We start from the raw sequence: 288,358 nt of genomic DNA on the forward strand, positions 1-288,358 counted from the left end.
CTAAATACTCTCATGGGTCAGAGGTCTTTTCTTTGTTAATCTATCAGCAAACAGCCATCTTGAAATGGCCAGAAAACACAAAGGGAATAAACAAGAGAGGGGTATGAACATCCTGTATATACTCAGTCACTTAGTTGTGTCCTACTTTTTGTGACCCCATGGACTATATCCCACCAGCCTCCTCTGTCCATGGTATTTTCCAGGCAAGAATATTGAAGTGGATTGTCATTTCCTCCTTCAAAGTATCTTCCCAACCCAGGGATTGAACCCATGTCTCCTGCATGGCACGCAAATTCTTTACCACTGAGCCACCTGGGAATCCCTACACCTTCCCTTGTACCAAAGTTCCTGTTCTGCCATAATCTGTCAGAAATGGCAGAACAAGTGGTGCTGATGTTAAGATTCATTCAGTCTTCCCTCGTGGCTCAGACAATAAAGAATTCACCTGCAATCGAGAAGACCTGGGTTAGAATCCTGAGTCAGGAAGATCCCCTGAAGAAGGAAATGACTAACCACTCCAGTATCCTTGCCTGGAGAATTCCATGACAGAGGGCCCCGGCAGGCTAGTCCATGGGCTCACAAATTGCTGAAATCAACTGCATGAGTTATCTGTACACATATATAAACATATATACTGGTTTTTGTGTATTATAGTTGGTAGCCACTAGCGAGATGTGACTGCTATAATTTGCTTAAAAACATGCTATACATGTGTCAAAACACTTGTGATTTCAGATTGGTTAGTATGAAGGTGAGAGCTCTAATGGGCCTGTAGAAATGAGAGGTTGAGAACTGACTCTTTCAGCATCACTATCCTTAGGTTTGCAACTGAGATCAATGTCTTACTGAAGGGCTCTGACTTCACAGAGCACAGATTGCTGCCATCTGCTATCCACAGTGGGGTTGTTGCAGGAAGGGGGACCCCTTCCAGGGCCCAAAACTGGGCTATTGTCCAACACTCGGAAATGAATTGTCCAAGGAGACACACGTGCTGACAAAGCAAGAGATTTTATTGGTAAAGGGCACCCGAGTGGAGAGCAGTAGGGTAAGGGAACCCAGGAGAATAGCTCTGTCACACGGCTTGCAGTCTTTGGTGTTGTTTGGTTTTATGGTGATGGCATAAGTTTCCGGGTTGTCCTTAGCCAATCATTCTGACTCAGAGTCCTTCCTGGTGGTTCACGCCTTGCTCAGCCAAGATAGAAGCCAGAGAGAAGGATTCTGGGAGGTGGTCAGACATGCGGTGTCTGCTTTTGACCTTTCCTGAACTCTTCCAGTTGGTGGTGGCATATTAGTTCCATGTTCCTTAGCAGGACCTCCTGTGGTAAAACAACTCATGCAAATGGTTACTATGGTGCCTGGCCAGAGTGGGCGGTTTCAATCACTGTGCTTCCCCTACCAACTCCCCCCTGAGAGACTTCTTACTCAAGATACTGCTTGGGAATTGGGGCGGAGGTCTCTTTCTTCTGTAACTTCTTCCTGCTGTGCATGGGCGTAGGCCTGCCTAGCAGAGCAGAAGTCTCTCTCTATCTGATCTAAGTCAAGGTATTTTTTGCCTGAAACCAGCATTCACCCTTGTAATAACAGCAATTTAGTTGGCTGGGTGGGGTCTGGGACCTGGCTCTGAGGCTGCTGCCAGCTGAGACCTGCCCTCTCAGCCAGGGCAGGGCACTGGCAGGAGGACCCAGACTGGGTGCTGGATGGATGCCCTCCTGAACCCCGGCAGGATAACCTGCCCGCCCAGGACCCCTCCTCCTGGCCTGGGCCTGGGCCTCGGAGGTAGATGGTGGTGCCTTGGGACCTGACCCTTTCTTGTCAGAACTCAGAGTAGCATTTGGTTTACAGGAACATTATGACCTGACCATGACCTGACCTCAAGAACAAAGACTCTGACCCCAGAAGTAACCAGGCCACTGCCTCAGCTTCCCTAGAAAAGCGCTTTGCTGAAAGCTTTCTGAGAGCTCAGGTTTTTTTGTCTTTTGTCCTTGTGTGGCCCTGAAGTAAGGCTTTCTCTGCTCCAGGCTCCTGATGTTTGGTATTGTTTGTGTGTTAGGAACACAAACTTGTGATCAGTACCAAGATTTGATTTTCTAATCAAGAAGAGAACCTTTTTTTATTCTCAATGTGTTAGCTTCATCTCTCCTCAACCTGAAATGCTCACTGTCAACAATATGGGGGCAGGCCATTTTCTCTCATATAAGTTATTTTCTTAATCAGAGAGGAATGTGTGAGCCTGATTGTTTTTGAAATAAAATGTTTGCTCTGAAAAGCCAAACTTGACCATAGAAACACACTTTCTGGACAGTAGCTGTTGGACTCATCCTGTCCAGAGTCCAGTTCACTCTGAAAGATCTGTGATGTATTGTTGCCACAGTAATGTGGTAATATGATGCGTTCTGTACCAATGCCAGTTAGTGAGCTGAGAGGTTCACCTATAGTGTCAAGTGAGAAGGGCTCACCTTCAACCTTTGAAAATGGGTAACCTGAACTGCTGTGTTGGAGGTAGGTTCCCACTGATCCTCTGAGGGCTGTTCCTTCAAATGGGCTGGTTAACTTTTACTGATGAATTTTCCTCATCCTTTTTTTTTTTCTTTTCCATCACTCTAATTTAGCATGAGAAGTCAGTACAGTAAGGCATCATGAAAAGTCAGTACAGTAAGGTTTCATCTTTTATTTTTAAAGCTTCAGGTGCTAATAAAGCCGCTGCCCCAATTACTCTTAGGCAGTGGGGCCACTCACATGAAATTACATCTAGTTCTCTGCTTAGATAAGCAATAGGTTGCTGGTGAGGCCCTCAGGGCTGTGTCAAAACTCTTTTCTTTCAGTGACAAACAAATTAAATTCTGACCCTGTGGGCAAGCTCACAGCCGGAGCTTACAGGAGAACAGTCTAAAGATCCTTAAAAGCCTTTTGGGTATCTGGAGACCAAACAGTTTGTCGGTTTGGGACTGCTGAGTTTCAGCTATAAGTTTATATAAAGGCTGGGCAAGTCCCCCATAACCCGGAATTCAAATGAGACAGTAGCCTGTGATTCCTAAAAATCCTCTCAGTTGTCTTAAACTTATAGGTAGGGGATGATTTAGTATAGGTTTAATTCTCACAGGGCCTATGGCCCTAGTCCCTTCTGATATCATTAGGCCCAGATATCTAATAGATTGTTGACAAAGCTGAGCCTTTTCTCTTGATGCCTTGTAACCGCAGCCTGCCAGAAAGTTTAAGAAATCTTCTGAGGCTGGTGAACAAGCTTCCTCTGTCTCGCCACAGGGCAGAATATCATCTACATATTGTACCACCACCACTTCGGAGCTATTAAAGTTTTGTAAATCCGGTGACAAACTTTGCCCAAATAAGTGAGGACTGTCACGAAATCCCTGGGGCAAAACTGTCCAGGTTAACTGAGAAGCTGGCTGCCTACAGTCTTCAAAGGCAAATAGAAACTGACTTTCCTCTGCCAAAGGCACTGAATAGAAGGCATCTTTCAAATCAGTTACTGAGAAATATTTGGCTCCTTCAGGAATTTCAGACAATAGAGTGTAAGGATTAGGCACCACGAGGTGTAAAGGAACTGCAGCCTCATTTATTATTAAACCTTGATCTAGTCTCCATTTACCATTGGATTTCTTTATACCCAAAATAGGAGTGTGGCATGGACTGTTACAGGGAATTAATAGTCCCCGCTCCTTTAAATTTTCAATGATGGGTTTTAACCCTTCTTTAACCTCAGGTTTCTGTGGATACTGCTTCTTATGTGGAAATAAGTGTGGGTCTTTGAGCTTGACAACTACAAGAATAACAGTTTGTTCTCGACCCACAGATTTTTCCATCAGCCCATACGCTAGGATACACATTTTTGTTCAGTTAAAGGGAGAGAAAGGGAGGGCTCCATATTCATGACAACAGAGACACGGACCATGCTCAGTATATCCCTCCCCAAAAGGGGTGAGGGAGACTCTGGCACGATCAGAAACTTGTGTGAAAATAGCACAGTCTCAGTTATAGCTTAAAGAACAAGTGAAATAATACCTTTTGGCTCGTCCAGACAGTCCCATTATGGAAGCGGATAGGGAAGAAAGTGGGCCAGGGGCTTCAGTAAGCACAGAGTAAGTTGCCCCAGTGTCTAAAAGGAAATCGACGGATTAGCCCCCCACAGTTATTAATACCCGGGGTTCCTCAGGTGTAATTAGGACGGGAGCTTGTGTGGGGACCCCTGGGCACCTTCAGTCCTGATTGTCTTGAGAGTCCGACCCCTGAAAGCTACGCCTCTGGGGGCAGTCTCTCTTCCAGTGTGGTCTTTTGCAGACTGGACATGGAGCCAGGGGCAGCTTAGATGCCTGAGGACAATCCTAATTGAGGTGCCCCTCCTTTCCACAGTAATAGCAAGCCCATCCCTTTTTCACCTGGGTCCCACTCTGGGCATTTTTCTCAGGCTGTTTCAGAACGGCTCTTAACAGCCATTACGAGGGCTTCCGCCTGTTCCTTTGTCTTTTTCTGCCTTTCTTTCTATTCCTCATATTCCCTACCGTAATAGACTTTCTGAGCCAGTTGTAACACATTATATAAAGACTGATTTGGTCCGTATGCCCATTTTAATAGCTTACAGCAGATATCTGGAGCCGACTGAGTGAGAAATCTATCTTTTAAGATCACTTTTCCCTCTTCATTTTCGGCATCAATCTCAGTGAATCTGCGAAGGGCTTCTCTCAGTCTATTTAGGAATTTACCAGGAGCTTCCTTCTCCTCCTCTTCTATGTTTGCCAATTTGCCATAGTTTAAAGGCTTAGCACGCGCCTTCCTGCGTCCTTCAAGAATGCATCCGACAAAATGACTCTGATCCCATCTTCCTTTAGCTGTGTTGTAGTCCCAGTCTGGTTCTATAGTTGGGACCGCCTGATTCCCAGTGGGGAGGGCGGCTATCTCGTCTCTCCTCTTCCCTGCTGATTCATTACCAAGCCATTCATCTCCATAAGCCACCGCTTTTCCCAAAACTCAACTCTTTTGAGTCAGGAGTCAGTGTTGGTCCCAAGATAATACATCACATCATTCCAAGTAAGGTCATAAAGCAGAGTAACACCTTTAAAAGCTCTAAAATATTTTTCTAGGTCCTCTAAATAGTCTCCCAGATCCTCCTTGATTCTTTGTATTTCTCAATAAGAAAAAGGCTTATTAACGCTCATAGACCGATTATTTCTCCCAGTGCGTGCTTCATGAAGAGGCAACAGCTTGTGTGGCTGTTTCGCAGTCTCTCCGGCTGCTCTGTGCATATGATCGCAGGGATAGTTTGGACAAATCTGCTTTTCTTTATCTCTTTGTCTCCTGTCCTCCATCTTATCTAGCAAAGTAGGAGAACAGGAGGGAGCTAAAGGAGTCACACCCAAATCTGTACCCTTAGGACACAAGTCTGCCATGTTTCACAGAGAGAAAAAGGGCAACACATATGCTACTTCTACCCATTTCCCTTGTTTTCTACAGAACCGGTCTAATTGTAAAACAGTATTATACTTAAGAGACCCACCGTTTGCCGTCCTCCAGTGGGTACCGCGGCCATGCAGTATCACATAGTAAGGCCAGGTGTGTCTTCTTTAAGCCCTGGGGATCAAGTCTATCCCAGTTTTTCAGGATACAGTTCAAAGGAGTGAGGCTGGAATTGTTTTGTCCCATCTGTAAGAGAGAAAAAAGCGACCAGCGCCATCTTTCTACCGGAGACGTCCCTCCCTGCTCTAGATGGGGGTGTAGACAGACTTTACACCAAAGCTTTCCTTTCCTGGTCGGACTTAGTCTGTCCCTTACCGACGCAGGCACCGTACTCGTCCCTCCCGGTTCTACCACCGAGATGGGGGGCGGGGGGGGGGATGCACCAAGGGTAGACTTGATGGCATCCCTGACTGACATCCAGTTCTTCACCATTAAAACCTTGCTTGCTTCTGATGCCACCCGGGGTGCAATCAGAGTAACCTTCCGGAATGCCTCCCAGGCTAAGACCCTGAGGGAAACATTTGTCACCTGAGTGCCTGTGCACGACCCTGAGTATATTCCTGACCACAATAAGACCGATATGAACGTAAGACTGAGACGTTCCTTCCAAGCATCACCACAACAGTATAAGAGCCTCCTCTGGTCCACTAAGAGCCAGCGTTACCAAAGGAAAAAACCCCATTGCAGTTCCAACCTGAGTAACTAACCTCAGAGATGCTCTTGGAGCTAGAGCTCCATCTAACTTCCAAACTTTCGATTCCTAGCGAGGCTAGGCACTTCCTGATTATCAATCCAAGTTTGGGATTAAGTAACAGTACAAAGTAACAGCACAGATCACAAGTCCCTTGAAAGTCTATGATGCGGCAGATTAGGTTAGTATTTCTAATTTCCAAGGAGTTATGAAATGGTCAAAGAGACTGAGAAGTTTGACCAAGAAAGAAGCGCTCAGTCCACACGCTTTGCCCATTTCTGCTCAGTTCCCGAAGGAGACATTGGGTGCCTCTTGGCATTGGCAGGTTGGTATAACCGCCGACAGGTTTCTGCCATAAGCCGTATGAGGGCACTGTGGAACCACAGAGCAGGGCTCCTCACTTGCTTTGCACAGGGTGTTTCACTCATTCACACAAGCACACCGTAGAGTTTTAGTGAAGTACAGCAGAAAACGTGTTCACTAGGAGAACAAAGAACTAGAGCTCCAAGCATCCTTACCTTGTCCTAAAGAATCCTGGACGAGCCTCCAAATGAAAGGTTGTTGCTGGACCACGAATAGACGCCAGGATTCTTGGCCTCCGGAGAAGAATTCAATCCGGGGCCAGAGACGAGGCTTGATCGCTCAGAGCTTTTGTGCAATAGAGTTTATTAAAGTATAAAAGAGATAGAGAAAGCTTCTGACATAGACATCAGAGCGGGGGAGAAAGAGTACCCCCTTGCTAGTGTTAGCAATGCAGTTATATACTCTCCAATCAGTTATTACACTGAATCAAAAGAATGCCTGGAGGTTGTAAAGACCTCACTAGACCTACTCCCATAATTTACATTTTAAGATAACAGGATTAGCCAGAAGGTTTTTTCCAGACACTGTCTTCGAGCTTGATACATGATTGTCATATAATCCTAAGGAATGTAGAGGGAAAGAGAAAAAAATAAGTTTGTCCTTTCTTCCTCCTTGAGAATTCCAGACCCCTCTCTCCTTGGGGACCCCTAGACTTCTTATCAACCTACCTAGGAAATGGCTCTCTCACAAGGTCACGGGCAGAGATGCACGGAGACAGTGAGCACCTGGAGGAGGAACGGGTAGGCACAGCCTCATTCCTGGACACAGGTAGACATGTTGAGGGTGGCAACAGGATGTTGGAGGTCAGAGACCCACGTTTTCAACAAAGAGGTAAAACACCGAGGCCCTGGGAGGTCCCTGGAGACAAGGACACCAGGGGCCCAAGTCCGGGCTCCGAGGAGCACAGCGTCCCCTGGTCACATCCTGACTCTAAATCTCCCTTTTGCTCTCTCACAGTCACTCCACATGACTGCTGCCCGCCGACACCAGATAACTGTATGGCAGATAATGAAGAAGGAGAGAAGAAGAGCAAGAATATGGAAGATATTTATTTCTTCTTTCATATCTTTTAATTTTTTTCCCCCTTTTTCTGATCCCTAGACTCTTCCTTGTAACCCTTTCCCATCTCCTCTTTCCATCTTTTTATGATTATCATTCTGGAGGACCAGGTCTTCACAGGCAATTGGGTTCCTGGGACCTTATATAAAATCTATGAAATCTCTCTGCAGCCCTCTTCCTCCACTTTCTTAGCATCGTCCTTGCTCCTGACCTCAGGTCTGCACCCTTGAACCGGGCTTTGTCACCATGAGTGGCCTGAGCAGGAGTTGAGGCTGGAGTCAGTAGGTCTAGACCCACACAGCTCAGCGGGCCCCATGAAGTTTGCACTGCCCTTGGCTACCCCATATGGTTGCTTTCCTGCCCTGGGAGGGCTTGGACCTGCCTGACTGATCTCTTCCTTCTAGATGTCAGAATACTCTCTGTTCATCTTTTTGAAGAATGCTTTTGGGGATGTCATTGATGATGATGAAGACCTGGACGAGCAAGTGTGGACGACAGGCATGGCATGAAAAGGTGAGGCCGAAGAGGGCACGTGTCCCTCTTTTCTTTCTGAGTAAATACACAGACCTGCAGAGTCACAGTCATACTGTGTGGTTTCAACACATGCCCACCTCTAAACACCCTCCTTCACACAATCCCACACCATCTAAATGATGCAGTTGCTTCTGGAGACACTAGAACTGGGCCAGCACTTTTTTCTGGGAGGTCAATCTCTTGGTCTCACCACCTGTAAGAACCCAAATTCAGGGCTCCTCCCCAAATTGAGGCAGCAAAGAGCTCCACCTTCACCAATTAGATTGTATCTGAGCAGAGGGATGTATAACCCTGAATATGAAGAAATCTCTTTGGCTGTTTCATAAACCTGTGATGAGAGAAAAGAAAACGGTGTGAGGGTGTCAGCATCTTTCATTCTCTGCACTAAGTCTTCTGTTCTCTGATTTTTCTTCTCAGAAAACTAAAAGTCCTTAATTCAATGGCCCCAAAAGAAAATAGAAAGGCTCCCCTGCTGAAAAGCGTGGCCTATTTCATGTAAGATCTCTCAGTTTCCATTTGACCAACAATTACAAAATTCTTTTTCAAAGAGGAAAAATTTCTGCTGAGGAAAGTAACTACTGTTATACAGTAGTAACTGATGCTTTCGTTTTAAAATGTCATTTTGAATCAGGTCTGTGTTGATAATTGATATACCCTCAATATTTCAGCAACCAAGTAAACTGTATGCATCAGTGATAATGTACATTGTCAGACTAAAATAATTGTATTCGACTGAATAAAAAAGAAGGAAGTGAAGCAATAGTCTTATCCCAGATAAAGAGAGGTGACCATACCTTCAGGGTACTCAGTTCCTGTTCTTCATTCCAGCCCTGGGGAAGTTCCTCCACCAGGTCCACCTGGGGAATTAGTGAGACACAGAGTAGCTGTCAGGACACTGGTGAGGCTGCTCACCAATCCCTCAGTGTTTTCTTTTTGTCTGATGGAGACACAGGGTGGAGTGTATGCATGTGGGAGGTTAGTAACTATGTACTGAGCTGCCATTGAATCATTCTCTTTGCTGGATGAAGGAGAGCAAAGGAGAGGAGCAGGAAAGAAATGAGGTACAGCTTCTGCATATTAACTAATGATAACCTAATGGATGGGGAAAAAGAAACACTAAAATGCATGCCAGCTTTAAGACCTACGACCCTCCTGTCTGTTGAGCTGTAATTCCCTTTTCGTGCAATGTCCATTGATGGGGAGACCTCATGGTTCTCCTGCTTCGGTTCTTTCCATGTGTTCTCTGGAAGAGTGTGTACAAAACTATCACCAGGCAATTGTACATTTTTCTAATTTAGGAAGATATTTAAGGCGGCTATCTGACAGAAGAACCAAAAAATATAAATTAAGGAATCAAACAAAACTATAAAATACATTTATATCTCTGTAAAGTGATGGAAATGAAAAAAAAAACAAATGAGGCAAAAAAGTCAGTAAAAGTTAACCAGCCCATCTGAAGAAACAGCCTACAGAGGATCAGTAGGAACCTACCTCCAGACCAATAGTTCAGGTTGCCCATTTTCACTCTCAAGGTTGAAGGTGAGCTCTTCTCACTTGACACCATATGTGAACTTCTCAGCTCACAAAGCGACACCTGGTGTAGAATGTGCATTATCACATTACAGTGGAGACGATTCATCACAGAACTTTTCAGAGTGAACTGGACTCTGCACAGGATGAGCCCAACAGCTACTGTCCAGAAAGTGTGTTTCTATGGACAAACTGGGCTTTTCAAAGTAAATATTTTATTTCCAAACTGAATCCCAGGTTCACAGATTCCTCTCTGATTAAGAAAATAATGTATATGAGAGAAAAAGTCCTGCCCCCCAAATATAGTTGTTTGTGAACATCTCACGTTGAAGAGGAACAAGGCTAACACGTTGAGAATAAAATGAATTCTATTCCTGTACATATTTCATTGTCAATCATTTCTAAGATTTCTAAGTAACCAGATATTTCTAGATCAAATAATTTAAAATATGTTCCAGTTGAAATAAAAAGCAACATTAATTGAAATTCAATTGAAAAATGTCATAGTCTTATTGTAAAATGCATATACTTATCAAATTATGTAAATCCTTCTCTTCTTCTCTACATGTATTACTTCCTTTTCTCTGTATGCATCTAAATGTACAGACTTACTTATCTCTCAGTCTCTGCCAATTCATTTAACAATTTATCTGTTATTGTGTGTAAAGCATGGCTATTCACTGAACAAGTAACAAGAAACAATTCACTGTGTTTTCACCTGTAGGTTAGGTGAAAGTGTAGTTATTGTTTTTCTACATGAAGAATATTAGACAACACAAAACTCTAGGATTAAATGTGTGTTCTGGGTCATAATTCAACACCTAACCACTCCCCATTCTCATGGTCATGAACAGTGGCTATAGGATGATAAGTGACCAGCCCCCTAAAACACAGAAGTGAGAACTTTAAGAGAAGGATGAAAAAGTGAAAGTGAAGTCACTCAGTCATGTCCAACTCTTTGCGACCACATGGGCTATAGCCTACCAGGCTCCTCCGTCCATGGGATTTTCCGGGCAGGAATACTGGAGTGGGTTGCCATTTCCTTCTCCAAAAGTTGCCACATTTAAAGCAAATTAGGTGCCCTTACAAAGTATGGAATCCTGTATTGTGTGTGTATACCTCTGTGTTCAACAGCATCTGATTCTTTGAAACCCCATGGACTCTAGCCTGCCAGGTTCCTCTGTCCATAGGATTCTCCAGGCAAGAATACTGGAGTGGGGTAGCCATTCCCTTCTCCAGGGGGTCTTCCCAACCCAGGGATCGAACCTGTATCTCTTGCACTGAAGGTAGATTCTTTATTGTGTGAGCCAGCAGGGAAGCCCGTCATTGCTGACTCACCTCACCTCCAAATATCTGAACTAACAGATTAAGTGGGTCCTTGATGAAGTAAAACAATAATTAAGATGGTGTCAAATGTTTTCTAAGGATTACCCAACTGAGATATGAGGGTAGAAAATAACAGGTAATATTGTTATTTTAAATGAAGAATTTTAGTGCTTGTCAGCCTGATGGAAAATGTGTGTGTGTGTGTGTGTGTGTGTGTGTATAAATAAGGAAATTGAGGAATAAAATTATAAAAAAGAATTAGGGAATCTTTCTTTTTTAATAAGATTTTTTTTTAAGTGTATTGAATTTGTTACAATATTGCTTAGTTGTTTTTTATGTTTTCGAACTTTTGGCTCCCAGGCACGTAGGATAGTAAGTAGTTCCTGACCAGATATTGAACCCACATCCCACTCCCCCTACTTTGGAAGGGGAAACACTAGCCACTAGACTGCCAGGCAAATCCTTAGGGACTGTACTTTCAAATATATTGGAGGAATATAATTCAAAAAGGAGTAAAGGACAGCAGTTCAGACACCCAGTTTTGGAAGGAAATCAGAATGAAGCAGAAGACTTCCCTTCCAGCTACCACTTGAGAACTCATAGTGAACGAAGAGCAAATGAGTAAATGTAGGTAAAGCTCTTAGAAACATGCGTGTCAGAGTGTCAGCACTATCTGATAGTTCCATTAATAAATCTGGAAAAAATAACATTACTTCCAGAGATAGCATCTAGAAGGCTACAGAATAGGGAAGGAAGGGAACAGATTTTAATGTATGTTCTGTTGTAACCTGTGAATTTTTCACAAGTGTGTTTTTCTCGTTGCTTTTAATATAAAATATTTTTATAAACTAACCCCCATGTCATGGCATGTGACACCCACTTTGGTCCCAAGGTGCGGAATTCAGACAGGGCACAGTAGGGATGGCTCTTTCTGCTCTAGGATGTTGGGGTCTCAGGAGAGGAGACTCACCAGTTGGGGTTGACACTAACACCAGGAGCCAGACTCCTCTGGAGGTGACGTCACTGCCACATCTGCAGCTGAAGCTGGGTTTGCTGGCGGAGTTTCAGAAAGCCACCCCAAGAGGCCTGGGCTTCCTCCTAGAAGGCAGGATCGCAGAGCTCATTCTTGGTGGTGGAGGGCTCCAACAGGAGACTGACCTGAGTGGCTCATGGCCTTTTCAGGCTTAACTGTGGACATTACACAGTGTTATTTCCAGGACATCTGTCAGTGGTAAGTAAACCCTCATCACTCTGTATCAACTCTTGTTAAAGGAAAGGGCCTAGATCCACATCTAAGTGGGAGAAATATAAAAGAAATTGCATAGGTGTTAAGATTTATACCTGTACATATCAGTTTAAAAATACTCAGTAGCAACACATGAAAAGTTGCTCAGCGTCATTAATCATCAGGGAAATGCAGATTAAAGAAAACAAACAATGAGGTATACAAATAACAAATGTTGGTGAGGATACTGAGAAAAGTGAACCCTCCAACACTGTTGGTGGCTATGTAGATTACAACAGACACTACAGAAAAAAAAAATGAAAATAGAGCTACCATATGATCTAGCAGTTCTATTCCTGAGTATATATTTGAAGAAAACCAAAACCACTATTTCAAAAAAGTACATGAAGCCCACTGTCCAAAGCAGTATTATTTACAGTTGCCAAGATATGAAAGTAACCTAAGTATCCATCAGTCAATGAATGGATAAAGAAGATGTTATATGTATGTGTGTGTGTGTGTGTGTGTGTATATATATATTTATATTCACATACAATAGAATACTACTCATCCATAAAAATTAAAATATGCCATTTGCAGCAACATGGGTAAATTTGGACGGTATTATGCTCAGTGAAATAAATCAGAGAAAGACAGATACTGAATGATATGCCTTATATGTGGAATATCAGTAACACAGCAAACTAGTGAATGTAACAAAAAAGAAGCAGACTCACAGATAGAGAGACCAAACTAGTGGTTACCAGTGGTTAGCATTTCTTTCTCCAGGGCACCTTCCCCACCTAGGACTTGAATCATCATCTCTGCATTGGCAGGCGGATTCTTTACTGCAGAAGGAAAGCCCAGGGAAGCCCAGGGAAGCCCACAGATATGTATGGAGATATATATATGTAAAACTGAATCACTTTGCTGTATACCTGAAATAAACACAACATTGCAAATCAACTATACTTCAATAAAAGTTAAATATTAATTCAAAAAATCAACACATTTTTAAATGGCCTACAGGTAATTTGACTCCAAGCAAAGTAAGCAATAATTTAAGTATCAGCATTTATAGATCTCCATTACATAAGACTCTTCAAGTAACCCCTGTTCCCTACCCACTGTTTGCTCCTACGTGTATCTCTAGTCTCAGGCCTCATTCTGAAGTCAAACACTACACATGCACAGCTTTCATTGTGGACTCTGGGAAAAGGAAAATCCCAGTTTTATTGTTTAATAGCCACCTGCATGTTCTGAACTTAATATTATCATCCTACACTTTTCTGTTGGAGTCTTAATTCTGTATCTGCACAGAGAAAAAGCCATGAGAGAACCCAATGAGAAGACAGTCATCTCAAAGCCAAGGATGGACTGCTCAGGAGAAACCAACTCGATCTCAACTCCCAGCCTCTAGAACAGGAAAGAACAGCATTCTGTCTTTTAAACAACCGGGTCTGTGGTATTTTGTGATGGCAGCCCTAGTAAACTAAGACAAGACCTTAAAACATCTCTGAATCTAAATTACTTTAGCTGTTTATATAGCTTATAATGACAACAGATCGTGTTGGCTAACAAGTGAAATAATCTAGAGACCATGATGTACATCCCTATAAATCTTATTTTCTCTTGGGATGTTTTTCCTGTGACTTCCAATTCCAATTAACTACTCACTGAACTCATTCTCAGGGCTTCCCTGGTGACTCAGAGGTAAAGAAACTACCTGCCAATTCAGGAGATGTGGGTTTGATCCCTGGGTTGGAAGATCCCCTCAAGAAGGAAAAGGCAACCCACCCCAGTATTCTTGCCTGGGAGATCCCACGGACAGAGAGGCCTGGTGGGCTACAGTCCATGGGGTCGCGAAGAGTCGGACATGAATTAGCAACTAAACAACAACAAATTCAATCCCGTCAGTGGTTCATGTTATCAATATAAGGGCAAAGAAAATGAGAAGAGAAAAAAGTTAATAGTCCAAGGCATCTAGAGAAAGTTTGTTTGCATAAAATTTACAAAATATTATTCAAATAATATCTTGTCTTATTTTTACTTTCTTCTCATTCTGGTAATACTATTCTTTATCAATATGTCTGTTAGAACATTATTGTTTTTCTTTATATGAAAAATTTTGAAATGAATAACACCCCTAGAAATTCTTACAGTATTACAATGTAACTAAATATAAAATGAAAATGACTTCATCTTGTTGTATAAGCAATTAATGCATTTTTGGTTTCCTATTTAAATGCCAATTTGTCGGGGGTCCCAACTCTTCTGCCTGGAATTTGTGAGTCATATTCAAGTGTGCCATCAACTCAAGAGAAGGGATCTTTCTCTGCCGCAGTCTGCCTCACTTCACAGTCCCATAGACTCCTTACAGCTTTTTTCTTGACAAAAAGCTGATAATCAGGATTAATCCCTCACTTTCTTTCACATCCCATTTCACAACCTTCAGAATGTGACGACTCACCCCACCTCCACCTCCACCAATTCTGAATCACACCTCCACCAATTCTGAATCACACCTCCCCTTCCATTAGCTCTTTTCAGTCCTTGAACCACAAAGCCTGCGAAAGACCAGACCACACACCTCAACTCTCCTCCAGCAAGGGAGCTTTGCCTCACAGGGCAATGCCACACATGCTCTTTTTCTCCATCAATTTCCCCAAAGCAGGCTGATCAAACCGCTTGATCCCCATTATCTCTAATTAAAGGTAGGGAGAAGAAAGGAACTGATATTATCTACATCTGGCAATTCAAGGCTAGCTCCCTTTTTAATTGTGTGTGTGCCTGTAGGGTCCACCTCTTTGCCGGTCCCATGGAGTGTAGCCCACAAGGCTCCTCTGTCCATGGATTTCTCCAGGCAAGAATACTGGGGTGGGCTGCTATTTCCTTCTCCAGGGGATCTTCCCAGCCCAGGGACTGAACTTGAGTCTCTTGCCTCTTCTACATTGAAAGGCAGATTCTTTACCTCTGTCCCATCTGGGAAACCCATCTTTACATACATGAAATTATTACACTCATTTCATAGACAATGAAACCAATGATCATCTGAAATATTTGTATAGCTCTGGGAATAAGTGTCAATTTAGCTAACTAGTAGTGACACTGGGATTCAAACCCAGATAAACCTGGGGCCAATTTCCACACCCTATCTACACCATGCTGCCTTGAAGGCATTCTTTAGCACTTCTCAATGGCCTCCCTGGGATCCTAGAAAGACTGTTTTGGCAGGTAGTAAGAGGATGTGTTTAGCAAGCAGAAAAAAACAGAATCTGAAGACCATATCTTCACATGTAAAATAGAAATAAAATTTCTAACACGGAGAGTTATTTAATTAAATCAAAAGTGAAAGTGAAAGTCGCTCCGTCATGTCAGACTCTTTGCAACCCCTTGGACTATACAGACCATGGAATTCTCTAGGCCAGAATAGTGGAGTGAGTAGCCTTTCCCTTCTCCAGGGGATGTTCCCAACCCAGGGATTGAACCCAGGTCTCCCGCATCGCTGGTGGATTCTTTACCAACTGAGCTATCAGAGAAGTCCAAGAATCAGACAAAGAATTTAGCACTGTTAGTAGGAAAGAATAAGAACACACAGAGATATACACTTTGCTACTTTTCTTACACTCTTTCTGATTAAACAGATCTAAACACACACATACACACACACACATACACACAGTAAGTTAGGTCAGGCCACGCGTGTTCTTCTTGACTCCTCCAAATTCACCACCTAACACCTCACTTTATGTCCACTCCCTTGACTTCCTCGCTGTTCCTGGCAGGCACAGTCCACAGAGGGGGCCTTTGCTTTAGGCATCTTCTCTGCCTGCTGAGTTCATCCTCAAGGCTTGGCTTATTCACTTACTTTCTTCTGAGGCTTGCTCAAGGTAACTTTATTAGGTAAGCCACCCTTCATTATTCTATTAACACATCTCACCACAGGCACTCTTACTCCAATGTCGGTTTGTCTCCCTAGCTTTTATCACAATCTAACAAGTAATCTATCATACAATGCGACATGTTTACTTTTTTCCTCTGTAAATGTCCGTCTTCTCAAAATAATCCTTGTACCGTGAGATAAAGGGGCCTTTATGTTTTGTTTGCTCTTCTAGATCCCAAACGACTAGTGCCTAACGCCTGTTAGCTGCTAAATAAATACTCGCTGTTGTTGTTGTTCTGTCGCCCAGTCATGTCCAGCTCTTTGTGACCCCATGGACTGCAGCCCCCCAGGCTCCCCTGTCCCTCACCATCTCCCAGAGTTTGCCAAAGTTGCCCATGTCCACTGCATCGGTGATGCAGTTCAGCCGTCTCATCCTCTGATGCCCTCTTTTCCTGCTGCCCTCCATCTTTCCCAGCATCAGGGACTTTTCCAATGAGTTTTCTGTTTGCATCAGATGACCAAAATATTGGAGCTTGAGCTTTAGCTTCAGTATCAGTCCTTTCAGTGAAAATTCAGGGTTGATCTCCCTTAAGATTCACTGGTTTGATCTCGTTGCTGTCCAAGGGACTTTCAGGAGTCTTCTCCAGCACCACAGTTCGAAGGTATCAATTCTTTGGCATTCTTCCTTCTTTACAGTCCAGCTCTCACAACTGTACATGACCACTGGGAAAACCATTAGTATTTATTGAATAAATTTAATGAAAGGGTTGAATATTTATATCTGTCATTGTGCAAATAAAGATTTAAAAACTAAGATTAATACATCTCTGGCCATTTCGTTGGCCAATTGTATCTTCTTCTGTCAGTCATATTAAGAGCATTTAATATGTCTTAGCTGATTAATCATTTGCAATAGAGCTCAAAATTGCAATTATTTAATTCCACAGGTTGCTTTGGAGAGCAATAAAACAGAAAATTGATACTGTTTGATCTTTTTCACAGTTGTTCCTTTATGGAAGCTTACCTTTTGTAATGAAAATGTAATACGAAACCACTTTGACATTTTCCTTGATGTGCACAAAAACATATGTACACAATAGATCAGAATAGAATGGAAAATAAACTTAAAAATGTCATTGTGGAATATAATGAAGTGCTCTGAATATTTACAATTGTAAGAAAATGTCCAAGAATAGTGTACATGGAAAGTATTTCTAAATTGTACACAATTTACTAAAAAATTTAATAAACTACCATTTGCTATCTTTTAAAAAAAAGAAAATATCCAAAAGGTTGTTGGTAATTTTTCTTAATCTCTCTGTTGTCAATATTGTTTGAAAACTAGGGTTTTAAAATTTAACAGAAATATAGATCAATGGAACAAAATAATAAGCCCAGAGATAAATCCACGCACATATGGAAACTTTATCTTTGACAAAGCAGGCAAGACTATACAATGGAGAAAAGACAATCTCTTTAACAAACGGTGCTGGGAAAACTGGTCAACCACTTGTAAAAGAATGAAACTAGAGCACGTTCTAACACCATAGGATTGAAGATCTAAACAAAAGACCAGAAACTATAAAACTCCTAGAGGAAAACATAAGCAAAACACTCTCTGACATAAATCATAGCAGGATCCCCTATGACCCACCTCCCAGAGTAATGGAAATAAAAGCAAAAATAAACAAATGGGACCTAATTAAACTTAAAAGCTTTTGCACAATGAAGGAAACTATAAGCAAAATGAAAAGACAGCCTTCAGAATGGGAGAAAATAATAGTAAACAAAGCAACTGACCAAGAATTAATCTCAAAAATATACAAGCAACTCCTGCAGCTCAATTCCAGAAAATTAAATGACCCAATCAAAAAGTGGGCCAAAGAACTAAACAGACATTTCTCCAAAGAAGACATACAGATGACTAACAAACGCATGAAAGGATGCTCAACATCACTTATTATCAGAGAAATGCAAATCAAAACCACAATGAGGTACCATCTCATGCCTGTCAGAGTGGCTGCTATCCAAAAATCTACAAACAATAAATGCTGGAGAGGGTGTGGAGAAAAGGGAACCCTTTACACTGTTGGTGGGAATGCAAACTAGTACAGCCACTATGGAGAACAGTGTGGAGATTCCTTAAAAAACTGGGAATAGAACTGCCATATGACCCAGTAATCCCACTGCTGGGCATACACACTGAGGAAACCAGAATTGAAAGAGACACGTGTACCCCAATGTTCATCGAGGCACTGTTTATAATAGCCAAGACTTGGAAGCAACCTAGATGTCCATCAGCAGACGAATGGATAAGGGAGCTGTGGTACATGTACACAAAGGAATATTACTCAGCCATTAAAAAGAATACATATGAATCATTTCTAATGAGGTGGATGAAACTGGAGCCTATTATACAGAGTGAAGTAAGCCAGAAAGAAAAACTCCAATACAGTATACTAATGCATATATATATGTAATTTAGAAAGATGGTAATGATAACCCTATATGCAAGACAGCAAAAGAGACACAGATGTATAGAACAGTCATTTGGAACAGTCTTTTTGCCTTTTGGAGAAGGCAAGAGTGGGATGATCTGAGAGAATAGCATTGAAACATGTATATCATCATATGTGAAACAGATCGCCAGTCCAGGTTTGATGCAAGAGACAGAGTGTTGCACTGGGATGACCCAGAAGGATGGGATGGGGAGGGAGGTGGGAGGGAGGTTCAGGATGGGGAACGCATGTAAACCCATGGCTGATTCATGCCAATGTATGACAAAACCACTACTACTACTACTAAGTCACCTCAGTCGTGTCCGACTCTGTGTGACCCCATAGATGGCAGCCCAGCAGGCTCCACCGTCCCTGGGATTCTCCAGGCAAGAACAATGGAGTTGGTTGCCATTTCCTTCTCCAATGCATGAAAGTGAAAAAGTGAAAGTGAAGTCGTTTAGTCGTGTCCGACTCTTAGCGACCCCATGGACTGCAGCCTATACTAGGCTCCTCCATCCATGGGGTTTTCCAGGCAAGAGCACTGGAGTGGGGTGCCATTGAATACTGTAAAGTAATTAGCCTCCAATTAAAATAAATAAATTAAAAAAATAAATAAACTGGAAAGAATAGCATAAAAAATAAAATTTGATATGATAAATATAATATCATTTAAGGATGGCTTTGACTTACAAACAACAAAAGTATGTTTCACTCTATTTTATATATTAGTTCAATATTAAAAAAAGAATCACTGGCCCTTTGGCTCTGATCAATCAGATAAAAAATTCTGACATATTTTTTTAGTCTATCTACTTTTTGTGTAGTTGTATGATAAGGCAAGTTTAAGGGAAATATTTACCTTAAAGATATTAGTGTTGTTGAAATTAATTTTTTTCTTAGAAATGTGCTTTGCACTGCCAAGATAAGAGCACAGAGTAGTACAGGGTATTATTATTTGATTATTTCTTTCTTTTGTTTTTTCCAGTAGTATTCCTCAGCATAGTTGGAAATTCCCCAGATTTATAAAATATCAATATTAAAAATATAATAAATAATTATTCTATAAAATCTAATTGCATAGGAATTGAAAAATATCCTCTGTTCATTAAAACTCTTTAGGAATGGAGAGTTTATAAGGGATTATCTCTTGAATGCGGGAGAAAAATTAGGCCCCACATTCAACAACCAAAAATAACATTATTGAAGACAAATAGCATTACTCAGAGTCATGATAAGGCTGAAAGTTCACAGGACAAATTCTATGAAAAAGTTAAGACATTTATGATATATATATATTATAAAACTATATATGTAGTAAATATATATATATAGTAAAAAAATCCAATCAGCTCTAAAATTTGGTGGTGTCAATGAAAATTTTGATGTAATAGAAAAACTCTTAAATATGAGGTCCGTAAGAAGCACAATTTAGTTCTGAGTTTTATCAATGTTTCGGAAGGGAGGTGGGGTTGTTTTATTTTCTTTTTTTGCCACATCTGTGGCTTGCAGGATCTTAGTTTCCTGACCAAGGACTGAATCCTGGGCCTGGGCAGTAAAACTTCAGAGTCCTAACCATTGGACCACTGAGGAAGTCCTATAACTTCTTAACAATGCTAATATGAAACTGGCCAAATTTAGGACATATAACTACTGACAGTTCTGCCAAAATGGTCAAAGTGGTTAGATGGTTAATTTAAACTGAGGTAGCAACATTTTTCAAGGCCACGAAACATAAGTCAGTTCCTTGCATAAGTGACTTACAGTTACTCTCCATTAGAAAATTAAAACAGAAGACTTACTGTTTGTAATAATTAATTCTCTGAACTTTGTGCCTTCGTAGGGTCAGGCCACAGGCTATTCAGTTGTGGTAGATGAATCAGAGCACCAATAACAATCCGCTTATATATTGAAATTAAGATGCTTAGCTATGGCATCTTCTAGAGAGAATTGAAATTTTAGGAATTCAGTTTATTAAATTGTTAGCAATAAATATAGGATCAAAATCTTGAACTTGCAATTTCATTTATTATACTGAACTCAGTTTCATCAAGTCAAAGCCATGACCAAACAAAATTACAAAATAGTGGTGGTTAAAATGTAACACCAATACAGTATACTAACACATATATATATGGAATTTAGGAATTTAGTAAATCGGTAAAGATAACCCTGTATGCGAGACAGCAAAGAGACACAGATATACAGAACAGTATTATGGACTCTATGGGAGAGGGCGAGGGCGGGATAATATGGGAGAATAGCACTGAAGCATGTAAATTATCATATGTGAAACGAATTGCCAGTCCAGGTTAGATGCATGACACAGGGTGCTCGGGGCTGGTGCACCAGGATGACCCGGAGGGATGTGATAAGGAGGGAGGTGGGAGGGGGCTTCTGGAAGGGGAACACATGTACACCCATGGTGGATTCATGTCAATGTATGGCAAAACAAATACAATATTGTAAAGTTAAAAAAAAAATACAATCTAAGTGTCAAAATGAAAAAAAAAAAAAAGAAAACCAAATGTATCCTTCTCCCTTTCACTAAAGAAAGAAAGAAAGAAAGAGAGGAAGGAAGGAAGACTTCTTTAGGCTGCCCTTCTCAATATTGAAAGTTTGTGAAAAGACCTACAACAGTGAAGTTACTGAATTACAATTTAAATAGTGTAGTGATAGCTGAATATGGTAATGCTGCAGCAATGGAGGAATATCATTATGTGAAAGTTTTCCTAAAAATTAATTTAAAATTAAAATGATTACCATAATTCCATCAATATTTGGAATTATTTACATTCTAAATGGCTTCCTCTTGACAAAAAACGATGTTATTTTATACAATTAAATAATAAAAGTGTTTACTTCAGCCCAGATACTCATGGCTATTTATATGTTCCAAAATAATCTAAGCCTAATAACTCTAACAACTCTGTGAGGTATATCTTATCCTAGAGGCTACTGAAAAAAGTGAAAGTCACTCATTCCTGTCCAACTCTTTGTGACCCCATGGACTAAAACCTCTGGACACTGGACTCACCAAAGAAGAATACTGGAGTGGGTTGCCATTCCCTCCTACAGGGGATCTTCCAGATCCACGGTACAAACCCAGGTCTCCTGCACTGCAGGTGGATTCTTTAGCATCTGAGCTCTTTACTGTGGAAACCCATAAGGTTACTGAAGCACATGTTAAGTAGCTAACCTATGTCACCCAAGGGCAAAAGGTAGAGTTGGAATTTGAATCTAAGAAACCTGGTTCTAGGATTAAAGTTTTCAGGTACTGCACTATAGCTACACCACTAAATAAATAAATACAAAAATAAGGTATAAAGTAAAGTAAGACAGAATGAAAAATTCATTTCTTTTAACAGGTATACCACTATGCAATTATCGGAGTGGCTAAACTCCAATAAACAGAAAAATCCAAATATTGGTGACGATACAAAGCAACAGGTACTCAATCCATTAACTGCTGTTGGAATATAAAATGGTACAAGCAATTTGTGGGCTTCTTGTGAAGCTAAATATAGGCTACTTACCATGTAATACAGCAATCTCACTTCTAGTTAATTATCCAAATGCATTGAAAACATGAAAGCCTCCACACAGATGTTCAGAACAGCTTTATTCATAATTGTCAAAAATTGGAAGTAATCAAGTTGTCCTTCAATAAGTGAATAAACTTTGATGCATTCATACAATAGATTATTATTTGGCAAGTAAAAGAAATGGGTTACTGAGCCTTGAAAGAAATGGAGAAGGTTTAAAGACCTATTACTAAGTGAAAGAAGTCATTCTCAAAATCCTGAATAAAAAGGGATGCTTTCACTTATATGACACTCTGGAAAAGGCAAAGTTCTACAGGTGTTGAAAAGATCAGGGATTGCCAGAAGTTTGGTGGAAGAGTTTGGTGGAAGGGGAGGAGAAAGAGGGATGAATAAGTGGAGCCCAGGGGTCTTTAGGGTCCTAAAACTATCTATACAATATTACAGTGGTGGACACATGGCATGATGCGTTTGTCAAAACCCATAGAACTGTACAACAGGAAGAGTGATGCCTAACATAAATTATGGTGCTTACTTAATAATCATGTGACAACACTGGTCCATCAGGTGTAAAAATTATAATAAAAAATACAGAAATGTAATAAATAAAAGTGCTTTTTGTGGTGTTAGAAATAATCTCTAATAACATGAATTATTTTGTGCACAGAAATTCAATAAAAGAAGCAACACTTATTACAAGGGATTGGCTCACCCATTTCTGGTGGCTGATTACAGAAGAGAACGTTAGCAAAGCATACAGTCAGGAGCTAAAAATCATGACTGGAAACTATATGAACTGAAGCCTGGAATCTCTGGACACAGAAAGGGTCTATCCTTTTTTAACAGGATTTCACAGGTGACTCAATGGTAAGGAAGCCTCCTGCTAATGCAGGAGACCTGGGTTTGATCCCTGAGTCAGGAAGATCCCCTGGAAAAGGAAAGAGCAATCTGCTCCAGGATTCTTGCCTGGGAAATCCCATGAACAGAGGAGCCTGGTGGGCTTCCATCCATGGGGTCACAAAAGACTCGGACGCAGCTTAGCGACTGAGTGCGCGCACACCCTCTTTTAAAGGCCTTTTGATTAATTAAGTTTGGCCCACCCAAGATGATATATCTTTTAATAAAACTGACTGCTTAGGACTGTTCATTAAATCAATTTCATTGCAGCTTCAAAATTCCTACACCAGTGCAAAGATGAGTGTGTAACTAAGTCATTAGGAGGTGTGTGTGTGTGTGTGTGCACTATTTCAAAGCCTCCTTGAAGTTGTCCAGGACTGCAGCTCTTGTAGCCTACCCAATGTAGAAACACACTAGAAAGGGAATTCTGGAGGATTTAGTTCAGAAGCAAAGCTGTGTGGGAAACCATGACGGTGGATATAGCAGTCATGGTAGTCTGGTGGGAAACACTGTGGACAAGGAAAGCAAATTCATTTTCTGAGTAAGTGTATTTTCCATTAAAAGCAAGATGTTACCCAATTCTATAAAGAAAGGCATATATGGTAGTCAATCTGCCACCACGTAGTTGGCTGATCATCTCAGAGAGCTCAGCATCAGTCTCCATTGTTGGTATATGGACATTCAACAGTGTCTACAGCCAGACCAGCCCTGGGGTTGGAATTCAGCATTGCTAAGCTTATGCTGATCCCGTCCTTGTCACCAGGGCTGCTTTGTTCATGAGTCACTGAGCAAATAGAGGTAGCTGAGCAGGATGCTGACAGACAATCATAGTAGAGGCCGTTTTAGTCACTTGATTGCTAATGTCCCTTTTTTTTTATTTGTTTGTCTTGTTTTGTTTTTACTAACTCACATGGAACACAATTATCTTCCTATCCTGTTTCTAAAGAATCTATCTATATACCATCTTCAAGACTCTTTTTTCATGGATCTTACAATTGTGCCCTGATCATTCCACCAAACCATTGGCCACATTTCATGAATTGGTATCGAGCTGGTCATTTGGCATCTCTCCTTATAGGCAAAAACAAACAGGCAATTACGCTGACTGAAACTCTGCCTTTTACTGAAAAAGAAGTCCCTATGCCCAACTTACAGGGAGGCTAAACAAGAACAGAAGGTCAGGGGGTGGAGCCCAGAAAGATGTACTGAGGGCCCTGCAAGCAGAGGAATGGCTCATGCCTTAAAAACCCCAAACTCCCTGAAAGCTCTCAGTGAAGCCCTTTCCTAGAAAGGTGAGGCAGGGGCGTGGTGAGTTATAAACAACTTGGTGTCAGAGCCCTTGTTCTGGGAGTCAGGTCATGGTCAGGTAACTGTTCCCCTAAATATCTCATGAGTGTTAGTCTCTGTTCTGACAAGAAAGGGCAGGGCCTGAGGCACAACTTAGCCTCCAGGGTCCAGTCCTGGCTGAGTCAGAGCTCAGCTGGCAGCGCCCTTAGGTCTGGGTCCTCAGATCCTGCCCAGCCGTTATCGCTGAGGGAGCCGGGTGCCCAACCCAACTGGTCCTCAGGCTACTCAGGCCGGCCATGTGGTGGGAATGTGGGAGCAGGTCCTGCAGATGGCATCCCAGGCAGACAGTGCTGCCAGGAGGTGGCAGAGGCGGGGAGAGGGTCACTGCCTCCTCAAGGCCTGGGCCCGGCCAGTAGGGCCCACAGTGAGGGCTCTGGAGGTCAGCAGGACACAGCCCCCTACATGTCCCCTGAACCCTCAGATCACCCACTGGTCTGAGGCTGGATGAACTGGAGCCCCCTGGGGAGAAGGCCAAGATTGACTCTTACCTCACTGTCCACCTGACTATCCCTGCTCCACTGACTTTGTCAGAACGCCCCCACTAACGGTCACTCACTGACAGTTGCTTCCTTGGGGGAGGAGCCCATTGCAAATGGCTGAACAGGACTTGTTGCCTGGTGACAGGGTACAGAGCAATAGCTAATAGGTATGGCTGTGCTGAGGTCTGCACTTGGCTGTGCTCTGTTACAAGTCTCCTGGGCAAGTCTCCATTCAGCCCTGTCCTTTAGGGGTACCCCCAGATAGAAACTAGATGGCCACAGCTGTCAGCTTTGGGTGGTCTCTTTATATCCCACAGTGTCTTTATTGGGCTCAAGAATGTGGTATATGAGTAGGAGCCATGGGGATGTGAGCTACTTCCTTCACACAAGCTACTTTTCCCTCAGCCCTGCTCAGGCTCTGTCTCCTTCACCCCCACTTCCAGTGGATAATGGAGCACTGTCACACGTGCCTGACTTTGTGCCTTGGTAGGTCAGAATATCTTGCCTCATGATAAACAGGAATAGAAAAATTAATAATATTAATAATGATAAGATGCAAATTGATTCAAACATCCTATTTCTACTCACATGTACAAGCAATATTCATTAAGAGTCGAGAATATTCAACACCGAGCTGAAGCTTAATGTCTACAGGCAGCAGTCAGACAGGAAGACTGCAGCAGACTGGAAGCCCAGGGGCACCAGCTGAAACTGCTCTGCCACTTAAGTCACATGGGTCAGCAGATCTAACGGTGCTCAAAGCATTCCTGGCAGATAGAGAGGTTGTTCAGTGCCACTGCCATCACCTAGTCGGTGGACATGAGTTTGAGCAAGCTCCGGGAGGGAGTGATGGTCAGGGAAGCCTGGCAAGCTGCAGTTGATGGGGTCACAAAGAGTCAGACACGACTGAGCAACTGAAGTGAACTGAACTGAAGTATACCATCAGTTGTTTGGAATAACTACTTTGTTTTATTTTATGTCATATATAATTGTAATGAAGAAAGTAGTAAAAATGCTATGTGAGATATAAAATAAATTTTAAAAGATATGAACTCTGAAATTAGGCTGCTTGAATCCTTAGTTTACCATTTACTTGGTCTGTATCCTAGGAGTGGTTAGTCATCCTTCTCCTATCTTGTCTTCCTAATCTGAGACATAATAACAGCTATGTCATAAAACTGTAGAGAAGAATAAATTGTGTGTGTGTGTTTAAACTAGTTGCTACATCTAACAAGTGTAAATTTAATTATTATTATTCCTGTACACAAGGGAAAATATAAAAGAGAAACTACAGAATTAGATTTCAATACAGAAAATAGGTGAGCAAGTAACTTTATTAGTATAATTAAATGTACTTTTATAGTAAAAAATAAAATAACTGATAAGGTATAATAAATATCACTTCTGTTGATCAGAATATGAACCAAAACTTTCTGATATAAGCCCGAAATGTGCCCAAGAAGAACAGAACATCACTTGTGTTTCTCTACAGAGCTAGCTAGAGTGTACTTTTCGATAAGATTCCTGTGTTGATACAGACCTTGCAAAAGGTCAGGACTGACACCAGTCCAGATGAAAGAAAGAGACACCGAGGGTCCTGTCTGAGAAATGATGCAAACCACATTAATTCTCTGAAAAGGAGTAAGGCACGTATCCAAGAGCAGAAGATTTTAAAACAAGAAATCTCATTTTTATAGAAAGATCCATAAAAATTGGATAACACTCATTCACACTTAGAAAACCAATTTTGTGGATCTAAATTAATATAGTTAATCTTCCACCTTCAAGTCGAAATTTTGTTTACATTCCATCTTCTGATATGTATAAAAAGTACTGACTAAAACCTTTGTTTCAGAACATCTATATAATGTAGAAAATAACCATTTTATGGGATATTTTTAAACTTTTGTTTTTTGAAGTCACAGAGCCTAACCAAAATAAAACAAGCTCTTACTTATTGCTTGGTAAGGCAAATCTGCATTGCTGTCACACCTAATTTCCCTAACAAAGTTAAAAGTTGTTATTCAGGAGACTTCATGGCTGACATTAGTTTAGGATAATGAGGGTGTGTAATTTGTTTTGCATAGAGCAGCACTGTTGGAAGTAAAGAAAAGTTATGTTAATAGCAAAGTCAGTATAACTGACATTGCAGACAAAGAGTAAAGAAATGTATGTACCATCAAGCTATCATTTTGATAAAGTAGGTTTTCCTCCCAGAAACATTTAAATGCCTTAGGAAAATAGTACATTGAAGTTCTCAGGTGGGTCAGTGGTAAAGAATCTGCCTGCCAATGCAAGTGACACAGGAGACATTGGTTTGATCCCTAGGTCAGGAAGATCCCCTGGAGGGGGAAGTGGCAACTCACTTCAGTATTCTTGCTGGAAACTTCCAGGGACAGAGGAGCCTGGAGAGCTTCAGTCCTTGGTGTCACAAACAATCAAACATGACAGCATGCACTCAAGCAGAATAGTACATAGAAGCAGCCATTATATATTCCAGTCCGTTGTCAAATTATGTTTTCTTAAAACTGAATTATCTGATGGGAGTAACCCAATTACAGGCTACTGTATTATGTAAGAAAAAATCAGGTTAAAAAATGATAACCCAGTTCTTAAACTTGAATATACTTTTTAACTGTTAATGTAGGAGTTTTACACTTAAACTTAAGTGTGCAGTTTTACAATGCTTAATGTCAAAGAATTGTATCCTTTTACTTATAAATTTTTATCATCTTCATAATGCATTCCAACTTGTGACACTTTATAGCAAATGTCACAAGTCTGATCCTTGTTTTTCTTAGTCATAAAGTTAAGGTATTTGACTAGGTAGTTCTTACTGTGAAACAAACATCAGAATTCATGAATAGCTGAATACACTTATCACATAAACACTAATGATAGATAAAAGCATAAGCTGAGTCTTCCCGAAGAATATCAGTTCCTCATAGCATGTCAATCTCCAGTCATGTCTGTATAGGCCAAAGTGAGAGGCAGCAGTTTTCTGCCTCCTATAATGCATTTTGTAAATTTAAGTAAATTTATTTTTAGGTCACTCTAACTTTTCCACAAGAAAAAAGGAAATAAAATATAGGTAACAGAAATAGTTCAAACTAAAAAATGAAGTTGCTGATATACTATACGTACTAATACATATGATTACACAAGCAACGTTATTGAGAAGTTATCCACAAAACTAGAAAACGTAAAACTTTCTAATCTAAATAAATAAATCAGCATAGATTAAAATGTTATTAATGCTGCATAAAAATTCTCGATGGTTCCTCAAAATCATAAATTTGAAGGCAGTATGAAATAGAATGACCCTTTGTATACAGTTTAGGTTACCTATTATATTGTCAAGTATATTGTACTTATTTCCAATAATTGAAAATTGCGTTTTCTATCTGATTCTGAAGCAGTTTTGAAACTCAGCCCAAACAACCGGGACAGTATAGCAAGTTATTTCTAGCTTTGATGTTGCCCTTTGCTTTAAAATCAGAGCAACTATAAACATGAAGAAAGCTAAAAAAGACAGTTGGGTTCATATATGAAATAAATCCCTGAGAACAGGGAATCTGTCTATCACATGAGTATTGCTCCTTCTTGGTTGGTATGCTAACTTACTTGTTATGATCATGGGGACCTCAGGTTAACTTAATACTCGAAGTCAGTATTTCCACTTTTATCCGTGAATAAAAGAAGGGAAAATAATTAAATACTACTAAACATATCTCCCTGGATTGGGAAGATCCCATGGAGGAGGAAATGTCAGCCCACTTCAGTACTCTTGCCTGGAAAATTCCATGGCCAGTGCAGCCTGGTGGGCACAGTTCATGGAGACACAAAGAGTTGGACACGACTGAGGGACTCAGCACTCACTCGCTCAGACATGTCTTAAGGCTGTAATTCCTCATGAGGTACAAAATTTCAAAAAGCCAAACAGAAGAAGAGAGAAAAAAAAAATCCAAAAGCTCTTGCTGAAAATGAACTCTCAACAAAAGTGAAAACAAAACAATACGTAATGCAATCCTGAAAATCCCAATAAAGTTGACAGCTAAAAATTTGTTTCTGTAAAGTTAATCTGTAAAAATGAGCAACATTTCAAAGTCTTGAAATAAGTCTGAAAAAGATGTTCAGATGTTTATATCTGAAAGCATAACTTACATTTAAAAGAGCAATAAACTGCGAAAGAAAATAGGGTGAAATTAAACTACACTAGATCAGACATCTAGATTCAATACTAATAATACTTTTGTAGTTCTTCAAATTACTGGTAAATGTTCATTTTCTATGCTTCGATATTTATATATATATTTTGCACCAGAGTTAAAAAAAAAATGCTGTAAAAAGAAACAAACTCTGAATATGTTTTATTAATTATTTTATAATTATTTACCACAAATAAAGCTTACTAAAAATGTGCCAGGTTAGACAAGTTGAAAAAAACACATGGACCCCACTGTTCATTACAGCACTATTTACACCAGCTAGAACATGGAAGCACCCTAGATGTCCATTGACAGATGAATGGATAAAGAAGCTGTGGTACATATATACAATCGAAGATTACTCAGTCATAAAAGGAACACTTGAGTCCTTTCTAATGAGGTGAATAAATCTAGAGCCTATTACAGAGTGAAGTAAGTCAGAAAGAGAAAGATAAATATGGTATACTAACACATATATATATGGAATCTAGAAAGATGGTACTTATGAAATTATTTGTAGGGCAGCAATGGAGACACAGACATAGAGAACAGACTTATGGACATGGGGAGAAGGGAGGAGGGAGAGGGTGGGATGTGTTGAGAGAGGAACATGGAAACTTACATTACCGTATGTAAAATAGATAGCCAATGGGAATTTGTCCTATGGCTCAGGGAACTCAAAAAAGGGCTCTGTATCAACCTAGAGGGGTGGGTTGGGGAGGGAGATGGGAGGGAGGTTCAAGAGGGAAAGGACATATGTATACCTATGGCTGATTCATGTTGATGTTTGGCAGAAACCAACAAATTTTATAAACCAAATATCCTTCATTAAAAAATAAATTAATTAAATAAACAAGCAAAATAAAAACATGCCAGGTGTTAGGGATTTCCCTGGAGATACAGTGGTTAGATTTCTCAGCTTCCACTGAAGCGGCACAGGTTCAATCTCTGGTTGCGTAACTAAAATCCTACATGACACTTGGCATGGCCAAAAGGTTTTATATATATATATCTATATATATAGATATATATATAGATATATATAGTGTTAAGGAATAAAAAGATTAAATAAATTAATTAAATAAACATGCCAAGTTAGTTCTCTATGAATTCTGAATATAAAAACATTAAGATACCACTTTTAAAATGCTCAGAAGTAACACTGAAGTTTAAAACAAAAATGTGCTCATGCAAAAATAAAGGTGATAAGTGGTACAGTAACAATATCACTGATAGGAATTATGTTTCCTAAATAATCTCTAAAATAAACACAATTCCAATCAAAAAGAGAGAAGTACAAAGGGGGAATCAACCTTCTATACATTTACAATATAAAATAACACTGGCTTCCCTGGTGGCTCAGATGGTCAAGAATCTGCCTGCAGTGCGGGAGACCTGGGTTCAATCCCTGGTTTGGGAAGATCCCCTGGAGCAGGGCATGGCAACCCACTCCAGTATTCTTGCCTGGAGAATCCCCATAGACAGAGGACCCCGGCAGGCTACAGTCCATGGGGTCACAAAGAGTCAGACACGACTGAGTGACTAAGCACACACACAGAAGAAAAGAATTTATTTTTTAAAAATTGACCTTAAATACTATGACAAATATGCAATGTAACTAAATCACCAATGTTAGTCTCAAAGATACACATTAAATGTGTGCACACAAACAGGGAAAAGACCAATAGCATAATTGATGAAAAATCTGGATTGTCAGCTAATCTGCAGAAGAATAATCAAAATAGTCAGAAAACAAATAGAATAATCAATCTCATGATGATCAGGAATATTCAAATTAAAAGATTATATGATACGCTTGTCCACCTATAATATGGATTTTAAATAGTCTAAAATACTAATTTTTAAGGCTGAGTGCTGAAGAATTGATGCTTTTGAACTGTAGCATTGGAGAAGACTTTGAGAGTCCCTTGGACTTCAAGAATATCAAGTCAATCAATCCTAAAGGAAATCAATCCTGAATATTCATTGGAAGGACGGATGCTGGAGCTGAAGCTCCAATACTTGGGCCACATGATGTGAAGAGCTGACTCCTTAGAAAAGACCCTGATGCTGGGAAAGATTGAAGGCAGGAAGAGAAGAGGACGACAGAGGATGAGATGGTTGGATGGTATCATCAACTCAATGGACACGAGTTTTAGTAAGCTGCAGGAGATGGTGAAGGACAGGGAAGCCTGGCGTGCTACAGTCCATGGGGTTGCAAAAAGTCGGACACAACTGAGCGACTGAACAACAATGACAATGATACTACTATACACCTATTTAATATTGATTTAAAATAGTCTAAAATATTATTTTTTTAAAAAAAATGTAAAGGAAACTCAACACACTGCTGGAATATAAATAGAAATATTTTACGGTACTTTAGATTACATTTGGCTAATATCTGAGAAAGTTTAAGATGCCCTTGTACATGATCCCAAAACTCCACTTCCAGGTATATACCCTTGAATTGCTCTTATGTAAAGCCTTAAGTACAAAAATCTTCACAAAAGAATCTCTTAGGTCGGAAAAATATGCATCAGTGTTGCAATGAATACTGCATATGTATTAAATAGAATAGTGTGGAATGTTTCCATTGACCTCTTACTTCTCTCTGGTTCCCCAGGATAATTATGACCTTCTTTTTCTTTCACAATATTTGACACCTAGCCTATGTGTTCACAGGTCATTATCAGAAGAGATGAATATTGGTTTACACTAACCACACATCTGTGGACATTCAACTCTCTTCTTCCTTTCCTTCTAAGTCACCATGAATTCAGTATATCTCCAGTCCCATGAATGGAATTGCCCTTTGGGGAAGCTGGACATGGAAGTAATTAAAAATGATCTTTATGAGTTTCATGACATAATATAGCTGTCTTTTAAATTGGGCACTCATTTTTACATAAACTAGAAAAGATATGCACAAGTTAGGGCCTTGCCTGCAATTGTTTCCCCATACACAATTTACACAACAGGCTGATATTCCCGAGGACTGCATCTGAGACTGTGACAAGGATTGGGCTAGCCATCAGACTGCTCAGTAGTAATATAATGCAATATTTTATGTATTTTAAAACAAAACTAGTGAGAACGCTATGTACAGCACAGGGAACTCTACTTAATGCTCTGTGGTGAGCTGAATAACAAGGAAGTACAAAAGGGAGGGGATGTATGTAAAGTATGCTGATTTTTGTTGCTATACATTAGAAATTAACACAGCGTTGAAAAGCAACTACATTCCAATAAAATTTAACTTTTTAAAAAATCACACAAAAAAGAATGCTGGAATCAAAATTTTATCAACTAGATCACCTTCAAATATGAGGGGATAATTCATACATTTGTGTGTGTGAATATATACATATATATACACATCTGTCTATCCCTGGTGGCTCAGAAGGTAAAGTGTCTGCCTACAATGCGGGAGACCTGGGTTCAATCCCTGGGTCGGGAAGATCTCCTGGAGAAGGAATTGGCAACCCACTCCAGTATTCTTGCCTGGAAAATCCCATGGATGGTGGAACCTGGTAGGCTACAGTCCATGAGGTTGCAAAGAGTCGGACACGACTGAGCGACTTCAATTTCTTTCACTTTACACATCTGTATATATATATGTGTGTGTGTATATATATGTTTCTCATACACTTTCCTCTTCAGAAGAGTTACCCCATAAATATTTACATTGAAATTTATATTTGAAGGAGTAATGAGAAGAAAAATTACACAACTACATGGATGTTAAGTTATATGAGACTTAATATGACCAAGTATATAATAATTTGTTCTCTTGAAAAATTAATCAAGGATAAAAAGAGACAAAATAGAAGCCATATGCTACTGAAGTGATTCCAGGAAAGAGACCCTTAAAGCTGGAATCAGGAATCGGTTGTCTAATTTGGTTAGGTTAGAGGATGGCAATGGTTTATTCTTCACGGAACTGGGAGAGTGGAAGTCAATGTAATTCAGTAGCAAACAACAGCAACAACCACAAAACTTACCCCCTGTGCTCTTCTGGAATCATGCTACAGGTTTGGGGCCAAAGAACTTCTTCTGTGGGCACTCTCAGTCTCTAGTTTCTTGGAAATGCAGAAAACACATCTATCTGAATTTAAGTTCTCCAATTTAATCACGAGAGTAGCAATATTATAATGTAATTTCAAATGTTCTTTTACTTGAAATTTCTAGTTTGGATTGGGAAAGAAGGCCCTGAGAATGAGTAACTTTGATAGACTCCTGTCAATCTGCTTACCTCCCATCTCTCTTCCACCCCTTCTCCCTCCTTTGGAGAGATGAGAGGACCCTTCTGTTTGTTGTTTTGTCACTAAGTCATGTCCAACTCACTGGTGACCCCATGGACAATAGCTCCCTAGGTTTCTCTGTCCATGGGATTTCCCAGGCAAGACGACTGGGGAGCATTGCCATTTCCTTCTCCAGGGGATCTTCCCAACCCAGGGACTGAAGCAGGTCAGCCTGCTTGGCAGGCTGATTCTTTACCACTGAACCACCTGGGAAGCCCTAGAGGCCTCTGTAATGCCTTGGCTTCAGGCAGAGCTTTGCCTGCCTCAGAAGGATGCTGATTATGTATGGATTCAGTTACTTAGGAATTTACAATACCATATGGAAAATAGATAGCCAATGGGAATTTGCTCTGTGATTCAGGGAACTCAAACGTGGGCTTTGCAACAGGCTGAAGGGTGGGATGGGGAGGGAGGGGGGAGGGAGACCCAGGAGGGAGGGGACATATATATACCTATGGCTGATTCTTGTTGATGCATGACAGAAAAACCACAAAATTCTGTAAAGCAATTATTCTTCCATTAAAAAATGAAAAAAAAAAAAAAGGATGCTGATTGCTTCAGAAACCACCAACTCTCACTGCTGCAGACTCATAGCTAGAACATGATTTCAGTGGAACGCAAAGCATTGAACAGAAAAAGCCTGTACTAGGAAGAGTTATACATGCTGAACATTTTTCGGCATTTTAAAAACTGAGTTTATAAATTGGATGAGCAACGTAGGATCCCTGTGTCCATGTGCCCTTACTCCAATGGTCCCATGGCTCTACAGAGCAGATGTTCTAAATTTGAAGGACCAGGTGGGTATAGAAGGAGTTGAGACTGCACAAAAAAGACAGGATTGCAGGTTTTGCAAAAGTATTGTGCCATGGTAGAGTGGTTTTTCACTCTAGTTTCCATGCTCTTTGAGCATTTTGGAAACCAGTATGGCATCTCCAGTGCAGTGAGAACTATGTTTCTTATTGTTTTGAAGAACATGTGTGTGTGTGTGCGTTTCTTTAGTCTAAGATAGCAACTCTTAAAGGGAAATATATAAGCATCTAAGTGCCGTGTTCATTTCCCTGTATGCTCCCACATCTAAATCACAGGAGGATTTCCTTTCTTATCTCTACTCAGTTGCTCATTTATCTTGGTCATAGTATAAAAAAGGGGAGATGGGGCTGTGTGTGTGTGTGTGTGTGTGTGTGTGTGTGTGTGTAGAAGGTAGGAAACACACTACAATTTTAGTAGCATCTGTGTTTCCTATTCATGCAAACACTTTTAGAATATAAGTGGTCCTTCAGCTTCTAGGACTGCCCCTTCCCAGAGCTCCCTCATAAATAGCTCCCTTCCATTAATTTATCGGAGAAGGCAATGGCACCCCACTCCAGTACTCTTGCCTGGAAAATCCCATGGACGGAGGAGCCTGGTAGGCTACAGTACATGCGGTCGCTAAGAGTCGGACACGACTGAGCGACTTCACTTTCACTTTTCCCTTTCATGCACTGGAGAAAGAAATGGCAACCCACTCCAGTATTCTTGCCTGGAGAATCCTAGGGATGGCAGAGCCTGGTGAGCTGCCGTCTATGGGGTCGCACAGAGTCGGACACTACTGAAGCGACTTAGGATAGCATAGCATTAATTTATATTGATTTTTTTCTCATTTTTCAAGATAAAAGCCATTCTTATTTCCTATGAGTTATTTTCCTTTATTCCTTTAGTTTAGGTCAGTTTTTTTTAAATTTAGGGCTCATTAACACTCAGACATAACATTTATAATCATTCTATTCAAGTTTTATATACAAAATCCTTCTTTACATTTACATCTTCTCCATCATGCCCATGGCCAAGGAATGACTATTTATTTCTGAATAGTTAGGGATTTAACACAATTGGCAACCATTCTATTCACTACATGTTTTTATATTTGGCTTTTTAATTTCTAAATATACAAAATAAAAAAGTATGATTAAAATAATGCCTAAGTCATCCGCATTTAATATAAATAGAAAAACCCTGTGACTGTGACTTCTTAAAGAAGATTTTTTTCTCAATCTTTCAGTATTTAAGAGTTAATTTATGATTCTGTCATGAAACTAATTCTAAAAGAGAGTAAAATCGCTAAGTCTACATATTTTAGAACCATATTATGCACAGATACTGAGAACATTTTAATATAGAAAGTGTATTTCATCTACCATCAGAAGACTGATATAAAGTGATGTAAATGCATTTTACGATTAGAAATATATAACTATGAGATTACATTGTAACCAGAAACTGAAAAGTGGCTTTGTGCTCCCCAATTTTTTAAAAAATAATACCCAATGTATCTAATATTTGTTAAATAACTACTTTCTACTTGTTTCATTCAGTTCAGTTCAGTCACTCTGTTGTGTCTGACTCTTTGTGACCCCATGGACTACTGCACGCCAGGCTTCCCTGTCCATCACCAACTGCCTGAGCTTGCTCAAACTCATGTCCATCAAGTCGGTTATGCCATCCAACCATCTCATCTTCTGTCATCCCCTTCTGCTCCTGCCTTCAATCTTTCCCAGCATCAGGGTCCTTTCCAATGAGTCAGTTCTTCGCATCAGGTGGCCAAAGTACTGGAGTTTCAGCTTCAGCATCCGTCCTTCCAATGAATATTCAGGACTGATTTCCTTTAGGATGGACTGGTTTGATGTCCTTGCAGTCCAAGGAGACTCTCAAAAGTCTTCTCCAACACCACAGTCCAAAAGCATCAATCCTTCACTCAGCCTTCTTTTATGATCCAACTCTCACATCCATACAGGACTACTGGAAAAACCATAGCTTTGACATGTTTGATTAACTTAGTATTATTTTCTTTAACTCTACAATATTCTCTTATCATGGTGATTAAATATAGTATATAAATGTCTAGTTTTTCTGGGGTATGAAGCCAACTAAAAATATAGATCACATTAAAGCTTCTTTTTTAATTAAAAGAAAAAATAAAAAGCACATCTGATAGGAAATGGTAGCCAAAGGGAAGAAACCAGAGAATAATTTAAAATAAACAGTAAAAATACCACCTGTTCAAAATTTCTTTCTCTTTTTTGAGCAGTAGATTCATAGAATATTAAGAATTTCGCATAGCAACCTACTTTATATATTCTGGGCAGCTGTGTTGCCCTGGATAACTTCAAATATATTAGTCAAATATAGTCATTACACTTTTTACTTATATAATTATCTTGGTATGTAAAAGTCTAGTTAATGCTGTGTAACCCTAAAATGTAAATACCTTAAATCTATTTGAAAATTTTGACCCTATTATTACGACAACTAAATATATATACATATATATATGACTTTTATAGTTATGAAATAACTGTATTTAATATGGTATTACTAAAATGTCTTTCTTATAATATCACAGGTGAGTATGTGTATTGCTGAGAAGAGGGTTTGGGAAACATTTTCTCAAAGTCCTAAGAGCTGCTAATATGAGGCATTAATCATATTTCTCATTGAAAATAAATAAGTTGTCTAGGAGAAGGAAATGGCAACCCACTCCAGTATTCTTGCCTGGAGAATCGCAGGGACAGAGGAGCCTGGTGGGCTGCCATCTATGGAGTAGCACAGAGTTGGACCTGACTGAAGCAACTTAGCAGCAGCAACAGCAGTTTCATATGGAGTTGACGTCTGTAACGACTGCATCTGGACTCAGGAATCATGAAAGATAAATGCAAAAGAACATATGGTGGCTTTTGCGTATTTCCTCCATAGTTTTCATTCTGAAGACTTTCAGAATTTGTCTTAAATCTGACAGTATTACTCATCTAATTTTCATGAAGAAATAAAAATATCACTTTTTTAAACTTATTAGAGAAGAAATTGCAAAGTAAATTTTGATTTTTATGTATGTATACATCAGTTCAGGGCATCTGGTCCCATCACTTCATGGCAAATAGATGGGGAAACAGTGGAAACTGTGGCTGACTTTATTTTTCTGGGCTCCAAAATCACTGCAGATGGTGATGGCAGCCATGAAATTAAAAGACGCTTACTCCTTAATAGGAAAGTTATGACCAACCTAGACAGCATATTAAAAAGCACAGACATTACTTTCTCAACAAAGTTCTGTCTAGTCAAGGCTATCGTTTTTCCAGCGGTCATGTATGGATGTGAGAGTTGGACTATAAAGAAAGCTGAGTGCTGAAGAATTGATGCTTTTGAACTGTGGTGTTGGATAAGATTCTTGAGAGTCCGTTGGACTGCAAGGAGATCCAACTAGTCCATCCTAAAGGAGATCAGTCCTGGGTGTCCATTGGTAGGACTGATGTTGAAGCTGAAACTCCAATACTTTGGCCATCTGATGCAAAGAGCTGACTCATTGGAAAAGACTCTGATGCTGGGAAAGATTGAGGGCAGGAGGAGAAGGGGATGACAGAGGATGAGATGGTTGGATGGTATCACCGACTCAATGGACATGGGTTTGGGTGGACTCTGGGCATTGGTGATGGACAGGGAGGCCTGGCGTGTTGAGGTTCATGGGATCGCAAAGAATCGGACACAACTGAGTGACTGAACTGAACTGAACTGAAGATATGGAAGTAACCTAAGTGTCCGTCATCAGATGAATGAATAAAGAAGATGTGGTATATGTGTGTGTATATATACATATATATATATGTATTTGAGTGTGTGTGTGTGTGTGTGTGTGTGTGTGTGTGTGTGGAGGGCGGATTTGGAGAGTATTATGCTCAGTGAAATAAATCAGAGAAAGACAGATACTGAATGATATCACATATATGTGGAATCTCAGTAACACAACAAACTAGTGAATGTAACAATAAAGCAGACTCACCGATATAAAGAACAAACTAGTGTTTACCTGTGGGGAGAGGGTAGGGGGGGCAGAATAATCATGGGCAATTAAGAGATAAAACTGCCATGTGTAAAATAAATAAGCTACAGAGATATATTGTACTACATGGGGAAAATAGCCAGTATTGTATAATAACTGTAAATGGAGTATAACGTTTAAAAACTACGAATCACTATGTCGCACACCTGTAACTTATATCACGGGGCTTCTCTGATGGTAGCTCAGCGGTAATGAATCTGCTTGCAGTGCAGGAGACACAGGAGATGTTTCCATCCCAGGAGCAGGAAGATCCCATAGAGACATAAATGGCAGCACACTCCAGTATTCTTGCCTGGGAAATCCCATGAACAGAGAAGTCTGGTGGGTTACAGTCCATGGGGTCGCAAAAGAGTTGGCATGGCTCAGCGAATAATACAGCAACAACAAATTATAAAATATTGTACATCAGCTGTACTTCAATTAAAGAAGACCTCAGTAGCAGAGGTAGTGCTTCAACACATGTGAGACAGAACAGTGGCCTCCTAGCATAAAATCAAGGGTGAGGTAATTGCAGTTTGAACTCCTGCCTCCACCACTATAAGCCTTTTCACAAGTAAACACAAACATGTAGGAAACCGTATACAATGGTTGTGAGATAAAGCATGATGTCTCCCTCTAATGTTGTTCTAGCAAGGAAACACCTTCTTCATTCCCACATCAGAAAGCATGGTTTATGTGCCCCTATAGCTTCCTGCACTTCTCTTCCAATGCAGTGCACATGCTTGTAAGGATTCATGGATCCGTGTACAATTTGCATGGTGATCACTTTCCCTTTTAGCCTTAGAAGCCCTGTGATGAAGGAGGTCAAGGATGTTTTGTTCCTTCTAGCTTTGCTCACCTGAAGGGTGATGGGGTCATGCTGAAAATTCAAATACACTTCTTTAGGCAATAATCCATTTCTGGATCTTCCCCACAATTCTGAATCCATAAAGCTCTCTTTAAAATGGCATTCTCCTTAAGTTTGGCCCCAAAACTGAAATGGCGGAAAACCTGACCTGACTGAATAAAATACATTTCTACCTTTTTAATTTTTTACCCTCCTCTGACATGTGTTTCTACTAGAATGTAGAAACACACTAGAATGTGTGTAGTGATGTCTCACTGTAGATTTAACTTGTATTTCCTAACAGAGAACTGTGAGGAATGCATTTCTGCATGCTTGCATATCTTCTTTGGAGAAATGTCTATTCAAATATTTTGCCATGTGTAAGTGTGTCTTATTTCTGATTTCTAAGATTTACCTATAAATTCTGGATGCCAGTCTGCTATTGGGTAAATGATTTGCAAGTATGGTCTCCCTGTTAGTGGGCTTGTCTTTGTTTTTTCCTAATGTACCCTAGACACCAAATGTAATGGCTAAACTTATTTTTAAGAGGATAAAACATAGGGTAAAGTCTTTGTGAGTTTGAACTACATACAGAGTTCTTAGATATGACACACACACACCTAAAAAAAATGAGTAATGAAACAAAATTTAGTAAATTGTATAATAAAATTAGTTTTTCATTTCAACAGACACTGTGATAGAAATATTTTAAATCTGGATTATGTTGATTAATCAACTTAATAATACACTAAAATTACTGAAGTGTATATTTATATTGGGTGAATATATAATATATAAATTATACATCAATGCAACTGATAATAAGCAACCACAATCAGATCAGTGTGTGTGTGTGTGTGTGTGTGTGTGTGTGTGTGTGTGTGTGCGCGTGCTCAGTTGCTCAGTCATGTTCAACTCTTTGTGACCTCATGGACTATAGCCCAACAGACTCCTCTGTCCACGGGATTCTCCAGGCAAGAATACTGGAGTGGGTTGCCATTTCCTATGCCAGGGGATCTTTCTCACCCAGGGATCGAACCCACATCTCGTGCAGTGGCAGGAGAATTCTTTACCACTGCGCCACCTGGCAAGCCCTCATCAGACCAGCAGTTGCCCAGAAAAATAAAGTGAAGGATCTCAACAAAGCTAATGGCTAGTGAACAAACTAATGATATAGACAAATCTCACACAAGACAGTCAGTAAAACCTGGTATAAAAACACTGGGAACAAAGAGGGCTATAGTGAGGGATGGGTTTGCTTTTGTTGTATGAGAGTAATGTATGTCACTTTCCAGTGAACTTGGAAATATCGATGAAACTGTTGATTTCCCCTAAAACACAAACTATTAAATTGATGCAGACAGAGCCCAGTTTTAACACAGGGTCATTGAAAGGTTTAAAGGAGACCACAGGTCGGCTGCCACATGGACCAGGAGCTGGTCGCACCGGTGAGGGAGAAGCCTGATGGTCCTGAGGTGCAACTAGGAAGGCAGAGAGAGGCATTTTGAATGTGAAGGCAGCTGGAGAAGAAAAAGAGGGACGAGGGTGCAGACTGGGCAGGCAGGTGTGGAGGTAACATGATGAAAGGCAAGCCCCTGTGGCAGGAGGGGTCAGAGGTCAAGGCCCTTCCTCACTGCAGAGTGCACAGGCAGCTCCCAGCCCCCGCGGTGACAATCGCCCTGCTGAGTGGACAAGGCAGTGGCTAGCCTCTGTGAGGCGCCATTGGCCCCATGTGTCAACACTGAATCTTCCCACTCCTATGGGCTCCGCGTCTTCACTTCTAGGAGTGTTTCCTGTAGTTACCTTGGCCCAGGAGATCTAAAATCTAGTTTCTTTGCATCATTTTCTGAAAGGGAAATGTTGGAAAAGATCCTAAATGTCTCTCAATAAGGATCCCCAAGTGGAAATCCATGAACATATCAGGATTCCCTGGAGAGAAGGATGGGGCAGTGGTCCAACATGTCTTTCTAAGTGAACAGACTAAGTTCTGGGGGAAAAATCTCCAAAAGTGCTTTGAAACTGCACATTAAAAGAGTGCACTGAGCACAGAACTTGGATGTAGTAAGGGCAGAGCATATGCTGCTGAAACTGCTGGGCTTTAAAGAAAGTTTTTTGGTAGTCTAGAACAAAAAATTCAAGTGACATATACTACACAAAAATTAGAATTTCATCAACCTTTTTGTAATAATTTGTACAAGAAAAAAAATGGAGTATTACATTTATAAAAAGAGCAGTGAGCTACGAATTTTCATACTCAGGGAAAGTTAAATGCACTGATCCACATCCAAAGACATGAAGAGTCTTCAGAAAATCAAGTACTTAGGAAGGCACTGGCCTAAGGACAAGTAGTAAGCTCTAATTTGCAGTTATTTGTCAGTTAAGACTTAGGGTTGAAAAGATACACGCAGTCCAATGTTCACTGCAGCACTATTTACAGCAGCCAGGACATGGAGCACCAACACATCTTACATGCAATATTTAGGAATAAGGAAATAGTGGCAATTAAATGTATTAAATATATGACATTAACTAGTAATATTAATCAACCAAATATGTGCCAATTAAAATGTAATGGATGAAGTCTACCTCACTATTACTAAAGGCCTGAAACTACTCTTGAGGTATTGGTGTTTTTAATTTTTTAATTTCCTTTTCCCACTACCTGCAAACATTTTAAATTTCCTTTTTCTACTACCTTTTCTTTCTTACTCTCAGCCATCATTTTAATTTTTTGTGATTATTAACTTGGTGGAAGTTTCTTGTTACCCTTGACTGTGTTGGAGTCACTGGTTTTACTAATTAGACTTGGAAGGACAATGCAGTTCACCCATAAATCTTCTGAACTCCAGATACACATCTTTACAACCATTATGTGGCAGGATCCATCACTCCACCCAAAATAATAACCCACACCACTGCCAGTTGTTTCCAGAGCCATGAAACACGTAGCATGTAAACTATCCAGCTTATAGCTCAATGCCCAGATCCATCTAAATCCTTCCACATATATACTCAGCTGAAATTTAAGGGTGATAATTTTTCCTAATTAATGCTCTAAATTTCATGTAAGAAATTGATGGTTTTAATTCAGTTACTGCTCAATTAAAACCACAGGATTAGGTGGGTCTTGTGTTTGTAGATTGCTATATTCTACAACTATAAAATGTAAACGATCACTTAAAGAGTGATTTTTAAAAGGCCGTGCTGTGAGTGCATGCTCAGTTTTGTCTGACTCTTTGCGACCCCATGGACGGTAGCCTGCCAGGCTCCTCTGTCCATGGAATTTTCCAGGCAAGAATGCTGGAGTGGGTTGTCATTTATTGCTCCAGGGTATCTCGCCAACCCAGGGATCAAACTCAAAACTCTTTCATCTCCTGCATTGGCAGGCAGATTATTTACCGCTGCGCCACCTAGGAACCCCTTTAAAATGCATCAAAGCCTTTTTATCATGCTTGGGCTGAAGAGCTGAAATCCCAAACTAGTAATTTCTATCTACAGGCGATTCTATACTGACAGAAGTAACCAGCCCACCAAGTCTTGTAGTGGCCAACCTTTTACATTTGTTGTTGTTATTTTGTTTTGTTTTGGTTTTGGTAAAAGTTAGATTTCCGGACTTCCCAGGTGGCTCAGTAGTAAAGAATCCACCTGTAATGAAAGAGACACAGGTTCGATCCCTGGGTCGGGAAGATCCACTGGAGAAGGAAATGGCTACTCATTCCATTATTCTTGCCTGGAGTCCCATGGGAAATCCCATGGACAGAGGAGCCTGGCAGGCTTCAGTCCATGGTGTCGCAAATGGTGGAACATGCCTGAGTATCTGAGCACAATTCAGTTAGCCTCCCTAAGCCATGTCTTCAAAAGACACTTTATTCGAGCACACATGATAATGTAAGGAGTTACTTGAAATACCATGCTCTGGAAAGTCAGTATACATTGTTCACTAAGAATATATCAGATCTCCAATAAACAATTCTCATTTTCCATTTTTGATTTTCCAGTTCTTAGAGACACACAGCACTCTTTTTTGTTTCATTCATACTTTTTTTTTTAAAGAAACTAAAAACTATTTTAGGTACTTCAAGCAAAAATAAATTAAATATAGAGAAAGGGTGCTTACAAGGCCACTAGAAGTCTTGGATGAGTGAAAGTCACTAGATTTTTTTTTTTTTTTAGTTCAGTGAATGGCTTTCATGTACTTTTGTCACCAGAGTTTCCAGTGAACCAAAATGATGCCATCTTGGTAGGAGGTAAGGGCACAATGCTCAGAACACCAGTTCTTCCCCGGGCAGGAGCAAGACGCAGGGACACCCAGCAGCCCTTCACTGCAGCCCAGGGACTGACAACTAATCAACTGCAGTGTTCGGTATCTTGAAAACTAGATAATGACATCTTTTGCCGTTATTTCATATGGAAAATTACTTTTGAAAAGCTTTTCTAACATCAGCACGTTTTCAGAAATGCCTCCCTCAGTAGGCCAGTGCACCTGCCTTCCATACTAAGCTCCCTCTTCCTTTCTAGCCTTCAGGATCCTTATTATGGACCTTTATTTCAGTCCCTAACATTGCTGTTTCAGAGCAATGTACATTCATGGTTTGACTGGAAGTATTAGAAGCCAAGTAAAGTTATATCAAACTATGAGTTTTCAGAGTATTTTTGAGACTCTTTACTAAGTGAATTATTGATATATTTGTGTTCTTCAAGGAAGCTGCCTGTTTCCTCTCTTGCATCAGTAATTGCTTATAATCAGAACTTATTTTATGAGTTGTATGCCTTGACAATCATTTGATTCTTACTGTTTCTTGTAAAAAATATTTCTTAGAGTTAAAAATTCATCATCCATCATGAATATTGTGCCTTTTAATACTCTGAATATCAATTGTCCCTAATATGGTGAGTTTCACTCATTTTGAACAGGGCGTTTAACTAACATCCACTTATATAGTAAAGTATGTTAAAATGCTTATCATGAATAGTGGTCTCTACATTTCTTATCCCTCAACATTTTAAGAGTTTCTCAGGATTGTGTGCTCCACCATTCCAAGATTTTTTGTTTTTTTTTTAATTCCAATAGCGTTGCCAAGTTTAATTTGATTCAAACAACAGTTCATTTTTAAAATGACATATTGTCTTATCAAGTTAAAATGTTATAAAATCTTCCAACAAAATATGCATAACTTCCTTTCATAATTACTGCAAATGAAGTCATCAGGGAAATACTCTGCTAAGGAAAAAAAGGCATGCTATAGGTTTCAACTATAAAACCCAATACAGTGAAATATGTTAGGGCTAAACTGAATTGCTTTCAGTTTTTATATATTTTGACACTAATAACACATACTTTTTGTAAGTTTTGCTCCAATAATATTCCATTGTACAGTTTTAACAGACTGTATTCCTTAACTACTTTAATCAGAATCAGTTGTAATGGTCTTAATGAACTGATAATATTTTTCAGGAGTATAAAACAGGAATCTACTCTGACTCTTATGTGTTTTTGCATTAATACATTGAAAAAGCTTTAAATATGCTGAGAAATAATGTTCTCCTTCATAATGATACCAGGGTATTTTTGAAATATTCTAGCACCTTATATTGAACTTCATCAGAATTAATACCTTTAGGTGAACTACTGTCATTAAATAATATTGAATTGGTTGAAATAAACCACATTAAATAGAAAACAATGTAGCAGTCCACAGTCTCAGGAGAAGTGTTTGACCTGCATTTGGATGCTGTGTTGCCTCAGACATGTATGCCATGGGGTAAGGTATAATCACACCCATTTTAGGAGAATATGCAAGCAGATATGGAGAGTGTACTGCATAATACACACATGATCAATGGCTGGAATTTCCAAGTTTTAACAAAGTGTGTGATATTATTTTTGCAAGAATTAACTCTCTGGCTTCAATTTCCAACTGCATTCACAAGATTTCTGCCATTCACAAAGCAAACAATGGAATATTACTCAGCTATAAAAAAGAATGCATTTGAGTCAGTTCTAATGAGGTGGATGAATCTGGAGCCTATTGTACAGGGTGAAGTAAGTCAGAAAGAGAAAGATAAATATTGTATATTAACACATGTGTACGGAATCTAGAAGCAACAATTAGAACCCTGTACTGAACAACTGATTGGTTCAAGATTGAGAAAGTAGCATGACAGAGCTGTGTGCTGCCACTCTGTTCATTTAAACCATATGCTGAGTACATCATGAGAAATGCCAGCCTGGATGAGTTACAAGCTGGAATCAAGATAGGTGAGAGAAACACCCAACAACCTCAGATATGCGGATGATAGCACTCTAATGGCAGAAAGGGAAGAGGAACTAAAGAGCCTCTTGATGAGGGTGAAGGAGGAGAGTGGAAGAGTCAGCATAAAACTAAATATTAAAAAAAAGAAAACTAAGATCATGTCACCTGACCATATTATTTCATGGCAAATAGGAGGGGAAAATGTGAAGTAAGTGGCAGATTTCCTCTTCTCGGGCTCTAAAATCACTGTGGATGGTAACCACAAGCCATGAAATCAGAAGACAACTGCTTCTTGGCAGGAAAGCTGTGACAATCCTAGACAGTGTGTTGAAAAGCATAGACATTACTCTGCTGACAATGGTCCACTATGGTCAAGATTATGGTCTTTCCAGTAGTCGTGTATGGCTGGGACAACTGGACTGTAAAGAAGGCATAACACCAAAGAATAATGTCTTCAAACTCCTGAAAGTCCTTTGGACAGCAAGGAGATCAAACCAATCAATCCTAAGGGAAATCAACCCCAAATACTCATTGGAAGAACTGATACTGAAGCTGAAGCTCCAGTATTTTGGTCATCGGATGCGAACAGACAACTCATTGGAAAAGTCCCTGATGCTGGGAAAGATCGAGGGTAGAAGGAAAAGAGGATGTCAGAGGATGAGATGGCTGAACGGTATCACTGACGCAGTGGACATGAACTTTGGCAAACTTTGGGAGTTGGTGAGGGACAGAAAGGCCTGGCATGCTTCAGTCCATGGGGTTGCAAAGAGTCAGACATGACTAGGTGACTGAACAACAACATGGAATCTAGAAAGATAGTACCAATGAACCTACTTGCAGAGCAGTAGTGGAGACACAGACATAGAGAACAGACTTGTGGACACAGTAGGGGAAGGAGAGGGTGGGAATAATTGACGAAATAGCATGGAAACATTTCCATGACCATATGTAAAATAAACAGCAAGAGGGAATTTGTTGTGTGACAAAGGGAGTTCAACCCAGTACTCTGTGACAATCTAGAGGGTTGGGGTGGGGAGGGAGATAGGAGGGGGGTTCAAGAGGGAGAGGACATATGTATACCTGTAGCTGATTCATGTTGGTGGATGACAGAAACCAACACAATGTTGTAAAACAGTTATCCTTCAATGAAAAAAAAATCTAGAAAAAATACATTTGATTTGTGACAGCTTTAGATGTGTATGTGTTTTAAAATGTGTTTAGTAATTTGGCTGTGCTGGATCTCAGTTGTAGCATGTGAGATCTAGTTCCCTGACCAAAAAGCAAACCCCAGGCCCACTGCATTGGAGCACAGAGTTTAGTCACTGGACCACCAAGGTAGTCCAGAGAAGTGACAGCTTTAATCTTTCTGCTCTGTCTCTTGAGCATGCCTGATTCTACTGCCTTATTTTCATAAGAACAGAAAATCAGGACTAATTTGGCTCTATGTTTTGTCAATAACTCAGGTCACTGTTCTAGGTTCATTGATGGTGGCTTGGTCTACGTCAGTGTACACTCTAAGTCAGCCTAGCTGTGGCTTAACTGCTATGACACTTGCTTGGATCCATCCTCTTCCAGGGATGCTCTTCTTTTCCAAATTTAAACTCTTCCCTTTCCCTTTTAAGACAAAACTCATCTCTCACTGTCATGAATTATGGTTTGTATCCCTTATCTTAACTTAGACAAGATCTCTTCTTTCCTTTATTCCTCTGTGATTGTTAAAAATTTATCAAAAATATTGAATCCCAATTTCATATCAGACCTCCAACTTCATATATGTGTGGCTACCTCATAGTGTCTTTACATTCCTATTAGCAGGTGCTGTAGCTTCTTTTAGCTTTGAGACTTATCCCCTCCCCTCCTATTCCCTCCAACCTTCAAACATCCAACACTGTCTTTGGCTTTTACAAATCATTAAGTAACCATTTATATTTGTCAAGTATAAACAGGTGAAAGAATGTTGAGCTTCATCAAGGAAATAAGGCTAATGGAAAGGAATGCAGAAATTTGTTTCAAAATGTTTCTACTTGCATAGCATTTTAGTGTGACTAGACAAGGTAATGTTTCAACAAATCTGCAAGGAGTTGAATTCTGCTACAAACACATGTGCTTGGAAGAGGACTTAAAGTTCCAAAGAGGAATGTTGCTGGGCTGACAGTTTGATTTTGGACTTCAGAGACACCAAGCAGAGAATCCAGCAATGGCCTGTCTCAACTTCTGATGTGTACAGCGGTGAAACAGCACCTGGGAGTTGCAATAAATCACCAAATGTGTGGATATTTGTTATTCAGCAATAAATACTACTATACCACAAATGTACAGAGGGGCAGGAAAAGAACTGAAGGGAGAGCAAAAAAGGGAGAAGGAAACAGAGAAGGAGGGAAAAGGAGAAAGTTCAGCACAGTTCAGTTCAGTCGCTCAGCCGTCTCCGACTCTGCGACCCCAAAAAATGCAGCACGCCATGCCTCCTTGTCCATCACCAACTCCCGGAGTTTACCCAAACTCATATCCATTGAGTCGGTGATGCCATCCAACCATCTCATCCTCGGTCGTCCCCTTCTCCTCCTGCCCCCAATCCTTCCCAGCATCAGGGTCTTTTCCACTGAGTCAACACTTCGCACGAGGTGGCCAAAGTATTGGAGTTTCAGCTTCAACATCAGTCCTTCCAATGAACACCCAGGACTGATCTCCTTTAGGATGGACTAGTTGGATCTCCTTGCATCCAAGGGACTCTCAAGAGTCTTGTCCAATACCACAGTTCAAAAGCATCAGTTCTTCGGTGCGCAGCTTTCTTCACCGTCCAACTCTCACATCTATACATGACTACTGGGAAAACCATAGCCTTGACTAGACGGACCTTTGTTGGCAAAGTAATGTCTCTGCTTTTTAATATGCTATCTAGGTTGGTCATGACTTTCCTTCCAAGGAGTAAGCGTCTTTTAGTTTCATGGCTTCAGTCACCATCTGCAGTGATTTTGGAGCTCCAAAAAAATAAAGTCTGACACTGTTTCCACTGCTTCCCCATCTATTTGCCACGAAGCGATGGGACCAGATGCCATGATCTTAGTTTTCTGAATGTTGAGCTTTAAGCCAACTTTTTCACTCTCCTCTTTCACTTTCATCAATAGGCTCTTCAGTTCTTCTTCACATTCTGCCATAAGGGTGGTGTCATCTGTATATCTGAGGTTATTGATATTTCTCCCGACAATCTTGATTCCAGCTTGTGCTTCTTCCAGCCCAGCGTTTCTCATGATGTACTCTGCATATAAGTTAAATAAGCAGGGTGACAATATACAGCCTTGATGTACTTCTTTTCCTATTTGGAACCAGTCATTGTACCGTGTCCAGTTCTAACTGTTGCTTCCTGACCTGCATACAGGTTTCTCAAGAGGCAGGTCAGGTGGTCTGGTATTCCCATCTCTTTCAGAATTTTCCACAGTTTATTGTGATCCACACAAAGGCTTTGACATACTCAATAAAGCAGAAATAGACATTTTTTCTGGAACTCTCTTGCTTTTTCGATGATCCAGCACATACTGGCAATTTGATCTCTGGTTCCTCTGCCTTTTCTAAAACCAGCTTGAACATCTGGAAGTTCACAGTTCACGTATTGCTGAAACCTGGCTTGGAGAATATCGAGCATTACTTTGCTAGCACATGAGGTGAGTGCAATTGTGTGGTAGTTTGAGCATTCTTTGGCGTTGCCTTTCTTTGGGACTAGAATGAAAACTGACCTTTTCCTGTTTTATGGCCACTGCTGAACTTTCCAAATTTGCTGGCATATTGAGTGCAGCATGTTCACAGCATTGTCTTTTAGGATTTGAAATAGCTCAACTGGAATTCCATCACCTCCACTAGCTTTGTTCATGGTGATGCTTCCCAAGGCCCACTTGACTTCCCATTCTAGAATGCCTGGCTCTCGGTGAGTGATCACACCATCGTGATTATCTGGGTCGCGAAGATCTTTTTTGTACAGTTCTTCTGTGTATTCTTGCAACCTCTTCTTATCATCTTCTGCTTCTGTTAGCTCCATACAGTTTCTGTCTTTTATCAAGCCCATCTTTGCATGAAATATTCCCTTGGAATCTCTAGTTTTCTTGAAGAGATCTCTAGTCTTTCCCATTCTATTGTTTTCCTCTATTTCTGTGCATTGATCGCTGAGGAAGCCTTTCTTATCTCTCCTTGCTCTTCTTTGAAACCCTGCACTCAAATGGGAATATCTTTCCTTTTCTAAGAGAGGGATTTAAATAGTAAGAAGGGACTACAATTCCTTCTGCTTCTACTCAGGACGACTCTCCCTCAGAGTGAGCATGTGGTGTCCTAGTTTGTCCACAGCTTTCCAGAATGAACTTTACACATTACTAAGACTGATCTTTTGTTTCAGAAAAGCCATTTTCTCTAAACTAAAGCTGCAAATTCAAGTCAATATTCTCATCTCATGTGTAAACAAAGACAGATTTATCTGTATCAACCCTAGAGGAAAACAGAAGTGAGCTGGGTTGATTAAGAAATACATATAATTAATTAATGTGAGGTAGGAATATAAACATGTATTCAGTTTAGGTGATTTAATGAACTCTCAAGATAATTTTACTTAAACATATTCAGTGCTTTATAAACTGAACGTGTATCTATATCTTGAATGAGAGCTAACTTTACTGTAGCCCCAAGTCTTATTACTCTTATGAATTCAATAGAGAAAGGACATTCTACTTAACTAAAATGATTTATTTTTACAGGATTTATGAAGTGGGAAAAATATGTTGTCATTTTTTGTGTGCCAAAACACTCATAAAATAAGCTTCTGGGGACCTTCCTGATGGTCCACTGGTTAAGACTCCACGCTTCCAATGAAGGGGGCGTGGGTTCCATCCCTGGTCTGGGGACTAAGATGGCATATGCTACGTGGCCAAAAAAAAAAAAAAAAGGAAAGAAAAAATAGCATTGTGATTTAAGTAAGTTTAAATGGAAATAACTGGAGAAGGGAATGGTAACCCACTCCAATGTTCTTGCCTAGAAAATCTCATGAACAGAGGAGCCCGGCAGGCTACAGTCACGGGGTCACAAATAGTCAGACATGTCTTAGCACCTAAACCACCACCACCAAAATGTGATAAATAAAAACTGGCAATAAACTGATAAAATAATACATAAAAACTGGCTATGCATGCAATAATTCTATCTATAAATGATTTATATTGTGAAATCTGGAATTGGAAGAAGGCACTTTGCATTACAGACAGAGGGAAGATCAAGAGAAGTTACTGAATCTTTTTATACTCTTACCTGGCTGTAATACCGGGAGCAGCAATTTATATAAAACAATATTTTTGTAAATATAATAAAATAAGCTTCCGAAAAGGAATGCTTTTGCAAATGAATATATTTGTCTGTCGAATCGGAACATTGTTTATAACTTGGTTAATTTTTACTTATTGATCACATAATGTGTCAAGAATTTGTTTTTCTAGGTCCCCACTGTTTGTTAGGTTCTGTTTTATGTTTCTATGTAACAAGTGAAATTGTGGTGTCTTAAAACTCTTTACAATGTATTGAAATTGCTTATTTTCTTGACTCACTCACCAAGCTATAAGCTCCTTGAAAAAAAGCAACCTGTCCTTGTTCACTACTGAATGTTAGACACAAATATAAACACACTACTTGTTAAACAAGCATTATTTTAAAATTTTCATATTCTAAAATAAAATGTATCACGATATTTTTAATTTTAGTTGGATCTGTTAATTCAGATAGTTTCAGCTCTGTTAAGGTGGTAATGAAAAAATGTTTTATTAGTTCTACATTCAGGGTACCTACATTCTAGTGCTATGAAGCTACAAAGCAAATTTAGAATCCAATTACAATAAATAGCTCAATCCAGGTGACATGTTGCACTCACTACAATATTTTCACTTCAAACTGTTTCATGTGATTCCTTAATTACATGGTAGTCTAGTAAATGAGGGCTTCCCTGGTGGCTCAGTGGTAAAGAATCTGCCTGCCAATGCAGGAATTGCAAGAGAGGGGGATTCCAACCCTGGGTCGAGAAGATCCCCTGGAGAAGGAAATGACAATCCACTCCAGTATTCTTGCTTGGGAAGCCCCATGGACAGAGGAGACTGGTGGGCTACAGGCTTTGGGGTTGCAAACAGTAGGACACAACAGCAACTGAGCACAACCTAGTAACTGATTTCAGATCCTTGAGATAAGGGGCATGATTAAAAAAAAGAAGAAGAAGAAATACATGGAGTAAAATAAAGGGTACTGTGGCAAAATGATGTGCTTCTTTCGATTTATAAACCAGTTAATCTTGGATGAACATTTGGGTAACATTTCAAATCCTAAAAGATGATGCTGTTAAAGTGCTGCACTCAATATGCCAGCAAATTTGGAAAACTGAGTAGTGGCCACAGGACTTGCAAATGTCAGTTTTCATTCCAATCCCAAAGAATGGCAATGTCAACTCAAGGAGAAACATGCCAAGACACATACCAACTAACTAAGAAAGGCTAAACACAAAGAATATCACAAGCAGCAAGGGAGAAACAAGCAATATAAAAGGGGAATCCCATATGCTTAATAGCTGATCTTTAGGCAGAAACTCTGCAGGCCAGAAGGCAATGGCAGGATATAATTAAAGTACTGAAAGGGAAAAAGCTACAGCCAAGACTACTGTACCCAGCAAGGATCTCATTCAAAAATGATGGAGAAATAAGAAGCTTTTCAGACAAGCAAAATTTAAGAGAATTCAGTACCATCAAACTAGCTTTACAACAAATGTTAAAGGGACTTATATAGTCAAGAAATACAAGAGAAGAAAAAAGATCCCCAAAATCAAAACCCCAAAATTAGAAAATGGCAATAGGAACATATATATCAATAATTACTTTAAATGTAAATGAATAAAATGCTCCAACCAAACGACACAGCTTGGCTGAATGGATACAAAGACAACACTAATATATATGCTGTATACAAGAAATCCACTTCAGACCTCAAGACACATAGAGACTGAAAGTGAGAGGATGGAAAAACATATTCCATGCAAATGGGAAGCAAAAGAAAGCTGGGGTAGCAATCCTCATATCAGACAAAATAGATCTTAAAATAAGGAAGATTACAAGAGATAAGGAAGAACACTACATAATGATCAAGGGATCAATCCAAGAGGAAGACATAACAATTGTAATTATCTATGCACCCATCATAGGAGAACCTCAATATATAAGACAAGCACTAAGAGACATAAAAGGAGAAATTGACAGTAACACAATCATAGCAGGAGATTTTAACATCCCACTTACACCCATGGACCGATCATCAAAACAGAAAATTAATAAGGAAACACAAGTCTTAAATGATACATTAGATGAGATGGATTTCATTGATATCTTCAGGACATTCCACTCAAATGCAGAAGAATACATCTTCTTCTAAAGTGCACATGGAACATTCTCCAGGATAGGCCACATCTTGGGTCACAAATCAAACCTCAGTTAATTGAAGTTAATTTAAATCATATCAAACGTCTTCTCTGACAACAATGCTATGATACTAGATATCATTTACAAGAAAAAAAAATGAGAGAAACACAAACACATGGAGACTAAACAACACGTTTCTAAATAATCAACAGGTAACTGAAGAAATAAAAAAATTCTGGAAACAAATGACAATGAAAACATGACAACACAAAACCTATGGGATGCAGAGAAAGCAGTTCTAACAGGGAAGTTTATAACAATACAATCCTACCTCAAGAAACAAGAAAAACATCGAATAGACAACCTAAATTTACACCTGAAACAACTGGAAAAAGAAGAAGAAGAAAACCTCAAAATTCATAGAAGGAAAGAAATCGTAAAGATCCAAACAGAAATAAAGGGAAAAGAAATAAAAGAAATAATAGTAAAGCTTAATAAAACTAAAAGTTGGCTCTTTGAGAAAATAAACAAAATTGACAAATCTTTAGCCAGACTCATCTAGAAAAAAAGAGAGAAGAATCAAATCAACAAAATTAGAAATGAAAGAACAGATAACTTGGAAGAAATGGACAGATTCTTAGAAAAGTTCAATCTTCCAAGATTGAACCTGGAAAAAATATAAATTATGAACAACCCAATTACAAGCACTGAAATTGAAGCTGTGATCAAAAATCTCCCAAAAAACAAACACCCAGGACCAGATGGGTTCACAGCAGAATTCTATCAAACATGCAGAGAAGAGCTAATGCCTATATTTCTAAAACTCTTTAAAAATTTGCAGAGGAAGGAACATATTCAAATTCATTCTATGAGGCCACCATCACCCTGATAACAAAAATCCAGACAAAGACAACACACAAAAAGAAAACTATAGGCCAATATCACTGATGAACATAGATGCAAAAATCCTCAACAGAATTTTAGCAAACAGAATTCAGCAACACATCAACAAGCTCACCATAAACAAGTTGGATTTATTCCAGGGATGCAAGGATTCTTCAATATACAGAAATCAATCAATGTGATACACCATATTAACAAATTGAGAGATAAAAACCATATGATTATCTCAATAGATGAAGAAAAGCCTTTGACAAAATTCAGCACCCATTTAGGATTAAAACTCTTCAAAAAATGAGCATAGAAGGAACCTACCTCAACAGAGTAAGGGCCATACATGATAAGCCTGCAGTAAACATTACTCTCAATGGTGAAAAACTGAAAGCATCCCCTCCAAGATCAGGAACAAGACATGGGTGTCCACTTTCACCACTATTATTCAACACCGTTCTGGAAGTCCTAGCTACAGCTACAGCTAGGACTACAGAAGAAAAAGAAATAAAAGGAATCCATATCAGAAAAGAAGTAAAGCTGTCATTGTCTGCAGATGACATGATACTGTACATACAAAACCCTAAAGATAGTATCAGAAAATTACTAGAGATAATCACGGAATTTTGAAAAGCTGCAGGATACAAAATGAATACACAGAAATCACTTGCATTTCTATATACTAACAGTGAAAATTCAGAAAGAGAAATTAAGGAATCAAGCCTGTTGCAATCACCATTGCAACAAAAAGCATTAACTATCTAGGAATAAACTTAGCTAAGAAAACAAAGGAACTGTACACAGAAAATTATGAGACACAAGTGAAAAAAATCAAAGATGACATAAACAGATGGAGAGCTATTCCATGTTCCTGGGCAGCAAGAATCAATACTGCAAAAACACAATCTACAGAGTCAATGTGATCCCTATCAAACTACCAATGGCCTTTTTCACAGAACTAGAACAAAAATTGTCACAATTCATATGGAAACACAGAAGAACCAGACTAGCCAAAGCAGTCTTGAAGAAGAAGGATGGAGCTGGAGGAATCAACCTTCCTGACTTCAGATTATACTACAAAGCTACAGTCATCAAGACAGGATGGTAGTGGCACAAAAACAGAAATACAGACCCATGGAACAAGAGAGCCCAGAAATAAACCCAGACACCTATGGCTAACTTATTTTTGACAAAAGAGGCAAGAATATACAATGGGGCAAAGACAGCCTCTTCAATAAATAGTGCTGGGAAAACTGGACAGCTACATGTAAAAGAATGAAATTAGAACACTTCCTAACACCATACACAAAGATAAAACTCAAAATGCATTAAAGACCTAAATATAAGACCAGAAACTATAAAAGTCTTAGAGGAAAACATAGGCAGAACACTTGATGACATAAATCAAAGCAAGATCCTCTATGAAACACCTCCTAGTGTAATGGAAATAAAAACAAAAGTGAACAAGTGGGACCTGATTAAACTTAAAAGCATTTACACAACAAAGGAAACTATAAGCAAGGCGAAAAGACAATCCTCAGAATGGGAGAAAATAATAGCAAATGAAACAACTGACAAAGGATTAATTTCCAAAACATACAAGCAGCTCATACAACTCAATACCAGAAAAACAACCCAATCAAAAAGTCGAAAAAAGACCTAAAGAGACATTTCTCCAAAGAATGTATTACAGATGGCTAACAAGCACATGAGAAGATGTTCAACACGGCTCATTATTAAAGAATTGCAAATCAAAACTACAATGACCTATCACCTCACACTGGTCAGAATGGCTCTCATTAAAAAGTCTACAAACAATAAATGCTAGAGAGGATGTGGGAAAAAGGGAACTCTCTTGCACTGATGGTGGGAATGTCCATTGATACAGCCAGTATGGAAGACAGTATTGAGATGCCTTAAAAAACTAGGAATGAAACCACCATATTGACCCAGCAATCCCATGCCTAGGCATATACACTGAGGAAACCAAAATTGAAAGAGACACATGTATCCCATCGTTCACTGCAACACTATTTACAATAGCTAGAAAATGGAAGCAACCTAGATGTCCATCGACAGAAGAATGGATAAAGAAGTTGTGGTACACAGACACAATGGAATATTACTCAGCCATAACAAGGAACACATCTGAGTCAGTTCTAATGAGGTGGATGAACCAAGAACCTATTATACAGAGTGAAGTGAGTCAGAAAGAAAAAGATAAATACTGTACTCTAACGCATATGTATGGAATCTAGAAAAATGGTACTGAAGAATTTATTTACAGGGAAGCTATGGAGAAAAAGACATAGAGAATAAAATTATGGACATGGGGAGAGGGTAGGAGAGTGTGAGATGTATCGAAAGGGTAACATGGAAACTTACATTACCATATATAAAATAGATAGCCAAAGGAAATTTGCTGTATGGCTCAGGAAACTCAAACAGGGGCTCTGTATCAACCTAGAGGGGTGTGATGGGGAGGGAGTTTCAAAAGAGAGGGAATACATGTATACCTATGGCTGATTCAGGTTGAGGTCTGACAGAAAACAGCAAAATTCGGTAAAGCAATTATCCTTCAACAACAACAAAAAAAGAATAGCAATGCCAAAGAACGTTAAAACTACCACACAATTACACTCATTCCACATGTTAGCCAGGTAATGCTCAAAACCCTTTAAGCTAGACTTCAACAATATGTGACCTGACAACTTCCAGATGTACAAGCTGGATTTAGAAAAGTCACAGTAACCAGAGATCAAAATGTCAACATCTGCTGTATCATAGAAAAAGCAAGAGAATTCCAGAAATAAAACATCTACTTCTGCTTCATTGACTATGCTAAAGCCTTTGACTGTGTGGATCACAACAAACTGCTGAAAATTGTGCGAGATGTGAATACTAGACCACCTTATCTGCCTCCTGAGAAATCTGTATGCAGGTCAAGAAGCATACAGATTAGAAGTGTGCATGGAACAACACACTGGTTACAAACTGGGAAAGGAGTACATCAAGGCTGTATACTGTCACCCTGCTTATGTAATTTCTATGCAGAGTACATCATGCAAAATGCTGGACAGGATGAAGCACAATCAGGAACCAAAACTGCTGAGAGAAATGTCAATAACCTCAGACGTGCAGATGACACTGAAATGGGAAATTTGAATTAAGTACTGTGGAGACAAAGAATGGAATCCACGAACAGGTGAACACCCACAGTAGCAAGCAAATAGGATTTATTAAAGAGGAGGAAAGTACAAAGCTATCAGCATAGAAACTGAGAAGGTGCAAAGAATCCTCCTAGTTGGACTATAGCAGTTTTTATATCCTTCCTTAAATCACATAATTTCTAACAAATCAATTTAAAAGTCAAGATACTAAACATCTTTATGGCTTGCCTTGATCCTTTGGACTGGTTGCAAATTGGGAAAGGAGTATGTAAAAGCTATATGTTGTCACCCTGCTTATTTAACTTATATGCAGAGTATATAATGTGAAATGCCAGACTGGATGAAGCACAAGCTGCAATCAAGATTGCTGGGAGAAATATCAATAACCTCAGATATGCAGATGACACCACCCTAATGGCAGAAACCAAAGAAGAACTGAAGAGCCTCTTGATGAAAGTGAAAGAGGAGAGTGAAAAAGCTGGCTTAAAACTCGACATTCAAAAAACGAAGATCATGGTATCTGGTCCCATCACTTCATTGCAAATAGATGGGGAAAAAATGGAAATCGTGACAGAGTTTATTTTCCTGGGCTCCAAAATCACTGCAGATGGTGACTGCAGCCATGAAATTAAAAGACGCTTGCTCCTGTGAAGAAAAGCTATGATCAACCTAAACAGCATATTAAAAAGCAGACATTACTTTGCCAACAAAGGTCTTAGTCAAAGTTATGGCTTCTTGAGTAGTCATGTAGGATATGAGAGTTGGATATGAGTGACAAAAAGTTGATGCTTTTGAACTGTGGTGTTGGAGAAGACTCTTGAGAGTCCCTTGAACTCCAAGGAGATCAAACCAGTCTATCCTAAAGGAAATCAGTCCTGGATATTCATTGGAAAGATTGATGCTGAGGCTGAAACTCCAATACTTTGGAAACCTGATGGGAAGAACGGACTCATTGGAAAAGATCCTGATGCTGGGAAAGATTGAAGGCAGGAGGAGAAGGGAATGACAGAGGATGAGATGGTTGGATGGCATCACCAACTCAATGGCCATGAGTTTGAGCATGCTCTGGGAGTTGGTGATGGACAGGGAAGCCTGGCATGCTGCAGCCCATGGGGTCACAAAGTCAGACAGGACTGAGGACTGAGCTGAACTTGATCCTGAGATTAAGTCACCACCCTTTTCATGCCCTTGGCCACTTTCTCTTACCTTGGACGTGGGGTATCTCTTCACGGCTGCTCCAGCAAAGCACAACCACTGTTCCTGACGTTGGATGTGGGGTATCTCCTCCCAGCCACCGTTACTGACCTTGGACGTGGGGTATCTCCTCTCAGCTGCTCGCTGCTCCAGCGCTGCACTGCCACACAAGGTAAGAGAAACTCCAGTAAGACGATAGGTGCTGAGAGAGGGCATCAGAGGGCAGACAGACTGTAACCACAGTCACAGAAAACTAACCAATCTAATTACATGGACCACAGCCTTGTCTAACTCAATGAAACTAGCCATGCTGTGTAAGGCCACCCAAGACAGAAGGGTCACGGTGGAGAGTTCTGACAAAATGTGGGCCACTGGAGAAGGGAATGGCAAATCACTTCAGTATTCTTGCCTTGAGAACCCCAAGAACAGGATGAAAACGCAAAAAGATAGGACACTGAAAGATGAACTCCTTAGGTCGGTAGGTGCCCAATACGCTACTGGAGATCAGTAGGGAAATAAATCCAGAAAGAATGAAGAGATGGAGCCAAAATAAAAACAACACACAGTTGTGGATGTGACTGGGGCTAGAAGTAAGGTCCGATGCTGTAAAGAGCAATATTACATAGGAACCTGGAATGTTAGGTCCATGAATCAAGGCAAATTGGAAGTGGTCAAATAGGAGATGGCAAGAGTGAACATCGATGTTTTAGGAATCAGTGAATTAAAATGGACTGGAATGGGTGAATTTAACTCAGATGACCACTGTATCTACTACTGCGGCCCAGAATCCCTTCAACGAAATGGAGTAGCCATCACAGTCAACAAGAGAGTCCAAAATGCAGTACTTGAATGCAATCTCAAAAACAAAAGAATGGTGTCTGTTCGTTTCCAAGGCAAACCATTCAATATCACAGTAATCCAAGTCTATGCCCTGACCAGCAATGCTGAAGAAGCTGAAGTTGAACAATTCTATGAAGACCTACAAGACCTTTTAGAACTGACACCCAAATACGATGCCTTTTTCATTATAGGAGACTGGAATGCAAAAGTAATAAGTCAAGAAACACCTGGAGTAATAGGCAAATTTAGCCGTAGAGTACAGAATGCAGCAGGGCAAAGGCTAATAGAATTTTGCAAAGAGAATGAACTAGTCATAGCAAAGATCCTCTTCAAACAACACAAGAGAAGACTCTACCTATGGATGTCACCAGATGGCCAACACTGAAATCAGATTGATTATATTCTTTGCAGCCAAAGATGGAGAAGTTCTATACAGTCATCAAAAACAAGACCAGGAGCTGACTGTGGCTCAGATCATGAACTTCTTATTGCCAAATTCAGACTGAAATTGAAGAAAGTAGGAAAATCCACTAAACCATTCTCATATGACCTAAATCAAATCCCTTACCACTATACAGTGGAAGTGAGAAATAGATTTAAGGGACTAGATCTGATTGAGTGTCTGATGAACTATGGGCGGAGGTTCGGGACATTGTACAGGAGACAGGGATCAAGACCATCCCCAATAAAAAGAAATGCAAAAAAAGTAATATGGCTGTCTGAGGAGGCCTTACAAGTAGCTGTGAAAAGAGAAGTGAAAGGCAAAGGAGAAAAGGAAAGATATACCCATTTGAATGCAGACTTCCAAGGAATAACAAGGAGAGATAAGAAAGCCTTCCTCAGTGATCAGTGCAAATAGAGGAAAACAATAGAATGGGAAAGACTAGAGATCTCTTCAAGAAAATTAGAGATACCAAGGGAACATTTCATGCAAAGATGGGAGAATAAAGGACAGAAATGGTATGCAACTAACAGAAGCAGAAGATATTAAAAAGAGGTGGCAAGAATACACAGAACTGTACAAAAAAGATCTTCACAACCCAGACAATCACGATGGTGTGATCACTCACCTAGAGCCAGACATCCGGGAATGAGAAGTCAAGTGGGCCTTAGGAAGCATCACTACGAACAAAACTAGTGGAGGTGATGGAATTCCAATTGAGCTATTTCAAATCCTAAAAGACAATGCTGTGAACATGCTGCACTCAATATGCCGGCAAATTTGGAAAGTTCAGCAGTGGCCATAGGACAGGAAAAGGTCAGTTTTCATTACAATTCCAAAGAAAGGCAATGCCAAAGAATGTTCAAACTACCTCACAATTGCATTCATCTAAGATGCTAGCAAAGTAATGCTTGAAATTCTCCAAGCCAGGCTTCAGCAATACGTGAACTGTGAACTTCCAGATGTTCAAGCTGGTTTTAGAAAAGGCAGAGGAACCAGAGATCAAACTGCCAACATCTGCTGGATCATCGAAAAAGCAAGAGAGTTCCAGAAAATCATCTATTTATGCTTTATTGAGTATGTCAAAGCCTTTGACTGTGTGGATCACAATAAACTGCGGAAAATTCTGAAAGAGATGGGAATACCAGACCACCTGACCTGCCTCCTGAGAAACCTGTATGCAAATCAGGAAGCAACAGTTAGAAGTGGACATGGAACAACAGATTGTTTCTAAATAGGAATTGGTATACGTCAAGGCTGTATATTGTCACCCTGCTTATTTAACTTCTATGCAGAGTACATCAGGAGAAACGCTAGACTGGATGAAGCTCAAGCTGGAATCAAGACTGACGGGAGAAATATCGATAACCTCATATATGCAGATGACACCACCCTTATAGCAGAAAGTGAAGAACTAAAGAGCCTCTTGATGAAAGTGAAAGAGGAGAGTGAAAAAGCTGGCTTAAAGCTCAACATTCAGAAAACTAAGATCATGGCATCTGGTCCCAACACTTCATGGAAAATAGATGGGGTAACAGTGGAAATATTGACAGAGCTTATTTTGGGGGTCTCCAAAATCACTGCAATGGTGACTGCAGCCATGAAATTAAAAGATGCTTACTCCTTAGAAGGAAGGTTATCACCAACTGAGATAGCATATTAAAAAGCAGGATGCCAACAAAGGTGCATCTAGTAAAGGCTATGGTTTTTCCAGTAGTCATGTATGCATGTGAGAGTTGGACTATAAAGGTAGCTGAGCACTGAAGAATTGATGCTTTTGATCTGTGGCGTCAGAGAAGACTCTTGAGAGTACCTTGGGCTGCAATGAGATCAAACCAGTCCATCCTAAAGGAGATCAGTCCTGGATGTTCATTGCAAGGGCTGATGTTGAAGCTGAAACTCCACTTCTTTGGCCCCCTGATGGGAAAAGCTGACTCATTTGAAAAGACCTTGACGTTGGTAAAGATTGAGGACAGGAGGAGAAGGGGACGACAGACGATGAGATGATTGGATGGCATCACCGACTCAATGGACATGAGTTTGAGTAAACTCCAAGATTTGGTGATGGACAGGGAGGCCTGACATGCTGTGGTCCGTGGGGTTGCAAAGAGTCGGACGTGACTGAGTGACTGAACTGGACTGGTAATTTTACCATGGATCAGATGAAAGGGCTTAAAATTAATGATCACCAGTTGTTTTTCCCTCAAGTATATGGAACAGAATTAATTACTGCCCTTCCCTGGATCTTAGTGGTGATAATTTATCAGACTAAAGAGACATTCCAGGAATTCATGACAATGGAATGGGACCTTTACTGAAAACAAGATTGAGGTCTCAGAGTTCTACACTGACTGCATAGTAATTTCTACCTCAATATTCCCCTTTAGAAATAGAGACTCCAACTACCATTATGGGGAAAGGGGTGATGACTGATACGGCTTCTTCGATTTTTGTAGGTGCGTTGATAAGTAATGCCAGTTAGGTCTCCACCAGTGGAATGATCTACTGGACCTGGTATGTCATCTTAGGCTCCATTTCCACAATCATTTGAAATTTAATAGCTTTGATGGGAGACATTACAAAGTGAGAGAGTTAGAACAAAAGGGCCAAAAAGCAGTAAGAGAAAAACTAGGCTTCCAATCAGGACCAGGGGTTTCCACCAGGTGGAATTTGATATCCAGTACCATAGGGTGATCCCAGAAGAAGTGAAATCAGTCATCATCTGGACTCGACTTTTCATATCCTGGCCTCTTCTTGAATAGTCCTTTAAGTCCTTCTAAGGTGGTATATTGATAGCCTGAACACCAAGAATTTTCCTGTGAATTTTCCTCTGGGAGTGTTGGTTCCTCCTCATGATTTTTCTCCAGGAGAATTTCAAGCTTTTAACTTGAATGTGTGATGAATCCAGGCATCAATACATGAAACATTAACAGCACTGGGTGAAGAGAGAATAATAGAATATGGTCAGTCTCATGTGGGAGTTAAGGTGGGACTACTGTCAGGAATAGCCTTTACTAATACCAGGTCCCCAGAATTATTTAAGGACTTTTTTTTTTTTTTTTGGTTGTGAGATCCCATTTTCTAGGGATTATAACTGTTTTTGAAAAGAAGCTAAGTTAGTGACATATTTTGATAGTTCACTGTTTGGTCTAGAAGTAAATCATTTATGAGAAATGGCCTCCCATATAACATTTCAAAAGGACTAAGTCCTAATGACTGTGGAGTATTTCTTATTCACACTAGAGCTAAAGGAAGTAATGAAGTCCAGGAAAGGTGAGTATCTTGGGAAAGTTTTTGTAAATGTCTCTTAATCATATCATTAGCTTTTTCTACCTTCCCAGAGGACTGAGGTCTCCAGGCACAATGTAAATGAAACTCAATTCCTAGGGCCTGGGAGATGCCCGGTGTTACTTTAGCCTTAAAGGCAGGGCCATTGTCACTTTGAATTCCACACAGCAGGCCAAAGCGAAGAATGATCTCATTACTCAAGTTTTAACAACTTCTTTTGCTTGTTCTGTTCTACAAAGAAAAGCCTCTATCCACCCACTGAAGGTTTCAACCAAAACCGGTAGGTATTGATGTCCCTTGGCTTTTGGCATATGAGTGAAGTCTATCTGCAGTCCTCTCCAGCACATCTCCCTGTATGGTGTAAACCTGGAAGAGCTGACTGGTTTTTATGGTGATTATTCTTTTGACAGACTTCACATCTTTTAACATTCTTGCTTATAGTTTTCACTAATCCTTTGCCCTTGAAAATACTCTTAGCAAGTTGGTAAGTATTTTCAATTCCCAAATGTAGAGTTTTAAGAATTTTCCATTTGGTACTAGAGGTCAATACAAGTTTTTCATCTTCTCTTTGCAGCCATCCAGAGGGGAGTAGAGTACCTCCACGAGAGAGTGTTGAAGTTCCTTTGGAGAATACTGGGGTTTTATGTCAGTGGGGATCTTATCCCAGAGGAGGGGAGCCTGAGTATTAAAAGACTGGACGACTGCCTTTTTCACTTATTGGTAGGCTCTCCTATTTCTTTCTGTGATGTCAGAATCATCCCTTTGATGGCCCTGGCAGGGTATTATTGCCACATCTTTGGGCAGTTTAATTGCATCTAAGAGACAGATAATTTCTTGGTAGTATTTAATGAGACTGCCATTTGAGGTTTTCAATTTCTTTCCTTCCAGATAGCAGGGGGAGCATGAAGGACTAAGTAAGCATATTTACAGTCAGTATAGATGTTCACTCTCTTGTCAGTCCCCAGCTCTAAGGCTCTGGTTAAAGCCATCAATTCAGCTAATTGAGTGCTAGTTCCAGGAGATAGGGGATTAGTTTCTAAAGTTTCAGATAACATGACTATTGTCATCTCTGTTACAAAAAGATTAAATTGCTCTCCAGTAGGCAGGCTGAGAGCAGGAGCCTGAAGAAGAGCCTGTGGTAAAGTCTTACACCATTTAGTTTTCCAGGTTCCCATTGTAATATCTTTTGTCCTGACTCTTGAGTCTCTTTTAGTAACTTAGATAAAGGTCAAGCCAGCTCTCCATATCTGGGAATCCAAACCCAACAGTAGCCAGCTATGTGCAGGAAACCACAAAGCTGTCTAAGAGTTATTAGGGAGAGAAAGTTATAAAACGGGTTCCATTCTTGCACTCTTTTCCCAGGGCTTGAAATCCATGGGAGAGTCTGATTCCTAAATATTTGACTTGTTGGCACATTTGAGCTTTGGATTTTGATATCTGGTAGCCACACCGAGTTACATAATTAAGAAGGTCACAGGTAGTTTGGTTACATTTTGTTCTCCATGCCAGCACAATGGAGAATATCATCTACATATTGACTGACTTTTATGGATTCAGTTGCCCGAAACGCAGCTAGGTCTTTGGCTAAAGCCTGCCTGAACAAGTGAGGGATATATCTAAATCCTTGAGGGAACATGGTCCAAGTTAATTGAGTAGAGGATTCAGATGGATCCTCAAAAGCAAACAAAAATTGTAAGCTTTGGGATAAGAGTATGCCAAAAAAAAGGTATCCTTCAAATCTAAAATGGTAAAATTAGTGGCTGTTCCTGGGATTTGGGAGAGTAGAATATAGGGATTAGGCACCACAAGATGGAATGGAATTACAGCTTCATTAATGAGGTGGCGGTCCTGAACTAGACACCACTCCCCATTCAGTTCAGATCAGTTCAGTTCAGTCACTCAGTCGTGTCCAACTATTTGTGTTCCCATGGACTGCAGCACACCAGGCCTCCCTGACCATCGCCAACTCCCAGAGTTTACTCAAACTCACGTCCACTGAGATGGTAATGTCATACAACCATCTCATCCTCTGTCATTCCCTTCTCCTCCTGCCTTCAATCTTTCCCAGAATCAAGGTCTTTTCCAATGAGTCAGTACTTCCCATCAGATGGCCAAAGTACTGGAGTTTCAGCATCAATCCTTTCAATGAATATTCAGGACTGATTTCCTTTAGGATGGACTGGTTGGATCTCCTTGCAGTCCAAAGGACTCTCAAGAGTCTTCTCCAACACCACAGTTCAAAAGCATCAATTCTTCAGCGCTCAGCTTTCTTTATAGTCCAACTCTCACATGACTACTGGAAAAACCATAGCTTTGACTAGACGGACCTTTGTTGGCAAAGTAATGTCTCTGCTTTTTAATATGCTGTCTAGGTTTGTCATAACTTTTCTTCCAAAGACCAAGCATCTTTTAATTTCATGGTTGCAGTCACCATCTGCAGTGATTTTGGAGCTCAAAAAAATAGTCTGCCACTGCTTCCACTGTTTTCCCCATCTGTTTGCCATGAGGTGATGGGACCAGATGCTATGACCTTAGTTTTCCGAATGTTGAGTTTTAGGCAAACCTTTTCACTCTCCTCTTTCACTTTCATCAAGAGGCTCTTTCGTTCTTCTTCGCTTTCTGAATAGGTGTATTAGAAGGGCTGTTACATTCAATTAAGAAAGTTATTAGGGTTTTTAAAGTTGTATGTACTGGTTGAGCTGAGATGGCTCCTCCTATCTTTCCTCTGGTTACCCAGAATTCAGGGTTAACTTCTACTTCTGTCAGAGGTTAGCATAAGTTTTTTCCATATGAATTGAAGCCTGCATTTTAGACAGAATATCTCTTCCTAGGTTGGGGGTTTTGTAGCAGATGGAAGAATGAGATGGGTGGAGGGGCCCCTCTGCTACATGAGGTGGGGCTGTGGCACGCTGGCCTGGCGGCAGAGCTGGGTCGTGGGAGACTCTGGGGGTGGCCGGGGCTGGCCGGCATCCCAGGCATCGCGGGACCACCCTCGTGTGTGTGGTGGTGGGACCCTGCACTCGTTTTCCTGGTGGCCGGCCGTGACTCGGTCTTTCTGAACACCGGACAGCACGCGAACCTGTCCCCAGGCCCTCCCTGTGCGTGCTTGTTGCCCTTCCCTGTCACTGCCGGCTTTCCCCCTCTCCTGGCCCGCCCTACACAGGTGACCGCTCAGCGCCCCCTTCCTCTGTCTAGGACCTAACAGGCCTCACCTCACGTGGGTGTCGTTCCCTGGCCTTTGTGGCTGGTGGCGTCCCCGGGCAGAGACGTGCACTCGGTCCCGAGGTGGGGAAGCTGGGCACGGCCGATTGCACGTGATGGCCATGGAGGCCTCGGTACACGGGAGAGCGTTCTCCCGGGCCAGTTGTTGTGGCTCTGGGTGTTGGCAGTGGTGGGACCCCATAGGGGCCAGAAGGGCGGTAGACGTCCTGGGTGCCAGGGGACTGCTCCTGTGCTGGGGGCTTCTGGCGGTGAGATCCCGTGGCATGACCCGGAAGCTGACTCGCGTCCGGGTCATTTTGTATGGCTTCCAGGCCCCTCCTACCTGGCCGCACAGCTCCGGTGCCTCATCTGTCCTGTCTGCAGATCCGCGGGGCTGCGCCCTGGTGCGTCTCACTTCCCCGCGCGCCTTGGCCCTGCTCCTTTACCCTTTGCCGACGTTGTCTCGTGCTGGACCAGGAGGAGCGCCTGTGCCCCCAGCGCGCCCCTGCTGCGGTGGGCTCGCTGCGCGAGGGTCCCTGCTGGCTGCCATGCCTGGACCGCCCGCCTTCCGGGGGTGGTGAGACCGAGGGTGCCACAGCCGTCCCCGATGTGCCCGGCTGGTGCCCTTGGCCCCGCTTCTGGATCGTCCGGGCCCTTGACGAGGGTCTCCCCATCAGAACTTCGGGGCAGCACGCTGCGTCCCTCGTGGACGGAGCGTGGGAGATCGTTCGGCCTCACTGCGGGCGGATCCGGTCGGCCGGCCCGGGGTGATCGCCCTCCCCCTTCCTCACCTCGTGGGGTTTCGCTGCTAGCCCCCTTCACCCCACGCCCAGCACTCCAGGCACCCTGTGCTCACGTGGGATTCCCAGGTGGCGCAGTAGTAAAGAATCAGCCTGCTAACGCAGGCAGACGCAAAAGATGCAAGTCGGTCCCTGAGTCTGGGAGATCCCCTGGAGGAGGAAATGGCAACACCCTCCTGTACTCTTGCTTGGAAAATCCCTTGGACAGAGGAGCCTGAAGTCCCTGGGGTCGTAGAGTCGGAGAGGCGGACACGACTGAGCACATCCACATATGCACATAAAAAAAAAAGACTAGAATCTCAGTTGCAACTCAACTGTTGTGTAAAGCATTTTGTAATTGGCTTTCCAGAAATGCCACGTTTAGTAGCTGATTAGTAGAAGAAGGACCCAGATTACACAGGAGGGTTGAGAAAGCGGCTCGTGTATCCAGTAGGAATTTAACAGGATGGCCTCCTCCAGTTAGTGTCACTTGAGGCTCCTGTGTGGTGATGAGGGCAGGAGTCAAAGTGGGAAGCCCTGGGCCCCGTCAATCTTGATCTTGGGTTTCTGACCCCTGTAACCTACGTCCCTGAGGATGTTCCTCTTCCAGTGATCTCCCTTGCAAGTGGGGCAAGGCCTTGGTGGTGGCCTCTGCTTGCCTTGGGGGCATTGTTCCTTAAAGTGCCCGTCCTTGCCACAACAGAAACAGACTCCGGGTCTTTGCTTGTGTCCTCCCACTTTTGTAGCCCTGAAGTTAACTCCCTGTAGGGCCATAATGAGAGCTTCGGCCTTTCTCTTATCTCTATTCTCTTTTTCTTTAGGTTCATCCTGATTTCTATTTAAGAATACTGACGTGGCAGCTCTTACCAGTGTAGGGTAAGGGAGTTAGAGGAGGCGAGGTTCGGAAAAAGAAGGAGAAAGGCACTTTACGGAACAGATTCACCTTTAATGAGGCGGGAAGGGGCAGCAGTCAGATTAGTGAGCTGCTGCACTAACCCAAGGAAAAAGTAAGTATATATAGGCATATATGTGGACATCCGCTGGTAAGGGGGCCTATTCTTCTCCCAAGTAGTTTGGAGTGAGTGAAGTCACTCAGTCGTGTCGAACTCTTTGGGACCCCATGGACTGTAGCCCTACCAGGCCCCTCCGTCCCTGGGATTTTCCAGGCAAGGGAGTGGGTTGCCATTTCCTTCTCCAGGAGATACTCCTGATGCAGGGATTGAACCCAAGTCTCCTGCATTGCAGACAGATGCTTTACTGTCTGAGCCACAGGGAAGCCAGGGAAGTGTTTGAAGTAGTAATCTCTTAAATGGCTGGGGCAAGGTATTCTGGAGACCAGCTGGGACCAGCTGGGAGCTGGGCGTGATCAACCTTAATGTCCATTTTTTTTCTTCGGGTCAGAGTTCTTTATTTTGCATAGAATGGTGGGGAGGACCTGGAGGGGAGTTTTAACTCCAGGCTATTTTGAGCAGTATTACTTTCCTTCAAGGAGGCCTCTAAATCTATGTGGGGGCCAAAGGCCAGTGTTTGGAATTTCCTCTGAATATCTGGAACCAACTGAGTAATAAATTTGTCTGTAAAAATAAATTTAGGGCATCTGGGTCGAAATTAGTGTGCTTTCTCTGTGCCTCCCTGAGCCTTTCCAGAAAAGCTGTGTGGATTTCCTCCTTTTCCTGAGTCACTCCAGATAGTTTGGAGGAGTCTAAGGGCTTAAGCTAGTGATTTTTTTAAGCCTTCCTTAATGCAAGTGATAAAGTGAACTCTCTTGCAGTCATCACTGTCTTTGTCATGTGCCCAGTTAGGATCTGCTGTGGGCACTGCCTGGAGCCCAGTAGGTAACCAGGCTGATTCACTCTCAGGTCTCCCCTGCATGCTAGTAGCATACCATTCATCTCCCCATCCCTGGGCATTTTTAATTACTACTTCTTTCATTGTCAGTAAGGGTACTAGTCAGGGTTAGCATAATATCTTTCCATGCCGTTTCAAAGATTGGTTTAGACCCTGGGAAACACTTATATAATTGTCAAGATCTTCAGTAAATCTTCCTAGGTCTGATTTAATTTGCCTTAAATTTCAGAGGGGGAAAGGAACATGGACTCCTGTGGCTCCCAAGTCCCCATTAGGAGCTTCTTAGAATGGAAGGAGGGAAGGATATAGGCTAGACATCACCAGTGTTGGGTTAGGAGCCACTGGGGAAGGAGCTACTGCTGGTGCCCAAGGCATTACCGGAGATTGTGGAGGCTCCTATGGGCTAGGTTTGGGCAGCTCTGGTTAAGGGCGACAGTTTGGGCCTGAGGACTTGGAGGAAGTTATAGGCAGCATAGAAGTAGCAAGCCCACAACTCCTGGATAAGAGGGTTTTCTCTCTCAAGACAAAACCTGTATATATGACACTTCTGACCATTTTCCTTCTTGTCTACAAAAGAGGTCTATTTGGAGGATGGTATTATAATCAAATAAGCCCTCAGGAGGCCATTTTTCACCATCAGATAGATCCTATTGAGGCTATGCCTTGGTGCAGAAAAAGATCATTCTCTTCTTTAACCAGGTCTAAGGGTTAAACTTCTAGTTCTTCAGTATACTTGCCAAAGGCATCCACTTTGAGCTGGGTGTAGGGCACGAAGAGGTTGCTCCCATCTGAAAGACAAAAGACCAGCGTCCAGTGCTCTTTGTCTTTTCTCTGGTTCTTCTGATAGAGGGTGTCCCCACCTTCCACAGTGGGAGCAAAGAAACACCACTAAAGTATGCTTCCCTCAACTTTGCAGTGCACCTGGTCTTGACATCATTATCCGGTTACCCTGGACTGTTGTCCTCTTGCTGTCTCTATCTTCCTTTCCACCTAGAGATAGACATAGAGTGAGAGCCTAGGTTGGTGGACTTGCTGTGCTCTTGAAAATTGGGTGTGCCTGAACTGGAGTTCCCCTAAAGCAAGCTATGCAGTGCACAAGGTTAGTATTTACACACACTCCGAAATGATCCTACTTTAAGTGAAAAATCTCGTAACCTCTAGATGTTCGGAAAGAGAAATGGTAGATGTCCTGCGGTTCTCACTGAGGCAGCAGCCTAGCAGAGATTTTGCTCAGCACCCCCAGGTCATTCTGCTGGCTCAGGCTTTGACCCGAGGCTACTGTCTACTAACTCTGTCTGCCTTTGGAACTCATGCAGGCTTGTGAAACAGAGTGGCTCAAGAGACCATGCAGCTATATTAGGTAAAGAGAAGTGAATAACAGAGTTGAGAGTGAGTGTGTGTGTTTACCTTGAGTAGGCATTCAGGATTTCCAGACGAGCCCCCAAAAGATGAGACAGGAATCCGAGTTCTTGTCCACGCAGCCAAAGAATGGAATCCGTGAACATGCAAACACTCATGGTAGTAATTGAATAAAATTTATTAAATAGGAGGAAAGTGCAAAGCTCTCAGCATAGACACTCAGCATAGAGAGGGGGTAAAGGGTCACCCCAAGGTGGTTTTTATACCCTTCCTTTAAATCACATTATTTCTAAACATTCAGTTTAAAGGTCAAGATACATCATCTTTATGACTTCCTTTGATCCTTGGATTAAGTCACCACCCTTTTTCATGACCTCTGTCCATTTTACCATGGGCCAGATGTATGGGCTTAAGATTAATGATCACCAGTTGTTTTTCCCTCAAGCATATGGAACAGAGTTTAATTGCTGCTCCTCTCTGGATCTGAGTGCTGATAATTTATCAGACTAAAGATACATTCCAGGAATTCAGGACAATGGAGCAGGATGTTTACTGAAAACAAGACTGAGGATTCAGAGTTATACACTGACTGCCTAGTAATTTCTACTGCAACACCACTGTCATGGCAGAAAGCAAAAAGGAACTAAAGGCGAAAGAGGAGAGTAAAAAAAAAAAATGTTAGCTTAAAACTCAGCATTCAAAAAATTAAGATAATGGCATCCGATATTATCATTAAGATAATGACCAACATAGACAGCAAATTAAAAAGCAGAGATATTACTTTGCCAACAAAGGTCCATCTAGTCAAGGCTATGGTTTTTCCAGTGGTCATATATGGATGTGAAAGTGGGATTATAAAGAAAGCTGAGAGCCGAAGAATTGATGCTTTTGAACTGTGGTGTTGGAGAAGACTCTTGACAGTCCCTTGGACTGCAAGAAGATCCAACCAATCCATCCTAAAGGAGATCAGTCCTGGGTGTTCACTGGAAGGACTGATGTTGAACCTGAAACTCCAATACTCTGGCCACCTCATCTGAAGCGTTGACTCATTGGAAAAGACCCTGATGCTGGGAGGGATTAAGGGCAGGAGGAGAAGGGGACAACAGAGGATGAGATGGTTGGATGGCATCACTGACTCAATGGGCATAAGTTTGATTAAACCCTGGGAGTTGGTGATGGACAGGGAGGCCTGGTGTGCTGCAGTCTGTGGGGTAGCAAAGAGTCAGACATGACTGAGTGACTAAACTGAACTGAACTGAATGGCATCCGGTCCCATCACTCCATAACAAATAGATGGGGAAACAGTGGAAACAATGAGATTTATTTTGGAGGGCTCCAAAATGACTGCAGACAGTGACTGCAGCCATGAAATTAAGACACTTGCACCTTGAAAGAAAAGCTATGACAAACTTAGACAGTGTATTGAAAAGCAGAGACATCACTTTACCAACCAAGGTCCATGTAGTGAAGGCTACGATTTTCGAGTAGTCATGTGTGGATATGAGAGTTCAACCATAAAGAAGGCTGAGCACCAAAGAGTTGATGCTTTTGAACTGTGGTGTCGGAGAAGACCTTTGAGAGTCCCTTGAACTGCAAGGAGATCAAACCAGTCAATCAACTCTGAATATTCATTGAAAGTACTGATGCTGAAGCTCCAATAATTTTGCCACCTGATTCGAAGAACTGACTCATTTGAAAAGACCCTGATGCTGGCAAAGATTGAAGGTAGGAGGAGAAGGGGATAACAGAGGATAAGATGATTGGATGGCATCATTGACTCAATGAACATGAGTTTGAGCAAACTCTGGGAGGTAGTGAAGGACGAGGAACTCTGGAGTGCTACAGTCCATGGGGTCGCAAACAGTTGGACATGACTAAGTAAATGAATGATAGCAGCATAGTAGTTTTATTTTCAGTTTTTAAAGTAACTACTGTTTTCCATAATGGCTTCACCAATCTATAGTCCCATTAACAGTCCGGGGTGGGGGGGGGCGGGGGGAGGTGTTCCATTTTCTTCATACCCTCTCCAGCATTTTTTATTTGACATTTTACTGATGACCATTTTGACTATTGTGAGGTGGTACATCATTGTAGTTTTGACTTGCATTTCTCATTATTAGTGATGTTGAACATCATTTTATATGCTTATGAGCCATCTGTATGTTTTCTTTGGAAAGATGTTTATTTAGGTCTTCTGCTCAGTTTTTGATTGGTTCTTTGTTTTTTTGTTACTGAGTTGTATGAGCTCTTTGTATATTTTGGAGATTAATCCTTTGTTATTCACACCATTTGCAAATGTTTTCTCCCGTTCTGTAGATTGTTTTTCATTTTGTTTATGGTTTCCTTTGCTGTGGAAAAGCTTATGAGTTTGATTATGTTCCTTTTTTATTTTTGCTTTTATATCTATTTCCTTGGGAGACTTATCTATGAAAATATTGCTGTGATTTATGTCAGAGAATATTTTGCTATGTTCTCTTCTAGTTCTATCATGTAAGGTCTTATACTTCAGACTTTAAGCCATTTTCAATTTACTTTTGTGTATGGTGTGAGGGTGTACTCTAACTTTATCAATTTACATGTGATTTTCCAGCTTTCTCAACACCATTTGTGGACGAGACCATCATTTCTCCATTATATATTCTTGCCTCATTTGTTGAAGATTAATAGAACATAGATATGTGGGGTTCTTTCTGTTCCATTGATCCACATGTCTGTTTTTGTGCCAATACCATTCTGTTTTGATTACCATAGTTTTGGAGCATTGTCTGAAGTCTGTGAAGGTTATGGTTCCTGCTTTGATCATTTACCTTAGGATTGCTTTTGCAGTTTTTCTAATGTTTCCAAATAAATTTTGGGATATTTGTTCTAGTTCTATGAAAAATGTCATAGGTGATTTGACAGAGATTGCATTAAATCTGTGGGTTGCTTTCTGTAGTATGGGCATTTTAACAATATTAATTCTTCCAACCCAATATCATGGGTATCATTCCATTTCTTTGAATCAACTTCAGTTTCCTTTTTCCATGTTTAATACTTGTCAGCATATAGTTCTTTTGCCTCCTTAGTCAAGTTTATTCCTAAGTATATTTTTTCAGGCAATTTTGAAAGGGACGTTTTTAAAAAAATTGTTCATTTTTATTTGGAGGATAATTGCTTTACAATGTTGTGTTGGCTTCTGCCATACATCCACATGAATCAGCCATAAGTATACATATGTCTCCTCCTTCCGAAACCCCCCTCCCACCTCCCATCCCATGTCACCCATCTAGGTTGTCACAGAGCACTGGTTTGTGCTCCTTGTGTGATACATAAACTTCACATTAGCTATCTGTTTTACATATGGTAATGTATTTAGTTCAATGCTGTTCTCTCAGCTCATCCTATCTTCTCCTGCCCCGCTGTGTCCAGAAGTCTCTTCTCTATGCCTGAATCTCTATTCCTGCCTTGCAAATATGTACATTAGTACCATTTTCTATATTCCTTATATATGCAACACTTGTTTTTTCTCTTTCTAACTTACTTCACTCTGTTTACTTTACGCCAGTAAAGTAATGCTCAAAATTCTCCAAGCCAGGCTTCAGCAATACATGAACCATGAACGTCCAGATGTTCAAGCTGGTTTTAGAAAAGACAGAGGAATCAGAAATTAAATTGCCAACATCCACTGGATCATCGAAAAAGCAAGAGAGTTCCAGAAAAACATCTATGTCTGCTTTATTGACTATGCCGAAGCCTTTGACTGTGTGGATTACAGTAAACTGTGGAAAATTCTGAAGCAGATGGGAATACCAGACCACCTGATCTGCCTCTTGAGAAACATGTATGCAGGTCAGGAAGCAACAGTGAGAACTGGACATGGAACAACAGACTGGTTCCAAATAGGAAAAAGAGTACGTCAAGGCTGTATATTGTCACCCTGCTTATTTAACTTGTATGCAGAGTACATCCTGAGAAATGCTGGACTGGATGAAGCACAAGCTGGAATCAAGATTGTTGGGAGAAATATCAATAACCTCAGATATGCAGATGACACCACCCTTATGGCAGAAAGTGAAGAAGAACTAAAGAGCCTCTTGATGAAAGTGAAAGAGGAGAGTGAAAAAGTTAGGTTAAAGTCCAGAATTCATAAAACTAAGATCATGGCATCTGGTCCCATCACTTTAAGGGAAATAGATGGGGGAACAGTGGAGACAGTGTCAGACTTTATTTTTCTGGGCTCCAAAATCAATGCTGATGGTGATTGCAGCCATGAAATTAAAAGATGCTTACTCCTTGGAAGGAAAGTTATGGCCAGCCTAGACAGCATATTAAACAGCAGAGACATTACTTTGCCCACAAAGGTTCGTCTAGTCGAGGCTATGGTTTTTCCAGTGGTCATATATGGATGTACGAGTTGGACTATAAAGAAAGCTGAGCACCGAAGAATTGATGCTTTTGAACTGTGGTGTTGGAGAAGACTCTTGAGAGTCCCTTGGACTGCAAGGAGATCCAACCAGTCCATCCTAAAGGAGATCAGTCCTGGGTGTTCATTGGAAGGACTGATGCTGCCGCTGAAACTCCAATACTTTGGCCACCTGATGTAAAGAGTTGGCTCAGTGGAAAAGACACTGATGTTGGGAAAGATTGGGGGCAGGAGGAGAAGGGGACGACAGAGGATGAGATGGTTGGATGGCATCACTGACTCGATGGACATGGGTTTGGTAGACTCTGGGTGTTGGTGATGGACAGGGAGGCCTGGTGTACTGTGGTTCATGTGGTCGCAAAGAGTCGGACAGGACTGAGCAACTGAACTGAACTGAACTCACTCTGTATAACAGGTTCTGTGTTCGTCCACCTCACTTCTACTGACTCAAATGTGTTCCTTTTTATGGCTGAGCAATATTCCAGTGTGTGTGTGTGTGTGTGTGTGTATATGTGTATATATATATATATACACAAACTACAACTTCTGTATCAATTCATCTGTCAGTAGACGTCTGGGTTGTTTCCATGATCTGGTTCTTATAAATAGTGCTGCAATGAACATTGGGGAACATGTGTCTTTTAGAATTTTGGTGATCAGGGCTACTCTTCATTGTGGTATACAGGCTCCTCATTGTGGTGGTTTCTCCTGTTGCGGAGCACAGATTGTACACATACATGGACTCAGCAGTCATTGCTTGGGATCCGATAGAGCAGGCTCAATTGTTGTGGCTCTTGCAGCATGTGGAATCTTCCAGGATCGAACCCATATCTCCTACATGGGCAGGCAGATTCTTGTCCACTCTACTACCAGAGAAGTCCCCAAGTGGAAGGCGTTTAAATGCAGAAGAGGTTGGAAAAAGAAAGTTTCTAACAGTGAGTGGATTTTTTTCTAGCAAGATCATCCTCCTTTAGGGGATGTCACCCATCTATCAGGCAGATTATCTCCCTAGAGTTAAACAAGTAATTCCAGAGTAACTGATTAGAATCATTCCTGGGAGAGGCTGCAACTGGTAGGTATTAAGTCTTGGTTTGTTGATGTGAGGCTTAGCAAAAGTGGCCTGCTGTTTCTATTTAAACACTTGTAACTGAGACATTTATTGTAACATTATTTTGTTTCTATACAAAGTTCATTCTAGATGTTTCTTTAGTGTAATTCTACTGCTAGTAACATTTCTCAGCTCTTTTTTGAAATATAATTTTTATTTATTATCTTTGGCAGTGCTGGGTCTTTGCTGCTACTAGGGCTTTTCTCTAGTTGTGGCAAGCGGGTGCTACAGTCTAGTTGCAGTGCCTGGGTTTCTCACTGCTGTGGCATCTCTTGTTGTGGAGCACAGGCTCTAGGCCTCTCGGGCTTCAGTAAGTGCAGCACACGGGCTCCGTAGTTTTGGATCCCAGGCTCTGGAGCACAGGTTCAATAGATGTGGCGTATGGGCTTAGTTGCTCCAAGGCACGTGGGATCTTCGCGGGATCTGGGATCAAACCCGTGGCTCCTGCTTTGGCAGGTGAATTCTTTACCACTGAGTCACCAGGAAAGCCCCTCTCAGCTATTTTTTGTGTATGTGAAAATGTGTTTAACTTGACATAAGTTCTGAAAGATAATTTTACCTAGTATAGAATTCTTGAATGGCAATTATATCTAAATATTTTGAGGCCATTGTTCTATTACGTCTTATTTTATTTTCTGCATGGAGAAAATATACGAAGGACAAATTATTTCCCTGCCTTTGACCATTCTTACCATTTTCTTGTACCTGTAGACCTAAGCTATCATCATGTCTCACCTGGTTTCCTGTGATGAAATTCTACCTTTAACTTTCCCTGACTACATTCTCCCCAATCACACATTACCTACTATTACATAGCAGCTGGGATAATCCCTTTGAAGTATTAAATAAGTCTTTTTCCTGCTTAGAACCCTCCAGAGAGCTCTCTTTTTTATACTCAGTCAAATGCAAAATCATTCCAGAGGTCTGGCGCAGCTGCCTGATTCCATTAACCCTCTGATTCTATCACTCTTTTTTCTCTCTTTTGCTGCCTTTTCTCCAAGCTCTTTGACTTCTTTGTTGTTCCTTGACCAAACTGGGTACTCTGCAACTTCAGTGTCTTTCTACTTATTTTTATTCTTTATAGAACATTTTTCCCCCAGATATGCAATGTATAACTCTTTCATCCCCTTCAAGATCTCAGTGTTGACTTCACAGAATACTGTTCTGAGAACCTCAACTGAAATGTCACACATTACTCTGACTACTCCCAGTGTATCTGCCCTACTCTGATGTTATAATTCTTATAGCATTATAACAATATAATGGACTTGTTTGCCATGCACAATTATTATTTTTTTTAATTTGACAGTGCCAAGTCTTAGTTGTGACATGCAGGATCTAGGTTGCTGCATGCAGAATCTCTGTTGCAGCAAGCAGGATCTAGTTCTATGACCAGAGATAGAAGCTAGGTCCCCAGCATTGGGAGCTCAGTGTCTTAACCACTGGACCACCAAGGAAATCCCTTATTTTCTTTCTCTTTTTTTCTTCAATATAAACTCTATGAGGGCAAATTTGATCAGTTTTGTAATACTTCCATGTTTCTTGAGCAATGCTTATCATAATAATTAATTTGCTAAATAAATTAAGGGATGTTGGACTATCACTTATACCTGCTTCGTTTCCTCCACAATTAGAACTGCTCAAGGTGTTTCTGCCACTGAATGGAATTTTGAATCATGGTTGAATAGCTCATGTTAACATATTCTTCCATGTGGCCTTATCCTTATCCCTCCCGCCTAACACCATCATGACAGATTCTCACACATGCAACCCAGTTCTTTTTCATTTTTCTTTTTTCTAATATTTATTTATTTTCTTGGCTGCACTGGGTTTTAGTTGTGGTACTCAGGATCTTTAGTGAAGGCATGTGCAATCTAGTTCCCTGACCAGGGATTGAACCCAGCCCCCCTGCATTGGGAATGGAGTTTCTTAGTCACTGGTACACCAAGGAATTCACACAGTCCCGTTCTTTGCAGTAAGTATTAGCCAGGTCCTACAATTCCTTTGGTGTATAATGGGTCTTACTGGAGCAGGGACTGTGCTTCTCTGCTTTGACTTCACTAAAAGCTGCCCTGATTACTGACCTACAGAAAGTGCTGTTTGTGGAGCCAGAGGAAAAAAAGGGAATTTCTTGAAACATCTTATTCTGTGCTTTTCCTGACATGGGATATTTGTTTTCTTCCCCAAGTTACAGGGGGCCATTTTTGCCAGCTAGGAGCATTTAGGAGAATTTGGGGGTCAAGTACTTCTGATCGTTGCCATTCTATGTTTCAGTGACCTACAGGCCCCATGTGAAGGCTCTGAGTTCGATATATGAGACTGCTGTGTCTGGAAATTTAGTCTCATTTGTGGTTCTGTCACCTCAGTGTCAGTTTCTAAACATGATTTTTGGCCAAGTCACTCCCACAACTGTAGGAGCTTGGCATTTCCTATCCTTGAGGCTCTCTGGCTTTCCAAACACCCCATTTCTTGGCTAACAACAGTCTTCAATCTGTCTTTTATAATTTTTCTAAAGTTTTAAAGTGGTCAAGAGATTCAATCTTAGAAAAGGACTAAGAAACAAACGAACTGGAAGCAGAGAATGAGGGAGATGAGAAACTAAGTGAAGTGACCAAAGCTTCTTAACAAGTACGACTGTTCCATTTCAAGAGATCTTTGGATAGGCATATAACAGCTTTCTTTGAATTAGGGCAGACCACTGCAAGAAGATCCAACCAGTCCATCCTAAAGATCAGTCCTGGGTGTTCATTGGAAGGACTGATGTTGAAGCTGAAACTCCAATATTTGGCCACCTGATGCGAAGAGTTGACTCACTGGAAAAGACCCTAATGCTGGGAAGGATTGGGGGCAGGAGAAGAAGGGGACGACAGAGGATGAGATGGCTGGATGGCATCACCGACTCGATGGACATGGGTTTGGGTAGACTCTGAGAGCTGGTGATGGACACGGAGGCCTGGCGTGCTGCGATTCATGGGATCGCAAAGAGTCGGACACGACTGAGCGACTGAACTGAACTCAACTGAACAGGAAAGGGGAACGTTTTATCTGATGGTTCTTCTCACTTTGTGTTGAACACAACTTAAGGTGGTCCAAGTGTGCACCTTTAACTGAATCTGCTGGAATGCAAGAGGGACTGTTATTTGCTCCTGACTAAAGGTATTGGACTGTCATTTCCCTGAGTTATTTATGTCACAGTAGAGGTGATGTCATGTCTGTGATTATGTTTCACTATATAAGACTCTGTCTTAATAGAATGTAAAATGGTATTAGTTTGATGACCTTAAGAAGCAAATCATTATACTGGGAACTGCTTATGAAAAGGGCCGTATGGCAGGAGAAGTGAGGACAGCCCCCAGGACCTGACCTCCAGCCAACAACCAGCAAGAGGCCAGGATCCTCTTTCAAGGCAATGAATTCTGCCAACCTCCTGAATGGGCTTGGAAGCACATGCTTCTTCAGCCAAACCTCCAGATGACAAAGCCAACCAGATGACACACACTTTGATTGCATCCTTGTGAGAAGCTGAATAGAAGACTCACCTGAACTGTGCCCAGACCCTGACAATTAAAACTGAAAAAAAAAAAAAGAACACCTCCTTGCGTTAAGCTACTAAGTTTGTCATAAGTTCTTACTCAGAGATGAATAATAATAATATAATACCCAGGTGAAACAGTCCCAACCTTGTGGTCTTTAATTTCCTGGCATTTCTGCTTTGTCATCTGGCCTCTCCTGGAAAACCTTGGGAAGCAAGGATACTGGCCCCCGTCTGTTTTGTCTAAATGTAGATGGATGGGTCCATACATCTTTGTGTATCTTTGCATGCACTGGGCTGCTTCATCTGTAGTTGTGAATTCGAAGTAGCCCAGGTTTTCAGTTTGTGACTTTACAGTACACTGAAATTTTTATACCCAGTCACCCAGTTTCCCAATGTCTAAATTATAATAGAAATATTATGACAAAGGCAAATAATTAATTTATTCACTGATCAACTATGTAATTTAATAGGTACTTGTTCAATGCTGTGTGCACTGATAAAATGGTGAACAAGACCATCCATGGTTCCTGCCTTCATGGAACTTAAAGCCTGGTGGACAAAGTAGAGAGAAAGCAAACTAGCCAAAAAAACAAAAACAAAGACCACCTTTCTAGGTGTTACAAGAAGAATATACTCAGTGCTCTCACCGTAAAGATATTTGATATGTAATAATAATAGGGGTTTCACTGGTTGCTTAGTGGTAAAGAATCTCCCTGCCAATTCAGGAGATTCAGGTTTGATCCCTGGGTCAGAAAGATCCCCTGGAGAAGGAAATGGCAACCCACTCCAGTATTCCTGAATGGAAAAACCCCATGGACAGAGGAGCCTGGTGGGCTACAGTCCATTGGGTTACAGAAAGTCAGACATGACTCAGCAACTGAACAATAACACAGTAATTAATAACTATGATTTATTTTTTTGCTATGTTCCCAACATTACTCAAAGCATTTTACATGGATTAACTCATTTTATTCTCACAACAACCGTATTAGGAGGAAAAGTGAAACACAGAAATATTCATGTATTTACCAACGGCCTTATAGCTAGTGATTGGCTGAGCTGGGTGCAGATCCCAGGACATTTGGGACTAGAGTCTGAGTTCTTAAGAGTTAGCCAGTACTGCATCAAATCTGGCTGATGGCCTCATTGGAAGTTTCTCTCAAAAATAATAGATTTGAAAGATGAAGAGAGCATTAGAAGAAGAAAATGGGGTAATATATTTTAGACATTGCAAATGTTATGTGTAAAGGCCATGGGATGGAAGAGAATAAAGCATTAAAGGAAAGGACAACTGATAGGGAGTATCAATCGAGTATGATGCAAGGCAAAAAAGGACAGATTTAAGCTTCATTAAAGTACCTCTTGAGTGGAGGGGACACGGGTAGACCTATGGCTGATTCATTCTGATGTTCGGTAGAAACCAGTGCGGTACTGTAAAGCAATTGTCTTTCAATTAAAAATAAACACATTAAAAAAATTCCTCTTGAATAATGTGTGACTTAGAAGCCTGTTCTTCTGGTCACTCGATCCAGTGTTTTATTGTTGTTCAGGTGCTTGGTGTCCAACTCTTTGTGCCTCCATAGACTGCAGCACACCAGGCTTCCCTGTCCTTGACTGTCTCCAGGAGTCTGCTACAACTCAAGTCCATTGAGTTGAGGATGCCATCCAGTGTTTTACTGTTACCTATTTACTTCTGTTTAATCACAGTGTTTAAGTAATCATCATCATTACTTGAATATTGTCAACATAATTTCCCCTCTTTTTGCTCTTCATCACTAATTGCATTCCATTCCTGCATTTTTATGGAAAAAAAGAAAAACATTTCCTTAAACGTTTTCTTCAGATGCCAACTGTGGTTATTAGGAACCATAGAATTCTATTTTCCCCTCACCCTAAAATGAGATTTTAGCACTGTATACAATTCTAGATTGAGTTCCCAAACCTCTGCCTGGTCCCTGTATGGGCCCTGGAGCCAAAGCACTAACTCTTGGAGCCAGTAACTTCCCAGTGTGGCTGCAGAAGCATTAGCTCCTCAGTGTAAACTACTGTTGTTTTCAGCAGTTTATTTTCTTCTGAAATATGGGAATTGCCTTTTCTTTTTAACTCCAGGCAAACTTTTAAACAGACATTTTTGTTCTGTTTTATCTGGCATTATACTTTTTTCCTGAGTATTACAGCATAACCTCGTCTTTCACATCACAGGCATTGCAAGTCTTAGTAATATGATTTCAGTGACACTAAATCATGCCTTTTATGGTTAGGACAAGGTCATTGAGATTGTACTTGAATATGAAAAGATATTGGAAGATATGTCATATTAACATGTTGATAACTCCTTGAAACCTTTCTCTCCTAAAATATTAAAATCAGGAATTAGTAGGACTTTAAAATGATTATAATTGTACCCCAAAACCTTCCCAGAAATCATCTGCTCACATCTAACTTTAATAAGAACACATTTGATAAAGTTAATTCACGTATCAAGAGCCACGTATCAAGAGTGAAGGAGACCCTGCAGGCCCAGCCCACAAGACAAATCAAACCTAAGTCCGGGGCTTCCCTTTGGTCCAGCTGCTAGGACTTTGTGCTTCCAATGCAGGGGCCCAGGATCCATTCCTTGTTGGGGAACTAGATCCCACATGTTGCATCTAAGATTCCACATGCTGCAACAAAGACCTGACACAGTCAAATAAATAAATATTTTTTTTAAAAAAATAAACACAAGTCAGTCTATCCTTACAGAAAACATCACTGTTGAGGAAACCTAATACCAGGCACAAGCCTCCAACTCAGCATGAGCTAGCTTTCCTTACCCTAAAATATAGGACCTGCTACCATTATCAAAAAATCCTGGACTCCTTATGCCCTGCTTCTACACTGCCTCTTGTGAGGCTCTATGAAACTTGCTCTTTCCCCAAATCCCTTATAACCATAGCTCCACTGCTTGTGAGGCATTGTTGTTGTTGTTCAGTTGCTAAGTCTTATCTGACTCTTTGTGACCCCATGGACTGTGTATAGAATGCCAGGCTTCTTTGTCCTTCCCTATCCCCTGGATTTTCTCAGACTGATGTCCATTGAGTCAGTGATGTTATCTAATCATCTCGTCCTCTGCTCCCTTCCTTCTTCTTTTGCTGCAATAGTCATACATAAAGCTACTTAAATCTACTATCTAACTATAATGCTGATTTGATGACTTTATTCCTGAGTTGATATTTGAGATCTAAATGTTTATCTCTACCAACTCTACATATCCACTTGCGTGATTATATAAGCATGTCAAATATTCCCAAAACAGACCATTCATTTTCCCACCGCCTCCAAATGCTCTAATTGAAGTCTCAACCTAAATTTAGAATATGTGTTATCTATACAATGGCAACCCATTCCAGTACTCTTGCCTGGGAAATCCTATGTACAGAGGACCCTGGAGGGCTGCAGTCCATGGGGTCACAAAAGAGTCACACATGACTTAGTGACTAAACAACAACAACAATTCATGACTAAACAACAGCAACAATTCATTACTGAGGACATGAATTCAAAGGTCTTCTATCTTCTAATCACTCTGTCAGGCTTCTTTACCAACCAACCTTTGGCTGTGAGTCCACATTTTATTCTTTCAGCAGTTTCCATACCACTACCCTAATCCAAGCCACCATACATATACTTTCTCCTAAATAATTTAAAACGCTCCTAGTTAATCTACTGCTTTTCTCTCATGTGCAGCAGTCAGTTTACATATAGCTTATGGAGTGATACTTTATATCATTTTAAACCGTTATTTTACAGAAAATAATTGAAAGAAAAACAAATCAAAATGCAAAAAACTAGAAAACAGCAACATGTTCCTATGCTACCTTGAATAAAATCCAATTTCTTTATTATGGGTTTCACGACTCAATAGTTTGTCTCATCATCCACCTGACCCATCAAAGGGGAACTAATCCTCATGCTCCTGCCAATGGCCAACAGAAAAACTGCTCTTTTTCTGTAACCTAAACACATCAATGTTTGAAATTGATTTTAAATTGCAATGGAATGCAAAAGTAGGAAGTCAAGAGATACCTGCGGTAACAGGCAAATTTGGCTTTGGAGTACAGAATGAAGCAGGGCGAAGGTTAACAGAATTTTGCTAAGAGAATGCACTGGTCATAGCAAACATCCTCTTCCAACAATGCAAGAAAAGACTACACATGGACGTCACCAGATGGTGAATACAGAAATCAGATTGATTATATTCTTTGCAGCCAAGGATGGAGAAGCTCTATACAGTTAGTTAAAAACAAGACTGGGAGCTGACTGTGGCTCAGATCATGAAAATCCTTATGGCCAAATTCAGACTTAAATTGAAGAAAGTAGGGAAAACCACTAGACCATTCAGATATGACCTAAGTCAAATCCCTTATGATTATACAGTGGAAGTGACAAATAGATTCAAGGGATTAGATCTGATAGACAGAGTGCCTGAAGAACTATGAACGGAAATTCAAGACATTGTACAGGAGGCAGTGATCAAGACCATCCCAAGAAAGAGAAATGCAAAGAGGCAAAATGGTTGTCTGAGGAGGCCTTACAAATAGCTGAGAAAGGACGAGAAATGAAAGGCAAAGGAGAAAAGAAAAGATGTACCTATTTGAATGCAGAGTTCCAAAGAATAGCAAGAAGAGATAAGAAAGTCTTTCTCAGTGATCAGTTCAAAGAAAGAGAGGAAAACAATACAATGGGAAAGACTAGAGATCTCTTCAAGAAAATTAGATATACCAAGGGAATATTTTATGCAAAGATGGGAGAATAAAGGACAGAAATGATATGGGCCTAACAGAGTGAGTGAGTGAGTGAGTGAGTGAAGTCGCTCAGTCGTGTCCGACTCTTTGCGACCCCATGGACTGTAGCCTACCAGGCTCCTCCGTCCATGGGATTCTCCAGGCAAGAGTACTGGAGTGGGTTGCCATTTCCTTCTCCAAGGGATCTTCCCGACCCAGGGATCGAACCTGGGTCTCCGGCATTGGAGGCAGACGCTTTAACCTCTGAGCCACCAGGGAAGAAGCAGAAGATATTATTAAGAAGAGGTGGCAATAATACACAGAAGAATTATACAAAAAAGATCTCCATGACCCAGATAACCACGATGGTGTGATCACTCACCTAGAGCCACACATCATGGAATGTGAAGTCAAGCAGACCTTAGGAAGCATCACTGGAAACAAAGCTAGTGGAGGTATGAAATTCCAGTTGCCCTATTTCAAATCCTCAATGATGATGCTGTGAAAGTGCTGCACTCAATATGCCAGCAAATTTGGAAAACTCAGCAGTGGCCACAGGACTGGAAAAGGTCAGTTTTCATTCCAATCCCCAAAAAAGGCAATGCCAAAGAATGTTGAAACTCCCGCACAATTGCACTCATCTCACATGCTAGCAAAGTAATGCACAAAATTCTCCAAGCCAGGCTTCAACAGTAAATGAACCATGAACTTCCAGATGTTCAAGCTGGATTTAGAAAATGCAGAGGAATCAGAGATCAAATCACCAACATCCATTGGATCATAGCAAAAGCAAGAGAGTTCCCCCCAAAATCTGCTTCTGCTTTACTGACTAATCCAGAGCCTTGACTGTGTGAATTGCAACAAACTGTGGAAAATTCCTAACGAGATGATTATCCCAGACCACTTGACGAGCCTCCTGAGAAATCTGTATGCAGGTCAAGAAGCAACAGGTATAACTGGACATGGAACAACAGACTGGTTCAGAATTGAGAAAGGAGAACGTCAAGGCTGTATATTGTCACCCTGCATATTTAACTTCTATGCAGAGTACATCATGAGAAATGCTGCACTAGATGAAGCATAAGCTGGAATCAAGAGTTGTGGGAGAAATATCAGTAACCTCAGATATGCAGATGACACCACCCTAATGGCAGAAAATGGAGAACTAAAGAGCCTCTTGATGAAAGTGAAAGAGAAGAGTGAAAAGTTGGCTTAAAACCCAACATTCATAAAACTAAGATCATGACATCTGGTCCCATCACTTCAAGGCAAATAGATGGGGAAACAATGGAAACAATGAGAAACTTTTTAGGGAGGCTCCAAAATCACTGCAGATGGTGACTGCAGCCATGAAATTGAAAGATGCTTCTTCCTTGGAAGAAAAGCCACGACCAACCTAGACAGCATATTAAAAAGCAGAGACATCACTTTACCAACAAAGGTTTGCCTAGGCAAAGCTATGGTTTTTCCAGTAGTCGTGTATGGATGTAAGAGTTGGACTATGAAGAAAGCTGAGTGTGGAATAATGGACGCTTTTAAACTGTGGTGTTGGAGAAGACTCTTGAGAGTCCCTTGGACTGCAAGGAGATCCAACCAGTCCATCCTAAAGGAAATAAGTCCTGAATATTCATTGGAAGGACTGATGTTGAAGCTGAAACTCCAATACTTTGGCCACTTGATTGGAAGAACTGACTCATTTGAAAAGAACCTGATGCTGGGAAAAATTGAAGTTGGTTGGAGAAAGGGACAATGGATCACGAGATGGTTGGATGACATCACCGACCTGATGGACATGAGTTTGAGTAAGCCCTGGGAGTTGGTGATGGACAGGGAAGCCTGTGTGCTGCAGTCCATGGGGTCACAAAGAGTCAGACAGAACTGAGTGACTGAACTGAAATGAAACACCTGAATCTTCTTCCCACCTCAGGTTATTTGTATTTGCCCTTCAGGATTCCTGCAAAGCCTTTATTATTTGATGATCACTGTTTCCGTGTCATCTCAGCTCTACTCAGTCAGTAATTTCTACATAACAGGGGACATTTCCTTCCTTCTTTTCCCTCTCCTTTCCCTTTCTTCTTCTCCCTACCCTTTTCTTATCCAGGCATTTCATCCCAAATTTTGATCTTAATAACATCTGAAATTGCTTAGTGACTTTTGAAGTTCCCCTATCCTGATTGAAGGGAGAGCCTGCTTCTTAAGGCTTTTGTTGTTGTTTAGTCAATAAGTTGTTTCCAATGCTTTTGCGACCCCATGGACTAGAGCCTGCCAGGCTCCTCTGTCCACGGATTTCCCAGGCAAGAATATTAATGTGGATTGCCATTTCCTCTCAAGGGGATCTTCCCAACCCAGGGATTGAACCTGTGTCTTCTGCACTGGCATGCCATTTCCTTCCCTCTGAGCCACCTGGGAAGCTCGCTTCCGAGTATAATGAAAATCAGATATTTCTTTCCTTTTTCTTGCAGTCTGCATTGATCTAATTTTAGCTAATTGAATTCACTCACTTTGAATCAACTGATTTAGCAACGCCCAGGACAACATAAAAACACATTCTGAGAGGAGTAGCAGCAGCAACTTCAGGTTTTCTTGGCCCGAGGCACCAGCAGGGCTAGGGAGAGCCACGTGATGAGGGCACTCATTCCACGTCCTCACTCTGAGTGTGCTCTGGTTTTCTGAGCCCAGTTCTCCAGGCTCTCAGGAATTCTCTTGAGTTCCCAGTATCTATACACATTTTCTGTCTAAACGAGAGGCACCTTCAGATGCTTGTCAATAGACACCTCGGCAGTCATTCTCTACTCCACTGTTCAATTTTATGTTCTTCAGAGAAAGTGTTAATATCTAAAATCCTCTTACTTATTGATGTGTGCTTTTTTTGCACATTTTCAATTTTTTATTCTAAGTCTCTCACGGCAGGAAGAAAACACTCAAATTTTAAACATAAAGAAGAGAGAGAAGAGATAAACACTGTATGCTCTCTTCTATCTAGTTTCCTTCCTACTATTGGTTTGGTTTGGGGGGGAAATGTGCCTCTTTTGAGGATCCAGTATGCTTTTTAAATTGTGAATAAAATAAATCTTAACAATTGAACTTTTTATTCTTTACTAGTGTTATTTAGGAATGCAGAGTTAAATTGTGACTAAATTAATTTAGATTAATTTAAATTTAATTAATTTGATACTTAATTTTTGTTTCCCACTTTTTCCTTAATTGTATTGTATTCAATTTTCTTGTGTATAAGAAGTTATTTCAAAAAAAAAAGTTATTTCAGTGTTCTTAATTAAGGCATTATTTAATTATCATATTGTCTTACATTTCTATGATCTTCCATAGCTCTCTAATAATGTGACATAATGAAATTGTAAAAGGAAATCAAAAAATGTAAAAACATCCAAAATATGTAAATTTTGAACAATGATACAGTAAATTCCAGATATTTACCCTATTTTTGAAACAGTAAGGTCCCATATGTTAAGTTCTGTTCATAATGTCCTCCTTGCATTTTTTTTCTGATGTATCTGTTGGGTTTTTAATATTCAGCTGTATTAAATTAATCATGAATGTACTCATGTGGTGTTCTAGACCAAAGATGAATTCTATGTGAAACACTTCACGGTAAATGGTACACGTGTCAGATCACCTTTGCCCTAGTCCTTATCCACAGGGAGACATGATGAGAGTCAAGACAGTTATCCTACACAAGAAACTGGCAAGAGATGAAGATAAACAATTCTTCTCTGCTTATAAAGAGAAAAGAGGAGGTGTGTTTCATTCCTTTCTTAAAGAAACCTCTTTGGAAACTTACCGCCCTGAATTCTATCTTCAGCCTTTTGCTATATGAGCGAAGTGTCTCCAGGAGTCAGATAACCCTAGATTTCTCTAGGTTTTAAAACTGACTGATGTCCCTCAATTCTGGGATTCCTTCCCTTAGAAAGATACTTAGATAGTTTTCCAGTCTTTCTGGTACCTAAGAACCTTGTAGAAGCAGGCTGTAAGCCTTTGGCACTTTCCTTATTGTTGTTGTTCTGGCACTAAGTTGTGTCCACTCTTTGAGACCCCATGGATGGTAGAACACCAGGCTCCTCTGTCCTCCACTATATCCTGGAGTTTGCTCAGATTCACATCCATTGAGTCAGTGAGGCTATCTAATCATCTCAGCCTCTGCCACTAACTTCTTCTTTTGCCTTCCACCATCAGATTTCCCACCATGGTTTCCCACCATCAGGGTCTTTTCCAGTGAGTTGACTCTTTGCATTAGGTGGCCAAAGTATCGGAACTTCAGCTTCAGCATCAGTCCTTCTAATGAATATTCAGGGTTTGTTTCTCTTTAGGATTGACTGGTTTGATCTCCCTGCTGTCCAAGGGACTCTCAAGAGTCTTCTGCAGCACCTCAGTTTGAAAGCATCAACTTTTTGGCACTCAGCCTTCTTTATGGTCCAACTTGAACAACCATACATGACTACTGGAAAAACCATAACTTTGACTATAAGGATCTTTGTCAGCAAAGTGATATCTCTGTCTAGGCTTGTCACAGCTTTCCTCGCAAGAAGCAAACATATTAATTTCATGGTTGTAGTCACCATCTGCTGTGATTTTGGAGCCCAAGAAAATCTGTCATTACTTCCAGTTTCCCTCCTTCTATTTGTCCTGGGACCAGATGCCATGATTTTTATTTTTCGAATGTTGAGTTTCAAGGCAACTTGTTCACTCTCCTCTTTCACCATCATCAAGAAGACCTTTAATTCCTCTTCACTTTCTACCATTAAGTTGGCATCATCTGCATATCTGAGATTGTTGATATTTCTCCCAGTAATGTTGATTCCAGTTTGTGAGTCATCCATCACTAACAATTTTAGGAAAAAACAACATCTTATCCTTTTGGATGAGATCAATTAACTGGATAATGGCTGAAGTGAAGTGAAAGAAAGTCACTCAGATGTGTCTGACTCTTTTCGAGCCCATGGACTGTCACTCGCCAGGCTCCTCTGCCCATGGGATTTTTCCAGGCAAGAATACTGAAGTGGGTGGCCATTCCTTTCTCCAAAGGATCTTCCCAACCCAGAGAACAAACCACCATCTCCAGGATGCTAGTGGATTCTTTACCATTTGAGCTACCAAGGAAGCACAACAGATCTAATTCTCATGGTATATCAAGATATTTTAAGAGAAAGTGATATCAATCAGTCTCCAGCTTTATAGCACATACATTTCCATGCCCCAGAACGCTAGAGCTTTCAGCAGAAACTTTGAAAAATCCAGAAAACTTTATTTCATTACAATATCTTTCCTACCACCACTCTGTCATTACAGCTAAGATTTTCCTAGGTCAGCTACCTTTTAATTTCAGAGATTGTCTTGCATAATTTTGTGAATTATGAGCAATAAAAAATACATGAGTCTATTCTAAATAAAGGTATAATTGGTTTAAGTGACAAGACACATGGAAATTAAAAATAGTATTAGAAATAACACAGTGTGCAAAAATATTACAATAATATATAGTTAAATGTCGAAATGGGGGTAGCAAAATGTTATATAAGAAAGCATAATGGAAATATTACATTGTTAGTTTCAGTGTGGATAACTAGAATGTTAATAAATATACACTTCTATTTCTGTATTTATTTGTATGTTTTGTAATGTCAAGATCATTCTGTGTAGGCATCTGCTATATTTGACAAATCATTTAAGGGGACTTTATTTCCATTTCTTTTATGTATGAGTTACATAAACTTAGAGATCTAATTTTCTGACTCTCAATTTTCTTTAAGTTGAAGAAATTGTGTTACTTTATCCCAAATTATACTTACGATGATTTATATTGAAGTTTAATGTTCAGGAAGGTTATTCTAAAAGTGGTGAGTAGGGCAAATTAATAATGCTTATAAAATAATTTGGACTGCTTTCATGAAATAGCTAAGTGACTACTGCTAGATAACTTCAAGCAAGGGTGGGACAACCAGTTGGCAGAAATGTTGTACTATTCCAGAATACATCTGTTGGGTTGTTAATATTTGCCTTTATTATTTAAATTAATATATGCATGATTGTCGTGTCCAATTCTTTGTGACCTCATGGACTGTAACACACCAGGATCCTCTGTCCATGGAACTTTCCAGTCAAGAATACTGGAGTGGGTTGTCATTTCCTCCTCCAAGGGATCTTCTGACCCAGGGATAGAACTTGTATCTCCTATGTCTCCTGCATTGCAGGCAGATGCTTTATCCACTGGGGCAAATTAACAAAGATGAATAGTAAACCAAAACAGATATGTCACTAAATAGAATTTGAAAAGCTGAAAAGGGTTTTAATTTGATGATGTCCAACCATACTTCTAGATCTATGATTATAATAGATGGCTTCTTCTTTTATGCTAAAAAATTCATTTATATTCAAAACATTTAATTGGTGTGATGTGTTTCCACTCTTTAATTCACAGAAGAAAGCTGGTAACACCAAAGTATTTAAATTTTATACTTCTTGAGTGTGAAACTCGATACTAGTGATGCATATTAAAGGAAATCATTAAGGAGGAGATTGCCTCAGTACTTCAAATAATTATCACAGGATTTCTTTATTTTATTAAAAAAAATTTTTTTGGATAGGTATCATTTTTTAAAGTCTTTATTTAATTTGTTCTTTTAATATAAATTTATTTATTTTAATTGGAGGCTAATTACTTTACAATATTTTATTGGTTTTGCCATGCATTGACATGAATCTGCCACGGGTGTACATGTGTTTAATTTGTTAAAATATTGCTTCTAATTTGTTTTTGTCCATGAGGCATGTGTGAACTTAGTTCCCTGACAAGGCATCACACTCCCTATATGGAAAGGCAAAGTCTCAACTGCTGGACCACCAGGGATGGCCTTCATAGGATTTCTGCGTCTTTGCTGCCACTGCCGTATCATTATGTTTTCTTCTAATGTGATGTATCTTTTCAACTATAGAAACGTGTACAGTCTCCAACCACAAAGTTTCTGATATTACACTAAGGAAGTTAGTTAGTGATTTAAACTTTTGTTCTGAAAATAAAGTCAGGGCAGACTGTTGAAGTCTAAATTAAAATTTTCAACATTGAAATACTTTATTTATTATAATTAATGCTCTCATTTTCCAGATGTGCTTATCCATAAATAAGTCAAGATTACAGCATATTCAGTACGGTGGGAAAAAATAAAACATGAGCCATACAGTTAGAGGACTTAACTTCAAATATCAAAAATAGTATTACCAATGTGTCTAATGCTTCAAGCTTTCATCTCTAAAATGGAAATAATACCTACTTCGCCAACCTGAACCATGATTATGCATGTAAAATACATCACATTTCCTGGCACATATTAACATTTAATATATGAAAATACTTAAAACAATCTGAATTGAAACTCTATATTAGTTTTTCTTCTCACTCTTTCCACATTCATATGTGGTCATGATCCAACTCAATAAGAAAACTTAAAAGAAAAAAAGCCACACTGACTTTTAGAATAGGAAAAAAGTAACAGCATTACAGTTTTAAGATAATTAATTTGGATCACATACATCTTTAGAAAAAGAGCAAAGTCCAAATATGAAGGTCAAAGGTAGACACTCTGCCTTGGAAAAAAGTAGTTTACCATTGCTCAGAAAGATATAGCAGAAGGACTTGCACGGTGGATCAATGGTTAAAATTGCAAATGCGGGAGTGTGGGTTTGGTCCCCGGTCAGGAAACAAAGATCCCAGATGCTATGTGGGATGACCTAGCCAAAAAATTTAATTAATTAATTAAAAGTAAGATATAGCAGAGAGGAAAATTGAATCAAATTATCATAAAGATTTAGAAAAGGGAAGGCAAATAGGATCAGGCTGAATTATATATGGTAGAAGTGACTCTGAGTTTTCATAATAGAAAAAGCTACTCCTTAACTGAGCTTCTTCAGTGTAAATGCATAAGCAGAACTGGGCAAGGCAAACTGATCTGCCAGATATAGGAATAAATATAAAGAATGCCCAGTGAAATTTGAATTTCAGATTAACAACTTTTTTTTTTTTAAATTTTAGTAACAGTATGTCCTGTGATGCTTTGGGGACATATTTGCACTAAAAGAAGATATTATCTGAAATTTATTATTTAGCTAGCTTATATTTTACCTGGCAACCCTGCAGGGAAATCATAGTAGTATTGCACCAAAATGTAAAATTCATAATTTATTATTAAATTAATCATCAATTTATAACAAATTTTGCATTTTCAAGGGCTTCCCTTGTGGCTCGGCTGGTAAAGAATCTGCCTGCAATGTGGGAGACCTGGATTGGATCTCTGGCTTGGGAAGGTCCCCTGGAGAAGAGAAAGGCTACCCATTCCAGTATTCTGGTCTGCAGAATTTCAGGTCCCAAAGAGTCGAACACTACTGCATGACTTTCACTTTGCATTTTGAATCTTGATCTTATTTTGTAATGTAATGGATTTTATATAATTTTTCTCTTTCCCCAGATGCTAATTAATTTTGCATTGATATAGATAGGGTTTATTTGCAAAATTTGTCTATTGTCCCAGAAAGTCCTCTTGTAATTAAATCTGTCTACTCTTTAACCACAGAAAACATAAAAGAAACAAACTGTGGTTACTAGTTTTTCTGAAAAGACTTAGAGCCACTGAGAAAATAAAATGAAAACCTGAATATTCATATTAAGCTCACTTTAAACATTGTATGATTTCAAGTGTGTGGATTGAAGGCCTGTAACCCACATGATTTAGAGAAGTTTCAGAACCAGTTTAGGAAGTTAAAGTTATTTATATTCCAAAAGAGATAATACTGAAAATGACTTATATGACCATAAGTCAAAGTTTTTTTATTTCTCTTAGTACCTGTGGTGTTCTGTTTCCTTTTTGAGAATATGTGTTTTGAAGCCTTAGTTTTATCCTCTATTTCACATAAACTTTCAGATATTGAATTTTTCCTATTAATTTTGAAGACTGAGCTTGTCTATGAACCTCAATGAATGTTACTTGTCCATCAGTAATGTAAAGGAGATATGTGTACCCATTCTAATTCACCATAAAACATGATTTTCCCTACAATTCTAAATATAAAATAAATTTTGTCTCCTTAAATCTGAATTATGAGTTCTCAACCTTTTTCTATATAGGTCCATAGAGTAAATATCTCTCATTTCAGGGTTCTCACGGTTTCTTCAGGAACTACTCAACACTGCCTTTGTAGTGTAAAAACAAAAACAGCAGTAGACAATGTGAAATGAATGTGCCAGGTAGTTAGAATAGAAAAAGTAGTCCAAGACTGCAGAACCATGCAGAGGCTGGGGGGGGGTGGGGGGGGAAGGGATGTGGAGGACCAGAATGAGAACCTGTGGTCCTGGGCATAACCAATCAGGCAAATCCCCTATTTGCATAGGGTGTAACCTGGGAAAGACACACTCCCTTCCCTGATTGGTTCTGGGCATAGTCAGTCAGGTGTCATCCCCTATTTTGCATAGGATGTAACCAATCAGTCTCTAGGGGAAAGAGACAGAATGTATAAAAAAGGAAGCCAAGGGTCAGCCCACCCTGGTCTGGGGAGCTGGCTACCTTCTTTCCATTGCCTATTTCCCTCTTGAGCTGTAATTGAGTGATGAACTAGTTTGTCATTAGGAATGTGGCCTGCTACCTGCTTAATTAAATGCTGCCTCTTTGAGATACAAGTGGCCCATCTTTCCAAATCTTTGTTATGACCAGACAAGAAATGAGGGAGAAGTGTATACCAATCAAATATTTATGTTAGTATTTCAATAGAATTCTATTTAAAACCAAGAGTATTCACCTGGCTATACTTCATTATAAATATTTCAAAGATAGTTCATTGGAAAGAGGTAAGAGTACAGTTTCAGTTAGTCCAAGTACATTTTTTTCCTATCGCTCTCTAGACATGTTTTAACCATCTTTTGTTTCTTCTCCACTTAAGATAAAATCTCTTGCAACTCTGGGCCCATGTCCATTCATACCAAATCTTTGATTAGAATAAGTCTGTTGTAACACAGTAAAACACACAGCTAAATCAACAGTCAAAACATGCACAGAATCATATGGCATCTGTCATATATCACTATACATGATGTTCTCTAGCTTCTGTAATGAGTAATTTAGGCAACTTAAGTACCTTGCCAAACCAGCAAACAGGAGAGCAGTTATAAACATCATGCGTGTGTATGAATTAGGACTTCGCTGGTGGCTCAGATGGTAAAGCGTCTGCCTACAATGCAGGAGACCCGGGTTCAATCCCTGGGTTGGGAAGATCTTCTGGAGAAGGAAATGGCAACCCACTCCAGTATTCTTGCCTGGAAAATCCCATGGATGGAGGAGCCTATTAGGCTACAGTCCATGGGGTTGCAAAGAGTCGGACACTACTGAGCGACTTCACTTTCACTTTTCACACTTAAATGAACTTGTATGTATGTTTAATGTTACTTATGAGAGCTAAACCATGTAGGATGTTTAGCATAGCATGGAGTATATATTAATGGGTTTTTGATGATGGAATGTACCTATTTTTAGATACTAAACTTAAAGATTGCCTGGAGAAATATAAATAACCTCAGATATGCAGATAACACCACCTTTATGGCAGAAAGCAAAGAATAACTAAAGAGCCTCTTGTGAAAGTGAAAGAGAAGAGTGAAAAAAATGGCTTAAACCTCAACATTCAGAAAACTAAGATCATGACATCTGGTCCAATCACTTTATGGTAAATAGATGGGAAAACAATGGAAACACTGACAGACTTTAATTTTGGGGGCTCCAAAATCACTGCAGGTGGTGACTGCAGTCATGAATTTAAAAGACACTTGCTACGTGGAAGAAAAGTTATGATCCAACTAGACAGTATATTAAAAAGCGGAGATATTACTTTGCCAAAAAAGGTCTGTCTAGTAAAAGGTATGATTTTTCCAGTGGTTATGTATAGATGTGAGAGTTGGAGTATAAAGAAAGCTGAGCTCCGAGGAATTGATGCTTTTGAACTGTGGTGTTGGAGAAGAGTCTTGAGGGTCCCTTGGACTGCAAGGAGATCCAACCAGTCCATCCTAAAGGAAATCAGCCTGAATATTCATTGGAAGGACTGCTGTTGAAGCTGAAACTACAATATTTTGGCCACCTGATGGGAAGAAGTGACTCATTTGAAAAGACCCTGATTCTGGGAAAGATTGAAGGCAGGAGGACAAGGAGATGACATAGAATGAGATGGGTGGATGGCATCACCGAGTCAATGGACACGAGTTTGAGTAAACTCTGGGAGTTGGTGACGGAGAGGGAGGCCTGGCGTATTGCAGTCCATGGGATCACAAAGAATCGGACACGACTGAGCGACCAAACTGAATTGAACTGAATTGTCACTCTAAATAATTCAGTTACAGAAAATACCAACCTTAGATATTACGGTGCATTATTGGGTAATACCTTAAGTTATATACTCTAAGTATGGGGTTTTGCCAAGAATTAAATACATACCATATGATTGAGCAATTCCGTTTATTGGTATGTTTTCAAAGTGTGTATCAAGAGATGAATGGATAAGACATGGTATGCATGGATTATTACTCAGCCAAAAAGGAGAATGAAATCTTGTCATTTGTGAGAAAATAGATGGACCTAGAGGGTTTTATGCTAAGGAAAATAAGTCAGACACAGTGACAAATACAGTATGATGTCACTTGAATGTGGAAACTGAAAATCAAAACCAGTGAACCAAAATAACCAAACAGTAATGTAGTCATTGACACAGAGCACAAAGAAGTCCTTGCCAGAGAGGAGAGGGATGTGGTGATGAGAGAGCTGGGTGAGAGAGATTAAGACTTACAAACTTCCTTTATAAAATAAGTGAGTTTAGGAGCCAAAATGTACACCATGAGAATATAGTCAATGAGAATAGTCCTTTCGGCAGCTGGAATAAAAGAGCAGGAGAAATATAAGGGAATGAAAACTCGAATTTTAAGAGCCTTTTCGGAGAGAAATTCTCTGTGTTAGAAGAAAAGAGAGAAACACACTTAAGCTACAAATGGAGATCAATGATGGATCAAGAAGTTTTTACCCTGAAGGTAGACTGAGTTTCGAAAAATCCTGACATGCAAGTCTTGAAAGATCTAGTGTAATATTGATCTCCTATGACTAATGGAATGAGCAGATGTGAGAAAACAGAATCCTTAAAGATAATGACAGAAGGATAGATGTAAGAACTAAATTTGCAGTTCCTTAAACAGCAAAGACTGACTGAGTTGTGTGAAAGGGGGAATGATCCTGGTGGTGGACGCTAAGGTAACTGGCTTACAACAATTATTAAGTTCTACCTCTGTTGAGGGGGTTACTCTATACATGTGCGTTTTTACAAAAAGTTATTTTGAAAGTAACAAATAGATAAAAACGTTTTAATGAAAAAACTTACATATAAATATGGAACATATAGATATATACAGAACATAAAGATAAAACTGTAGATAAAATACTAAATCGACACAGCAAAACAACTGAAGCTGTACTAAAGGAGGGCCTTCAGGAGAGAAGCAATGAGGCCTCCCTTGATCTGGTCCAGATGAGGCTCCTAGTGCTGTGGGGTCTCCATCCCCTCTGGGGTCCAGGATGACATTCAGGTCCAGGTCTTCAGGGATTCAGAGCAGAGCCTGCAACACCAACACAGGTGATGGAGTCCCTGGGAGGTGCAGAGTCGGACAGAGGAGGGCTCCCTGGGGAGGGTGTGCAGGACCCAGAAGACTTCCCAGGATCTAGACTTGGCTCTGGGGCTCAGATCTGCAGGACACTGGGTCTGTTTGCTGCTCTTTGCTGAGGGCATTGTCTGTTAGTGGGAAGTGTTTAGAAATGTTCCACAGGAGCAAGTACACCTGGGCATCTGGCCGGCAAACCTCAATTGATGGGTCCCTTGGACAATGAGACTCAGGCAGAGGAACAGGGGACTCTGGGATCCAGGACTAAAAGCTTGGGTCTCCCCTTGCCTCTAGGCCCTGGGAAGAGCAGGAGGTCAGATGACACAGTGGGTAGGAGAACATGCCCACCTATCCTACACTCAGTACAACTGCTCCTGAGACCTGAGTGTTGGGAATGGACAGACACCTGGAGTCTCTGTTTTCCTGAATAATCATTTCTAACCCCCAACCAAACCCTCCTGAGGTTTATGATTTTAAACTGTTATTATATTATAAAAAAGTACATTTTATCTGTTTAGCATATTACAACATTAAAATCTGAGAGAAGGCATTTTTTTCAACCTGTAATAAAACAAGATATGTTATTAATGACAGACTTGGAAACAAAAGGAACATGAGCAACTTGTTCCTGACACTCATCTCAGGTGTGCTGCTCAGTCTCTTGAGTCATGTCCGAGTCTGTGCAACCCTGTGGCTGATAGCCCACCAGGCTCCTCAGTCACTGGGATTCTTCAGGCGGAAACACTGCAGTGCGTTGCCATTACCTTCTCCAGGGGATCTGCCCTACCCAGAAATTGAACCCAAGTGTCTTGTGTCTCCTGCATCGGCAGGTGGGCTCTTTACCACGAGCACCACCCTCCCAAGTGCACACGGCACTGAATTGCTTTCTGGTGATTCTTCAGTTGGACACAGACACAGAAGAATCCACAGAACCTCCAACTCCTGGTTGAGAGATGCTGCCCTGAGGTGACCCAGGACCCCAGGGTTCCAGATCCTGAGGGACCCCAGACTCGGGCACCCCCCAGGCTGGCTGGGACCCTCAGGACCAGGGAGCACCCACAGGGAGGCAGAGCTGCCAGGTGACCCCCTGTCTGCGCGAGCTCTGGGCTCCTGTGTCTCCTTCACTCTGTTCCCAGAGCCCAGGACTGGGGAGGGCGAGGCCACCCCAACCTCTCTCTGCAGCTGGTGATGGACTAGGGGTGCCCCTGCTGCCTCTAGGGGGGTTGGAGGGCAGAGCTGGGTCCTGCAGAAGGAGATGAGGAAGCCCCCAGGGGGGATCTTCAAGACAACACGCTGCAGCAGCAGCTGCTGGACTCTTGCACACGGTGGCCCCACAGTGCCTCCAGCCTCCCTGCAAATGTAAGAGCTGCCAGAGGAGCCAGCCCAGCAACCTCGGGGGCATCTGGGGACGGGACCTGTGCCCTGGGGAGACGAGCTCAGGGCATCCTCCACTCGTCTGCACAGATTGTTACCACCCACTTGTCTCCACTTTTGTTGTCACACTCAGCAGCAGACCCCAGTGTTTTTGCTGGTGATTCTGAAGCACCAACAAGCGAGTGGGGATCATGATGGAGACATGGGCCCTCGTCTGCCTCACCTTTTCACCCCAGGTCCCACGTTCACACTTTCTCTTCCAGGTCTTCTTCATCAGCACTGTTGACATCTCCAGAAGCAATCTTCAAAAAGATGACCAAGATTTTTTTGGTATTTGGAAGGAAGAGATCAGTCAGGCAGGTCCAGTCCCTCCCAGGGCAGGAAAACAACCATATGGGGTATCTCAGGGCAGTGCAAACTTCATGGGGCCCCTTCAGCCATGTGGGTCCAGACCTGCTGACTCCAGCCTCAACTCCTGCTCAGGCCACTCATGGTAACAAAGCCAGGTTCAAGGGTGCAGACATGAGGTCTGGAGCCAGGGTTATGCTAAGAAAGTGGGGGAAGAGGGCTGCAGAGAGATTTCATAGATTTTATATAAGCTCCCAAGTCCCCAAGTGCCTACAAGAGACCAGGTCCTGCAGAAGGATAATCATAAAAAGATGGAAAGTGGAGAAAAGGAAGGGTTACAAAGAAGATTCTATTGATCAGAATAAGAGGGAACATTTTTAAAAGATATGAAAGAAGAAATAAATGACCTCGATAGTCTTGCTCTCCTCCAAATCTTTATTATCTGCCTTGCAGTTTTCTGGTGTCTGAGGGCAGCAGTCATCTGGAGAGGCTGTGGGAAAGCAAAGGGGAGATTTAGAGTCAGGATGTGACCAGGGGACCCTGTGCTCCTCACAACCTGGCCGGGGACCCCTGGTGACCTTTTCTCCAGGGACCTCCCAGGGCCTCATTGTTTCACTTCTGCAGTGAAAAAGTGGGTTTATGATCTCCAACATCTGTTGCCACCCTCAGCTTGTCTATGAGTGACGAGGAATGACACCATTACCAGCTGTTTCTCCTCCAGGCGGTCACTGTCTCCATGCATCTCTGCCCCAGACCTTGCTTGCCTCCTTCTCCAGCTGTTTCCCCTCTACTTCCTTCATCATTTCTCTCCTCTAGTCACTGTTCCTTTCCTTCCTCCTTGAGCCTTCACCAACCCTAGAGTTCTCCAACATGGACACATTGGAAGAAGGACCATGGGTGTATGGCCACCGTCTCTAAGCAGTCCATTATTTAATTAAACAATCCATCCCTCCCAGGAAGGGCCTGGCAAGGACATGAGAGTCTTTTGAGCCCTGGAGGAGGGAAGGACAAAAAGTTCATGTAACAGAGACTCTCCCATTGCCTGAGGTGACCTCAGTGACCTGGGAGATACTTAATGCTCTCGGCAACACCCTAAGTTTACCAGACTCTTAGAGAGGATAGAGGTAAACATTTTCAATTTCATTTAGCCAGAAATGGAAAAAAGAAATCCAAAAATATATATGGAACCCCTAAGGACTCCAAATAGACACAGTAATCTGGAGAACTAATATCATAGTTTCTCACCTCCTGATTTCAAAATACATTACAAAGATATAGGGATCAAAGCTGTAAGATAGTGACATAGAAACACATGCATAGCCCTAAAGACCAGAATAAAGAGCCCCAAGTAAACTCATGGATACATGGTCAAATGAAATTCACCAAGTTTCTAAGACAAGAAAATAGTGAAAGGGTAGTCTCTTCAACAATCAGTAGGATGAAAAGATAACCTACAGAAAACATTACAAACAATGTATCAGATAAGGAGATCATACTCAAATTAAATAAAATACCACAACTCAAGTGCAAAACAAATTAAAAAATAAAAGGTAAATAAATGAGTTGAGGAGTGTGCAAAGATGGTGATCAAAACCACCTAGAGCTTCTGTCTGGAGGGAGCACTGGGTTCTAAGAGGAGCAATGACTCTGAGTCCTGAGTCTCTGACCTAGGTCTGGTCAGTCCCAGGAGACGAGGTCAGCAGGGCATCGAGAGCAAATGTGTAAAGAAAGCCAGCAGCCCTTTCACAGTCTCTAGTATTTGTGGACATATTGGTCTCTAGTGGCAGCTGGACATGGACTGCTCTCACGAAGAAGCACCTTCAGCACAGCATCCTTGGGGAGGTGTGGTGCTGAGGTGAGCTCCAGGAGACTCAGCCCAGGCAGGGACGCCAGAGCACATGTGCTGTGACTCATCCAACCCTGAGAGCACCCTTCATACAAGGAACAAACAGTGAGGACAAACATGAGGGGACAGCACAAGTCCTGAAAATGCAGAGGGAGAGAGTTCATGTCTCACCCACCACCTGACACTCACTGCAAGAACTTGGTCTCCACTGTCAAGTGACTATGAGACTTGTGTGCCCACTAGGATATGGCCATCATAGGAGAATTTAAACATGAAGCCAAAGTCCCTCGTGCATACTACCCTGTAGGTACTAACCAGAAGCCCAGCTTTCCTATTTGGCAGTGAAAGGACAAGGAACAAGGAGTCTTGTGAGAAAGGATATTTCTAAGTGGAAAAGCAAGAAGAGATGACTATAAGCACAACAGAATAAACCACGTGGACACATAGCTCTACTATATTATTAAACCATGAAAAGAACAAACCACAACTCTAGACATATTTCCTTCTTCTTCCTCAGTTTATATTCATCTCCAAAGAAGCAGGTGTAACTCAAATGGTCCAGGAACCCTCTCCCTCTAAATCCCACCTGAGAGTTGTTCCCTACCTGCATTCTCTTCCACATCACTGCTGCTAACACTTTCCAGGAAGCAGTCTGTAGAAAGACAACCATGAGCAATAATACAGTTATTGTACCAGTTGACCCACCCATCTCTCCTCCACTTGGCTCACACAGCATCTCCCTGGTCTTCCCTCCAGGTTCACAGACCTCCACTGTGCTTTGTGAAGTCAGAGCCCTTCAACAAGATGGTGATCACAGTTGAACATATTCACATGAGAAAGAGATGCTGAGAGAATTACCTTTTAACCTTACACTTCTACAGGCTCAATATAGCTCTTGCATTCAAGCTTACAAATCTGAAATTCCAACGCTTATGGACACTTTTGAAATATGGCTAGTGTGACCAAGCAATGTATGGTTTTTGTGATTGATGGGCTTCCCTTGTAGCTCAGTCGGTAAAGAATCTGCCTGCAGTACAGGTGACCCGGGTTCGATCCCTGGGTTGGGAAGATCCCCTGGAGAAGGAAATGGCTGACCCACTCCAGTATCCTTGCCTGGAAAATCTCATGGACACAGGAGCCTGGTGGGCTGCAGTCCACGGGGTCACAAAGAGTCAGGCATGACTGAGCGACTAACACTAATATAAAAAGTTAATTATTATTGAAATATGTTAATTATAGATAGGCAGCTCTAGCTAGTGGCTACTACACCGGAAAGTTCAGCTCTAAGAGCTCCACAGACAAGGAAAAGGCAACTAATTGCCTGTTCTGGTTTTTCTTTATTCCAGATGATATGATGGCCTGATAAGATCATTCATATGTAGGTATATCTGGGGCTCTTGAACCCAGTCCAGGCATTGGAAGAGTGCTTGTGAACATCCCAATAGTACTGGAGTTGATAGCCGTTCTCTTCTCCAGGGGATTTTCCCAGCCCAGGAATTCAACCCAGGTCCCCTGCATTTCAGGTGGATTCTTTACCAGCTGAGCCACAAGTGAAGCCCAAGAATACTAGAGTGGGTAGACTATCCCTTCTCTAGTAGATAGCCCTGACTCAGGAATCAAACCAGGACCTCCTGCATTGCAGGCAGATTGTTTAACAACTGAGCTATCAGTGACGCTCTAGTAAGGTGAACACTCAGATTCAAAGAAAATTCTCAGGAGGGAGCTCATTTGTAGGCAGAGATAAAGGGCATGGCCCAGCACTCGTGTATTACAAGTAACCAGAATGTAGGTACGGAGGGAAGGGAGGAACATTCACTCTGTTCGTGAGCCCATCTTTCCCATCCCTGACTCTAGAGGACCCAAGCAAGGCATGTTAGGAAGTGAAAGATTTGTGCACTGAAAACCATAGAACACTATTGAAAGAAAGAAGAGACAAGTAATCAGAATATCATATCATATTCATAGACTGGAATATTTAGTGTTGTTGACCTTCCTATACTCCTAAAAGTGATGTACGTATATATTGAAACCACTTACAAAACCCCGTGTCATTTTAATAAAATGGAAAAAAAATCCCCCAAACTAAAACTTACGGAATCCAAAAGAAACCCAAAGAGCAAAAGCAGTCTTGAGCACTGAATTACAAAGACAAAAACATGTGGCAAAACTGTTGACTGCTAAGAACCAACAACAGCTAACAGACTGGTGTGCTGTGCCGCAAACGGAAACAGTGTGGCTCTTTTTGAGCAAATGCTGCTAAGAGGCAAGTAGTGGCTGCAGCCCATAGCAAAGGAGGCTATGATACGTTCTACAAGAAAAGGATGGTCAGTCATGCTTTGCCTATCTATTCAGTCACACCTGCACAGACAGACATCAAGAACCCAACACTGAAAAATAAAGGTCTCTGAAGAATAAATAGCACATTTTTTCTCAAAAAAACACAAAACAAAACAGTCTTGAGAGCAAAGAACAACAATGGGGCCCTTCGGGCTTCCTGAATTCAAAACAGTAAGAATGCCACAACAGTCAAAACTGTGTTCTACCTGCAATAAAATAGGCAGAGAAACCAATGAATCGTAAGGAGGGAATCTTGAATAAAGTGACATGTGTGGCCAAATGATATTTGCCAAGGATCTAACATTGTCAAGTGAAGAAAGGATCGTCTCCTCAAAAATCAATAGAAAGGCAATCTATAGCATCAAAGAAGTATCAGCAAACTTTGTATCTGAATAAAGGGCTAATATCCAGAACATATAAGCAACTGCTAAAACTCAACTTCAAAATAATAGCAGGCAAATAACTGACTTTAAAAAATGTGCAAAAAGCTTCAATAGACATTTGTTCATAGAAGACATAGAATCAATACACAGATCAATACATAGATCAATACACATAGGAAATGTGCTCAGCATCACTAAGTAGCAAGTGAAGTACTTAGTGGAAATGGAAACCAAGTCAAAAGGAGATATCACCTTTCAGGATGTGTATTATACAAAGAAAATAACAGATGTTGGCAAGGATGTAGAGAGGTGGAACTTCTTTGCCTGTTGGTAGGAATGATAAATGACATAGTCATTATGGAACAGTTTGGAAGTCCCTCAAAAATTATTAAGAAAATTATCATAAGATCCAGCAATCATTTATTTGAGTTTATGTCCAACGGAGATAAAAGTAGAATGCTCCAGGAGATATCTATAATCTCATATCCATTGCTGCATTGTACACAACCATCAAGATAGAAAAACTGCTGTGTCCAAGGGCAGATAAATCAAGACAGAAAATGTAGTGCATACATATACTGGAATGTGATTCAGGCTTTAAAAATGAAGGCAATCCTGTCATTTGAAGCAATGAATGAAGTGGGAGGCTATTGGTAAGAGTGAAATAAGCTAGTCACAGGAGGACAAATACTGAACAATTCCATATACCTGAGGTATCGAAAGGAAAGTTCAGGGAAGCAGAGAATAAAAGTGTGGATCCAAGAGCTGGGAAGAGCTTGACACAGGGAGCGTCTGTTCAATGGTTACAGAATTTTAGTGGCAAGATGGAAAAGTTCTAGAGATGTGCTAAACAACATGGTGCATTGAGTTAACAGGACAGACTGGACACTTCAAAGGTTAAGAGGCAAAGCTGCACTGAACTTCCTCCGTTTATGCCTGGAGCCTCCTCCTTTCTCAGATTCCTCTAAAACTGGGTGTTGCTTGTGGGTACCACCAGAGGCTCCCTGCAGAAGGAAGGAGCCTCCCCAGTACTGGGGGCCTTGGATGAGGGGGGAAGATTCACTCTGAGGCTCTAATAGAAAGAGTTTGAATGAGGGAAGTGGCAGAGTGATGAATCGTGAGGAATCAAAATGCTATAAGACCTACTAAGTGATGAGATTTTCTATTGAATGAAGGTGTGATTGACCCAGAAAGGGGGATTCTGAAACACAGTTTTGCTCATTAAGAATCTCGTAGGGCTTCCCTGGTGGCTCAGTGGTTAAGAATCTACCTGCCAATGCAGGAGATAGAAGTTCAACCCCTGGTCTGGGAAGATTCCATCTGCTGTGGAGCAACTAAACCATGCACCACAACTACTGAGCCCACGTGCCAAAATGATGGAAGCCCGAGAGCCCTGGAAGCCATGCTCTGCCACAAAGAAGCCACCAACGTGAGAGGCCTATGCACCACAACGAGAGAGGTGCCCTTGCACTCCGTAAGTAGAAAAAAGCCTGGGCAGCAACGAAGACCAAGAACAGCCAATAAAAAATTTAATAAAAATTAAAAAGAATCCTGTAAACATCTTCCTGGGTAGTGATGGGATTTGTCTTCCTGGGAAAAAGATGTTCACTTGGTATAAAATCAATGGATACAGTGAATGTATATACTTTGTTTAATTTTTAGATACATGAACATTCGTGGTGCATTTTTATGGGAAATTTTTTTGGATTGACACCAGTAACAGTGATATTTAGGGTGACAGATACTGAGGAAAACACAACAAAATCACACACACAAAGAATCACGCTATTCATTATACATAGAGACACACCCAGTCCCATGGACACAAACCTACACTATTAACCATAATACAGCTTCTTCTTGGAACTACCGTAATCATCCACATTGGCCTCTTGTAAATTACTTTCTAACACCAGGGCCCCATACTCATTCTCAGCAGGAATTTGGAATCAGTTTGCCCTCTACACTAAAACCAGCGAGAAAGCCCCAACTTTCTCATCTACAAAGTTTTTTTTCTCCCAAAGTAAATGATTCTATAATACATACCATTTTCACATCCTGAAAGGGCCACCTGCAAGTACAGAAGAGAAGACACTAAGAGGGTAAGATCACATAGATGCACAGTCTTTGGTTTATTTGGTGACAGTAGAAAACCTGATGAGGAGCAGTGGTGGAATCCAGGGAACCCAGCAAGATCAGAGCACACATACTCAGGATGAAAGGCAAGACCTTTGCCTGGAGGATGGAATTTCTAAGTCCATTTAGGTTGGAAATTGCAGAATTCTTTTCCTAGAAGAAATGTTGCTGCAGGAGAGAGAACTCTGTACTCTACAGAGTGTAATGGATGCCAACAATTTTAGTATCTTGTGGACTGAGGAATCATGAGTTGGTAATAAGACTCTCATCTACATTATCCCAACCAAGGGAATTGTCTCTATCTGAAGGGAAATCCCTCAGACTCTCAACTTAATTCTACTGAAAGAGAAATGAAACAATATTTCTATCTCAGACCAGAAAAAACAAACAAACAAACAGAAAAACCAGCTTGCCTTGGAGAAACACTGAGTCTCTTCTGTCTTGTCACGTGGTGGGTTGACTGACAGGTCCTCAGTGAAGCCTAGAGGGACACAGAGTAGCTGTTACAACACTGGTGAGGCTGCTCAGGAATCATTCAGGGGGTTTTCTCTTTGTGTGGACATGGGGTGCTGTGTACGGATGTGCAGGGTTAATAAGCATGAGGTGAACTTGTGTTCATCCACCCTCTTTGGAGGAGGAAGGAAAGTAAAGGAGAGGAAGAAGGAAATGAAAATACAACTTTGGCTTTCTAGCTAGAGGAACCTAATCAACATGAAATATTCAATCTAAAAAAAGGAAAGCTCTAAAACGTGTGTATTGTTTAATGAAACAGTCCCGTGACTCCTCCTGCTTATTGTGAGCTCCTGATAAATTACCACTGTCCCTTGATTTTTCCCAGATCACTCTTCTCCAGGATCTACAGTTGCCGATATTCTACTCATCATGTTTTTTATGAGACTTTGTACTTGATTAAAAGTGATCTCTGTTAGAGAACTGAATCCAATATTGGGCAAAGTATGCTATTCTATTAATTCACTAATCAACTCTCTTAAATAAAATCAAATATACAAGATTTGGCAATACTGAATTCCTGCCATTTAATAAGAGCCACTATCAATGATATAGTATTTTTCTATCAATATTTGTTTTCTATAGAATGTGTGCATGTCTACTGAATCAGTTCATGTCCACCTTCACAAGGGCAATATGTATAGTGGGAATGTTGCTTATAGGAAGCACAGTTCCTCCACCAGTCTTCCAGGGGAGCTAGAGGGACACAGAGCTGCTGTCAGGACACGGGTGAGGATGCTTATCAATCACTCAGTGTTTCTTTCTTTCTTTTTTTTTCTATTATTTCATGGGGACATAGGGTTGAGTGTATGCATGAGGGAGGTTAGTAGCTATGGACTGAGCTGCTGTTGAATCATCCTCTTGGCTGGATGAAGGAGAGCAAAGGAGAGGAGCAGGAAAGAAATGAAACAGTGTTTCTGCATTTTGACTAGGGATAACCTAAATGATGAGGAAAAAAGAAACACTAAAATGCATGCCAACTTTCAATGACAGAGACCCATGACCCTCCTGCCTGTTTAGAGGATCAGTTAAATGGCCCCTGTCTTCTGGATTTTTTCCCTGATCATTGCCTCCTCAGGATCCACATTTGTAGCTATTGAAATTACTATATTTTCTCGTAGACTTTGTTCTTGATAAAAGCAAACTCTGTTAGAGGGCTGAATTCAATCCTGCCTTTCCAAATAGCTATCATTAATCATGTGATATTCTTTCCCAGTCTTCATTTTCCAAACCATGTTTGCCTGTCCACTGAGTCAGTGGTTGTTCACACTCACAGAAGTCATATAGTTAGTGGGACAGTTCATTATAGACAGGAAACAGGGTGATGCTGACTTTGTCTGAACCAGCTGTTCAGGAGATTACAACAAAAGTAATGGTCATTAGACTAACTACCAAGTTCCACTGTGAGATCTGTTTGACACCTTCCATTGACTGTGTGCTACAAGGTCTGGTCAATGTAAGGTTTATGGTAACGTCACCCAGTACAATGAAATGTTTCCTTGATATAACCTGCTCTTGTTCTTGTTTAAGCAATGACACTAGCATCAACACATATGACAAGCATTGTCTACATAAGGCCACACAACTCTCAAGATCTGAGTGCTGACCAGGAGGATACGACCCCATGGTGCCTTTTACCCTAATGACTGTGCCAAAGTTGTCTGTTAATCCACCTTTGGTTGCCCTGGGTTTCATGACCACTGAGCCCACCTTACAATGAGTCTGGACCTCTGGAGCTGCCAGTACCTCCAGCCATGGACATAGATGCAGGGACCCCCTTGCTCCATGACTAGGATCCCATGGCTGAGTGATCAGTGCAGGTCAGGGGTCCAGAGCAGTCACACTGGGACCACCCCCAGGTTCTCAGTTTGTCTTTTAAACATAGGAGATCAAGAGCTTGGGCCATTTTTCTCAGCACCATCTCCATCTGAGGAAAATGTATACTAACCAGACTTGAGGACTGGCTGAGTTGAGGAAAGAGTCAGGTAATATATAGACAATGCCCAGTGGTGATGAGAAGTGTTTAGAAAGTTCCCAGTTGACTCGTGCTGTGTAAGAGGGAAACATCTCCTGAGGAAACACACCTCCATAGAGCTTCGGAATCACACCACACGGGCCCACACACAGGCCCCCAAACCTGATTCACACAAACCCACAGCATCTAAACAATGGAGTTGTTTCCAGAAACTGTAGAACACAGACATTGTTCTTTCCTTGATATCAGTCTCTTCCCTGCAGCCCCAGGCCTCATCCCCTCTAGCAATCCAGTATTAGGGTGACTCTCCAACCAGAGCCAGCGAGCAAGCCCCACCTTCATCAACTAGATTGTTCCTCAGCAAAGGCACAAGCCCTGAATATTTACCTTGTTCTTTGGCTTCTCCATAGGCCTGTGATTAGAGAGAAGGTAACAGTGTGAGGGTGTCAGCATCATCTGTTCTCTGTAGTAAGCCTGCTGTTACTAATTTTTGTCCTCAGATGACTAATACTCTTTAAGTCAATGGCTCCAAAAGAAAACAGAGAGGACCCTTGTGGAAAAGGCTGGACTGTTTCACACAAGAGCTCTCACTTTCAATTTGACCAACAATTACAGCAATTATTTTTGAAACAGGAAAGATTTCTAATGAGGAAAATACCTAGAGTGGTAACTGATGCTGTCCTTTTTAAATGTCCTTTTGAATCAAGTCTGTGTTGATAATAAGTTTATTCTCAATATTTCTCCAGCCAAGGAACTGCATACCTCAGTGATAATGTACATTGTCAGATTACTATAACTGTATTCAAATGAATATAAAATAAAGAAGTGAAGCAACCGTCTTATCCCAGATAAAGACGGGTGAGCTCACCTTCAGAGTCCTTGGAGGCTCAACAGCCTCTGGTGCAGCCTCATCCGAGCCCTGGAGCAGCTCCTCCACCGGGTCCTCCTGGGGAGCTAGAGGGGCACAGAATAGCCATCAGGACAGAGGTGAGCCTGCTCACCAACCACGCAGTGTTGTTTTTGGGTGGGGACAGGTGGTGGTGTGTTGCAGGAAGGAGGTTAGTGACTATAATGAACTGCTGTTGAATCATCTTCTTTGCAGAAGGAAGAAGAGCAAAAAAGATGTTTAGGAAAGAAATGAAACAAATTATTCCTTTTTTCTAGTGATAACCTAACAGCTGAGGGAAAAAAAACCCACTAAAGTGCATGCCAGCTTTCAATGAAAGAGACCCATGACCCTCCTGCCTGTTTAGAGGATCAGTTAAATGGCCCCTGTCTTCTGGATTTTTTCCCAGATCATTGCCTCCTCAGGATCCACATTTGTAGCTATTGAAATTACTATATTTTCTCGTAGACTTTGTTCTTGATAAAAGCAAACTCTGTTAGAGGGCTGAATTCAATCCTGCCTTTCCAAATAGCTATCATTAATCATGTGATATTCTTTCCCAGTCTTCATTTTCCAAACCATGTTTGCATGTCCACTGAGTCAGTGGTTGTTCACACTCACAGAAGTCATATAGTTAGTGGGACAGTTCATTATAGACAGGAAACATAGGGTGAATGCTGACTTTGTCTGAACCAGCTGTTCAGGAGATTACAACAAAGGTAATGGTCATTAGACTAACTACCAAGTTCCACTGTGAGATCTGTTTGACACCTTCCATTGACTGTGTGCTACAAGGTCTGGTCAATGTAAGGTTTATGGTAACGTCACCCAGTACAATGAAATGTTTCCTTGATATAACCTGCTCTTGTTCTTGTTTAAGCAATGACACTAGCATCAACACATATGACAAGCATTGTCTACATAAGGCCACACAACTCTCAAGATCTGAGAGCTGACCAGGAGGATACGACCCCATGGTGCCTTTTACCCTAATGACTGTGCCAAAGTTGTCTGTTAATCCACCTTTGGTTGCCCTGGGTTTCATGACCACTGAGCCCACCTTACAATGAGTCTGGACCTCTGGAGCTGCCAGTACCTCCAGCCATGGACATAGATGCAGGGACCCCCTTGCTCCATGACTAGGATCCCATGGCTGAGTGATCAGTGCAGGTCAGGGGTCCAGAGCAGTCACACTGGGACCACCCCCAGGTTCTCAGTTTGTCTTTTAAACATAGGAGATCAAGAGCTTGGGCCATTTTTCTCAGCACCATCTCCATCTGAGGAAAATGTATACTAACCAGACTTGAGGACTGGCTGAGTTGAGGAAAGAGTCAGGTAATATATAGACAATGCCCAGTGGTGATGAGAAGTGTTTAGAAAGTTCCCAGTTGACTCGTGCTGTGTAAGAGGGAAACATCTCCTGAGGAAACACACCTACATAGAGCTTCGGAATCACACCACACGGGCCCACACACAGGCCCCCAAACCTGATTCACACAAACCCACAGCATCTAAACGATGGAGTTGTTTCCAGAAACTGTAGAACACAGACATTGTTCTTTCCTTGATATCAGTCTCTTCCCTGCAGCCCCAGGCCTCATCCCCTCTAGCAATCCAGTATTAGGGTGACTCTCCAACCAGAGCCAGCGAGCAAGCCCCACCTTCATCAACTAGATTGTTCCTCAGCAAAGGCACAAGCCCTGAATATTTACCTTGTTCTTTGGCTTCTCCATAGGCCTGTGATTAGAGAGAAGATAACAGTGTGAGGGTGTCAGCATCATCTGTTCTCTGTAGTAAGCCTGCTGTTACTAATTTTTGTCCTCAGATGACTAATACTCTTTAAGTCAATGGCTCCAAAAGAAAACAGAGAGGACCCTTGTGGAAAAGGCTGGACTGTTTCACACAAGAGCTCTCACTTTCAATTTGACCAACAATTACAGCAATTATTTTTGAAACAGGAAAGATTTCTAATGAGGAAAATACCTAGAGTGATAACTGATGCTGTCCTTTTTAAATGTCCTTTTGAATCAAGTCTGTTGATAATAAGTTTATTCTCAATATTTCTCCAGCCAAGGAACTGCATACCTCAGTGATAATGTACATTGTCGGATTACTATAACTGTATTCAAATGAATATAAAATAAAGAAGTGAAGCAACCATCTTATCCCAGATAAAGACAGGTGAGCTCACCTTCAGGGTCCTTGGAGGCTCAACAGCCTCTGGTGCAGCCTCATCCAAGCCCTGGAGCAGCTCCTCCACCGGGTCCTCCTGGGGAGCTAGAGGGGCACAGAATAGCCGTCAGGACAGAGGTGAGCCTGCTCACCAACCACGCAGTGTTGTTTTTGGGTGGGGACAGGTGGTGGTGTGTTGCAGGAAGGAGGTTAGTGACTATAATGAACTGCTGTTGAATCATCTTCTTTGCAGAAGGAAGAAGAGCAAAAAAGATGTTTAGGAAAGAAATGAAACAAATTATTCCTTTTTTCTAGTGATAACCTAACAGCTGAGGGAAAAAAAACCCACTAAAGTGCATGCCAGCTTTCAATGAAAGAGACCCATGACCCTCCTGACTGTTTAGAGCTTCTGCTAAACTGCCCTTGTCTCCTGGATTTCTTCCTAGATCACTGCCTCCCCAGAATCCACAGTTACAGCTATTATACTTTACCAAGTCTTCCATCAGAATTTCTTCTTGATTAAAAGCAAATTCTTTTAGATGACTGAATTCTATCCTACTTTTCCAAATAGCTATAATCAATCATGTGATTATTTTTTCAGTCTTCATTTTCCGGACAATGTTTGCCTGTCCACTGAGTCATGGACACTGTGGCTGTCCACACTCACAACAGTGATACATTTTGGGAACAGCTTATCATGGAGAGATACCATGAGGTGAATGCTCACTGTCTGTGACTAGGCTGTGCAGGAGATTTACAACACAAGTCATGGTCACTAGCTTAACTATCAAGTTCCACTGTGAGATCTATTTGACACATTCCCTTGAGTGTGTCCTACAGGGTTTAATCAATGTAAGGGTTATGTTAATGTCACCCAACAAAAAAATATCTTCCTGATGATAATCTACGTTTTTGCTTGTTTAAGCAATGACACTAGCACCAACAAACATGACCTACATTGTCTACACAAGGCCACACAACTCTCAGAATCTGTGAGTTGACCAGAAGGATGTTAGTATTGAAGTGCCTTTCACACTAATGACTGTGCCAAAGTTGGCTCTTAATACACCTATGTTTGCCCTGGGTTCCATGACCACTGAGCCCATCTTAAAATGATGGACATGGTCTGGATCTGTGGAGCTCTAGTACCTCCAGGCATAAACATAGATGCAGGGACCCCCTTGCTCCATGACTAGGATCCCATGAGAGTGATAAGTGCAGGTCAGGGGTCCAGAGCAGTCACACTGGGACCACCCCCAGGTTCTCAGTTTGTCTTTTGAACATAGGAGGTCAAGAGCTTGGGCCATTTTTCGCAGCACCATCTCCATCTGAGGAAAATGTGTATTAACCAAACTTGAGGAATGACTGAGTTGAAAAAGAATCAGGTGATGTATAACCAGTGTGTAGGGCTGATGAGAAGTGTTTAGAAAGTTCACAGCTGACTTGTGCTGTCTAAGAGGGAAACATCTCCTGAGGAAACACACACACACAGCTTCAAAATCACACCACATGGGCCCACACCTGGGCCCGCAAACCTGATTCACACAAACCCACAGCATCCAAATGATATAACTGTTTCCAGGGACCACAGAACACAGACATTGCTCTTTCCTTGAGATCAGTCTCTTCTCTGCACCCAAGCCCTCACCCCCTGTAGGAATCCAGCCTTAGGGCACCTCTCTAACCAGATCCAGCAATAAAGTCCCACCTTCATAACTAGACTGTTCCTCAGCAAAGGCATAATCCTTGAATACTTACCATGTTCATAGACTGCTCCATGTGCCTGTGATTAGAGAGAAGAAAACAGTGTGAGGGTGTCAGTGTCATGTGTTCTCTGCAGTAAGTCTTCTGTTATCTGATTTTTGTCCTCCAATAACTAAAACTCTTTAAGTTGATGGCTCCAAAAGAAAACAGAGAGGACTCACGTTGAAAAGACTGGACTGTTCCAAGAAAGAGCTCTCAGTTTCAATGTGACCAAGAATTACAAAACTGTTTTTCAAGGAGGAAACATTTCTACAGACAGCAGTAACTGATGCTGTCTTTTTTTAAGTGCCCTTCTAAATCACATCTGTTTTTATAAAAGATTTATCTCAATATTTCTCCAGCCAAGGAATTGTATACATCAGTGATAATGTACATTGTCAAATTACTATAACTGTATTCCACTGAATAAAAAATAAAGAAGTGAAGAAGCAGGCTTCTCTGAGATAAAGACAGTTGAGTTTACCTTCAGGGTCCTCAGAGGCTCTTCCTCAGCCCAGGCCTGGTGCACATCCACCACCAGTTCCTCCGGGAAAGCTAGAGGGACACAGAACAGCCATCAGGACACAGGTGAGGCTGCTCACCAACCGCTCAGGGTTTTTTGTTTGTGTTAGGTTTGATGGGGACATGGAGTGCGGTGTATGCATGAGGGAGATTAGTAACTATAGGCTGAGCTGCTGGTGAATCATCCCTTTGCTGAAGGAAGGAGAGCAAAGGAGAGGAACAGGAAAGAAATGAAATGGAGCTTATGTCTTTTATCTAGTGATAACCTAACCAATGAGGAAAAAAGAAACACTAAAATGCATGCTAGTTTTCAATGACAGAGGCCCATGACTCTCCTGCCTGGTTAGAGTTTCTGCTAAATCTCCCCTGTCTTCTGGATTTCTTCCTAGATCACTGCCTCCCCAGGATCCACAGTTACACCATTGTACTTACTAAGTTTTCTATGAGACTCTGTTCTTCATTAAAAGCAAACTTTGTTAGAGGACTGTATTCAATCTTACCTTTCCAAAAAGCTATTATCAATCACATGATTTTTTTTTCAGTCTTCATTTTACAAACAATATTTGCATGTCCACTAAGCGGCTGTCTGCACTCACAGAAGCCTTAGTTTTTTGGGACAGTTCATTATGGAGAGAAACCATGAGGTGAGTACTGACTGTCTCTAACCGAGCGGTGCAGGAGATTTACAACAAAAGTCATGGTCACTAGGCTAACTATCAAATCCCACTGTGAGATCTACTTGACACCTTCCCTTGAGTGTGTGCTATAGGGTTTAATCAATGTAAGGCTTATGGTAATGTCACTCAGTACAATAAAATATCTCCCTGATTATAATCTGCTTTTGTCCTTGTTGAAGCAATGACAGTAGCACCAACAGATATGACCTACATTGTCTACACAAGGCCACACAACCCTCAGAATTTGTGAGTTGACCAGGAAAATGTTGAGTCCCAAGGTGCCTTTCATACTAATGACTCTGCCAAAGTTGGCTGTTAAGCCACCTATGGTTGTCCTGGGTTTTTGACCACTGAGCCCATCTTATAATGATAGGCACGATCTGGACCTCTGGAGCTTCTCGTACCTCTAGGTGTAAACATAGATGCAGGGACCCCTTGGTAAATGACTGAGGATGCCATTGGGACCACCCCTAGGTTCTCAGTTTGGCTTTTCCACTTAGGAGGTCAAGAACTTGGGCTATTTTCTCATCACCATCTCCATTTGAGGAAAATGAATATTAACCCAACTTGAGGAGTGGTTGAGTTGAGGAAAGAATCAGCTAATGTATAGCCAGTGTGCAGTGTGATGAGAAGTGTTTAGAATGTTCACAGTTGACTTGTGCTGTCTAAGACGGAAACATGTCCTGAGGAAACACACACACACACAGAGCTTCAGAATCACACCACATGGGCACGTACTTGAGACCCCAAACCTGATTCACACAAACCCACAGCATCTAAATGATGTAGTTTTTTCCAGATATTATAGAACACAGACATTGTTCTTTCCTGGGAGATCAGTCTCTTCTCCGCACCCCAGCACTCACTCCTGTAGGAATCCAGCATCAGGGTGCCTCTCCAACCAGAGCTAGCAAGAGAACCCCACCTTCATTAGTTAGATTGTTCCTCAGCAGAGTGATGATCCCTGAATATTTACCGTGTTCACAGGCAGCTGCGGATGCCTGTGATTTGAGAGAAGAAAACAGTGTGAAAGTGTCAGCATCTTGTGTTCTCTGCAGTAAGTTTTCTTTTATCTAATTTTTGACCTCAGATAACTAAAACTCTATGTCAGTGGCCCCAAAATAAAACAGAGAGGTCCTTGTTGAAAAGACTCGTCTGTTTCATGTAAGATCTCTCAGTTTCAATTTGACCAACAATTACAAAATTATTTTTCAAGAAGGAAACCTTTCTGCTGAGCAAAGACCTACAATAGTAACTGATGCTGTCTTTTCTTAATGTCTTTTTGAATCAGGTCTGTGTTGATAATGGATTTATCCTCAATGTTTCACCAACCAAGGAATTATATACATCAGTGCCAATGTACCTTGTCAGATTACTATAACTGCAATAAACTGAATAAAAAGTAAAGAAGTGAAGCAACAGTCTCATCCCATTTTAAGAAAGGTGAGCTTACCTTCAGGGTATTCAGAGGCTTTCCCTCAGTCCAGCCCTGGGGCAGTTCTACCACTAGGTCCTTCTGTGGATCTAGAGGAACACAGAGTATCTATTAGATCACAGGTGAGACTGCTCACCCATCACTCAGTTTTTCTTTTTTTTTTTTTTTTTTTTTGATGGGGACAGGTGGTGGAGTGTATGCATAAGACCTTAATAACTATGAATTGAGCTGCTGTTGAATCACCCTCGTTGCTGGATGAAGGAGAGCAAAGCAAAGGAGCAGGAAATAATGAAATAGAACTTCTGTATTTTAACTAGTGATAACCTAACAGCTCAGAAAAAAAGAAACACTAAAATGAATCCCAGTTTTCAATGACAGAGACTCATGAACCTCCTGCCTATTCAGAGCTTCTGCTAAATCATCCTTGTCTTCTGGATTTCTTCCTAGATCACTGCCTCCCCAAGATTCAGGTTATAGCTATTGTACTTACTAAGTTTTCTATGAGACTTTGTTCTTGATTAAAAGCAAGCTCTGCTAGAGGACTGGATTCAATTCTACCTTGCCAAATAGCTATTATCAATCCCAAGTCTTTTTCCCAGTATTCCTTTTCCCCAATCTTCATTGTCCGAAAAATATTTGTATGTCCACATAGTTAGTGGCTGTTCATACTCACAGAAGTCATACATTTAGTGGGACAGTTTATTGTGAAGAGGAAGCATGGGGGAACTTCTCAGACCCAGGTGTGCAGAGATTTACAACCAGTGTCATGCTCACTAGGCTAACTACCAAGTCCCACTGTGAATCTATTTGACACCTTCCCTTGAGTGTGTGCTACCAGGTTTAATCAATGTAAGTCTTATGATAATGTCACCCAGTACAGTGAAATATCTCCCAATGATAATCTGTTCTTGCCCTGTTTAAGCAACGACAGAGGACCAACAGGTATGAGCTACATTGTCTCCACAAGGCCACACAATTCTCCGAATCTGTGAGTTGATCAGGAGGATGCAAGTCCCGGGGTGCCTTTCACAATAATGACTGTGCCAAAGTCGGCGTTAAGCCACCTATGGTTGTCCTGGGTTCTGTGACCACTAAGCCCATCTTATAATGATGGGCATGGTCTGAACTTCTGGAGGTTCTAGAACCTCCAGGCATGGACAGAGATGAGGGATCGCATTGCTCCATGAATGAGGATCGCATGGCTGAGTGACAAGTGCAGGTCAGGAGTTCAGAGCTGTCACACTGGGACTACACCTAGGTTCTCAGTTTGGCTTTTCAATCAGTTCAGTTCAGTTCAGTTCAGTCGCTCAGTCGTGTCCAACTCTTTGCGACCCCATGAATTGCAGCACGCCGGGCCTCTCTGTCCATCACCAACTCCTGGAATCTACCCAAACCCAAGTCCATCGAGTCAGTGATGCCATCCAACCATCTCATTCTCTGTTGTGGAGGTTAAACCTTGGGCCTTTTTTCTCAGCACCATCATCATTTGAGGAAAATAAGTATTAACCAAACTTGAGGAATGACTGAGCTAAGGAAAGAATCAGGTAATGTATGATCAATGTGCAGTGGTGATGAGAAGTCTTTAGAAAGTTCACAGTTGACTTATGCTGTGTAAGAGGGAAACATCTTGTGAGGAAACACACACACATACACAGCTTCAAAATCACACCACATGGGCCCCAAACCCTGATTCACACAAACCCTCAGCATCTAAATGATGTAGTGTTTCCAGAGACTGTAAAACACATACATTGTTCTTTCCTGAGAGATCAGTCTCTTCTCTGCACCCCTAGCCCTCACCCCTGCAGGAATCCAGCATTAGGGCAACTCTCTAACCAGAGCTGGCAAGAGAGCCCCACCTTCATCAGCTAGATTGTTCCTCAGCAGAGGGATGATCCCTGAATATTTACCGTGTTCATAGACTGCTCCGTATGCCTGTGATTGGAGAGAAGAAAACAGTGGGAGTATATCAACATCTTGGGTTCTCTGAACTAGGTCTTCTGTTATCTGATTTTTGTCCTCAGATAACTAAAACTATTTAGTCAATGACCCCATAACAAAACAGAGAGGTCCCCTGTTGAAAAGGTTAGGCTGCTTCATGTAAGATCTTTCAGTTGTAATTTGACCACCAATTACAAAATTATTTTTCAAGAAGGAAAAATTTCTGCTGAACAAAGTACCTGATGCTGTCTGATGCAGTAACTGATGCTGTCTTTTTTTAATGTCCTTTTGAGTAAGATCTATGTTGATAATAGGTCTATCCTCAATATTTCACCATTCAAAGAATTGCATGCATCAGTGATAATGGACATTGTCAAATTACTATAACAATATCCAGCTGAATAAACTATAAAGAAGTTAAGCAACAGTCATGTCCCAGATATAGGTAGGTGAGCTTACCTTCAGGGTACTCAGAGACTGTTCCTCAGCCCAGGCCTGGCTCAGTTCCTCAATCAGGTCCTCCTGGGTATCTGGAGGGTCACAGAGTAGCTATCAGGACACTGGTGAGCCTGTTCACCAATAACTCAGCATTTTTTTTTGTTTAAATGGGGACATGTGGTGCAGTGTATGCATAAGGGAGGCTAGTAACTATGGACTGAGCTGCTGCTAAATAATCCTCTTTCCTGGATGAAGGAAAGTATAAGAGAGGAGCAGGAAAAAAAAAAAAAAAGAAACCGAGCTTCTGCATTTAACTAGTGATAACCTAACCAAAGGGGATAAAAGAAACACTAAAATGCATGCCAGTTTTCAATGACAGAGACCTGTGACCCTCCTGCCTGCTTAGAGCTTCTGCTAAATCGCTCCTCTCTTCTGGATTTCTTCCTAGATCACTGCCTCCCCAGGATCCACAGTTACACTATTGTACTTATCAAGTGTTCTATGAGACTTTGTTCTTCATTAAGAGCAAACTCTGTTAGTGGACTGATTTTAATCTTAACTTTCCAAATAGCTATAATCAATCATGTGATACTTTTTTCAATCTTCATTTTTGAAATAGTTTTTGCATGTCCACTGAATCAGTGACTGTCCACACTCACAGAAAGAATTCCTACACTTTTGGTACAGTTCATTATGGAGAGAAACCATGAGGTGAATGCTGACTGTCTCTGGCCCAGCTGTGCAGGAGATTTACAACAAAAGTCATGGTCACTAGGATAAACTATCAAATTCCACTGTGAGATCTCTTTGACACCTTCCTTTGAGTGTGTGCTATAGGGTTTAATCAATGTAAGGCTTATGGTAATGTCACTCAATACAATAAAATGTCTCCCTGATTATAATCTGCTTTTGTCCTTGTTGAAGCAATGACAGTAGCACCAACAGATATGACCTACATTGTCTACACAAGGCCACACAACCCTCAGAATCTGTGAGCTGACCAGGAGAATGTGAGTCCTGAGGTGCCTTTCACACTAATGACTGTGCCAAAGTTGGTGTTAATCCACCTTTCCTTGCCTTGGGTTTCATGACCGCTAAGCTCACCTTATAATGACGGATGGGCATGGTCTGGAACTCTGGAGGTGCTAGTACCTCCAGGCAGAAACATAGATGTAGGGACCCCCTTGCTCCATGACTAGGATCCCATGGCTGAGTGATCAGTGCAGGTCAGGGGTCCAGAGCAGTCACACTGGGACCACCCCCAGGTTCTCAGTTTGGCTTGTCCACTTAGGAGGTCAAGAGCTTGGGCCATTTTTCCCAGCACCACCTCCATTTGGGGAGAATGAATATTAACCAAACTTGAGGAATGGCTGAGTTGAGGAAAGAACCAAGTAATGTATAGCCAGTGTGCAGTGGCGATGAGAAGTGCTTAGAAAGTTCCCAGTTGACTTGTGTTGTGTAAGAGGGAAACATCTCGTGAGGAAACACACACACACACACACACACACACACACACACACACAGAGCTTCAGAATCACAACACATGGGCACACATATGGGCCCACAACCCTGATTCACACAAACCCACAGCATCTAAATGATGCAGTTTTTTCCAGGGACCATAGAACACAGGCACCCTGGTATATCAGTCTCTTCTCTGCACCCCCAGCCCTCACCCCTGTAGGAATACAGCATCAGGGGGCCTCTCAAACCAGAGCCAGAAAGAGAGCCCCACCTTCATCAACTACATTGTTCCTCAGTAGAAGGAAGATCCCTGAATACTTACCATGTTCATCAGCTGCTTCACATGCCTGTGATTAGAGAGAAGAAAAGAGTGTGAGGGTGTCAACATCTTGAGTACTGTGCATTCAGGTCTTTTGTTCTCTTTTTGTCCTCAGAAAACCAAATGGGAAAGTGTTGTTGAGTCCATAGCCCCAAAACAAAACATAGAGGACTTCTGTAGGAAAGGTTGAAGCTTTTCCTGGACGATCTCTCAAGCCATTTTGACTAGCAATTAAAAAATTTTATTTCAATAAAGAATATTTTCTGCTGAGGAAACTGCTCCTGACTACAGTTTTTAATTTATGTTGCCATTTTATTTAAATGCCCTTTTGAGTTATTTATCTTCTGGGAAAGACTCAACATTCATCCATCAAATTAAAAATTGCATATATCAGCTGTCTTGAATATTTTCAACTTTTATTTGAATTCAGCTAAAAAAGTAAAGTCATGAAGCAACACTTTTATCTCAGACAAATAAGGGGTACTTACCAAAGAGGTGGGCAAAGCCTCTTCCTCCAACTTTGAATTAGACACCTCCTCCGCCTGGTCCTCAGGGAGCTCTAGAAGGACATAGAGGAATTATCAGGACATCTGTGATGCTGATCGGGAAGACCTTGTTAATGTGGATACACAGGGGAACTGTGTGGACGTGGGTGGTTAATAAGTGTGGGCTGAGATGTGTTGGACAAGCTTCCTCATGGGTGGAGGAAGGCAAAGGAGATGAACGTTTCAGAAATGAGTCAGAGAGCCTTTAACTTTCTCCCTAAGGGGAACCTGCTGAGGAAACTGCTTCTGACTACATTTTGTAATTTACATTGTCATTTTTTTTTAAATGCCCTTTTGAATTATTTATCTGCTGGGAAAGACTCAACATTCATCCATCAAATTAAAAACTATATACATCAGCTGTCTTGAATATTTTGAACCTTCATTTGAGTTCAGCTAAAAAATAAAGTCATGAAGCAACAGTTTTCAATTTGAAATTGTCAGTCTAACAAAGGGAAACACTAAAAATCACACTATGCTTCAGTAGTCATGTACAGTTGAGAGACTTGGAACATAAAGAAGGCTGAGTGCCAAAGAATTGATGCTTTAGAACAGTGGTGCTGAAGAGACTCTTGAGAGTTCCTTGGAAAGCAAGGAGATCAAGCCAGTTAATCCTAAAGGAAATCAACATTGAATATTCATTGGAAGGACTGATGCTGAAGCTTCAATACTTTGGCCACCTGATGTGAAGGGCAGACTCACTGGAAAAGCCCCTGATGCTGGGAAAGATTGAGGGCAGGAGGAAAGGGTTGGGGGACACAGAGGATGAGCTGTCTGGATAGCATCATCGACTCAGTGGGCACGAATTTGAGCAAACTCCAGGAGATGGAGAAGGACAGGGAAGCCTGGTGTGCTGCTGCCCATGGGCTCACAAACAGTCAGACACAATTTAGCAGTTGAGCATTGTGATCAAAGATACATTGTATTTATTCTTTTCGTAATTTTTATGAATTAAAAAGTTCCGTATAATTTTCTATATTCACAATGCTGTGTATCTATCAATACCATCTACATATAAATCTTTTTAATCAGATCCAGTATAACCTCTGTATGCATTAAGTCGTTATCCACTTTCCCTCTTGCCTCCTGGCTTTGGTAATTTCTATTTCCAGTTTCTGTGAGTTACCCTATTCTATGTACTTTAAGCCAGTAGAATCATACAATATTTGTCTTTTTGTGCCCGCCTTATTTCACTAACTATAAAAATTTTTTGTATTATTTGGGCCATCCATTTGGTAGCATATTTCAATCCTTAACTCATTTTTATGGCTGAATAGTATTTCATTCTGACTATATATCATATTTTATTTATCCATTATTCTCATGATGGTCTTCGGGTCGTTTCTATCATTTGAGTACTAATAGCATACTGTGAACATTAGAGTACAGATTTCTGTATGGTACGATAATGATGATAAATAATATTGTGCATCTTTAAAATATCATTAATTGTAACAACACAAAGTACAATGGCAGCCCACTCCAGTATTCTTGCCTGGAGAATCCCATGGATGGAGGAGCCTGGTAGGCTGCAGTCCATGGGGTCGCTGGGAGTCGGAGACGACTGAGCGACTTCCCTTTCACTTTTCTCTTTCATGCATTGGAGAAGGAAATGGCAACCCACTCCAGTGTTCTTGCCTGGAAAATCCTAGGGACGGTGGAGCCTGGTGGGCTGCCGTCTATAGGGTCGCACAGAATCGGACACGACTGAAGCAACTTAGCAGCAGCAGCAGCAAAGTGTGAATCTTAGGTGAACTATGGATTTTTAATTACTAAAAATATATTATCTCACTAATTGTAATAAATGTACCACACATATGTTATCTGTGAGTAACATTTGCTAGCTGAAACTGAAGTGATGGGATATAGGAATTTTCTATATTATCTGTACAACTTTTTTGTCAATGTAATCCTGTTCTAAATAAAGTCTAATGATTTAAAGAAATTTTGAAACATGGCTTTAGGGAGGAACATATCACTACTAACGTTAAAAATTTAGCTAATGTCCAAACCACAGCTAGAGAACATCTTCACTCTTAAACATGAACCAGATGTTGAATTTAAAATGCATATTTCCTTCCACAGTTAAAACAGTACCAACTGATATAATAAGTTTCAATTTGAACACATGAAATTAAAGAAGAACATTGTTGAATATTTCAGTTTTTTCTTAAATGTGAGGCACTGAACATACTACAATAATTATTCTTGAGTGAACTTAATGAGAAATTTCCACAGTACCTTCAACTGGGTCAGTTATAGGGTGCACCCTATTTTGTGGCCAAAAATGAACTCTCTTCACCCAGCTGGAAGCTGATGTCCTTGGCCTCTCAGGGATGTTTCTTCTCGCCTTCCGGATGAGACATCCTGTGAAATGCATTATCATGGTGAGAGCTGTTGACATCTTGCTGGCAGAAGAGCACACGGGAACTAATGATCATTGACCCCCAGTTCCATCCTCGCTCCCCTTCCTCACCAGAGGCCTAGCAGGGCCTCCTGAATCCAAGGCGGACTTAGGAAGATCCGTGGTTTGATGTGCACTGAAAACACCCAACAGACTGGCTGTGCAGACAAACATCTCTATTTAACTGAGACCTAGAAGCTCAGCAGAGCATGGTGACCATGCCTGATGGACCGGATTCAAATCCTGTTTAGGAGAAGCAGGTAGTTGGGAAAGATATATGGATCCCTCTTTGCCACAGCTCCCTGTTCTGAGTTGGAGAAATGTTAATATGGCCTTTTTTTAGTATTATTAGGCCAAGAATGATTAAATACAGGTAAAATATTAGAAAAATAAAGGAGGGACTTCCCTGGCAATCCAGTGGTTAAGAATCTGCCTTGCAATTCAGGGGACAGGGGTTTGGTTTCTGGTCGGCAAACTCTGGTCCCACATGTCTCGGAGCAACTCAGCCCACATGTTGCCACTACTGAGCCCAAGCACCTCAATTAGAGAGTCAGTGCCCTGCAACGAAAGATCTGCATGATGCGACAAAGATCCCATGTGCCACAACTAAGACCCAATGCAGCCAAGTAAATAAATAGATAGACAAATAAATAAATAGAAAAGTAAAGCACTGTGCTTCATAAGTGCTCTGTAAGTGTTCAACCTTGAATGATGGCAAGAATAAGGTGCACCTTCAGTAGTGGCTGAAAGCAGAGAGGGCATTTTGATGGCTCCAGTAAGTGTGGATGGAAGCTTACTCTTCAGCTTTTTCACAGAGACAAAGCTTTATAGCTCATGGAGAGTATCTATTATCGTCCCTCTGATACCCAGCGCTGTTGGGGAGAAAGGGGGGACAAAGTAGGGGCTCTAACCCATATGTTACATTAGAAGGTGTTGAAATTTAGAGAGATCAAGTGACTTTCCAAGAGTCACACAGTGATAAATAGTAGATCTGGGACAGGACTGTAGTTGGTTCCCTGAGGACACAGATGCCTGCACCCCTGAGACCAATGCTGAACCCCTGAATGAGCTGGCCCCCAACTCAAATTCCCCTCCCCTAGTTTTCTGTGGATGAGTGATGCCCTGGAGAAGATGTCTGAGCCCCAAAAGAGCTCAAATCCTCCTCCTACCACTCGTCTTTATATTTCAGTTCCTGATCCAAAATACATGTTTCTTCTGAGCAAAGCCCCCAGGAAGACCACAGGGTTCCAACCCTGTCCATCCTCCCAAGCCTCTTCACACACTCAACCATCTCACAGACAGCCGTCCCCTTGCTGAGTGATCAGTGGTCTGTTTGGCCACCAAGTTGGCTCAGAGCTCAGAACCTTCTAAACCAAAGGCCACATGATGGCTCTACCAAGAATTAGCTTCCCTTTAATTTGACCAAGTCTGGATGAGCAGTTAATGGAGGTGGCCCTCTGTGCTGGGCTTTGGTGGCTTAATTAAGTCTGTGACGCTCAAAGTCTCAGAGCTGATCTGAACACTGATTTGAGCAGCCTGGTCCAAGTGCTAACTAAGAATGGGCAGGAGCTGGAGTCTTCCCTCACTAAAATTCTGACTCTATCAACTCCTCATAATGCTCTAGACCCTGTAGTGAAAACAACCGAGCCTCATATTCCCTTTGAAAATCATCGCCATACTCAAAGCCTGGAGACCACACCCCAAGAGTCTCCTTGAGGATCAACAAACAGACTGTCCTTCCTTCAGTGACCAAATGTTTATCCTACTAACCCAACAGCACTGCCCTGTCTTACCAAACTCCCTGGCAACAGCCAAACAGTGATCCTGCTCACATCAACCCATGGAAATCCCACCAGTAAATCCCAGTGTCTTTCCTTTTTAAAAGTCTCTGGATTTACACTGCTAGTACTTGTAGATTTGGGCAGCTGCATTTAGAAGAGTTGAGCTGTAATTCCCTTTTCCTGCAATGTCTGTTGTTGGGGAGATATCATGGTTCTCCTGGTTCAGTTCTTTCCATCTGTTCTCTGGTGTGCTTGTTCTTGCGTGCTTAGTCACTCAGTCACGTCGAACTCTTGAGACTCAGTAGACTAACCTTCCAGGCCCCTCTGTCCATGGGATTCTCCCGGCAACAATACTGGAGTGGGTTGCCATTTCCTTCTCCAGGCGATTTTCCCAACCCAGGAATCGAACCCAGGTCTCCTGCGTTGTAGGCAGACTCCTTACCGAATGAGCTACAAAGGAAGCCCATCCTCTGGCAGAGTGTGTACAAAACGGGCACTAGGAAACTGTACCTTTTTCTAAATTTAGAAAGATATTTAAGACACCCAAATTTTGACAGAAGAATCAAAAATAAAATTTAAGGAATAAAACAAGCTATGAAATGATTTGTAACTCTGTAGCTAAATTAGAGTGATGGAAATGAAAAAAAAAAATGAGGAAGATACATCAGTAAAAGTTAACCAGCACATTTGAAGGAACAGCCTTCAGAAGATCAATAGGAACCTACCTCCAAAACAACAGCTCAGATTACCCATTTTAAAACTCTCAGGGTTGAAGGTGAGCCCTTTTCCCTTCCACCATACATGAACCTCTCAGTTCAAAAACTGGCACTTGGCACAGAATGCAGAATGTGTATTATCACATTACCATGGCGACAGTACATCACAGAACTTTCAGAGTGAACTGGACTCTGCACAGGATGAGTCCAACTGCTACTGTCCAGAAAGTGTGTTTCTATGGACAAGTTTGGCTTTTCAGAGTAAACATTTTATTTCAAAAGTTGAATCTCAGGCTCACACATTTCTCTCTGATTAAGAAAATAATTTATATGAGAAACCAAATGTAGTTGATAGTGAACATCTCAGGATGAGGAGGGACAAAGCTAACACACTGACAATAAAAAGGGATTCTATTCTTGATTAGAATATCAATATCGACTTGTTACTGATCACAAGTTTGTGTTCTTAACACACAGTGAGGCCAAACAATACCAAAGCATCAGAAGCCTGGAACAGAGAAAGCCTTGCTTCAGGGCCACACAAGGAAAAAAGACAAACAAAAAAACAAAAAACCCTGAGCTCCCAGAAAGCTTTCAGCAAAGCCCTTTTCTGGGAAAGCTGAGGGAGTGGCCTGGTTACTTCTAGGGTCAGAGTCTTTGTTCTTGAGGTCAGGTCATGGTCAGGTCAGGATGTTCCTGTAAACCAAATGCTACTATCAGTTCTGACAAGAAAGTGTCATGTCCCGGGCACCACACTCTACTTCTGGGTCCAGGCCCAGGCCAGGAGGAGGGGGTCCTGGGAGGGCAGGTTATCCTGTCGGGTTTCAGGAGGACACCCACCCAGCACCCATTCTGGGTCCTCCCACCCGTGCCTAGCCCTGGCTGAGGGGGCAGGTCTCAGCTGGCAGCAGCCTCAGATCCAGGTCCCAAACCCCACCCAACCTTCATCCCTGAGGGACCCTGGCACCCAGGACCCAGCCAGGCCTCAGGCTTTTCATTTAAACTGGAGAGACGCACTTGTAGCAAATACCAATCGGGTTAATCCCCAGTTCACAACAATTACCCTCTTTGAGAGAGGTCCCAACAACAGAGGCAAACCTGAACTAATGATGTGTAAGATCCTTGCACACCAACCCTAACCTTCTGCCACCTCCTGGGGGTGGACAACCGATCAACACTGGACCAAGTGTGGAAACGTGAATGGAGAGACAGAAGCTGGTGAACTCTTAGCTTAACAGCCAGGGTCATATCCTCCAGCTGCCCAGGACTCTGGGGACCGTGCCTGTATCGACCTCTGCAGGTTATAGTTCATGGAGGCGGGGACTGGGGAGAGGTTCGCTGCTTTGTGTTGGGAAGATCCCCTGGAGAAAGGAAAGGCTACCCACTCCCGTATTCTGGCCTGGAGAGTGCCACGGACTGTATAGTCCACGGGGTCGCAAAGAGTCGGACACGACTGAGCGACTTTCACTTTCACTTCCTCTCCTTTGTGGCCTGGATCTGGCCTGTGGGCACCCATGGCGAGGGCTCTGGGGCTCTGTGGGACACAGTCCACAAACTGTCCTGGGCCCCCATCTCACCCACCTGCCCGGAGGCCTGAGGGCCTGGATAGCACATGGAGAAGGCCTCTGTCCCACACTCGCCACACTCGGGTGAGGACTGCTGACTGGTTGCCCATTGGTGGAGCATGAGCTCTAACCCTAGTCTAAGGGTCCCGCTAAAGGTCTTACAATATTGACTGTGTGCCCACCCCACCTCAGTACAGTCTCCACCCATTTCTGCTCTTCCTGAGTCCCCAGCCTTCCCTAGAGGAAATAAAGAGTAAGATTTAACCTTATAAACAAAGTTAAGTTTTTCTTGTCTAATGTATCCAGTTGTACTCTTTATTTGGAGCCCTGTAAATTCTTCTGGCAAAAATGAATGTTTTTGTCTTGTGTTGCAAGCATGTTTTCAATTTATCATTATCTTTAGTTTTTATTTTTGTTTATTTGTCTCTGTCTGTGCTGGGTCTTCCTTGTCGTGTGTCTTCTCTCTAGCTGTCCTGAGTGGGGGCTGGTCTCTTGTTGGGGAGCACAGGCTCTAGGCTCACAGGCTTCAGTAGCTGTAACTCGCAGGCTCTAGAGCCCTGGGGCAGTGGCTGTGGTGCACAGGCTTAGTTCTCAGCGGCATGTGGGATCTTCCCAGACCAGGAATCAGACCCATGTGCCCTGCATTGGCAGGCAGATTCTTAACCACTAGGCCACAAAGGAAGTCCCATCACTGTCTTTTTATTATGATTACTTTTACTTATATCATGAAGACATTTATTTTCCAAAACATCAGTAACTTAAATATTTTTGTTATTTTGGCTGTGAGAAGGAAAAGGAGAAGGATGTTATATGACTAACATTCTTATTAAGGGCTAAGTATTCCTTTAAAATATTTTAATAAATAGGAAAATAAAAGCAGGTGTTTCAAGACAAACTTTTCTATTAAACAATTCTGAATATTTCTAAAGATGTTTGTCAAAATGGACTAATTAATTCTTTAGGATAATGATAGACATTTTCCCCCAGAAGTGATATAGAGTAGAAATATCCTGATACAGTCATAAATGGAACTGAGTAGTTTGTAAAGCACATGTGGTAATTTATGTCTCAAAAAGCTTAGAACATTTTGGAAGTGATGATGATTGTACATCAATGATTAAGTCATTTTAACAGATTTCATTTACAATGTGTCTATTCATCAGATAATGAACTTGCAGTTGTTTTCTGAGAAAAGAGGGGCACATTCAATTAACGTTAGTTAAAGAACTTTAAAGGAATTTATGATTAAATTTGTTATGTCCTATTAATGATTTCAGTGGTGGAGAATTCGCTGAGTTTTAATATACCTCCAATTTGCCAAGTAGATTTGTATTTCTTTGACCAAACAACATGTTGGACTTTTTGAAAATTTTCCTATAGTTGATTCAAGAACCATTTATAAATGTTGGTGAATATTTCTAATAATTAAACGGGATAAATTATGTAAAAGAAGGAGACCAACTTAGAGAATATCACTCTGTTAAGTACATAGTACCTCGAACATCCTAACTAAATTCTGCTGACTATAAGTAGTGTGAGCTATTATTGTTATGGACTGAATCTTTGTGTCCCCACATAAATTCATACGTTGAAACCTTAACCTCCAGTGGGAGGGTCCCAGGAGGTGGGGCCTTTGGGAGGTAATTAGGTCATGAGGGTGGAATCCCATGACATTACCATCTTTCTAAAAAGAGGAATAGAGCTAGTCCTTTCTCTCTTTCTGCCACAAGAAGATAAATGAGAAGGTGGCAAAATCTACGTAAGAACACATTCACCAGAGCCTGACCTTGCTGCCTCCTGACCTTGACTCTCAACCTTTAGACTATGAGAAACAAATAATTCTTGTATAAGCACCCTCATCCAAGGTGTTCTGTTACTGCACCTCTAACTGACTGAAGCACCTATCATTATGGATTTTGAGAGTAAGATTTTTCTTTAGCTATTGAGTTAATAGAAAGGAGCCACAGATCCTCCCAAAATCATTGCAGTGGACAGAGTAAATGGGTAAGAACAGCTTTATTCAAGACATTGTGATAAAGGTCTAGACTATTGCAAGGAGAAAGATTGCACTCAACTCCCCTGAAACAAGTGGCTGGGGGGAGGGGGATTTGTAAACACTGAGGGAGCTGATGAGAAGATAATACAGGTTCAGCCTCAAGGTTTTCATCTGTGCTTAGTCATCGACACTTGTGGAAATGAAGCTTCCACCTTTCCACACAGACTGGGATAAAGGGACCCATTTTTCAGATTATCACTTTTAGGAAGGTGGGCTGGCAGGTTCTCAAGAAAAACATTCCTGGGTTATAAAACGTTCACATATCATCATGGTAGAGAGGAATTGGCACACCTTCCAAAGTAGATGGTTAAAGAATAAGGAGATCAAGAAAAAGTGTCTGGTATAAATTGGGAGATTGCGGTTGATATTTCCACACTGTTATATACAAAGTTGATAATTAATAAGGATCACCTATATAACACAGCGGAGAAGGCAATGGCACCCCACTCCAGTGCTCTTGCCTGGAAAATCCCATGGACGGAGGAGCCTGGTAGGCTGCACTCCATGGGGTCGCAAAGAGTCGAACACGACTGAGCGACTTCACTTTCACTTTTCCCTTTCATGCACTGGAGAAGGAAATGGCAACCCACTCCAGTGTTCTTGCCTGGAGAATCCCAGGGAGGGGGAGCCTGGTGGGCTGCCGTCTATGGGGTTGCACAGAGTGGGACATGACTGAAGAGACTTAGCAGCAGCAGCATATAACGCAGAGAACTCTATTCAAAACTCTATATGCTGTGCTTAGTCTCTCAGTGTTGTCCAGCTCTTTGTGACCCCACAGGCTGTAGTCCATCAGGCTCCTCTGTCAATACTCTATAATTGATACATATATAAAAAGAGTCTAAAATGAGTGTATATATGTAACTGATTCACTTTGCTGTGCAGCAGAAACTAACACAACATTGTAAAGCAACTAGACTCCAAGACAAGTTAGTTTTTAAAAATGTCTGAAGTTTAGACATGCTGTGGGGACTGTTAAGGCCTTTTTGGTAAAGTCCTAGTTCTTGTTTATTAATACTTGACAGCAAGGCAAAAATAAACAAAATAAAATTTGTTGATCTAGACATGCACTGCTAATCATTTTACATTGTGGTTTATTCATGAAAAACTTCTGAATTAATGAAGCAATAAAAATTATCCCTCAGCATTCTCCTTAATACTTTTTCATTAATACATACTTCACAATTCTACATTGTAATGAGGAACAAATATGATAATGACAACAAATCGAAACTTCTGTATGTTTTGCTCTATGATAATTCCAGTATATATCATAATGACTATTCTTGTAGTGGTAACAATGTGAGGGGCTAGATATAACATGGAGTCTTGCCAGACTTCTATCAGCTTGGGATCCCGCTGAGACACCCAGACCCCTGAACACATACAGATACATGCTTATTCCTATTTGCAAGCATATTAGCCAGGATAAAGTTGAAGAAACTTATTAAAATACAGTTTATGGTTGTAATTCAGTCACTAAGTCATGTCTGACTCTTTGCGACTCCATGGACTGCAGCACGCCAGGTTTCCTAGTCCTTCACAGTTTATGGTATTTGTATCATAATTAAATCCATTTGTGAGTACCTGGCATCACTTATTTCTCGTTGAAAATATCTCTTATATAATAGAGTTTGCTAGATGTGAGAGTGTAATTTAAAAAGTCTTGATCTTACTTTGAAATCTAAAACAGAGTAGTCACTGTGTGACAATGTTATTATTCAGTAGCTAAGTCATATCCAGCTTTTTGCAACCCTATGGACTGCAATATGCCCGACTTCCCTGTCCTTCACTATTTCCCGGAGTTTGCTCAGATTCATGTCCATTGAGTCGGGGATGCCATCCAACCATCTCATCCTCTGCTGTTTCCTTCTCCTTTTGGTCGAGGGGAATCACTTTATTAAAGATTCCACCAGAATCAAGAGGGTAATAGAGGTACAGTTCACAAATGGGAAATAGGTATTTAAACACAAGGAGGCAATGGGAGAAGGAATTGGGCAGACAAAATCTTAATCTGTTGGTTGGAATCATTTTAGTGTTAAGGATGACTTTGTAAAGAATAAAAATGCTCAGATATGTGAGGTTTAAAGAGACCCTAGTAGTTAATCTTTGAAATGTAAGGGGAAAGACAGATGGATAAAGTAGTTCAGGCAGAGGGAACTCTGCAAGTTGAGGCACAAAGTTAAAAGACAAAATTTTGTGAAAGTCATGGGTGTGCCTTATGAAAGGAGGAGGGACCACCATTAAAATGTGCTTCAAGCGGGAGATGGCATTAGATTACCATTCTGGAGGAATATCGATGGATTTGAGAGAGATTTCTTGGAAGATGATTTCTTCTCTAAGCAACCTAGACACTAAGCATAATCACTCCATCCTCCCCTCACCGTGACCCCTGCATTTTGACTCTTTTACATTTATGCATACTACATCATCCATAAAAGTACTCTTTATGGGGTTACCATAACACCTGTATCTAATGCAGTAATTGCCATCACATTTTGACCCCTTAATGTGGTTTATTTTTCTTCATAGTCCCTATGAAGAATTCAGTCATTTTATAATGCATGTTCGTTTGCTTATCTGCTTGTCAGTATTTCCTGCAATTCTTTTGAAAACAAGATTTAACCCCTTTGTTCATTGCTAGATCCCTGCTAATAGCACTGCTACACATCGCTTAAATAACACTGTCTCAAACAATGCAATCAGAGGCTGCCTCGCAAAAGATGGGTATTAAGATTCATTGAGGGATGACAACTCGTCACCACCAGTGGCTGGTAAGAAGCAGCTGCACCGCCTACAAGACCACTCCGTCTCCTGCCTGGAAGAACTCTTCATAGTCATCAGCGCTGGTGGAAGCTGACTCTGACTTTCTGATCACTTGCACTGTGCCCTTACCTCCTGCCAGCACAGCATCGGTTGGTTCACTGTTTCATTTGGTACATGAAAGCCATTCACTGAAATTGCTTTCCGTCCCTACTATTCTGTAGATAGAGTGAGTATGGAAGGAACCCAGGGATGGTTTGTGAGCGGGTCCTCTCTGCTTAGAGCACCAGTTCTTCCCTGGGCAGGAGGCAGATGTGGGGACACCCAGCAGCCCTTCACTGCAGCCCAGAGACTGGCAACTAATCAATACAGTGTTAGGCATCTTGAAAACAAGGCAATGACATCTTTTGCCAGTATTTCATATGGAAAATTGCTTTTGAAAAGCTTTTCTAACATCAGCACGTTTTCAGGAATGCCTCCCTCAGTTGTCAAGTGTGCCTGCCTTCCATACTAAGCTCCCTCTTCCTTTGTAGCCTTCAGGATCGTTATTATGGACCTTTATTTCAGTCCCTAACATTGCTGTTTCAGAGGCAATGTGCATTCATGGTTAGACTCATAGTATTAGAAGCCAAGTAAAGGCATATCAAAGTATAAGTTTTCAGAGTAGTTTTGAGACTCCTTACTAAAAGAATAATCATGGTTCTTTAAGAAAGCTGCCTCTTTCCTCTCTTGCATCAATAATTGCTTATAATCAGAACTTATTTTATGAGTTCTATGGCTTAAAAATCATATGATTCTTACTGCTGCATGTAAAAAATACTTTCTTAGAGCAAAAAATTCATCATTCATCATGAATATTGTGACTTTTAATTCTATGAATATCGGTTGCCTCTAATAAGGTGAGTTTCACTCATTTGGAATAGGGTGTTTAACTAACATTCACTTATATTGTAGAGCATGTTAAAATGCTTGTCATGGATGGTGGTCTCTACATTTCGTACCCCTCAGCATTTTAAGAGATTCTCAGGATTGTGTGCTCCAATGTTCAAAGATTTTTTATTTTTTTTTAATTCTAATATCATTGCCAAGTCTAATTTGATTGAAATAATAGTTCATTTTTAAAATGCCATACTGTCTTATCCTCAAGTTAAAATATTATCAAGTCTTCCAACAAAATATAGATAATTTCCTTTCATAATTATTGCCAATTAGGTCATCAGGGAAATATTCTGCTAAGGAAAATAATCATGTTTTAGGATTCAACTATTCAAATATAAAACCCAACACAGTGAAATAAGTGAAGTCTAAACTGGATCACTTTTACTTTTATAGAATTTTACATTAATGACACATACTTTTTATAAGTTTTGCTGCAGTAATATTCCACTCTACATTTTTAATAGATTGCATTCCTTAACTACTTTAGTCAGACTCAGTTGTAATGTCCTTAATGAAATGATAAAGTTTTTCAGGAATATAAAACAGGAATCTACTCTGACTCTTTTCTTATGCACTTTCGCATTAATGCATTGAAAATGCTTCAAATATGATGAAAAGTAATGTCCTCCTTCATAATGTTACCAGGTATTTTTGAAACATTCTAGCACCTTATATTGAACTTCACCATAAATTACACCTTTAGGTTAACAATTGTCATTGAAGAATATTGAATTGGTTGAAATAAATCATGTTACATAGTAGCAGTCCACAGCCTCAGGAGAAGCATTTGTCATGCATTTATGGAGATGCATCCCATGGGGTAAGGTGTAATCATATGCATTTTAGGGGATTAGGCAAGCAGATGTGGATACTGTACTTCATAATACACACATGAATAATGGCTGGAATTTCCAAGTTCTAATGAAGTGTGTGATATTCTTTTTACAAGTATTAACTCCCTGGCTTCAATTCCCAACTGCATTCACAAAATTTCTGACATTCAAAATCACACAATGGAATATTACTCAGCTATAAAAGAGAATGCATTTGAGTCAGTCCTAATGAGGTAGATGAATCTAGAGCCTATTATACAGAGTGAAGGAAGTCAGAAAGAGAAAGACAAATATTGCATATTAACACATGCGTATGGAATCTGGAAGCAACAGTTAGAACCCTGTATGGAACGACTGATTGGTTCAAGATTGAGGAAGGTGTACAATTGGTCTGTCCACTGTCACTCTGTTTTTTTAATCTATACCCTGAGCACATCCTGAGAAATGCCAGGCTGGAGGAGTTACAAGCTGGAATCAAGATAGGCAGGAGAAATACCCAACAACCTCAGATATGCAGATGATACCTCTCTAAGGGCACAAAGTGAAGAGAAACTAAAGAGCCTCTTGATGAGGGTGAAGAAGAGTGGAAGAGATGGCTTAAAAATAAATATAAAAAAAAAAAAACACAACTAAGATCATGGCATCCAGCCCCATTACTTCATGGCAAATAGAAGGGGAAAAGGTGGAAGTAAGTGACAGGTTTCCTCTTCATGGGTTCTAAAATCACTGTGGATGGTAAACACAGCCATGAAATCAGAAAATGATTGCCTCTTGGCAGGAAAGCTATGACAAACCTAGACAGTGTATTGAAAAGCAGAAACATTACTCTGCCAACAAAGGTCCATACAGTCAATGCTATGATCTTCCCAGTAGTCCCATATGGTTGTGAGAACTGGACCATAAAGAAGGCAGAAAGCCAAAGAATTAATGCCTTCGAACTCCCGAAAGTCCCTTGAACAGCAAAGAGATCAAACCAATCAACCTTAAAGGAAATCAATTCTGAATACTCATTTGAAAGGACTGATGCTGAAGCTGAAGCTCCAGTATTTTTTTGGTCATCTGATGCAAACAGACAACTCACTGGAAAAGTCCCTGATGCTGGGAAAGATTGAAGATAGACGGAGAAGAGGATGTCAGAGGATGAGATAGCTGGGTTGTATCACCGATGCAATGGACATGAACTTGGGCAAACTTCAGGAGTTTCAGGTGAGGGACAGAGAGACCTGGAGTGCTGCAGTGCATGGGGTCGCAAAGAGTGAGATACAACTGGGTGACTGAGCAACAACATGGAATCTAGAAAGATAGTACTGATGAAACTATTTGCAGAGCAGCAGTGGAGATACACACATAGAGAACAGACTTGTGGACACAGCTGGGGAAAGAGAGCGTGGGACTAACTGGCAGAATAGCATGGAAATATATATATTACCATATGCAAAATAGATAGCAAGTGACAAAGGGAGCTCAATCCAGTGCTCACTGACAACCTAGAGGGGTGGGGTGGGGAGGGAGATGGGAGGGGGCTTCAGGAGGGAGAGGACATGTGTACACTTGTGGCTGATTCATGTTGATGGATGACAGAAACCAACACAAGGTTGTAAAGCAGTTATCCTCCAAATTAAAAAAAAATCTAGAAAAAAATACATTTGATTCATGGCAGCTTTAGATGTGCGTGTGTTTTAAAATTAATTTAGTTACTTGGCTGTGCTGGATCTTAGTTGCAGCATGTGGGATCTAGTTCCCTGACCAAGGATGGAACCCCAGGCCCCCTGCATTGGAGCATGGAGTTTAGTTACTGGACCACCAAGGAAGTCCTGAGAAGGGACAGCTTTATTCTTTCTGTGCTGTCTGTTGAGGATGCCTAATTTTGTTGCAACATAAGATTTCATAAGAACAGAAAATCAATATTATGTTGACTCTGTGTTTTGCCAGTGACTCAGGCCACTGTTCTTCTCCTTCCATTGATAGTGCCTTGGTCTATGTCAGTGTACATTCTAAATCAGCCTAGCTGTGGCTTAACTGCGATGACATTTGCCTGGATCCATCCTCTTCATGGGATGCTCCTCTTTTCCACCTTTCAACTCTTCCCTTGCCATTTGAAGACAAAAAGGTATCTATCTCATCTGACACTGTCATAAATTATGGTTTGTATCTCTTATCTTCACCTTAGACAAGATCTCTTCTTTCCTTTATACCTCTGTGATTGTTAACAGTGAATTCATTTGTTTACAAATTTATCAAAAAGTATTAAACCCCAATTTTGTATCAGCACTCTTAACTTCATCTATGTGTTTCTACCTCATAGTGTCTTTACATTCCTATTAGCAGATGCTGTGGCTTCTTTAGCTTTCAGACTTATCCCCTCCCCTCCCATTCCCACCAACCTTCAAACATCCAACATTGTATCTGACTTTTACAAATCATTAAGTAACCATTTATATTTGGCATTTATAAACAGGTGAAAGAATGTTGAGTTTCATCAAGGAAATAATACTAATGGGAAGCAGTGGAATGCAGAAATTTGTTTCAAAATGTTTATGCTTGCAGAGCATTCAAGTGTAACTTGATAGATTAATGTTTTTAAAAAAATCTGCAAGAAGTTGACTTCTGCCACAACCACAGGTGCTTAGAAGAGGTCTTCAAGTTCCACAGCAAAATGGTGCTGGGCTGACACTTTGATTTTGGACTTCGGAGACACCAAGCAGAGAATCCAGTAATGGACTGTCTCAACTTCTGATCTGCACAGCCCTGAAACAGCACCTGGGAGTTGCTATAAATTACCAAGTGTGTGGATGTTTGTTATTCAGCAATAAAAACTACCATGCCACACATGCACAGAGGGGCAGTACAAGAAGGGAAGAGAGAAAGAAAAAGAGAAGGAGGGAAAAGGAGAAAGAGAGAGATTTAAATAGCAAGAAGGGACTACAATTCCTCCTGCTTCTACTCAGGACAACTCTCCCTCAGAGTGAGCGTGCGGTGGAAGACACAACAGCACTTCTTTCCAGTGTCCTAGTTTGTCCACAGCTTTCACAGAATGAACTTCACGCATTACTGAGACTGATCTTTTCTTTCAGAAAAGCCATTTTCTATTAAATATAGCCGTAAACTCCATCCAATAGCCTCATCTCATGTTCAAACAAAGACATACTTATCTGTATCAATATTAGAGGAAAATAGGATTGAGCTGGGTTGATGAAGAAATGCATATAATTAATGTGAGGCAGGAGTATAAACATGTATTCAGTTTAGGTGATTTAATAAACTATCAAAATCATTTTACTTAAACATTTTCAGTGCTTTATAAACTGAGCGTGTATCTATTTCTTGAATGAGAGCTACCTTCACTATGTTCCTAGGTCTTATTGCTATTATGAATTCAATAGAGAAAGGAGGTTCTAGTTAATTAAAATAATTTAATTTTACAGGATTTATGAAGTGGGAAAACATGTTGTCATTTTTTGTGTGCAGAAACACTCGTAAAATAAGCTTCTGTGGGACTTTCCTATTGGTCCACTGGTTAAGACTTCACGCTTCCAATGAAGGGTGTGTGGGTTCCCTCCCTGGTCTGGGGACTAAGATCTCACATGTCACGTGGCAAAAAAAAAAAAAGAAAGAAATAGTATTGTGATCTGAGTTAGTTTAAAAGGAGATAACTGGAGAAGAGAATGGCAACCCACTGCAGTGTTCTTGCCTAGAAAAATCCCATGAACAGGGGAGCCTGGCTGGCTATAGTCCATGGATTCGTAAAGAGTTGGACAAGACATAGCAACTAAACCACTATCACCAAAAGCGATAAATAAAAAGTGGCAACAAATTGATAAAATAATCCATAAGTACTGGCTATGCATGCAACAATTCTATCAGTTCAGTTCAGTCACTCAGTCGTGTCCGACTCTTTGCGACCCCATGAACCGCAGCACGCCAGTCCTCCCTGTCCGTCAACAACACCCAGAGTTTACCCAGACTCATGTCCATTGAGTCAGTGATGCCATCCAACCATCTCATTCTCTGTCATCCCTTTCTCCTCCTGCCTTCAAACTTTCCCAGCATCAGGGTCTTTTCAAATAAGTCAGCTCTTTGCACCAGGTGGCCAAAGTATTGGAGTGTCAGCTTCAAAATCAGTCCTTCCAATGAACACCCAGGACTAATCTCCTTTAGGATGGAGTGGTTGGATCTCCTTGCAGTCCAAAGGAATCTCAAGAGTCTTCTCTGACACCACAGTGCAAAAGCATCAATTCTTCAGCACTCAGCTTTCTTTATAGTCCAACTCTCACATCCATACATGACTACTATGACTTATATTATAAACACTGGAATTGGAAGAATGAACTTTGCATTATAGACAGAAGGAAGATCAAGAGAAATTACTGACTCCTTTTATACTCTTACCTGGCTGTAATACCAGGAGCAGACAATTTATGCAAAACAGTATTTCTGTAAATAAAATAAAATAAGCTTCTGGAAAGGAATGCTTCTGCAAATTAATATATTAGTCTGTCTAATCAGAATGTTGTTTATAACTTGGTTAATCTTTACTTATTGATCACATAAAATGTGCCAAGAATTTTTATTTTCTAGGTTGCCCCCTCTTGGTTAGGTTCTGTTTTATATTTTTATGTAACATATGAACTTGACATGTCTTACAACAGTTTAAATGTATTGAAATTGCTTATTTTCTTGACTCACTCACCAAGCTATAAGTTCCTGGAAAAAAAGCAATCTATTTTTGTTCATTATTGAATGTGTGACACAAACATACCCAGTACTTGTTCAACAAGTATTATGTTTAAAATTTTTTATTATAAAATAAAATATATCATGACTTATTTTGATTTTAATTGGATTTGTTAATTCAGATATTTTCAGTTCTATTCAGGTGGTAATGAAAAGAATGTTACATTAGTTCTGCATTTAAGGTGTCCACCCTCTAGTGCCATGAAGCTACAATGCAAACTTAGAGTCCAATTAAAATAAATAGGTCAATCCAGGTGACTTGAAACATTCACTCCAATATTTTCACAACAATATGTTTCATGTGGATTCATTAATTATATTATAATTAGTTACTGCATTAAATAACTATATTAATATCTGTAATATTTTATATTAATATAACAATATGTATTAATATATAATAGTGTAATATATAATAAGTGTAATAGAAATAACTATATTAATATATAATATAATATAATATACATACTATATATCATATTATATTTATATTTATTAATTTATATTATAATATAATATATAATTACATATATTAGAAAATATAATTACATATATAATTAATATATATATCTAAATTATATATAATCTATATAAACACATATAAGTATATATGAATATATATAAATAAAAAATATATATCAATAAATATATATATCAACCAATAAGTATATATGAATATATACAAATAAATATAAAAATGGAAATATATATAAATATATAAATGCATAAATGCATATATAAATATAGAAATATAATATTTATATATGATATTATACACAACATATATTATATATAATAAAATATTAATTATAGATAATTATATTCATATTATAATATAATATAAAGTATATATTGTATTATAAATATAATATAATATATATTGTAATGTATATTATATAATATACATTATGTTATGTAATATATTATTGTTGATTATATTAATATTAATGTAACAATAATAAAATATTAATATGATATATTATTTATAATTATAAATGTATAAATATAAATGTATAAATATTATTATAATATTAATTACATCAATTATATTAATATTGATATTCTATTAATACTATATTAATATTAACATAACAGTATAATATTAACATTAATAGTATAATATGTATATATTATATTAATCATATATTAATATATATAATATATAAAATACATATATGGAATTAAATATATATGTAATAATAATATATAATATATATAACTATATACTATATATAACATAAAATTATATATAGTATATAATTATGTATATAATATGTATAATATATATAATATATACTATATATTATAATATATATAATATAAAATATAAAATTATAAGATAATATATTGTATTAATTAATTAATAATATATTATATTAATTAAATATATTAATATATATTTAATATATTATAGCTGAGTAAATGGGGGCTTCCCTGGTGGTTCAGTGGTAAAGAATCTGCCTGCCAATACAGGAATTGCAAGAGACAGAAACACAGATTCGATCCCTGAGTTGGGAAGATCCCCTGGAGAAGGAAATGAAAATCCACTGCAGTATTCTTGCCTGGGAAATCCCATGGACAGAGGAGTCTGGCAGGCTACAGTCAAAGGGGTTGCAAAGAACTGGACACAACAGCAACTGAGCATAAACTAGCAAATGACTTCAAATCCCTGAGATAAGAAGCGTGATAAAAAATTAAGAAATAGATTGAGTAAAATGAAGGTCCTATGGGAAAATGATGTGCTTCTTTTGACTTATAAACCAATTAATCTTGAACAAACATTTGGGTAATCTGGTTTGTCAGCCCATTTTACAAATACAAGGAGTTCACTTGGAAGAATTTTGTTGATTCCTGCTAGATTTAAAACTTCAATTAAATGACTAACATTCTACTTCCCATGAAATCTAGCTTAACTTCTCCAGTTTTTCTTCATAATTCACATCTCTGAGAGAGGAACGTATTGGTTGAATAATTTCGTATCCCAGTAGGAGCAATTATACATTTTCTCATGTGATTGATACTGTGTGCAAGTCTATTAGTAAGCAGTAACCTGAGCCTTGTAATTCCTTTAATTTCAGTTATATTCAGCTGGGAAAGGAGACAAATTTCTCCTGGCTTCTGCATATTCGTCTAGGGTTAGACAGTAAAGATGGTTTTTATTTTACCCTCTGTAATTGCAGGTTTGTCAGCTATAACACTTGCTTCTTTTTGCAGCAGATTTTGTCACTAACCAGTTATTCACTAGGAATAAATTTTGTGCATTTATCATGTTTACCCAAAAAGTTTCCCATTCCATTACTTTGTAATGTAAGTTCATTTGAATCCCTTTTAAATAGCCTAGATTTGGAACCACAAATTAAAACTTCTTAAGATAAAAAGTTGCCAACAGGCTGTATTTCAGAAACATTTTGTTTGCTATGTATGTCAGAAATTAACATATTATTGATATACTCCGTATATCTCGGCATCTGTTATAAAATTTCTCAACTATAAATGAATACATTTTACCTTTCCTGATTGTTCTCCCCAGCAAACAGAAAGACAGCTGATCTTGTGATCTTGATTTTATAGTCTGACATGTGATTTTCATTTTTAATTTGGATATGACAGGGCTACAATTGGTAAATGTAAATTTTCAACATTTGTATATTTTAAAAGAGAGTGATAAGTTTAAAGCGCATCCTTATTCTCAAATAGTTAAGAGAAATCAAGATGAAAAAGAGGGGAGAGTTACCAAAGACTGTATTTCAAAAATCAAAATTACTATTTTATCAAAACTGTCTGCTCCTGGTAATGCAACCAGGTAACAGTACAGAAGACAGGGTAATTTCTCTTGTTCTTCCCTCTGTCTATACAAAAGTGTGTGTGTGCGTGTGTGTGTGTTAGTCGCTCAGTCATGTCCGACCCTGTGAACCCATGGACTGTAGTCTGCCAGGCTCCTCTGTCCACGGAGTGGAGAACTGGAGTGGGAAGCCATTCCCTTCTCCAGTCTATACAGAGTACATTCTTCCAATTCGTTTTTACAATGTAAATCATTTATGAACAGAAGAGTTACACTCAGCCAATACATTTATTGATTCTTTTATCAATCTGTTGCCAATTTCTTATTTATCTCCTTTTAAATTACAATGCTATTTTAGCAAGTTTTTTTATTATATTCATTGTATGATTGAGTCTTTTATTAAAATTTGTGATATCATAATTGTAAAAATTTCTAAATGTTCTGTGGGACATTTCCTGTATTTGAATGAAGTCTCTGAAGAATTGGGGACTGTGATACATCCCATTGACACAAACATGCTCTCTGCCCACTAGTCCAGCAATACTGGCCCCTGAAAATTCATACAACTAATAAACTAAGATCCATTAAATTATATTTCCTCAGAATATAAAGAATAAATCTTGTCAACCTGCTAAAAATTGCTTTCTTAATAAATGTACTAATTACACAATTTAATATTTAAATATACAAGCATACACACATATATGTAATATGGGCATTAAAAAATATATACATACATATGAGGGAGGAGCAAGATAGGGATAGGGAAAAAAGACATATAAATTACTGTGAATCAAGTAAGTAAGATACAAGGAATGCAATATACAACACAGGGAATATTGACAATATTTTATAGCAACTTTAAAGGGATTATAATTTATAGAAATACTGGATCACTATGTTATGCACTTGAAAATAATATAAACTATACTTCAAAAAGTATACAGATTTATATATATGCATATATATATGTATATATATATATATATATATATAATACAAATAATACAAGTGAACACTCTTTTACCCATCCCTCCCATTTACAGATGGAAGAATACCAGTATTTTTGAAACTTACTTGCACTCTTAAGTGATTGCATTTTCCCAAAAGACATTACCTACTTTCTTGAATATTTTATTAGCCAGTCAACTCTTCTATGCATTTTTACCATGCGGGTATGTTTACCAAGGGCTTCCCAGATGACTCAGTGGTAAAGAATCCAAGTGTCAATGCAGGAGACACAAGAGACGTGGGTTCGATCCCTCGGTTGGGAAGATCCCCTGGAGGAAGAAATGGCAACCCACTTCAGTATTCTTGCCTAAAAAATCCCATGGACAGAGGAGTCTGGTAGGCTAAAGTCCATGGGTAGAAAAAAGTCAGACTTGACTGGGCGACTATGCATGCACCCATGTTTACCTAAGTTAATATATTTAAAATATAGTGTTTGGATTCATTTGTGACTATTATTTCTGAATGTGTTATCTTTGAAAGGCAATCATGCTATTTTTTGTTGTTTTGTTTTTATATTTTTATTGGAGTATAATTGATTTACAATGCTGCATTAGTTTTTGCTGTACAAAGAAGTGAATCAGCTATATGTATACATACATCCCTTCTCTGTCAGACCTCCCTCCCACCCCTACCATCCTACTTGTCTAGGTCATTACAGAGCACCGAACTGAGTTCCCTGTGCTTTATAGCATGTTTCCACTAGCTGTCTGATTTACACGTGGTTTTATATATATATACACACATACATATATATATATGTGTGTATGTCTATCCTAATCTCTCAATTCCTCCCATCCTCTCTTACTCCCACCACTGTGTCCACATGTCCATTTTCGATGTCTGTGTTTCTATTCCTGCCTTGTAAATAGGATCATCTATACCATATTTTTAGATTCCACATATGTTCATTAATATGCAATATTTGTTTTTCTCTTTCTGACTTACTTCACTCTATGACAGACGCTAGGTCCTTTCACAGGTACTTCACTTCTTTTTGTGGCTGCATATTATAATATTCCATTGTATATATGAACCATTCTTCCTTATCCATTCACTGTCAATGGACATTTAGATTGCTTCTATGTTTTGGTGATTTTAAATAACATCGCTACAAACATTGGGGTACATACATCTTTTCAAAATGGTGTTTTTTCCAGATACATGGGCAGGAGTAGAACTGCCGAATCATATGATAGTTCCCTTGGGCTTCCCTGGTAGCTCAGATGGTAAGGAATTTGCCTGCAATGTAGGAGAAACCTGGGTTCAATCCCTTGGTTGGGAAGATCCCCTGGAGAAGGGAATCACAGCCTACTCCAGATTTCTTGCCTGGAGCATCCCATGAACAGAAGAGCCTGGCAGGCTACAGTCTACAGTATCACAAAAAGTCAGACACATGGGGAAGAATCCCTTAGAAGGAATGGAGTAGCCCTCATAGTCAACAAGAGTCTGAAATGCAGTACTTGGGTGTAGTCTCAAAAGTGACAGAATGATCTTGGTTTGTTTCCAAGGCGAGCCATTCAATATAACAGTAACCCTAGTTTATGCCCAACCACTAATGCTGAAGCAGCTGAAGTTAACCAGTTCTATGAAGACCTACAAGACCTTCCATAACTAAACACCCCCCACCAAAAAAAAAAAAGATGTCCTTTTCATCATAGGCGACTGGAATAGGAAAGTAGGAAGTCAAGAGATACCTGGAGTAACAGGCAAGTTTGACTTTGGAGCACAGAATGAAGCAGGGCAAACAAAGGCTAACAGAGTTTTGCCAAGAGAAAACACTGGTCATAGCAAGCACCCTCTTCCAACAACACAAGAGATGACTCTACACGTGAACATCACCATATGGTCAATACTGAAATCAGATTGATTATATTCTTTGCATACAAACACAGAATTCTATACAGTCAGCAAAAACAAGACCGGGAGCTGACTGTGGCTCAGATCATGAACTCCTTATTGGAAATTTCAGACTTAAATTGAGAAAAGTAGGGAAAACCACTAGACCATTCAGGTATGACCTAAATCAAATCTCTCATGATTATACAGAGGAAGTGACAAATAGATTAAAGGGATTAGATCTGTTAGACAGAGTGCCTGAAGAACTATGTATGGAGATTTGTGACACTGAACAGGAGGTGGTGATCAAAACCATTCCAGAGAGAAAGAAATTCAACAAGACAAAATAGCTTTCTGAGGAGGCCTTACAAATACCTGAGGAAAGAAGAAAAGCCAGACGCAAAGGAGAAAAGGAAAGATACATCCATCTGAATGCAGAGTCTCAAAGATAGCAAGGAGAGATAAGAAAGCATTTCTGAGTGAACAAACATTTCTGAAGAAATAGAGGGAAACAATAGAACGGGAAAGACTAGAGGTCTCTTCAAGAAAATTAGAGATACCAAGGAAACATTTCATGGTTGTGCAAAGATGGGCACAATAAAGGACAGAAAAGGTATGGACCTAACAGAAGCAGAAGATATTAAGAAGAGGTGGCAAGAATACATAGAAGAATAACACCCAAAAAAGATCTGAATGAGCTTGATAACCACGATGATGTGATCAGTCACCTAGAACCAGACATTCTGGAGTGTGAAGTCAAATGGGCCTTAGGAAGCATTACTACAAACAAAGCTAGTCGAATTGATGGGATTCCAGCTGAGGTATTTCAAATTCTAAAAGATGATACAGCTAAAGTGCTGCTGTTGATATGCCAGCAAATTTGGGAAACTCAGCTGTGGAAAGTCCAGCTAGGACTAGAAAAGGTCAACTTTCATTCCAGTCCCCCAAAAAATACTGCTAAAGAATGTTCAAACTATCACACAACTGCACTCATCTCACACTCTAGAAAAGTAATGCTCAAAATTCTCCAAGCTAGGCTTCACCATATGTGAACTGAGAACATCCTGATGCTCAAGCTGGATTTAGAAAAGGCAGAGGAACCACAGATAAAAATTGCCAACATCCAAATTAGATCACAGAAAAAGCAAGAGAATTCCAGAAAAACATCTACTTCTGTGCAGAGTACATCATGTGAAATGCCAGGCTGGATGAAGCACAAGCTGGAATCAAGATCACTGGGAGAAATATCAATAACCTTAGATATGCAGATGACACCACCCTTATGGCAGAAAGTGAAGAGGAACTAAAGAGGCTCTTGATGAAAGTGAAGGAGGAGAGTGAAAAAGCTAGCTTAAAACTCGACATTCAAAAAACGAAGATCATGGCATCCAGTCCCATCACCTCATTGAAAATAGATGGGGAAACAATGGAAACAATGACAGACTCTATTTTCTGGGATCCAAAATCACTGCAGATGGCGACTGCAGCAATGAAATTAAAAGACACTTGCTCCTTGGAAGAAAAACTATGACCAACGTAGACAGCATATTAAAAAGAGACATTACTTTACCAACAAAAGTTCATACAGTCTAAACTATGGTTTTTCCAGTAGTCATGTATGGATGTGAGAGTTGGACCATAAAGAGAGCTGAGTGCCAAAGATTTGATGATTTTCAATTGTGGTTTGGAGCAGACCCTCCAGAGTCCCTTGGACTGCAAGGAGATCAAACCAGGAATCCTAAAGGAAATCAGTACTGAATATTCATTGGAAGGACTGATGCTGGAGCTGAAGCTCCAATAATTTGGCCACCTGATGTGAAAGGCTGACACACTGGAAAAACCCTCATGCTGGGAAAGATTGAGGAAAGTAGGGGGAGAAGGGGACTACAAAAGATGAGACGGTTGGATGGCATCACTGACTCGATGGACATGAGTTAGAGCAAGCTTCAGGTGTTGGTTACGGACAGGGACGCCTGGCATGCTGCAGTCCATGGGGTCACAAAGAGTCGGATAGGACTGAGCGACTCAACTGAACTGAACTGAGTATGGACACAACGTGGTGCTCTAGGACCATGATTTCTGTCCCCACCAGCGAGGAATGACAGAGGAGACATTGCAAATAATCGCACAGAAATAAAAATGATATCACAGAAATGAACTTCTATGAAACATTATATGTCAAAAAACTAGATTATGTTGGATAAATAGATAAATTCAAAGAAACACACAACTTACCAAGGATGATGAATAAATTAAAAATCTAGACTGATGTATGACTAGAGAGATTGAAGCATTAATCGAAAGCCTTTCAACAATGAAAATGCTAGGCAGTTTCGTTAGGGAATTTTATCAAACATTTTAAAATGAAGAGGAAGAAACACTCCCAAACTCATTCCATGAGGTCAGCATTACCCTTACATAAGAACCAGACAAAGAAAACAAATGAGCAATATCCTTGATGAATCTGACCAAAAAATAATAAGAATAATAACAATAAACAAATACTAGCAAACAATTAAGAGCATAGTAAAAGGATTATATATCATAACCAGGTTGGATTTATACCTAATGTAAGGATGGTTCTATATAAGAAAATCAATCAATGTAATAAACGACAATAACAAAAGAAAGATCAAAAACTACATTAACATATCAATTGATGCAGCACAAGTTTTTGACAAAATTCAGTTCAGTTCAGTCGCTCAGTCATGTCCAACTCTTTGTGACCCCATGAATCGCAGCAAGCCAGGCCTCCCTGTCTATCACCAACTCCCGGAGTTTACCCAAACCCATGTCCATTGAGTCAGTGATGCCATCCAGCCATCTCATCCTCTGTCGTCCCCTTCTCCTCCTGCCCCCAATCCTTCCCAGCATTAAGGTCTTTTCCAATGAGTCACCTCTTCGCATCAGGTGGCCAAAGTATTGGAGTTTCAGCTTCAACATCAGTCCTTCCAATGAACACCCAGAACTGATCTCCTTTAGGATGGACTGGTTAGATCTCCTTGCAGCCCAAGGGACTCTCAAGAGTCTTCTCCAACACCACAGTTCAAAAGCATCAATTCTTCAGTGCTCAGCTTCTTCACTGTCCAACTCTCACATCCATACCTGACTACTGGAAAAACCGTAGCCTTGACTAGATGGACCTTTGTTGGGAAAGTAATGTCTCTGCTTTTAAATATGCTGTCTAGGTTGGCCATAACTTTCCTTCCAAGGAGTAAGCATCTTTTAGTTTCATGGCTGCACTCCCCATCTGCAGTGATTTTGGAGCCCCCAAAAATAAAGTCTGACACCGTTTCCACTGTTTCCCCATCTATTTCCTATGAACTGATGGGACCAGATGCCATGATCTTAAGTTTCTGAATGTTGAGTTTTAAGCCAACTTTTTCACTCTCCTCTTTCACTTTCATCAAGAGGCTCTTTAGTTCCTCTTCACTTTCTGCCATAAGGGTTGTGTCATCTGTATATCTGAGGTTATTGATATTTCTCCCAGCAATCTTGAATCCACCTTGTGCTTCATCCAGCCCAGCATTTCTCATGATGTACTCTGCATAGAAGTTAAATAAGCAGGGTGACAATATACAGCCTTGACGTACTCCTTTTCCTATTTGGAACCAGTCTGTTGTTCCATGTCCAGTTCTAACTGTTGCTTCCTGACCTGCATACAGCTTTCTCAAGAGGCAGGTCAGATGGTCTGGTATTCCCATCTCTTTCAGAATTTTCCACAGTTTATTGTGATCCACACAGTCAAAGGCTTTGGCATAGTCAATAAAGCAGAAATAGATGTTTTTCTGGAACTCACTTGCTTTTTCGATGATCCTGCGCATGTTGGCAAGTTGATCTCTGGCTCCTCTGCCTTTTCTAAAACCAGCTTGAACATCTGGAAGTTCACACTTCACGTATTGCTGAAGCCTGGATTGGAGAATTTTGAACATTACTTTACTAGCGTGTGAGATGAGTGCAATTGTGCGGGAGTTTGAGCATTCTTTGGCATTGCCTTTCTTTCACCTTTTATAAAAAGAAACACTCAACAAACTGGAGGAAATAATCTGAACATAATAAAAATCACATGTGAGAAACTTGCAGCTGCCATCATACTCTATGAGGAAAGACTGAAAGCTTTTCCTCCAAGTTGAGGAACAAGGCAAGGACACCCACTAGCACCACTTCTTTTCCACATAGAACTAGATGTTCTAGCCAGAAACACTCAACAAGAAAAAAGAAATAAATGGCATATATATTTGTAAAGAAGAATTCAAATGAGTCTGTTCATAGGTAATATAATCTTATTTGTTACAACAAAAAAAAACCAGGAAAACTTTAATGACTCCAGGGGAAAAAAAACAAATAAACAAACAAAACAGAACTAGTAATCAAATTTTTGCAGGATACAAAACAGCACTCAAACATCAGTGTGTTCCCGTACAACAGCCAGGACCAATCCATAGGGAAATTAGGAAAACGATCTAATTTACTGAAGCTTCTGAAAAGATGAAATATTTAGGAATAAACTTGACCAAGGAGTTGAAAAACTTGTACAGTAAAAACTACAAAACTTTGTTAAAAGAAATCAAACAGTATACAAATAAGTGGAAAGACAGCCAGTAGATTGGAAGACTTAATATTGTTAAAATATTCATACTACATAGATATAAAATACTACGAACAGTTGGTACCTTTACCATAATCCAGTTATTTAGTGTCCAAGCTAAACAAAGAATGCCGTATTTTATACTTGTTCTGCACCTCCCTTTTAATGCATCAACTATCATGTGGCTAATTTTCTATGAATTCGTAAGGAGTTTCTTAATCATATTTTATAACTGCTTTGTACTCTATGGTATACCATGATATATTTTATTCTATACCTTTTGCTTAAGAAACAGTATTGTCATATGTTAGTAAGCTAATTGGTAGTAAACTGTAGTCATATATATCAGTAAATTAGTCATTTTATATCTGAAAAACTTGATCTATAGAATAGATCTCTAGAAGTTGAATAACTTAGCAAAAAGAATATGTACATTTGTAGTTTTTATAGATATTGCAAAATTTTTAACATAAATGTTGTACCAATTTATTCTCCCAACAGAAATGTGTGAACATATTGACTAGCCGTATTTTTGGTCCACAAAATTTAACCTAACTATTTTAACATTTCCAATACAATAAATAAAAGGTAACATTTCAATGTGTTTTAAATAAACAAATGTGGTTAAACAGTTCTTCATGCATTTAACAACTCTGCCTTTGAGTATTCCTCAGTTACTTGATAAATGCCATCGATTGAATAAGAATTTTTATAAATAAAAATTGTGTAGTCTTCATAGTTATTAGGAAAATCCTATGAAAGTTTTTCACCCTGATTGTCGGATATGTGCTTGAAATAGCCCAATTTATATAATCGGTTGGATCATTCTTCATTTTTTGTGTTGTTATGAGTATATATCAATCTTTTTATTGGTCCCTGGACACTGGAAGTATACATTTCAATAAGATTCTTACTTATAAAAGTATTATAGTTTTGTGGAAAGTTAATTAAAATAGAATGATAAATCCTACAAAGTCATCCCAACAATATACAGGAATATGGAAAAATTGCCTAATCCAGAATTAAGGAAACAGGAAAGTTCTACTAAAGGTCAATCCTTACTGTTAAGTAAAACATAACTAGTAAAATAATCAAAGGAGGGCATTCCTTAAAGTGGCATTCAGCAGCATTTTTTATTGCTCAAAGTCAGGAAAATATGCTTTGAATTTAAGAAACGTAAACCAAAAATATTCTTTTAATTTCAGAAGTAGAAGTAGTCTTAGAACTAGTGTTCCACATCAATCGAGTAGGTAGGCTTTGTGAAAGATGAGGCTGGAGAGATAAATGGAAGTTTAGAGGCTGGAGTTTACACTGAAGAGCCCCTCAAGGCTTGCAAGCACCCAAGTGACACAGAATCAGGCAGTTTAAGAAAAGATACTAACTCGGCAAAGACTGAAGAATGAATTGGAGCAGCGATAACCATGGCAGAAACAATGCAAGAAAAGCATCGTGGATGATTGGATGTGAGGAATCAACTAGAGGTCCATGGAAGACATTGCCAACCAGACAAGCTTTACCTGCAATGCATGCATTTGCAAGTCTTGGAGTTTCCTGGAAGTAGCTTTCCGAAGCAAGGAAAATATAAAACTTCCCAACACTTGAAGGTACGTGAGATACATAGTTATCATATAACAGCACTTAGGAGCACAAAACAGTTGGCTAATTTAGAACTGGGGTCACAGGGAAGCATCTAGACTGGGTTGTTGGACACGGAGGACCCTCAAATTTAGAGATCACTGCTGATGGTGATTGCAGCCATGAACTTAAAAGATGCTTACTCCTTGGAAGGAAGGTTATGGCCAACCTAGATAGCATATTTAAAAGCAGAGACATTACTTTGCCAACAAAAGTCCGTCTAGTCAAGGCTATGGTTTTTCCAGTGGTCATGTATGGATGTGAGAGTTGGACGGTGAAGAAAGCTGAGCACTGAAGAACTGATGCTTTTGAACTGTGGTGTTGGAGAAGACTCTTGAGAGTCCCTTGGACTGCAAGGAGATCCAGTCAATCCATCCTAAAAGAGATCAGTTCTGGGTGTTCATTGGAAGGTCTGATGTTGAAGCTGAAACTCCAATACTTTGGCCACCTCATGCGAAAGGTTGACTCATTGGAAAAGACCCTAATGCTGGGTAGGATTGGGGGCGGGAGGAGAAGGGGACGACAGAGGATGAGATGGCTGGATGGCATCACCGACTCGATGGACATGGGTTTGGGTAGACTCCGGGAGTTGGTGATGGACAGAGAGGCCTGGCGTGCTGCAGTTCATGGAGTAGCAAAGAGTCGGACATGACTGAGCGACTGAACTGAACTGAACTGAACTGAAGTGGTATCATTAGGGATGGACTTGATATTTTTTTAAGGCAAGAAGGTATAGTAAACATTCTGTAAACAGAGTAAAGGTATATTTTGCTTATCATATAGTGAACTTTTCATAGGTCACAATCAAAAGATTATGGAGAGTAGTGTACAGTGAGAGACTGGGTTCTGGGAAGGGAATCAAAGAGCATTTTGAGTAAGAGGGGAAAAATAGGTGACCTGAATGGGGACAATACAATGGGCTAACAGCAGAGAAGACAAGGAGGTAAACACCACAAAAGTAATTAGTCTCAAACATTCATATAAAACTTGACATTAGAGCAGCAAAGAATTGATGTTTTTGAACTGTGGTGTTGGAGAAGACTCTTGAGAGTCCCTTGAGCTGCAAGGAGATCAACCCAGTCAGTCCTAAAGAAAATCAGTCCTGAATATTCATTGTAAGGACTGATGCTGAAGCTGAAGCTCCATTCCTGTGGCCACCTGATGTGAAGAGACAACTCATTGGAAAAGACCCTGATGCTGGGAAAGATTGAAGGCAGGAGGAGAAGGGGATGACAGAGGAAGAGGTGGTTGGATGTCATCGCTGACTTTATGGACATGAGTTTGAGCAATCTCTGATTGTTGGTGATGGACAGGGAAGCCTGGCATGCTGCAGTCCATGAGGTTTCAAAGAGTCGGACGTGACTGAGTGGCTGAACTAACTCCTACACTGCGGGTGGACTATTTACATCTTAACCTCCAGTGAAGCCCATTTAAAAACTGGTAATGGAGATGTCAACTGATGATTCAGTCAGAAGTTAGAGGTTTGGCAAAATCACCAGGAAGTCTGCACTTGGTGTTGCACATGTTTGTTTTTAAAGAGTTCTTGGGGATAAATGAAGACCACCCTCATCTGAAAACCTGTTTCACTGATAATTCTGTAGCTATCTTTATTAATAAAATAGCTAGAGCATCTCATTTAACCATTGAAATTTTACAAAGCTTTATTTCCTATTTGTGCACTAAAAGAACTGCATTTCCCAACTTTTGATTGAACTAATAAGGCAAAGTTGGAGAAGACTCTTGAGAGTCCCTTGGACTGCAAGGAGATCCAATGAATCCATCCTAAAAGAGATCAATCCTGGGTGTTCATTGGAAGGTCTGATGTTGAAGCTGAAGCTCCAATACTTTGGCCACCTCATGCGAAGGGTTGACTCATTGGAATAGCCCCTAATGCTGGGTAAGATTGGGGGCGGGAGGAGAAGGGGACGACAGAGGATGAGATGGTTGGATGGCATCACCGACTCGATGAACATGGGTTTGGGTAGACTCCGGGAGTTGGTGATGGACAGAGAGGCCTGGCGTGCTGCAATTCATGGGGTCGCAGAGAGTCGGACACGACTGAATGACTGAACTGAACTGAATAAGGCAATGAAATTTCTGAGTTTTCTGTATAACATCTGGATCAGAGTCCAATGTGGAGAGAGAAATTACTTTGATTTATTTTAACAGAGAAATATTTTTAAACATATTAACTCAGTGTATTATTGGCAACTGAAAAGGGAAAAAGTGAACTTATTTTGGAAGGAGCAATTGCAGGAGGCAGCTATGACATCTACATCTGGACAAGCAGATGTCCAGGCTGGAGTTCCTTAACCTAGAAGCCTAGAAGCCTGGGGAGGGAGCCCTGGGCTGCTGAGACGCTACCCTCAGGGAAGGGCACCGTGCTTGGCTTGGGCTGGCATCTCTGATTTTGGGGAAGGCACCCTGGTAAGGACTCAGAACTCTGAGTTGACATGTGGAGAGAGCTGCATTGAGATTGGGTCCTGCTGTGTTATTAATAGAAAGATTGCAAGTTGGAGTCAGATGCTGACAGAAATAAACGCTGCTGCTGCTGCTCTAGGTTGTGCTAGTCCTTCAGTCTTGTCGGACTCTTTGTGACTCCATGGAGCCTTCCAAGCTCCTCTGTCCATGGAATTCTCCAGGTAAGAATACTGGAGTGGATTGCCATTTCCTTCTTCAGGGGATCTTCCTGACCCAGAGATCAAACCTGGGTCTCCTTCATTGCAGGCAGTTTCTTTACCACTGAGCCACTTTACCACTCTACAGATTCTTTACCACTGAGAGGGAAGTTGCTCTGAGGAAGGGGGGCTATGATGATTTCCACAAGGACAAGAAGTCTCCCTCCCCAAAGGAGGAGGAAGGAAGGAGTCCGAAGCCTCCCAGCCTTCCTCTAGCAGCTCCTATTAGTGGAGTTTACCAGGGAGACAGCTGGTAAAGCAGAAAAGTGGTTTGCAGAGTTCTGGACTCAGTATCACAAAGCTGAAGGCAGAAGGGTGGAGGCAGACCAGAGATCATAGCTAAGAATCAGCACAGTATCCGTGATTCACACTATATAACTTATATCTAAATACTTGACTCAGAAAAACTGCTTACATCTAATTTATGCATATGCATGTATGTATGTGTATGTGGTATGTAATATATACATAATATATGAATTTGTATATTATTTATGTAGCTTTATATCATTTGTTTGGTCACTAAGTTGCGTCTGACTCTCTGTAACTCCATGTACAGTAGATCACCAGGCTCCTCCATTCATGGGATTTCCTAAACTAGAATAATGGAGTGTGTTGCCATTTCATTCTCCAGGGGATCTTCGTAACCCATGGTTTCAACCCACATGTCCTGCACTGGCAGGCAGATTCTAACCGCTGAGGCTCCAGGGAAGCCATAGATGATTTTATATATATGTAAGATGTATCTACTACAAAGACTACCCCCTGGGTATAATTCAAAATCCTCAATCCTCAATGGATAAACAAGGTCATGCTGTATTGCACATAATTATATTTAATATTCTGTGATAAACCATAATGAAAAGAATGTAAAAAATGTATGTGTCTGTATAAACATATTTCAATACCAAAATCAGATTGATTACATTCTTTGCAGCCGAAGATGGAGAAGCTCTATATAGTCAGCAAAAATAAGACCAGGACTTGACTGGCTCAGAAAATGAACTCCTTATTGACTTAATTCAGACTTAAATTGACGAAAGTAGGGAAAACCATTAGACCATTCAGGTATGACCTAAGTCAAATACCTTACGATTATACAGTGGAAGTGACAAATAGATTCAAGGCATTAGATCTGATAGACAGAGTGCCTGAAGAACTATGGATGGAGGTTTGTGATATTGTACAAGAGGCAGTGATCAAGACCATTCCCAATAAAAAAGAAATGCAAACAGGCAAAACGGTTGTCTGAGGAGGCCTTAGCATAGCTGAGAAAAGAAAAGAAGCTAAAGGCAAAGGAGAAAAGGAAAGATAAACCCATCTGAATGCAGAGTTCCAAAGAACAGCAAGGAGAGATAAGAAAGCCATCATCAGTGAAGAGTGCAAAGAATTAGAGGAAAAAAATAGAATGGGAAAGATTAGAGATCACTCCTAGAAACTTAGAGATGCCAAGGGAACATTTCATGCAAAGATGAACACAATAAAGGACACAAATGTTGTGGACCTAACAGAAGCAGAAGATATTAAGAAGAGGGGGCAAGAATACACAGAAGGAGTATACAAAAAAGATCTTAATGATCCAGATAACCATGAGGGTGTGATCATCACTCACCTAGAGCCAGACATCGTGGAGTGTGAAGTCAAGTGGGCCTTAGGAAGCATCACTACAAACAAAGCTAGTAGAGGTGATGTGATTCCAGTTGAACTATTCCAAATGCTAAAAGATGATGCTGTGAAAGTGATGCAATCAATATTCCAGCAAATTTGGAAAACCCAACAGTGGCCACAGGACTGGAAAAGGTCAGCTTTCATTCCAATCCCAAAGAAAGACAATGCCAAAGAATGTTCAAACTACTGCACAATTGCACTCATCTCACATGTTAACAAAGTAATGCTCAAAATTCTCCAAGCGTACGTGAACCAGTAACTTCCAGATGTTCAAGCTGGATTTTCAAAAAGCAGAGGAACCAGAGATCAAATTGCCCACATCTGTTGGATCATTGAGAAAGCAAGAGAGTTCCAGAAAAACATCTACTTTTGCTTTATTGACTATGCCAAAACCTTTGACGGTGTGGCTCACAACAAACTGTGGAAAATTCTGAAGGAGATGGGAATACCAGACCACCTGACCTGCCTCCTGAGAAATCTGTTTGCAGGTCTAGTAGAAACAGTTAGAAGACATGAAACAATGGACTGGTTTCGAATTGGGAATGGAGTACGCCAAGGTTGCATATTGTCACTGTGCTTTTTTTAACTTATATGCAGAGTACATCATGCAAAATACAAACTTCATTTTCTTGGGCTCCAAAATCACTGCAGATATTGACTTCAGCCATAAAATTAAAAGATCCTTGCTCCTTGGAAGAAAAGCTATGGAAAATCTAGACAGTGTATTAAAAATCAGAGACATTATTTCGCTGACAAAGGTCTGTCTACTCAAAGCTATGGTTTTTCCAGTAGTCATCTTTTGATGTGAGAGTTGGACCATAAATAAGGCCGAGCTTTGGAGAATTGACGCTTTTGAACTGTGGTGTTGGAGAGGACCCTTGAGAGTCCCTTGGGGATTCCAAGGAGTCCCAAGGGGATCAAATCAGTTAATCTTGATAGAAATCAATCCAGAATATTCATCGATGCTGAAGCTGAAGTTCCAATGCTTTGGCCACCTGCTGAGAAGTGTTAACTCATTAGAAAAGACTCTGATGCTGGGAAAGACTGACAGCCAGAGGTGAAAGGGAGGACAGAGGATGAGATAGTTGTCTGGCATCACTGACTCAACAGACTTGAGTTTGAGCAAGCTCTGGGAGATGGTGAAGGCCAGGGAAGCCTGAAATGCTGCAGTCCATGGGGTCACAAAGCGTCAGACATGACTGAAAGACTGAACAACAACAACAACAAAAGTTACAGTGTGAACTTGATGAGGACAGTCATCCTGTTTAGTTCACCTTCATGACCAGGGTCCAGTGCTCTGCTTTGTACATAGGTGGTTCTGAGGGAAATAAAAAAGACTATTAATAAGTGAATTCAGCAGGTATTTATTGAATTCACATCACACTATTTCCCAAGAATCCTAGAGTGAACAACTGGATAAAATCATATGATATGATCTTCTCTCTTAAAGCTTCTCTCTCACGGTGACTCGAAAAGTAGCACCCTTCACAAATGAAATGTCCACGGAATAAAAATTGAGAATGTGCTGATGACGTTATCAGAGCCATCTAGAGGTTGGTATAGTAAAAGCTCTGAAAATTTAACTTGCAACATTTTTATTTTTTTTTCCTTCTATCCCAGCACAAATATCCTCACATAATTCCCAGTTATTCTTGCTTGTTTTCTATGTTTATTTTGCTGGGAGATGAGTTGGCAGTACCACACGTCAGCCTGGCCCTTAGCAGAAACTTTTCATCAGACAGACTTTTGGCCTAAGACGTTTTCCTCCCTCATTGCTTCCATGAATCATTCACTCTGTGCCTACAGTGCTCTTGTCTCTACAAATAATTCATTCTTTGAGGTAGTAATGGATGTTGTCTGCGTGGGGTGATGAGCAAGGGGGTGGAATGACTGATGGAAGGTGTGTAGTTTGATGTGTAAAGTATGATTCTGATGGGCAGTATGCGAGCAGGACTCTGAAATAAATAGACTGAGAAAGTTGTGCCAAACTCTGGATGGAAAATGTTACGAGCACAAAAAACAAAGAGTGTAACAGGGTACTGAAGTGAGAATGTGGACCTCTTTGAGGAACAACCAAGAGGGCCAGTGTGGGATGAGCCAGTAGGCTGTTGAAATAAAATGCAGCCCATTTCTCTGTTGCCTCAGTTCTTGTTGAGCTATGCTGAGACCCTCCCCAAACCTTCTTTTCCTGATGGTTGTAGTGCATTTAAACATTGAAGTATAAATGACATACACACTTCCTTTTCTTAAAAAAGCTTTAGATGCTGTCATCAGGCCATAGTAGGATTTAATCCATGTTTCAAGCTGTGACTCTTTGTGATTTTGTAAGAAACTACTTTGTATCCTTATCTTGGATACAAAGGCAATCCTGAAACTCTAAAGGCAAGTAGATTCCTTCAAACCACTCAGATATGTTTCTCTCCTAGTTGCCCGACTTGTCTGCGGACTTTTTCAAGAACTTACAAATTTAAATTCAAAACAGAATAAAACGCACCTCGAGTCTCTACATTAAAACAAAGTAGAAATCTTGAGCCCTCTCCCTTCACAGTCCAGCCAATCAACACATCCTTCATATTTAACTTTCTAAGTGTCTCCATTATGTAGTCTCTTGGCAAATGAGCCAGACATTTTGGTAGGTCCTGGGAGAATTAAGGGGCTTCCTTGGTAGCTCAGATGGTAAAGAATCTACTTGAAATGAGGGAAACCTGGGTTCGATTCCTGGGTCCAGAAGATCCCCGGGAGAAGGGAGAATTAAGACAAGAGGCTCAGTCATCATAATGAGATGCCTATGTTATTGCAAGTATCTATATACATATTTCCTCCAATATCATACCATTCTCTACTGTTTTTTTCCTGAAAATACTGATTGGATCACATCGTGATCCTGTGATCCTGTGTAGAACCTTCTTTTGCTTTACTTGGTTTGGAAGATAATGTCCAAATTCGTCAGCACAGACTGAAAAGTCTTTAACTCTGGTCTTGACCTTGCCTTCAAACTAAGTTTCTAGCTCATCTTCCCCAGCCATGTTTATGTTCTAGCCCAATGGTTCTCAAATCTGGCTACTATTAGAATCAACATGGGAGCAAGAATGCTCATGCCCAGGTACCATCCCAGAAAAATTATACCGGATTCACTCTGAGTGAAGGAGGGATGGCAATATTTATTAAAAGTTCTCTGTATGGATCTAATGTGCATTTGGCTGAAGGTGGTTGAAATGTATCCTTACTGCATGTTGTTATTTCTTTGGGCACTTTAGCCTAATTTCCAGATGTACTAATTCTTAATCAAATAAAAGGGGAATGTAAAAATAACCACACTGAGCATATTATTTCTCAAACACCCACAGGTCTGTAGGATCACAAGTATTTTAAGTCATCTTAGAACAATCTTATGCACCTTCTCAATCTGACAGTTTCCTATTTCTATTTCAAAAGGTAACTTATGTACAGACATAGAGCACAGACTTGTGGTTGGTGAGGGAAGGGAAGAGAGGGAAGGATTTGGAGTTAGGGATTAGCAAATGCAAACTATTATATACAGGATGGATAAAGAACAAGGTCCTGTATACTATAGGGAACTTTATGTGACATCTTGTGATAAACCGTTATGGAATAGAATATGAAAAACAAAACATGTATGTATAACTAAATCACTTTTCTGCACACCAGACATTAGCACAACAGTGTATATCAACTATGTTTCAATTTTTTAAAAAAGATAGCTTGATATGCCCACAAGGCAGTAGTAATTCCTGATTCTAAACACCATGGCACTTTGAATTTATCTCTCTTAAGACACTCTAGAAAGATTCTGGTGCATCAGCTTACCCCCTACAGAGCTAAATATCATCTCCTTAAGGACAAGGAGCCAGCCATGTTTTCTCTGCTTATCTGCCCTGCTCCTCTTGAGAAGGGTAATCAATGAGGTAGAAGGAAAATCAGGGGACAGTGGAATCCCAAAGCCAATGGAAGATTTTTGAAAAAGAAGAAATAATTACTTTGTTAAATGCTGCTGCTAAAAGGTTGGAGGAGATGAGAATCAATACTTGATAATTAGATTTAGAATGTGGAAATTATTAGTGCCTGAGAGAGATGATAGAGTATATACAGACTTCAGAGATGACCGCTTGGGTGTTAATCCCACCTCCACTTCTTACAGCTACCTTTCAGACTGTTATGAGGATTAGAAAAACAGCTACACAGTCTTATAAAATTCTTGAGATGTAGCAAGTTGTATAACAGCATGAGCTGTTATTAGCAATATTTTTATGTAAGCAGTTTCACTAGAGCAGAGAGGATAGAACAGTACCTGGAGTACATTTGAGAGAGATTTGGAGGAGAGAAAGGAGGATGTGCAATCTTTTGAAAAATATTACCAAGAAGGAAAGATGAGAAATGAGTTAATAGCTGGAGGCAATATTAAATCAAGAAAGAGATTTTAGTTTTAAGAGAAGAGAAAAAAGGCCATGGTTGTTTACTAAGGGGATTGGTTTAGTGCAGGAGAAAGTTAGCGAAATTACTGAAATGACGTTCTTGAGGAGATGAAAAAAAGCATAGGAAACAGTACACACATGGAAAGATTAGACTTGGAAGGGCCAATACTTTATCTTTGGTCATAGAAGGCAAAGAAGAGATCGTGATTCCTGAAACCTCAGAGCAGAAGAATGTAGGTGGATAGATGTGATGGGGGAAAATTGTCGAAGTTCTTTTTCAATTGTTTTGATTTTCATAATGAAATGGAAGGTGGAATCATCAGGTGATGAGAGAGAGGTTAGTGGAGATTTGCAGAGCGAGCTGGAGACATGAAACACTTGCTTGTGAGAGTAACTGGATAGGGGACTGTATTGGAACTGCCAAATGGCATTACAATTATCCATCACACTTGTCATAACAGCCTTGACTCTGAGCTACTGGAGGGGCAAAATTTATGCTTCCTAAGTACCTGGTAGAAAATAAGCATTCAGAAATGTTTTAGTAGGCTCTGAAAATACCTGTAACACAATCAATATTCAAGCCTCCTGGTGTGATAGAGTAATGCACTCCAGAGACGTATGCATTCTAATCCCCAGAATTAGCAATTATGTTACCTTACACAGCAAAAAGGATGTTGCACGTTTGATTAAGTTTTAGGTAGTGAGATTATTCTGAATTATCTAGATGAGTTTTGTACACAAATCTTCCTGGAGTCAAAATGGTGTTATGTCCTGATAAACCCATTGTAAGTTGCAAATACTGTAAGTCAAAAATGCAGGCATTATAATGCGCCTAATCTATTGAACATCTCAGCTTAGCTTCGCCTACCTAAACAGCCAAGAACACTTACATGAATCTACTGTTGGGCAAAATCATCTAACACAAAGCTTATTTATAATAAAGTGTTGTCTATCTCATGGAATTCATTGAATACCACACCAAAAATGAAAAACAGAATGGTGTATGGGTACAGCATGGGCTGTTCATCCTTGTGATCACATGACTGATTGCTGCTGCCCAGCATTGCAAGAAGGTATCTTAATTCTTATCACTAGCCTGAAAAAAGATCAAAATTCAAAAGAGGCTGGCAAAGAATTGATACTTTCAAATTGTACTGCTGGAGAAGACTCTTGAGCATCCTTTGGACTGCGAGGAGATCAAACCAGTCAATCCTAAAGGAAATCAAACCTGAATATTCATTGGAAGGACTGATGCTGAAGCTGAAGCTCCAATACTTTGGCCACTTGATGCAAAGAGCTGACACATTGGAAAAGAGCTTGATACTGGGAAAGACTGAAGGCAGGAGGAGAAGAAGGTGACAGAGGATGAGACGGTTGAATGGCATCACTGATTCAATGGACATGAGTTTGAGCTCCTATCTCCAGGAGATAGTGAAGGACAGAGGAGGCTTGTGTCCGTGTGATCACAAAGAGTTGGACACACTTTAGCTACTGAACAACAATGTGATTTCTACAGAATACATATTGCTTTAACATCATAAAGCTGAAAATTCTAAATGGAGCCATAAGTCAGGGGACATCTGTAATCATAGAGGTTCATCATCAGAGGGAGGCAATAGGTGCTGGGGGGATGGAAGCAGAGGTTGGATGACACATTTGATGATGGAGGGAAAGGCCAACAAATGCAGGCAGCTCCAGCAACTAGGAGGGGACCTCCGGATACTCCCCTGAAGTCTAGCCAAGAGACACACACCTTGATGTTATCCCTTTAAGACTCACTTTGGACCTCTGGCTTCCAGAACTATCAGATAAGTTTATGCTGTTTTAAGCCAAGAAGCTTGTGGTAATTTGTTGCAGCACCAGTAGGAACTAATAGACATGGTGATTAAATTGATTATTCCTTTGACTGTAAACAGAACACCCTCTACCTCTATAAAGGGACTGAAACCACCCCTAGGAGCTATCATTGTCCTGAGGGCTAAATTTCTATCTCACTTCCACCTAAAAACTGAGATAGCTTTCCTCTGCCTTCTATTAGCCCATCATTTGATCTTCAAGTTGGAGAATAAATGAATTTCATGATGATGATATAGAAATGTGACCCAGTTTTATCTTCATGTCCTGAGTGGTTATAATATGATAACAAAAGCCCCAGCATTATGGGCATGTTTCATTTGAGTTGTAAATAGCATTAGACGTATTTTCATTCTTCTATACATGATAGTAATTCCATTTGTGCTTCAAGCTCAGAAACTATCTGGGAAATGCATGCAGGTAGATTCAAATTTGAGAACATATTGGCAGCCAGCTAATAACTTCTTGCACAGTCAGTTGTGAAAGTGACTTACAGTGCCAAATATACTACACACACTAAAATATTTAACCTTCCTGGACATATCATGAATCATGAAGCAATGGGTATTTTATTTCCAATGCCATGAAATGCATCTGCAGCTTGATGGCCCTCAAAAGTACTAATCTGGACTGCCTATCAGAAGAGAATGCCAGAGTTATTTACAAAGAAAAGTCTAACCCAGGAACCCAAGGTGTCACCATTTTAGGCAGCAATAGAGTGAATCTGGCAGCAGGAATAATGAAATGAGATAGGCCACATACCTGAAATCTTATACTTCACATAAAGAAATCTTTGTGAAAACTATTTATAGACATGTATAGGTTTACTGAAATAGAATTCATATAAATTATGTAGATGATTAGCTAAAGAACTGATTCTGAAAGTCCTTGTAATGATTCCAATCATACAAGGCTCCCCAACTTTTTGTACAAGTCAGGTCTTCAAGCAGCCATGCCTCGGGCTGATTATCTCTGGGTTTCTCCTTCCCCTCAATTCCTTTAAAACAGAGCCTGTTCATTCCACAGATTGCATCTCTGTCTGCCATTCCTCTGTGACTTAATGGAATCATGCAGCCCATAAAATACTCTTCACATAATCCTTCATTTTATTCAGAAGATACCAGCATTTTGATCATAATGATTATCATTCAGATTAAACAAAAATATGTTTTCCTTGCATTTGGCCTATGACTTCTGTTTGTAACTTCCTCACAGACTTTTTTTTCAAGTCCTTTAACTTTTTTATTTGTACTATGTTCACAACTGACCTTCATTTCCCCATGATTCGTAATTATCACTGTATTTCATAATCATTGCTTAAGAGGAGAGCAGGGATGTTACAGGAAGAACATGTAGCTTCTGCACACAACCTCAGCTATTACTTAGTTATTTACAGTTCTGAGCTTCAGGTTCTTCCTTCCTGAAAACGGGGAAAGAAGTACAATTCAGGATGTTGAAAGGAAATAATTAAGCTGAAGTATATGCAAGTCTCTAACTCCAAAGTTGGCGCTTTTGGTGTATAACATGTTTTCTTCTCTTTCAGTATTTAAAGATATTAGTAGTCAAACAGGAAAGACAGATCATGAATTCCTTATTGCAAAACTTAGATTTAATTGAAGAAAATAGGAAAAACCACTAGACCATTCAGGTATGATCGAAATCAATCATATTGATTGAAATCAATCATATCGAAATCAATCATATAAATGTAACATTACAATTATACAGTGGACGTGACAAATAGATACAAGGGATTAGATCTGATAGACAGAGTTCCTGAAAAACTATGGATGGAGGTTAGTAATACTGTACAATACCATCCCAAGAAGAAGAAATGCAAAAAGGCAAAATATTTGTCTGAGGAGTCTTACAAATAGCTGAGAAAAGAAGACAAGCGAAACACAAAGGAGAAAATGAAAGATATATCCCTCTGAATGCAGTGTTCCAATGATTAGCAAGGAGAGATAAGAAAGCCTTCCTAAGCGATCAGTGCAAAGAAATAGAGGAAAAAAATAGAATGGGAAAGACTAGAGATCTCTTCAAGAAAATTAGAGATACCAAGGGAACATTTCATGCAAAGATGGGAATAATAAAGGACAGAAACAGTATGGACCTAAGAGAAGCAGAAGATAGTAAGAAGAGGTGGAAGAATACACAGAATAACTATAAAAAAGAGATCTTAATGGTCAAGATAACCATGATGATGTAATCACTTACTAGAGCCAGACATCCTGGAGTGTGAAGTCAAGTGAGCCTTAGGAAGCATCACTATGAACAAAGCTAGTGTAAGTGATAGGATTCCAGCAGAGGTATTTCAAATCCTGAAAAATTATACAATTAAAGTGCTGCACTCAGAAAGAAAAACACCAATACAGTATACTAATGCATATATATGGAATTTGAAGGATGGTAACGATAACCCTATATGCAAGACAGAATAAGAGACACAGATGCATAGAACAGTCTTGTGGACTCTGAGGGAGAAGGTGAGGGTGGGACGTTCTGGGAGAATAGCATTGAAACATGTATATTATCATATGTGAAACAGAACACCATTCCAGGTTCAATGCATGAGACAAACGCTCAGGGCTGGGGAAATGGGATGACCCAGAGGGATGGGATGGGGAGGGAGGTGGGAGGGGGGTTCAGGATGGGGAACACATGTAAACCCATGGCTGATTCATGTCAATGTATGGCAAAAACCACTACAATATTGTAAAGTAATTAGCCCCCAACTAAAATAAATAAATGTATTAAAAAAAATAAATGAAGTGCTGCACTCAATAAACCAGCAAATTGGGAAATCTCAGCAGTGGCCACAGGACTGAAAAAGGTAAGTTTCATTCCAATTCCAAGAAAGGCAATGCCAAAGAATGCTCAGACTATCACACAATTGCACTCATCTCACACACCAACAAAGTAATGCTCAGAACTCACCAAGCAAGGCTTTAACAGTATGTGAACTGGGAAATTCCAGATGTTCAAGCTGGATTTAGAAAAGGCAGAGGAACCAGAGATCAAATTGCCGACATCCAGTGGATCATAGTAAAACCAAGAGAGTTCTAGAAAAACATCTATTTCTACTTTATTGACTACACAAAGCCTTTGAGTGTGTGGATCACAATAAACTGTGGAAAATTCTGAAAGAGATGGGAATACCAGACCACCTTACTTGTCTGCTGAGAAACCTGTATGCAGGTCAAGAAGCAACAGTTAGAACTGAACGTGGAACAACGGACTGGTTCCAAATTGGGAAAGGAGTATGTTAAGGCTGTATATTGTTGCCTTGCTTGTTTAACTTATATGCAGAGTACATCATGAAAAATGCTGGGCTGGATGAAGCACAAGCTGGAATCAAGACCACTGGGAGAAATATCAATAACCTCAGATATGCAGATAACACCACCCTTATGGCAGAAACTGAAGAGGAACTAAAGAGCTTCTTGATGAAAGTGAAAGAGGAGAGTGAAAGAGCTGGCTTAAAGCTTAACATTCAGAAAACTAAGATCATGGCTTCTGGTCCCATCACGTCATGGCAAATAGATGGGGAAACAGTGGAAACAGTGAGAGATTTTATTTTGGGGGGCTCCAAAATCACTGCAGATAGTGACTGCAGCCATGAAATTAAAAGACACTTCCTCTCTGGAGGAAAAGCTATGACAAACCTAGACAGTGTATTAAAAAGCAGAGACATTACTTTGCCAACAAAGATCCATCTAGTCAAAGTTGTGGGTTTAAAAGTAGTCATGTATGGATGTGAAAGTTGGACCATAAAGAAAGCTGAACACTGAAGAATTGATGCTTTCAAATTGTCATGCTGGAGAAGATTCTTAAGAGTCCCTTGGGCTGTAAGGAGATCAAACCAGTTAAACCTATAGGAAATCATTCTGAATATTCATTGGAAAGACTGATGGTGAAGTTGAAGCTCCAATGCTTTGGCCACCTGATGCGGAGAACTGAATCATTGGTAAAGACCCAGACGCTGGAAAAAATTGAAGGCAGAGGTAGTTGCATGGCATCACCAAGTCAATGGACATGAGTTTGAGCCATCTTCGGGAGTTGGTGATGGACAGGGAACCCTGGTGTGCCGCAGTCCTTAGGGTCTCAAAGAGTTGAACATGACTGAGTGACTGAAGAGAAGTGAAACAGAAAAAAAGTGAAAGTGTCAGTCGCTCTGTCATGTCTGACTCCTTGCCACCCATGGACCCTAACCCACCAGGCTCCTTTGTCCATGGAATTTCCCAGGCAAGAATACCGGAGTGGGTTGCCATTCCCTTCTCCAGGTAACCTTCCCAGCCCAAGGATCTAACCCATGATCTCTTGCAATTGCAGGCAGATTCTTCACATCTGAGCCACCCGGGAAGCCCAAACAGATAAAGCCCTTGCCTAAAGAGGGAAGGGTGCTGTGTTTGCCTCTGGCAGCATCCACCCAGGAGCAAGTGCAGCAGCTACAAGCATCGACTCAACCGTCTGGTTCCTTAGCCCTGTGATTCTCAAAGGGACCCTGGAAGTCTTTTACAGCAGACCCATAAGGTCAAAAATGTTTTCAAAATAACCCCGAGACACTATTTATCTTCTCCTCTCTTATTCTCTTGCAAGTATTCAGTGGAGTTTTCCAGAGGCTGTGTGATCTCCTTATCCCAATGGAGTAAGGAAAGAGGCAAACGGGAGAGTTTAAAGTTCCTTTAAGACTTTATTCAAGAAATTTATAAAGATGTAAAGCAAGGCCCCTCTTCTCACTATGATTTTGAAAAATAAGTTGTTGACTATAAAATACAAGTTAAAATGTAACGGATGTGTTATTGTTAATTTTAACTAAATTATTTAATATTCTTAAATGTCTCAGCTTTAATTTCTAATACCGTCATGGAGATAATCTGCAAACACACAAGCTTTGTGGGCTTTGGGGGAGGTGGCCCTCAATAATTACTAATGTAAGAAGGTCCTGAGAAGGTTTTGGAGTGGCCACTTTAGATTTTCTTCTCTTGGTGGATCACTCACTGTCACCCTCATTCCACTTGAGTCACTTTACTAACCCCACTGCTTTCTACTGTAACGAGTCTTGCTAGAGTTCGCAGTGAGTATTAAACATAAGATTGCCCTTTAGGCTTGAATATTGCCCTTTAGGCTCAACCACAACAATTGTATACAAAGTCTTGTCTTACTGGAAAAGTCCCAGGGCTCTGATCTACATCTGTTAATTCCATGGGGGACAATAATTCACAACAGGGACCACAGGGCCCTCTCAGTTTCCCTGGATATGAAGGCACCTTCCCTAATGCCCAGGCTGAATCCTGGACAATTCATCTCCCTACATATCCTTGCATCCTGTCTCAAAATCTGTCCCTTAAACCAAGCAGGAGCTGTAGACACCAAAGACTGATTTTCTGCTCACATGTGGCATCTTCCTTCTTCCCTACCATGTTGACACTGGCTCTGACTGTAACATCTTGCTTGAAAATCATGGCATATGCTAACTACTTCCTACCAGTTAATTTATCCTAGGGGAAGGCTTATTGACTTATGCTGATGGACTAGTAGAAGTAGAGTCTCCCAAAGAACATTGATTGTAAAAATCACTGTGCCCACCCTCTTTAGCTAAGCCAGAAGTGACCTATATTTTTAGAATATCATACTCTGACAAAGGGCTGGGTTTTTGTTATTGCTAACTGTTTGTTTGGAAAAGTGATGTTTCTAGAGCATGTCAAGTCCCATCTTCTAGAGCCATGTTGTCCTGTGTGGCTGTTGAGCACATTGGCTGAGATGTGTTGCAAGTGTAAAACACACACCAGGTTCTGAAGAGAATGGAAGACTCTCTATCACTCTACTTTCAATTGCATTGTTCTGCTCTTCCCGCTTTTGTTCCTCTGTTCCTGTAATCCATTCTCTAGGTACCAACCAGAATGAAAACAATAAATCACTCCTTAAGACTGTCAAGATCATGAAAAACAAAGTGAATAATGCACAAAGGAGTCAGAGGACACCTGTCCATTAGACAGAGGAGACTAAGGAACATGACAGCTAAATGCACTGGAAAATTTGGCAAAATCCAAAGTCTGGAGTCTAGTTAATAATAATGTACCAGTGCTGCTTGGTTTTCATAAGCTGCTGTGGTCACATTAGACATTAACAATGAGAAAAATTGGGTAGAGGCACACAAGGCCTTCCTGTAGTATCTTTACAACTTTTATATAGCTCTAAAATTATTCCAAAATAAAAAGGGAATTAAAATTAAATTAAGGGCGTTAATTAAATTACAATTATATCAGCCCATGTTATCTATTTCCTTTGATCTTTCACTTTTCCTAAAAAGTAAAGGGTTTCACTTTTCATGCAGTAAAATCTAAGGTTCCCTAATCATTCACGAACAGGGCCACTATTTCCATCTCAAATACTTTCAAACCCTTTGGTATTGGTTAGTTTCCTGGGCTCCAATCTTCTCCTTAAATACGTTGAGGTAATTCCTATATAAGATTCTTTGTATTTACTGATCCTTCTTTCTAGAACTCAAGATGTTGCATGGCTGGCTATGCAACTGTTCATATCTCAGTTATTTTTTCAGAAAATTGTGTCATGATCTTCCTGCCTTAAATGACCACTCCATGTGAGGCAGTCAAGATCACCTGACCTTATGATACACATTGTACTTAGTTGCTCAGTTATATTCAACTCTCTGTGACTCCAAGGACTGTAGCCCTTTGGGCTCCTCTGTCCAGGGGATTCTCCAGGCAAGAATACTGGAGTGAGTAGCCATTCTCTTCTCCAGGGATCTTCCTGACCTAGGGATCAAACTCGGGTCTCCTGCATTGGCAGGTGGATTCTTTGCCATTGAGCCACCTGGGAAGCCCAAAGATGCACATTACCTTTGTTTATGTATGTGTGCAAATGTGTGTTATTCTATAGAACTTATCACAATGTGAAACTAAAATTTTCTGCTGACCATCACACTTTAAATTTTTTCTGTTTCTTCCAACTCAAAAGTGAGCAGAACTGTGTTTATTTTATTCACTGTTGTCTATGCAGCACCAAGGAAAGTGCTGGTAGATGATAGGACTGTTCTGGTTACTCAGCGCTTCGTGACATTCCAGGAGTTAGTGACTCAAAGCAAGCCCATGTCTCTGCGGTCAGCAGATCAGACAGAGCCTAGCAGGGGTGAGTGGAGCTTCAGGTGGAACAAAGCAAACGGTTCAACTGAAACACTCAGTATGTGTCCATCAGTCACACTGTGGTCCAGCAATGTCATCTCTTCATCATGGCATGCTCTCCCAGGCCTCCTCACAGGAGAGAGGGTTCCAAGAGAAAGCAAGCAGAGACTGCAGCCCAGTAGACTTCCTTTTCCTTATCTGTTGGCCCAAGTTCTCATGGGCCAGAATCAAGGAGGGTGAAAGGAAAAGACTTTACCTCTTGATGGAACAGTGACAGGAGCACAATGTGGAGTGGCTTGTGGGATGGGCAGCATCTTTGTCCACAGTGGTTCACAGGGCAAATGCACTTACTTCATATCTGATAGTCTCAGAGTAGCATCCAATTATGGTGCCATGACATCTGCCATGTGATACATGCAGCTTCAGCTGAGACGACTGTAACAACTGAGGGTGAAAAACAGGGGCAAGTTGGTACTGAGGGACCCCAGCTAGGCTGCCGATGGGGCTGTGGGTCTTATCTGTTTGGACCTCTTCATGGTTCGCTCAAAGCCACCTTCTTAGTGGAATAGACAGAAGCTTCCTGCCAAAGATGATCTATGCTTGTATTTAACCAAAGCAGCATAGAGCCAACCCAAAGGGGTGGAGAAACAGTTCACAGTCAAGGGATGCTGGGAAAGCAAGTCTCCAGGATTTTCAGTGTCAATGGGCAATTTCTTCCACCAAGTTACATAAATCATGAGATACCCTAAGCACATAGACAAGATTCAAAGTACAAAAAGAAAAGCGAAAGAAAATTGTTCCTGACAGAACAGTTATGATTAGTCCAAATTTTTTGGAAGTAATAGTATAAGTTAACCACAAGTTTATTTTGCAGTTTTAAAATATGCACTGATTGCACTGGCACATTGCAGTATTTGTTTCTAAGGTCAGAAGAAATGCTTTTCACTTTTCTAATTATAAATAAAATATGCCTTTAGAGCTGGTGAGGTAGCAACTAGAAATCCCCTTTTTGTTCTGTGTCTTGGGTTTGAAAATGAAAATTGATGTCATTTTACTGTAAGTACTTTATAATTTAAATTAGCTACTAAGGTGGTAAAAATAAAGAAAAAGTTCTTGGCATTTTAGGTGCAAAATCTGTGTATGTGTATGTCTCTGTTCGCAAGTTTGTTGTTTGAATCAGGCGCTTATCCTGGCTTTAGGCATAGACTGACATCAAAATATAATTTCTAACGAATAGTCAAGCGTCTAGTTGATATCCAATCTAAAATGCATCTTGTTTAATCTCCCATCCAACTTATAAAACACACATGCAATTGAAAAAAATAAAACGTTGAAACAGAAACTAATGCAGTATGGATTCAAGCATAATACAATCACAACTAAACACATTGGAAAAGGATAAATATTCTATTCATGATGTACACATTTTGATTTTAAATTTCTTTGGAACTGTTTTAGGAGAAAAAATCTATTTCTTTCTGGTCATCTCTATTTTATTTCTTTAGGAAACTGTGATTGTTAGGCATGAGTGAAATAGATCTTAAATTAGGAGCAAAAGAGTTACAAAGAAAAAGAAGAAAAGATGAGTAAGAGTTTAAAGAAATGGTAATGAACGATGCACAATTACTACTAAGTTATGAAACTATCTGTCTGGGGAAGTGTTCTGCCTTATTTCTTATTTTGTATAAGTTCCTGCCTTCAGGAACTTCTGAAAGTTTCTCCAGAATCCACTAAGAAAAACTTACGCGCAGAGAATGAAGCAAGGAAAATAACACTTTGTCATCAATGAGGACTTTAGTATACATCCCAGAACAGACGTCTGATGAGTTGATCAGCCCCTAAGTATTTCTTATCTTCTAAGCACAGTGTTCAATGCTAGGACGACAAAAAAGCAATCAACATAGTACCTGGCCTTTTGGAGCTTATAGTTAAGTGGGAAATATACAGATTAGACAAATAATCTCAGATGAGTAATTCAACCAGTGCCAAGTGCTGCAGACAGGCTGTATTAGAGGGTTGTAAATGGTACCTCATTCATCATGGAGTGCTGAGAAGGGGCTTGCAGTTAGGTTGGGATTTGCAGAGTAAATGAGAGGCAGGAAGATGGAGAGATGAGTGAAGTCATGGAGGTGGGGGGAAAAAGCATGACAAATTTGAATTTACAGAAATCCAGTAGACGAAGTGAGGGATTGGGGGAACAGAAGGCAAGTCTTCAGAGGGAGCCAAGAATGAAATCACTCTGACTTTGAAAAGGTCTGTAACTTTTTAACTTTGTCTAAAGGTGATAGGGATCTATTGCTCTAGGTAATTGTGTGCTTAGTGGCTCAGTCATGTCCAACTCCTTGTAACTTCATGGACTGTAGCCCAGTTCTTCTGTCCATGGGATTCTCTAGGCAAGAATACTGGAGTGAGTTGCCATGCCCTCCTCCAGGGGATCTTCCCAATCTAGGGATAGAACTCATGTCTCCTGCATCTCATGCTCTGCAGGCAGATTCTTTACCAGTGTGCCACCTGGGAAGTCCCCATACTACACTTGATCTTAGCCAAAAGGCCAAGAAGCAATTCTAGGGAATTACAGGATATAATTTACATTTTACAAGTGGTTTTCTATCTCTAACAAGGAGAATGAGTTAGTTGAAAAAAGGCATGGAAGAGGGATGAGCATTTAGGTGGCTACTGTGGGGGTCTGAGTGGATGGCTAACCCAGCAAAATTCCTCCCCTGAACCAGATCATCCCAAAAGGAAAGAAGCACAATTTGTCAACCTACCTTACTTCCCTTATTCCCAAACCCAGAGCCAGTTCATGCGGAAGCATTTAGTGGAAAGTTGTAAGAGTGTGCTTGCTGTGTTGTTGAAATTGTCTGCTGCCTTGTGTTCTGTGAAATACGTGTAGCCAGATGCAAGGAGGAGTCTGAGCTGACATCACTGGAAATGCAAGCAGCCCGTCCGTCACCAACTGAAAACCCTTCTCTAACATCTGGCTCTGATATCAGGGTATCCTGGCACAGAGTCTAAATTTACACAATTTAAAAATTACAAATTTACAAAACTTGCACAGTTTGGAGGGCTTTCACAAAAATAATTAGCCTATCTTGTAAAGCTTTTCCCTTTCAACAACCATTTTAAGTCTTCTCACTGAGGAGGACATTACCCAGTCATATTAAATAACCCCCAAATTCTGTGATTCTATTTCTCTTCAGATGAAATGTGTGTGTGTGTGTGTGTCTGTGTGTGTGTGTGAGTGTGCATGTTGGAACTGGAAGGTGGGCAGGGCTGTAGGAAGGGCATACAATAGAGAACTCTTTGGCTTCAGGGACTGAAAATCAACTAAAAATGGCAGAGGTTATCAGTGCACTGGCTGAATTTCATGCTCGTTTCGTATCTGTGCGTCTGCCTCTGTGCTACTCTAGCTTAGCATGAGGTTGAAAAGTGAGGAACGGAGATTAATGAGATTCACCTGCCCAGTCACACTATGAGCTAAACTCACCGATCTTTGCTAGCAAAATACCAGGACTGGAGGGGTTCTGAAACGGCCCTCCACTCAGATGGCATCCTCTGAAAGCTTAAAATCTCCGAGAAGAATTCTGAAACGGAAAGCCTGAGAACCTGAGTGACTGACAGCAGTGCTGAGCACTTTGCCCGGAGCGCCAGGGTCACCAGCTTCCTTCTACATCCTTTAAATAGTCCCCCTGGCTTGATTTACTGAAGTGTGTCTGGACTGCTCTTTTTATTAATCTGAACAAACTGTCGACAAGATAGCTGTGCACTTTCCTGGCAGAGGTCTGACTATCTGGATTCTGACAGCATCAGAATCTAGTTTAGGATGCACACTTGGGGTCTCCATACCAGTGAATCCATAAAAAGTGTGTTTTGATACCTCAATGAGGTATGCACACTTGGGGTCTCCGTACCAGTGAATCCATAAAAAGTGTGTTTTGATACCTCAATGAAGTATCATTTCACACCAGTCAGAATGGCTGCTATCCAAAAGTCTACAAGCAATAAATGCTGGAGAGGGTGTGGAGAAAAGGGAACCCTCTTACACTGTTGGTGGGAATGCAAACTAGTACAGCCACTATGGAGAACAGTGTGGAGATTCCTTAAAAAACTGGGAATAGAACTGCCATATGACCCAGCAATCCCACTGCTGGGCATATACACCGAGGAAACCAGAATTGAAAGAGACACGTGTACCCCAATGTTCATCGCAGCACTGTTTACAATAGCCAGGACATGGAAGCAACCAAGATGTCCATCAGCAGACGAGTGGATAAGGAAGCTGTGGTACATATACACAATGGAATATTACTCAGCCATTAAAAAAAATACATTTGAATCGGTTCTACTGAGATGGATGAAACTGGAGCCCATTATACAGAGTGAAGTAAGCCACAAAGAAAAACAACAATACAGTATACTAATGCATATATATGGAATTTGAAAGATGGTAACGATAACCCTATATGCGAGTCAGAATAAGAGACACAGATGCATGGAACAATTTTATGGACTCTGAGGGAGAAGGTGAGGGTGGGACGTTCTGGGAGAATAGCATTGAAACATGTATATTATCGTATGTGAAACAGAACACCATTCCATGTTCGATGCATGAGACAAGGGCTCAGGGCCGGGGCAATGGGATGACCCAGAGGGATGGGATGGGGAGGGAGGTGGGTGGGGGGTCCAGGAAGGGGAACACATGTAAACCCATGGCTGATTCATGTCAATGTATGGCAAAAACTATTACAATATTGTAAAGTAATTAGCCCCCAACTAAAATAAATAAATTTAATTAAAAAAAAAAAAAGTGTGTTTTGAAACAGACAGAAGAGCCACAGCAGCAGGCCCTGGCTGAGAAAAAAAGACTACAGGCCAGTCATCTCCCCTGGGGCCTTGGGAGAACCCTGCTCCTCTGATGTTGCAAAGGAGGCTGCAGACACCCACCCTGAGCAGAGCCTGGGGCAGGCTCAGGGGTCCTACAGTGTCAGTCAGGGGCCTTTCAGACTTGATGTCTATCCCATGCAGCTGCTCACTACACATCCTTTATTTTTTATTTTTTAAATTAATTTTTATTGGAAAATAGTTGCTTTACAATGTTGTGTTAGTTTCTAGTACAGAAAAATGAATCAGCCATGTATGTATGTGTATATATATGTATATGTGTGTGTATATATATATATATATATATGTGTGTATATATAACAGTTCTGGTCTGTTATTTTGTTAGCAAAGCTCAGTGAGTTCAGCTCATACTGTGACTGGGGAGGTAAATCCTGTTAATCTCTCTTCCTCACTATTCAACCTAATGACATATATATATATATATATATATATATATATATATATATGTATGTATGTATATATTCCTCACTATTCCACCTAATGCCATATATATATGTGTGTATATACACACACACACACACACACACATATATATATATGTATGCACACACACACACACACGCGCGCGCGCGTAGCCCCTCTCTTTTGGATTTCCTTACCATTCAGGTTGCCACAGAGAGTTCCCTGTGCTATTCAGTAGGTTATCATTATTTGCTTATTTTCTACATAGTAGTGTATATATGTCAATCCTGATCTCCCAACTTACCCTATCCCCACTTTCCCCCTCAGTGTCCGTATGTTTGTTCTCCATGTCTGCGTCTCTATTCCTGCCCTGAGAGTAGGTTCATCTCTACTATTTTTTCTAGATTCCACGTATATGCATTAATACACAAAATTTGTTTTTCTCTTTCTTTCTTGTTCACTCTGTATGACAGTCTCCAGGTCCCATCCTTTAAAAGACACTTACTAACCTCCTCTCAGGCACTGCTTTTTGCTAGACTTGCTATTGAAGACACCAAGTAAGTCAGTCATTGCATCTCTGAGACTGGAGATGCAATGACTACATATTTTTTAAGAAAATCATTTAAATATGGAAGGGGAATATTTTTTAAAAAATTCACTAATTTAATGATAAAGGCAATTAACCGCACTTCTCTAGAGGAGAGGTGGCACCTACAGATGCCTAGATACAAACCCCAAGCTTTTGCTCACCTGATTCAGATGCCAGGATGTCAAAGGCACATTGGTTAGCAGTGGAGACAGAACGCTTGATATTTGGCTAAAGACTGGGGGGCGGCCATGTGAGAGTGACTCCCTGGGCTGCAGACACTGGGGGATTGTCTCTCTCTTGTGGGCTTTATATCCATGAACATCAGCAGGCATCTGAGGGGAATCTTGGGGGGAGTCCTGGGAAAGTTTACCTGTATGGCCACCTGGAGGATGCAAATGGTGGGCACTGTGAGAATTCTGCATGAATCCATCTCCTCCCTCCCCTCCATGGAAAGCTTTCATCTATATTTCTCCCTGAAGTCATGATAGAAATCTACAGCTCCTGGGGTATGAGAACAGGGAAACTTGACTGCTGGAGAAGGAGCAGGAAGGCATCTTAGGATCAAAGTTACACCTGCAGAAGAGACCGAAAACCTTGTGACACCTTCATCCCAAAGCCTAGGTTGACAGGGCTGCCTACAATCCACGCCTAATCAGAACATCAGACAAGACCCGGTGTCCACTCCACCACACACTGACAAGCACAAAATAAAAATGGGTACACTGGGCAGAGCTGCCCTAGGCAGATTTTCTTGAAGGACAGCACAGTGGGAGGCCCAGAGACAAGCAGAGAAAAGACGTTCAAGGATAAAAACACACGAGCAATTAGCTCACCACAAACACGGGGTGTCGCTAGAGTAGTCTGATATCTGTGCAGTGAAAGTCACCACAGCACAGGAACAACTATGAGCTCAGAGGAAATCCTGAAGCGATGGACACAAACCCCCATGCTCAAGGCCTGTCAGAAGGAAAGGAAGACTTGCCTTCAAGCAAAAATGATATTTACTTTAGTACCAGCTGTCTTTGGGCTTCCCAGGTGGCTCAGTGGTACAGAATGAGACTGCCAACGCAGGAGACACAGGTTCAATTCCTGGGTGGGATGATTCCTTGGAGGAGGGCATGGCAACCCACTCCAGTATTCTTGCCTGGAGAATCCCATGGACAGAGGAGCCTGGCGGGCTACAGTCCATGGGGTCGCAAAGAGAGACAGGATTCAGCGACTAACTTCTACTTTCAAATCATTTGTTATATGGATTTTCTAGGTGCAAGGCATTTTACTGCTATCCAGAGAAAATTGTTCTAAGAAATCTAAAAATTTTCAATGTGAAATTAGGATGGGTACCCGCTTTAGATTTATAACCATACATGTTAGTCCCATCTTGGTTTATTTATCCATCCTAAGATTGATTTTCTTGGTCCCATGTAACCAGGACACCTCTTTCATGGAGGACCCCATCCCCTTCCTTCTATACAGCAAATAGCTTGTCTCTAACCCTGCATCTCATCCTTCATTGTTCTCTCCTTTTGCTTTTGTATATTGACAAAAAAACTCAAAAGGAAAAAGAAAGATGAATGGAAGATAGATTATCTGAGTCCTTCTGTATCTCAAAAATGACTTTTTCTACCCTCTGAAGATGCTGATAGTTTTATTTGGTATAGAATCAAAGTGGGAAACGATTTCCTTTAAACTTTAAAAGCGTAGCTCCATTCTAGACAAAGCGTTAAAGAGAAATCTGTTGCTGATCTGAAATTCATTTACCTCTAGATGACCTGTTTTATTTGTACCTGTTTGTTTTTCTTTGTTTCTCTGGGAGCTTTTAGGTTGTTTTTATGACTCAAGGCCCTGAATCTCAGGGCATGTCTGGGTGTACGTGGCAGCAGCCATTGGTTACGCTCATTAAGTATCTCCAGCTCTCTCTTCTGAGTCCTTGAGGCAGTTTGGACCACACAACCAGCTATGCACAGGAAGGGTGAGTGAATATGTTCGTAGTTTTTCTACATCCCCACAGATATGGGGACAATCTAATCTAAAGAAAGAAGCCTGGCATGCTGCAGTCCATGGGGTCACAAAAAGTCAGACACCACTGAGCAACTGAACTGAACTGATAATAGGGAGAAAATTTGTTTTTAATTTTCCGGACAAAATTTTGCTGAAAGAAGAAAGCTCATCCCTTAAGGAAATCGAAGGAACAAACACTCCCACAATGAATGTGTCTACCAGAAGTCTGTTTCCTGTGAAAAACAAGTTTAATGGCAATAGATAAACTGTCAAAACCAATGGGGAAAACATGTATTCATGACCATATGTATTTTTTAATCAATGAAATACACAAATGTAAAGACTAAACATTTTTGGTATTTTCTTCCTCTGTTCCCAACCATATAAAAAGTCAGATGGAGACAGTATCAGAAAAATCCAGGGAAATGAATCTGTGGTACAGGGTTATCCTTTGTTTCACATATTTATTCCAAGTATTCAGAGAGACTATTTCACTGAAGATGTAATGAAAGAAACAAAGTCTAAAAGGTCATGATATTTTTCAACAGGACTTTGAGGATACATGAAAAAGTTGATCCATGAAGTTTTAATGGGTATAAAATGGGTTACTATTTATGACTTTGATACAAAAACTATTAGCAACAATTTCACCTTCAGAACTTTAGTTCAGTGGCTTTCTATGAGGTTTTTGTCTATATGAAATTCTGCTAGAAGATGGTACAAGCCAATGGATATTTATCTGCAAGTACAACACCCAGATTTTTTTTCTTCTGGCACTGGATATGTGCTTTCAGGATCTTTGACCTTAAACATCTACACTGCATCTTTCAGCATTAGATACAAACATTTAGAAGATCCGCAGGTAGGGCTAGGTCATCAGAGTTTACGATTCTCAATAAAATTACCACCCAGAATATCATTCTTTAATTTACATAAACTTAAATTTTCTGTCTCTCTTTTTTAATAACCTTATTACCCTCATTATTATTTTTTTTTCTACTGAGATGATTATATTCCGGAAACTTTGTTCAAGCTGGTAAGAACTCTTGTTCTGAAGAAAGAATTGACTCTATCACAAAATTTTTGGGCTCTCATGATTATCTGTGTTCCCTCTATGAAATTCAACCTATACCATAATTATGAGATTCAAATTTGACTCCATCCTAATTTTAATATCAAAAGAAAAAAATATAAATAAAGGTTTTGAAGATGGTTTGAATATCTGAAGATATTGATTCCCTACTGATTTTTTCATGGGTATATAGGTTTGAGAATTAGGATGGACTTAATGAAAGTAAATTCATATCAAGAAGTATTAAATGATTACAGAAAGCATAAGAGTTACTCTGTGGGAATGCGATAGTGAAAAATAAATGGTTTGTTACGGCTTTGCATATGAACAATTTTCTCCTACCAAACTTATTTCCCAATTTCATCATGTGGGTACCAAGGCCAGTAGTTTCCAGTCCTCAAAGCCTTGGACAAAACATATCAGTTGGTAAGAAATGGGCACAGAAACACTTGCCATGGTACAAGATTGAGGAGCTGGTGCTGGATGAAAAATCACCTTTGCACACAGCCAAAATTTCTCACCTCTTAGCTTCATCTGCACACCCAGCACAAGGTAGCTGCCTCTGTAAGTGGGTGCAGTAATCACTACCAGGACATAAGATGTGTCAATCACAACACAGGTAAATCTACAGAAGTGATCAATATCATGTACACAAAACAAATTACTTACCCTTGATCATCATCTGTATCCTGTAGTTTATTCTGTGATGATATTTGGAGAGTTACAAAGAAACAATAGGTTTTGGACTCAGAGGAAAATTGTCTTTTATCCATGATACAAAAAGATTAAATTACTTCACTAAGTTCCTTCAAGGTTACATGAATTTAGTAATTGTTTGGTGGCTATTTTATATCAACAGGTAAGCAAAAGGAGGGTGTTGAGGAATATTGAAAAATGTCAGGGAAGTTTGATTCTTTTAACACAGAAAAGTGAAGCCGCTCAGTCGTGTCCAACTCTTCGCAACCCCATGGACTGCAGCCTACCAGGCTCCTCCATCCATGGGATTATCCAAGCAAGAGTACTGGAGTGGGTTGCCATTGCCCTCTCTGGAAAGGGTGTATAAACTCGAACCCAAAACAACAACGTAAATGGCAACGAGATCATACTTATCAATAATTACTTTGTATGTAAATGGGTTGAAGGCCCCAATCAAAAGACAAAGACTGGCTGAATGGATACAAAAACAAGACCCCTATATATGTTGTCTACAAGAGACCCACCTCGAAACAAGGGACATATACAGATTGAAAGTGAAGGGCTGGAAAAAGTTATTCCACACAAATAGAGACTGAAAGAAAGCAGGCGTAGCAATACTCGTATCAGATAAAATAGACTTTAAAATAAAGGCTGTGAAAAGAGACAAAGAAGGACACTACATAATGATCAAAGGATCAATCCAAGAAGAAGATATAACAATTATAAATATATATGCACCCAACATAGGAACACCAAAATATATAAGGCAAATACTAACAAGTATAAAAGGGGAAATGAACAATAACACAATAATAGTGGGAGACTTTAATACTCCACTCACACATATGGATAGATCAACTAAACAGAAAATTAACAAGGAAACACAGACTTTAAATGATACAATAGACAAATTAGATTTAATTGATATTTACAGGACTTTCCACCCCAAAATAATCAATTTCACCTTTTTCTCAAGTGCACATGGAACTTTCTCCAGGATAGATCACATCCTGGGCCATAAATCTAGCCTTGGTAAATTCCAAAAATTGAAATCATCCCAGCCATCTTCTCTGACCACAATGCAGTAAGCTGCTGCTGCTGCTGCTAAGTCGCTTCAGTCGTGTCCGACTCTGTGCGACCCCATAGACGGCAGCCCACCAGGCTCTGTCGTCCCCGGGATTCTCCTACAGAATACTAGGGACAAAAAGCAATTTCGGTGAATGGCTTTAGTGTACTTTTGTCAGCGAGTTTCCAGTGAACCAAAATGATGCCATCTTGGCAGGAGGTAAGGACACAACGCAAGTGGTCAGAAAGTCAGAGTCAGCTTCTACCTGCGCTGACGACCTTGAAGAGGTCTTCCAGGCAGGAGAGGGAGTGAAGCCTTGTAGGCGGTGCAGCTGCATCTTACCAGCCACTGATGGTGATGAGTTATCATCCCTCAATGAATCTTTAATACCTATCTTTTGAGAGGCAGCCTGCGATTGCACCATTTGAGACGCTTTTATTTAAGCCATGTGTAGCAGCTTAGCATTTTAACAGGGATCTAGCAGTGAACAAAGGGGTCAAATCTTGCTTTCAAAACAATTGCAGGAAATACTGACAAACATAAGTAAAATAACATGTATTATAATGTGACGGAATTCTTCACAAGGACTATAAAAAAAAAACATAGCAAGGGGGGAAAATGTGACGGGAATTACTACATTAGATAAAGCAGTTATGTTAGCCATATAAATAACATTTTTATGATGATGTAATATGTGTAAATGTAAAAGAGTCTAAATGTACACGGGTCATAGTGACGGGAGGATGGAGTGATTGCGCTTAGTGTCTAGGTTGCTTAGAGAAGAAATCATCTTCCAATAACTCTCTCTCAAATGCATCGATATTCCTCCAGACTGGTAATCTAATGCCCAATCATCTCCTACTTGAAGCACATTTTAATCTTCGTCTCTCCTCCCTTCATAAGGCACATCTATGATTTTCACAAAATTTTGTCTTTTAACTTTGCACCTCAACTTAAAGAGTTCCCTCTGGCTGAACTATTTTATCCGTCTGTCTTACCGCTTACATTTCAAAGATTAACTACCAGGGTCTCTTCAAACCTCAAACATCTGAGCATTTTCATTCTTTGTAAAGTCATCCTTAACACTGAAATGATTCCAACTGACAGATTTAGATTTTGTCTGCCCAATTCCTTTTCCCATTCCATCCTTGTGCTTAAATACCTGCTTCCCATTGCTGAACTGTACCTCCCTTACCCTCTTGATGCTGGTAGATTTTAAATAAAGTGATTCCCCTCCACCAAAAGGAGAAGGAGACAGCAGAGGATGAGATGTTTGGATGGCATCCCCAACTCAATGGACATGAATTTGAGCAAACTCCAGGAGATAGTGAAGGAAGGGAAGCCTGGAGTGCTGCAGGCCATGGGTTCACAAAGGGTTGGACACAACTTAGCCACTAAACAACAATCTCTGCCAGGGTAAGCATATTTGCCAGGCTAAATTTAAAGAGCCCCTTACACCCCTGAAGTCAGTGATTGTTCCAAGAAATGGTGCAAGGTCTATGAATAAGCAGTCAAAAATAGTCTGTGACATACTTACAAAATGATAAAGGAACATCTTATAAAAAAGAACCAATAATAGGAAATTGAATGAAAAGATGGAAAGCAAGTAACAGAGTGCTGACAACAATGATCACTCTGTGAGCTCAGCCTTTCCCGAAGCCAGTCAGCCTTCAGAATCTCGGGTTTTATATAAGAAAAAGACCCAGAAATATAATGGGTTGTCACCAACCCATTAATTGAAAATTAAACTTGCTAACTAATACTGTTCTCCCATATCTTCACCAACAAAAGACATAAGGCATTAGTTTGTAACTCTGCCTACTACCAATTTCTCCTAGACTAGTGGGCTAAACTCTGTGGGGTTGCAAAATGTCAGACACAACTGAGTGACTGAGCACATACGCACACTCTAAAATATGGTGGGAGAAGGAGAATGTTGCTTGTTGGTTGTACTATTCCCAGAGTTCACTGTTGTATCTATTACCTTTGATCATTGGGAACATACTTATAAGAATCTAAGTCAAAACACAACAATCTTTATCATATTTCCCATGTTACTTTATAGCATGGTTTTATTACTGGGTTCTCTACTCTGTTCCACTGATTTATGTCTATTTTTATATCAATGCCATATTGTTTTGACTACTGTAGCTTTGTAATGTAATATTCAATCAAAGAGCATGAGACATCCAGCTTTTTTTGGTTTTCTCAAGGTTGTTTTTGCTATTTGGATCTTTTATGTTTCTCTACACATAGCAGGATTGTTTCGCTACTGTGAATAATGCCGCTGATATTCTGTTAGGGATTTCATTGAATCTGTGGATTGCTTTGGGTAATATGGTGATTTTAGTAATAATAATTCTTTCAATCCATGAGCACAGAATATCAATTTGCTTCTTTTGCGTTTCTCAATTTCTTTTATCAATGTCTTATAGTTTGCAGTGTAAAAAACTCACTTTTCTTTACTAAATTTACTCCTAGACATTTTATTATTTTTTTGATGCAACTATAATATCTAAAGCTCAGGTACATTTTCTGTTGATCTTATCTCTTTTTTATTGAATAGCTGTGACAGAGACCACTATTTATTAGGAAAGTTTGATCAGATATTGATCACGTGGTTATACACAGTTTTCTTCAATATATACACTTTAATAAATGCCTCCTTTATTATGGTTAAGCTTCAAATTTCTATGGCAGATTTATTTCCTTGGACTCTAAAATGACTGAGATGGTGACTGCAGTCATGAAAATAAAAGATGCTTGCTGCCTGGAAGGAAAGCTGTGACAAACCCACACAGCACTTTTAAAAGACATCACTTCGCTGACCAAGGTCCATCTAGTCAAACCTATGGTTTTTCCAGCAGTTGTACAAATGTAAGAGTTGGACCATAAAGAACACTGAATGCCAAAGAATTGATACTTTTGAATTGTGGGCCTGGAGAAGACTCTGGAGAGTGTTTGACTGCAAGTGGATCAAGCCAGTAAATCCTAATGGAAATAAACACCAAATACTCATTGAAATGACTGAAGCTGAAGTTGCAACCTTTTAGCCTCCTGTTGTGAAGATCAGACTCATTGGAAAAGTCCCTGATGCTGGGAAAGATTGAAGGCAAAAGGACAAGAGGGAAGCAAAGGATGAAGTAGTTAGATAGCATCACTGACTCAATGGACATTAAGTTGAGCAAACTCCAGGAGGTAGTGAAGGACAGGGAAGCTGGGTGTGCTTCAGTTCACGGGGTCACAAAGAGCTGGACATGACAGAAACTGAAAAACAAGTGTCACACAGTAACTACACTGTTTTAGATTTAAAAATAAGACCAAGACTTTTCCAATTACACTCTCATATCCAGCAAATTGTATTATATAGGAAATATTTTCAGTGAGAAATAAGTGATGCCAGATACTCACTAATGGATTTAATTATGATTCTAATACCAGAAGCAATGAAAGGCTAGGAAACCTGACATGCTGCAATCCATGGAGTCGCAAAGAGTCGGACATGACTTAGTGACCGAACAACAACAACAAACTATATTTTAATAAGCTATCTTCAACTTTACCCTGCCTAATATGCTTGCAAATAGGAATAAGCATGTATCTGTATGTGTCAGGGGTCCGGGTGTCTCAGTGGGAGCCCAAGCTGATAGAGGAAGTCTGGCATGACTCAGTGTTATATCTAGCCCCTCACACTGTCACCATCACAAGAACAGACATTGTAATAGATACTATAATTATCATAGAGCAAAACATCCGGAAGCTTTGATTTGTTGTCGTTATTATATCTGCTCCTCATTAAAGTATAGAATTGTAAAGTATGTATTAATAAAAAGGATTTATGGAGAATGCTGAGGGATTATATTTACTACTTCATTAATTGAGAGGTTCCTCATGAATAAAACAAAATGTAAAATGATTAGCAGTGCATGTCTATCAGATCAACAGATTTTCTTTTGCTTATTTTTGCCTTTCTATCAAGTATTAGTGGGCTTCCTGATAGCTCAGTTGGTAAAGAAACTGCCTGCAATGAAGGAGACCCCAGTTCGATTCCTGGGTCAGGAAGATCCTCTGGAGAAGCAATAGGCTACTTGCTCCAGTATTCTTGGGCTTTCCTTGTGACTCAGCTGGTAAAGAATCTTCCCACAATGTGGGAGACTTGGGTTCAATCCCTGAGTTTGGAAGACCCACTGGATAAGGGAAAGGCTACCCACTCTGGTACTGGCCTGGAGAATTCCATGGATCTTCTGCACAGCAAAGTGAATCAGTTATATATATATGGACAGGGAGGCCTGGCATGCTGCGATTCATGGGGTTGCAAAGAGTCGGACAAGACTGAACGACTGAACTGAACTGATGCATGTATATGTATATGTATATATATATATATATTCACTTTTAGACTCTTTTCCAATATAGGTCATTATAGAGTATTGACAGAGGAGTCTAATGGACTACAGTCAATGGGGTCACAGAGAGTTGGACATGACTGAGTGACTAAGCACAGCACATACAGTATCGCCTAGAGTTCCCTGTGTTATATAGTAGATCCTTATTAGCTACCTACTTTGTATATAATAGTGTGTAAATATCAATCCCAATCTCCAAATTTATACCAGACATTTTTTCTCAATCTCCTTATTCTTTGAGCATCTACTTTAGCAAGTGTATCAATTCCTTCTCTACCATGATGATATGTTAATGTTTTACACCCCAGGAATGTCTTTCTCAAGAACCTGTGAGCCCACCTTCCTAAAAGTAATAATCAAGAAAAATGCGTCCCTTTATCCCAGTCTATGTGGAAAGTTGGAAGCCTCATTTCCACAAGTGCCGATGACTAAAGCACAAATGGCCAACCTTGAGGATGAGGACCTGTACTATCTTCTCATTAACTAACTCAGTGTTTACAAATCCCCCTCAGTCAGTTGTTTACAAATCCCCCCTAGTCAAATCCCAGGGGAGTTGAGCTCAGTCTTTCTCCTTGCAATAGTCTTGACCTTTATCACAATGTCTTCAATAAAGTTTTCCTTGCCTACTTAATTCTATCCAGTGCAATGTTTTTGGAAAGATCTGTGGTTCTTTTCTATTAACTAAATAACTAAAGAAAAATCTTACTCTCAAAATCCACAATGATAGGTGCTTCAGTCAGTTTGGGGTACAGTGCCAGAATACTTTGGATGAGGGTGTTTCTACAATAATTATTTGTTTCTCATAGTTCTAAAGGTTGAGAGTTCAAGGTCAGGCTGCAGCAAGGTCAGGTTTTAGTGAATGTGTTTTTACTTGCATTTTGCCACCTTCTCATTTATCTTCACGCGGCAGAAAGAGAGAAAGGACTAGCTCTACTCCTCTTTTTCTAAAGATGGTAATGTCATGGGGACTCCACCCTCATGGCCTAATTACCTCTCAAAGGCCCCACCTCCTGGGACCATCCCACTGGAGGTGAGGGTTTCAATGTGTGAATTTACATGGGGACACAGAGATTTAGTCCATAACAATAATAGCTCATGCTATTCATAGTCAGCAGAATTTACTTAGAATGTTCAAGGCACTATACATTCTCTAAGGTGGCCCTGTTTCCTTGTTCTTACATAATTTATCCTGTTTAATTATTAGAAATATTCATCAGCTTTTATAAACAGTTGTTGAATCAATTATAGGAAAATTTTTTAAAAATCCAATATGTTGCTTGGTCAAAGAAATAGAAATCTACTTGGCAATTGGAGCTATATTAAAATTCAGTTAATTCTTCACCATTTAAATCATTAATAGAACATAGCAAATTTAGTCACAAATTCCTTTAATGTTCTTTAACATTAATTGAAAGTGCCCCTCTTTTCTCAGCAAACAACCACAAAGTTCATCTGATGAATAGGCACATCGTAAATGAAATCTGTTAAAATGACTTAATCGATGTACCATCATCACTTCCAAAATGTTCTAAGGTTTTTGAGATCTAAATTGCCACATGTGCTTTACAAAATACTGTGTTCCTTTTATGACTGTATCAGGATATTTCTACTCTATATCATTTCTGGGGGAAAATTTGTATCATTATCCTAAAAAATTAATGAGTCCATTTTTACATACATCTTTAGAAATATTCAAAATTGTTTAAGTTTGACTTGAAACACCTGTAGTTATTTTCCTGTTTGTTAAAATATTGTAAAGGAATATTTAGCCCTTAATAAGAATACTAGTCATGATATCCTTCCCCCTTTTTCCTTCTCATAGCCAAAATAACAAAAATATTTAACTTAATCATGTTTTTGAAAATAAAATAAATGTCTTCTTGATATAAGTAAAAGTAGCCATAATAAAAAGACAGTGACAGGACTTTCTTTGTGGCCCAGTAGTTAAGAATCTGCCTGCCAGTGCAGGGGACATGGGTCTGATCCCTGGTCTGGAAAGATCCCACATGCTGCTGAGCAACGAAGCCTGTGCACCACAACTACTGCCCCAGGGCTCTAGAGCCTGTGAGTTACAGCTACTGACGCCTGTGTGTCTAGAGCCTGTGCTCCCCAACAAGAGACCAGCCCCCACTCAGGACAGCTAGAGAGAAGCCACACGACAAGGAAGACCCAGCACAGACAAAGACAGATAAACAAAACAAAAATAAAAATTAAAGATAGTGATAAACTGAAAACATGCTTGCGACACATGACAAAAACATTCATTTTTGTAAGAAGAATTTATAGGAATTTTTGTTTTCTTCCAGATAAAGAATACAAGTGGATTCATTAGACATGAAACACTTAGTTTTGTTTATAAGATTAAATGTTAGGCTTTGTTTCTTCTAGGGAAAGCTGGGGACTCAGGAAGAGTAGAAATGGGTGGAGACTGTACTGAGGTGGGGTGGGCACACAGCCAATATTGTAAGACCTTTAGCGGGACCCTTAGACTAGGGTTAGAGCTCATGCTCCACCAACGGGCAACCAGTCAGCAGTCCTCACCCGCGTGTGGAGAGTGTGGCACAGAGGCCTTCTCCATGTGCTATCCAGGCCCTCAGGCCTCAGGGCAGGCGGGTGAGATGGGGGCCCAGGACACTTTGGGGACTGTGCCCCACAGAGCCCCAGAGCCCTCGCCACAGGTGCCCACAGGCCAGATCCAGGCCACAAAGCAGCAAACCTCTCCCCATTCCCCCCTCCATGACCTATAAGCTGCAGAGGTCGATACAGGCATGGTCCCTGGAGCCCTGGACAGCTGGAGGATATGACCCTGGCTATTAAGTTAAGAGTTCACCAGCTTCTGTCTCTCCATTCACGTTTCCACACTTGGTCCAGTATTGATCAATTGTCCACCCCCAGGAGGTGGCAGGAGGTTAGGGTTGGTATACAAGGATCTTATACATCCTTTCAGGCTTGCCTCTGTGGATGGGACTTCTCTCAAAGAGGGTAGTTGTTGCAAACTGGGATTAACCCAATTGGTATTTGCTACAAGTGTGTCTCTCCAGTTTGAATGAAAAGCCTGAGGCCGGGCTGGGTCCTGGGCGCCAGGCTCCCTAAGAGATGAAGTTTCGGTGGGGTCTGGGACCTGGCTCTGAGGCTGCTGCCAGCTGAGACCTGCCCCCTCAGCCAGGGCCAGGCACTGGTGGGAAGACCCAGACTGGGTGCTGGATGGATGGCCCCCCAACCTCAGGAGGATAACCTCCCTGGCCACGACCCCAGAGGTAGAGGGTGGTGCCCGGGACCTGACACTTTCTTATCAGAACTGAGGGTAGCATTTGTTTTGTTGGAGGTTTACAGGAACATTAGACTTCCCTGGTAGCTCAGACGGTACAGCGTCTGCCTACAATGCAGAAAATCCAGGTTCAATCCCTGGGTTAGGAAGATCCTCTGGAGAAGGAAATGGCAACCCAACCCAGTACTCTTGCCTAGAAAATCCCATGGACAGAGGAGACGCAAAGAGGTGGACACGACTGAGTGACGTCACTTTACAGGAACATTAGGGATTTCCTCATAGCTCCTTCGATAAAGAATCTGTCTGCAGTACAGGGGACCTGGGTTTGATTCCTGGGTTGGGAAGATCTCCTGGAGAAGGAAATGGCAACCCACTCCAGTATTCTTGCCTGGAGAATCCCATGATAGAGGAGCCTGGCAGGCTACAGTCCGTGGGGTCGCAAGAGTCGGCCTTTACTTAGTGACTAAACCACCACCACCACCCCAGGAACACTGTGACCTGTGACCTGACCATGACCATGACCTGACCTCAAGAACAAAGACTCTGACACCTGAAGTAACCAGGCCACTCCCTTAGCTTCCCTAGAAAAGCGCTTTGCTGAAAGCTTTCTGGGAGCTCAGGTTTTTTTGTTTGTCTTTTCTCCTTGTTTGGGCCTGAAGCAAGGCTTTCTCTGTTCCAGGCCTCTGATGTTTGGTATTGTTTGGCCTCACTGTGTGTTAGGAACACAAACTTGTGATCAGTACCAAGATGATATTCTAATCAAGAATAGAATATCTTTTTATTCTCAATGTGTTAGCTTTGTCCCTCCTCACCCTGAAATGTTCACTATCAACTATATTTGGGGACAGAGCATTTTCACTCAATATAAATTATTTTCTTAATCAGAGAGGAATGTGTGAGCCTGAGATTCAATTTTGAAATAAAATGTTTGCTCTGAAAAGTCAAACTTGTCCATAGAAACACAGTAGCAGTTGGACGGTGGCAGGTGGACTCGTCCTGTGCAGAGTCCAGTTAATTCTGAAAGTTCTGTGGAGTATCATCGCCATGGTAATGTGGTAATACACATTCTGCATTCTGTACCAACTGCCACTTTGCGAGCGGAGAGGGTCACTTAAGGTACCAAGTAAGAAGGGCTCACCTTCAACCTTCTGAAAATGGGTAATGTGAATTGTTGTTTTGCAGGTAGGTTCCCTCTGATCCTCTGAAGGCTATTCCTTCAAATGGGCTGGTGAGCTTTTACTGATGAATTTTCCTCATCTGTTTTTTTTTTTTTTTTCTTTTCCATCATTCTAATTTATCTACAGAATTATAAATGTGTTTTATAAGTTTGTTTTATTTCTTAAATTACATTTTGATTCTCCTATCAGCTGGCTGCCTTAAATATCTTTCTAAATTTACAATTTCTCAATGTCAGTTTTATACACACTCTTACCAGAGAACAGACAGAAAGAACTAACACAGGAGAACCATGAGGTCTCCCCAACATTGGACATTACAGTAGAAGGGCATTACATCTCAACTCATCTCAATATTGCTGCCCAAATCTACAAACACTAGCAGTATAAATCCAGAGACTTAAAAAGGAAAGAAACTGGATTTACTTGTGGGATTTCTATGGGTTGATGTGGACAGGATCACTGTTTGGCTGTTGCCAGGGAGTTTGCTGAGACAGGGCAGGGCTGTCGGGTTAGTAGGATAAACATTTGGTCACTGAGGGAAGGAGGGTCTCTCTGTTGATCCTCAAGAAGAATCTTGGGTTGTGGTCTCTAGGTTGTGAGTATGGAGATGATTTTCAAAAAGCATTTGGGGCTCTATTGTCTGCCACTACAGGATCTAGAGCATGATAAGGAGTTGATAGAGTCAGAATTTTAGTGAGGACAGACTTGAACTCCTGCCCATTCTTACACAGTGCCAGGTCCAGGCTGCTCAAATAAGTGTTCAGATCAGCTGTGAGACTTTGAGCATCATAGACTTAATTAAGCCACCAAAGCCCAGCACAGATGGCCACCTCCCCAGCTAACTCACATTAACTGCTCATCCAGACTTGGTCAGTGGAAGGGAAGCTAATTCTTGTTAGAACCATCATGTGGCCTTTGGTTTATAAGGTTCTGAGTTCTGAGCCAACTTGGGGGCCAGACCGACCACTGGTCACTTAGAAAGGTGAACTGGGCTTTGGGAAGGCTGCTTGTGAGATAGTTGAGTGTGTGAAGAGGCTTTGGAGGATGGACAGAGTTGGAATCCTGTGGTCTTTCTGAGGGGCTTTGCTCAGAAGAAACTTGTATTTTGGATCAGGAACTGAAATATAGAGACGAGTGGTAGAAAGAGGATTTGAGCTCTTTTTAAGGCTGAGGCGTCTTCTCCAGGGTATCAGCTCTCATCCACAGAAAACTACGGGCAGGATAATTTGAGGTGGGGGAAGGGTTGAGGTCCTGGTAAGGGGTTTTAACACAGGTCTCAGGGGTGCAGGTATCTGTGTCCTCAGGGACCATCTACAATCCTGTCCCAGATCCACTATTTATCATTGTGTGACTCTTGGAAAGTCACTTCATCTTTCTAAATTCAACACCTTCTAATGTAACATACGGGTTACAGCCCCTACTTTGTCTGCCCTTCCTCTTGAACAGGGCTGGGTATCAGAAGAGTTGATAATAGATACTGTCCCTGAGCTATAAAGCCTTGTTTCTGTGAAAAAGCTGAAGAATAAGCTTCCACCCCTGCTTATTGGAGCCATCAAAATGCCCTATCTGCTTTCAACCACTGCTAAATGTCCACCTTACTCTTGCCATCATTCAATATTAAACACTTCCAGAGCATTTATGAACCACCAGTCCTTTCCTCTTCTATTTATTTATTTGTCTATCTATTCATTTATTTGGCTGCATCAGGTCTTAGTTGTGGCACATGGGATCTTCATCACATCAGGCAGAGCTTTCACTGCAGGGCACTGACTCTCTAGTGAGGTGCTTGGGCTCAGTAGTTGCAGAATGAGGGCTTAGTTGCTCCGAGGCATGTGGGACCGGAGTTTGCCGACCAGAAATCAAACCCCGTTTCCTGCATTGCAAGGCAGATTCTTAACCACTGGATTGCCAGGGAATCCCTTCTTTATTTTTCTGATATTTTACCTGCATTTAAACATTCTGGGCCTCATAATACTAAAATTAGGCCATATTAACATTTCTCCAACTCAGCACAGGGAACTGAGGCAAAGAGGGATCCATACGTCTTTCCCAAGTACCTGCTTCTCCTAAACGAGATTTGAGTCCATTCCATCAGGCATGGTCTCTATGCTCTGCTGAGCTTCTAGGTCTCAGTTAAATATAGACATCTGCACACACAACCAGTCTGTTGGGTGTTTTCAGTGCACAAAAAACCGCAGATCTTCCTAAGTCCACCTTGGATTCAGGAGGCTCTGCTAGGCATCTGGTGAGGAAGGGGACCGAGGATTGAACTGTGGATCAGTTATTATTAATTTTCATGTGGTCTTCTACCAGCAAGATGTCAACAGTTGTCTCCATTACAGTGCATTTCTCAGGACACTTTGTCCGGAAGATCAGAAGAGACATTCCTCGGAGGTCAAGAACATCAACCAGCTGGATGAAGAGAGTTCGTTTTTGGCCACAAAATAAGGTGCACCCTATAACTGACTCAGCTGAAGGTACTGTGAAAATTTTCTCATTAAGTTCACCCAAGAATAATTATTGTAGTATGTTCAGTGTCTCATACCTAAGAAAAAACTGAAGTATTAAGCAATGTTCTTCTTTTATTTCATGTGTTCAAAATGAAACTTACTATATCAGTTGGTACTGCTTTAACTATGAAAGGAAAGATGCCTTTCAAATTCAACATTTGGTTCATTCTTCAAAGTGAAGATGGTCTCTAGCTATGATTTGAACATTAGCTAATTTTTTAACACTACTACTACTACTAAGTTGCTTCAGTCGTGTCCGACTCTGTGCGACCCCATAGACGGCAGCCCACCAGGCTCCGCCGTTCCTGGGATTCTCCAGGCAAGAACACTGGAGTGGGTTGCCATTTCCTTCTCCAAATTTTTAACACTAGCTGTAATATATTCCCCCCTGAAGTTATGTTTCAAGATTTCTTTAAATTATTAGACTTTATTTAAGGCAGGATTACATTGACATAAAAATTGTATGGATTATCCAGAAAATTCCTATATCATATCACTTCAGTTTCAGCTATCAAATTCTACTCACAGATAACTTATGTGTGATACAGTTTTTACAATTAGTGAGATAATATATTTTTAGTAATTCAAAGTCTATAGTTTACCTAACAGTCACACTTTGTGTTGTTACATTCAGTGATATTTTAAATATGCACATTTAAATTATGGTACTATACAGGAATCTGTACACTAATGTTCACAGTGTATCATTAGTACTTAAATGATAGAAACAACCGAAAGACCATCATGTGATGAATGGATAAATGAAATACGATATGTACTCAGAATGGAATCGGAGAGGCAATGGCAGCCCACTCCAGTACTCTTGCCTGGTAAATCCCATGGACAGAGGAGCCTGGTAGGCTGCAGTCCATGGGGTCGCTAAGGGTCAGAGATGACTGAGCAACTTCACTTTCACTTTTCACTTGCATGCATTGGAGAAGGAAATGGCAACCCTCTCCAGTGTTCTTGCCTGGAGAATCCCAGGGAGGGGGAGCCTGGTGGGCTGCCCTCTATTGGGTCACACAGAGTCGGACGCAACTGAAGCGACTTAGCAGCAGCAGCAGCAGCAGCAGCAGCAGCAGCAGCAGCAAAATGGAATACTATCCCGCCATAAAAACGAATTAAGAATTGAAATATGCTACAAAATGGATGGACGATTTAATACTAAAATTTATTATAGTGAGTGAGATAACGCAGGCACAGAAAGACAAATATTTTATGATTCCACTGGTTTCAGGTACACAGAATACGCTAATCACAAAAACTGGAAATAGAAATTACCAAAGCAAGGAGGCAAGGGAGAAGGTGGATAATTACTTAATGGGTACAAAGGTTATATTGGATCTGATGCAAAAGATGTACATGTAGATGGTGTTGATAGGTACACTGAATTGTGAATATAGAAAATGCTATGGAACTTTTTAATTCTTAAAAATTATGAAAAGAATAAATACAATGTATCTTTGATCACTATGCTCAGTCGCTAAGTTACATCTGTGAACCCATGGACAGCAGCACACCAAGCTTCCCCGTCCTTCTCTATCTCCTGGAGTTTGCTCAAATTCATGTCCATTGAGTTGATGCTATCAAGTCATCTCATCCTCTGTGGCCCTGCCTTTTCCTACTGTCCTCAGTGTTTCCCAGCATCAGGGGCTTTTTGAGTGAGTCTGCTCTTTACATCAGGTGGCCAAAGTATTGAAGTTTCAGCATCAGTCCTTTCAATGAAAATTCATGGTTGATTTCCTTTAGGATTAACTGGTTTGATCTCCTTGCTGTCCTAAGAACTCTCAAGGGTCTCTTCAGCACCACTGTTCTAAAGCATCAATTCTTTGGCATTCAGCCTTTTTTACGGTCCAAATTTCACAACTGTATATGACTACTGAAACATAGTGTGATTTTTATGCTTCCCTCTGTCAGACTGAGAGTTTCAAGTCGATCAGGTTCCCATTAGCTAGAAAGCTTCAGGGTCTCTGACTCATTTCTGAAATGTTCATCTCCTTTGCCTTCCTCCACCCATGAGGAAGGTTGTCCAGCAGATCTCAGCCCACACTTATTAACCACCCACATCCACACACTTCCCCTGTGTGTCCACATTAACAAGGTCTTCCCGATCAGCATCACAAATGTCCTGACAATTCCTCTATGTCCTCGTAGAGCTCCCTGAAGACCAGCTGGAGGAGCTAGCCATTCCAACGGTGGCAGAAGAGGCTCTGCCCACCTCCATAGTAAGTGCTTCCTACTCATCTGAGATAAAAGTGTTGCTTAATGACTTTATTTTCTAGCTGAATTCAGATAAAGGTTCAAAATATTCAAGACAGTTGATATAAACAATTTTTAACTTGATGGATGAATTTCTCCCAGCAGATAACCTATTCATAAGGACATTTTCCAAAAATGACAACAGGAATTAAAAACTGGAATTGGGAGTAGTTTCCTCAGCAGAAAATGTTCCTTCCTGAAATAAAAAGTTTTAATTACTGGTCAAAATGGGCTGGAGAGATCTTCCAGGAGGAGCTGCAGCCTTTCCCACAGGTGTCCTCTATGTGTTCTTGTGCGGCTATGGACTCAATAGCACATTCCCATTTAGTTTCTGAAAAGAAAATGAGAACAAAGACCTGACGAGATGCTGACACCCTCACACTATTTTCTTCTTTCTAATTGCAGGCGTGTGAAGCAGCCAGTGAACACGGTAAATATTCAGGGATCATCCCTCTGATTAAAATAATCTATTATGAAGGTGGCATTCTCTCGCTAGCTCTGTTTGGAGAGTTGCCCTGATGCTGGATTCCTAAAGGGGGTGAAGGGTAGGGGTACCGAGAAGTGACTAATCTCCTAGGAATGAACAATGTCTGTACTCTATGGTACCTGGAAACAACTACATCATTTAGATGTGTGGCTTTGGGTCCCATGTGTGACCCCACGTGGTGTGATTCTAAAGCTATGCGTCTGTGTGTGTTTCCTCAGGAGATGTTTCCCTCTTACACAGCACAAGTCAATTGTGAACTTTCTAAACACTGCTCATCACACTGCACACTGGCTATAGATTACCTGATTCTTTCCTCAACTCAGTCATTCCTCAAGTTTGGCTAATATTCATTTTGCTTGAATGGAGATGGTGCTGAGAAAAATGGCCCAAGCTCTTGACCTCCTAAGTGGAAAAGAATAAACTGAGAACCTTGGGGTGATCCCAGTGTGTCTGCTTTGGACCCCTGACCTACACTTACACTCAACCATGTGATCCTCAGTCATGGAGCAAGGGGGTCCCTGAATCTACATTTATGCCTGAAGGTACTAGAGCTCCAGAGGTCCAGACCGTGTCCATCATTCTAAGATGGGCTCGGTGGTCATGGAACCCAGGGCAAACATAGGTGGATTAACGCCAACTTTGGCACGGTCATTATTGTGAAAGGCACCTTAAGACTCACATCCTCCTGGTCAAGTCACAGATCTGAGAGCTGTATGCCCTTGTTTAGACAGTACAAGCCATATCTGTTGGTGCTAGTGTCATTGCTTAACCAAGGACAAAAGCAGATTATCATAAGGGAGATATTTCATTGTACTGGGTGACATTACCATAAGCCTTGCATTGATTAAACCCTGTAGCACACTCTCAAGGGAAGGTGTCAAGTAGATCTCACAGTGGAACTTGACAGTCTGCTTGGTGGCCTTGACTCTTGTTGTAAATCTCCTGCACACCTGGGTCCAACAAGGTCAAAGTTTACCCCGTGCTTTCAGTCCATAATGAACTGTTCCACTAAATGTATGACTTCTCTGAGTGTGAACAGACACCGACTCAGTGGACATGCAAATATTGTTTGGAAAATGAAGACTGGGAAAAAACCTCACATGATTGATAATAGCTATTTGGCAAGGTAGGACTGAATTCAGTCCTCTAACAGAGATCACTTTTAATCAAGAACAAAATCTCACAGAAAACTTAGTGAGTGCAACAGCTGTTAACTGAATCCTGGGGAGGTAGTGATCTAAGAAGAAATCCTTCTGGGTAGGGGTGGTTTTGCAGACGATATAAACAGACAGGAGTTTCATGAGTCTCTGTCATTGAAAGGCGGCATGCATTTTAGCGTTTCTTTTTTCCTGAACTGTTAGCTTATGACTAGTTAAAATACAGAATTTCTGTTTCATTATTTCCTGCTCCTCTGATTTGCTCTTACTTATACAACAAAGACGATGATTCAACAGCAAGTCAGTCCATACTTACTAACGTCTTCTGCATACACTCCACCCCATGCTCCCTCGCCCCAAAAAAGAAGGTTTCTGAATGATTGGTGAGCAGCCTCACCTGTGTCTCAATGGCTATTCTGTGTCCTTCTAGCTCCCCAGGAGGACCAGGTGGTGGAACATACCCAGGACTGTGCTGAGGAAGAGCCTCTGAGTACTGTGAAGGTAAGCGCACCTTTCTTAATCTGGGATAAGACTGTTGCTTCATTTATTTGTTATTCAATCAAATACAGTTATAGCAATCTGATAATTTACATTACCACTAAGGCATGCAGTATCTTGGGTGGGAAAATAGTGAGGATAAATCTATTATCAACACAAACCTGATTCAAAAAGACATTTAAAAAAGACAGCATCATTTACTACTGCAGGTACTTTGCTCAACAGAAAGTTTTCTTTCTTGAAAAATAAAATCGAAACTGAGAGATCTTATGTGAAGCAGACCAGTCTTTTCAATAGGAGACTCTCTGTTTTATTTTGGAGCCACTGAAATACAGAGTTTTAGTTATCTGAGGACAAAAGCCACATAACAGAAGACTTAGTGCAGAAAATTCAAGATGCTGACATCCTCACTCTGTTTACTTCTCTCCAATCACAGGAATCTGGGGAAGCCAGTGAGCACGGTAAATATTCAGGGATCATCACTCTGCTAAGGTACAATCTAACTGATAAAGGTGGGGTTCTCTGACTGGCTCTGGTTGGAGAGTGGCCCTGATGCTGGATTCCTACTTGGGGTGTGGGCTGGAGGTACAGAGAAGAGACTAATCTCTCAGGAAAGAACAATGTCTTTGTTCTATGGTCCCTGGAAGCAACTACATCATTTGGATGCTGTGGGTTTGTGTGAATCAGGGTTGGGGTCCATGTGTGACCCCAAGTGGTATGATTCTGTGTGTGTGTGTGTTTCCTCAGGAGATGTTTCCCTCTTCCACAGCACAAATCAACTGTGAACTTTCTAGACACTTCTCATCACCGCTGCACACTGACTATACATTACTTGATTCTTTCCTCAGCTCAGCCATTCCTCAAATTTGGTTAATATTCATTTTCCTCACATGAAGATGGTGCTGAGAAAAATGGCCCAACCTCTTAACCTTCCTGTGTTGAAAAGCCAAACTGAGAACATAGGGGTGGTCTCAGTGTGTCTGCTCTGCACTCCTGACCTACACTTACCACTCACATGGGATCCTCAGTCATGGAGCAAGGGGCTCCCTGCATCTATGTTTATGCCTGGAGGTACTAGCAGCTCCAGAGGTGCAGACCATGACCATCATTATAAGATGGGCTCAATGGTCATGGAACTGAGGGCAAACTTAGGTGGATTAATGCCAGCTTTGTCACAGTCATTACTGTGAAAGTCACCTCGAGACTCATATCCTCCTGGTCAATTCACAGATTTGAGAGTTGTGTGGCCTTGTGCAGAAACTGTCAGTCATATCTCTTGGTGCTAGTCTCATTGCTTAACCAAGGACAAGAGTAGATTATCATCAGGGAGATATTTCATTGGCCTGGGTGACATTACCATAAACCTTACATTGATTAAACCTGGTAGCACACACTCAAGGGAAGGTTTCAATTAGGTCTCACAGTGGATCTTGACAGTTAGCTTGGTGGCCATGACTCTTGTTGTCAATCTCCTGCACACCTGGGGCTGAGAAGATCAGTATTCACCCCATTCTTCCTCTCCATAATGAACTGTCCCACTAAATGTATGACTTTTCTGAGTGTGAACAGGCACTGACTCAGTGCACATGCAGATTTTGCTTGGAAAATGAAGACTGGGAAAAACATCACATGGTTGATAATAGCTATTTGGAAAGGTAGGATTAATTCATTCAGCTAACAGAGATTGCTATTAATCAAGAACAAAATCTCATCTGTAGGAATCAACCTTCCTAACTTCAGATTATACTACAAAGCTACAGTCATCGAGACAGTATGGTACTGGAACAAAAACAGAAATATAGACCAATGGAAAAAGATAGAAAGGCCAGAAATAAACCTAGGCACCCATGGGCACCTTATTTTTGACAAAGGAGGCAAGAATATACAATGGGGCAAAGACAGCTTCTTCAATAAATGATGCCAGGAAAACTAGACAGCTACTTGTAAAAGAATGACATTAGAACACTTCCTAACACCATATATAAGATAAACTCAAAATGGATTAACGACCTAAATGTAAGACCAGAATCTATAAAACTCTTAGAGGAAAACATAGACAAAACAATGACATAAATCAAAGCAAGATCCTCTAGGACCTACCTCCTAGAGTAATAAAAATGAAAACAAAATAAACAAGTGGGACCTGATTAAACTTTCAAGCTTTTGCACAGCAAAGGGAACTATAAGCAAGGTGAAAAGACAGCCCTCAGAAGGGGAGAAAATAATAGCAAATGAAACCACTGACAAAGGATTAATTCCCATAACATACAAGCAGCTTATAAAACTCAATACCAGAAAAACAACCCAATCAAAAAGTGTGAAAGAGACCTAAACAGACATTTCTCCAAGAAAACCAGTATATGACCGAGCAATCCCACTCTTAGGCATATATCCTCAGGAAACCAAAACTGATAAAGACAAATGTATCCCATTGCTCATTGCAGCACTATTTGCAATAGCTAGAATACAGAAGCAAACTAGATAATCATCGACAGATGAATGCATAAAGAAGTTGTGGTACATATACACAATGGAATATTACCAGCCATAAAAAAGAATGCATTTGAGGCAGTTCTAATGAGGTATGTGTACCTAGAACCTGTTATACAGAGTGAAGTAAGTCAGAAATGGCAAGATAAATATCATTTTCTAACACATAAATACAGAATCTAGGAAAAATGGTACTGAAGAATTTATTTACAGGACAGCAATGGAGAAACAGTTAGGACTGGACATGGAGCAACAGACTGGTTCCAAATAGGAAAAGGAGTATGTCAAGGCTCTATATTGTCACCCTGTTTATTTAACTTATATGCAGAGTACATCATGAGAAATGCTGGGCTGGGTGAATCACAAGCTGGAATCAAGATTTCTGGGAGAAATACCAATAACCTCAGATATGCAGATGACACCACCCATATGGCAGAAAGCAAAGAAGAACTAAAGAGCCTTTTGATGAAAGTGAGAGAAGAGAGTGAAAAAGATGGCTTAAAGCTCAACGTTCAGAAGACTAAGATATTGGCATCTGGTCCCATCACTTCATGGCAAATAGATGGGGAAACAGTGGAAACAGTGACAGATTTAATTTTCGGGAGCTCCAAAATCACTGCAGATGGTGACTGCAGCCATGAAATTAAAAGGCGTGTGCTCCTTTGAAGAAAAGTTATGACCAACCTAGACAGCATATTAAAAAGCAGAGACATTACTTTGCCTACAAAGGTCTGTCTAGTCAAAGCTATGTTTTTCCAGTTGTCAAATATGGATGTACGAGTTGGACTATAAAGAAAGCTGAGCGCTGAAGAATTGATGCTTTTGAACTGTGGTGTTTAAGAAGACTCTTGAGAGTCCCTTGGACTGCAAGGAGATCCAATCAGTCCATCCTGAAGGAAATCAGTCCTGAATATTCATTGGAAGTATTGATGTTGAAGCCGAAACTCCAGTACTTTGGCCACCTGATGTGAAGAACTGAGTCTTTGGAAAAGACCCTGATGCTGGGCATGATTGAAGGCAGGAGAAGAAGGGGATGATAGAGGATGAGATGATTGGATGGCATCACCAACTTCATATACATGAGTTTAAGTAAACTCTGGGAGCTGCTGATGGACAGGGAGGCCTGGCGTGCTGCAGTCTACGGGGTCACAAACAGTCAGACATGACTGAGTGATGGAACTGAACTGAACTGAACTGAATGGAGAAACAGACATAGAGAATAGACTTATGGACATAGGGAGGGGGGAGGAGTGGGTGAGATGTATGGAAAGAGTAACATGGAAACTTACATTATCATATGTAAAATGGAAACTCAAAAGGGGCTGTGTATCAACCAAAAGGGGTGGGATGGGGAGGCAGATGGGAGGGAGGTTCTAAATGGAGAGGATACATGTTAACGTTTGGCTGATTCATGTTGAGGTTTGACAGAAAACAACAAAATTTTGGAAAGCAATTATCCTTCAATTAAAAAATAAATTAAAAAAAGAGCAAAATCTCATAGAAAGCTTGGTAAGTACATAGGTGTAAGTGTGAATCCTGGGGAGGCAGTGATCTAGGAAGAAATCATTCTCAACAGTGGCAATTTACCGGAAGGTATAAACAGGCAAGAGTCTTATGAATCTCTGTCATTGAAAGGCAGCATGCATTTTAGTGTTTCTTTTTTCCCAAGCTGTGAGGTTATCACTAGTTAAAATTCAGTTCTGCTTCGTTGTTTCCTGCTCCTCTGATCTGCTCTTCTTCATATAGCAGTGAGGATGATTCAAGAGCAACTCAGTCCGTAGTTAAAATGCCTTATGCATACACTTCATCCCATGCACCACACGCCCAAAAGAAGGTTCCTGAGTGATTAGTGAGCAGCCTCACCTGTGTCCCAATGGCTATTCTGTGTCCTTCTAGCTCCCCAGGAGGACCTGGCAGTGGAACAGACCCAGGACTGGGCTGAGGAAGAGCCTCTGAGTACTGTGAAGGTAAGCGCACCTTTCTTAATCTGGGATAAGAGTGTTGCTTCACTTCTTTATTTTCTATTCAGTCGAATACAGTTATAGTAATCTGACAATTTACATTACCACTGAGACATGCAATTCCTTGTCTGGGAATGTAGTGAGGATAAATCTATTTATTTACACAGACCGGATTCAAAAGGACATTAAAAAAAGACAGCATCAGTTACTACTGTAGGTAATTTGCTCAGCAGAAAGTTTTCTTTCTTGAAAAATAATTTGTGATTGTTGCTTAAATTGAAACTGAGAGATCTTATGTATTACAGAGCAGTCTTTTCAACAGGAGACTATCTGTTTTATTTTGGAGCCACTGAAATAAAGAGTTTTAGTTATCTGAGGACAAAAACCAGATAACAGAAGACTTAGTGCAGAAAATTCAAGATGCTAATATCCTCACTCTGTTTTTTTCTCTCCAATCACAGGAATCTGAGGAAGCCTATGAACACGGTAAATATTCAGGGATCATCACTCTGCTGAGGTGCAATCCAACTGAAAAAGGTGGGGTTCTCTGACTGGCTCTGGTTGGAGAGTGGCCCTGATGCTGGATTCCTACTTGGGGTGCGGGCTGGAGATGCAGAGAAGAGACTGATCTCCCAGGAAAGAACAATGTCTTTGTTCTATGGTCCCTGGAAGCAACTACGTCATTTAGATGCTGTGGGTTTGTGTGAATCAGAGTTGGGGGCCCATGTGTGAGCCCAAGTGGTATGATTCTGAAGCTGTGTGTGTGTGTTCCCTCAGGAGATGTTACCGCCTTAGTACAAATCAACTGTAAACTTTCTAAACACTTCTCATCACCACTGCACACTGACTATACATTACCTGATTCTTTCTTCAACTCAGTCTTTCCTCAAAAACAAAAGTGAAAGTCACTAAGTTTGTGTCCGACTCTTTGCAGCCCCATAGACTATACCGTCCATGGAATCCTCCAGGCCAGAATACTGGAGTGGGTAAACTTTCCCTTCTCCAGAGGATCTTCCCAACCCAGGGATCGAACACAGGTCTCCAGCATTGCAGGTGGACTCTTTAACAACTGAGGTATCAAGGAATCCATTCCTCAAACTAGCTTCATATTGATTTTCCTCAGGTGAAGATGGTGATGAGAAAAGTGGCCCAAATTCTTGACTTCCAGGTGGAAAAGCCAAACTGAGTACCTAGGGTTGATCCCATTTGGGCTCCTCTGGACCAGTGACCTGCTCCTACCACTCAGCCACGTGATCCTCAGTCATGGGGCAAGGGGATCCCTGCATCTATGACTTTCCCTGGTGGTACTCGCAGGTCCAGGGCTCCAGATCCTGCCCATCATTATAAGGTGGGCTCAGTGGTCAAGGAACCCAGGCTAACCATAGGTGGATTAATGCCAACTTTGGCACAGTCATGATTGTGGAAATTACCTCGGGACTCACATCCTCCTGGTCAACTCACAGATTCCGAGTGTTGTGTGGCCTTTTGTAGAGTGTAAGTCATATGTGTTGGTGTTTCTGTCATTGTTTAAACAAGGACAATAGCAGATTATCATCAGAGATGTATTTCATTGTACTGGTAACATTACCATAACCTTACATTGATTAAACACTGTAGTACATACTCAAGGGAAATTGTCAAATAAATCTGACAGTGGAACTTGATAGTTAGTCTAGTGACCATGACTCTTGTTGTAAATCTCATGCACAGCTGGGTCAGAGACAGTCAGGTTCACTCCATGCATCCTCTCCATAATGAAATGTCCCACTAAATGTATGACTTCTGTGAGTGTGAACGGCCACTGACTCAGTGGACATGCAAACATTGTTTGGAAAATCAAGACTGGAAAGTAACATCGCATGATTGATAATAGCTATTTGGAAAGGTAGTATTGAATTCAGTCCTCTAACAAGAGTTTGCTTTTAATCAAGAATAAAGTCTCACAGACTTGGTAAGTACAATAGCTGAAACAGCGGATCCTGCAGATGCAGTGATCCAGGAAGAAATCCAAAAGATTGGTGTGATTTACCAGAAGCTCTAAACAGGCAGGAAGGTCATGGGTCTCTGTCATTGAAAGCTGGCGTGCATTTTAATGTTTCACTTTTCCCCACTGGTTTGGTTATAACCAGTTAAATGCAGACACTCTCTTTCATTGCCTTCCTGCTTGTCTCCTTTGTTGTACTTCATCCAGCAAAGAGGATGATTCAACAGCAGCTCAGTCCATAGGTACTAACCACTCTCATGTACACATTCCACCCCATGTGCCCATCAAACAAGCAAACAAAAACCTGAGATATTTGTAAGCAGCTTCACGTCTGTCCTGATGACATTCTGTTTCCCTCTAGCTCCCCAGGAGGACCTGGAGGTGCAACTGCCCCAGGCTTTGGCAGAGGAACAGCCTCTGAGTACCCTGGAGGTAAGCTCAACTGTCTGTATCTCAGATAAGACTGTGGCTTCACTTCTTTATTTTTTATTCAATGGAATACAGTTATAGTAATCTGACAAGACATATTAACACTTATGTTTGCAATTCCTGGCTGGTGAAATATTGAGGATAAATCTATTATCAACACAGACCTGGTTCAAAAGGACACTAAAAAATACCATCAGCTACTACTGTAGGTACTTTCATCAGTAGGATATTTTCCTCCTTGAAACTGAAAGATCTTAAGTGAAACAGCCCAGCCTTTTCAACAAGGGTCCTCTGTGTTTTCTTTGGGAATGATTGACTTTTTAAAGAGTTTTAGTTACCCGAGGAAAAAAATCAGATAACAATAAAGTTACTGCAGAGAACACATGATGCTGACACCCTCACACTGTTTTCTTCTCTCTAATCACAGGCAGCCGGAGCAGCCAGTGAACACGGTAAGTATTCAGGGATCATCCTTCTCCTGAGGAACAATTTAGCTGATGAAGGTGGGGCTCTCTTTCTGGCTCTGGTTGGAGAGTCGCCCTGATGTTTGATTCCTACAGTGGGTGAGGGCTGGGGGTGCAGAGAAGAGACTAATTTCCCAGGAAAGAGCAATGTCTGTGTTCTATGGGCCCTGGAAACAACTCCATCATTTAGAGGTTGTGGGTTTGTGTGAATCAGGGTTGGAGGCCCATGTGTGAGCCCATGTGTTGTGTTTCTGAAGCTCTGTGTATGTGTGTTTCCTCAGGAGATGTTTCCCTCTTACACAGCACAAGTCAACTGTGAACTTTCTAAATGCTTCTCATCACCACTGCACACTGACTATACATTACCTGATTCTTTCCTCAATTCAGCCATCCCTCCAGTTTGGTTCATATTCATTTTCCTCAGATGGAGATGGTGCTGAGAAAAATGGCCCAAGCTCTTGACCTCCTAAGTGGACAAGTCAAACTGAGGACCTAGGGGTGGTCCCAGTGTGACTGCTCTGGACCCCTGACCTGCACTTATCACTCAGCCATGGGATCCTAGTCATGGGGAAGGGGGTCCCTGCATCTATGTTTATGCCTGGAGGTAGTAGCAGCTCCAGAGTTCCAGACCATGCCTATCATTATAAGGTGCGCCCAGTGGTCATGGAACCCAGGACAAGCATAGGTGGAGTAACAGCCAACTTTGGCACAGTCATTAGTGTGAAAATCCCCTCGGGGTCACATCCTCCTGGTGAACTCACAGATTGTGAGAGTTGTGTGGCCTTGTGTAGACAATGTCGGTCCTATCTGTTGGTGGTAGTGACATTGCTTAAACAAGGAATAAAGCAGATTATCATTAGGGAGATATTTCATTTTACTGGGTGATATTACCATAAGCTGGAGAAGGCAATGACACCCCACTCCAGTACTCTTGCCTGGAAAATCCCATGGACGGAGGAGCCTGGTAGGCTACGGTCCATGGGGTCGCTAAGAGTCGGACGACTGAGCAACTTCACTTTCACTTTTCTCTTTCATGCGTTGGAAAAGGAAACGGCAACCCACTCCAGTGTTCTTGCCTGGAGAATCCCAGAGACGGGGGAGCCTGGTGGGCTGCCGTCTATGGGGTTGCACAGAGTAGGACATGACTGAAGCTACTTAGCAGCAGCAGCAGCATTACCATAAGCCTTACATTGATTAAACCTGGTAGCACACACTCTAAGGAACATGTCAAATAGATCTCACGTTCAAACTCGGTAGTTAGCCTAATGACCGTGACTCATTGTAATCTCCTAAACAGCTGGGTCAGAGACAGTCAGCATTCACCCTATGCTTCTTCTCCATTATGAACTGTCCCATTAAATGTATCACTTCTGTCAGTGTGGACAGCCACTGTCTCAGTGGACATGCAAATATTGCTTGGAAAAATGAAGACTGGGAAAAATATCACATGATTGATAACAGATATTTGGAAAAGTAGGATTGAATTCAGTCCTCTAACAGAGCTTGCTTTTAATCAAGAACAAAATCTCATAGAAAACTTGGTAAGTTCAATAGCTGCAACTTTGGATCCTGGGGAGGGAGTGGTCTAGGAAGAAATCCAGGGCTGATTTAGCAGATGCTCGAAACAAGCAGGAGGGACGTTCATCTCTGTCATTTAAAGCTGGAATGCATTTTAGTGTTTCTTTTTTCCCCAATGGTTAGGTTATCATTAGATCACTAGTTAAAATGCAGAATCTCTCTTTCATTTCTTTCCTGCTCCTCTCCTTTGCTCTCCTTCATCCAGCAGAGAGGATGATTCAACAGCAGCTTAGTCCATAGTTACTTACCTCCCTCATGCATACACTCCACCCCTTGTCCCTATCAAAAAAAAAAAAAAAAGCTGAGTAACTGGTGAGTAGCCTCACCAGTGTCCGAAGAGCTACTCTGTCCCTCTAGCTCCCCAGGAAGACCTGGTGGAGGAACTGTGCTTTCTATAATCAACTGTCCCACTAAACAGATGGCCCCTGTAAGTATGGACAGCTACTGACTCAGTGGAAATGTACTCACTGTATAGAAAATGAATATTGATAGAAAAATACTATATTATTCATAATGGCTATTTTTAAATGGTAGGAATTCAGTAATATCAAATCTTGTATATTTTATTTTCTTTGAGACAAGTAATTAGTGAATTAACAGAATAGCATACTTTGCCCAGGATTGATTTCAGTCCTCTAACAGAGTTTACTTTAAATCAAGTACAAGGCCTCATAGAAAACATGATGAACAATAGCCGCAACTGTGGATCCTGGAGGAAGACTGATCTGGGAAAAATCAAGAGACAGTGACAATTTAGCAGGAGTTCAACATGAACAGGAGGAGTCATGGGTCTCTTTCGTTGAACAGTGCACACGTTTAAGAGTTTTCCATTTTTTAGATTGAATATTTCATGTTGATTCGGTTCCTCTAGCTAGAAAGCCAAAGATCTGTTTTCATTTCCTTCCACTGCTCCTTTACTTTCCTTCCTCCTCTAAAGAGGATGGATGAACACTAGTTCAGTCCCTGCTTATTAACCTCCCTCATTCATACACAGCACCCCAAGTCCACACAAAGAGAAAACTCCGTGCATGATTCCTGAGCAGCCTCACCAGTGTTCTAACAGTTACTCTGTGTCCCTCTAGGTTTCACTGAGGACCTGCCAGTCAACCCAGCTTGTGACAGGACCGAAGAGACTCCATGTGTCTCCAAGGAAAGTTGTTTGTTCATTGTTTTTTTTTCTGGTCTGAGATAGAAATATTGTTTCCTTTCTCTTTCAGTAGAATTAACTTATGAGTCTTTGAAGGTGTTCATTTCAGATAGAGACAATTCCCTTGGTTGGGATAATGTGGAGTGAGATACTTGTTACCAAATCATGATGCCTCAGTCCACAGTATATCAAAATATTAGCATCCATTACACCCTGTCGAGTACAGAGTTCTCTCTCCTGCAGCAAGATTTCCTCTAAGAAAAGAATTCTGCAATTTCCAACCCACATCATCTTGGCAGTTCCATCCTCCAGGCCAAGGTCTTGCCTTTCATCCTGAGTATGTGTGTTCTGATATTGCTGTGTTCCCTGGACTCCACCACTGCTCCTCATCAGGAGCTGTCACCAAATGAACCAAAGATTGTGCATCTATGTGATCTTACCCTCATGATATCTTCTCTTCTGTACTTGCAGGTGGCCCTTTCAGGATGTGAAAGTGGTATGTATTCTAGAATCATTCACTTTGGGAGATAAACTTTGTCAATAAGAAAGTTGGGGCTTTCTCTCTGGTTTTAGTGTAGAGGGAAAACTGATTCCAAATTCCTGCTGGCAATGAGTATAGGGGCCCTGGTGATAGAAAGTAATTTATAAGTAGAGCAATGTGGACGATTACTGTAGTTCCAGGAAGAAGCTGTATTATGGTTCATAGTGTAGGTTTGTGTCCATGGGACTGGGTGTGTCTCTATGTGTAATGAATAGTGTGATTCTTCATGTGTCTGTGAATTTTTTGTGTTGTGTTTTCCTGGATAGTTGTCACCCTGAACATCACTGTTACTGGTATCAACTTCCCCCCAAAATTTCCCATCACCATGTACCATTAATGAGTATGTATATAAAAATTAAACCAAGTATACACATTCACTGTATCCATTGATTTTATACCAAGGGGACTTCCATTACCCTGAGAGACAAATCCCATCACTACCCAGGAGAATGTTTACTGGAGTCTTCTTAATTTTTCTTAAATTTTTTCTTGTCTCTGCTGGGTCTTCATTGCTGTGCAGGCTTTTCTCTACAGGTGGAGAGTGAGGGCATCTCTCTAGCTGCATAGGCTTATTGCTTTAGTAGCCTCTTTTGTTGCAGAGCATGGCTTCTAGGGCTCTTGGAATTCAGTAGTTTTGGAAGGTGGGCTCAGCACTTGTGGCTCCTGAGCTCTAGAACACAGCTCAGTCCTTGTGGTACACTGACGGGTTCAGTTTCTCCACGGCATGTGGAGGCTTTCCAGACCAGGGATTGAGCTTGTATCTCCTGCTTTGACATGTAGATTGTTACCACTGAGGCACCAGTGACGCCCTACACGATTCTCAAAAAACAAAACCGTGTTTCAGTATCCCCCTCTTGGGTCAATCACACCTTCATTTAACCATAAATCCCATTTCTTACTAGGTCTTATAGCATTTTGATTGGTCATGATTCATCACTCTGCCATTTCCCTCATTCCAACTCTTTCCTATTAGAGCCTCAGAATGAATCTTCCCCCCTCAATCAAGGCCCCCAGTACTGGGGAGGCTCCTTCCTTCTGCAGGGAGCCCCTGGTGGTACCCATATGCCACACCCAGGTCTAGAGGAATCTGAGAAAGAGGAACCTAAAAGCATAGATGAAGTTCAGTCCAGATTTGCCTCTTAAGCTTTGAAGTGTCCAGTCAGTCCTGTTAATTCAATGCACTGTGCTATTCAGCTTGTCTCTAGAACTTTTCCATCCTGCAACAAAAATTTTATTACCATTGAACAGATACTCCCTCGGTCAACCTCTTCCCAGTTCTTAGAACGACCCTTCTACTCTCTGCTTCTCTGAATTTTCTTTTAGAAACCTCAGGTAAATGGAATTGTGCAATACGTGTCCTCCTTTGACTACCTTATTTCACTCTTACCAATATCCTCAAGCTTCATTCACAGTGCTGCGAATGACAAGATATCCTCCATTTTTAAATGCTGAAACACCTTCCAGTGTGTGTATACACCACAGTTTCTTTTCAATTTATCTGCCCGTGGACACCGGGCAGTTTTCTTGGATTTCGTGTACGATACAGCAACGGATATGTGATTGTAGGTATCTCCTGGACATTCTCATTTTATCTTCTTTGGACATAAACTCAAAAGAGTGATTCTTGGATCTTATGATCGTTCTCTTAATACTATTTTGAGGGACTTCCAAACTGTTCCATAACGGCTATGTCATTTTACATTCCTACCAACAGGTACAAAAGTTCCATTTCTCTACTTTGTTGCCAAAATCTTTTATTTTCTTTTTAGAATACACAACCTCAAAGGTGATATCTCCTTTTGACTTGGTTTCCATTTCACTGATACTTAGTGATGTTGAGCACTATTCCTATGTATATTGGTCACTTCTCTGTCTTCTATGAAGAAATGTCTATTGAAGCCTTTACACATTTTTTAAAGTCAGCTATTTGCCTGTTGTTGTTTTGAAGCTGAGTTGTAGTAGTTGCTATATGTTCTGGATATTGGCCCATTATTCAGATACAAAGTTTGCAGATACTTCCTCTCATTCCATCAATCGCCTTTCTGTTGATTGCTGAGGAGAGACCCTCCTTTCTTCACTTGATCATTTCAGAACCCTGGCAAAGATCATTTGGCCTCACATGTGTGAATTTATTCAAGAGTCCCTCCTTATGAGTCATTGGTCTCTCTGCCTATTTTGCTGCAGGTAGAACACAGTTTTGACTGCTGTGGCATTCTTACCTGTTTTGAATTCAGGAAGCCTGAAGGCCCCATTGTTGTTCTTTGCTCTCAAGATTGTTTTTGCTCTTTGGGTTTCTCTTCGATTGCAAAAGTTTTAGTATTGGGGGATTTTTTTATTTCCATTTCTATAAAAATGACATGAGACTTTGTGAGTGGTTTCAATATATATGTACATCACTTTTAGGAGTATAGGAAGGTCAACAACACTAAACATTCCAGTCTATGAATATGGTATGGTATTCTGATTACTTGTCTCTTCTTTCTTTCAAAAGTATTCGATGGTTTTCAGTGCACAAATCTTTCACTTCCTAAGTGGCCTTTTGTGTTGCCTTGCTTGGGACCTCTAGAGTCAGAGATGGCAAAGATGGGCTCTTGAAGACTGTGAATGTCCCTTCCCTCCCCTCTGTACCTACTCTCTAGTTACTTGTCATACAGGAGCTCTGGGCCATGCCCTTCACCGCTGCCTACAAGTGAGCCCCCTACTGGGAGTTTGCTTTGAATCTGAGTGTTCACCTTACTATTGGAATGCTCACAAGCACTCTCCCAATGCCTGGCCTAGGTTCAAGAGCCCAAGGTATACCTACATATGAATGATCTCATCAGGGCATCAAATTGTCTACAACAGAGAAAAGCCTCAAGAGGCAATTAGTTGCCTTTTCCTTGTCTTTGGAGCTATGAGAGCTGACCTTTCCAATGTAGTGGCCACTGGTCAGATCTCCCTCTCTATAATTAACATATTTCAAACAATAATTAACATATTTTTTAAAAGTCACAAAAAACACACATTTGTTGATGACAGTAGCCGTATTTCCAGTGTGTCCATAAGTGTTGGAATTTCAGCTTTGTAAGCTTGAATGTAAGAGCTATATTGGGCCTGTAGAAGTGTAAGGTTAAAGCGACTCTCTCTCATATGAAATTGTGCAACTGGGATCAACATCTTGTTGAAGGGCTCTGACTCCACAAACACAGGGGAGGTCTGTGAACCTGGAGGAAAGGCCAGGGAGATGCTATGTGAGCCAAGCGGAGAAGGAGAAATGGGTGGGTCAACTTGTATAATAACTGTGTTATTGCTCATGGTTGCCTTTCTGCAGACTGCTTCCTGGAAAGTATTAGCAGCACTGATGCAGAAGAGAATGCAGGTAGGGAACAACTCTCAGGTGGGATTAACAGGGAGAGGGTTCCAGGACCACTTGGGTTACACCTAACTTTTGGATATGAAAGAAGGTAAATATAAACTGAGGAAGTAGAAGGAAAGATGTGTAGAATTTTGATTTGTTCTTTGCATATTTTAATGATTTTATAGACCCATGTGATCATATGCTATATTGTGCTGAGCTTAAAGACATCTCTTTTTTTTTTTCCATTTAAAAATGTCCTTTCTGACAAGACTACTCTTTCCTGGTCCTTTCACTGATAAATGTGAAAGCTTGGCTTCTGGTTAGTACCTGCAGGGTTTTATGTATGAGGGACTTTGGCTTTATGTTTAAATTCTCCTATCCTGGCCACATCCTTGTGGGCACAAAATTGTCACAGTCACTTGACACTGGAGACCAAGTTCTGGCAGTGTGTCAGGTAGTGGGTGAGACGTGAACTCTCTCCTTCTGCATTTTCAGGACTTGTGGCGTCCCCTCACGTTTGTCCTCACTGTTTATTCCTCATGTAAAGGGTGCTCTCAGGGTTGGGTGAGTCAGAGCACACGTGCTCTGGCTTCCCTGCCTGGGCTGAGTCTCCCGGAGCTCATCTCAGCACCACACCTCCCCAAGGATGCTGTGCTGAAGGTGCTTCCACGTGAGAGCAGTCCATGTCCTCCTAGAGACCAGCATGGCCACAGATTCTAGAGAGTGTGAAGGGGCCACTGGCTTTCTTTACACATTTGCTCTCGCAGCCCTGCTGACCTGGCCACCTGGGACTGACCAGACCTAGGTCAGAGACTCAGAGCAGCAGGACCTGGGAGACTGCTCCCTTAGAACCCACTACTCCCTCCAGACCAAAGCTCCAGATGGTTTTGATCACCGGCTTTGCACACTCCTCAACTCATTTATTTACCTTTTATTTTTGTATTTGTTTTGCATTGGAGCCGTGGAATTTTCTGATATATTTTGAGTATGAGGTCCTAATGAGATATATGGTTTGCAATTTTTCTGTAGGTTAACTTTTCGTCCTACTGATTGTTGAAGAGACTACCCTTTCCCTATTTTGTTGTCTTAGAACCTTCCTGAATTTCATTTCACTTTGTATCCATGAGTTTACCTGTTTGATTTTTTTTTAATTCTGATATTTAGGGCTATGCATCAGTTTCTATATCAGTATTATACAGCTTTGATTCCAATAACTTTGTAATGTTTTTTGAAATCAAGAGGTGAGAAACTTTGATCTTTGTTCTCAAGATCATTTTGTCTATTTGGAGTTCTTAGTGGTTCCATACATATTTTTGGACTTGTTTTCTCTATTGCTATGAAAATGACATTAACATTTTGATTGCTGTTACAATGAATCTGTACTTAGGTTTAGGTAGTGTAGAAATGTCAACAGTACTAAGTCTCCAGTCTATGAGCATGGAATGTCATGTCAATTCCTCGTGCCTTGTGTCACTCTCTCAGTGTGGTGTGTAGTGTTCAGTGTACTGGTCATGTCTCTCTGAAGGCCCTGTGTCCCTCTATCCCTGATCTCAGAGTCAGTGGTAGAGGGATGGGCTCGCGAGGAGACACGATGTCCCTCTCTCCCTCCTCACCTCTTCTCTGATGATGTTCAGCACAGGCACCCTGGGCCCTGTGTCCATTCCTGTCCCTTCACGAGGAGCACCTGCTGGGAATTCCTCTAAGATCTGGGTGTTGACATTGCCATTTCAGTGTCCCAAAGGCTCATGAGTACCTGGGATGTGTGCATGAGCCCAGGAAATACCTGCAAATGAATCATCCAATCAAGCCAGTCAAATGGTCTGCAGAAACTGTTGGGGTACAATTCACAGGAGTGCAAGTCCTGTGCTTATCTAGACTTGAGACCAAAGAAAGATCCCAGAGTTGACAGAGATATCAGAGGTTTAATAGATGGGATGATTTCCATGTCTGGAGTAAAAGGATCCTGGAGATACACCTACTGTGGATAGCATGGGACAGGCAGAAGACAGCAGCTGCAGCATTCTTCACTCGGGGGGATAGGGAGTCTACCAGTTACAGTGGGAATCAGCAGGAGGTTGGCTCTTTGGTTAAGGTGGTTACCATGTAAACCAGCAGAGTGTAATATCCCTCTCTTAGCCCCTCAGGCTAAATACTTTCATGGGGCAGAAGTCTTGTCTTTGTTAATCTATGAGCAAACAGCCATCTTGAAATGGCCAGAAAATGCAAAGGAAATAATCAGGAGAGGGAAGATAGCAGAGGGGTGGTAACATCCTCTATATAGCCTTGCATGCTCAGTCACTCAGTTTTGTCTGACCCTTTGAGATCCCATGGACCCATATGCCACCAGGCTCCTCTGTCCATGTATTCTCCAGGGAAGAATATTACATTGGTTTGCCACATCCTCCTCCAAAGCCTCTTCCCAACCCAGGGATCCAACCCATGTTTCCTCCATTGCTAGGCAGATTCTTTACCACTGAGCCACCTGGGAAGCCCTACACCCTCCCTTGTAACAAAGTCCCCTGGCATTCCAAAAACTGTTCTACCACAATCTAGCAGAAGTGTTAGAACAAGTGGTACTGATTTCCAGATTCATTTAATCTTCCCTAGTGACTCAGATGGTAAAGAATCCACCTGCAGTGCAGGAGACCTGGGTTTGAAACTTGGGTCAGGAAGATCCCCTGAAGAAGGAAATGACTACCCGCTCCAGTGTTCTTGCCTGGAGAATTCCATGACAGAGGGGCCTGGAGGGCTACAGTCCATGGGGTCGCAAATTGTTGAACATGACGCAGTGACTAAGCACGTGCACATGTATAAACTTATATAGTGGTTGTGTTTTATAATGTGGTAGCCGCTAGCCAGATGTGACTGTTATAATTTGCTTAAAGGCATGTTTTACATGTGTCAAAACCACTTGGAATTTCAGATTGGTTAGCATGAAGGTGAGAGCTCTAATGGGCCTGTAGAAGTGAGAGGTTGAAAACTGACTCTTTCAGCATCTCTGTCTTTAGGTTTGCAACTGAAATCAGTGTCTTATTGAAGGGCTCTGACTGGACAGAACACAGATGACTGCCATCTGTTACCCACAGTGGAGTGTCTTTCCAGAATCCTAGGAAAAATTTCAGGGTGATGCTGTGAGAGCCAGCAGGGCCTCAACTGGAGCAGAAGTGGGTGGGTCACTTGAGCAACCTTGTTGCTCATGGTTGTGTTTCTATGGAATGCACTGTGGAGAGCATTTGGTGCAGTGATGAGGAAGGGACATAAGTAGGAAACAACATTCAGTTGGGATCCGATGGGAGAGGGTTCCTGGAAATTTAGCGTTAAACACCCTGCTTGGTGGAGAAGGCAATGGCACCCAACTCCAGTACTCTTGCCTGGAAAATCCCATGGAAGGAGGAGCCTGGTAGGCTGCAGTCCATGGGGTCGCTAAGAGTCGGACACGACTGAGCGACTTCACTTTCACTTTTCACTTTCATGCATTGGAGAAGGACATGGCAACCCACTCCAGTGTTCTTGCCTGGAGAATCCCAGGGACGGGGGAGCCTGGAGGGCCGTCGTCTATGGGGTCGCACCGAGTCAGACACGACTGAAGCGACTTAGCAGAGGCAGCAGCACCCTGCTTGGAGGCTAAGGAAGGAGAACATGAAATTAGGAAGAAGGAAATGTGTGTAGACTTATTCTTTTCATATTTTAATGATATGATAGAGAAATTATGTCCTGGACTTGCATTGTGCTCTAATGACCTTTTCTTGCTTTTCTCTTCAAAGATTATTTTTCCTGTAAGAGCTTCCTTTTCCTGCTTTTGTCACTGACTAGTATGGAAGCCTGGTCTCTGGTCAGCGCATCTAGGGTATTGTGCACTGCAGACTCTGTTTTCTATTGCGTGTTGAACTATGATGGCCATATCCTAGTGGGCACAAAACTGTCACTTGACACTGGAGACCACGCCCCTGTAGTGCACATCAATTCTCTTCTCCTCCACTTTCAGGAATTGTGACTTCCACTCATGTGTGTCTTCACTGTTAATCCCTCATGTAGAAGGCACTCCCAGGGGTGGATGAGTCACAGGACACAGGATCTGGGTCCCTGCCTGGGCTCGGACTCTTGAAGCCTCCGAACCAGTGAAGGCTGATGTGCTGAAGGTGCTTCCGTGTGAGAGGTCCATGTCCAGCTGCTCCTAGAGACCCTCCATAACTGCAGATTCTAGAGTCTGTGAAGGGTCCACTGGGCTTCTTCACACACTTGCTTTCACAGCCCTGCTGACCTTGGTCTCCTGGGATTGAGCAGTCCCAGCACAGCTGGTCCTGGGGTCACTGCTGCTGTCAGAACCCACTGGTCCATCCAGACAGTCCTGCCCCATCCTCTGTCCTTTCCTTACACCTTGCCACGTCTCATCCCTCCCAATTTTCCAAGTTTCAGTGCAAACCTGGTGCTACCATGTGTTTATGGGTGACCCTTGTCACATCATTCTGGCTAAATGAAATTGGAAGTGTTTGTCTCTATCCCCTGGGCCTGCAAAACTTAAAGGTTTTGCTGTGAGCGTTAAGTATCTCCCAAGTAACTAAGGTCACCCCTGGCAACGAGAGCGTCTCTGTTATGTGAATTTTTTGTCCTTCCCTCCCCCAGGGCACAAAACACTCTCAAGTCCATCCCAGGTCCTCCTTGGGAGGGAAGGATTGTTTCATTAAATAATGGACTGATTGGAGATTGTAGCCATACACCCATGGTCCTTCTTCCAATGTGTCCACATTGTAACCTCTAGGGTTGGTGGAGGTTCAAGGAGGAAGGAAAGGAACAGTGACTAGAGGAGAGAAATGAGGAAGGAAGTAGAGAGGAAGCAGCGGGCGAAGGAGGCAAGCAAGGTCGTGGGCAGAGATGCATGGAGACAGTGACCGCCTGGAGGAGGAACAGGCTGTCACAGCATCATTCCTGGTCACACTTAGACAAGTTGAGGGTGGCAACAGGATGCTGGAGGTCAGAGACTCACTTTTTCATTGAAGAGGTGAAACACTGAGGCCCTGGGTTGTCCCTGGAGACAAGGACACCAGGGGTTCCAAGTGACATCCTGACTAAATCTCCCCTTTGTTTTCCCACAGCCTCTCCAAATGGCCTCTGCCCTCAGACACCAGAAAATTACATGGCAGATGATGAACACTCAAAGAAGGAGAGCAAAAATATGGAGGTCATTTATTTCATTCATACCTCTTAAAATTTTCTTTTTGTGATCCATAGTCTCTTCTTTGTATCCCTTCCCCATCTCCTCTTTCCATGTTTTTATGATTATCCTCCTGGAGCACCTGGTCTCCTGTAGACACTGGGGATCCTAGGAGCTTATATAAAACCTATGAATTTGTCTGCAGCCCTATTCCCTTACTCTGTTAGCATCGCCCTGTCCCCTGACCTCATGTCTGCACCCTTGAACCTGACTTTATCACTGTAACTGGCCTGAGCTGGAGTTGAGGCTGTAGTCAGCAGGTCTGGACCCACACAGCTGAAGGGCCCCCATGAAGTCTGCACTGCCCTGGGCTCCTCCATATGGCGACTTTGCTGCCCTGGCAGGGCGTGGACCTGCCTGACTGATCTCTTCCTTCCAGATGTCAGAAAACTCTCTGGTTGTTTCCCTGGGGAATGCTTTTGAAGATATCAACAATGATGATGATGATGATAAAGAAAACCAGAAAGAGCAAGAGTGAACGTGGGACCTGGGGTGAAAAGGTGAGGCAGACAAGGTCATGTGTCTCCATCATGTCCTCAACTTGCTTGGTGGTGCTTCAGAATAACCAGCAAAAATACTAGGGTCTGCTGCTGTGTGTGACCACAAAAGTGGAAACAAGAGCGTGGTAACAATCCGTGCAGATGAGTGGAGGATGCCCTGAGCACATCTCCCCAGGGTACAGGTCCCATCCCCAGATGCCCCTGAGGTTGCTTGTCTGGCTCTGCCTGCAGCTCTTATATTTCCGGTGAAGCGGGGGGGCACTGTGGGGCCACTGTGTGTAGGAGTCCAGGAGCTGCCGTCCCAGTGTGTTCTCTTCGAAGGTCCCCCCTGGGGGCTTCCTCATCTCCCTCAGCAGTATCCAGCTCTGCCCTCCAACCCCCCTAAAGGCAACAACGGGCATCCCTAGTCCATCACCGGCTGCAGAGAGAGGTTGGGGCAGCCCCTCCATCCCCAGTCCTGGCTCCTGGGATCAGAGTGAAGGAGACCAGAGCTCGTGCAGGCAGGGGGTCACCTGGCAGCTCTGCATCCCTGGGTGCTCCCTGGTCCTGAGGATCCCAGCCAGCCTGGGGGTGCCCGAGTCTGGGGTCCCTCGGGTTCTGGAACCCTGGGGTCCTTGGTCACCTCAGGCACCTTTTCTCAACCTGAAGTTGGAGGTTCTGTTTTTTTTTCTGTGTGTGTTTCCAATTCCCAAATAAAGAAACACCAGAATGCAATTCAGTGCCGTGTACACTTGGGATGATGGTGCTGGTGGTAAGGAACCCACCTGTCAATGCAAGAGAGGAAAGAGACTCGGGTTCGATCTCTGGGTAGGGAAGGTCCCCTGGAGAAAGAAATGGTCACCCACTCCAGTATTCTAGCCTGGAGAATCCCGGTGACTGAGGAGCCTGGTGGGCTATCATCCATAGGGTTGCACAGAGTCAGACACGACTGAAGAGACGGAGCAGCACACTTGGGATGAGGGGCAGGATTCAAGTTACTCATGTTCCTTTTATGTTTTTCCAAGTCTGTCATTAATAACATATCTTGTTTTATTACCATTTAAAAAGCAGTGTCTTTTGTCAATTTTAATGCCGCAATATGCTAAACATATAAAATATACATTTTTATTACAACAACATAATGCCAGTTTAAAATCATAAACCTCAGAAGAGTTTGGCTGGGGGTTGGAAAGGATTATTAGGGAAAAGAGAGACCCCAGGTGTCTGTCCATTTCCAGCACTCAGGTCTCAGGAGCAGTTGTACTGAGTGTAGGGTGGGTGGCAGGTTCTCCTATCCCTGTGTCATCTCACCTCATGCTCCTCCAAGGGCTTGAAATGAAAAGGGGACTCAAACTTTTAGTCCTGCATCCCAGAATGCCCTGTTCGTCTGCCTGAGTCTCACTATCCAGGGGACCCATCAGTTGAGGGTTGCCAGCCAGATGCCCAGGTGTACTTGCTTCTGTGGGACATTTCTAAACACTTCCCGCTCACAGACAGCATCCTCAGAAAAGACCAGCAAACAGACCCAGTGCCCTGCAGATCTGAGCCCCAAAGCCAAGTTAAGATCCTGGGAAGTCTTCTGGGTCCTGCACACCCTCCCCCGGGAACCCTCCTCTGTCTGACAGTGCACCTCCCAGGGACTCCATCACCTGTGTTCATGTTGCAGGCTCTACGCTGAATTCCTGAAGACCTGGACCCCATTCTGGACCCCAGAGGGGATGGAGCCGCCACAGCACCAGGAGCCTCATCTGGACCAGACCATGGGAGGCCTCACTGCTTCTTTCCTGAGAGCCCTCATTTAGTATAACTTAAGTTGTTTTGTTGTATAGATTTAGTGTTAGTTTTATCTACAAGTTCTGTATGTATCTCTATGTTCAATATTTATAGGTAAGGTGTTTCATTAAAGTTTTTAATCTATCTTGTTACTTTTTAAATACTTTTTTGTAAAAATACACACATGTATGGAAAAGCAACCTCAACAGAGGTAGAACTTAATGAATTGTTGTAAGGCAATCACCCTCGTGTCCACCACCAAGATCTCCACCTTCGCACACAACTCAGTCTTTGCTGAGTAAGGAACTGCAAATTTAGTCCTTATATCTGTCCGCATGTCATTGTCTTTAAGGATTCTGTTTTCTCACGTCTGCTCATTCCACTAGTCATAGGAGATCAATATACTCTAGATCTTTCATTATTTGCATGTAAGGACTTTTGAAACTCATTCTGCTTGGCTGGTAAAAAGTTCATAATTCATCGCTTCTCTCCTTGTGTTACTTAAATGTGTTTGTCTCTTCTCTTCTAACACAAAGAATTTCTCTCCAAAAAGGCTCTTAAAATTCTAGTTTTTATTCCCTTATATTTCTCCCTCTCTTTTATTCCAGCTACCCAAAGGACTATTATTTTTAAAACCTAGTAGCTTTACTACAGTTCATTTGCTATTAGTCATTGCAAGAATATACCCATTATTCTTTTTAATAAACAGCTTCAAACCCTTTTATCCAGAAAACTTTGCATCATAATGTTTAATATTTGCTGTATATCCTTGCTGTGATTTTACTTTCAGAGACTCCAGTCATTCATACAAGGCCAGGGTAGCCTATTGTGCTGCAGTCCATGGGGCTGCAGAGAGTAGGGCACAACTGAGCAACTGAACAACAGCAATCATTCACTTATCAGATCTCTTATGATGATCTTCCACTTTTAACATATTCATCAAATATGTTACATCTCTTTCCTTGATTTATTTTCCAGGAGTTTTCTAAAAGACATATTTTTTTAAGAGGCTCTTCTTTTCATCTACTGTTTCTTATAAGGCATTATTTCTCAGTGTGTTTCTCCTACTTTCACTTTCATTTTCAAAGTGATTTTTTAACTTTTTCTTATTATTTTCTGAGTTCCTCACACTGATTTCTGAGTTTTCTCAATTCTGACGTATGACGTCCTTTCAAAACTTGAATTTTTTTTTCTCTACTTTTTGTTGTTAACAGTGTTTACTCCTTATTGTTAAGCACAGCATCATGCATGAATGAGAACGTTTATATCCATGGAGAAGTTGCTAAGCATTTCTGTAAAGTTTTCATTCCAATTGCAAAGAGAGGCAAAGCCAAAGAATGTTCCAACTAGAGCACAATTGCACTCATCTCACACACTAACAAAGTAATGCTCAAAATTCTCCAAGCCAGGCTTCAACAGTATGTCAACCGTGAGCTTCCAGATGTTCCAGTTGGATTTAGAAAAGGCAGGGGAACCAGAGATCAAATTGCCAACATCTGTTGGATCATAAAAAAAGCAAGAGAGCTCCAGAAAAAAACATCTACTTCTGCTTTATTGAATATGCCAAAGCCTTTGACTGTGTGGATCACAACAAACTGTGGAAAATCCTTCAAGAGATGGGAATACCAAACCAACTTACCTGTTTCCTGAGAAATCTGTGCGCAGGTAAAGAAGCAACACTTAGAACCAGACATGGAACAACAGACTGGTTTCAGATTAGGAAAGGAGTACGACGAGGATGTATATTGTCACTCTGCTTATTTAACTTATATTTAGAGTACATCATGCAAAATGCTGGGATGGATGAAGCACAAGTTAGAGTCAAGATTGCCGGGAAAAATATCAATAACCTCAGATATGCAGATGACACCACCCTTATGGCTGAAAGCAAAGAGGAACTAAACAACCTCTTGATGAAAGTGAAAGAGGAGAGTGAACAAGCTAGCTTAAATCTCAGCATTCAAAACACTAAAGTTAAAACTAAAATGAGCATCAGGTCCCATCACTTCAGGGCAAATAGATGGGAAAACAATGGCAACAAAGACAGATTTTATTTTCTTGTGCTCCAAAATCACTGCTGATGGTTGTTACTGCAGCCATGAAATTAAAAGATGCTTGCTCTTTGGAAGAAAAGCCATGACAAATCTAGACAGCGTATTAAAAAGCAGAGACATTAATTGCCAACAAAGGTTCGACTAGTCAAAGCTGTGGTTTTTCCAATAGTCAAATATGGATATGAGAGTTGGACCATAAAGAAGCTGAGCACCAAAGAAGTAATGTTTTTGGACTGTGGCTGGAGAAGACTCTTGAGAGTTCCTTGGACAGCAAGCAGGTGGACAAATGATCTTTGTCAGGGTTCTAAAATTACCAAGTGAAGAAAGAATAGTCTCCTCAACAATCAACAGAATAAAAAACCAACCTACATAATGAGAGGAAGCATCTGCAAACTTTGTAACTGAATAAGGGTCCGATATCCAGAATATATAAGAAACAGGTACAACTCAACTTGAAAACAACAGCAGGCAAATAATTGAGTTTAAAAAATGTGTAAAGAGCTTCAATAGACATTTCTTCATAGAAGACATTGAAGTGATCAATACATATAGGAAAAGTGCTCAATATCAGTCAGCATCAGAGAAATGGAAACAAAGTCAAAAGGAGATATCACCTTTGAGGATGCACATTTTATATGTATATAAATATATAAAACAGATGTTGGCAAGGATGTGGAGAAGTGGAACTTTTCTACCCTGTTGGTAGGAATTTGAAATGGCATAGCCATTATGGAAAACAGTGGAGGTCCTTGAAAACATTACTAAGAAAACTATATCATAAGATGCAGCAATCACTTACTAGAGTTTATGTCCAAAGGAGATAAAACTAGAATGTCCAGGAGAGATCTACAACCTCATGTCCATTGCTGCACTGTGTAAAACAATCAAGATAGAGAAACAACCCAGTGCCCAAAAGCTGATGAATCAATAAAGAAAATGTGGTGTATATGTACAGTGGACTGTGATTCAGTCTAAAAAAGAAGGAAATCCTGTCATTTGCAGCAATATGCATGAAGCTGGAGGACATTAGTAAGAGTGAAATAAGCCAGTCAAAGGAGGACAAATTCTGCATAAGTCCATTTAACTGAGGTATCTAAAGGAAAACTCCGAGAAGCAGAGAGTAGAAGGTTGTTCCAAGAGTTGGGAGGAGGTTGATACGGGGAGTGTCTGTTATGGGGAGTGTCTGTTGAATAGTTACAAAGTTTTAGTTGCAATGGAAAAGTTCTAGAGACCTGCTGTACAACAGGGTGCATGGAGTTAAGAGGATTGACTGGACACATCAAAACCTACAAGGCAAAACTGTACTGAACTTCCTCTGTGCCTGGAGGCTCCTCCGTGCTCCTCCGTTCTCAGATTCCTCTAGAACTGGGTGTGGCATGTGGGTACCAACAGGGGCTCCCTGAAGAAGGAAGGAGCCCCCAACCCCAGGACTAGGTGTCTCGGGTGAGGGGAGAGGATTCATTCCGAGGCTCTAATATGAAAGAGTTTGAATGGGGGAAGTGGCAGAGGGATGAATCACAACCAATCAAAATGCCATGAGACCTACTAAGAGGTGAGATTTACTAGTAAATGAATCTGCGATTGACCCAGTAAGGGGGATCCTGAAATGGAGTTTGTTCATTAAGAATCCTGTAGACTTCCCTGGTGGCTCAGTGGTTAAGAATCTGCATGCCAATGCAGGAGATTCAGACTTGATCCCTGATTGGGAAGATTCCCATGCCACAAAGCAACTAAGTCAGTGGGCCATGACTACTGATCCAGTGCTCTAGATCCCAGGAGCAGCAACCACTGAGCGCATATGCCAAAACTGAAGCCCGAGAGCCCTAGAACCCACGCCCTGGAACAAAGAAGCCACCACAGTGAGAAACCTGTGCACCACAACTAGAGAGTAGGCCTCACTCTCCACAAGCAGAGAAAAGCCTGGGCAGCCACCAAGACCCAGCACAGCCAGTACAATATATATGGGATGCTACCATCCTGCTCCTTGCTATTTCACCTGCATTGTCTGGCCATTTCAAGATGGCTGTTTGCTGATTAACAAAGGAAAGACTGGTGCCTGATGAAAGGTTTTAGCCTGAAAGGCTAAGAGGATTGTGGCCCTCTGCTGGTTTCCCTGCTAACCAATGAGCCAATCTGCTGTTAATTCCCCCTGTAACTAACTGGTAGACTCCCTATTCCCCCAGGGTGAAGAACACTGCTGCTGTGTTCTTCCTGTTACCTGCTACCATAGTGGGTGTCTCTCCAGGACCCTTTCACTTCAGACGTGCAGGACATCCCATCTATTTTACTTTGGTATTTCTGTCATTGGTTCTGGTATCTTTCTTTGGCCTCAAGTCCAGGCAAGTACAGGGCTTGCAAGCCCGTGAAGTGTAGCCTAACAGCTTCTGCAGAGTATTTGTCCGGCCTGATTTGGTGATTCATTTATAGGTATTTCCTGGGCTCACGCACACATCCCAGGTACTCATGAGCCTTTGGGACACTGAAATGGCAATGTCAACACCCAGATCTTAGAGGAATTCCCAGCAGGTGTTCCTCTTGAGGGGACAGGTATGGACACAGGGCCCAGGGTGCCTGTGCTGAACATCATCAGAGAAGAGGTGAGGAGGGAGAGAGGGACATCGTGTCTCCTCACGAGCCCATCCCTCTACCACTGACTCTGAGATCAGGGAGGGAGGGACACAGGGCCTTCAGAGAGACACGACCAGCACACTGAACACTACACACCACACTGAGAGAATGACACAAGGCACGAGGAACTGAAATGACATATCTTGCTCATAGACTTGAGAGTTACTACTGTTGACATTTGTACACTACAGAAAGCGAAGTATAAATTCATTGCAACTCCAATCAAAATGTTAATGTCATTTTCATAGAAATGGAAAAAACAAGTCCAAAAATATATGTGGAACCACTAAGGACCCCAAATAGACAGAATAATCTTGAGAACAAAGATCAGATTTCTCACCTCTGATTTCAAAATACATTACAAAGATATAGGATTTAAAGCTGTATGATACTGGCAGAAACAGATGTATAGCCCTAAAGACCAAAATAAAAGGCCCCAAGTAAACTCATGGTCAAATGAAATTCACCAAGGTTCTAAGACAACAAAATAGGGAAAGGTTAGTTTCTTCAATAATCAGTTGGACAAAAAGATAACCTACAGAAAACTTAACAAACTAAATATCAGATAAAGAGCTCATACTCAAAATATATAAAAAAATACCACAACTCAAATGCAAAACAAACAAAAAATTAAAATGGTAGATAAACAAGTTGAGGACTGTGCAAAGACTTAAACAGACATTTCCATAGCAAGACATACAAATGAATAACATACACAGGAAAAGGTTTTCAACCTCACTAATCATCAGAGCAATGCAAATCAATACCTCACGCCCTGTTATGCTGAGCATTACAAAGGTAAAAAATTAAGAGGTTAAGGCCATGATGTGAGGAGCTGAAACCTTTGTACACTTCTAGTAGGAATGTAAATTGTGCAGCTATTTTGTGGAAAGTGAAAGTTGCTCAGTCATGTTCGACTCTTTGCGTCCCATGGGCTATACAGTCCATGGAATTCTCTAGGCGAGAATACTGGAGTGGGTAGCCTTTCCCTTCTCCAGGGTATCTTCCCAACCCAGGGGTTGAACCTAGGTCTCCTGCATTGCAGGTGGTTTCTTTACCAGCTGAGCCACAAAGAACAGTACAAAGGTTCCTTATAAAAGTATAAACAATATCATATGATTCAGCAAACACAGTTCTGGATATATATACAAAGGAAATTAAATCAGCATCACAGAGCAATATATGCAATCCTAAATTTACTGCAACATTTTTCACAACAGACTGGACACACAACCAACTTCAGGTAAAAAATAAGTGTCCTATGCCTGAGATAACTTTAGATTACTGGGAGAAACTTAATTCTCAAAAGAACTGCATAAGACTCTTAGTCTCTTAGAGAGGATGAAAAGAATATTAAAATTAAAGTGCCCAAATTTTCTTAGTATGAAATGGTGCCCCCAAAGTTCTACAGATAGTGAAGCTTCATATACACACAGCACCTGCCAGGGTTTACCCCAATCTTGCAAGGACTGGGAAGATGACACCTGGGAACATCTGAGGAAAGGTCACAAGGTGGGCATGACTGGGCTGTGGGGAGCAGGGGCAGGGCTGTCTGGAGGGAGTAGTGGGTTCTAAAGGGAGCAGTCACCCCAGGTCCTGCTGCTCTGAGTCTCTGACCTAGGTCTGGTCAGTGCCAAGAGACCAGGTCAGCAGGGCTGCGAGAGCAAATGTGTAAAGAAAGCCAGCGGCCCCTTCACAGTCTCTAGAATCCATGGCCATGCTGCTCTCCAGGGGCACATGGACTGCTCTCACGAGGAAGCACCTTCAGCACAGCATCCCTGGGGAGGTGCGGTGCTGAGATGAGCTCCACGAGACTCAGTCCAGGCAGGGATGCCAGAGTACATGAGCTCTGACTCATCCAACCCCGAGAGCACCCTTTACATGAGGAATAAACAGTGAGGACAAACATGAGGGGAAGCCACACGTCCTGAAAATGCAGAGGGAGAGGGTTCACATCTCACCCACCACCTGACACTCACTGCAAGAACGTGGTCTTCAGTAGCTATGAGACTTGTGCCCACTAGGATATGATTATCACAGGAGCATTTAAAGATGAAGACAAAGTCCCTTGTACATAATACCCTGCAGGTACTTACCAGGTGTCAAGCTTTCATATTTGACAGTGAAAAGGCAATGAAAGAGGAGTCTTGTGAGAAAGGACATTTCTAAATGGAAAAGCAAGAAGGGATGACTCTAAGTACAGCACAATAAAGCACATGGACACATAGCTCTATTTCATCATTAAAATATGAAAAAAAATCACAATTCTACACTTTTTCTTTTCTTCCTCAGTTTATATTCACCTTCCTTCATTTCAAAATAAACAGGTGCGACCTGATTGGTCTGGGAACCCTGTCTCTCTAGGTCTCACCTTAGAGTTGCATTCTCTTCCACATCACTGCCACAAATACTCTCCACGTTCCATTCTGTAGAAAGACAACCATGAGCAGTAATACACTTATTATACAAGCTGACCCATCCATCTCTCCTCCTCTGCTTGGCTCACACAGCCTCTCCCTGGTCTTCACTCTGGGTTCTCAGGCCTCAACTGTGCTTTGCAGAGTCAGAGCCCTTCAACAAGACTTTGATCATGGTTGCAAAATTTCACCTGAGAGAGAAATGCTGAGAGAATCACCTTTCAACCTTACACTTTTACAGGCCCAGTTTTGCTCTTACCTTCAAGCTTACCAACCTGAAATTCCAACTCTTATGGACACACTTGAAATACGGATAGTGTGACCAAGCAATTGCATGATTTTTGTTGTTTCTTTAATTTAAAGTTAATTATTGCTTGAAATATGTTCATTATAGATAGGCAGATCTGACTAGTGACTACTACACTGCAAAGTTCAGCTCTAAGAGCTCCAAAAATAAGCAAAAAGCATTGAACTATTTGTTGTAGTTGTTCTTTATTGCAGAAGGTTGTATGGCCTGAGATGATCATTTGTAGGTATCTGGGGTCTTGGACCCAGACCAGGCATTGGGAGAGTCCTTGTGGACATTCCTGTAGTAAGGTGAACACTCAGATCCAAAGAAAATTCCCAGTAGGTGGCTCACTTATAGGCAGAAGTGAAGAGCATGGCCCAGAGCTCCTGTACTACAAGTAACAAGAGGGCAGGTATAGAGGGGAGGGAGGAAATTTCACTGTCTTCATGAGCTCATCTTTCCCATCCCTGACTCTAGAGGATCCAAGCAAGGCAGTGGAAAAGTCTCCTTGGGAAGTGAAATATTTGTGCACTGAAAATCATAGGACACTGTTGAAATCAAAAAGAGACAAGTAATTGGAATGACATAGCATATTCATAGACTGGAATATTTAGTGTTGTTGAACTTTCTATACTACTAAAAGTGATGTACATATATATCAAAACCTCTCACAACATCTCATGTCATTTTCATGTAATGGAGAATTCATTCCAAAATACTTATGAAAACCAAAAGTAACCCAAAGAGACAAAATAATCTTGAGAGCAAAGAACAATGTGGTCTTAAGGCTTCCTGAATTCAAAATACATAAGAATGCCATAGCAGTCAAAACAGTGTTCTACCGGCAACAAAATAGGCAGTGAGACCAATGAACCATAAGAAGGGAATCTCCAATAAATTGACACATGTGTGGCCAAATGATCTTTGCCAAGGACTTAAAATAACCAAGTGAAGAAAGAACAGTCTTCTCAACAATCAACAGAAAAAAAAAGGTAACTTATAGAATGAGAGGAAGTATCTACAAACTTTGTATCTGAATAAGAGACCAATATGCAGAATATATAAGAAATGAGTACAATTCAACCTCAAAACAACAGCAGGCAAATAACTGAGTTTAAAAAATGTGTATAAAGCTTCAATATATATTTCTTCATAGAAGACAGAGAAGTGATCAATACATGTAGGAAAAGTGTTCAGCATCACTAAGTATCAGTGAAATGGAAACCAAGTCAAAAGGAAATATCACCTTTCAGAATGTGTATCATTAAAAAAGAAAAGAGGAAGAAAAACACCCAGATATTGGCAAGGATGTGGAGAAGTGGAACTTCTGTACCCGGTTCGTAGAAATGGCATAGCCATTATGGAATTAAAATGGCATAGCCATTATGGAACAATTTGGAAGTCCCCCAAAATATTATTAGCAGAATTATCATTAGATCAAGAAATCACTCTTTTCAGTTCATGTCCAAAGGAGATAAAACTACAGTGTCCAAGAGATATATATAACCTCATGTCCATTGCCACATTATACACAACAACCAAGAGAGAACAACTGCCCTGTGCCCAAAAGCCGATGAATCAATGAAGAAAATGTGGTGTATACATACACTGGAGTGTGACTCAGTGTTTTATAAGGAAGGAAATCCTGTCATTTGCAGGAATATGAATAAAACTGGAGGACACTGGTAAGAGGGAAATAAGCCAGTCAGAGGAGGACAAGTATTGCATGACTCCATTTACCTGAGGTATCTAAAGGAAAATTCAGAGAAGCAGAGAGCAGAAGGGTGGTTTAAAGAGCTGGGAGGAGGTAACACGGGGAGTGTCTGTTCAATGTTTATAAAATTTTAGTTTCAAGATGGAAAAGTTCTAGAGACCAGCTGAACAACACAGTGCATGGAGTTAACAGGGCTGACTGGACACTTGAAAGCTTAAGAGTCAAAACTGGGCTGAAGTTCCTCCATCTATTTGTGAAGGCTCTTCTTTTCCCAGATTCCTCAAGAAAAGGGTGTGGCATGTGGATACTAGCAGGGGCTCCCTGCAGAAGGAAGGAGCCTCTCCAGTACTAATTACTGAGATGAGGGGGGAGGATTCATTCAGAGGCTCTAAAAGGAAAGGTTGTGAATGGGACACATGGCAGAGTGATGAATCATGACCAATCAAAATCCCATAAGACCACTAAGAGATGAGATTTACTATTAAATGAAGGTGTGATTGACCCAGTAAGGGGGCTTCTGAAACACAGTTTTGCTCATTAAGAATCCTGTAGGGCTTCCCTGGTGTCTCAGTGCTAAGAATCTTCCTGCCAATGCAAGAGATACAGGCTCGATCCCTGGTCTAGAAAGATTCCACATGCCGCAGAGCAACTAAACCCATGCAGCACAACTACTGAGCCTGTGCTCTAGAACCCAGAAGCCGCAGCTACTGAGCCCGCAGGCCAAAACTACTGCAGCCCCAGAGCCCTAGAACCCGTGCTCTGCAACAAAGAAGCCTCCACAGCAAGAAGGCTACGCTCCATGGCTAGAGACTAGGCCTCGCTCTCCACAAGTTGAGAAAAGCTTGCACAGCAAAGAAGACCCAGCACAGTCAGTAAAAACTTAATAAAAATTATAAAAATCCCTGTAAACATTTTCTTGGGTAGTGGTGAATTTGTCTTCCAGGTTAAAGGATGTTCACTTCATATAAAATCAATGTAAATAGTGAATGTGTATACTTTCATTTTATATACACACTCATTCAGTGGTGATGGGAATTTATGTGGGGAAGTTGACACCAGTAACAGTGATGTTTAGGGTGACAAACGTCAAGGAAACCACAACACAAAAATATTCACACACACAAAAATCACACTACACATTACACATAGAGACACACTCATTCCCATGGACAGAAACTTACACTATTAACCATAATGCAGCTTCTTCCTGGAACCACAGCAATCAGCCATATTACTCTATTTATAAATTACTTTCTATTACCAGGGCCCCTACACTTATTACCAGCAGGAATTTGAAAACAATTTCCCTCTACATTAAAATCAGCGAGAAAGCCTCAACTTTCTCATCTACAAAGCTTTTTCTTCCCAAGTGAAAGATTTTAGAATACATATCGCTTTCACGTGCAGAAAGGGCCAAATACAAATACAGAAGAGAAGACACAATGAGGATAAAGTCACACGGAGGCACAGTCTTTGGTTCATTTGGGGACAGTAGAAAACCTGATGAGGAGCAGTGGTGGAGTCCAGGGTACCCAGCAAGGTCAGAGCACACACACTCAGGATGAAAGGCAAGACCTTTGCCTGGAGGATGGAACTTCCAAGTCCATTTGGGTTGGAAATTACCAAATTCCTTTCCTAGAGGAAATTTGCTGCAGGAGAGAGAGAACTCTACTCTACAGAGTGTAACAGATGTTAACAATTTTAATATACTGTGAACTGAGGCATCATGAGTTGGTAACAAGACTCTCACTCCACATTATCCCAATCAAGGGAATTGTCTATATCCAGAATGAACACCCTCAATACTCATAAACGAAATCTACTTTTTGAAAACAAAAAAAGGCTTGCCTTGGAGAAACACTGTCTCTTCTGTCCTGTCACGAGTTGGGTTGACTGGCAGGTCCTCAGTAAAACCTAGAGGGACACAGAGTGGCTATTTGAACACTGGAGAGGCTGCCTGGAAACCGTTTAGGGGGTTTTCTCTTTGTGTGGACATGGGGTGGTGTGTTCGGATGTGGACGTTTAGTAAACATGCGCTGAACTTGTGTCCATCCATCCTCTTTAGAGGAGGAAGGAAAGTAGAGGAGGAAGGAGATGAAAACAGAGCTTTGGCTTTCTAGCTAAGAGGAACCTAATCAAAAGGACATATTCAATGAAAAAAACAAAAAAAAGGAAAACTCTAAAGCACATGATACTGTTCAGTAAAAGAGACCCACGAGTCCTCCTGCTTATTTTGAGCTCCTACTAAATTGCCACGGTCTGTTGATTTTTCCCAGATCACTCTTCCTCCTGGATCCACAGTTGCTGCTACTCTAATTAGCATGCTTTCTATGAGACTTTGTTCTTGAATAAAAGTAATCTCTGTTAGAGGACGGAATTCAATCCTGGATAAAGTATGCTACTATATTTATTCATTTATCATTTGTCTTAAAGAAAATCAAATATACAAGATCTGATAATACTGAATTCTTACTATTTAAATACAGCCACTATCAATAATATCATATTTGTCTATCAATATCAGTTTTTCTATACAGGCTGTGCATGTCCACAGAGTCAGTGTCTCTCCATACTCACAAGGACCATACGTTTGCTGGGACAGTTACTTATAGAAAGCACCAGGTAAGCACTGACTGTCTGTAATCCATGTAGGAGATTGGCAGTAAGACTCATGTTCACCAGGCTAGCAATCAAGTTTTATTTTGAGTTCTTTGTTGCCACTAACCCTTGGGTGTGTGCTGCAGGAATTGATCACTTGAAAGGTAATGTTACCCGATATAATAACACATTTTCCCCACTCTTATCTGTTTATTCAGTGACACGTGCACTGATGGATGAGACCTGTATTGTCTACATGAACCTACACAACTCTCTGTAAGTTGACAAAAGGATGTAGGTCTCGAGGTGACTTTCTTACTAATACCTGGGCCAAAAGTCCACTGTTAATCTGCCCATAGCTCCCCTGGGTTCTGTGAACACAGAGACCACCATATATATATATATATATGGATCAGTCTCTTGCTCTGCACTCCCAGCCCTCACCCCCAGTAGGCACCTGGGATCAGGGCTCCTCTCCAACCAGAGCCAGCAAGAGAACCTCACCTTCATCAGCTAGATTGTTCCTCAGCAGAGGGATGTCCGTGCATGCAAATTGCTTCTGTTGGCTGTACCATCCACCTGAGATTAGAGAGAAGACAACAGTGTGAGGGTGTCAGCATCTTGTGTACTGTGCATACAGGTCTTTCATTCTCATATTTGCTCTCAGAAAACTAAATGGGAATTTGTTGTTGAGTCCACAGCCCCAAAAGAAAACAGAGAGGATGCCTGTGGGAAAGGCACGAGCTTGTCCTGAAATATCTCTCGAGCCCATTTTGACCAGCAATTAGAACATTTTATTTCAAGAAGGAAAATTTTCTTCTGAAGAATGTGCTCCTGACCACAGTTTCTAATTGATGTTGTCATTTTTTTTATTTTTTATTTTTTTATTTTAAATTAGTTTATCTATTTTTTAACTGTACAATATTGAATTTGTTTTGCCATACATTGACATGAATCCACCATGGATGTGCATGTTTTCCCCTTCCAGAACCCCCCTCCCACCTCCCTCCCCATCCCATCCCTCCGGGTCGTCCCGGTGCACCAGCCCCGAGCACCCTGTATCATGCATCGAACCTGGACTGGAGATTCGTTTCACATATGATAATTTACATGCTTCAATGCCATTCTCCCATATCATCCCGCCCTCACCCTCTCCCACAGAGTCCATAATACTGTTCTATTTATCTGTGTCTCCTTTGATGTCTCGCATACAGGGTTATCTTTACTGATTAACTAAATACCATATATATGTGTTAGTATACTATATTGGTGTTTTTCTTTCTGGCTTACTTCACTCTGTATAATAGGCTCCAGTTTCATCCACCTCATTAGAAATGATTCAAATGTATTCTTTTTTAATGGCTGAATAATATTCCATTGTGTATATGTACCACAGCTTCCTTATCCATTCGTCTGCTGATGCGCATCTAGACTGCTTCCATGTCCTGGCTAGTATAAACAGTGCTGCAATGAACATTGGGGTACACGTGTCTCTTTCAAGTCTGGTTTCCTCAATGTGTATGTCCAGCAGTGGGATTGCTGGGTCATATGGCAGTTCTATTTCCAGTTTTTTAAGGAATCTCCACATTGTTCTCCATAGTGGCTGTACTAGTTTGCATTCCCACCAACAGTGTAAGAGGGTTCCCTTTTCTCCACACCCTCTCCAGCATTTATTGCTTGAAGTCTTTTGGATAGTAGCCATTCTGATGGGTGTGAAATGGTACCTCATTGTGGTTTTGATTTGCATTTCTCTGAAAATGAGTGATGTTGAGCATCTTTTCGTGTGTTTGTTAGCCATCCGTATGTCTTCTTTGGAGAAGTGTCTGTTTAGTTCTTTGGCCCACTTTTTGATTGGGTCGTTTATTTTTCTGGAATTGAGCTGCAGGAGGTGCTTGTATATTTTTGAGATTAATTCTTTGTCCGTTGCTTCGTTTGCTATTATTTTCTCCCATTCTGAAGGCTGTCTTTTCACCTTGCTTATAGTTTCCTTTGTTGTGCAAAAGCTTTTAATTTTAATTAGGTCCCATTTGTTTATTTTTGCTTTTATTTCCAATATTCTGGGAGGTGGGTCATAGAGGATCCTGCTGTGGTTTATGCTGGAGAGTGTTTTGCCTATGTTTTCCTCTAGGAGTTTTATAGTTTCTGGTCTTACATTTAGATCTTTAATCCATTTTGTGTTTATTTTTGTGTATGGCACACACCTTCTTTTAAATGCCTTTTGATTAATTAAGTCAGGCCCACCCAGGATGATATATCTTTTAATAAAACTGACTGCTTAGGACTGATTAACTAAACTAATTTAATTACAGTCGCAAAATTCCCACACAGCATTGCTGAGAATAACTGAGTCTCTGGGAAGTGTATGAACACAGTATAACCTAGTTATTTCACAGCCTCCTTGAAATTTCATAGGAGTGTATCTCCTGTAGCCTACCCAAAGTAGAAAAACACTAGAAAGGGAATTCTGGAGGATTTAGTTCAGAAGCAAAGCTGTGTGGGAAACCATGACAGTGGATACAGCAGTCATGGTAGTCTGGGGGCAAGCACTGTGGACAAGGAAAGCAAATTCATTTTCTGAGTAAGTGTATTTTCCATTAAAAGCAAGATGTTTCCCAATTCTATAAAGAAAGGGATATACGGTAGTCAGTCTGCCACCAAGTAGCTGTCTGATCCCCTCAGAGGATTCAGCGTCAGTCTCCATTGTTGGTATATGGACATTCAACAGTGTCTATAGCCAGGCCAGCCTTGGGGGTGGAATTCAGCATTGCTAAGCTTATGCTGATCCCATCCTTGTCACCAGAGCTGCTTTGTTCATGAGTCACTGGGGAACGACAGAGGTGGCTGAGCAGGATGCTGACAGACGTGCATAGTAGAGGCCGTCTTAGTCACTTGATTGCTAAAGTCCCTCTTTTCTGTTTGTTTTGTTTTGTTTTTACTAATTCACATGGAACAAAATTATCTTACTATCCTGTTTCCAAAGACATCTATCTACATACCATCTTCAGGACTCTTTCTTCGTGAATCTTACAATTGTGCCCTGATCATTCCACCAAACCATTGGCCACATTTTATGAACTGGTATTGAGCTGGTCATTTGGCATCTCTCCTTATAGGCAAAAACAAACAGGCAATTACGCTGACTGAAGCTCTGCCTTTTACTGAAAAAGAAGTCCCTATGCCCAACTTACAGGGAGGCTAAACAAGAACAGAAGGTCAGGGTGTGGAGCCCAGAAAGATGTACTGAGGGCCCTGCAAGCAGAGGAGTGGCTCATGCCTTAAAAATCCCAAACTCCCTGAAAGCTCTCAGTGACGCCCTTTCCTAGGAAGGTGAGGCAGGGGCGTGCTGAATTGTAAACATCTCGGTGTCAGACCCCTTGTTCTGGGGGTCAGGTCATGGTCAGGTAACTGTTCCCCTAAATATCTCATGAGTGTTAGGCTCTGTTCTGACAAGAAAGGGCAGGGCCTGAGGCACGACTTACCCTCCAGAGTCCAGTCCTGGCTGAGTCAGAGCTCAGCTGGCAGCGCCCTCAGGGCCGGGTCCTCAGACCTTGCTCAGCCGTCATCGCTGAGGGAGCCGGGTGCCCAACCCAACTGGCCCTCAGGCTCCTCAGGCCGGCCATGTGGTGGGGGTGTGGGAGCAGGTCCTGCAGATGGCATCCCAGGCAGACAGGGCTGCCAGGAGGTGGCAGAGACGGGGAGAGGGTCACTGCCTCCTCAAGGCCTGGGCGCGGCCAGTAGGGTCCACAGTGAGGGCTCTGGAGATCAGCAGGACACAGCCCCCTACATGTCCCCTGAACCCTCAGATCACCCACTGGTCTGAGGCTGGATGAACTGGAGCACCCTGGGGAGAAGGCCAAGATTGACTCTTACCTCACTGTCCACCTGACGATCCCTGCTCCACTGACTTTGTCAGAACGCCCCCACTAACGGTCACTCACTGACAGTTGCTTCCTTGGGGGAGGAGCCCATTGCAAATGGCTGAACAGGACTTGTTGCCTGGTGACAGGGTGCAGAGTAATAGCTCACAGGTACGGCTGTGCTGAATCTGCACTTGGCTGTGCTCTGTTACAAGTCTCCTGGGGGAGTCTCCATTCAGCCCTGTCCTGTAGAGGTACCCCCAGATAGAAATTAGATGGCCACAGCTGTCAGCTTTGGGTGTTCTCTTTATATCACACAGTACTGTCTTTATTGGGCTCAAGAATGTGGTATATGAGTAGGAGCCATGGGGCTGTGAGCTACTTCCTTCACACAAGCTACTTTTCCCTCAGCCCTGCTCAACCCGTGTCTCCTTCATCCCCACTTCCATTGGATAATGGAGCACTGTCACACCTGCCTGACTTTGTGCCTTGGTAGGTCAGAATATCTTGCTTCATGATGGACGGCTCAAGATGCATGGTAACTCGGTGGCCCACGATTAAGCTTTAGTCTTTACCAAGACCCAGAAACCAGCCAAAAGCTATGTTCAAAAGGATACTCATTTTCCTTTTGAAAAGGATGTAGATGACATCATAGATGATGTCTGAGCTTTGCTTCAAAACCATAAGGGTAGGATTTGTGATTCACCTATAGGGACCTGCCAGTAGCGACAAACAACCTCTCTGTCTACCAATAATGCTTCGAGCATCATTAAATCTGCTGACCCTCGTGACTTAAGTGGCAGAGCAGTTTCAGCTTGTGCCCCTGGGCTGCCAGTCTGCTGCAGTCTTCCCGTTCCGACTGCTGCCTGTAGACATTAAACTTCAGCTCGTTGAATATCCTCTGACTCTTAATGAATGTTGCTTTTATATGTGAATAGAAATAGGGTGTTTAAATTATTTTGCATCTTATTATTATGTAGTTTTCTATTGCTGTCCTCAAGCAACTGCTTCTTTTTCACCCATAGTTTCCCACCATCTAATATTGATCCTGGGCTTCCCTGGAGGCTCAGTGGTAGAGAAACCGCTTGCTGATTCAGGAGATGTGGTTCGATCCCGGAATCGCAAAGATCCCCTAGAGGAGGAAAATGGTGATCCAGTATTATTGCCTGGGGAATCCCATGAACACAAGAGCCTGGCAGGTACAGTCTTTGGAGTCACAAAGGAGTTGGACATGACAGCAACTAAACAACAATATTAATGTCTGGTATATAACAGGCCCTTTAAATAAATGTATTGAATTCATCTGAATTTAATATGTGTTGCTTATAAAATTAATTATCCCCATACATATGTAACTTCTAAGATGCACATGTACACACACACACACACGTGTGCACACGTGCACACATCAATAGAAAAGCAGTTCTGAAGAAAGAAATCACCAAGTAATAACCTCATCATTCATTACCCCCTAATGAAGATATATCTAGTACTGTTTATTTGGATTAAGACCTTGATGATTAGATATTTTAAAACTCATTTCATCTCACCAATTTTGGCCTTATATGTGCTTTAAAAGGTCTCTACATGTGCTTTATCTATGCATGTGCTTTAAGAAGTCCTATTCTGTCTGATTCAGTGAATCATACATGGCTTTCATTTCCTCATTGAACTAACATCATTGCAAAACCACAAGCTTAGACATTAGCAGTTTCTCATGAATATATTATATATAACTAATATAGTTACTCTGAGCAATTATGTGATTGATACATTCTCAGATTGGTCTTGGAACAGACTGTTGGCTCAGCTTGCTGCTGCTGCTGCTGCTAAGTCGCTATAGTCGTGTCCGACTCTGTGCGACCCCATAGACTGCAGCCCACCAGGCTCCACTGTCCCTGGGATTCTCCAGGCAAGAATACTGGAGTGGGTTGCCATTGCCTTCTCCAGTGCATGAAAGGGAAAAGTGAAAGTGAAGTTGCTCAGTCGTGTCCCACTCTTAGTGACCCCATGGACTGTAGCCTACCAGGCTCCTCCATCCATGGGATTTTCCAGGCAAGAGTACTGCTTAAGAGTTAATAAATTATCTGGCTGTTCTCCACACACCTTTTATATTTGGTTCAATTAATACCCAAGCTTTTGGCAAAGGAACTGGGCAAAAGGCTAAAACTTACCTAATCGACTTTCAACAGTTACATGTTTTAATGGTATATATCACCCCTGAGTACTTGATTCCTTTGTTTTAATATATACGTAGTGCTTATATATATATAGTGCTTATATATATATAGTTGCTTATGACAATGATTATTATTTTCCTTTTATTTGCATACAGTCTAGGTATCAGAAGGCTTCTGTGAGACTGTCTCAATGATATAAGTGAGTAATTGTAGGAAATCCAAAAATATTGTATAAAAATGCATGAAATTAAACTATGATTTTAGTTCTCTGGCATCTGGTGATTTCCTAGAGAATTACAGGCAAACTTCCTTTTCTCTTGCCAAATACTGTTGACTTCCTCCAAATCTTCATTTTTACCTAATTCTATGTATGCTCTGCTGTGTGCTCAGTGGCTCAGTTGTCCAATTCTTTGTGACCCCATGGACCATAGTCCACCAGGCTCCTCTGTCTATGGGATTTCCCACTGGAGGGGGTTGCCTTTTCCTCCACCAGGGAAATATTCCTGACCCAGAGATTGAAGCTGAGTCTCCTGCGGCTCCTGTGTTTCTGTGTTGGCAGCAGTTTCTTTGCGAGTGAGCCATCTGGGAAGCCCAATTCTATGTATAGGACCCATGAAAAATAAAGGTTGCTTTTAAAGTTATTTGCATGTCTTTGAATGAAATAAAAAAATAATATAATAATATTAATATATGTGTAACTTCTGGTAGTGTTTCTATTCCACAGAGTAAATCTACCAAAGTTGTATTTGCATTTAATTATTTTTTTAAATGTAGCTATATTATAGTCTCCCTAACATTGTCTTAGTCGCTCAGTCATGTCCAACTCTTTGCAGCCCCACAGAGTCCAAATCCACTGATGCATACACTCAGTCAGTAATTAGAAAGTATTAAAGTGTGGGCTAATTATAACGTGAGAGCTAGTGCATGATCAGAGCTCATTCACCAGGTGGTGAGTAATACAGATTTTTATTCAAACCTATGTTACTTTAAACCTAACTAAATCTATATCTAGTCTAAAATACATTCTCATAGCAACTTATATAAATGATGAAAATTATGCATTTAGCTGCAAAAAACATGGATCAATCATAATCATACACTATTTTTATCAGAAAAATATTTTAATTTGATATTGTAATAGTGTCTCTTCAATATAGAAATAATTGTTAGTAGTCCACTGGCATGTTTGATAGAATTCTCATTAGTAACTTAGTAACTTGCCCTTCTCATGGACATTATAATCCCAAGCCTTATTAAGTTTTGTCCATCACACATTATTTTACTTTTAGACACTTAGTGCTCACTAGCAACCTTTTCCCATTATCCCTACACCTACCCACTAGGATCAACTAGTCCATTTTTCACGTCTGCACTCTAGTCTATGTTCAGTCGTGTCTGACTCTTTGTGACCCTTTGGATTGTAGCCCACCAGGCTCCGCTGTCCATGGAATTTCCCAAGCAAGAATACTGGAGTGGGTGGCCATTTCCTCCTCCAGGGGATTTTTCCAACACAAGAACCAAACTTGCATCTCTTGCATCTCCTGCACTGCAAGCGAATTCTTTACCACAGAGCTATTGCATTGGGGAAGCCCTGTCTCTGCACTCGATTTTGGATAATCCCTACTGACATTTTTCAAGTGTGTTCATCTTTGCTGCAGTATCTAATCTGCTTTTAGTATCATCAAACAGCTTCTCTTTGACAGTGACTTCTTTACAGCTAGGTTTTCATGTTTCTATTTTTCCTTTAATTTCTTGAATCCTATATCACAGAAACACACGGAGTACTGTTTTAGTACTCTCATCTTTTCTACCATTATTCTTCTGTCAGTGAGTCACATTTTCCTGTCTCTTGGCATGTGTAGAAATTTTCTTAATTGGATGGTGTGGTGGTTTAGTCAGTAAGTCATGTCCAATTACCATGACCCTGTGGAGTAGGTTACCATGCCCTCCTGCAGGGAATCTTCCTGACTCGGGATCAAACCTGCCTCTCCTGCATTGAAGGCAGGTTCTTTCCTTCTGAACCACCAGGGAAACTCTTAATTGGGTGTTGGACATTATAACTACTACATTGCTGAAAGTCTAGAATTTATTTTTTTCTTGAAAATAGTGTTGACTTTTGTTCTAGAAGTCAATTAAATTATTCTCACATCAGGTTGATTTTTCTCTAGACTTACTTTTAAGGATTGCTATTTTGAGTGTAAAATAGATGTTTCTCTGGAGAAAATTTAGGCTTATTATTATTATTAATATTATTATTATTATCTTGGTTCTAGACTAGACAAATTAGGCATACTATTGTTATTGTTTTACTACTAAAATATTAACCTCCAGGGAACCTTACTGAATTGCATAGGTTACTGACAGTTGACTTTCCTGTAATGTTGTTTGTATCATTAATATCTCTGCACCTCATGTAATCTGAGAATTATTTAGCTTATATTATCACCCCATCGTTTTTCTCCTAGTCTCATAAACTTTCATTGTACACATATGCAGTTTAGTATTCTTTGAAGTCACAGAGCGATTGCTATGCAGAGTTTTCCTATATAGATTCCTCTTATGTTGAACTCTGCCTTGCAACTTACAACTACCTCAAGTGCACCTAAACTTTAATCTCTGTATGTTCCACACCTGTGATCTGTCACTTGAGTCAGGTCTGACTCTTTGTGACCCTATGGGCTGTAGCCTGCCAGGCTCTTCTGTCCATGGGATTTTCCAGTTAAGAATACTGGAGTGGATTGTGATGCCCTCTTCCAGGAGATCTTACTGACCCAGGGACTGAGCCCATGCCTCTTGCATCTCCTGCATCACAGGCAGATTCTTTACCTATATGCTTTGCTCAGTGATATTACTGCACTCTAGCTGGGATTTCTGTCTCTGCACTGTGATCCCTAATGTGTCTCTGAAGTGTTGCAAAGTGAAGTGAAAGTCGCTCAGTCATGTCTGACTCTTTGCGACCCCATGGATTGTATAGTCCATGGAATTCCCCAGGTCAGAATACTAGTGTGGGTAGCGTTTCCTTTCTCCAGGGGATCTTCTCAACCTAGGGATTGAACCCAGGTCTCTTGCATTGCAGGCAGATTCTGTATAAGTTGAGCCACAAGAGTAGCCCAAGAATACTGCAGTGGATAGCTATCCCTTCTCCAGTGGATCTTTCCAATACAGGAATCAAACTGGGGTCTCCTACATTGCAGGTGGATTCTTTACCAACTGAGCTATTAGGGAAGCCTCACTGTGTCTCTAGGCAATTTTATTGCTCACATTGCTTATTTTTCCACTTCGGGAAATTTGGAAAACTGAAGCAGTGGCACAGGACTGGAAAAGGTCAGTTTTCATACCAATCCCAAAGAAAGGCATTGCCATGTTCAAACCACCACGCAATTGCACTCATTTCATGAGCTAGCAAAGTGTTTTTCAAATTTCTCCGAGCGTGTCTTCAATACTATGTGAACTGAGAACTTTCGGAAGTTTAATCTGGATTTAGAAAAGGCAGAGGAACCAGAGAGCAAATCGCCAACATCTGTTGGATCATAGAAAAAGCAGGAGAAGTCCAGAAGAAAACATCTATTTTTGTTTCATTGACTATGATAAAGCCATTGACTGTGTGGATGACGACAAACTGTGGAAATTTCTTTAAGAGATGGGAATACCAGACCACCTTACCTGCCTCCTGAGAAACCTCTCTACAGGTCAAGAAGCAACAGTTAGAGCCAAACATAGAACCACGGACTGGTTCAAAATTGGGAAAGGAATGCGTCAAGGCTATATTTTCACCCTTCTTCTTTAAATTCTATGTAGAGTAAATCATGTAAAATGCTGGGATGGATGGAGCATAAGGTGGAATTAAGATTGCCAGGAAAAGTATCAAAAAACTCAGATATGCAGATGACAACACTCTTATGGCAGAAATAGAAGAGGAACTAAAGAGTTTATTGATGAAGGTGAAAGACAAGAGTGAAAAAGCCAGCTTAAAACTCAACAATCAAAAATGAAGATCATGTCACCCAGCCCCATCACTTCATGGCAAATACATCAGGAAACAATGGGGAAATGATGCCAGACATTGTATTCTTGGGCTCCAAAATCACTGCAGATGGTGACTACAATCATGAAATTAAAAGATGCTTGCTCCTTGGAAGAAAAACTATGACAAACTTAGACAGCATTTTAAAAAGCAGAGACATTACTTTGCAACAAAGTTCCACCTAGTCAAAGCTATAGTTTTTCCAGTAGTCATGTACAGATGTGAGAGATGGACCATAAAGAAAGCTGAGCAGCAAAGAATCGATGCTTTTGAACTGTGGATCTGGAGAAGACTCTTGAGAGTCCCTGGGACTGTAAGGAGATCATACAATCCTGAATATTCATTAGAAGGACTGATGCTGAACCTGAAGCTCCAATAATTTGGCCACTTGATGCAAAGACCTCACTCATTAGAAAAGACCCTGATGCTTGGTGGAACTGAAGGCAGGAGGAGAAGGGGATGACAGAGAAAGAGATTTTTGGATGGCGTTACCAACTCAATTGACATGGGTTTGAGCATGTTCCAGGAGATGGTGAAGGACAGGGAATTCTCCCATGCTGTAGTCCATAGGGTCACAAAGAGTCAGACATGACTGAGCAATTGAACAGGATAAATTCCATATTTTATTGTCCTTTACTGAACTTGCTTTATATTGTGAAAATCACTTAATTTTGATACTGTTAATAACAAGTAAGCACACCATCAGTTGTTCAAAAAATTACATTGTTTTATGTTATATGCAATTTTACTGAAGTAAGTAACGATGCTATGTGAGATATAAAATAAATTTTGAAATATGAACTCTGAAATTAGGCTGCTTGAGTACGAATGCTTAGTTTACCATTTACTTGGTCTATACCCTAGGAATGGTTAAGTATGCTTTTCCTAAATTGTCATTCTAATCTGAGACATAATATCATCTATTTAATACAGTTGTTGTGAAGAATAAATTATGTGTATGTGTTTAAAATAGCTGGTACATCTAACATCTCTAAATGTAATTATTATTATTCTCATACACAAGGGAAAATTTAAAAAAGAAACAATATAGAATTAGATTTCAATACAGAAAATATGTGAGCAAGTAACCTTTTAACTATAATTAGTTGCACTTTTATGGTGAAAAATAAAATAACTGAGAAGGCATAATAAATATCACTTCTATTGATCAGAATATGAACAAATACTTTCTGATATAAGAAAGACATGTGACCAAGAAGAACAGAAGATCACTTGTGCTTCTCTGCCGAGATAGATAGAGTATATGTTTTCTGTAAGATTGCTGTGCCTACACAGACCATATGGAATGTTAGGACTCACACCCATCCAGATGTGTGAAAGAGACACTGAGAGTCCTGACTGAGAAATGATGCAAACTGCGTTAATTCCCTGAAAAGGATTAAGGCACATATCAAAGAGCAGGCGATTTTGAGACAGAGGAGCCTAGTGGGTTGCCCTTTGCTTTAAAGTCAACTATAAATATGAAGAAAACTAAAAAAGACATCTGGGTTCATATATGAGATAAATCTCTGAGAACAGGGAATTTGTCTATCACATGAGTATTGCTCCTTCTTGGATGGTGCCCTTATTTACTTGTTATGATTATGGCAACCTGAGGTTAACTCAGTGCTTGAGGTCAGTATTTTACTTCTATCAGTGAATAAAAAAAGGAAAAAATAATACTACTAAACATGTCTCCCTGGATTGGGAAGATGCCCTGGAGGAGGAAATGTCAGCCCACTCCAGTACTCTTGCCTGGAAACTTCCATGGGTAGAGCAGCCTGGTGGGCACAGTCCATGGAGACACAAAGTGTTGGACACGACTGAGTGACTCAGCACCCACTCACTCAAACATGTCTTCAGGCTATTATTCTTCATGAGATACATAATTTCAAAATGCTAAACAGAAGAAAAGAGAAAGAGAAAAAAAAACAAAAACAAAAACAACTGAGTCCTCTTGCTGAAAATGAACTCTCAATAAAATTTAAAAACAAAGCAATAAGAAATGCAATGCTCAAAAGGCCAATAAAGTTGATGGCTAAAAATTTCTTTCTGATAAAATTAATCTTTAAAGAGCAACATTTCAAAGTCTTGAAATGAGTCTGAACAAGATGGTCAAAATTATATCTGAAAGCATAACATACATTAAAAGACCAAAAAAGTATGAAACAAAGTAAGGTGAAATTAAATTACACTAGAACAGACATCTAGATTCAATACTAATGATACTTTTGTAGCTCTTGAAATGACTGGCAAATGTTCATTTTCTGACTATGCATAAATATTTATATAAATATATTACATCAGAGTTAACAAAATACTGTAAAAAAAAAACTCTGAAAAAGTTTTATCAATTATTTTATAGTTATTATTTACCACAAATAAAGCTTATTAGAAACATGCCAGGTTAGAGAAATTGAAAGACACATGTAGCCCACTGTTCATTGCAGCACTATTTACAACAGCTAGAACACGAAAGCACCCTAGATGTCCATCGGCAGACGAGTGGATAGAGAAGCTGTGGTACATATACACAATGGAAGATTCAGTTCAGTTCAGTCACTCAGTCGTGTCCGACTCTTTGCAACCTCATGAACTGCAGCGCACCAGGCCTCCCTGCCCATCATCAACTCCCGGAGTCCGCCCAAACCCATGTCCATCGAGTCGGTGATGCCAACCAACCATTTCTTCCTCTGTCGACCCCTTCTCCTCCTGCCCTCAATCTTTCCCAGCATCAAGGTCTTTTCAAACGAGTCAGCTCTTCACATCAGGTGGCCAAAGTACTGGAGTTTCAGCTTCAACATCAGTCCTTCCAATGAACACCCAGGACTGATCTCCTTTAGGATGGACTAGTTGGATCTTCTTGGTGTCCAAGGGACTCTCAAGAGACTTCTCCAACACCACAGTTCAAAAGCATCAATTCTTCTGCCCTCAGCTTTCTTTATACTCCAACTCTCACATCCATACATGACTACTAGAAAAACCATAGCCTTGACTACACGGACCTTTGTTGGCAAAGTAAAGTCTCTGCTTTTCGATATGCTGTCTAGGTTGGTCATAACTTTCTTTCCAAGGAGTAAACATCTTTTAATTTCATGACTGCAATCACCATCTGCAGTGATTTTGGAGCCCAGAAAATTAAAGTCAGCCACTGTTTCCACTGTTTCCCCATCTATTTGCCATGAAGTAATGGGAGCGGATGCCATGATCTTAGTTTTCTGAATGTTGAGCTTTAAGCCAACTTTTTCACTCTCCTCTTTCACTTTCATCAAGAGACTCTTTGGTTCTTCTTCACTTTCTGCCATAAGGGTGGTGTCAGCTGCATATCTGAAGTTATTGATATTTCTCCCAGCAATCTTGATTACAGCTTGTGATTCATCCAGCCCAGCGTTTCTCATGATGTACTCTGCATATAAGTTAAATAAGCAAGGTGACAATATACAGCCTTGGCATACTCCTTTTCCTATTTGGAACCAGTCTGTTGTTCCATTTCCAGTTCTAACTTTTGCTTCTTGACCTGTATACAGGATTCTCAAGAGGCAGGTCAGTTGGTCTGGTATTCCCATCTCTTTTAGAATTTTCCACAGTTTATGTGATCCACACAGTCAAAGGCTTTGGCATGATCAATAAAGCAGAAATAGATATTTTTTCTTTAACTCTCTTGCTTTTTCAATGATCCAGCAGATGTTGGCAATTTGATCTTTGTTTCCTCTTCCTTTTCTGAAACCAGCTTGAACCTCTGAAATTTCATAGTTCACCTACTGTTGAAACCTGGCTTGGAGAATTTTGAGCATTACTTTACTAGCGTGTGAGATGAGTGCAATTGTGCGGTAGTTTGCGCATTCTTTGGCATTGCCTTTCTTTGGTATTGAAACGAAAACTGTCCTTTTCCAGTCCTGTAGCCACAATGGAATATCACTCAGTCATAAAAGGAACACTTGAGTTCTTTCTAATGAGGTGGATGAACCTAGAGATATTACACAGAGTGAAGTAAGTCAGAAAGAGAAAGAGAAATATCCTATACTACTGCATTTATATGGAATTTAGAAAGATGGTACTGATGAAATTATTTGCAGAGCAGCCATGGAGACACAGATATAGAGAACAGACTTATGGACATGGGGCGGGGGTGGGGAGGAGAGAATGAGATGTATAGAGAGAGTAACATGGAAACTTATATTACCATATGTAAAATAGATAGACAATGGGAATTTGCTGTATGACTCAGGGAACTCAAAGAGATGCTCTGTAGCAACCTAGAGGGGTGGAGTGGGGAGGGAGATGGGAGAGAGTTTCAAGAAGGGAGGATACACATGTATACCTATGGCTGATTCATGTTGATGTTTGGCAGAAACCAACAAATTCTGTTAAAAAATTATACTTCATTAAAAAATAAATTATTTAAAAAGAAAAAAACATGCCAAGTAAGGAATTTCCCTGGAAATCCAGTGGTTAGGTCTCTGAGTTTCCACTGAAGAGGCTTAGGTTCGATATCTGGTTGGGTAACTAACATCCCACATACCACTTGTCATGGCCAAAAGCTTGTATTAAGGAATAAAAAAAAATTAAATAAATAAATTAAAGAAAAATGGCAAGTTAGTTTTCTATAAATTCTGAATATAAAAGCTGGAAAAAAGAGATGAGGACATGAAAAACTGTAAGAATAATATAAAACACAAACATAAAACATTAATATACCACTTTTAAAAAGCTCAGAAGTAACATTAGAGTCAGTAAAAATGTGCTTAAATAAAAACAATGGGGATATGTGGTACAGTAACAATGCTAAGTCATTTCAGTCGTGTCCAATTCTTTCAACCACATAGACTATAGCCCACCAGTCTTCTCTGTCCATGGGATTCTCCAGGCAAGAATACTGGAATGGGTTGCCATTTCCTTCTCCAACAGTAACAATATCATGATAAAACTTCTTTTTTCTAAATAACCACTAAGAGACATAGTTCCAGTCAACAGAAGAGAAGTACAAAGGGGGAATCATTTGACCTACTATACAACTGAAATATACACTAACACTGGCTTCCCTGGTGGCTCAGATGGTAAAGAATCTTCCTGTAGTGTGGGAGACCTGGTTTCGATCTCTGGGTTGGGAAGATGCCTGGAGGAAGTCATGGCAACCCATTCTAGTATTCTTGCTTGGAGAATCCCCATAGACAGAGGACCCTGGCAGGCTATGGTCCATAGGGTTTCAAAGAGTCAGACATGACTGAACAACTAAGCACACACACAAACAAGACAAGAATTTATTTTTAAAAACTGATATTAAATACTATGACAAATATGCAATGCACATAAATCACCATTGTTAGTCTCAAAGATACACGTTAAATATGTACACACAAAAAGTGAAAAAACTGATAGCATAATTGATAAATACTTCAGGTTGGCAGCGATCTGCAGAATAATAAAAATCGTTGGAAAAAATCAATCGCATTGATGATCAGGAATATTCAATTTTTATATTTGAATGAACATTCAAATATTCATATAATCAAAAAGATTATATGATACCATTATACAGCTATACTATTGATTTGAAATAGTCTAAAATACTAACTTTTCAGGCTGAGTGCTGAAGAACTGATGCTTTGAATTGTGGCATTGGAGTAGACTCTTGAGAGTCCCTTGGACTGCAGGACATCAAACCAGTCAATCCTAAAGGAAATCAGTCCTGGATATTCATTGGAAGGACTGAGGCTGAAGCTGAAGCTCCAATATTTTGGCCACCTATAAAAGACCTGATGATGGGAAATACTGAAGGCGGGAAGAGAAGGGTACAACAGAGGGTGAGATGGCTGGATGGCATCACTGACTCAATAGACATGAATTTGAGCAAGCTCCAGGAGTTGGTGATGGACAGGGAAACCCGGCATGCTGCAGTCCATGGGGTCGCAAAGAGTCAGACATGACTGTGCAACTGAACTGAACTGATAGATGTCCAAGTGTCACTCTAAATAATTCAGTTAGGGAAAATACCAACTTTAGGTATTAGGGGGCATTATTGAGTAATATCTTAAGTTATATACACTAAGTATGCAGTTTTCCCCCAAAATTAAAAATAGAAATACCGTATGATCCAGCAATTCCACTTATGGTTATTTTTTCAAAGTGTGTATCAAGAGGTGAATGGATAAGATGTGGTATACATGGATTATTGCTCAGCCATAAAGAAAAATAAAATCTTGTCATTTGTGACAACATGGAAGGACCTAGAGAGGATTATGCTAAGTAAAATATGTCAGGGTGACAAACACAGTATGATGTCATTTGTATGTGGAAACTGAAAGCCAAAACCAATGAACCAAAATAACAAAACAGTAATGTAGTCATAGATACAGAGAACAAAGAAGTGGTTTCCAGAGAGGAGAGGGATGTGGTGATGAGAAAACTAGGTGAGAGATTAAGATTTACAAACTTCTCTTACAAAATGAATGAGTTTGTGGGACAAAATCAACACCATGAGAATACAGTCAATGAGAACTGTCCTTTGGGCAGCTGGAATAAAAGAGCAGGAGAAATATAAGGGAATAAAAAAATAGAATTTTAAGAGCCTTTTCAGAGAGAAATTCTCTGTATTAGAAGAAACGAATCACCAGTCCAGTTTCGATGCATGATACAGGGTGTTCGGGGCTGGTGCACCGGGATGACCTGGAGGGATGGGATGGGGAGGGAGGGTGGGAGGGGTGTTCTGGAAAGGGAACACATGTACACCCATGGTGGATTCATATCAATGTATGGCAAAACAAATACAATATTGTAAAGAAAAAAATAGATAACTAAACTAATTTAAAAAAAAAGAAGAAGAAAAGAGAGAAACGCATTTCAGTTATACAAGGGGGGCATGATTTATCATGAACTTCTTACACTACTTGCAGAGTTTCAAAAACTTCTGACATGCAAGTCATGAAATATCTAGGGTAATACTGATCTCCTATGACTAGTGGAATGAGCAGATGTGAGAAAACAGAATTCTTAAAGACAATGACATAAGAACAGATGTGAGAACTAAATTTGCAGTTCCCTACTCAACCCAGACTGAGTTGTGTGAAAGGGGGAGTGATCCTGATGGTGGACACTGAGGTGATTGGCTTACAACAATTCATTAAGTTCTACCTCTGTTGAGGGTGTTATTCTATGCATGTGAGTTTTCACAAAATAAATAAATGAATAAATAAAGTAACAAATAGATTAAAATATTTAATGAATAAACTTACATATAAATATGGAACATATAGGTACATACAGAGCTTATAGATAAAACAGTAGATGAAACTAACACTAAATCTATACAACCAAACAACACTCTGAGGTCCAGGATGACGTCCAGGTGCAGGTCTTCAAGGATTCAGAGCAGAGCCTGCAACACCAACACAGGTGATAGTCCCTGGGAGGTGCAGAGTCAGATAGAGGAGGGCTCCCTGCGGAGGGTGAGCAGGACCAGGACCCAGAAGACCTCCCAGGATCTAGACTTGGCTTTGGGGCTCACATCTGCAGAGCACAGGGCCTGTTTGCTGCTATTTGCTGAAGGCATTGTCTGTTAGTGGGAAGTGTTTAGAAATGTCCCACAGGAGCAAGTACACCTGGGCATCTGGCTGTCAAACCTCAACTCATGGGTCCCCTGGAAAGTGAGACTCAGGCAGAGGAACAGGGGACTCTGGGATCCAGGACTGAAAGCTTGGGTCTCCCCCTTCCCTCTAGGCCCTGGGAGGAGCAGGAGGTCAGATGACACAGTGGATAGGAGAACACGCCAACCCACCCTACACTCAGTACAGCTGCTCCTGGGACCTGAGCCTTGGAAATGGACAGACACTTGGAGTCTCAATATTCCCTAATAATTGTTTCTAACCCACGACCAAATGCTCCTGAGATTGATGATTTTAAACTGTTATTAGGTTGTTGTAATAAAAAAGGACATTTTACCTGTTTAGCATATTACAACATGGAAATCTGAGAGAAGACACTGCTTTTTAAACTGTAACATATCAAAATATGTTATTAATGACAGAACCGGAAAAAAAAATAAAAGGAACATGAGTAACTTGAATCCTGCCCACTCATCCCAAGTGTGCTGCTCATTTGCTTCAGTCATGTCTGACTCTGTGCAATCCTATGGATTATAGCCCACCAGGCTCCACAGTTGCTGGGATTCTCCAGGCAAGAATACTGGAGTGGGTTGCTATTTACTTCTCCAGGGGATCTTCCTTTCCCAGGGATTGAACGTGAGTCTCTTGGATCTCTTGCATTGGCAGGCAGGTTCTTTACCTCTAGCACAACCCTCCCAAGTGCACACTGCCCTAAAATGCATTACGGTATTCTTTAGTTGGAGTTGTACACATACAGAGAAGTATCTACAGAACCTCCAACTTCAGCTTGAGAGATGGTGCCCTGAGGTGACCCAGGACCCCAGGGTTCCAGAACCTGAGGAACCCCAGACTCGCGCACCCTCCAGGCTTTCTGGGACCCTCAGGACCAGGGAGCACCCACAGGTATGTGGAGCTGCCAGGTGACCCCCTGCCTGGACGAGCTCTGGGAGCCTATGTCTCCTTCACTCTGCTCCCAGGAGCCCAGGACTGGGGAGGGCAGGGCTGCCCCAACCTCTCTCTGCAGCTGGTGATGAACTAGGGGTGCCCCCTGCTGCCTTTAGGGGGTTTGGAGGGCAGAGCTGGATCCTTCAGAGGGAGATGAGGAAGCCCCCGGTGGGGATCTTCAAAGAGAACACACTGGAACAGCAGCTCCTGGACTCTTGCACACGGTGGCCGCACAGTGCCCCTAGCCTCCCTGCAAATGTAAGAGCTGCCGGAGGAGCCATCCCAGCAACCTCGGGGGTTTCTGGGGACGGGACCTGTGCCCTGGGGAGACGTGCTCAGGGCATCCTCCACTTATCTGTGTGGATTATTACCACGTCTTGTCTAACACGTGTATGTGGAAAAAAAAAGTCTCATTAACACTGCACAGTCTCTGCGCATTCCCTCTTATGCCATCAACATAGCTCTTCCCCAGGTTTGGTTCATGTTCCCATTAGTTGGCTGGAGATGGTGCAGAGATCGATGTTCTCAGCCTTTGATCTCTTAAGTGGAAAAGTCAAACTGAAAACCCAGGGCTAGGTCTGAGTATGAATGCTCTGGACCCCTGACCTGGCTGTGTCAGTGAGACGAGTGATCCTCAGTCATGGAGCAAGGGGTCCCTGCTCCATGTTCATGCCTGGAAGTACTAGTAGCTCCAGAGTTCCAGACCCTGCCCTTCATTATAAGGTGGCCTCTGTGGTCACAGAACCCAGGGCAGCTACTGGGGGATTAATGGCCGACTTTGGCACCGTCTTTAGTGTGAAAGTTACCTCTGGACCCTCATCCTTCTGACAGCTCACAGAGAGTTGTGCGGCTTCATGCAGACAATACAGGTCACATCCGTTAGGGCAGGTGTCAGAGCTTAAACTAGGGCACAAACAGATATGAATCAGGGAGATGTGCTATTGTATTGGGTAGCATTACCATAAGCCTGTCGCTTGATGAAATCCTGTAGTGCACACCCGAGGGACAGCAGCAACCAAGAACTCAAAGTAAAACTTGATTGTTAGCTTGGTGACCATGACTCTTGTTGAAAATCTCTTACCTCTGTGGTTTAGAGATGGTCAATGCTTACTCTGTGCTTTTTCTAAGGAGTTGTCCCACTAAACATTTGGCCCCTGTGACTATGGACAGCCACTGACTCAGTGGACAGGCACACACTGTATAGAAAACAAACATTTATAGAACAATATGATATTATTGATAGTAGCTGTATTTAAATGGTAGGAATTCTGTATTATCAAATCTTGTATATTTGATTTTCTTTAAGACACGTGACTAGTGAATTAATAGAATAGCATATTTCTCTCAGGATTGACTTCAGTCCTCTAACAGTTTACTTTTAGTCAAGCACAAAGTCTCATAGAAAACATGATGTAGTTGCAGCAACTGTGGATCCTGGAGGAAGAATGATGTGGGAAAAATCAAGAGACAGTGACAATTTAGCAGGAGCTCAAAATAAGCAGGAGGAGTCAGGGGTCTCTTTCATTGAACGGTAGCATTCATTTTTGAGTTTTCTTTTCATTAGATTGAATATTTCCTTTTGATTAGGTGTCTCTTAGCTAGAAGGCAAAGCTCTGTTTTCATTTCCTTCCTCCTCTCCTTTGCTTTCCTTCCTCCTCTGAAGAGAATGCATGAACACAAATTCAGCTCATGCTCATTAGTCTCCTATAGCCATACACACCGCCCCGTGTCTACACGAAGAGAAAACCCCCTGAATGTTTACACAGCAGCCTCACCAGTGTTGTGACAGCTATTTTGTGTCGCTCTAGATCTAACTGAGGACCTGCCAGTCAACCCACCTTGCGACAGGGCAGAAGAGACTCCTTGTGTCTCCAAGGCAAGCTGTCTTTTTGTTTGTTTGCTTGTTTGTTTGTTTGTTTGGTCTGGTCTGAGATAGAAATATTGTTTCATTTTTCTTTCAGTAGAATTAAGTTATGAATCTTTGAGGGTGTTTGTTCCATTTAGAGACGATTCCCTGGGTTGAGATAATGTAGAGTGAGAGTCTTATTAGACTCACGATGCCTCAGTCCACAGGATATTAAAATTGTTAGCATCCATTACACTCTGTAGAGTACAGAGGTCTCTCTCCTGCAGCAACATTTCCCCTAGGAAAAGAAGTCTGCAATTTCCAATGCAAATGGACTTGGAAGTTCCATCCTCCAGGCACAGGTCTTGCCTTTCATCCTGAGTACCAATGCTCTGATCTTGCTGGGTTCCCTGGATTCCACCACTGTTCCTCATCAGGTTTTCTACTGTCACCAAATGAACCAAAGGTTGTGCATCTTTGTGATCTTTTCCTCACAGCGTCTTCTCTTCTGTACTTGCAGGTGGCCCTTCCAGAATGTGAAAGTGGTTAAGTATTCTAGAATCATTCACTTGGGCAGAAAAAGCTCTGTAGATGGGAAGTTTGGGGCTTTCTCACTGGTGTTAGGGCAGACACACACTGATTCCAAATTCCTGCTGGGAATGAGTATAGGGGCCCTGCTGGTAAAAGTATCTTGCAAGTAGAATCATGTGGCCAGTACTATAGTTCCAGGAAGAAGCTGTATTATGGTTAATAGTGTAGGTTTGTGTCCATGGGACTAGGTATATCTCTATGTATAATGAAGAGTGTGATTCTTTGTGTGTGTGTGATTTTTTTGTGTTGTGTTTTTCTCGATTTATGTTACCCTAAATGTCACTGTTACTGGTGTCATCTTCCCCCTAAAAATTCGCATCACCATTGTACCATGAATGAGTATGTGTATAACAATTAAACAAAGTATACACATTTCCTGTATGATTTGATTTTATAGCAAAAGAAATCCTCTAACTTGGAAGACAAATTAGATCATTACCCAGGAAAATATTTACAGGATTTTTAAATTTTTTATTAATATTTTTATTGTCTCCGCTAGATCTTCATTGCTGCACAGGCTTTTCTCTACTCGTGGAGAACGAGGGCAACTCTATAGCTGTGATGCATAGACATCACTTTGGAGGTTTCTTTTGTGGCAGAACATGACTTCTAGGGCTCTCAAGCTTCAGCGGTTTTGGCACGTAGCTTCAGTAGCTGCGGCTCTTGGGCTCTAGGGCACAGGCTCAGTAGTTGTGGTTCACTAGCTCAGTTGCTCCAGGGCATGTGGAATCATTCTAGACCAGAGATTGTGCCTGTATCTCCTGCATTGGCAGGTAGATTCTTAAGCACTGAGCCACCAGGGAAGCCCTACAGGCTTCTTAATGAGCAAAACTGTGTTTCAGAAGCCCCCTTACTGGGTCAATTACACCTTCATTTAATAGTAAATCTCACCTTTTAGTAGGTCTTATGGCGTTTTGATTGGTCAGGATTCATCACTATGCCACTTTCCTCATTCAAACTCTTTCCTATTCCAGCCTCAGAATGAGTCCCCCCCCCACCCCACCCCACCCCATCTAAGGCACCTAGTGGTACTGGGGAGGCTTCTTCCTTCTGCCGGGAGCCCCTGGTGGTACCCAGATGACACACCCAGTTCTAGAGGAATCTGAGAAAGGAGGAACCTCCAGGCATAGATGGAGGAAGTTCAGTCCAGCTTTGTAGTGTCCAGTCGGTGCTGTTAACTCAATGTAACATTTTGCTCTGCATGTCTCTAGAACTTTTCCACCTTGCAACTCAAGTTTTACAACCATTTGACAGATCCTCCCAATGTCAACTTCCTTCCAGCTCTTGGAATTACCCTTCTACTCTCTGCTTCTCTTTGAGTTTTCATTTGGATACCTCAGGTAAATGGAATCGTGTGCTGTTTGTCTGACTGGCTAATTTCACTCTTAACTATATCTTTCCACTTCATTTATTGCTGACAGGATTTCCTTCATTTTTAAAGACTGAATCACATTCCACTGTATCTATGCATCACATTTTCTTTATTGATTTATCTGCCTGTGGATGCTGGACAGTATTTCCATCTTGGTTGTTGTGTACAATGTGGCAATGGATATGAGACTGTAGATATATCCTGGAACATTCTAGCTTTATATCCTTTGGACATAAACTCAAATACGTGATTGCTGGATCCTATGATAATTTTTGGATCTTAATAATTTTTGGAGGGACTTCCAAAAGGTTCCATAATGGGTATGTCATTTTCCATTCCTACCAACAGGATACAAAAGTTGCTCTTCTCCACATCCTTGCTACATCAGTAATTTTCTATTTATAATACAAATCCTGAAAGGTGTTATCTCCTTTTGACTTGATTTCTGTTTCACTGATACTTAGTGATGTTGAGCACTTTTCTTATGTATATTGATCACTTCTATGAAGAAATGATATTGTAGCTTTTTACACATGTGAGAGTTGGACTATAAAGAAAGCTGAGCACTGAAGAATTGATGCTTTTGAACTGTGGTGTTGGAGAAAACTCTGGAGAGTCCCTTGGACTGCAAGGAGATCCAACCAGTCCTGAATGTTCATTAGAAGGACTGATGTTGAAGCTGAAACTCTGATACTTTGGCCACCTGATGCAAAGAACTGACTCATTTAAAAAGACCCTGATGCTGGGAAAGATTGAGGCAGGAGGAGAAGGGGACGCCAGAAGATGAGATGGTTGGATGGCATCACCGACTCAATGGACATGAGTTTGAGTAAACTCCAGGAGTTGATGATGGACAGGGAGGCTTGGCATGCTGCAGTCCATGGGGTCACAAAGAATCGGGCACGAATGAACAACTGAACTGACTGACTGAAAATTCAGTTATCTGCCTACTGTTGTTTTGAAGTTGAGTTGTAGTAGTTTCTTTGATATTCTGGATATAGGCCCTTTATTCAGATGCAAATTTTCCAGATACTTCCTCTCATTCTATAGGTTGCCTGTTGTTGATTGTTGAGACTGTCCTTTCTTCACTTGGTAAATTTAGAAGCTCGGCAAGGATCATTTGGCCACACGTGTGTCAATTTATTTGCAATTCCCTTCTTATGGTTCATTGGTCTCTCTTCCTATTCTGTTGCTGGTACAACACTCTTTTGACTGTCGTGGCATTCTTATGTGTTTTGAATTCAGGACGCCTTAAGGTCCCATTGTTCTTTGCTTTTAAGATTTTTTCACTTTGGGTTTCTTTTAGGTTCCATAAGTATTAGCATTTCGGGATTTTTTTTTCCATTTCTATAAAATTGAAATGAGTTTTTGTTAGTGGTTTCAATATATATGTACATCACTTTTAGTTGTATAAGGTCAACAGCACTAAATAGTCCTGTCTATGAAAATGGTATGTCGTTCCATTTACTTGTCTCTTCTTTCTTTCAACAGTGTCCTACGGTTTTCAGTGCACAAATCTTTCACTTCCTAATGAGCCTTTTGCATTTCCTTGTTTGAGTCATCTGAGTCAGGGATGGGAAAGATGGGCTCATGAAGAGAGGGAATGTCCTCCTTCCCCTCTCTACCTACCCTCTGGTTACTTGTAGTACAGGTGTGCAGGGACATGCCCTTCACCTCTGCCTACAAGTGAGCCCCCTACTGGGAATTTTCTTTGAATCTGAGTGTTCACCTTACTATTGAAATGTCCACAAGCACTCTTCCAATGCCTGGCCTGTGTCCAAGAGCCCCAGGTATACCTACATATGAATGAGCATATCAGACCATCGAATCTTCTGCAATAAAGAAAACCCAGAACAGCAGTTTAGTGTCTTTTCCTTACCTTTGGAGCTCTTAGAGCTGAATGTTCCAGTGTAGTAGCCACTACTCAGATCAGCCTATTTATAATGAATATACTTCAAACAATAATTAACGTGTTAGATTAAAAAAAACTCGCAAAAGCCACAATTACTTGTGTCCATGAATGTTGGAATTTCAGTTTCATAAGATTGAAAGTAAGAGCTATATTGAGCGTGTGGAAATGTATGGTTGAAAGGTGATTCTCTCAGCATCTCTCTGCCATGTGAAATTTTGCAACTGTGATCAACATCTTGTTGAAGGGCTCTGACTCCACCAAGCAAGCATAGGGAAGGTCTGTGAACCTGGAGGGAAGACCAGGGAGATGCTTTGTGAGCCAAGAGGAGGAGGAATGATGGATGGGTCAACTTGTGTAATAACTGTATTATTGCCCATGGTTGTCTTTCTACAGAATGTATCCTAGAGAGGATAAGCAACAGTGATGAAGAATAGACCTAGGTAGGGCACAGTTCTCTGGGCGAGTAGCATTTAGAGGGAGAGGTTTCCTGAACCACTTAGATTTTACCTGCTTCTTTGGAGATAAAATAGATGAATAGGAACTGAGGATTTAAATTGGAGGGAGAGGGTTTCTGGTCCAACTGGGAGATAAAAGAAGGTGAATATAAACTGAAGAAGAAGAAGGAAATATGTGTAAAGTTGTGATTTGCTCCTCATATTTTAATGAAATAATAGAACTATGTGTCCATGCGTTTTGTTGTGCTGTGCCTATAGTCATCTCTTGTTATAGGCATCTCTTCTTGCTTTTACGTTTATTAATGTCCTTTCTCACAAGACTCCTCTTTCTTTGTCCTTTCGTTGACAAATATGAAAGAGTGGCTTATAGTTAGTGCCTTCAGGGTCTTATATACAAGGGACTTTGGCTTCCTGTTTAAATTCTCCTATGATGGCCATATCCTAATGGGACCAAAAGTCTAATAGTTACTTGACACCACAGATCAAGTTCTTGCAGTGAGTGTCAGGTTCTGGGTGAGACATGAACTCTCTATTTCTGCATTTGCAGGACTTGTAGATTCCCCTCACGTTTGTCTTCACTGTTTATTTCTCATGTAAAGGGTGTTCTCGGGGTTGGATAAGTCAAAGCACACAGGCTCTGGCGTCCCAGCCTGGACTGAGTCTCCTGGAGCTCATCTCAGCTTCCCACCCAAGGATGCTGTGCTGAAGGTGCTTTCACGTGAGAGCAGTCCATGTCCAGCTGCCCCTAGAGACCAACATGGCCACAGATTCTAGCAAATGTGAAGGAGCCGCTGGCTTTCTTAACACATTTGCTCTCACAGCCCTGCTGACCTGGTCTCCTGGGATTGACCAGACCTAGGTCAGAGACTCAGAGCAGCAGGACACAAGATCACTGTTCCCCGTAGAACCCAATGCTCCACCCAGACAGCCCTGCCCCTGCTCCCTACACCCCAGTCCTGCCCAACCTGTGACCTTTACTCAAACTTTCCCAGGTTTCATTCCTCCCAGTCCTTCCAAAGTTGGGGTAAATCCTGGCTGGTTCTATGTGTATATGAGGCTTCCCTATCTGGAAAACCTTTGTGGCATCACTTCAGAGTAAGATAATTTGGACACACTACTTTAATTATAATATTGTTTTCATCCTCCCTAAGGGGCTAAGAGACTTAAGCAGTTATTTTGAGAATTAAGTTTCTCCCAGTTATCTAAAGTTACCTCAGGCACAGAATACTTGTTACCTGAAGTTGGTTGTGTATCGAGGCTGTTGTGGAAAGTCATGCAGTGAATTTCGGACTGCAGATATCTCTTTGTGATACTGATTTAATTTCCTTGCTATAAATATCAAGAACTGTGTTTGCTGAATCATATGATATTTTTTATACTTTTATAAGGAACCTCTTAATGGTTTCCACAACATAGCCACACAATTTACATTCCCACCAGCAGTGTACAAAGGTTCCAGCTCCCCACATCATGGCCTTAACCTGTTAATTCTTTGCCTTTATAATATACAACCTAACAGGCAGGAGGTGTTGATTTACTTTGCCCTGATGATTAGTGAGGTTGAAAACCTTTCCCTTTGTATGCTAGCCATTTGTATGTCTTGTTCCTGAAACATCAGCTTAAATCTTTACACATTCCTCAACTCCCTTATTTACTCTTTTAAATATTTTATTTGTTTTGCATTTGAGCTGTGGTATTTTCTTATGTATTTGGAGTATGAGCTTTTTATCTGATATATGGCTTGTAATTTTTCTGTAGGTTATCTTTTCATCCCGATTTACTGAAGAGACTACCCTTTTCCTATTTCATTGTCTTAGAACCTTGATGAATTTCATTTGACCGTGTATCCATGAGTTTTCTTGGGGCTCTTTATTCTGGTCTTTAGGGCTATGTATCTATTTCTATGTCAGTATCTTACAGCTTTGACTCCTATATCTTTGTAATGTGTTTTGAAATCAGGAGATGAGATACTTTGATCTTTGTTTTCAAGATTATCTTGTCTATGTGGAGTCCTTAGTGGTTCCACATATATTTTTGGATTTGTTTTTTCCATTTCTATGAAAATGTTAATATTTTGATTGGTGTTGCAATGAATTTTTACTTAGCTTTGGGTAGTGTAGAAATGTCAGCAGTACTAAGTCTCAAGTCTATGAGCATGATCTGTCATTTCAGTTCCTCCTGCCTTGTTTCACTCTCTTAGTGTGGTGTGTAGTGTTCACTGAGCTGGACGTTTCTCTCTGAAGGCCCTGTGTCCTTCCCTGATCTCAGAGTCAGTGGTGGAGGGATGGGTTCATGAGGAGACTCAGTGTCCCTCCCCCCCCCCACCTCTTCTCTGATGAAGTTCAGCACAGGTGCCCTGGGCCCTGTGTCCATACCTCTCCCCTCAAGTGGAACACCTGCTGGGAAATCCTCTAAGATCTCGGTGTTGACATTGCTGTTTCAGTGTCCCAAAGGCTCATGAGTACTTGGGATGTATGCATGAACTCAGGAAATACCTACAAATGAATCATCAAATCAGACCAGCCAAATACTCTGCAGAAGCTGTTGGGCTACACTTTACAGGCCTGCAAGCCCTGTCCATTGCCTGGACTTGAGACCAAAGAAAGACTCCAGAGTTGACAGAGATATCAAAGGTTTAATAGATGGGATGTCTTACATATCTGAAGTAAAAGGGTCCTGGAGATGAAAGGTTGTTGCTGAACCACAACAAGACGCCGGGATTGTCAGCGTCAGGAGGAGAAGAATTCAATCCGGGGCCAGAGACGAGGCTTGATGGCTCAGAGCTTTTGTGTAATAAAGTTTAATTAAAGTATAAAGGAGATAGAAAAAGCTTCTGACATAGGCATCAGAAGGGGGCGGAAAGAGTACCCCCCTGATAGTCTTCAGCTGGATGTTATATAGTCACTAGCAGTTTGTAAATGAAAGAAAGGCATGTCATAAAACTCAGAATGGCATCAGGCCCCTCATCCATAAGATGTATTTGGGGATAATCTTGGCACCAGACAGTCAACCTGGGCCATAAAATGATTGACTTGAATCTTGTAGAAAGGCAGATTACCACACAAATAGTTTTGTTTCCATAGATTAGGGGAACAATGTCTGAGTATAACATAATGGTTTGTCAAGTAGGTTCTGAGCCATTAGGCACAACTGACTTGAGGACAGAGTTTGGGGTAAATGCATAGCACATTAACATAGCTTAAGACAAACATCTCCATAAGAAGAATGCATTGGTTAACTCAAGGTTTGAGAATAGTTCACTTCAGGTGAAACCAGGTGTCATTATGGCAACACAGTATTTTAAGAGAAACCTCCTTTTAAATTTGTATAGAAAAGGGAAAAAATGTATCACTAGTTTGTTTCCTCCTGCCGCTTAAGAGAGATAAAAATGTCTGACACTTGTAGCCTATTTCCTCCTTTTGGAGACCCCTGGTCTTCCTGCCTGTTACCCTCTCAGAGAGACACCCCCAGTGGATAGCAGGGGACAGGCAGAAGACAGCAGCTACAACATTCTTTACTCTGGGGGGATAAGGAGTCTACAGGTTACCCTGGGAATGAACAGCAGATTGGCTCACTGGTTACCATGGAAACCAGAAGAGGGCCACATTCCTCTTAGCCCCTCAGGCTAAATACTCTCATGGGTCAGAGGTCTTTTCTTTGTTAATGTATCAGCAAACAGCCATCTTGAAATGGCCAGAAAACACAAAGGGAATAAACAAGAGAGGGGTGTGAACATCCTGTATATACTCAGTCACTTAGTTGTGTCCTACTTTTTGTGACCCCATGGACTATATCCCACCAGCCTCCTCTGTCCATGGTATTTTCCAGGCAAGAATATTGAAGTGGATTGTCATTTCCTCCTTCAAAGTATCTTCCCAACCCAGGGATTGAACCCATGTCTCCTGCATGGCACGCAAATTCTTTACCACTGAGCCACCTGGGAATCCCTACACCTTCCCTTGTACCAAAGTTCCTGTTCTGCCATAATCTGTCAGAAATGGCAGAACAAGTGGTGCTGATGTTAAGATTCATTCAGTCTTCCCTCGTGGCTCAGACAATAAAGAATTCACCTGCAATCGAGAAGACCTGGGTTAGAATCCTGAGTCAGGAAGATCCCCTGAAGAAGGAAATGACTAACCACTCCAGTATCCTTGCCTGGAGAATTCCATGACAGAGGGCCCCGGCAGGCTAGTCCATGGGCTCACAAATTGCTGAAATCAACTGCATGAGTTATCTGTACACATATATAAACATATATAGTGGTTTTTGTGTATTATAGTTGGTAGCCACTAGCGAGATGTGACTGCTATAATTTGTTTAAAAACATGCTATACATGTGTCAAAACACTTGTGATTTCAGATTGGTTAGTATGAAGGTGAGAGCTCTAATGGGCCTGTAGAAATGAGAGGTTTAGAACTGACTCTTTCAGCATCACTATCCTTAGGTTTGCAACTGAGATCAATGTCTTACTGAAGGGCTCTGACTTCACAGAGCACAGATTGCTGCCATCTGCTATCCACAGTGGGGTTGTTGCAGGAAGGGGGACCCCTTCCAGGGCCCAAAACTGGGCTATTGTCCAACACTCGGAAATGAATTGTCCAAGGAGACACACGTGCTGACAAAGCAAGAGATTTTATTGGGAAAGGGCACCCGAGTGGAGAGCAGTAGGGTAAGGGAACCCAGGAGAATAGCTCTGTCACATGGCTTGCAGTCTTTGGTGTTGTTTGGTTTTATGGTGATGGAATAAGTTTCCGGGTTGTCCTTAGCCAATCATTCTGACTCAGAGTCCTTCCTGGTGGTTCACGCCTTGCTCAGCCAAGATAGAAGCCAGAGAGGATTCTGGGAGGTGGTCAGACATGTGGTGTCTACTTTTGACCTTTCCTGAACTCTTCCAGTTGGTGGTGGCATATTAGTTCCATGTTCCTTAGCAGGACCTCCTGTGGTAAAACAACTCATGCAAATAGTTACTATGGTGCCTGGCCAGAGTGGGCGGTTTCAATCAGTGTGCTTCCCCTACCAACTCCCCCCTGAGAGACTTCTTACTCAAGATACTGCTTGGGAATTGGGGCAGAGGTCTCTTTCTTCTGTAACTTCTTCCTGCTGTGCATGGGCATAGGCTTGCCTAGCAGAGCAGAAGTCTCTCTCTATCTGATCTAAGTCAAGGTATTTTTTGCCTGAAACCAGCATTCACCCTTGTAATAACAGCAATTTAGTTGGCTGGGTGGGGTCTGTGACCTGGCTCTGAGGCTGCTGCCAGCTGAGACCTGCCCTCTCAGCCAGGGCAGGGCACTGGCAGGAGGACCCAGACTGGGTGCTGGATGGATGCCCTCCTGAACCCCGGCAGGATAACCTGCCCGCCCAGGACCCCTCCTCCTGGCCTGGGCCTGGGCCTCCGAGGTAGAGGGTGGTGCCTTGGGACCTGACCCTTTCTTGTCAGAACTCAGAGTAGCATTTGGTTTACAGGAACATAACGACCTGACCATGACCTGACCTCAAGAACAAAGACTCTGACCCCAGAAGTAACCAGGCCACTGCCTCAGCTTCCCTAGAAAAGCGCTTTGCTGAAAGCTTTCTGAGAGCTCAGGTTTTTTTGTCTTTTGTCCTTGTGTGGCCCTGAAGTAAGGCTTTCTCTGCTCCAGGCTCCTGATGTTTTGGTATTGTTTGGCTTCACTGTGTGTTAGGAACACAAACTTGTGATCAGTACCAAGATTTGATTTTCTAATCAAGAAGAGAACCTTTTTTTATTCTCAATGTGTTAGCTTCATCTCTCCTCAACCTGAAATGCTCACTGTCAACAATATGGGGGCAGGCCATTTTCTCTCATATAAGTTATTTTCTTAATCAGAGAGGAATGTGTGAGCCTGATTGTTTTTGAAATAAAATGTTTGCTCTGAAAAGCCAAACTTGACCATAGAAACACACTTTCTGGACAGTAGCTGTTGGACTCATCCTGTCCAGAGTCCAGTTCACTCTGAAAGATCTGTGATGTATTGTTGCCACAGTAATGTGGTAATATGATGCGTTCTGTACCAATGCCAGCTAGTGAGCTGAGAGGTTCACCTATAGTGTCAAGTGAGAAGGGCTCACCTTCAACCTTTGAAAATGGGTAACCTGAACTGCTGTGTTGGAGGTAGGTTCCCACTGATCCTCTGAGGGCTGTTCCTTCAAATGGGCTGGTTAACTTTTACTGATGAATTTTCCTCATCCTTTTTTTTTTCTTTTCCATCACTCTAATTTATCATGAGAAGTCAGTACAGTAAGGCATCATGAAAAGTCAGTACAGTAAGGTTTCGTCTTTTATTTTTAAAGCTTCAGGTGCTAATAAAGCCGCTGCCCCAATTACTCTTAGGCAGTGGGGCCACCCACATGAAATTACATCTAGTTCTCTGCTTAGATAAGCAATAGGTTGCTGGTGAGGCCCTCAGGGTTGTGTCAAAACGCTTTTCTTTCAGTGACAAACAAATTAAATTCTGACCCTGTGGGCAAGCTCACAGCCGGAGCTTACAGGAGAACAGTCTAAAGATCCTTAAAAGCCTTTTGAGTATCTGGAGACCAAACAGTTTGTCGGTTTGGGACTGCTGAGTTTCAGCTGTAAGTTTATATAAAGGCTGGGCAAGTCCCCCATAACCCGGAATTCAAATGAGACAGTAGCCTGTGATTCCTAAAGATCCTCTCAGTTGTCTTAAAGTTATAGGTAGGGGATGATTTAGTATAGGTTTAATTCTCACAGGGCCTATGGCCCTAGTCCCTTCTGATATCATTAGGCCCAGATATCTAATAGATTGTTGACAAAGCTGAGCCTTTTCTCTTGATGCCTTGTAACCGCAGCCTGCCAGAAAGTTTAAGAAATCTTCTGAGGCTGGTGAACAAGCTTCCTCTGTCTCGGCACAGGGCAGAAAATCATCTACATATTGTAACACCACCACTTCGGAGCTATTAAAGTTTTGTAAATCCCGTGACAAACTCTGCCCAAATAAGTGAGGACTGTCACGAAATCCCTGGGGCAAAACTGTCCAGGTTAACTGAGAAGCTGGCTGCCTACAGTCTTCAAAGGCAAATAGAAACTGACTTTCCTCTGCCAAAGGCACTGAATAGAAGGCATCTTTCAAATCAGTTACTGAGAAATATTTGGCTCCTTCAGGAATTTCAGACAATAGAGTGTAAGGATTAGGCACCACGAGGTGTAAAGGAACTGCAGCCTCATTTATTATTAAACCTTGATCTAGTCTCCATTTACCATTGGATTTCTTTATACCCAAAATAGGAGTGTGGCATGGACTGTTACAGGGAATTAATAGTCCCTGCTCCTTTAAATTTTCAATGATGGGTTTTAACCCTTCTTTAACCTCAGGTTTCTGTGGATACTGCTTCTTATGTGGAAATAAGTGTGGGTCTTTGAGCTTGACAACTACAAGAATAACAGTTCGTGCTCGACCCACAGATTTTTCCATCAGCCCATACTCTAGGATACACATTTTTGTTCAGTTAAAGGGAGAGAAAGGGAGGGCTCCATATTCATGAAAACAGAGACACGGACCTTGCTCAGTATATCCCTCCCCAAAAGGGGTGAGGGAGACTCTGGCACGATCAGAAACTTGTGTGAAAATAGCACAGAGTCTCAGTTATAGCTTAAAGAACAAGTGAAATAATACCTTTTGGCTCGTCCAGACAGTCCCATTATGGAAGCGGATAGGGAAGAAAGTGGGCCAGGGGCTTCAGTAAGCACAGAGTAAGTTGCCCCAGTGTTTAAAAGGAAATCGACGGATTAGCCCCCCACAGTTATTAATACCCGGGGTTCCTCAGGTGTAATTAGGACGGGAGCTTGTGTGGGGACCCCTGGGCACCTTCAGTCCTGATTGTCTTGAGAGTCCGACCCCTGAAAGCTACGCCTCTGGGGGCAGTCTCTCTTCCAGTGTGGTCTTTTGCAGACTGGACATGGAGCCAGGGGCAGCTTAGATGCCTGAGGACAATCCTAATTGAGGTGCCCCTCCTTTCCACAGTAATAGCAAGCCCATCCCTTTTTCACCTGGGTCCCACTCTGGGCATTTTTCTCAGGCTGTTTCAGAACGGCTCTTACAGCCATTACGAGGGCTTCCGCCTGTTCCTTTGTCTTTTTCTGCCTTTCTTTCTATTCCTCATATTCCCTACCGTAATAGACTTTCTGAGCCAGTTGTAACACATTATATAAAGACTGATTTGGTCCATACGCCCGTTTTAATAGCTTACAGCAGATATCTGGAGCCGACTGAGTGAGAAATCTATCTTTTAAGATCACTTTTCCCTCTTCACTTTCGGGATCAACCTCAGTGAATCTGTGAAGGGCTTCTCTCAGTCTATTTAGGAATTTACCAGGAGCTTCCTTCTCCTCCTCTTCTATGTTTGCCAATTTGCCATAGTTTAAAGGCTTAGCACGCGCCTTCCTGCGTCCTTCAAGAATGCATCCGACAAAATGACTCTGATCCCATCTTCCTTTAGCTGTGTTGTAGTCCCAGTCTGGTTCTATAGTTGGGACCGCCTGATTCCCAGTGGGGAGGGCGGCTATCTCGTCTCTCCTCTTCCCTGCTGATTCATTACCAAGCCATTCATCTCCATAAGCCACCGCTTTTCCCAAAACTCAACTCTTCTGAGTCAGGAGTCAGTGTTGGTCCCAAGATAATACATCACATCATTCCAAGTAAGGTCATAAAGCAGAGTAACACCTTTAAAAGCTCTAATATATTTTTCTAGGTCCTCTAAATAGTCTCCCAGATCCTCCTTGATTCTTTGTATTTCTCAATAAGAAAAAGGCTTATTAACGCTCATAGACTGATTATTTCTCCCAGTGGGTGCTTCATGAAGAGGCAACAGCTTGTGTGGCTGTTTCGCAGTCTCTCCGGCTGCTCTGTGCATATGATCGCAGGGATAGTTTGGACAAATCTGCTTTTCTTTATCTCTTTGTCTCCTGTCCTCCATCTTATCTAGCAAAGTAGGAGAACAGGAGGGAGCTAAAGGAGTCACACCCAAATCTGTACCCTTAGGACACAAGTCTGCCATGTTTCACAGAGAGAAAAAGGGCAACACGTATGCTACTTCTACCCATTTCCCTTGTTTTCTACAGAACCGGTCTAACTGTAAAACAGTATTATACTTAAGAGACCCACCGTTTGCCGTCCTCCAGTGGGTACCGCGGCCATGCAGTATCACATAGTAAGGCCAGGTGTGTCTTCTTTAAGCCCTGGGGATCAAGTCTATCCCAGTTTTTCAGGATACAGATCAAAGGAGTGAGGCTGGAATTGTTTTGTCCCATCTGTAAGAGAGAAAAAAGCGACCAGCGCCATCTTCCTACCGGAGACGTCCCTCCCTGCTCTAGATGGGGGTGTAGACAGACTTTACACCAAAGCTTTCCTTTCCTGGTCGGACTTAGTCTGTCCCTTACCGACGCAGGCACCGTACTCGTCCCTCCCGGTTCTACCACCGAGATGGGGGGCGGGGGGGGGGATGCACCAAGGGTAGACTTGATGGCATCCCTGACTGACATCCAGTTCTTCACCATTAAAACCTTGCTTGCTTCTGATGCCACCCGGGGTGCAATCAGAGTAACCTTCCGGAATGCCTCCCAGGCTAAGACCCTGAGGGAAACATTTGTCACCTGAGTGCCTGTGCACGACCCTGAGTATATTCCTGACCACAATAAGACCGATATGAACGTAAGACTGAGACGTTCCTTCCAAGCATCACCACAACAGTATAAGAGCCTCCTCTGGTCCACTAAGAGCCAGCGTTACCAAAGGAAAAAACCCCATTGCAGTTCCAACCTGAGTAACTAACCTCAGAGATGCTCTTGGAGCTAGAGCTCCATCTAACTTCCAAACTTTCGATTCCTAGCGAGGCTAGGCACTTCCTGATTATCAATCCAAGTTTGGGATTAAGTAACAGTACAAAGTAACAGCACAGATCACAAGTCCCTTGAAAGTCTATGATGCGGCAGATTAGGTTAGTATTTCTAATTTCCAAGGAGTTATGAAATGGTCAAAGAGACTGAGAAGTTTGACCAAGAAAGAAGCGCTCAGTCCACACGCTTTGCCCATTTCTGCTCAGTTCCCGAAGGAGACATTGGGTGCCTCTTGGCATTGGCAGGTTGGTATAACCGCCGACAGGTTTCTGCCATAAGCCGTATGAGGGCACTGTGGAACCACAGAGCAGGGCTCCTCACTTGCTTTGCACAGGGCGTTTCACTCATTCACACAAGCACACCGTAGAGTTTTAGTGAAGTACAGCAGAAAACGTGTTCACTAGGAGAACAAAGAACTAGAGCTCCAAGCATCCTTACCTTGTCCTAAAGAATCCTGGACGAGCCTCCAAATGAAAGGTTGTTGCTGGACCACGAATAGACGCCAGGATTCTTGGCCTCCGGAGAAGAATTCAATCCGGGGCCAGAGACGAGGCTTGATCGCTCAGAGCTTTTGTGCAATAGAGTTTATTAAAGTATAAAAGAGATAGAGAAAGCTTCTGACATAGACATCAGAGCGGGGGAGAAAGAGTACCCCCTTGCTAGTGTTAGCAATGCAGTTATATACTCTCCAATCAGTTATTACACTGAATCAAAAGAATGCCTGGAGGTGTAAAGACCTCACTAGACCTACTCCCATAATTTACATTTTAAGATAACAGGATTAGCCAGAAGGTTTTTTCCAGACACTGTCTTCGAGCTTGATACATGATTGTCATATAATCCTAGGAATGTAGAGGGAAAGAGAAAAAAATAAGTTTGTCCTTTCTTCCTCCTTGAGAATTCCAGACCCCTCTCTCCTTGGGGACCCCTAGACTTCTTATCAACCTGCCTAGGAAATGGCTCTCTCACAAGGTCACGGGCAGAGATGCACGGAGACAGTGAGCACCTGGAGGAGGAACGGGTAGGCACAGCCTCATTCCTGGACACAGGTAGACATGTTGAGGGTGGCAACAGGATGTTGGAGGTCAGAGACCCACGTTTTCAATAAAGAGGTAAAACACCGAGGCCCTGGGAGGTCCCTGGAGACAAGGACACCAGGGGCCCAAGTCCGGGCTCCGAGGAGCACAGCGTCCCCTGGTCACATCCTGACTCTAAATCTCCCCTTTGCTCTCTCACAGTCACTCCACATGACTGCTGCCCGCCGACACCAGATAACTGTATGGCAGATAATGAAGAAGGAGAGAAGAAGAGCAAGAATATGGAAGATATTTATTTCTTCTTTCATATCTTTTAATTTTTCCCCCCCTTTTTCTGATCCATAGATTCCTCCTTGTAACCCTTTCCCATCTCCTCTTTCCATCTTTTTATGATTATCATTCTGGAGGACCAGGTCTTCACAGGCAATTGGGTTCCTGGGACCTTATATAAAATCTATGAAATCTCTCTGCAGCCCTCTTCCTCCACTTTCTTAGCATCGTCCTTGCTCCTGACCTCAGGTCTGCACCCTTGAACCGGGCTTTGTCACCACGAGTGGCCTGAGCAGGAGTTGAGGCTGGAGTCAGTAGGTCTAGACCCACACAGCTCAGCGGGCCCCATGAAGTTTGCACTGCCCTTGGCTACCCCATATGGTTGCTTTCCTGCCCTGGGAGGGCTTGGACCTGCCTGACTGATCTCTTCCTTCTAGATGTCAGAAAACTCTCTGTTCATCTTTTTGAGGAATGCTTTTGGGGATGTCATTGATGATGATGAAGACCTGGACGAGCAAGTGTGGACGACAGGCATGGCATGAAAAGGTGAGGCCGAAGAGGGCACATGTCCCTCTTTTTTTTCTGAGTAAATACACAGACCTGTAGATTCACAGTCATACTATGTGGTTTCAACACATGCCCACCTCTAAACACCCTCCTTCACACAATCCCACACCATCTAAATGATGCAGTTGCTTCTGGAGACACTAGAACTGGGCCAGCACTTTTTTCTGGGAGGTCAATCTCTTGGTCTCACCACCTGTAAGAACCCAAATTCAGGGCTCCTCCCCAAATTGAGGCAGCAAAGAGCTCCACCTTCACCAATTAGATTGTATCTGAGCAGAGGGATGTATATCCCTGAATATGAAGAAATCTCTGGCTGTTTCATAAACCTGTGATGAGAGAAAAGAAAACGGTGTGAGGGTGTCAGCATCTTTCATTCTCTGCACTAAGTCTTCTGTTCTCTGATTTTTCTTCTCAGAAAACTGAAAGTCCTTAATTCAATGGCCCCAAAAGAAAATAGAAAGGCTCCCCTGCTGAAAAGCGTGGCCTATTTCATGTAAGATCTCTCAGTTTCCATTTGACCAACAATTACAAAATTCTTTTTCAAAGAGGAAAAATTTCTGCTGAGGAAAGTAACTACTGTTATACAGTAGTAACTGACACTTTCGTTTTAAAATGTCCTTTTGAATCAGGTCTGTGTTGATAATTGATATACCCTCAATATTTCAGCAACCAAGTAAACTGTATGCATCAGTGATAATGTACATTGTCAGACTAAAATAATTGTATTCGACTGAATAAAAAAGAAGGAAGTGAAGCAATAGTCTTATCCCAGATAAAGAGAGGTGACTATAACTTCAGGGTACTCAGTTCCTGTTCTTCATTCCAGCCCTGGGGAAGTTCCTCCACCAGGTCCACCTGGGGAATTAGTGAGACACAGAGTAGCTGTCAGGACACTGGTGAGGCTGCTCACCAATCCCTCAGTGTTTTCTTTTTGTCTGATGGAGACACAGGGTGGAGTGTATGCATGTGGGAGGTTAGTAACTATGTACTGAGCTGCCATTGAATCATTCTCTTTGCTGGATGAAGGAGAGCAAAGGAGAGGAGCAGGAAAGAAATGAGGTACAGCTTCTGCATATTAACTAATGATAACCTAATGGATGGGGAAAAAGAAACACTAAAATGCATGCCAGCTTTAAGACCTATGACCCTCCTGTCTGTTGAGCTGTAATTCCCTTTTCGTGCAATGTCCATTGATGGGGAGACCTCATGGTTCTCCTGCTTCGGTTCTTTCCATGTGTCCTCTGGAAGAGTGTGTACAAAACTATCACCAGGCAATTGTACATTTTTCTAATTTAGGAAGATATTTAAGGCAGCTATCTGACAGAAGAACCAAAAAATATAAATTAAGGAATCAAACAAAACTATAAAATACATTTATATCTCTGTAAAGTGATGGAAATGAAAAAAACAAATGAGGCAAAAAAGTCAGTAAAAGTTAACCAGCCCATCTGAAGAAACAGCCTACAGAGGATCAGTAGGAACCTACCTCCAGACCAATAGTTCAGGTTGCCCATTTTCACTCTCAAGGTTGAAGGTGAGCTCTTCTCACTTGACACCATATGTGAACTTCTCAGCTCACAAAGCGACACCTGGTGTAGAATGTGCATTATCACATTACAGTGGAGACGATTCATCACAGAACTTTTCAGAGTGAACTGGACTCTGCACAGGATGAGCCCAACAGCTACTGTCCAGAAAGTGTGTTTCTATGGACAAACTGGGCTTTTCAAAGTAAATATTTTATTTCCAAACTGAATCCCAGGTTCACAGATTCCTCTCTGATTAAGAAAATAATGTATATGAGAGAAAAAGTCCTGCCCCCCAAATATAGTTGTTTGTGAACATCTCACGTTGAAGAGGAACAAGGCTAACACGTTGAGAATAAAATGAATTCTATTCCTGTACATATTTCATTGTCAATCATTTCTAAGATTTCTAAGTAACCAGATATTTCTAGATCAAATAATTTAAAATATGTTCCAGTTGAAATAAAAAGCAACATTAATTGAAATTCAATTGAAAAATGTCATAGTCTTATTGTAAAATGCATATACTTATCAAATTATGTAAATCCTTCTCTTCTTCTCTACATGTATTACTTCCTTTTCTCTGTATGCATCTAAATGTACAGACTTACTTATCTCTCAGTCTCTGCCAATTCATTTAACAATTTATCTGTTATTGTGTGTAAAGCATGGCTATTCACTGAACAAGTAACAAGAAACAATTCACTGTGTTTTCACCTGTAGGTTAGGTGAAAGTGTAGTTATTGTTTTTCTACATGAAGAATATTAGACAACCCAAAACTCTAGGATTAAATGTGTGTTCTGGGTCATAATTCAACACCTAACCACTCCCCATTCTCATGGTCATGAACAGTGGCTATAGGATGATAAGTGACCAGCCCCCTAAAACACAGAAGTGAGAACTTTAAGAGAAGGATGAAAAAGTGGAAGTGAAGTCACTCAGTCATGTCCAACTCTTTGCGACCACATGGGCTATAGCCTACCAGGCTCCTCCGTCCATGGGATTTTCCGGGCAAGAATACTGGAGTGGGTTGCCATTTCCTTCTCCAAAAGTTGCCACATTTAAAGCAAATTAGGTGCCCTTACAAAGTATGGAATCCTGTATTGTGTGTGTATACCTCTGTGTTCAACAGCATCTGATTCTTTGAAACCCCATGGACTCTAGCCTGCCAGGTTCCTCTGTCCATAGGATTCTCCAGGCAAGAATACTGGAGTGGGGTAGCCATTCCCTTCTCCAGGGGGTCTTCCCAACCCAGGGATCGAACCTGTATCTCTTGCACTGAAGGTAGATTCTTTATTGTGTGAGCCAGCAGGGAAGCCCGTCATTGCTGACTCACCTCACCTCCAAATATCTGAACTAACAGATTAAGTGGGTCCTTGATGAAGTAAAACAATAATTAAGATGGTGTCAAATGTTTTCTAAGGATTACCCAACTGAGATATGAGGGTAGAAAATAACAGGTAATATTGTTATTTTAAATGAAGAATTTTAGTGCTTGTCAGCCTGATGGAAAATGTGTGTGTGTGTGTGTGTGTGTGTGTGTGTATATAAATAAGGAAATTGAGGAATAAAATTATAAAAAAGAATTAGGGAATCTTTCTTTTTTAATAAGATTTTTTTTTAAGTGTATTGAATTTGTTACAATATTGCTTAGTTGTTTTTTATGTTTTCGAATTTTTGGCTCCCAGGCACGTAGGATAGTAGTTCCTGACCAGATATTGAACCCACATCCCACTCCCCCTACTTTGGAAGGGGAAACACTAGCCACTAGACTGCCAGGCAAATCCTTAGGGACTGTACTTTCAAATATATTGGAGGAATATAATTCAAAAAGGAGTAAAGGACAGCAGTTCAGACACCCAGTTTTGGAAGGAAATCAGAATGAAGCAGAAGACTTCCCTTCCAGCTACCACTTGAGAACTCATAGTGAACGAAGAGCAAATGAGTAAATGTAGGTAAAGCTCTTAGAAACATGCGTGTCAGAGTGTCAGCACTATCTGATAGTTCCATTAATAAATCTGGAAAAAATAACATTACTTCCAGAGATAGCATCTAGAAGGCTACAGAATAGGGAAGGAAGGGAACAGATTTTAATGTATGTTCTGTTGTAACCTGTGAATTTTTCACAAGTGTGTTTTTCTCGTTGCTTTTAATATAAAATATTTTTATAAACTAACCCCCATGTCATGGCATGTGACACCCACTTTGGTCCCAAGGTGCGGAATTCAGACAGGGCACAGTAGGGATGGCTCTTTCTGCTCTAGGATGTTGGGGTCTCAGGAGAGGAGACTCACCAGTTGGGGTTGACACTAACACCAGGAGCCGGACTCCTCTGGAGGTGACGTCACTGCCACATCTGCAGCTGAAGCTGGGTTTGCTGGCGGAGTTTCAGAAAGCCACCCCAAGAGGCCTGGGCTTCCTCCTAGAAGGCAGGATCGCAGAGCTCATTCTTGGTGGTGGAGGGCTCCAACAGGAGACTGACCTGAGTGGCTCATGGCCTTTTCAGGCTTAACTGTGGACATTACACAGTGTTATTTCCAGGACATCTGTCAGTGGTAAGTAAACCCTCATCACTCTGTATCAACTCTTGTTAAAGGAAAGGGCCTAGATCCACATCTAAGTGGGAGAAATATAAAAGAAATTGCATAGGTGTTAAGATTTATACCTGTACATATCAGTTTAAAAATACTCAATAGCAACACATGAAAAGATGCTCAGCATCATTAATCATCAGGGAAATGCAGATTAAAAAAAACAAACAATGAGGTATACAAATAACAAATGTTGGTGAGGATACTGAGAAAAGTGAACCCTCCAACACTGTTGGTGGCTATGTAGATTACAACAGACACTACAGAAAAAAAAAATGAAAATAGAGCTACCATATGATCTAGCAGTTCTATTCCTGAGTATATATTTGAAGAAAACCAAAACCACTATTTCAAAAAAGTACATGAAGCCCACTGTCCAAAGCAGTATTATTTACAGTTGCCAAGATATGAAAGTAACCTAAGTATCCATCAGTCAATGAATGGATAAAGAAGATGTTATATGTGTGTGTGTGTGTGTATATTTATATTCACATACAATAGAATACTACTCATTCATAAAAATTAAAATATGCCATTTGCAGCAACATGGGTAAATTTGGACGGTATTATGCTCAGTGAAATAAATCAGAGAAAGACAGATACTGAATGATATGCCTTATATGTGGAATATCAGTAACACAGCAAACTAGTGAATGTAACAAAAAAGAAGCAGACTCACAGATAGAGAGACCAAACTAGTGGTTACCAGTGGTTAGCATTTCTTTCTCCAGGGCACCTTCCCCACCTAGGACTTGAATCATCATCTCTGCATTGGCAGGCGGATTCTTTACTGCAGAAGGAAAGCCCAGGGAAGCCCAGGGAAGCCCACAGATATGTATGGAGATATATATATGTAAAACTGTATCACTTTGCTGTATACCTGAAATAAACACAACATTGCAAATCAACTATACTTCAATAAAAGTTAAATATTAATTCAAAAAATCAACACATTTTTAAATGGCCTACAGGTAATTTGACTCCAAGCAAAGTAAGCAATAATTTAAGTATCAGCATTTATAGATCTCCATTACATAAGACTCTTCAAGTAACCCCTGTTCCCTACCCACTGTTTGCTCCTACGTGTATCTCTAGTCTCAGGCCTCATTCTGAAGTCAAACACTACACATGCACAGCTTTCATTGTGGACTCTGGGAAAAGGAAAATCCCAGTTTTATTGTTTAATAGCCACCTGCATGTTCTGAACTTAATATTATCATCCTACACTTTTCTGTTGGAGTCTTAATTCTGTATCTGCACAGAGAAAAAGCCATGAGAGAACCCAATGAGAAGACAGTCATCTCAAAGCCAAGGATGGACTGCTCAGGAGAAACCAACTCGATCTCAACTCCCAGCCTCTAGAACAGGAAAGAACAGCATTCTGTCTTTTAAACAACCGGGTCTGTGGTATTTTGTGATGGCAGCCCTAGTAAACTAAGACAAGACCTTAAAACATCTCTGAATCTAAATTACTTTAGCTGTTTATATAGCTTATAATGACAACAGATTGTGTTGGCTAACAAGTGAAATAATCTAGAGACCATGATGTACATCCCTATAAATCTTATTTTCTCTTGGGATGTTTTTCCTGTGACTTCCAATTCCAATTAACTACTCACTGAACTCATTCTCAGGGCTTCCCTGGTGACTCAGAGGTAAAGAAACTACCTGCCAATTCAGGAGATGTGGGTTTGATCCCTGGGTTGGGAAGATCCCCTCAAGAAGGAAAAGGCAACCCACCCCAGTATTCTTGCCTGGGAGATCCCACGGACAGAGAGGCCTGGTGGGCTACAGTCCATGGGGTTGCGAAGAGTCGGACATGAATTAGCAACTAAACAACAACAAATTCAATCCCGTCAGTGGTTCATGTTATCAATATAAGGGCAAAGAAAATGAGAAGAGAAAAAAGTTAATAGTCCAAGGCATCTAGAGAAAGTTTGTTTGCATAAAATTTACAAAATATTATTCAAATAATATCTTGTTTTATTTTTACTTTCTTCTCATTCTGGTAATACTATTCTTTATCAATACGTCTGTTAGAATATTATTGTTTTTCTTTAAATGAGAAATTTTGAAATGAATAACACCCCTAGAAATTCTTACAGTATTACAATGTAACTAAATATAAAATGAAAATGACTTCATCTTGTTGTATAAGCAATTAATGCATTTTTGGTTTCCTATTTAAATGCCAATTTGTCGGGGGTCCCAACTCTTCTGCCTGGAATTTGTGAGTCATATTCAAGTGTGCCATCAACTCAAGAGAAGGGATCTTTCTCTGCCGCAGTCTGCCTCACTTCATAGTCCCATAGACTCCTTACAGCTTTTTTCTTGACAAAAAGCTGATAATCAGGATTAATCCCTCACTTTCTTTCACATCCCATTTCACAACCTTCAGAATGTGACGACTCACCCCACCTCCACCTCCACCAATTCTGAATCACACCTCCACCAATTCTGAATCACACCTCCCCTTCCATTAGCTCTTTTCAGTCCTTGAACCACAAACCCTGCCAAAGACCAGACCACACACCTCAACTCTCCTCCAGCAAGGGAGCTTTGCCTCACAGGGCAATGCCACACATGCTCTTTTTCTCCATCAATTTCCCCAAAGCAGGCTGATCAAACCGCTTGATCCCCATTATCTCTAATTAAAGGTAGGGAGAAGAAAGGAACTGATATTATCTACATCTGGCAATTCAAGGCTAGATCCCTTTTTAATTGTGTGTGTGCCTGTAGGGTCCACCTCTTTGCGGTCCCATGGAGTGTAGCCCACAAGGCTCCTCTGTCCATGGATTTCTCCAGGTAAGAATACTGGGGTGGGCTGCTATTTCCTTCTCCAGGGGATCTTCCCAGCCCAGGAACTGAACTTGAGTCTCTTGCCTCTTCTACATTGAAAGGCAGATTCTTTACCTCTGTCCCATCTGGGAAACCCATCTTTACATACATGAAATTATTACACTCATTTCATAGACAATGAAACCAATGATCATCTGAAATATTGTATAGCTCTGGGAATAAGTGTCAATTTAGCTAACTAGTAGTGACACTGGGATTCAAACCCAGATAAACCTGGGGCCAATTTCCACACCCTATCTACACCATGCTGCCTTGAAGGCATTCTTTAGCACTTCTCAATGGCCTCCCTGGGATCCTAGAAAGACTGTTTTGGCAGGTAGTAAGAGGATGTGTTTAGCAAGCAGAAAAAAACAGAATCTGAAGACCATATCTTCACATGTAAACTAGAAATAAAATTTCTAACACGGAGAGTTATTTAATTAAATCAAAAGTGAAGGTGAAAGTTGCTCCGTCATGTCAGACTCTTTGCAACCCCTTGGACTATACAGACCATGGAATTCTCTAGGCCAGAATAGTGGACTGAGTAGCCTTTCCCTTCTCCAGGGGATGTTCCCAACCCAGGGATTGAACCCAGGTCTCCCGCATTGCTGGTGGATTCTTTACCAACTGAGCTATCAGAGAAGTCCAAGAATCAGACAAAGAATTTAGCACTGTTAGTAGGAAAGAATAAGAACACACAGAGATATACACTTTGCTACTTTTCTTACACTCTTTCTGATTAAACAGATCTAAACACACACATACACACACACACATACACACAGTAAGTTAGGTCAGGCCACGCGTGCTCTTCTTGACTCCTCCAAACTCACCACCTAACACCTCACTTTATGTCCACTCCCTTGACTTCCTTGCTGTTCCTGGCAGGCACAGTCCACAGAGGGGGCCTTTGCTTTAGGCATCTTCTCTGCCTGCTGAGTTCATCCTCAAGGCTTGGCTTATTCACTTACTTTCTTCTGAGGCTTGCTCAAGGTAACTTTATTAGATAAGCCACCCTTCATTATTCTATTAACACATCTCACCACAGGCACTCTTACTCCAATGTCGGTTTGTCTCCCTAGCTTTTATCACAATCTAACAAGTAATCTATCATACAATGCGATATGTTTACTTTTTTCCTCTGTAAATATCCGTCTTCTCAAAATAATCCTTGTACCGTGAGATAAAGGGGCTTTTATGTTTTGTTTGCTCTTCTAGATCCCAAACGACTAGTGCCTAATGCCTGTTAGCTGCTAAATAAATACTCGCTGTTGTTGTTGTTCAGTCGCCCAGTCATGTCCAGCTCTTTGTGACCCCATGGACTGCAGCACCCCAGGCTCCCCTGTCCCTCACTATCTCCCAGAGTTTGCCCAAGTTGCCCATGTCCACTGCATCGGTGATGCAGTTCAGCCGTCTCATCCTCTGGTGCCCTCTTTTCCTGCTGCCCTCGATCTTTCCCAGCATCAGGGACTTTTCCAATGAGTTTTCTGTTTGCATCAGATGACCAAAATATTGGAGCTTGAGCTTTAGCTTCAGTATCAGTCCTTTCAGTGAAAATTCAGGGTTGATCTCCCTTAAGATTCACTGGTTTGATCTCCTTGCTGTCCAAGGGACTTTCAGGAGTCTTCTCCAGCACCACAGTTCGAAGGTATCAATTCTTTGGCATTCTTCCTTCTTTACAGTCCAGCTCTCACAACTGTACATGACCACTGGGAAAACCATTAGTATTTATTGAATAAATTTAATGAAAGAGTTGAATATTTATATCTGTCATTGTGCAAATAAAGATTTAAAAACTAAGATTAATACATCTCTGGCCATTTCGTTGGCCAATTGTATCTTCTTCTGTCAGTCATATTAAGAGCATTTAATATGTCTTAGCTGATTAATCATTTGCAATAGAGCTCAAAGTTGCAATTGTTTAATTCCACAGGTTGCTTTGGAGAGCAATAAAACAGAAAATTGATACTGTTTGATCTTTTTCACAGTTGTTCCTTTATGGAAGCTTACCTTTTGTAATGAAAATGTAATACGAAACCACTTTGACATTTTCCTTGATGTGCACAAAAACATATGTACACAATAGATCAGAATAGAATGAAAAATAAACTTAAAAATGTCATTGTGGAATATAATGAAGTGCTCTGAATATTTACAATTGTAAGAAAATGTCCAAGAATAGTGTACCTGGAAAGTATTTCTAAATTGTACACAATTTATTAAAAAATTTAATAAACTACCATTTGCTATCTTTTAAAAAAAAGAAAATATCCAAAAGGTTGTTGGTAATTTTTCTTAATCTCTCTGTTTTCAATATTGTTTGAAAACTAGGGTTTTAAAATTTAACAGAAATATAGGTCAATGGAACAAAATAATAAGCCCAGAGATAAATCCACGCACATATGGAAACTTTATCTTTGACAAAGCAGGCAAGACTATACAATGGAGAAAAGACAATCTCTTTAACAAACGGTGCTGGGAAAACTGGTCAACCACTTGTAAAAGAATGAAACTAGAGCACGTTCTAACACCATAGGATTGAAGATCTAAACAAAAGACCAGAAACTATAAAACTCCTAGAGGAAAACATAAGCAAAACACTCTCTGACATAAATCATAGCAGGATCCCCTATGACCCACCTCCCAGAGTAATGGAAATAAAAGCAAAAATAAACAAATGGGACCTAATTAAACTTAAAAGCTTTTGCACAATGAAGGAAACTATAAGCAAAATGAAAAGACAGCCTTCAGAATGGGAGAAAATAATAGTAAACAAAGCAACTGACCAAGAATTAATCTCAAAAATATACAAGCAACTCCTGCAGCTCAATTCCAGAAAATTAAATGACCCAATCAAAAAGTGGGCCAAAGAACTAAACAGACATTTCTCCAAAGAAGACATACAGATGACTAACAAACGCATGAAAGCATGCTCAACATCACTTATTATCAGAGAAATGCAAATCAAAACCACAATGAGGTACCGTCTCATGCCTGTCAGAGTGGCTGCTATCCAAAAATCTACAAACAATAAATGCTGGAGAGGGTGTGGAGAAAAGGGAACCCTTTACACTGTTGGTGGGAATGCAAACTAGTATAGCCACTATGGAGAACAGTGTGGAGATTCCTTAAAAAACTGGGAATAGAACTGCCATATGACCCAGTAATCCCACTGCTGGGCATACACACTGAGGAAACCAGAACTGAAAGAGACACGTGTACCCCAGTGTTCATCGAGGCACTGTTTATAATAGCCAAGACATGGAAGCAACCTAGATGTCCATCAGCAGACGAATGGACAAGGGAGCTGTGGTACATGTACACAAAGGAATATTACTCAGCCATTAAAAAGAATACATATGAATCATTTCTAATGAGGTGGATGAAACTGGAGCCTATTATACAGAGTGAAGTAAGCCAGAAAGAAAAACTCCAATACAGTATACTAATGCATATATATATAATTTAGAAAGATGGTAATGATAACCCTATATGCAAGACAGCAAAAGAGACACAGATGTATAGAACAGTCATTTGGAACAGTCTTTTTGCCTTTTGGAGAAGGCAAGAGTGGGATGATCTGAGAGAATAGCATTGAAACATGTATATCATCATATGTGAAACAGATCGCCAGTCCAGGTTTGATGCAAGAGACAGAGTGTTGCACTGGGATGACCCAGAAGGATGGGATGGGGAGGGAGGTGGGAGGGAGGTTCAGGATGGGGAACGCATGTAAACCCATGGCTGATTCATGCCAATGTATGACAAAACCACTACTACTACTACTAAGTCACCTCAGTCGTGTCCGACTCTGTGTGACCCCATAGATGGCAGCCCAGCAGGCTCCGCCATCCCTGGGATTCTCCAGGCAAGAACAATGGAGTTGGTTGCCATTTCCTTCTCCAATGCATGAAAGTGAAAAAGTGAAAGTGAAGTCGTTTAGTCGTGTCCGACTCTTAGCGACCCCATGGACTGCAGCCTATACTAGGCTCCTCCATCCATGGGGTTTTCCAGGCAAGAGCACTGGAGTGGGGTGCCATTGAATACTGTAAAGTAATTAGCCTCCAATTAAAATAAATAAATTAAAAAAATAAATAAACTGGAAAGTATAGCATAAAAAATAAAATTTGATATGATAAATATAATATCATTTAAGGATGGCTTTGACTTACAAACAACAAAAGTATGTTTCACTCTATTTTATATATTAGTTCAATATTAAAAAAAGAATCACTGGCCCTTTGGCTCTGATCAATCAGATAAAAAATTCTGACATATTTTTTTAGTCTATCTACTTTTTGTATAGTTGTATGATAAGGCAAGTTTCAGGGAAATATTTACCTTAAAGATATTAGTGTTGTTGAAATTAATTTTTTTCTTAGAAATGTGCTTTGCACTGCCAAGATAAGAGCACAGAGTAGTACAGGGAATTATTATTTGATTATTTCTTTCTTTTGTTTTTTCCAGTAGTATTCCTCAGCATAGTTGGAAATTCCCCAGATTTATAAAATATCAATATTAAAAATATAATAAATAATTATTCTATAAAATCTAATTGCATAGGAATTGAAAAATATCCTCTGTTCATTAAAACTCCTTAGGAATGGAGAGTTTATAAGGGATTATCTCTTGAATGCGGGAGAAAAATTAGGCCCCACATTCAACAACCAAAAATAACATTATTGAAGACAAATAGCATTACTCAGTGTCATGATAAGGCTGAAAGTTCACAGGACAAATTCTATGAAAAAGTTAAGACATTTATGATATATATATATATATATTATAAAACTATATATGTAGTAAATATATATATATAGTAAAAAAATCCAATCAGCTCTAAAATTTGGTGGTGTCAATGAAAATTTTGATGTAATAGAAAAACTCTTAAATATGAGGTCCGTAAGAAGCACAATTTAGTTCTGAGTTTTACCAATGTTTCGGAAGGGAGGTGGAGTTGTTTTATTTTCTTTTTTTGCCACATCTGTGGCTTGCAGGATCTTAGTTTCCTGACCAAGGACTGAATCCTGGGCCTGGGCAGTGAAAGTTCAGAGTCCTAACCATTGGACCACTGAGGAAGTCCTATAACTTCTTAACAATGCTAATATGAAACTGGCCAAATTTAGGACATATAACTACTGACAGTTCTGCCAAAATGGTCAAAGTGGTTAGATGGTTAATTTAAACTGAGGTAGCAACATTTTTCAAGGCCATGAAACATAAGTCAGTTCCTTGCATAAGTGACTTACAGTTACTCTCCATTAGAAAATTAAAACAGAAGACTTACTGTTTGTAATAGTTAATTCTCTGAACTTTGTGCCTTCGTAGGGTCAGGCCACAGGCTATTCAGTTGTGGTAGATGAATCAGAGGACCAATAACAATCCGCTTATATATTGAAATTAAGATGCTTAGCTATGGCATCTTCTAGAGAGAACTGAAATTTTAGGAATTCAGTTTATTAAATTGTTAACAATAAATATAGGATCAAAATCTTGAACTTGCAATTTCATTTATTATACTGAACTCAGTTTCATCAAGTCAAAGCCATGACCGAACAAAATTACAAAATAGTGGTGGTTAAAATGTAACACCAATACAGTATACTAACACATATATATATGGAATTTAGGAATTTAGTAAATCGGTAAAGATAACCCTGTATGCGAGACAGCAAAGAGACACAGATATACAGAACAGTATTATGGACTCTATGGGAGAGGGCGAGGGCGGGATAATATGGGAGAATAGCACTGAAGCATGTAAATTATCATATGTGAAACGAATTGCCAGTCCAGGTTAGATGCATGACACAGGGTGCTCGGGGCTGGTGCACCAGGATGACCCGGAGGGATGTGATAGGGAGGGAGGTGGGAGGGGGCTTCTGGAAGGGGAACACATGTACACCCATGGTGGATTCATGTCAATGTATGGCAAAACAAATACAATATTGTAAAGTTAAAAAAAAATACAATCTAAGTGTCAAAATAAAAAAAAAAAAAAAAAGAAAACCAAATGTATCCTTCTCCCTTTCACTAAAGAAAGAAAGAAAGAAAGAGAGGAAGGAAGGAAGACTTCTTTAGGCTGCCCTTCTCAATATTGAAGGTTTGTGAAAAGACCTACAACAGTGAAGTTACTGAATTACAATTTAAATAGTGTAGTGATAGCTGAATATGGTAATGCTGCAGCAATGGAGGAATGTTATCATTATGTGAAAGTTTTCCTAAAAATTAATTTAAAATTAAAATGATTACCATAATTCCATCAATATTTGGAATTATTTACATTCTAAATGGCTTCCTCTTGACAAAAAATGATGTTATTTTATACAATTAAATAATAAAAGAGTTTACTTCAGCCCAGATACTCATGGCTATTTATATGTTCCAAAATAATCTAAGCCTAATAACTCTAACAACTCTGTGAGGTATATCTTATCCTAGAGGCTACTGAAAAAAGTGAAAGTCACTCATTCCTGTCCAACTCTTTGTGACCCCATGGACTAAAACCTCTGGACACTGGACTCACCAAAGAAGAATACTGGAGTGGGTTGCCATTCCCTCCTACAGGGGATCTTCCAGATCCAGGGTACAAACCCAGGTCTCCTGCACTGCAGGTGGATTCTTTAGCATCTGAGCTCTTTACTGTGGAAACCCATAAGGTTACTGAAGCACATGTTAAGTAGCTAACCTATGTCACCCAAGGGCAAAAGGTAGAGTTGGAATTTGAATCTAAGAAACCTGGTTCTAGGATTAAAGTTTTCAGGTACTGCACTATAGCTACACCACTAAATAAATAAATACAAAAATAAGGTATAAAGTAAAGTAAGACAGAATGAAAAATTCATTTCTTTTAACAGGTATACCACTATGCAATTATCGGAGTGGCTAAACTCCAATAAACAGAAAAATCCAAATATTGGTGACGATACAAAGCAACAGGAACTCAATCCATTAACTGCTGTTGGAATATAAAATGGTACAAGCAATTTGTGGGCTTCTTGTGAAGCTAAATATAGGCTACTTACCATGTAATACAGCAATCTCACTTCTAGTTAATTATCCAAATGCATTGAAAACATGAAAGCCTCCACACAGATGTTCAGAACAGCTTTATTCATAATTGTCAAAAATTGGAAGTAATCAAGTTGTCCTTCAATAAGTGAATAAACTTTGATGCATTCATACAATAGATTATTATTTGGCAAGTAAAAGAAATGGGTTACTGAGCCTTGAAAGAAGTGGAGAAGTTTTAAAGAGCTATTACTAAGTGAAAGAAGTCATTCTCAAAATCCTGAATAAAAAGGGATGCTTTCACTTATATGACACTCTGGAAAAGGCAAAGTTCTACAGGTGTTGAAAAGATCAGGGATGGCCAGAAGTTTGGTGGAAGAGTTTGGTGGAAGGGGAGGAGAAAGAGGGATGAATAAGTGGAGCCCAGGGGTCTTTAGGGTCGTAAAACTATCTATACAATATTACAGTGGTGGACACATGGCATGATGCGTTTGTCAAAACCCATAGAACTGTACAACAGGAAGAGTGATGCCTAACATAAATTATGGTGCTTACTTAATAATCATGTGACAACACTGGTCCATCAGGTGTAAAAATTATAATAAAAAATACAGAAATGTAATAAATAAAAGTGCTTTTTGTGGTGTTAGAAATAATCTCTAATAACATGAATTATTTTGTGCACAGAAATTCAATAAAAGAAGCAATACTTATTACAAGGGATTGGCTCACCCATTTCTGGTGGCTGATTACAGAAGAGAACGTTAGCAAAGCATACAGTCAGGAGCTAAAAATCATGACTGGAAACTATATGAACTGAAGCCTGGAATCTCTGGACACAGAAAGGGTCTATCCTTTTTTAACAGGATTTCACAGGTGGCTCAATGGTAAGGAAGCCTCCTGCTAATGCAGGAGACCTGGGTTTGATCCCTGAGTCAGGAAGATCCCCTGGAAAAGGAAATAGCAATCTGCTCCAGGATTCTTGCCTGGGAAATCCCATGAACAGAGGAGCCTGGTGGGCTTCCATCCATGGGGTCACAAAAGACTCGGACGCAGCTTAGCGACTGAGTGCGCGCACACCCTCTTTTAAAGGCCTTTTGATTAATTAAGTTTGGCCCACCCAAGATGATATATCTTTTAATAAAACTGACTGCTGAGGACTGTTCATTAAATCAATTTCATTGCAGCTTCAAAATTCCTACACCAGTGCAAAGATGAGTGTGTAACTAAGTCATTAGGAGGTGTGTGTGTGTGTGTGCACTATTTCAAAGCCTCCTTGAAGTTGTCCAGGACTGCAGCTCTTGTAGCCTACCCAATGTAGAAACACACTAGAAAGGGAATTCTGGAGGATTTAGTTCAGAAGCAAAGCTGTGTGGGAAACCATGACGGTGGATATAGCAGTCATGGTAGTCTGGTGGGAAACACTGTGGACAAGGAAAGCAAATTCATTTTCTGAGTAAGTGTATTTTCCATTAAAAGCAAGATGTTACCCAATTCTATAAAGAAAGGCATATATGGTAGTCAATCTGCCACCACGTAGTTGGCTGATCATCTCAGAGAGCTCAGCATCAGTCTCCATTGTTGGTATATGGACATTCAACAGTGTCTACAGCCAGGGCAGCCCTGGGGTTGGAATTCAGCATTGCTAAGCTTATGCTGATCCCGTCCTTGTCACCAGGGCTGCTTTGTTCATGAGTCACTGAGCAAATAGAGGTAGCTGAGCAGGATGCTGACAGACAATCATAGTAGAGGCCGTTTTAGTCACTTGATTGCTAATGTCCCTTTTTTTTTATTTGTTTGTCTTGTTTTGTTTTTACTAACTCACATGGAACACAATTATCTTCCTATCCTGTTTCTAAAGAATCTATCTACATACCATCTTCAAGACTCTTTTTTCATGGATCTTACAATTGTGCCCTGATCATTCCACCAAACCATTGGCCACATTTCATGAATTGGTATCGAGCTGGTCATTTGGCATCTCTCCTTATAGGCAAAAACAAACAGGCAATTACGCTGACTGAAACTCTGCCTTTTACTGAAAAACAAGTCCCTATGCCCAACTTACAGGGAGGCTAAACAAGAACAGAAGGTCAGGGGGTGGAGCCCAGAAAGATGTACTGAGGGCCCTGCAAGCAGAGGAATGGCTCATGCCTTAAAAACCCCAAACTCCCTGAAAGCTCTCAGTGAAGCCCTTTCCTAGAAAGGTGAGGCAGGGGCGTGGTGAGTTATAAACAACTTGGTGTCAGAGCCCTTGTTCTGGGAGTCAGGTCATGGTCAGGTAACTGTTCCCCTAAATATCTCATGAGTGTTAGTCTCTGTTCTGACAAGAAAGGGCAGGGCCTGAGGCACAACTTAGCCTCCAGGGTCCAGTCCTGGCTGAGTCAGAGCTCAGCTGGCAGCGCCCTTAGGTCTGGGTCCTCAGATCCTGCCCAGCCCTTATCGCTGAGGGAGCCGGGTGCCCAACCCAACTGGTCCTCAGGCTACTCAGGCCGGCCATGTGGTGGGAATGTGGGAGCAGGTCCTGCAGATGGCATCCCAGGCAGACAGTGCTGCCAGGAGGTGGCAGAGGCGGGGAGAGGGTCACTGCCTCCTCAAGGCCTGGGCCCGGCCAGTAGGGCCCACAGTGAGGGCTCTGGAGATCAGCAGGACACAGCCCCCTACATGTCCCCTGAACCCTCAGATCACCCACTGGTCTGAGGCTGGATGAACTGGAGCCCCCTGGGGAGAAGGCCAAGATTGACTCTTACCTCACAATCCCTGCTCCACTGACTTTGTCAGAATGCCCCCACTAACGGTCACTACGCCCCCACTAATGGTCACTCATTGACAGTTGCTTCCTTGGGGGAGGAGCCCATTGCAAATGGCTGAACAGGACTTGTTGCCTGGTGACAGGGTACAGAGTAATAGCTAATAGGTATGGCTGTGCTGAGGTCTGCACTTGGCTGTGCTCTGTTACAAGTCTCCTGGGCAAGTCTCCATTCAGCCCTGTCCTTTAGGGGTACCCCCAGATAGAAACTAGATGGCCACAGCTGTCAGCTTTGGGTGGTCTCTTTATATCCCACAGTGTCTTTATTGGGCTCAAGAATGTGGTATATGAGTAGGAGCCATGGGGATGTGAGCTACTTCCTTCACACAAGCTACTTTTCCCTCAGCCCTGCTCAGGCTCTGTCTCCTTCACCCCCACTTCCAGTGGATAATGGAGCACTGTCACACGTGCCTGACTTTGTGCCTTGGTAGGTCAGAATATCTTGCCTCATGATAAACAGGAATAGAAAAATAAATAATATTAATAATGATAAGATACAAATTGATTCAAACATCCTATTTCTACTCACATGTACAAGCAATATTCATTAAGAGTCGAGAATATTCAACACCGAGCTGAAGCTTAATGTCTACAGGCAGCAGTCAGACAGGAAGTCTGCAGCAGACTGGAAGCCCAGGGGCACCAGCTGAAACTGCTCTGCCACTTAAGTCACATGGGTCAGCAGATCTAACGGTGCTCAAAGCATTCCTGGCAGATAGAGAGGTTGTTCAGTGCCACTGCCATCACCTAGTCGGTGGACATGAGTTTGAGCAAGCTCCGGGAGGGAGTGATGGTCAGGGAAGCCTGGCAAGCTGCAGTTGATGGGGTCACAAAGAGTCAGACACGACTGAGCAACTGAAGTGAACTGAACTGAAGTATACCATCAGTTGTTTGGAATAACTACTTTGTTTTATTTTATGTTATATATAATTGTAATGAAGAAAGTAGTAAAAATGCTATGTGAGATATAAAATAAATTTTAAAAGATATGAACTCTGAAATTAGGCTGCTTGAATCCTTAGTTTACCATTTACTTGGTCTGTATCCTAGGAGTGGTTAGTCATCCTTCTCCTATCTTGTCTTCCTAATCTGAGACATAATAACATCTATGTCATAAAACTGTAGAGAAGAATAAATTGTGTGTGTGTGTTTAAACTAGTTGCTACATCCAACAAGTGTAAATGTAATTATTATTCCTGTACACAAGGGAAAATATAAAAGAGAAACTACAGAATTAGATTTCAATACAGAAAATAGGTGAGCAAGTAAGTTTGTGAGTATAATTAAATGTACTTTTATAGTAAAAAATAAAATAACTGATAAGGTATAATAAATATCACTTCTGTTGATCAGAATATGAACCAAAACTTTCTGATATAAGCCCGAAATGTGCCCAAGAAGAACAGAACATCACTTGTGTTTCTCTACAGAGCTAGCTAGAGTGTACTTTTCGATAAGATTCCTGTGTCTATACAGACCTTGCAAAAGGTCAGGACTGACACCAGTCCAGATGAAAGAAAGAGACACCGAGAGTCCTGTCTGAGAAATGATGCAAACCACATTAATTCTCTGAAAAGGAGTAAGGCACGTATCCAAGAGCAGAAGATTTTAAAACAAGAAATCTCATTTGTTTAGAAAGAACCATAAAAATTGGATAACACTCATTCACACTTAGAAAACCAATTTTGTGGATCTAAATTAATATAGTTAATCTTCCACCTTCAAGTCGAAATTTTGTTTACATTCCATCTTCTGATATGTATAAAAAGTACTGACTAAAACCTTTATTTCAGAACATCTATATAATGTAGAAAATAACCATTTTATGGGATATTTTTAAGCTTTTGTTTTTTGAAGTCACATAGCCTAACCAAAATAAAACAAGCTCTTACTTATTGCTTGGTAAGGCAAATCTGCATTGCTGTCACACCTAATTTCCCTAACAAAGTTAAAAGTTGTTATTCAGGAGATTTCATGGCTGACATTAGTTTAGGATAATGAGGGTGTGTAATTTGTTTTGCATAGAGCAGCACTGTTGGAAGTAAAGAAAAGTTATGTTAATAGCAAAGTCAGTATAACTGACATTGCAGACAAAGAGTAAAGAAATGTATGTACCATCAAGCTATCATTTTGATAAAGTAGGTTTTCCTCCCAGAAACATTTAAATGCCTTAGGAAAATAGTACATTGAAGTTCTCAGGTGGGTCAGTGGTAAAGAATCTGCCTGCCAATGCAAGTGACACAGGAGACATTGGTTTGATCCCTAGGTCAGGAAGATCCCCTGGAGGGGGAAGTGGCAACTCACTTCAGTATTCTTGCTGGAAACTTCCAGGGACAGAGGAGCCTGGAGAGCTTCAGTCCTTGGTGTCACAAAGAATCAAACATGACAGCATGCACTCAAGCAGAATAGTACATAGAAGCAGCCATTATATATTCCAGTCCGTTGTCAAATTATGTTTTCTTAAAACTGAATTATCTGATGGGAGTAACCCAATTACAGGCTACTGTATTATGTAAGAAAAAATCAGGTTAAAAAATGATAACCCAGTTCTTAAACTTGAATATACTTTTTAACTGTTAATGTAGGAGTTTTACAGTTAAACTTAAGTGTGCAGTTTTACAATGCTTAATGTCAAAGAATTGTATCCTTTTACTTATAAATTTTTATCATCTTCATAATGCATTCCAACTTGTGACACTTTATAGCAAATGTCACAAGTCTGATCCTTGTTTTTCTTAGTCATAAAGTTAAGGTATTTGACTAGGTAGTTCTTACTGTGAAACAAACATCAGAATTCATGAACAGCTGAATACACTTATCACATAAACACTAATGATAGATAAAGGCATAAGCTGAGTCTTCCCGAAGAATATCAGTTCCTCATAGTATGTCAATCTCCAGTCATGTCTGTATAGGCCAAAGTGAGAGGCAGCAGTTTTCTGCCTCTTATAATGCATTTTGTAAATTTAAGTAAATTTATTTTTAGGTCACTCTAACTTTTCCACAAGAAAAAAGGAAATAAAATATAGGTAACAGAAATAGTTCAAACTAAAAAATGAAGTTGCTGATATACTATACGTACTAATACATATGATTACACAAGCAACGTTATTGAGAAGTTATCCACAAAACTAGAAAACGTAAAACTTTCTAATCTAAATAAATAAATCAGCATAGATTAAAATGTTATTAATGCTGCATAAAAATTCTCGATGGTTCCTCAAAATCATAAATTTGAAGGCAGTATGACATAGAATGACCCTTTGTATACAGTTTAGGTTACCTGTTATATTGTCAAGTATATTGTACTTATTTCCAATAATTGAAAATTGCGTTTTCTATCTGATTCTGAAGCAGTTTTGAAACTCAGCCCAAACAACCTGGACAGTATAGCAAGTTATTTCTAGCTTTGATGTTGCCCTTTGCTTTAAAATCAGAGCAACTATAAACATGAAGAAAGCTAAAAAAGACAGTTGGGTTCATATATGAAATAAATCCCTGAGAACAGGGAATCTGTCTATCACATGAGTGTTGCTCCTTCTTGGTTGGTATGCTAATTTACTTGTTATGATCATGGGGACCTCAGGTTAACTTAATACTCGAAGTCAGTATTTCCACTTTTATCAGTGAATAAAAGAAGGGAAAATAATTAAATACTACTAAACATATCTCCCTGGATTGGGAAGATCCCATGGAGGAGGAAATGTCAGCCCACTCCAGTATTCTTGCCTGGAAAATTCCATGGCCAGTGCAGCCTGGTGGGCACAGTTCATGGAGACACAAAGAGTTGGACACGACTGAGGGACTCAGCACTCACTCGCTCAGACATGTCTTAAGGCTGTAATTCCTCATGAGGTACAAAATTTCAAAAAGCCAAACAGAAGAAGAGAGAAAAAAAAAATCCAAAAGCTCTTGCTGAAAATGAACTCTCAACAAAAGTTAAAACAAAACAATAAGTAATGTAATCTTGAAAATCCCAATAAAGTTGACAGCTAAAAATTTGTTTCTGTAAAATTAATCTGTAAAAATGAGCAACATTTCAAAGTCTTGAAATAAGTCTGAAAAAGATGTTCAAAATTATATCTGAAAGCATAACTTACATTTAAAAGAGCAATAAACTGCGAAAGAAAATAGGGTGAAATTAAACTACACTAGATCAGACATCTAGATTCAATACTAATAATACTTTTGTAGTTCTTCAAATTACTGGTAAATGTTCATTTTCTATGCTTCGATATTTATATATATATATTGCACCAGAGTTAAAAAACATGCTGTAAAAAGAAACAAACTCTGAATACGTTTTATTATTTTATAATTATTTACCACAAATAAAGCTTACTAAAAACGTGCCAGGTTAGAGAAGTTGAAAAAAACACATGGACCCCACTGTTCATTACAGCACTATTTACAACAGCTAGAACATGGAAGCACCCTAGATGTCCATTGACAGATGAATGGATAAAGAAGCTGTGGTACATATATACAATCGAAGATTACTCAGTCATAAAAGGAACACTTGAGTCCTTTCTAATGAGGTGAATAAACCTAGAGCCTATTACAGAGTGAAGTAAGTCAGAAAGAGAAAGATAAATATGGTATACTAACACATATATATATGGAATCTAGAAAGATGGTACTTATGAAATTATTTGTAGGGCAGCAGTGGAGACACAGACATAGAGAACAGACTTATGGACATGGGGAGAAGGGAGGAGGGAGAGGGTGGGATGTATTGAGAGAGGAACATGGAAACTTACATTACCGTATGTAAAATAGATAGCCAATGGGAATTTGTCCTATGGCTCAGGGAACTCAAAAAAGGGCTCTGTATCAACCTAGAGGGGTGGGTTGGGGAGGGAGATGGAAGGGAGGTTCAAGAGGGAAAGGACATACGTATACCTATGGCTGATTCATGTTGATGTTTGGCAGAAACCAACAAATTTTATAAACCAAATATCCTTCATTAAAAAATAAATTAATTAAATAAACAAGCAAAATAAAAACATGCCAGGTGTTAGGGATTTCCCTGGAGATACAGTGGTTAGATTTCTCAGCTTCCACTGAAGCGGCACAGGTTCGATCTCTGGTTGCGTAACTAAAATCCTACATGACACTTGGCATGGCCAAAAGGTTATATATATATATATATATATATATATATAGTGTTAAGGAATAAAAAGATTAAATAAATTAATTAAATAAACATGCCAAGTTAGTTCTCTATAAATTCTGAATATAAAAACATTAAGATACCACTTTGAGACATGTGTATTGTCATATGTGAAACAGAGCACCATTCCATGTTCGATGCATGTGACAAGGGCTCAGGGCCGGGGCAATGGGATCATCCAGAAGGATGGGATGGGGAGGGAGGTGGGTGGGGGGTCCGGGAAGGGGAACACATGTAAACCCATGGCTGATTCATGTCAATGTATGGCATAAACTATTACAATATTGTAAAGTAATTAGCCCCCAACTAAAATAAATAAATTTATAAAAAAAATAAAATAAAATAAAATAAAATGCTCAGAAGTAACACTGAAGTTTAAAACAAAAATGTGCTCATGCAAAAATAAAGGTGATAAGTGGTACAGTAACAATATCACTGATAGGAGTTATGTTTCCTAAATAATCTCTAAAATAAACACAATTCCAATCAAAAAGAGAGAAGTACAAAGGGGGAATCAACCTTCTATACATTTACAATATAAAATAACACTGGCTTCCCTGGTGGCTCAGATGGTCAAGAATCTGCCTGCAGTGCGGGAGACCTGGGTTCAATCCCTGCTTTGGGAAGATCCCCTGGAGCAGGGCATGGCAACCCACTCCAGTATTCTTGCCTGGAGAATCCCCATAGACAGAGGACCCCGGCAGGCTACAGTGCATGGGGTCACAAAGAGTCAGACACGACTGAGTGACTAAGCACACACACAGAAGAAAAGAATTTATTTTTTAAAAATTGACCTTAAATACTATGACAAATATGCAATGTAACTAAATCACCAATGTTAGTCTCAAAGATACACATTAAATGTGCGCACACAAACAGGGAAAAGACCAATAGCATAATTGATGAAAAATCTGGATTGTCAGCTAATCTGCAGAAGAATAATCAAAATAGTCAGAAAACAAATAGAATAATCAATCGCATGATGATCAGGAATATTCAAATTAAAAGATTATATGATACGCTTGTCCACCTATAATATGGATTTAAAATAGTCTAAAATACTAATTTTTAAGGCTGAGTGCTGAAGAATTGATGCTTTTGAACCGTAGCATTGGAGAAGACTTTGAGAGTCCCTTGGACTTCAAGAATATCAAGTCAATCAATCCTAAAGGAAATCAATCCTGAATATTCATTGGAAGGACGGATGCTGAAGCTGAAGCTCCAATACTTGGGCCACATGATGTGAAGAGCTGACTCCTTAGAAAAGACCCTGATGCTGGGAAAGATTGAAGGCAGGAAGAGAAGGGGACGACAGAAGATGAGATGGTTGGATGGTATCATCAACTCAATGGACACGAGTTTTAGTAAGCTGCAGGAGATGGTGAAGGACAGGGAAGCCTGGCGTGCTGCAGTCCATGGGGTTGCAAAAAGTCGGACACAACTGAGCGACTGAACAACAGTGACAATGATACTACTATACACCTATTTAATATTGATTTAAAATAGTCTAAAATATCATTTTTTAAAAAAAATGTAAAGGAAACTCAACACACTGCTGGAATATAAATAGAAATATTTTACGGTACTTTAGATTACATTTGGCTAATATCTGAGAAAGTTTAAGATGCCCTTGTACATGATCCCAAAACTCCACTTCCAGGTATATACCCTTGAATTGCTCTTATGTAAAGCCTTAAGTACAAAAATCTTCACAAAAGAATCTCTTAGGTCGGAAAAATATGCATCAGTGTTGCAATGAATACTGCATATGTATTAAATAGAATAGTGTGGAATGTTTCCATTGACCTCTTATTTCTCTCTGGTTCCCCAGGATAATTATGACCTTCTTTTTCTTTCACAATATTTGACACCTAGCCTATGTGTTCACAGGTCATTATCAGAAGAGATGAATATTGGTTTACACTAACCACACATCTGTGGACATTCAACTCTCTTCTTCCTTTCCTTCTAAGTCACCATGAATTCAGTATATCTCCAGTCCCATGAACGGAATTGCCCTTTGGGGAAGCTGGACATGGAAGTAATTAAAAATGATCTTTATGAGTTTCATGACATAATATAGCTGTCTTTTAAATTGGGCACTCATTTTTACATAAACTAGAAAAGATATGTACAAGTTAGGGCCTTGCCTGCAATTGCTTCCCCATACACAATTTATACAACAGGCTGATATTCCCAAGGACTGCATCTGAGACTGTGACAAGGATTGGGCTAGCCATCAGACTGCTCAGTAGTAATATAATGCAATATTTTACGTATTTTAAAACAAAACTAGTGAGAACGTTATGTACAGCACAGGGAACTCTACTTAATGCTCTGTGGTGAGCTGAATAACAAGGAAGTACAAAAGGGAGGGGATGTATGTAAAGTATGCTGATTCATGTTGCTATACATTAGAAACTAACACAGCGTTGAAAAGCAACTACATTCCAATAAAATTTAACTTTTTAAAAAATCACACAAAAAAGAATGCTGGAATCAAAATTTTATCAACTAGATCACCTTCAAATATGAGGGGATAATTCATACATTTGTGTGTGTCAATATATACATATATATACACATCTGTCTATCCCTGGTGGCTCAGAAGGTAAAGTGTCTGCCTACAATGCGGGAGACCTGGGTTCAATCCCTGGGTCGGGAAGATCTCCTGGAGAAGGAATTGGCAACCCACTCCAGTATTCTTGCCTGGAAAATCCCATGGATGGTGGAACCTGGTAGGCTACAGTCCATGAGGTTGCAAAGAGTCGGACACGACTGAGCGACTTCACTTTCTTTCACTTTACACATCTGTATATATATATATGTGTGTGTATATATATATGTTTCTCATACACTTTCCTCTTCAGAAGAGTTACCCCATAAATATTTACATTGAAATTTATATTTGAAGGAGTAATGAGAAGAAAAATTACACAACTACATGGATGTTAAGTTATATGAGACTTAATATGACCAAGTATATAATAATTTGTTCTCTTGAAAAATTAATCAAGGATAAAAAGAGACAAAATAGAAACCATATGCTACTGAAGTGATTCCAGGAAAGAGACCCTTAAAGCTGGAATCAGGAATCGGTTGTCTAATTTGGTTAGGTTAGAGGATGGCAATGGTTTATTCTTCACGGAACTGGGAGAGTGGAAGTCAAAGTAATTCAGTAGCAAACAACAGCAACAACCACAAAACTTACCCCCTGTGCTCTTCTGGAATCATGCTACAGGTTTGGGGCCAAAGAACTTCTTCTGTGGGCACTCTCAGTCTCTAGTTTCTTGGAAATGCAGAAAACACATCTATCTGAATTTAAGTTCTCCAATTTAATCACGAGAGTAGCAATATTATAATGTAATTTCAAATGTTCTTTTACTTGAAATTTCTAGTTTGGATTGGGAAAGAAGGCCCTGAGAATGAGTAACTTTGATAGACTCCTGTCAATCTGCTTACCTCCCATCTCTCTTCCACCCCTTCTCCCTCCTTTGGAGAGATGAGAGGACCCTTCTGTTTGTTGTTTTGTCACTAAGTCATGTCCAACTCATTGGTGACCCCATGGACAATAGCTCCCTAGGTTTCTCTGTCCAT

At 40.9% G+C, this 288,358-nt stretch overlaps 3 protein-coding genes and 2 long non-coding RNA genes across 11 annotated transcripts; 1 reads left to right on the top strand and 4 right to left on the bottom strand.

Annotated features, from left to right (window-relative positions):
* Nucleotides 1-989: 989 nt before the first annotated feature.
* On the bottom strand, nucleotides 990-7,142 carry LOC145506690 (uncharacterized). Its single transcript, XR_014054180.1, has 3 exons — nucleotides 6,679-7,142; nucleotides 5,510-5,655; nucleotides 990-4,114 (listed from the first exon to the last, which is right to left on the bottom strand). It is a non-coding gene; the product is annotated as an uncharacterized LOC145506690 (long non-coding RNA).
* A 466-nt stretch (nucleotides 7,143-7,608) lies between these two features.
* Nucleotides 7,609-66,029, bottom strand: LOC145506689 (uncharacterized). The gene is made up of 5 exons (XM_081491940.1): nucleotides 65,761-66,029; nucleotides 57,991-58,138; nucleotides 11,943-12,264; nucleotides 8,911-9,710; nucleotides 7,609-8,444 (listed from the first exon to the last, which is right to left on the bottom strand). Exons 1-3 carry the CDS (start codon nucleotides 65,949-65,951, stop codon nucleotides 12,253-12,255), a joined length of 351 nt encoding a protein of 116 aa, XP_081348066.1. The 5' UTR covers nucleotides 65,952-66,029; the 3' UTR covers nucleotides 7,609-8,444; nucleotides 8,911-9,710; nucleotides 11,943-12,252.
* A 29,894-nt stretch (nucleotides 66,030-95,923) lies between these two features.
* LOC145505193 (uncharacterized) lies at nucleotides 95,924-229,903 on the bottom strand. Its single transcript, XM_081486971.1, has 23 exons — nucleotides 229,871-229,903; nucleotides 229,763-229,778; nucleotides 226,788-226,862; nucleotides 225,534-225,599; nucleotides 121,524-121,649; nucleotides 119,226-119,296; nucleotides 118,741-118,765; nucleotides 116,976-117,046; nucleotides 116,486-116,510; nucleotides 114,594-114,664; nucleotides 114,117-114,141; nucleotides 112,426-112,496; nucleotides 111,957-111,981; nucleotides 110,218-110,303; nucleotides 109,739-109,763; nucleotides 108,009-108,094; nucleotides 107,528-107,552; nucleotides 105,069-105,136; nucleotides 104,566-104,590; nucleotides 100,404-100,451; nucleotides 98,361-98,443; nucleotides 97,829-97,907; nucleotides 95,924-96,189 (listed from the first exon to the last, which is right to left on the bottom strand). The coding sequence occupies exons 1-22, from the start codon at nucleotides 229,901-229,903 to the stop codon at nucleotides 97,851-97,853; spliced, it is 1,203 nt and encodes a 400-aa protein (XP_081343097.1). The 3' UTR covers nucleotides 95,924-96,189; nucleotides 97,829-97,850.
* On the top strand, nucleotides 186,185-214,727 carry LOC145506691 (uncharacterized). 7 transcript variants are annotated; one of them, XR_014054181.1, is made up of 16 exons: nucleotides 186,185-186,281; nucleotides 188,620-188,754; nucleotides 190,942-191,012; nucleotides 191,452-191,476; nucleotides 193,121-193,191; nucleotides 193,625-193,649; nucleotides 197,575-197,645; nucleotides 198,101-198,176; nucleotides 199,985-200,055; nucleotides 200,480-200,504; nucleotides 203,177-203,248; nucleotides 203,713-203,737; nucleotides 207,093-207,140; nucleotides 212,213-212,298; nucleotides 212,711-212,831; nucleotides 214,477-214,727. XR_014054181.1 is itself a non-coding variant. In XM_081491941.1 (16 exons), the coding sequence occupies exons 1-15, from the start codon at nucleotides 186,254-186,256 to the stop codon at nucleotides 212,807-212,809; spliced, it is 873 nt and encodes a 290-aa protein (XP_081348067.1). In that variant the 5' UTR covers nucleotides 186,185-186,253; the 3' UTR covers nucleotides 212,810-212,831; nucleotides 214,477-214,727. The 7 variants fall into 7 exon arrangements, 4 of the variants coding, with proteins under 4 accessions (XP_081348067.1, XP_081348070.1, XP_081348068.1 ...); XR_014054182.1 differs by having other exon boundaries at nucleotides 198,101-198,125; XR_014054183.1 differs by having other exon boundaries at nucleotides 186,185-186,257; nucleotides 198,101-198,125.
* Nucleotides 229,904-255,680: 25,777 nt separating the features above from the next.
* LOC145506692 (uncharacterized) lies at nucleotides 255,681-262,567 on the bottom strand. Its single transcript, XR_014054184.1, has 3 exons — nucleotides 261,377-262,567; nucleotides 260,208-260,353; nucleotides 255,681-256,004 (listed from the first exon to the last, which is right to left on the bottom strand). It is a non-coding gene; the product is annotated as an uncharacterized LOC145506692 (long non-coding RNA).
* Between the last annotated feature and the right edge of the window lie 25,791 nt (nucleotides 262,568-288,358).

Source organism: Giraffa tippelskirchi, chromosome 5 (assembly GCF_054371585.1).
Source record: "Giraffa tippelskirchi isolate mGirTip1 chromosome 5, T2T-mGirTip1v1.2.pri, whole genome shotgun sequence".
Lineage (NCBI taxonomy): Eukaryota > Metazoa > Chordata > Mammalia > Artiodactyla > Giraffidae > Giraffa > Giraffa tippelskirchi.

Coding starts and splice junctions, on each gene's coding strand:
- LOC145506691 (XM_081491941.1), top strand. CDS start 186,254: ATGGGTAATGTGAATTGTTGTTTTGCAG. Junction 191,013..191,451: donor AGGCTCTGCCCACCTCCATA/GTAAGTGCTTCC, acceptor TTCTAATTGCAG/GCGTGTGAAGCAGCCAGTGA. Junction 193,192..193,624: donor AGCCTCTGAGTACTGTGAAG/GTAAGCGCACCT, acceptor CTCCAATCACAG/GAATCTGGGGAAGCCAGTGA.
- LOC145505193 (XM_081486971.1), bottom strand. CDS start 229,903: ATGGCCGGCCTGAGGAGCCTGAGGGCCAGTTGG. Junction 225,600..226,787: donor GAACAATCTAGCTGATGAAG/GTGAGGTTCTCT, acceptor GTGTCCCTCTAG/GTTTTACTGAGGACCTGCCA. Junction 97,908..98,360: donor AGGAGAGCAAGACTATCGAG/GTCATTTATTTC, acceptor ATCTTTTTGAAG/ATTGCTTCTGGAGATGTCAA.
- LOC145506689 (XM_081491940.1), bottom strand. CDS start 65,951: ATGGGGTCCCACCACTGCCAACACCCAGAGCCACAACAACTGGCCCGG. Junction 58,139..65,760: donor GGGAACGACACCCACGTGAG/GTGAGGCCTGTT, acceptor CTTGTGTGGCAG/TGCAGCGCTGGAGCAGCGAG.